At 40.0% G+C, this 288358-nt stretch overlaps 8 protein-coding genes and 1 long non-coding RNA gene across 11 annotated transcripts in view; 5 read left to right on the top strand and 4 right to left on the bottom strand.

The window, feature by feature from the left end:
- The window catches only part of prkcaa (protein kinase C, alpha, a), a 124538-nt gene extending 53628 nt beyond the window's left edge, over positions 1–70910 (top strand). The window contains exons 4-17 of the mRNA XM_086033249.1: positions 8463–8574; positions 9925–10053; positions 27674–27830; positions 27916–28050; positions 28131–28224; positions 31788–31925; positions 32021–32194; positions 33142–33233; positions 33767–33829; positions 34050–34188; positions 46399–46479; positions 48266–48373; positions 52956–53096; positions 65959–70910. Of these exons, the coding sequence (XP_085889375.1) occupies positions 8463–8574; positions 9925–10053; positions 27674–27830; positions 27916–28050; positions 28131–28224; positions 31788–31925; positions 32021–32194; positions 33142–33233; positions 33767–33829; positions 34050–34188; positions 46399–46479; positions 48266–48373; positions 52956–53096; positions 65959–66123 (1728 nt within the window). The 3' untranslated portion in view covers positions 66124–70910. The remainder of the gene's footprint in view (positions 1–8462; positions 8575–9924; positions 10054–27673; positions 27831–27915; positions 28051–28130; positions 28225–31787; positions 31926–32020; positions 32195–33141; positions 33234–33766; positions 33830–34049; positions 34189–46398; positions 46480–48265; positions 48374–52955; positions 53097–65958) is intronic.
- A 3930-nt stretch (positions 70911–74840) lies between these two features.
- LOC147145911 (voltage-dependent calcium channel gamma-5 subunit) lies at positions 74841–91830 on the top strand. Its single transcript, XM_086034444.1, has 7 exons — positions 74841–75039; positions 82269–82509; positions 84793–84879; positions 85353–85493; positions 86357–86502; positions 87759–88040; positions 90224–91830. The coding sequence occupies exons 2-6, from the start codon at positions 82314–82316 to the stop codon at positions 88020–88022; spliced, it is 834 nt and encodes a 277-aa protein (XP_085890570.1). The 5' UTR covers positions 74841–75039; positions 82269–82313; the 3' UTR covers positions 88023–88040; positions 90224–91830.
- On the bottom strand, positions 84675–88629 carry LOC147145912 (uncharacterized). Of its 3 annotated transcripts, none has more exons than XR_015087278.1 (3): positions 88513–88629; positions 87783–88018; positions 84675–85512 (listed from the first exon to the last, which is right to left on the bottom strand). It is a non-coding gene; the product is annotated as an uncharacterized LOC147145912 (long non-coding RNA). The 3 variants fall into 3 exon arrangements; XR_015087280.1 differs by having other exon boundaries at positions 84675–85509; XR_015087279.1 differs by having other exon boundaries at positions 87783–88015; positions 88513–88611.
- Positions 91831–101595: 9765 nt separating the features above from the next.
- Positions 101596–120500, top strand: LOC147145910 (voltage-dependent calcium channel gamma-4 subunit-like). The gene is made up of 4 exons (XM_086033375.1): positions 101596–102012; positions 113372–113455; positions 114817–114957; positions 116190–120500. The coding sequence occupies exons 1-4, from the start codon at positions 101790–101792 to the stop codon at positions 116708–116710; spliced, it is 969 nt and encodes a 322-aa protein (XP_085889501.1). The 5' UTR covers positions 101596–101789; the 3' UTR covers positions 116711–120500.
- A 5272-nt stretch (positions 120501–125772) lies between these two features.
- Positions 125773–145619, top strand: LOC147145909 (voltage-dependent calcium channel gamma-1 subunit-like). The gene is made up of 4 exons (XM_086033805.1): positions 125773–126137; positions 141920–141994; positions 144074–144220; positions 144287–145619. Exons 1-4 carry the CDS (start codon positions 125900–125902, stop codon positions 144517–144519), a joined length of 693 nt encoding a protein of 230 aa, XP_085889931.1. The 5' UTR covers positions 125773–125899; the 3' UTR covers positions 144520–145619.
- A 1773-nt stretch (positions 145620–147392) lies between these two features.
- On the bottom strand, positions 147393–192250 carry helz (helicase with zinc finger). Its single transcript, XM_086033801.1, has 33 exons — positions 192116–192250; positions 187873–188103; positions 185793–185829; positions 185109–185233; positions 184600–184656; positions 184253–184304; positions 184088–184163; positions 183778–183976; positions 183227–183334; positions 182566–182707; positions 180542–180697; positions 180184–180454; positions 179048–179174; positions 178730–178942; positions 176286–176425; positions 174850–175029; positions 172533–172634; positions 171641–171819; positions 168395–168513; positions 167550–167695; positions 166235–166382; positions 163593–163776; positions 161024–161252; positions 160590–160872; positions 159432–159477; positions 158295–158482; positions 157915–158119; positions 157758–157828; positions 155452–155944; positions 155100–155361; positions 154261–154969; positions 152982–153327; positions 147393–150583 (listed from the first exon to the last, which is right to left on the bottom strand). The coding sequence occupies exons 2-33, from the start codon at positions 188083–188085 to the stop codon at positions 150228–150230; spliced, it is 6162 nt and encodes a 2053-aa protein (XP_085889927.1). The 5' UTR covers positions 188086–188103; positions 192116–192250; the 3' UTR covers positions 147393–150227.
- A 777-nt stretch (positions 192251–193027) lies between these two features.
- Positions 193028–201196, bottom strand: psmd12 (proteasome 26S subunit, non-ATPase 12). Its single transcript, XM_086034443.1, has 11 exons — positions 200662–201196; positions 200218–200277; positions 199906–200034; positions 198144–198251; positions 197206–197310; positions 196912–197061; positions 196172–196306; positions 195966–196078; positions 194199–194373; positions 193756–193833; positions 193028–193527 (listed from the first exon to the last, which is right to left on the bottom strand). The coding sequence occupies exons 1-11, from the start codon at positions 200767–200769 to the stop codon at positions 193318–193320; spliced, it is 1371 nt and encodes a 456-aa protein (XP_085890569.1). The 5' UTR covers positions 200770–201196; the 3' UTR covers positions 193028–193317.
- Positions 201197–204861: 3665 nt separating this feature from the next.
- On the top strand, positions 204862–284753 carry LOC147145906 (cytoplasmic phosphatidylinositol transfer protein 1-like). The gene is made up of 9 exons (XM_086034128.1): positions 204862–205160; positions 263426–263574; positions 267859–267947; positions 271183–271190; positions 272429–272500; positions 275649–275744; positions 277664–277819; positions 278134–278197; positions 279940–284753. Exons 1-9 carry the CDS (start codon positions 205113–205115, stop codon positions 280293–280295), a joined length of 1038 nt encoding a protein of 345 aa, XP_085890254.1. The 5' UTR covers positions 204862–205112; the 3' UTR covers positions 280296–284753.
- Positions 284754–286251: 1498 nt separating this feature from the next.
- Positions 286252–288358, bottom strand: part of LOC147145905 (von Willebrand factor A domain-containing protein 7-like) — an 18266-nt gene continuing 16159 nt past the window's right edge. Inside the window, exon 19 of the mRNA XM_086033548.1 lies at positions 286252–288358. This exon is cut by the window's right edge and continues 22 nt beyond it. Within this exon, the coding sequence (XP_085889674.1) occupies positions 287943–288358 (416 nt within the window). The 3' untranslated portion in view covers positions 286252–287942.

Raw genomic sequence — 288358 nt, 5'->3', positions numbered from 1 at the left:
TTGATTCGTGGGGCGTGCACCCTTGTCAGGTGTAAATTGTAAGGAATATAGACAAACACAATTTCACCCTCTCATTTCCACCTATGGGCCATTTAGAATCTTCAGTAAACCTAACATGCATGTTTTTGGAATGTGAGAGAAAGCCGGAGTACCTGGAGGACACCCAGAACATCTGTCCAACATGCTGCCATGTTGCGTTCACTCACTACTATATAGTAAGTGTCTTTGTGTTTCTACGTGTTGACTGATTGACAGGTGATCAGTCCCCCCTCCTCAAGTCAACTGAGTTACTGTGTACTCCAGCTTCTTCATCACCCTAACTGAACAGAATGAGCGGTATTGCAATGAATGGACTATGAAGTTGGGCCAAACTGTGGTTGAAATGTCACATATCATTTAGTGCATTGCTTGCAGATAAATGTTAACAGCTAGCACACAGGAAGCAAAACCCCCTGTGAGCTGCAGTGGCAACCTGCCCACCCTCTCAGCACTCATCAGCTTAGTGAAAGGCCAAGAGGAATGAGGGTGGTGATTTATGGGCTAAAAATAGTAACCCTGTCTAGCCTAACACCTCCAGTCGAGATAGATGATAACTCCAGTTTGTTCTCTACTGACTAACCTTTTTAACTTTAGTTCAGCTTGTCTTAGTTGCTGAAAGGGAGCATTAGCAACACGCCGGTACTCAGTGTACTTTTCCCCGGTGTACGATAAATGCTCTCGCATATTTTTCGCGTGCATGTCTTTGAGTGAAAGGAGACTTGAAAAAAATGTGATTAATGTGACGTGAAGTATAATTGAAATGTGAAGCTCTGCGATGTAATAATATTGACAGAGGCATTTGGCAAAGTGACACTTATGATATTGTCAGAGTGTTATTAAGTGCTTCACGGATTAGCGTACACAATAACTGTCTCAACTGGCAGCAGAAGTAGGCCTATCAGTCAGTAACTTATGAAATATATTTGGAGAACTGGAAAATTACTTATTTGGTTGATACGGAAAATCTGGTCAATTATCGTCAAAGTACCTTCCAACAGCGCGTTACAGTGACTCGGTTTGACTAAACTGATAGGGTTTTACTTAGTTGTCGACCATGCTGGTTAGCATATATGGTAACTGTAGCTGGAGTTTATTCCTCAACCATATTTTAAAGTGTTGTGCATTAAAGCATCAATATGTAATATTCAATTTATTTTATGTAGCTCTTGTCCTCGTTAGAGTTGTGGATAAATCCTGGCTGACATTTGCGAGGAATGGACTGGTTGCCAGCCAATCACAGTGGTACATGCAACATACAACTATTCACAAACAACATGGACGGAAGAGTGTCTTGAATTGAATTAACTTAAAATGGGATATCAGCTGAGACGCAAACAATTTTAACATGGTACCTCTCAATCCTAAGGTAGATATGCTAGTATGTACATATATGTATTAGCAATAGAATAATGTGTGCTAATGTCATTGTTCAATGTTATACAAACTTTGTTGCACACCATCATTGGCCCAAATGCAAGTTTATCACTCTAAGTTTATCGGCATGAGAGTGGTTTGAAGTAAATTTCATTTGAAATGTCGAGGAGAGCCATGTAGCATTCACAATCATGTTAAAAGGCAAGACTGGTGTAAGGAAGAACCTCCTGTCACCTCCTCTTTAAGTTGGGAAAGGGGAGAATCAGATGGGAATTTGAGGCTCATATGGATCAAAAGCTTTAAGGCAATAAAGAGACATATAGTGACAATGAGTGTGTTTCATGTTACTCACACACAGGCTGCAAATGCCACACTAGGTGGGGTCTCTTTTGACTCTGTGGGATGCAGGCGGGTTGTATTAGTTATTCCTCCTCTTTGATGATCATCCAGTTCATTCTGACTCCACAAAGTCCAGTGCACTTCATGAAAGGAGCTACTTTCTACAGGAGACAAGAGATTTACTATAACTGAAACAAAGCCCTTTAGTAGCGTTCACGTTCAAGTTACTTTACAGCACTATGCAAAATGTTTTATTTGAATGACTTTGCAAGCCTGTTTGACACAGTATAACCGTTAGTAATAAGACGGATAGATGCATCACTGTTGATATTCCTGGCAGCAATGAACCTTCACATTTTCAGACTGAAGTGCCCACTCCAATAAATCAGTATACCATTTTATTTACTCAACGCTTAAAGCTTGTTGACGAGATGCCACAGAAGGACTGAATTATTAGAACATCTATTTGCATCATAAGTTTCCTTCTGATGGCTTTGATTGCGCTGGTAATGTTACTTCAAACAAATGGTTTGTTTACGTGACATTATTTCTTGGCAAAAATGTCAAAAAAAAGCAAATCCTCCTTCTGATGAGAAGCCCCTGCTCAGCATCACTGCCAAGCTTTTCATTAACAAGGCTGCCTGATGTCCTGCTTTCTAATGAAGCTGGATTGGCCAGTGTGGATAATTAGTTTACATCAGTGGGCTGACCCCTGTGTCTCCAATTCATCACTACCTCCTGCAAGCTTTAGATTAGTGCCTTCCATGATCTTTGTCTTTACACGTTTAGATGGGATTAACACAATGACAAAAATGTAATAAAACTGGGATTAGTTAATATAAACGATAGTTGCCCCACCAGTAAGATAGCGTTTGAACATTTTGTCTATTTCAGATTGTTCTGATCACAATAATAATTTACAGGATGCTTTTTTTATTCACATTTTGACAACTCTCACAACAATCTTTTTACAAACACCATTTAAAAAAAATCATTCCCCGTGTCGTGTTCCTATTGCATTTACATGATATCGATTTAAACTATGACATTTTAAATATTAAATATTGTACATTCAAGTGCAAATTAAACGTTGCGCACTCACTTTTCACATCACTTTCAAGAATAAATTCCTCATACGGTGTAACTGAATTTAAAACTGTTTTACTGTATTAGTATCAATAACATACAGAGCTGGGCGCGTTACCTTTTTTTGCCAGTCCGTCCTACGTCCGCGACCATGGTACCCTTTCGTCCTCATCATTCATAAAAATAATCATCCTCGATCCCATCCGTCCTTGTCCTTGAAGTGTCCTTGGGCAAAACACTGAACCCTAATTTGCTCCCAGCTCGGTGGTGTAAATGAGAATCTCTTTTCAATCGGCCTACCTGGTTAAATAAAGAAAAATAAATAAGTAAACAAACTCTCTGTCTTGTAATATACTGCATTTATTTCTATTATGTAACAGCAATTGGAATCACAGATACATGATCTGCTGACTGTCACGTGCCAGTCAAATCTAAAAAGAACTGCTTGAACAAAGCATAGACGAGTGCTTAATTCCATTGTGATGAACAACAAACTGAAAGTGCGTGTGGGCACGTTTTACCCACAGTCTCAATGGCCTTCATCGTCATCTTTATTAAAGGTCAACTATCTTATGCCTTGTACTAGCCCTGGGCTGCTTTGCCTTAATGTCCTAACGCCCTTCTTATGCTGAGCCAGGTGATGAAGTTGCTCTTTTCTCCCGGCACCGCTACTGCGCTAGGCTGGTGCCACTCAGTCGCTTTTGAATTTCCGGTGAAGCTGTTTTTGGGGAGAGGTGCTGGAGGGGCTGAGTTGCTCGTGTGGTAGCCGGCAGAGATGTGTGAGTGGATAAGTCTGTGTGCGCAGTGATGTGCAGTCGCTTATCTTCATTTAGGCTCCAGGTGCCATTTTGTGCGAGTTACACCTTCCCACTATTCAATCTTGAAATAGATGCGCGCAAATTATTCCAACTTTTCACACCTGCCACGGTCCCTCGTGAATTCATTTTAGCAATTACCGTCATGAAACTGATTCATGTTACGAGTATGATTAATAATGAATTGCTCATTAAAATGTTCCATTTAACGGTCCTATATTTTATGGTGTGACCTCCAAAGCGCATCGTGCCAAAAGTGGCATAATTAGTTTGTCTGGAAAATATGCCCCAAGTCCAACAGTGCTTTGAGAATGTGGATGTTTGCATGTACTGTATATCCTGACATTAACTTCCAACCTGAAAATTGTTTGGAAATTAGAACTACTTGGAAATCAACCAGCATCACCGAATGGAATGGTTTTGCACTCATCCTCTAATCCAGTATTTGAGTGCAAAATGAGGGACGGTGGAGTAGTCCTGGCTCCAAATCTGGGCTCAGGTCCTCCAATGTGGAGTTTGTGTGATCTTGCCGTGCTTGTGTGGGTTTCTAGGCATACTCTGACATCCTCACAAATTCCCAGTACATGCATGCATGTTAGGTTCATTGAAGACTCCAAATTAGGGGGTCACCAAAATGGTGCCCACAGGCACCAGGTAGCCCAAGAAGACCACATGAATAGCCTACAGGCCTTTTCGAAAAACAGCTCACCTCAATGTTTTTTCAGGTTGCTGTTCTAATAAAATAAAATACCACCACTTACCAGAGAGTTGCATCTAACGTGCTTTTATTTTTACTACACTTACAGTACTTTTAATTTACTGCTATCCTTTTTTTAAATCACACCTTAGGTGTAACTATGGAAAGGATTATATATCAACTGACTATTCATTTTACGTTTATAAAAGTAACTATAATTAAAGTGAAAATGTTCTTGCAGAAATCTCGTAGGTGCCGCAGTGTAGGGCACTTTGGCAGACAGGATGGCAAATATACACATATATTTTTATGTCTGGGAACACCCAAATCATGTTGCAATCATTAAAAGCTGCTGTGTGTGTTGAATTAAAAAAAAAAAAAAAAAAAACAAAAAACAAAATGTGTTCCATCTGTTGATATTCCTCCTTCACTTGTTTGCGCCTTAGTGGAAGGAACAAAGCAGATAGGGTGTGAGGTGACAAGAGGATATTCCTTCAGGATCAGCTGTGTGGAGGTGGGCATGACTAAGTGCAGCTGGCATGTCCCCCCCCTCCCGCTTCTGCACTGTCTGTCAACCCCAGCTTGTCGTTATCCGTGCACACTGTGGTCTGCCTGCTAATTGGACAATGTGCAATGTAACTGAGCTCTCAAAAGATGGGCCTTTTGTGCCTGCAAGAATCAAGCAGCATTGCACTCATTAGTGCAGACTTCCTCCAATGTTGAACTTAACAACACCGTCAGTTGTGTAGTGTAAATAATAACCCACACCTTCACATTTTAATGCTTTGCAGACATAAGCAATCATGGACATGGAGAGTACAATACAGTATTAGGAGGGATAGGCATATTAACTGGTTTTAAATGGGAGTTCAGAACATTACAAAAGAGATTCTTCCACATGTTTTACAACAATAAATATTAGTGATGTTCAAATCCCGACCCCATCACATTATCACATTATTCACATTATCACATTATTTTCAGCTGATTGCAATCGGGGAGTAAAATGTTGTTGTTTTTTTTAAAACATTTTTATTATTTATCTTTTTTAAGGGCTACAAAGCAACAATATAATCCAGAGGTACACAGATATTGCCAAAAGAAAACATATATATATATATACATGTTCTATACTACGCAACATCACAATACAGCCAGAAACGGCGGAGGTAAACACAACCAATGGGAGAGCATTCTGGTAGTTGTCGCGGGAAGCTAACGTGAAGCTAGCGTCATGTAACAACGATAATCTCTGCAGTATGGAAATATTTTAATGTGGAAAGCCGTGACAGTGTAATGGCGACTCGCAATGTGTGCCAATTGAGCAATTTGTGTGCTGGACAGAATAGAGCTGCGTTTAACAAATACTTTAATGCGCCCCCTGAAAAACTGATGCCCACCTCCATATAAATTAAAAGGATTTAAATATTTTACATGGTTCAAACGAGTGCTCTAATAGCCATATAAAAAGTGTCATGTTGGGATAGTTTTGTTGGAAAAAAAAAAAAGAAATTGATGCACTCTTTTTCTCCCCTTAATACATTGCCGGTACTGGATCAGGACTATAATGTCAGGATATAAAATATATATAAAATATAAAAAATATATATAAAATCAGGAAAATAATAGACGGACTGACCAATAGACGATTACAGTTTGATCCGGCTTGAAAAATATACGGATAGATGGATGGTGGACGGGTACCCAGGCTGCAGACAGATTGCTATTGACGGACAGTCAATAGCGCTCGTGCGTAAGCTCGTGCTAATAAGTGGACCGAACGAACGCAAGTGGACAGAACCGAACATGCCATACCGAAACGTATCAATACACCCACGTGTACCGTTACAACCCTAATATATATATATTAGTGGGCAGCGCAATGGATTAGTGGTAAACACATCTGCCTTACATTTCCAAATTCAATCCTTGTTTTAAAGGCCGCTGATGTAGAATTTGCATGTTGTCCCATGGGTTTTCTCCTCACACTTGACGACTCTAAATTGTCCAGAAGTATGAATGTTCCCGTGAATGTCTCTCAGTGGCCTGCAATTGACGCGCTAGCAGTCCACGATGTATCTCATCTCCAGCTTACCTGCGACTCAAACGTGGACAAGCGGTATAGAAAACAGGTTAATGGAAATTCAAGAGAAGCTCCATTTTGCTATCATTTCACATTCACTATGGTTCCTTTTTTCCTCAATTGGCCATTATTATTATTGTGCCTTTCTGTAATGCTTTGGCATGGCTAAAATGGCTTTTCATGTAAAAGGATATTCTGCCTATTGATTTGATATGCAGTTGACAGTCTGTAAATGTGTGTCAGTGAAGACTTTTTACAATTTCCTTTATCAGCTATGGAAAAAGTGAACCACCAATTCAATATCAGATTTTACGTTATGTTCAAAGACATTGGAGACTCCTCCTTGAAATGTTCTGGAATCCTGTTTTGATGCCAGTTTAGTATTGAGCAGAATCACACTGCCAGAAAAAAAACTTAACATGATTAAATAAACAATTAAGAAAAATGTATTAAATTCTCAAAATTGTAAATTTAATTTGGCCATTCCCATTTCAAGGAGATACAGTTGGGTTTGTACAGGAACTAGAAAAATCATTGTCATTGTTTTGCTTCAGATTCAGCCATGAAAAACATACTATAGAACTGTTTCCCTACATTGAAACGCATTCAAAAGCAACATGGGCAGAGACTGAGTGAGCCTCTTTTGCATCAGTCCAGAGGCTAGTGTCAAACTGCCTGAGATTGCAAATGGCTTCATTGATCACAGTCGCGCGCCACAATCATATACTGCCAGCTCCGACAGAGATAATTAACACTCTTCCATTTACTCATGATTTATAGCTCTTTGTTGACATTCTCCTCATCCATTGCACAATGGACACGAGAATTTCCAAGATTCAGAAGCAAATTAGAGCATCTTAGCACTTTGTGTGCACTTTGGCTCTTTTGTGATGCACACGATGGGTTTCCCTGAGAGTGCTGCTGTAAAGAAATGAGCCAGAACAGCCTGGACAGCGTTTTCAGTGTACAGTAATTCCACATAGCAGTCGTTGAACTCATTTAGGTGGAAAGCAGGTAAGCACTCAAAGTTGTCAGTTCAGCACTGTAGCTCCGCAGGCCTTGAGCTCTATATGCGAATAAATGTACAACAAAATGTCGCTGTTCGTTAACCATTTAATCACTGAATCCCGATTCTATTTGAATGGATTACTAATTATCCTTTTGCTGAAATTATAGATAGTCCAAAAAATGTAATATCCAATTTTATTATGATGGTGAATGAAGTGTACTTTTATAGTGCTTTATCAACACCGTGTGTTGTCCAAAGCACTTTGCAAAGCATCAAATTCACTTTTTTCGAAAACTTACAAGGTATACATAAGTGCTAACAGTAACGCAGCATCAACCTTTAGTTTAAGATGGTTACTTTAACCAAAAGGAGTGATTCTGCCATACATTGTCGAATGGCAGAAAGCAGGGTATTCTTTCTTTCATCCATTTTCTGTAGCACTTCTCCTTTTAATTGCTAATTTTAATTCCATCCGCTTGTCGGACAAGCTGATAGCTAGCGCTAAGCTAGTCGGCGTATTTTGGTGTCCTCTCCAGCGTGCAATTTCCCCCCTCATTTGTGGAAAAGGGCTGTTGAATGTTTACCACCGTTATATGTAGGCTTGGGCTTGTTAAAAATAAATACATTTTTGGGGGGGTTCATTTTTATTTTGGGTGGTGGTGGTGGGGGCGGGGTGAAGGGGCCACTTAGTGTGTGGACACGGGCCACATGCCAGTTGCCCATCCCTGACTTAGGCAGCTAAGGGTGCTTCCTGTTTGCACTCTTATTTGATATGTTTCAGTGCTATTGATTGCTAAAATATTGCACAATTGTTATTGTTATAAAAAAAAGAACATTTCGTTCACTACAGACGCACCGAACCATGACCAGTGTATCGAACCACTAATATATACATATATACAGTATGCTATATATACACTCACACACACCCGCACACACACACACACACACACACACCTATATAAAAAAAATAATAATAAAACAACACTGACCTTTTTTTTTTTGTCTTTTTCTCTTCAGGATCCCAGAACAAAACATAAATTTAAGATCCACACGTTTGGGAGCCCAACCTTCTGTGACCACTGTGGCTCTCTGCTGTACGGCCTTATCCACCAGGGCATGAAGTGTGACAGTGAGTGCTTCATGTGCAGCCTGACTTACATATTTTAACACACAAAACAAAAACAAAACAACCCAAAAATTGCACAGCTCCAATACAGAATTCGCCCGCTGGCTCACAACATTAGGTATACCTCAGCAGCGTACTCTAACAGAGTTGACAAAGATAATAATGCTTAATTTTGTAAAATTGTAACAGATGTGTTTATCTAACATTTATTTATTGATTTTATTATTATTAAGGTTGTAGTATGTAGTGTGATCATTTATTCCACTAATTAATGCAATGCATTGAATTTCGGTATGTCAGATGTATGATACCCGCCATGATAACTTTCAACAATTTAGGCTAAGTAGCAGCTTTCCGTCAGCTCTCTGATGTGTTTTTTTTCTTTTCGGGATGCATGCATTCATGCAGGTTTGGCGAGAATACTCTACAGGTCTGTTTTTGTGGGTTGATTTCCATTCACACGTAAACTCGGGTTTTGCTGACTGAAAATGTACTTTTTACTATACTCCAAAATACAACCAAATTTAGGAATTTACTTTCTTTGCTTCAGTAATTCCTATTGTAGTTTTTCAGGATATGGTCATTATACGCTAAATGCTAAAACTAAAGATAATGACAACATAAGACTTTATTTCTACATATTCTGTTAAGGTGTACAGTATACCTGTTCAACGTTTACTGTTTTTAAATGTTAAATGTCTAGTGAAAGTCAGCTTGTGCCCTCTGTTTGACTGGTAACCAGTCCAGGGTGTTGTCTGCCTTCCGCCCGAATTCAGTTGGGATAGGCTCCAGCCCCCCGCAACTCTTAGCAGGATAAGCGCTACAGGAAATGGATGGATGGATGGAAAATACACTATATTAATGTTAACATTTAATGGAGTGTGTAACATCACAGACGGGCTAATGGAAATTAGCATAGGTGCTACAGTAATTATAAAACTTAGAACTACTGCTACTTGAACACACACGAAGCAGCAACACATACAAACGGAGCATACAACTATAGTCACAGGCATTTATTTTCTCTACTATGTGGGAACAACGACTGGAGCATGGTGACCATCTTTGGCTCCTGTTCTTGCTTCTTGATTACGTTGCATATCTTTCAGTGGCTCTCTGTGCTGCTCGGCATGTTGCAGCACAACGTGGTACTCCACTGAAGGCGAGCAACTCTAAATTTGGACTTGCCTGTACTGTAAAAATCCAGAAAGAAATATGGTTTAAAAATCTGTGATATTGTGGGAGAGCAAACAATAAACTGCGATCTAGTGGGGGCACTGTACTCAATGTGAACACATTGTAACCTAACAGATGTGGATCAAGGACATAACATTTTTTTATCTTGTTCTCCAGCTTGTGATATGAACGTCCACAATCAGTGCGTCATGAATGTGCCCAGCCTGTGTGGGACCGACTACACGGAAAGGAGGGGGCGCCTTTTCCTCAAGTGTGAGTTCAGCGGTGAGAAGCTGCAGGTCACTGGTAGGTCGACTTGTCATTTGCTTAATGGCACTCCCGCTCGAGTACACTTGTCTGAGCGAGAACATGCCGACTATTGGCCTGTTTCCGCTGTGACCTCGGATCAGATTTAACACAAAGGCCATCTCATTTCATACGGAAAGTCACCCTCAGTCCTCTGATTCCATTAACCTGAATTAAACCTCTCTGGCCATTTATTCTGTCCACTTAATATGCAGTCAATCTCTTTGCTAACAACCCTACTGACTCTGTTGCTATCTGTTACCAGTATGGCACAACATCAATTCCCCATTTAGAACACAGATGAATAACCTTCTTCTCCAGACTGCACTGTAAGAAACAACAACACACCTGGAAAGGAAATTCTAAAGTGAATACTCCAGAAGTGGTCCGGTGCGTGGGTTACTATATTTTCATACTGTCACGACTTGGACTGTGCTAGTAAGAGGTGCTGATGGAACTCAGTTATATCTCAACTACTGTTAGTTATACAGTGTTCACTAATCAGATCTATCGAGACAATATGGAGACTTTCCTAAGTGAGAACCTACTACCACTCAGATTTTATGTTGTGACATCTCTTGATTCGATTTATGATGGTAAGATGTGATGGCAGTCTCTTAAAGGGAACATATTATGGAAATGTGGCTTTTACTTGCTCGTATACACATATTTGGGTGTCTGGAGTGCCAGCCCATCCATCATGTGTGAAATTACACGACCAAGTAATTTATGTGTGTACTAGCCTCAGAATCATTGTTATGTAAAAGGCAAAAGCTGAGTTGCATTGCAGTGTAGTTGGATGCACAGGCACATTAAACAGACAAGTGTTCCAGGGTTAGCAGTCACGGGCAGAGACAGACAAAGGCATACTGTTTGAATCTTACGTACCGTTTTGAATCAGATCAGATGACCTTGACATGTGGTATTCCTCAAGGGTCAATCCTTGGGCCCCTTCTTTTCTGTCTGTATAAGTTACCTTTGGGTCAAATGCTTCAGAACGCCAAGTTGTCTATCACAGTTATGCAGATGACACACAGTTATATAAATATATATATATACATTTATACGTTTTTTTTTCCCTTCGTTTTTCCTCTTGCCCCGGTAACGCAAAGAAACACATTCTCATTTCGGCACACCCCACCGTAGAGGGGCACGGGGTGAACACTGACTCAGACAGAGCAGCCCACTGAGAGCATCTACTCAACACTATTTAAAGACAAGTCAACCCAAACATATATTTTTTTAAGAATATGTTCTGTGCAGGCCCACTAGTTGAAAGAAGGCATTCTGATTAATATTGCATTTGGGGAATAAGTGTTAAGCAGCAAAATCCACTCGTTTTTAGCCATCTAAGGGGGCGGCCATTTTGTCATTTCTGTCGACTGAAAATGACATCACAACTACGCAGGGTTCAGATCACGGCTCAGCTTCAGAAAACAAGTCAGCCGTCAATGAACAGAAGTGACAAAATGGACGCCCCCAGAGAGGGCTAAAAACAGGTGGGTTAACTATTATTCCACAAATGCATCAGAATGCCTTGTTTTAATTATTGAGCCTGCATAGAACATATTAAAAAAAAACATGTTTGGGTTGACTTAATTAATCTACTGTTATTCTGATCATGATTAGTCTGTTATCGTTGGGGTATTTTGACTGGACCATGTAACAGATTCAGGCTCTACACTGTTAAAATATTTTATATCCTCCCTGTAATGTGAAAAACACTTATCTCCATTTTTTTCTTGTTCTTATTTTTAAATGAATGATGTTTCCGCGTTACAGACATCGCATTAAAGTTGAAAATGAAAAAAAGTTTCCAAAATTGGAGAAAAGTGTTTTTCACAGGACAGCGACAATATATCACCTTTAAGGGCTGATTTTATATGATCACAATCAGTAGTAATTACAGTGTTTCTTGAACTAGTATCCTCCATTGTAGTAGAGGCCATGCCTCAATTTATGAGCAAGGTGTGTCATCGAGTTGAAACTAATTGGTGCCTGTCTCCAAATAGACGCCTCCATTTTTGCCCCAGGAAAAAAAGGAACTGTAATTAGTTACCTGAAGTCATAGTGCCCATTTGTGTGAGTGTGAGCAAAACGTGTTGGAACAAAAAAACAACAGATCTTACCCTCACTTGACAGTGCACTTGACACCTGTATTATTCAGCATTTGTAATGGTGTAACGGTTTATTCACATCTGATTTCCGTAAAGCAAGCGTGGGTTCAATTCTCACTCAATGGCAGTCTGAATGCGAGTGTGGGAGTTGTGTCTGTGTGTGCCCTGTACATTTGTGACTCCAATCAGTATAATGTAGTATAATGACATAGATCCTTTTGATTTCTTCACGTATTAATTTCTTTTTGAGCCCCTCTGCTAGTCCGCAAATGAGCAAGCATCCAATCAGATTGCTACAATTTCATCCTTTACACTGCCACTAAGGATGCCTACTTTATATTATATGATACATTTACCAATGCTGTGTCCTCTTGTTATTTTTCATTCAGACTTCTAATTGCTGTGGATAGTTTTGATTAATTAGTGGTTTCAAGAGAATTTGTCCTGACAGAATGCATTAAACTGGTAACGATTGGTTGAACAGAACAATGATGCAACAATGTTGTCTGTCTCGTTAGCAACTAAAGACCTCCAGCATGTTAAATGTATCAGTATTTGGATCATATAGTCAGAGGTGGTGAAAGTACTCACACACTAAAAAAGAAAAAAAGAAAAGAAAAAAAAAAGACTGTGGTAAAAGCTGAAGTACTGATTTGATTCCTTTACTTAAGTAAAAGTAAGTTTATCAAGAATATGTTCTATGCGGTCCCACTAGTTTAAACACAGCATTCTGATTAATATTGTGTTTGTGGAATATGAGTTAAGCAGCAAAATCCACCCGCTTTTAGCCATCTCTGGGGGCGGCCATTTTGTCACTTCTGTCGACAGAAAATGACATCACAATCATAGCGGAGCTTCAGAAAACGGGTGAGCCGTGATTAATCGTTCTCTGAGCCCTGAGGGTCTGTAATATAATTTCAGTCGACAGAAGTGACAAAATGTCCGTCCCCTGAGATGGCTAAAAACGGTTGGATTTTGCTACTTGACTCATATTTCATATTAATCATATTTCCTTGTTTCAACTAGTAGACTTGTATTGAACATATTCTTGAAAAAAATATGTTTGGATTGACTTTCACTTTAAGTACGAAAGTGAATGTACTGTAGGTCCACCCACTTTCTGACTTACCATTATGGTGGCAGAGAATCAATTTAATACAAGGCATGTTGGTTACACATTGTTTGGTTGCTACTCAGGCAGGTTTCTACAATGCAGTTCACAATGAAGGATGCTTGCGGTCACTTCAATCACAGCAGAATATGTCCTAATGTGATGAATGAATTCTGAGGTAACATTTCCGAGGCCCTCTTAATCTGGTCAAATCCTCATGCTGCAATTTGTTAATTTTGACCTTCGCAGCCAAAGGAAATATCCTGATTATGCTTGCTTTGTTTAAACTGTCATTAAATAAATAGTTGTCACTGTAACGCAGTAGCTTTTTGATAACACCAGAAGGTACCCTGAAGGGCTGAACAATTAATTGAATTCAAATCAACATTGTATTTTAGTGCAATGCAATTTGGCAGAAGAAGGAAAAAAGAAAAAAAACAATTCTGCTTCATTTCGGTTGGTCGGTAGACTTTATTTTCTTATGTGAACTGAGCAAGGTAAGGAAATTAGGTTCTGAATCTCGGGGCACATTTTCACAATCAACCATTCACACCTAAAGACAACTCATAATAATAATTATTAAGGCTGCGCAATATATTGAAAAAATATTGTCATTGCAATAATGGCCTTTTACAAAATGCATTTTGCAAAGATGTGCAAAAGGTTTAATATGGAATTGCATGCTTTTATCTGACTTTGATCAATTAACATATACGCAGAATGACTGCCCATGCATAATCACACTCAGAAGTGCCATGGGCAGCAGAGTGGGCGCGTGTCGCCCGCGGGAGTATAAAGAAGCATTTCGAAAGAAGAGGGCAGCTTTAAATCTCAGAAATGTGAATAAATTGGTTTGCCTCAGCGACTGAGGATGAGTAGAGAAGAGGACTGTCTTGTCTGTTTAATGCAGAAGTCAACCGAAACATATTTTTTTCAAGAATATGTTCCCAGCAGGGCCACTAGTTGAAACACGGCATTCTGATTAATTTTGCGTTTGTTGAATATAAATTAAGCAGCAAAACTCACTCATGTTTAGCCATCTTTGGGGGCGGCCATTTTGTCTTCTGTCGACTGATAATGACATCACAACTGCTCACAATGACCAATCACGGCTTACCTGTTTTCTGAATCTGACCCGTGATTGGTCGTTGTGAGCAGTTGTGATGTCATTTTCAGTCGACAGAAGACAAAATGGCCGTCCCCAGAGATGGCTAAAAACGGGTGGATTAACACTTATTCCACAAACGCAATATTTATCAGAATGCCCTTTTCAACTAGTGGGCTTGCATAGAACATATTGTTGAAAAAAATATGTTTGCGTTGACTTCCGCTTTAAGGAGGAACACACGACGTGCTGATACCACCAACAGCATATGAGCCAACCAAATTTGTGTGCACTTCAGGGACCACTAGGAAAATATAAACTCTGAGAATGTTACGAGAGCCACATTTAATTGTGTACATTACACACACACATATATATATATATATATATATATATATATATATATATATATATATATATATTTGTATATATATATATATATATATATATATATATATATATATATATATATATATATATATATATATATATATATATATATATATATATTTGTATTTATATTTATATTTGTATTTATATTTATGTGTGTATATTCCTGATTACTGTTGAGGTGCTCTTGAGCAAGGCAACGTCAGCAACACGCCAGCTTAAAAAGTAAAAAAAAAAAGCTGTCCGCGTTTAACATTGTGTCTTGAAATAACCTTTATACAATAAAATATTATTTATAAAACAACATTTTGCAGCAAAGCTTGTGATGATACAAAATTTGAATCGGTAATGCCACTTATAACACCATATGAGAGATGTCCTGGCGGATCAACCAATAATATTGACTGCTAAAGTAGGAGTGCCATGGCAAAGACAGGCAAGAGTACCATCAGAATGATTTAGTAGATTGTTTTTAAAAAGCAAATTAGTCCTCTTTGTTGCAAATGTTTTGGCTGTAGATCTGTAGCTCAATTTATGCATGTAATAACCAAAATAAACCTTGAATAAGTAATAATATACTCTATAAATTGATGTTTGTATGCAATGCTAAAAATATCAAACTGACTGCAGCTTGTATAGATGATGCACAATTGTGAGTTGAGTAATGAGGCTGCTCTGTAAACACTGCTAGCGTCTACGCTTGTCTGGAACGGCTTTTACTTCTTATTTGGAGGCATGTTGTAAATCCTCGCTCTGTGATGACAGAGCATTAGCACATCGGCCAGAACAAAGATGACGGCGGGGCGCAGACAGCGGGCTCATGTAATCATTCGATTAGCTGGCTCACTGAGGTCAGCACGTCGTGAGGCACTGAACTTCAGTGACTCGTTCATTTATCAAATGAACAGCGGGTGGAGAAACAGTGTAAATTATGGCTGGGAGGTGGGCAAACAAAGCAAATCAAAGCAGCTTCAATGTTGGCATGGAGCCAATCAGTGAAATTAATGGATTCAGAAAAGACCCTGCAAAGAGTAAAACAATATAATTGTGTTTTCTTGACACATACGTAACATTTTTACTTTTCAGGAAAATATTTTTAAAACACTTCTAAATTACCTTAGGTTGCTAGTGACTCATTAATACACGTGATTTCTTCAGCTCATTTTACAGCCTGAATCACAGGATTTGAAGGTCTAAACATAGTCCGCAAGAATACAGAAATTTGTTCTCACAGCTAATTCTTGACACATGATCACGGCAGGACTTTTTTCATTTGTGGGGCCCGAGGCAAGAAGTATCTAGTGATTGGTCAAAATGTGAATTGCTTTTGATAAATTTGATTGTCTAATGAAGGATAGTTTTGGAAGATCAGCTGGCTGGTTGGGTAAGGAAGATGAACATTTTTACAACATGTGTAAGAAAGTGTTAGAGGCAAACAATAACCTCCTCGGTTTTGAGACAGCTTTTCTAGTTTGACGGAGATTGCTTCATTAACACAGCAGTCTTCCCTAGCCGCAATTTGGACTTTTAATGAACTGCTGACTGGACCCGACGAAGCCACTCGCGATATTGCACCATGTCCCTGTGCAATGGCTGCTTAGTCTCTCCAATGTCATTGTATTACTCTTCTGCGCTGAAAAACAACAAGTCATGAACCTCACCGCACATCACTGGGTGTGGTTGCTCTTCTTCTGGCGGTTGACAAAGGCCCAGTTTTGATACCCACAAGAACCTACCTGGCATGTCTGCTACTTCAGTCTTCTTTCCTGTAAGGTAAAATATAACATTTTCTGGCCAGAACAAACTGTTGCCACCACGAGAAAAAGGTATCTGTTCTTGTGGAGAATGTAAGCCTTTGTGTGTGATTTATGTCTTCCGCTGGCAAGAAAAACATTGGCAGGACATTAGTACAAAGACAACACGTGGAATGACTGCCTCAAAGTAGGAGATATGGGTTAGAATATCTGTTAAAACATCTCGATGTAGAGTTTGTATTTTCTGCTAGTGTTTGCGTGGGTTTTCTACTGGTATCCTAACTTCTTCCAAAAAACGTGCATGTTAGGTGAACCCATTTGGGCCTAAAGCGCCTGGCGAAACAGCTCTCTAGAACCGAAGGATCACTTTAGAGTCACCCTCTAAAACCTGTAGTTTTCCCAGAAATTCAACACCTAGAAAATAATTGATGTCTCAGCCCCTGTAGCAGAAACATAATTCCAAAACCATTTGAGAGCTTAGTATGTGGCTTTCACACACGTCTGCATTTATCATTAATTACTGTTTCAATCAAAACTGTAAAAATAAAGTGTCAGTGCAAGAGAAGCACTATTTTTAATTTTGAAAAATCGAGTGGTAATTACCACCCTCTATTCTGTTACAAAGACGTCGATATCGCCATTGTCTACAAACATATCTTAACCTTTTTTCACGATCGACTGATTCCACTTGTTCAAAGTCCACAAGTGCGTCATCTATATCACTTTTGTCACTTATTTCAGAGCTCCCGCGATCACCTGCGTCACTGCTCGAAAAAAATTCAAGGACATCCTACAGAGCTCACGACGCTGTCACGTGTATATTCTGATGCATTTCATTGGCTAAGAGACCGGGAATTAGTTAGAAGGAAAAGGACGTATCTGCTTACCCGGCTGAAAAAGGTAGAAAGATGCAACGGCGCTCCCGGCTTTAGTGGTAGAAACGCGGTTATGCGCTCCCGGCCTAAATGGGTTAATTGAAATTGCCTAGTGGTGTGATTGTGAGTGTGAATGATTGTTTGTCCGTGTGCCCTGTGATTGACTGGCGACCAGTCCAGGAAGTACCCAGCCTCTTGTTGAAAGTCAGCTGGGATAGGTTCTAGTTCACCTTCAACTCGAAGGACAAGTGCTGTAGAAAATGGATGGATGGCTGCTGAGTGTGTGTGCGCACGTCTGCGTATGTGTACAGAACCGATGTACCAACCACACAGCCCACTCAGGCCATCTTGTATTACAGATTACATTAGCTGCTGTTGACGTCAAGCAGGCAGCCTTCCAAACAGATTTGCGTTACACAGTTTAAATAGCTTGCTGGATGGTGTGAAGGGAGAATCTTTACATCATTTTTACATGTTAGACAGCACTGCTCTCAAAATAAGCAGCCTCCAGTTCAGGCCTCTCTAGCATCAGTTTCATATGAAGTACGGCTGCCAAAATTATTCGACTAGTCACGACTATGTTGACAATTAATTTAATAGTTGACGTCGTCGTTTATTTTCTTTTGACGCTTTGTTTTTTCTCTCAAAACCGCCTCGCTTCCCGCTTCTGCTGTCTGTCGGTGTCTGTGATGCACATGTGCAGTAGTGGTAATCCAGGTCATCTGTGATGTAAACAGAAGCTCTATGGCTAATGGAGTGTCACGGCTAACCGGTGTTAGCAAAATAGTCCGAAAGTTAGGGCACATTTCACGCAGAATAGTTCATGCGATGTAACCCTGCTTTTCATGGCAGCACGGTGGGGATGCGCAAGCATCTAAAAAGGAAGCACATTGTGGCTGATGGCTCCTTCTTTTTCTGACATAGGGACAGTCATGCCTCAAACACACACAGGTTGCAGTGTGTGTTTGATGTAACGTTGTACTGTAACACGATGTCATGTTTGGGTGCGGTAATTTTATATTATTTTATATTGTAGCATACCATACTATGGATTACAAAGGCATTAGTCAGTGAACTCCCATTTATTAACAACCAAAACACAGCTACTGTATGGCGGTTGTGACACCAAATTACGAACAGCACATGCACGCTCGCTCGCTCGCTCTCTCACTCTCTCTCTCTCTCTCATTCCCACACTCACGAACAGAGTGATACGTTTAAGAACTCGGAAATAGGAGTACTCAAAGCAACAGAACATGACATGTTTGACACAACCCCTCAACAGCAACAACAATAAAACACACGACCCTGTTCATTGCAATATACTATGTTACGGTGCTAAAAAATATGTTCCTCCTAATCTTTTTTTTTTTTTTTTTTCTCCATTTCAGGTGCATACCTCATTTGATTTAGTGGATCAATTTAATACTTTTAAATTATACATACTAGTGAAGCAAAGCATAACGTATTGGATAAATTATGGTTAAATTAAAACATGAAATAAAAACCAGTACAGATGTTTTCTTTAGCACAATGCCTTTTCTTAATTTGTACTCTTCTTCAACATAAAAAAAAATGCTTGATTCTTGAGAAGAGTGAAATATCTTTACCTCTATTTATTTTTGTATTTATAGGTAGTTTCATAAAAATTATAGTGCAACTATGCAAAGTATAGTTTTTGGTTCCCTTTTAAAATGCACTAAACATTTACACCTATAAATGTTAAGGCCACCGTATTTCCTTTGTCGGATTGGAGAAAAAGATGTTGTTGGTTCGCTATGTTAGTATTATGTTTTATCTCGTGTTCTGTAAAGTGCGTTGTTGCACCTGCAGCTGTTGTAAAAGCTGTATATGCAGTAAATAAAGTTGAGTTGAGTTCCATTCAAGCTGCAAGTCCTGCAACATCATTTATGAACATTTCTGGAATGCTGGTCAAAGATACAAAGTTTAATACAAGTTAAAGGTACTATCATCTTAATTGTCTTCATTTTTAATTTGCGATGCGGTTAATGTGGAAGTTGCATATTATTACATTCACAAGAGAAGGAGACAAAGCCAGAAGATCATGGTGACAGCCTGTGGCACATTTTAGGCCAAGGAGGATGTTATAGTTGCACAGTGCAGGTTTTCTATCCATTCATTTCCTATGCCGATTTCAGTCAATCACAGGGCACACATTGACACTCACATTCACACGTATGGATGATTTCGTCTTCACTTGGCCAAACATGAATGTTTTTTGGATGTGGGAGGAAGTGCAAAAGTGCATACAAAAATGTTTTGACAGATTTTCTGACTGTCAGGCAGACGTGCTAACCACTGAAACCAATGTGCTAACCGCTCCACCACCATCATGCCCTGATGCTGGTCTTCTTCTTCTTCTTTTTTTTTAAATTAATTTTTAGTCAGTACAGAGCTATGGGGCGACATTTGCCAATAGTTTTTTTTTTTAAATCAAACCTCAAAATCTTCCTAGCAACAAGCGGGCAGGCAAATGCGTGAGTCAGAATTTTATTGTTAAATTCATAGTCAATCTTATACGGTATTATTTGTTTTGTAAGTGCTATTTAGGTCATGGCTGCTGTTAGAGAATATAATTAAAAGTAGCGTAAGAGAATCAGAGAGTTGGTTGGTTCCCCACCAATTATTTTGTAGTACTAAAAAAGGCCAAAATCTGAAGTATGGGGGCAAAGCTGACTAGAAACTGTCTATTAAAAATTCAAACTATTTAAATAATGATAATGTTTTTTTTTTTTTTAAATGTTTTATGCAATGTGTGCCTTTTGTACACACACGCTAAACTGGTGTCCAGAAAGCATTATGGCTGGCATTCTTTCAAACACGCATTAGAGGCCGGCAAATAAGATGCCTTAAAGCAATAACTCTTGCAAAATGAGCTAATTTGTCACTGTCACAGTTTCAATACAAAGATGCTGAAATTAGGTTGTTGTGGAGCAACAGAGCTGGCAGGGAGGTGCCGAAGGAGACACAAGCGCTTTTGTTTGTGTGATGTAGGACAACTGTGGTGCTTTAGTGCCGTCCTCCGCTTTGCCATCAGTCAGGAACACAGGTCCGTTGTGTTGGGCAGTGCTGAGCACGCCACCCTCATCCTGGACTTAGCAAATCTTTTGTTCCCTGTCTGTGTGCTAGTATTCACTGTATAACTCAAGAGCATCTTTGTGCATGTAATTTACTCCCTTGTAGTTCACTGTTTGTGCCTGTTACACAACTCTGCCACCTGTCTGTAGTGTAGAGAAGTGAAAACTCACACTCAATTGCACACTTTTGTGGACAACCTGCTTTTCTGTATGTGCACAGTTTTTTTTTCAGAAATTTAGGAAAATGTTGACTCACAACAGTGGGAAAAAAAAATCCTGGATCCCAAATCACGCCAACATGTAATGACTTTTTCCTACTGCTCATTGTACTATCCATCTATTACTGAACCGCTTGTCCTCACGCAGGTGTGCTCGAGCCTATCCCAGATGTCTTCGGGCGATAGGCTGGGTACTCCCTATACTGCCAATCGCAGGGCACACAAAAACCAACAACCATTCACACTCACAGTCACACCTAGGAACAATTTAGAGTGTTCCATTAACCTACCAAGCATGTTTTTTGGAATGTGGGAGGAAACCGGAGTACCCGGAGAAAACCCACAAAGGCACGGAGAGAACAAGCAAACTCCACACAGGAAGGCCGGAGCCCGGACTCGAACACTTGACCTTTGTAACATTGTGAGGACAATGTGCTAACCAATCGGCCACCACGCCGCCCTCATTGTACTATTTATTTTTATCTTTCCACAAATCCCAATCCACCCATTTTCTACAGCGAGTGTCCTCATGAGGGGCACGGGTGAGCTGGAACCTATCCCAGCTGACTTCCAAGTTGCAGTAAAAAATGTTGTTTGGCCACAGGGCCTAGACGAATGTGGAAAAACCATGTAATATTGACAAAAGAGAATTCCCTACTCATTTCATGAACTCAACTCAACTTTTTACACACAGCACTTTAAAAACAACCATAGCTGCATACAAAGTGCTGTACATAAACGAGAAATCTGACATAAATCAAATAAAAGTAAAACCAATAAACACAATAAAACACTAAACAATCCTGATTGTCATGCTGAGTCAAAAGCCAAAGAATAAGAAGATGAGTTTTAAAGATGGAAAGATAGGTTTTCCATCATATCCTGCAATAATATTCATAACATCATTTTAACACACGGTTTATTGTTCTTTACACTGGATTTACATTGCAGGTCCAAGTGGAAAAAATACTGTAAATTTGATTTGAAATTTGATTTAAAATTTTAGACAATGCAACTAAATTTGTCAGCTACTCGTGCATGTGTGACCAATAAATTAGCTGTTTTTTTTGATAGATCTGCTCTATTTACACTGAAGTCACATTGGCAGATGTCTGATACATAGCCTAAATTTAATTGACTTATGGAAGAGGCCTGATTCCTTACTTTGTGACAGTTTCTCTCATTTCCCAGTTTTCATCCCAACTATTGACCCGCTGCCCCATGTGTGTCTGTTAATTGTTCACCCCATCTGATGTGTGCAGTTTCTGCTGCAGTGTGCTTCATATGATGGCGCTGTGTAGGTGTGAAACTCAGGTCAGAGGTGTTAGTGTTTAGGGCGGATTTACTGTAGATGTGGGTGGATCAGAGAGATCCCATTTTGTCTTTAACCTTTTTTTTCTTGAGGTTTGTTTTTCCTTTACTCTCAAAGCTGCAATCTATCCTGAACTTTTGCTTACCGCGTTTGTGTCTGTGTGCACACTTGCAACAGGCCAAAAGTAGAAAATATCACATAGAGACTCACAGGATGATATACTGGAAATAGTTACTCGATATGATTAGTGGTGAATATTGTTTATTTGATGTAGTGTAGTCTTATTTGGAGTACCTTAGTTCATTTTGTCTCATTGTGTTGTCGTCCATAAAATCAGAACTGCCAGCTGTTATGGATTGTCCGCATTTTGCTATGGAAATCACTGAAAGCCAGCTTGTCATGCTTGTAACACTGATTGGATTGTTCCAGTTATGTTTAAAAAAAAAAAAAAAAAAAAGGCATGGGTCACATTGCTTAAACAGGTTGTAAGCGGTCATAAATATTTAGGTTGTTGCGATATACGTTTGACAACACGCTAATTGCGGCTGTGGCGTACTTCTACCAGTCCGCTAAAGTAAATGCGTGTGTGCGTTTGTGTGCGTGTGTGTAATAAATTCTGATACATTTATGTTTGGGTGTTAATTAAAACATTCATACATTTTTGGTGGTGTTGATTATCACACCAAACACTGACTCAATTCCATATTATAACTTGTTAGTACTGAAGGAAAAAGTCTCAAAGAAAGGTACAGTATATCTTGGTGTTTGGATCAAAATTGTATCTGCTTGTACATTTTCATTCCCTCCCCCCATCCCTCCCCTTTCTTTTTTATTGTTTTCTTTTTCACACTTTTTCCAGCTATTTTGGGATGTTGGTGGTAAGCAGTATCAGGTGTTTGCTTTCATTGCTGAATGGTGAACATACATGGCAAACCAAGTCAGCATCCAGTTTCAGATCAGCACATTCGCTTGGCTATAGGCATACAAATGTTTATATAGCCACAGAGGTTCAAATAATTATAGTTACAAACGCCAATTTCAGTGAAATTGCGACGTTGTGTAAAATGTTAATAAAAATCAGAATACAATGATTTGCACATCCTTCTTAACCTCTAGTCAATTGAATACATTAAAAAGAAAAGATAATGTTCAACTTGATAAACCTATTTTATTTGTGTGCAAATATTCACTTATTTTGATTTTGTTCCACACGTTCCAAAAAAGCTGCGATATGAGCATGCTTACCACTGTGTTACATCTGTGTTTCCTTTTAATACACCTCAATTAACAATTAGAAACTGACAACACTAACTGGTGAAGGTTTGTAGGTGGATTTTTTTTTCCATTGTTGCTTGATGTACAAATTCAGTTGTGAAACAGTTGGGTGCTCTGTTGTTGAATTTTGTGCTTCATAATGTGCCACACATTTTCAAAAGGAGAAAGGTCTGGACTAATGGCAGGCCAGTCTAGTACTTATACTCTTTTATTACAAAGCAACGCTGTTGTCATTGTCTTGCTGAAATAAGCATGTTAACTGACAATGGTTTTATGAAGTGTTTCTGAGCCCACGTGGCAATATCGTTTACAAAATGATGCCGGTTGTTGATGCAGTGCCGTTTTGAGGGATCGAAGGTCAAGGTTTTCGGCCATGCCGCTTAAGTGCAGGGATTTCTGTAGATTCTCTGAATCTTTTGGTGATGTTATGGACCGTACATGATGAAATCCCTCATTTCGTTGCAATTGCACGTTGAGGAACAGTGTGAACAACAATGTGAGCAAATAGTCGAACAGTTTAAAGACAAAGTTATAAACCTCGACCCATCCTCGCTTGTGAACAAGTGCGCCTTATGTTCCTTTTATACCCGCTTATGACAAACACCTGTTTCCAGTTAATGTTTCAAACGGAACATTCCACAGGTGTTTTTTTGAGCGTTACTTCACTTTCCCAGTCTTTTTTTGCCCCTGTCCCAGCTTTTTGAGAATGTGTTGCAGGCATTAAATTCAAAATGAGTGAATATATGTAGAAAAATTGTAAAAATAAAAATAGTCTCCCTCAGTTTAAACATTATACTGTGTATCTTTTCTTTGTAGTGTATTCAATGGAATACAAGCTGAGAATGATTTGCAAATGTGCAAACATTTTGTTTTTCTTCACGTTTATACAATGTCCCAATTTCATCAGATTTGGCCTTTGTAAATAGCACTTGCTAAATAGTCAACCTCGACAGGGAACGAGCCCTGATTTCCAGAGTGCTATTGGCTTAACCAATACAGTGATATTACTTTACTAGAGCTACACAGTGTCATGCTGAGATTGTATCATATGAAGGTTCCATCCTTGTGTATGATTCGCTCTCCATCAGTAATGTTTTGTTTCCCAAGTACAAGCCCTTAATTCTTTATCATAGCTATTTTCCACTGCACATACACTTACATACTGTATATATCGTCAAAATGCATTAGGCCTCCACATGTGGCTTCTCATCCTGCTAACCGATCAGCCAGATGGGAAAAAAAAAACAAAGGAAGAAAAAAAAAAAAAAAATCACGTTTTCCTCCTATTAGTGTCTCTGCTAGGAAAGAAGGCTTGCTGGAAGGTAGAGATGGGCTTGGTTCTAAAAAATTTTCTGGGCTTTGCACGCAGCCTGACAGCAGCATGCATGCAATGATTTAGGCCCCGAGCTTCTTCCATTTTGAAGCCTTCTCGGTACAATTCCCTTCTTCGTAGAATAGCTGACTCATTGGCACCGTGCACGCATGCCAACGGGTATTTACCAAGAGGAAATCAACTTCGAAATCTTGCTTTACTATGTTGGGATGCCGCAGCTAAAGAGGCTTCATGTTTTAGCCCTGCCAACGAGTCTTCAGCTATGAACCTTTCAATAGAAAAACAACTGTATCTGTGTAAAATAAGATATTGTATCTTGAAATGCTGTAGTACGCCTGCGTTTGAACACAATCCATTCAGGGACACAGGCCCACAATTTTCCATAGGAAATAATGGCAAAAAGAATAACCCTTTGATGTTGTCATTTTGAAACCGTTACTAACTGTCCAGGTTATGTTTTGAGTACCATTTTTATATGCTGAAATGAGAAAAGAGAACCTTCAAACTACAGAAGGCCAAGATCCGAACCCAGAAACTTTGAGCTGATACGCAGACATGCTAATCACTACCATGCCATGCAGCCCACCAGTTAATATGACAAAGTCGTAATGGGAATATGATTTTTGATTAAAAAAGAATTTAACTACTGGTAAAGCTTTTACTCTTTGTGTCTGCTTAACAAAACGTCCTCTTACAGTCTTCTCTTCAAAGATTGAGGCTAACTTCTTTTTGGGGGAAAGATTGTTGCAAAAACGTGCATCAAAGCCAAGGAAAAATAACTCAATGCCACGTTATATGTTTCTATGGTCATGCTATTTTATTTAATTTTTTACAGAGTGTTTTCAACAGAGTACATGGGTAGATTTATGTAAGGGTGACGGGCAAAACTAAAAACTTTCCTCACCTTGTTTGCCAAGGAGACAGAGTGCAAACATGGCTGATCTCATTGCTTTGAGGATGGGATTAACTAGTGTCAGTTGAAGACAAAGCCCAATGTACGTGTGTGTGGTGTGTGTGTGGTGTGTGATTCCATATCAGGCAAAGGTGTGAAAGTCAAGAAGTCGAGTTGGCTGTTATCACTGTCATGAGTGCACGGAAGGTAACCACTGGACAATGAACATACAGGACCTCTGCTTTCTTGACATCAATAGTGTACACGTGTATGTGTGTATGTGTTTGCGCGCTTGTGCAACGTGTAGATGTGTTCGTACATTTACTTCTCCACTTGAAGAACTTAATATCCTCGAGTATACAAGTTAAGGTTTGATTGATATCTAACAATTCTACACGTTTGTTTCACTTAAACTGGATTCCAATTTGTATAAAAATGAGGACTGCATTTTGTAAGGTTTCATGCTTCCACATGGGCCTGCTAAACTACATGAGAATGTTGTTTTTCGCCCTCTGCCGGTTCAGTTTGGAAGTACAGTTTACAACAGTAATAATGATAATACATTTGATTTATAGCACCATTTTGGACAATGTTTGATTTGACTGTTATTTTGATAATTAAATGATATCTCATCAGAGTTTGATGTTGTTTCTTCATTGAGGTTTGGAAGTGAAACAACTTGATTAAAGTACGGTTGAAAGTGGATTCATAGGTGAAAATGTGGTGTTTTCGGATGCTTGTGTGCTTATGACTAAAACCATATATTCTTTATGTCTACATATGATAAAATTGTTTTACGTGATCAAAAGTCCTCAGTTAATTCTTATGAAATCTGAAACTGCCCAGATGAATGACTGGTTGCCAGCCAGTCGCAGTGGATATGTACACATACAACTATTTACATTCACATTCACACCTTTGGCCGGTTTTAGAGTCGTCAATGAATCTTACATGCATGTTGTTGTAACATGGGAGGATGCCAAAGCACCAAGAGAGAATACCAAACTTTACACAGGAAGAAAGATTCAAACGCTGAACCTCAGGAATTGCGATGCAGACATGGTAATCCTGTGTCTCTGATGTTGACTGTTCACTTTATGTAATTATTTCAATTGATTTTGTAGATGACATTTAGCCGCTGTACCATTGTAGAAGCCACTTCACTTTTCACCTTTTTACTCCACACTTGCACTCAGCCTAATTTACTGTTGTTGCATTACCATTATTTATCACATTACTGACTAAGTAAAAGCTCTCTTAGTCTCTTCTCGCATTGTCAGATGATTGATTTGCATGCAGTGATTTCACCCGGGGTGAGTTCAGCTTTAGTTTTATTCAAGCACAATGTGTGTCAATAAAACCAGAATGTTTTGTAAATGCATCTTCGTGTACCTCTGACTATTTATGTGTCTGGTATAGATTAGGTCTGGTTAAAGGGTGTGCTTATTTCCCCAGTGTGTCCTCTTTGCTTACTCTCCATTTCACTACGGGAGGATAAAAGAGCCATTTCCTGCTTTTGCTCCATCTAAAGCTCCATCCAAAGCGTGTTTGATCCGGAACACCTGCAGTGTGTTCCACTGATGTTCACCTGCTCTATCTGTTTTGCTTCTGTTTTTTTACCTGACCAAAAGGATTTATACAGCTGAAATGAAGTTGAATATTCATTGAGACTTCAGTGCTGATTAAATGCACAAGTGTTCTCCTTTGAACAATCACAGCTGCTATTAAGAAAGCAAAACAGCAAAAGCAGTTCATGGTTGTCATTAGATTTTCAAATTTGGGGTTATTTGAAGTTTAGAATCGACCACAATGTATCTACCCAAAAGGGCATCCTCTAATTGTTTAGGATACTAAAGTTATTCAGTAAAATAATGTGATTCTAATATGAAGGTCTTATTTGTGTTTTGGATAACATGAAAACAATCATTTGATCCAAATTCTACACAGAGAATACATTTCTGTCTCACGATGAAATCTCAAGACAAAAAAAAAAGTTTTTTTTTTTTTCATTTAAATTGTGTTTATTGTCTGCAAACAAAAAACAGACAGGCTGGTGTATCTAGCCCTAAATCCTGTGCAAGTACTCCCTCAGTGGTCTCCACTTACCAAGTATATTCCCATTTGTTCTTATTCCTTTCAGTTGGTGAAGGAAGGAATCTGATACCCATGGACCCCAATGGCCTGTCTGATCCATACGTCAAACTCAAGCTCATCCCTGACCCCAAAAATGAGACCAAGCAGAAGACCAAAACCATCCGCTCCAACCTGAACCCCAAATGGGGTGAGACCTTTACCTTGTAAGTAAACGCCTCTCACGTGATTTGGTTGTTTGGAATATTTTGTATTTCGCTGGACCATTATATAATTGTCTGCATGTTCCAGCAAACTGAAACCCACAGACAAGGACCGCAGGCTATCCGTGGAGGTGTGGGACTGGGATCGGACAACCAGGAATGACTTCATGGGCGCCCTCTCATTTGGCGTGTCGGAGCTTATGAAGGCTCCGGCGTGTGGCTGGTAAAGAGCAATTTCTTTACGTTCACCTGCCCATCTTTGAAACTTTGCGGATTGCACAATCATGTCTCTTGGGTTGCCAGGTATAAGTTGCTTTGCCAGGAGGAGGGGGAGTATTACAATGTTCCCATCTCTGAGGAGGATGATGGGAATGAAGAACTAAGACTGAAATTTGAGGTGAGGATTGTGCTCTGCTTGTTTGCTGGACATTTTACTTCACGCTAACCCTCACAACAATTGATCATGCCCTCTGGCAGCCGGAACTTACAAATGTACATGTTAGGGAATATCCCGCCTCTCAGGGACAAAGTGAATCACATGAAGTGTGGTAAAAGGTAATATGTGAAACTAGCAACAATATTACAACATTACATTGTTTATCCAAATTATTTCGGCTGTTGCTTGATAACTTCAAAAATAATAATAATGATAGTTTGCCCTATGAACCAAAATAATTCTGTTTGAAAGAAGTTTTAAAACCGTTTTTGGTGAAAGTAAATCTATTTAACTACTTGCAAATTCAAAGGAATACTTTTTAGTTGTGTGAGTCTTAGGCTAAATGTAACATTTTCATTCCTTTCTTTGCCAAGAAATCCCAGTGTTGAAATCATAGTGTGTTATAAGTAAAAATAGGTATGCCCAGTAGAATTTGCATCAAACATTCTATTATTACTTGCTGCAGTGATGTTACATCAAAATTGACTTAAGTCGCTTCCAAACAACTCTTTTGTCGCCACTTGTGCAGTAATAAACAGAATTATGTGTTGTTAGATGTTCGTACATCAGATGCATAGCAGCTTGACGCAAATCATTGCCTGCTTGGCAGTTAATTTCAGCCCAAATAGGATTTTATTTACTTCTCATTTTTCTACAGTATTTAGAGTAGAAATGTGTGTTTTTTATCCTAATAACCAGGTCTGTTGAGTGAAATTGTTGTTCTCTGTCGTCTTGATTACCTGTCCTGTTGTTTGGAGGGAGGTTTTATCTTTAGAAAGAACTTTATAAGAACTCTATAACTCTATAAAAAGTTTCCGTGCATTCATGCCACTGAAAGCTGAGGAAATTACGGTGAAAAGGAAAGCTAAAGGCCTTCCTTGTCTGTTTTACCAGAACGCCAGGCTCTTCTTATGACCACTAGATGTCAGCAGACAACAAAATACAGAATATAGGCCAACACTTTCAAAATTATTGAGCTATCTGAGCCACATCATATTTTACATGAGAAAAATGTAATGAAACACCTCCAAACGGAAATGCCTATATCGAATAATAATGATGTGGGTTTTACAAGACAATTTATTTGTTGTGTCTGTTACTACACATTGCAGGCATAGATCAACAAAGATATTTTATTGCATTCATTGGTTCGTTCTCCGACCTGCTTATCCTCACTCGGTTCCCGGGCGTTCTGGAGCCTAGCCCAGCTGTAGATATTTTATTTATAGTATACAAATAACACATTTTGCCCCAATTAAGTGAAATTAGATCAATTCCCATGGCACACCTGCTTATCTATCATGAGTGATGCACTAATGTGTGGTGGAACTCATGGTTTTAGACAGCTGAAGAACATAAACCATATTTATATATTGTCGCTGTCATGTGAAAAACACTTATCTCCATTTTTTTGTTTTCTTATTTTTACATGAATGGTGTTTCCGCGTGACAGACATTTCATTGATGTGAAAATTAAAAAAGTTTCCAAAATTGGAGATAAATGTTTTTCACAGGACAGCGACGAAATATATATATATATATATATTTTTTTAAATCCACAAATCCACATATAGTACGTATACAGTTGATGTTTTTTTTGGGGGGGGGGTCGGGGAAGCAGAGGTTCCCCAGCCTCCATATTACTCAAGTCCATTAATCACACCCCTTATGCGGATTTGTTACCAAATGATTAGGAACAGCTCTCACCATGGCACAGTGCAGGTTTTCACCCCTGCATACTACAACGAATGGTATCTAAATAAATATACGAATGGATCTTGTGAATTATTATGACATATTGTCTGTGTGTGTGCCAGACTCTTCCTTGTCCCTCAACTGTCTGAGCATGAAAGTATCCCAGCGTGAAAGTGTGTTTGAGTTGTTCAAAGTTAGTCAGGCCCTTTGGTTGCTTCTCCTTATGGTTCCAGGACCAAGCACTTTTGGAAGACTCTAACAGGAAGAAAGTAAGGCTGCTCGCTCGGCTCAGCTCGGACAGGCTTCTTGTCTTTGGCTAAAGCTTCAAGGTGTGCTGTGGTTTGGTGCAATCTGCTGCGCTTTGCACATTAGCTAGACTCTAGTTTATGCAATTAACCAAACTAAGGCTGCTCATACTTTGTCACCAGCTCGTTTGAAATGAACGTTTCTCGACCTGGAGGGATGAACCCTGTCATTGGAATACTTAAAGTCTGTCAATGAGCTGAGACAGAATGCGACACAAGCATACCTGTCCTGTTCAGTTTGTCATTTGCCGACTTGTTTGCGGTAGCGCAGTATTGATTATTCACACCGGTTAAGGTTACGTTTTTGGGGTAAAAGGGTGTGAAAATGATGCGTTTGCTTGGCTTTTCATGCATTTGTGATGGCTATTGTCTTGTTGGTGAAACTCAGGTTTCTCTGAATTCTGATTCGAGCTCCTACATCAGGTTGAGCATGAAGTTTGGATCTGTGTTTGCCCTGTCTGAGTGTCAACAAGTGACATGGAATGTAGTTGTGGTTTTATCCATAGTAGTTAGGAATGGGCATTTTTCCACCTTTTCTCAGGTGACTAGAGCAAAGATTGATGATCATTTCGTAGAAGAATCACTCATAGAATGTTCTGAACTCCTGCTTCCATGCCAGTGTTGTATTTGAGAAGAAAAAAACTGCCGGGTGGGCTTGTGCCATAACTGATTCCTGCGCAACTTCTCGTAGTCCATGTTATGTTTTCCTTGTTTAGACCACAAACTATTTGAGAATGAATCAACAGCGCTTTTGCTGGCTACAGTCGAGTAGTGCACGCCATGATTAATCAAGAGTCAATCCCACAGTTGTTACAATCCCAACACTTTTTGCACTGTGAAACACTTTTCAATTGTTGATAGCGATTAAGCATGGATTTGGCATGAATGAGCTCCATAGGGAATTTGTCATGTTCTGCAGTTAGTGTTGACATAAAAGGCTTGTCTGAAGCAGGCATGAATGCACGTAATAGTAGATTTTGCCTTTCTATTTGAAATATGCAACCACTTGAGTGTAAAGTTTTATTCAAGTCTTTGTTTGTCCTTCAGACCAATTTTGATGAGGTCTCCCGAAAAGGAAAACAGTCTAATCTGGCAACAATGTTGAAATGTTTGATTGCATTTTTAAGGAGTCATTATTGCCTTACCTATAAATGATTCACAACTTTTTAAGGGCAGGAATGGATCATTGGAGAAGATTGTGTAATTTACATGTACTGAGAGTTTGAGTAAGTGTGTGAAAAAAGTCCACCCATCAATGACCTCCTCTTACAATTTCTTTGAAATATGATGTGTCACATGCTGCATTCCAGAAACCCCAAAGTGTGGCTTGGGTTCCCACTCAGGAACTCAGCAGGGCCATGAAGAGATATAGTGCAATTAAGTGTCAGTCAAAGCAGATTATTACAGTATCTTGGAAGGGGAGCATTTGGATTTGGACGTGATTCTAACGTTGTGGCCAGTGAGTGCTTTTGCGAGCTCCTTGGAGTGCATGTTGACGCACCTCGTCCTGTTATGTGAGCGCAGAAAGCCAAGCTGGGCCCAGCCAAGAAGGCCACCACAGAGACAGATGGCAGAGCATCCATGCCATTCAACAGCATGGACCAGGTCAAACTCAGTGACTTCAGCTTCTTGGCTGTACTTGGGAAAGGCAGCTTTGGCAAGGTAAACTGGAATGTTTTTTTCCCTTCCTTGTGGCACAACACATGTTAAAAGTCACCTTAGACGTTTTTTTTTTTTTTTTTTCAATGCAACTGAAGGTCATGCTAGCAGAGATGAAGGCCACAGAAGAGCTGTATGCAATAAAGATCCTGAAAAAGGACGTGGTGATTCAGGATGACGACGTTGAATGTACCATGGTGGAGAAGAGAGTCCTTGCCCAGCAGGAGAAACCACCTTTCCTCACGCAGCTACACTCGTGCTTCCACACTGTGGTGGGTACAATGCTCTGAGGTCAAGGTCACTTCAAAGTAGGTTGCTCTGAGCTAAACAAGGACACGCATGACAAGTACAGTGACAACACAGTAGGGAGGGCATTAAACGAGCAGAGTTTGTGTGCAGCACACGTCATCGCACATTTGAGTCCTTAGGAAAAAGAACAGACGACGTAACCCGAGAGCGCAAATCGACACATGCTGTGCACTATTAAAAATGTAAACACACGATACACACATGCATGGACGCTCAAACCTTAGAGGCCAAACACAGACTTGCACTGAAGGTATGAACATGAACAGGTCTAAGAAAGACAAATAAAAAGACACTTGGCCACCAAGCACATGTGCAATGAATTAATGCAGCGTACAACAATAACAAACTGTCGACGTGATTCATTATCAACCTGCAACTGAATTGCTCACATTCATTTGCATGCTCACCTGCTGTTAGGCAGAATTTGTAGTGTGCGTCCCAGCACAATAAGCAATACAAGTTTTCTTAACAACATGTTGTGGCTGATGGCTGAAGCTGTAAGGCACATGAGAATCAAAAGGTGTGAGGCTAAACCGACACAGGGCTGGAACAATAACAGGCAGACTCAGATAATAAGCAGAGATGCAGCTAGGATGTTAGCAGACGTTCTTTATTCCAACAAAATGCAAAACAAACACTCACTGCCCTGGAGTCCCCCCCTTTCATTATCTTTTAGTTGTACACCGTATGCACAATATATTTAATTTCCATACTAGAATGGCACTCGGGGTGCATCAATTTGACAACGCCAAACAATCCTAATTTTCAGCACCAAATTGTGAACCTCACCCGGTGCGTCTTTTTAACACAAGTTGAACACATGTTAACAAAAGTGATTTTTCAAAATTTAGAAAAGGGACGTTCTGATTTTTTTGAAGTGCACATTTTTTTTTAAATCTGGTGTGCACAGGATCGTCTTTACTTTGTCATGGAGTACGTGAATGGAGGAGACCTCATGTATCACATTCAGCAAGTGGGCAAGTTCAAGGAACCGCAGGCAGTGTAAGAAAAACCTCATTTTCTACTAATACCTTTGCATTGATTGCTGTAGTATTCAGCCTTGGACACTTTTACAGGAGCGAAGCCAAGAGATTTACACTAGTGGCCATGCTCAACGTTGTATGTTGAGTTGAAAGCACTCACTTTAATGGCCACCATACAGTATGTCAAGTACAAACATCAGTAATATGTTGAGTGAGGTTAGTTTGCAAGAAATGTTGAATGTTGACTGTTTTGTCAATTGGATTTTGGTGGTTAGCACGTCTGCCTAACAATTGAGACGTCCTGGTTTTGAGTCTCGGCTCAGGCCCTCCTATGTGGAGTTGCATGTTCTCCCCTTTCTTGCGTTGCTTTTCTCCAGGTACTCCAGCTTCCTCCCACATTCCAGAAACATACACATTAGGTTTATTGACCCTAAATTGTTCATAGGTGTGGGAATGTTAATGATGTGAATGTGTGTATGGCTGTAATGAGGACAAGCACTCTGGAAAATGAATTGATTATTATTTTTTTTTAATGTGTTGTTGTAATTGCAGGTTTTATGCAGCAGAGATCGCTGTCGGTCTCTTCTTCCTTCACTGTAAAGGAATCATTTATAGGTAAGCATTTCGGCAAATTATAGTGCAGGCCACTTTTCAGGTTATTAACTCTAGAGTGAAATGCATATTTGGAAGAGCAGGTTTGAATTAAGTCACTAAGCCAGAACGGACATTATAATCCATTTTCTGAAGCTCATTCAAAAATGAAGGTGAACGCCCCTCAGAGTTTTTTTTTTATTTAAAAGTGTTATTAAGATATATCATTGGTCTGTTTCATCAGAGATCTTAAGTTGGACAACGTGATGCTGGATAGTGAGGGACACATTAAGATTGCTGACTTTGGCATGTGTAAAGAGAACATGTCAGATGGAGTGACTACTCGCACCTTCTGTGGTACTCCAGACTACATCGCCCCTGAGGTAAGGTTTGAACTTGGAAGATGTGTGTGTGTGTGTGTGTAGTGGGGGGGGGGGGTGCGTGTGTGGGCGTGGGTGTGTGCATGTGTGTGTGCATGGCTTGATGCAAGAGGTCACTTTTGTGTCACCCTCACGGACCAGATTAAGGCCACCGCCTCAGGACTCGTGTGCATACAGACACACGGACACATGTGCACACACCCACACACACACACACACACACACGCACACACTTACAGCATGTGCTTTCTAATGATGTAAGCACTGCAGTCAGGCAGACAGCCAGTGCGTCTGCTGTGAACGCAGTGTTGGGTATCTGCTTGTCTTCCCAAAATGCTGCTTTGGTCCACGCGCAACCATCATCAGCAAACAATCCAGTGACACATAACTTGTTTATGACCTTAAGTGACAGGCCAGTTGAGACTGAATCGACAGCACATCCAGAGCCGCACTTACCAACGGGCTTGAGCCCAGGGGCCTATGGAGGTCGGGGGCCTATCAGAATTAAAAGAATGAAAAAAAAAAAAAACCCATCATGGCATCCGCATATCAATCACACACCCGTACCATATACTATGACAATTTTCAACCAGCCCCCATGTACAGGAAATCGGGGAAGGGGGGGCCTATATTTGATGGTTAGCCCTGGGGCCTATGAGTAGGTCAAGGCGGCCCTGAGCACATCTACTACTTGTAGCCAAGCAGTGAACCCCATTTTGCCTATATTATTTTAAAGCGACTATTATATCTTTGACCACGCTTACCTGTAGTAGTGCTGCACGGGATACCAGTACCGTACCCCGATTTTTCGGCGTCAAAAACGGCTCGATAACTTTTTTTTTAACACCGGTATCTTGAAAAAACAAAAACACAAAAAAACACGGAGCTCACCAACTCTGTCTTAAAGGCAAGTATACATACGCGCAAACAATCGTGCCTGTCTACCGGCATGTGATTAACGCCTTAAATGGCGGGCCTCCTGCATGTGTGAGGAAGCTTCAAGCAGAGAAGTGCCCACGACTTCTCCGCTCCTCGTTGAAAAGAATGACGCCAGAAGTGTGATATGGAATTTTTTTTTTTGCATACATGGCCGACAGCCATGGCAAGCCAACCGACATGGCAAAGCCGGTCTGTTATAAAACGACCGTGACTCGAGGTGGGAACACTTCCAACATGGCCAAGCACCTCGCTGACGGGCGTCCAACCCTATACCGACATTTTAAAGAAAGACAGGTTGTGATACATTTCTAACACTTCTCTCAAAAATAAGTCGAGTGTGAAATATTTTGTTCAGAATTTGTTTTATTTGACGGGGCGTTCGACTAGCTGGGAGCGGACTAGAGAAGAGTAGACACACGCATGCACACGCATGCATGCACATACACGTGCACACACACTCAAAGCAACATTACAGTGAGTCATTATCAATTACGCAAACATATTTGTTTGACCGTAATGGTGCAAATGCATTGTCAATATGAAGAATGGATGGCATGAAATGCAGTCAAATAAGTCAAGAATACGGCATGTAATGTAAACGCTTATAGTGAATAAACAGGCATATATCTATATATATATACAATGTACATTCATTGACATGTATACATTATGCTTATATAAAAATATAAATGCAGGCACTGATCTCATTATTATAAAAAGTCATTCTTATACAGAAACACACTCATCCGCCAAGGGTGCTCTGTGGTTATGTTAAAGCCAAAAGGTAAGCAGAGCTGCAATGAATTTCGTGGAATCCACACATTATCTTAAAATAACAGCGTTGGCTTCTGATACGCAGCACATACCTTATATTGCCAAAAATATTCGCTCGCCTGCTTTGAATCAAGTATGAACTTTGATATTCCATTCTTAATCCATTGGGTTCAATATGACGTCAGTTTGACACTATCGCAGTTCTTCAGGGAAGGTTGTCCACAATGTTTTGCAGTATGATTATGGGAATTTTTGACCATTCATCCAGAAGCGCATTTGTGAGGTTGAATATTTATGTTGGACAAGAAGGCCTGGCTCTCAGTCCCTGCGCTTATTCACCCCAAAGGTGTTCTGTCGGGTTGAGGTCAGGACTCTGTGCAAGCCAGTCATGTTCATACAGTACATAACAGACTCTGTCATCCATCTTTGTGGGCTTTGGGCACTAGTGCACCGTCTTGTTGGAAGCGTAAGCTCCAAACTGTTCCCACAAAGTTGACAGCATGGAAGCCATTGGTATGCTGAATGCTTCAGCTTGTGCAGTCGCTAACTTGCATGACACAGCCGCCCTAAACATTTCAGCGAGATAAGAGTTAGAGTGAATGAATTGATCAATCAATTCATAATCTTTGGGTTATTTTGATGAAAGCATGTCAGACACCTGGCATGTGGGGAAAAATGTACAATAAATGTGATGTGATTTGTCAACAATCAATTCCACACATTCGGTCATTCTTGTGACTGTATGGGGAACCAAGGGTCTTGGCTGTTCAATGGCCGACCAATTGATTAAGGAGCTCACCTATTTTTATTCATCTAATAAAGAGGCCAAAGAAGACTGCTGCAATTATTTCACATACATACGCTAAGTTTATCTAACTTTGAGGCCATTACCAGTTAGCTACCTCCTGTCCACTAGGGAGTTGTGTTATAGATTTTCTTCCCTGTCAGAATGAGATGTTGTCTACATGGAGCAAGGGATACCATGCTGTGACTGCTCACAGTCGGACTGACACTAATGCTCCAGCCACTGAAGGCACAGCAGGGATGAGAGCGGCTGCTGCCTCCACCATGCCGTGAGGGAGTGGACACGTACATTACCACACACACTCCGTAGTACACACATTGTTGGAAGTGTTACATACTTCCCAACGTATTAATAATTTTAAGAGATGAATGACCTCAAGTGTGTCACAACATATTTTCACTCTACTCGACAGAGTTGAACTTTGTGGTCACATACGACAAACCGTTTTCGCCATTAGTTTCTATAGGAGACGTCAAAGTATATTTCAAAGGATTTTTTTCTTTTAACAGGGGTCTAAAGCAAAACTAAACTCATATCCATCTATTCATTTTCTACAGTACACCACTTATCCTTTTAAGGGATGCGGGTGAGCTGGAACCTGCAGTTGACTTTGGTCAAGAGGAGGGGTTCACCCTGAACTGGTGGCCAAACAATTGATGTATCTTGATGGCGGTGGCCGGTTTCACTGAGCGGCATGTCCGGGTGGTGGTTAGCTGGTAGAGTTGGGGGGACGTCCTCCTATTGTACTGTAACCTCCTGCAAACACACCCCTCGCTCTGCCAATAATTTCATGGACTAATCCAGTAAGTGCCCCTTTTCAGAAGCTAAAGCTAGATAATAGCAAACCCTAGAAAACTGGCTATCCCACAACCCTCACAACCACACACAACCATCTGTAGCGATTCGATTGCATTCTCAGTGGTGGCAACATTAATCACCAAGCCATAAAATTTTTCACATGCTGTCAAAAAAAAAAAAAAAAAAAAATTCAGACCCCAAAAGCAGACATAGCACAATAGCGGTTGAGAACAATTTGATTAGCAAAGGCGTTAGCTTGATCTCAGGTTTTGGACAGGTGTGATGACTCATTTTGCCGCCCTGTGTATGTCTTGTTACTCACCGTTCTGCAAGCAATGCTTAACTCAGACGCATGGAAAATTAGAGGCAACATTGATAATGACCTACTGGGAGCTGCACACACCCCTCACCACACTTTTTTTTGTGACTGTACAAAGAGGTAGCCACGAAGCTGTAAATGAGTCCAATTGTAATCAGCTCGTCTTTCTACAGTCTTACTACAGCTTATCAGTGGAAATGTGCTTTTCTGGAAGGTAAACTGTGGAGAAAAAACGGACTGCAGTTTTGGAATCAGGATGCTAATTTTAGTTTTAATCTGCCTAAAAGTCTAACTCAGCCATTTGTTTTCCTTCAAATTGTTCCCTGGTGTTATTATTACATACAGTACATTTGTTTACTGAAAGAACCTGTGGTACTGGGCTCCAACCCAAATGTGACTCACTACTTTAGTAAATATTGGCTGCCAACTGGACTCTGATCAGCCACATGCTGATTTAAAATCAAATATTACTGTGTGTGATATTGTGTGCGCATGTGTGTGTGAGAGTGTGTGCTTGCGTGTTTGTTCGTGTGTGCACGTGGGTGTGTGTGGATGTTTCTTTTCATTGACGTCATCAGATCATGTTGAGCATAAACTGCACTGCATCTCGACAGTAAAGTCAATACCTCTACAAAATAACTGCTGTTCAATGGATTTTTTTTCCATTCTGATTGATGCATCACTGCGCCCCGCAGAGATTTTCAACTCCTTACACAGCTTTAGGTTCAGCTCTGAAAGTCTAAACCATGATGACAAAGGTTAAATTGAAGCACAGATACTGCACTGCTTTTTGTTTACAGGGCAACCTCCATATTTCAAACGTCCTTAAAGGGACGTTAAGCTAAACATATATTTTTTTAAGAATATGTTCCCAGTTCAACTAGTGGGCTTGCATAGAACATATTCTTGAAAAAAATATGTTTGGGTTGATTTCCGTCTTTAAGATTGCACAATTTGGGAACGTCGCACGTTAACGGCACATGTCAACACTCAACAAGAGACTTCGGCACTGTGAGCACCGAATGGAGTAACTCTTCAAATGGATTTAGCTTTTTCATATTGTTTTTGTCGTGATGCCAACACAAAAGAATATCGGTGAAATAAAGTGATAATGACCGTAAAACCAAAATGGGTGCACGACATGGGAAAGCAGTGCACATATCTTTTTACCGGCTGCCCAGCACAGTTTTCCATAGTGCTTATTTAGGGTCGCAGGTGAGTGGGAGCCCATCCCAGCGGACTTTTTTATTACACCCTGGATTGGTCACCAGCCCATCACAGGGCAACAGTAATCAAGTCAACAACAATTTGACAATTTTAATGACGGAAGAACAGAACTACACTAGAAAAGCGTGCTTTAATCTTAACCCAATACCGAAGCCCAAGGTTAAAAACTCTAATTGGAAGTTGTTCCTGGCTACTTGAAACACAAAACACAAAAAGAGTGAATCATTCATCAATTACCTCCACCAGGGATCTTATGTTTCCCTCATCATTCTTTTAGATGCTTGTTTTATTCCGTGCACACTACTGATTTCCGCATAAATTTGGTTCAGCTCTGAATAAAGTTTTAGCTTGCTATTTTTTGGGTGCAAACATTTGCTTGCTATATAAATGAATACCGCGTGACTGAAACAAAAAGCACATTTTGAAGATGATATAAGATTTATATAGACCTTGGTGGTGGTCTGGCTTTACTTTTTGCCATTCTAATCTAAAAATCAGTTTGTTTACATGTGAGTTTAAAGGCTGAGAAATATTCTCATACTTTTTTGTGCCAGCTGGAAAGTTGAAGTGTTTCCCTTGCTTGTCAGTGTACACGTGAACACGCACGCACACACGGAGTTATCGCTCTGTTTAGCCTGACCTATATAAGTAGCCTGTTATTGCTAGCTCCTGTCTGGGAGGAATGATCGCACTAATGTACATTTACACCTCAGTGACTTTGATACAAAGAGAAAGCGATAGAAAGAGCGGATCCTGTCGTCGAATCAAGGAGATGTAAAAGCTATTAACTGTGAGTAAAAGAGTAGAAGAAGCACCCGGACAATGAAGGCAGAAAGGAAGGAGAAAGAGCAGTCTAATGATGACTCAGTGACATTTCACAAAAGCATTTGAGACCATTGAGATGTCTGATGCGGCTCATTTCCCTCTGTGGCCTTGTTGACCCAAGCACACAGCTTCATCTCGGGGATAAAAAAAACACATAAAATTAAAAAAGCACTGTGTGCTGTCAAAATGATGAAGTACAAATGTAGCCGTTTTCTTTGTTCTATTTTTAATCTATTTGCCAGCTATGTCCTTTGGTACACATGCTTAATCTAATTAGGTTGCAGCACAATGGGAAGGGGTTAGCCTCACAGTTCTGAGGTCCGGGTTTTAAAACCTTGTAAGGAGTACACCGGCTTCCTCCTATATTCCCGAAACATGCATTTTAGGTCTGCTGGAGACTTTAAATTGTCCATACTGTAGGAGTGAATGCTTGTTTTTCTATGTGTAGCCTGTGATTGGCTGATGACCAGTCAAAGGAGTACCCCACCTCTCGCCCACAGTCAGCGGGGATCGGCTCCAGCTCACCTGTGACGCTAATTAGGATGAGTGGTACATAACTTGGATGAAAAGAAGGGAACTATATCCAAAAATCTGACAGACACATTTTTACGCCGCTAATTAGGGTAACCAATGTATTAGAAACAGCTTGGTGCTTGTATGTTGCTAACTACACTAAGAACATTTTGATAGGTACTTGCAGTGGATGGCATTATAATATGTCGGTGTACCTAATTATTGAGATTCAAAGTTTTCACCTCAGAAAGTTGTTGACGTACAAGGCATTTGATCTTTTAAAAAGTTGATGTTTTACCAAATAAATCACTGTGAAGTTTCACGATACTTTTCCTTGAGAGAGATGTGCATGTAAAACCAGAGGTGGGCATGTCAGTAAATTAAATTCATTCGTCATTTGCCAGTTCGTTTGTCTTTGTCAGTCTGTTATTATTTCAAGCCGAACCAAATTGTACTAGTCACTGCCCAGTTTGATTAAATTGGTAAATGGGGTGCACTTATACATTATATCAGTGTATCTACTTGGGATGTCACAATATCCAAATATCACGATATGATAATATCATGATATGAACTTCACAATATGATAATCATCACCATATTGTGGGGAGGTTGGCGATATATAAAAACCTCACGATATGGTAAAAAAAAAAAGAGCCCATATTAAAAGAAAAAAACATTACAATGTTCTGTTTTTGTATAGAATAACAGCATTCACAAATAAATAGGCTTGGCGAGTCATGGGTTCCTATTAGCAAATTAGCGTGAATCTTAAACATAGGTGGCATCAATTTAAACTGCACTAATAAACTAACCACCAGACGGTGCTGGAACTGCACAAATGGAAACCAACTTGGGCTTTTAAACAGATTTTCTGCTATTAATATTGTGACGTGACGACGATGATATATCGTGGCAATTTTAATATCGCAACATCACGACATTGCCGTGATGGTGACATCCCTGGTATCTACATCATACGGTGACTGACCAAAGAGCTTTACAAAGCCTCACATTCACTTATTTGCAAACTATTCCCGTCATTCGCCATTCATCAGCAAAACGGGCGTCCCTCAGTGACAGATTCCGTCAGTTATGACGGAATGCGCACCTCTATGTCTGCTCATTATATCATCTGTTAGGAAAATGAGAAACATCAAGAATGGAGATATGTCGGAGATTCTAGAGCAGGGGTGTCAAACTCATTTTTGTTGCGGGCCACATCGTAGTTCCGATTTCACTCTGAGTTACGACTGTTAGCCCGTGTGAATGTATGATCACCTTATACACAAATAATTGATGGATAACTAGTTTTGAAATCAAAAGCCAGTAAATAGTTTGTTCAACAATTTTTTTATGTATTTTAAATTAAGAATTGGTAACAAATGCTTGACATATTTAATATGTTGTGTTAACAGTGAAGGCAATTAAAAAAAAAACAACATGTCAACACACATGATTTGTCTTCGCCGGCCACATAAAATGATGTCGCGGGCTGGACCTGGCCCCCAGGCCTTGAGTTTGACACCTGTGTTCTAGCGCAGAAGCATGCCAGATGCATGCTGCATTTGCTCCACAGCACACAGCATCCTCAAAGGGAACCTTCACATCAGCAAGGCATTCACCACAATGCAGTGAATTCTAAATAGTTTTCATATGGAGCGCAGGGGGGGGTCTGGGCTGCTTTGTCTGCCCGTGTGTGCGCTTGTGTGTCTGTGAGTGTTGTTGTAAAGAGAGTAGCCTTGAATAGCTAGCAGTCTGATCCAAAACTGTCATGTAGTATTAGGCCTAATGGGAGAGCAATGTCTACAGCAATACACCCACACACACAGACCCACACACACACGCACACACACTAACATATGCACACGCACTCCAACATACGCACAGAGACAAGAACAGGTACATAAATAACCCCAGACAGAAATTCATATAGATGTATAGAATATTCTCCAAAGATTTGTGAAGCAATAATTATACATGAACATAAAAGATAATTATACAAAGAGACTTGCTGGTATATACACGCACACGCACACACGAACACACTTATATGCTACAGCGAATCAGCAGAGCTGGCCAGAGGCTTTCATACAATAAAGTAAAAAAAATAAAAAAAGTGAAACAGGATAAAAGCATTGAATGTCAGGCCTGGGTCACACATGTCTCTTCCCATTGCTATTTCTTCTTCTCACCACCTGGCTGACAGAGAGAACACTTCCTTGACTTATTCATCACCCTCCTCCAGCTCAATGCAAAACCAAAAACATCGGCATTGCATAAAGGTCACCATGATGGAATTTTTTGAAATGTCCGCTGGTGGTGTTGCAGACAAGTGCTGGGTGGCAACGGGCAGCAAGTCACAGCTACTTCACGCTTTCACGGGAGCCTGAAATCCATCCTAAGATTAAATAAATATGTTTGGTTTATTAGCATAGTGAAATAAAAAAACATATTTATTGAAAATATTAGAAGTAATATAAACAATTTCTGTTGGTATTGTTTTCACGAAATATTGACAGGTGTAATTTCGCGTTTGGTTCATCGTCTGCGAGGAGATCACGTAGCAGTTCACTTTTTTATATCTATGGCTCAAGTGCAGTCACCCCTAGCTCCGCCCCTATTTGTCCTGGTAAAGGGGTCCATGCTCGCTTTTGGCCCAGCAGTATGCGGGGTGGAATGACTGCTTGTGTGCTCCTATAGGCTCATCAGACAAAAAGTAGGGTAAAAAGTGCTATAATTATTAGGGTATTTTGACAAATGCATGTTATAAACCCAATAATAAGATACCTGGGGTTAAAATTGTGGTGGGGGATCCATACTATGTCTCCTTTAACACTGCCTGTACATTTCATAGAGGTATTATAATGGTGATCGTTACCTGTTGTGGTTCCATTTCTCCTCTCCAACTGCACTCCCATGAGCAAGATGTCTTTTTTTTTTTTTTTTTTAATCCAAAAACGGCAACGTCATACACAGTGTTCTCACTGTTTTGTCTCTCCTGACCTGATGCGTCCTAAAGCTTAAAGTCCTTAATGTGCACCGTTTTCGCAGTAGACCGTAGAGGTCAATTCACAGAGACAGAGTTCAACGCCTGTAAAATATTTCAGTGGGTCCTCAATGACACACTGTCTAGCTTTGGCTTGGTTCCCGCTGTCATACTGTCAGTTCACAGCAGATCACCACAGGATTAAGTAACCTTTCTCTCCTTATTAATCATGTGGCATGTAGCACTACCATATGCGCTGTTTCAGCATTCCAGTATCCTTAATGGTATTGGTTGGGCTGTAACTGTAAAATACCTTTAGTAGTAAGAGCAGTTTGCTGTGTATTCATTCCCATATTGTAACAGTGGCACAGTCTTGTGTGACAACAGGCAGTGTTGACTTGGTTTGTAGCCGGACCCAGGAAACAGGATTAAACAGCCATGCTCAGAAATTTCATCATCAGGATTTCCCTCGGCGTGCGGTCTTTGGCTTGCTAGCTAATTAAAAACATAGAGGAAAGACAACGGGATCTTACCTCCTTTCTTTATCCTTTTCGTTGTTCATCAAAGAGAAAATCCAGAATTAAGTTGAAGAATGTTCTCTCCAGGCCAACACTTTGATCCATGAATGAGCATTCAGTATTTGTGTCGATTTCCAAGTCTAAAGTTATACTGTAAGGGTCTTTGATTGCAGATTTACAAAAGCACTAAAATGCACTGACGTTTCCACCAAGCAGTACAGACCAGTTCAGATCACCAAAGTCCCATTCGGAAGGTAAACCATCTCGGAAAGACAGTAGATGATCTTTTTGGATAAGCGTTGGAGCTGGACGATCACGGCTCTACTGCAATGTAGTCAATCTACATAATGTTGTTTTGTCTTACTAGCATGTGGCCTCTTTCCAATTTCAATCTTGCTGCAACAAAGAAGTAATGAAATCAACTGGTGGGTTATTTTTAGGTCCACCCTTATTTAATGATAATAATAACTTCAATTTATTTAATGCCTTTCAAGGGACACAAGACTACAGTAGAATGGTGGTTGTTACTTCAAAAAGAGGTTGCTGAAAACTGCTTTAGCATGAATCACTTGTTTTGGGACACCGCTTTTGACAATGGCAATGAAAAAAAAATTGGGGAAATTCGAATCAAAAATTACGTTATTTTAAGAGAAAAGCATTTATACATTTACAGATATTAATAGTTAGTACTATATTGGTCACTTCCTTCTTCAAGATTTTCAGGATTTGACATTGGTACCAGAAACTGGAAGGCGGTGCGTCCTTTGATTTGTTGATTTGTTTGAATCTTTCGGCAATTTATCCCCTGAGAAATACATAAAATAGTTACTTCTTAAAAACGTGGCCATCTCTTAACTGGATGGTGTTCAGGTTGATATTGATCCCCCTTGGTTGCTTCCAATGCTACATTATGGATGTCAGTGGACCTTTCTGTGGACTTTTTCCCCACAACTGACTTCAAAACATGAAGAGCAGCATCTTTCCAATGACCCTTGACTATCAATGAGCAATTGAACATCCTCCAACAGCAAACATTCCGGTCAACTTCTCCCTCATTTTTGCTTTCAAAAATGACAATCGCTTCTCTTTTTTGTGTTGCACTTAATTTCTTGATTCATGCAAAAATAACCACCTCAGCCTTACCGAGCAGAGCGAGGCAGTCTGCTCAAGCGGGTTCATCCTGAGTCGGTGTGATAGCACGGAGTCTCAGTTCCACAACTTTTGCATTCCTGCAGGCGTCATTTGAGAGTGATGAGTTACAAAAACCTCATTTACACGGTCTGCAGAGCGCAGACATTTAGGGAAGCTTTTGCACATTTGGTCAAGAGTGATGCAAGGTTATTTACTTGTACAAGAAACTTGCTGTCAAAGATCAACTGTGTTCCTATGCAGAGTTTAGTTTAGTTCAGGAGAGGCTGTAAGTGATATCATGAAATGCTGTGTGCATGTTATTTTTTGACTCTTCTCCCGAGGACCGTGACATTCAGATATTGTGCTCTGTGTGCATGCATGTGTGTGCACGTGCTTGCCTTTGTGTGAGGGGGTTAACACATGGAAGTCATGCAACCCTCGGGAGTGCAGAGCTGGAAGTGCATTTGTCTACCGATGTATGTGCGTGCGTGCGTGTATTTTGGGCTTCCTTTGGCAAGACAGCGGTCAGGGGGATATGGACACACTTAAAGTCGTAGCAGTTGCAAATGTATATTTACACATGTGCATGTTCAAGCATTTATTGTGAATTTGTGCGTGTCAATGTGGATGTGTGTGTGCGCATGACCGGAAGGAATGTCCTTTAAATGTAAAGGTTAGATGTTACTCAGCAAGGATGTATGAGAGACCTTTTTTTTTTGGAGGGGGGGAGGTGTTCACCTTTCAAACTTCCATGTTTGTTTTATGTCTGTTTTGATGGATTTTAAAATGTAAATGTTGTATAGATCCAGATCAGTGGTATAGAAAATGGGTGGGATTATGAATAGATGGATGCAAGAATGAATCGGTTTGTTTGTTTGAGTGTGAATGGCCCTGTGATCATGACCATTTCAGATTGCACCCCACCTCACAGCTCAAGTCATGAGGACAAGCAGTGTAGAAATTGGATTGAAAATGTGATTGATTGTATTTTTTAATTGAAGTTCATCCATTCCTCCATTTTACCTTAAGAAAAAAAGATGACAACATCCTACACTGGTTGCCAGTCCATCACAGAGTACGTAGAGAGACAGGCAGACAACCAGCCATACTTGCATGTGCCGTCGACAAATGGGAACTGAACCCACATGTAAATGAACCACGACACCATCAGTGACTCAAACCCAGGCCCACCACTACTTTTAAGTACAAAACTTGGTCATGACGAAGCCTTTTGGACTAAAGGTGAAAAACGTCGAGTCAGCCGTGGTGAATTACCATGTGCCTGGATTACTGAGAATCCAAGCAGACATATATTTTATGTCAAGATAAGTAATTGTACGTTGTTTTAGTCAGATTTCTCTTTTTTGCTCCACAGATAATTGCATATCAGCCATATGGACGCTCTGTAGACTGGTGGGCCTATGGAGTGCTTCTATATGAAATGTTAGCTGGACAGGTGAGTCTTACATACATACACACGCACACACCCGCATGCAGGCACACACACATGCACACACTTACAGATAATTGCTTAGACCTCAGTGGTTCCTTGACCATGACGACAAAATCAAAACATTTCCTTTTTGAAATGAGCAGAAATGTGACTAATTCATTTCAGACCCACAACAACACAGATAATAATCAATGTACATTACTTACATGAATAACATAAGTAAATAGAATGTGAAGACTGAAACAATGTGTGCATGGTGATTTCATGCTTCACTTGACGTTGCGGCCCTTCTGGTGTGGGCGCCTTGGACACCAGGTCGGACTATAATACAAATATTCCTTCCTTATTTTTCAACAAATACTACTAAATCCATATCTGTTTTATTCAATGAAAAACTTTTTTACCTGAGATGTCCCCATCTTCTGAGTGCGTGAGCAACTGGGTAAAGAGGTCATGACGCAGACGGGCTATCTCTAGCAAGCCTAGTGGAGTGTAAACGACAAATAATTCATTTCCTGAACTGTCGAGACATCTACATTAGAAGTACTGATGATAACCACCCGGCATGGAAGGCACAATGTTGGCTCATCCGCTACTTTTACTCGGATAGGTCTTCTGTGAAAACTTTGCGACAATTTTCCCTATGATTTTGAATCATTGTTGACTTCTGACCTTTACTTTCTTGTTATTAAAAACCTGCAAATGAATGAATGAAGCGCAGAATCTGTTTGCCTATGCCTTGATCGGATTCACCAAAATCCCATTGCACCACCTGCGCCACAACTTAGACTGGCTTTCACCTGGTCTAAAGTCTAGTCTACTTTCTGTCACTAAATTGTCAGGTGTGTCGGGGGCATGTAAAAGAAATTGTCCTCAATCTGCTGGAACGTCCGGCACGGCGCAGCACGGCCTGCCAAATTCTTAAACACGCATCTCGACTTGCCCCAGCATAAAAATGAAGACGCACCATTTTTTACGCCAAGCGCATGTCTACGAAATAAGAGCCCTTAATCAAAGGCACCACGGTGGTTACGAGACACTGTGACCGAAACACGTTGACTACTCTCCCAACTTCGAAGATTGTACTCTCTCAGTTGAGATGTATCACTTCAACAAACTTTGTACTCCTTGACAGCACTTACTACTTTCTTATTAGCCAGGGCTTTGTCACCTTTTTGGTACGTTAGGGCATTAGAGAAAGGGTACAAAAAACTCAAAAACAATTGAGTTTTTCAGTTAGTAACTGACGATAGATTCCACCAAAATATGAATACCGGTAGCTAAATTTGTGAATAGCAAACAGGGAATAGGCGATTGTTCACTGCACTCCATTTTTTCTTAGATTTAAGATAGAGCTGTACAGTAATAGTGGTTAGCACATCTACCTAACAGTCTAGGGGTCCTGGGTTCAAATCATGGCTCACGTCCTCCTGTGAAAATGGATAGAAAGTTGATACTGAAGGGCCTTTGTTAGGTAGCAGAAAAAGACGCCATTTAACCTCATTTGCTTAACGATGCAATTAATTAACAATCGATTCCATATAAATCAATTGATAATTCAACTGTTATTCCCTTTCATACTGCAGAGCTTCTAAATTTGGTCATTGATATTTGCATGTCAGACAAAAGCAATCCCTAATCCTGCCACTGTTGGATCCCTCTCATGCTGCATGGCATCACTTAGCAAAAAGTTGTTTGTGGTCTCAGAGCTGCAACCACCTATTCATCCGCCATGTGATAATGGATAAAACGCCAACTCTCACCAACATCACGGTCTTTCTGTCCGCAGCCTCCTTTTGATGGAGAGGATGAAGATGACTTGTTCCAGTCCATTATGGAGCACAATGTGCCCTACCCAAAGTCGTTGTCCAAAGAGGCTGTTTCCATCTGCAAAGGGGTGAGTGAAAGGTTCGATACATCAATGGCATGTTTCTGATTTTGCACTTTGTGTGATCAAGCAAGCGGTGAATCCATCTGCTGTACATTAAAAGTTAATGTGAGGCTGCTTCATACTTTCCTTCGACATGCACCATCAGTCACAATGCTCCAACAGTGCGTGGTTTCAGACAACGCTCTACACTCTCCTGTCTAACCACCCCCCCCCCACCAAAAAAAAAAAAACTAGACTAGACTAATCTTAGGTGAAGCTCATCCTCAGCAATTTAAGTGCAGTTTGTGGAGCTCTTCAATGAGGCCAATATAATTTTGATTCATGTACGAGGAAGTCTGCTTGTTTTACAATTGTCATCTTTTTGTCCTGAAAGAAACAGATGCCAAATTCTATTCCAGTGGGAAGAATAATCCATGTTCTTTAAATCTGGTTTGGCCACCTCTCACACTTTTTTTTGGGGACGGCTGTATTATTAACACTAGGAGTACCAGGATTTTGAAAGTATTAGAACTACAAATACCATCATTTTGATGGATTGCGCTCTGACAATGACGTCATTGACTAAAAATATTATTACCCGCTGCATGAGTGTCTAATAAAGTTTTTTTGTTTAATACAATTCTGTTGTGTGTATCTTTTGATATAAATTATGTCATATAAATGAATGAGAAACAGTTGGAGCGCCTATTGTACCGTGCTGCTCTCGCACTGCGTGCGGGTCAACTGCATCTTCCCATCCGGTGTAACATTGCGTTTAAAACTTGGGGCTGTGCACACAAAACACCTCCGTGAGAAGCCACCACTGATTGTCACACGGCGCTTAAATGACCCAGATGTGATGGAATGCAGAGTTGGAAGGAGTTTTGTCATAGCTCATATGACTTGACAAGGTTGCTAGAGCTAGGGCTCTTGTTTCGAACGCCACATTTGACCCCTCTGTCCAAGTTCCTTGTTCAGCAGTGTTCGATTCCTTTCAGCCGGTTTCTTTGACATTTTTGGAGGAAGTGGTTTGCCATAAAACCATGGGACTCCCCTTATGACTCCATTCCTCCGCACTTCTTTAAGGAGATTGTCCTGACAATTGGTAAATCGGTTTTGGCCATTATCAACAGCAGCCTGTCTTCTGGTGTGGTCCCCCAACATTTTAAGCATGCTGTAGTGCGACCCCTGCTAAAGAAATGGCCTTGATCAAGCTGTCTTATCAAATTTTAGACCCATTTCCAAGCTGCCTTTTATGTCTAAAATTCGGGAAAAAGTGGTGCACTCACAGCTAAGATCTTACTTGGATAAACACAATGTTATGGAAGTTTTCCATTCAGGTTTCAAGCATATTACAGAGTTAGCCCTGTAATGACATCCTCCTGGCAAATGACACTGGAGACCACGTATGTCTCGTTTTGTTGGATTTCACTGCAGCTTTCGATACGGTGGACCAAGGTATTCTTTTGACTCGCTTGCAACACCAAGTGGGCATTAGTGGATGCGCTCAAGAGTGGTTTAGATCCTATTTGGGTGGCAGGACTTTTTCTGTTAGCCTAGGTTCCTCTGAGTCCCGCTCTGCCCCTCTATCGTATGGTGTTCCACAGGGTTCTATTTTGGGGCCATTGATGTTCTCATTGTATTTGCTGCCCCTGGGTTGCATCTTTAAAAAACACTTTATTTCCTTCCACTGCTACGTGGACGACTGTCAAATCTATATCCCTCTAAGCAAAAACAAATGAGGCTTTCTCCTTAAGACCACTTTTGAACTGCATAGAGGACATCAAAGACTGGATGTCACTGAATTTCCTAAATTTCAACGAAAAGAAAACAGAAGTTATGGTGTTCGGTCCCAGCGGCTCGTCTCCATCCCACCCTGTTGTCCTGGGCCCCCTGGCTTCATATCTACAGCCAACAGTCTTAAACTTGGGTTTTAAAATGGACAGTGACCTTAAATTGGACCAGCAAATCAGCGCTGTTGTAAAGTCAAGCTTCTTTCACCTTACACAGCTGGGAAAGGAGGGGCCTTACCTTAGCCATCAGCACTTAGAAACAATCATCCAAGCTTTTGTTACATCTCGGCTAGATTACTGCAATGCACTTTATTTGGGAGTCAGCCAGTCCTCCCTCAAACGTCTCCAGTTGGTCCAAAATGCTGCTGCCCGCCTACTAACTGGAGCTCGAAAGGATCGAGCACATAACACCAATTCTGGCATCCCTTCACTGGCTCCCAGTGCATTTCAGGGTTCAATTTAAGATTCTCCTATTTGACTTTAAATCATTAAATGGCCCGGCCCCAGCGTACCTCTCCGAGCTCCTCCACTCCTACGCACCTTACCGCAGCATCAGGTCTGCGGACCAGGCGCTGCTCGAGGTGCCGAGGACCAAGCGGAGCCTCAGAGGGGATCGAGCCTTTTCTGTTGCTGTTCCTTTCCTCTGGAATGACCTCCCATTGGTTGTTAGGTAAGCCCCCTCTTTGTCCATTTTTAAAACCCGGTTGAAGACACATTTCTTTTCTGTTTGTAAGCTCACACAAGCATCCGCCGCTCCGTGAGATACCAACTTTAGTGTTTTGAAAGGCCACAGCTCCAAGTTATACTTTGTGCACACAATAATGACACATTTTTACAGGTTGCATGTAACCTGTATGTTCAGTATTGATATTATGGAATCATCCATCCCTCCATTATCCATACATCTTCTCCTCACAAGGGTCGCGGGGAGTGCTGAAACCTATCCCAGCTGCCTTCGGGCAGCAGGCAGGGGACACCCTGAATTGGTTGCCAGCCAATCGCAGGGCACACAGAGACAAACAAACAACCACGGTCACAATCACACCTAGGGGCAATTTAGAGTGTCCAATCAACTTACCAAGCATGTTTTTGGAATGTGGGAGGAAACCGGAGGTCCCGGAGAAAACCCACTCAGGCACGTGGAGAACATGCAAACTCCACACAGGGAGGACGGAGCCAGGATCGAACCCACGACCTCTGAACTGTGAGGCGGACATGCTAACCAGTCGACCACGTTATGGAATGACCCATTATGGAATCATGAAGGCATTATTTGCTACATGATTTATTGAGATAACAGTGTGTGCATATGGGGCAACTGGGTCTCTAGGGGGCACAGAACAGTACAGTGGGTCAAATCAAGTCATGCACACAATATACTGGAACATCGTGTCTCGGTCAGTATCAACAACATCGTGATTTAAAGCAAACGGCAACGGAAGGATATAAATGTTGATTTCAGTATGCTTATTGAAATTGCAGATATGCAAGCAGAAATTAAACATAGCCAAGTAGCCTGTTCCCGTTAACCCCAAAGATGACTCTTTTGTGACAACAAAGAAGTATTCAGATTTAGATGGATTGGAACACAGACATTTCAACATGTCAAATTTTAGTGTAGGTGTTTGTGTTTGAAATACTAAACATTGGAAATATTTTTTTTTTATCACCATCCGTATCTGCATGTGAACATTTCTAAATGGTATAGCTATATAGTGCCTGCAAATGTAAACACTATACTGGTAATTTCTGAATAAATTATTTCAGTTGTTATAGTTTACTTTGCTCGGGGCAAGCATCATGAGAACTGGACCGAGAAAGTTTAACTTAACCCTCAACTCTTTACTTTCATTTATTTATCTGCAATTTTATTTGTGGAGTGATTTTAAAAAATGCTTATGGTAAAACGAAGTTAGGAGGTCTAAATCATCAGTGTATTTCATGAAGGTGGATAGTACACACTTTGGCGTTGAAAAAAATTAAAACTCATGAAAAATAGTTAAGAAATGAGCAAGTTACAACTTAATATCAATGTACATGCATTGGATTATCAACCTCCCCCAACATGGCCGCCAAGTAGACACGTTGTTTGCCGGTTGCTACAGCGCTAACTTTTCCAATATTCTGAGTAACCCACTTTTATACGAAACGCAACATCTGGGGCGCGTTCGTAAATATGCTCCGAGCACGCACTGGTTCACTCCGACCCTTTGGAAACCCTGAGTTTTGTTGAAATGTGCCATTTGTGAGCACGCTAGAAATGCTGTGCACATGCAGGGATGGCAGATTTATTTGATACGGTATGTCCCAATCATATCATTTTTTTCACCCAAAACTAACTAATTGGTTTAGTATGTTTAATTGGGTTGGTGGTCTTCGTATGTCTGCACTAAAAAAAACCAAAAAAAAAACAGAAGCCAGCCATGTATAATTAAAGAAGGACCATTTTTTTGGGTGCTGCTCATACTCATGTGGGTTCTTTTTAATTTGTTCCCTTTAAAAAAAACAAAAAACTGAGTCCTTGTGTCATCTGTGGTGGGATTAAAAGTGACAGCAATTCACGAAAGGAAAAACAGAGAGAGAGCAAATTAAAAAATTACACTTATGGCACTTACTTTCGAGCCCTTCTGTGTTATTGTCATATACTGACCTAGAAAAGCAGTGGAATGAAATTAAGGAACACGAGTGAAAGCATATTGGAGAGAGAAAGTATATAAAACAACACTCTTTTTCGAGTAGAACTGTGATGTAAGATTGCCAATGTGATCCAATTGTTTTGACTCCATATCCACTTTGTCGTTCTTTACATGAAACAGCTAATGACTAAGCATCCATCCAAGCGCCTGGGCTGTGGCCTTGAAGGAGAGCGGGATGTCAGAGAACATGCCTTCTTCAGACGTATTGACTGGGAACGTCTTGGGAACAAGGAGATACAGCCACCCTTCAAACCCAAACTGGTAAATCCTGTGCACATACACTTTAAATAACTAGTCGCAAGAAAATTATTCACTCAGTGGTGGCCATATCCTAGTACATGGATGGATGTACTTGTGGATCATCATATGGAAGGATGAATGGTTTGATGGGTATGTGGATAGATAGAGTGGAGTTAGGTTGTACTGGTGATTAGTTATATAGATGCATGATGGATGAGCTGATGGATGGAAGGACGTTGGGTAGGAGAAGTGATAAAAAGATGAATAGATGACTTTGCGTGATTAGATGGATGAATGTCTAGGTGGCTGGATGGATACATGATTGGTTGAATACTGGGTGGATAAATGGATGGATTAATGTATTGGTTATTATGTGGTTGGTTGGATGGAGGATGGGGGGTGTTGGCGCTCTAATCCCCCGCTACAGAAGCTTGTTAGGGACGTGGAATGTCACCTTTCTAGCGGGGAAGGAGCCTGAGTTGGTATGCAAAGACAAAGAAAATCCAAATGCAGTACATAGAGTATATGATAGGTGGGTTTGCCTCTACATGGCGTTTGGTGTCTGTTACCAGTCCTAATGGCTCTGGATGTTGTGTGACTGTCTCGGTTGGACAGTGCCTCAGTATTAGCAGACCAGGGTGATCCACCTTTTTAAGAAGGGGGACCGAAGGTTATGTTCCAACTGCAGTGGGATCACACACCGCAACCTTTCTGATAAGCAGAAGAAAATAGATTGATGGATGGAAAGACGGTCTGATGTATTGCTGTGCTGTGAAATGCATCACAACCAACGCAGAGAGGAAGCTGTCCACTTCCCAAAGCTATGTTTCATTTCTTCAAAATATTTCACTGCACACATTGTTACATGCTTCAAATTTGTTGCATTCGCTGTTGCCATGTTAAATATTGGAAATTATTTGTTTATTTTCCTTTTAATGTTTCATCTCAATTTACCTTTGAATGTTTTAGTGTCACAATCTGCACTTTACGCTCTTAAGCATATCCTCATCATGTGTCTGAGATTGTTATATTTGTTCATTCTCAAAAGTCAAATTCAGCAATAAATAACTGCTATTCAAGTGTCAACTATAATGAATGCAGGGCAGCGCAACCAATATTTTGACTGTGACATTGCTTACAGTTTTCAGTCATCGACGTCAACAAAAGCGCAAAAAACAATTCCAACCTACCAAAGCATTGGTACACACACATTTATGATGACAGTGATATTTGCAGAAATACTACTTTGAAATGTATGATTGTTTACAAGATAAACGTAAACAACACATTTCAACACTCTTGATCATATTTCACTTTAAAAAACATGCAAAGGAAATGTTTCCTTTCATTCACGTGTCCATTTTCAACTCAACTAACACTTTCGAAACTAAGTTGTTAACAACGACACTAGCCTAATATAATGTTATATTACATTATCACACACGATTTGCTGAAAACATGATTGTAACTTTTCCTGCATTTATGACAAATCTCCTTCCATCTATGGACTCCGTCTGCTTTCCCTGTGCTAGGTCGTCAGGGGGATGCAGCCATTTAGCGAGCTCATGAATACTAAACAGAACAAGTCATTACAGTCAAGGGGCTTCAACATGAAACAGCTTCATTGCTACTGAAGATGTATGGAACTTACTAGGCAATGAACCACAGGCATTATTGCCACTCCAGGATGAGGAACATTATTATCATATTGCTTGCAAGTCTTATTAATCCAATGCCAATGGAGCAAAAAGTAGAAAAGAAGTAACAGTGGTAAAATGGCTTAAACATGATAATTCTTCATCATCATCATCATCATCATCCTCATCCTAATGGCTACTGGTGATCATCTTCAACGACCAATCATGGCTCACCTGTTCTCTGAAAGCTGAGGTGCGATTGGTCGTTACCTGAGCCATTGCGATGTCATTTTCAGTCGACAGCAAGTGACAAAATGGCCGCCCCCAGAGATGGCTAAAAAGGGGTGGATTTTGCTGCTAAACTCATATTCCACAAACGCAATATTAACCAGAATGCCATGTTTAAACTAGTGGGCCTGCTTAGAACATATTCTTGGTAATAAAATGTTTGGGTTGTTTTTATTTAAGATGTCAAGTGATTGAAGTGCAATATTCCTTCATCAATGTTTTGTTTTGAGACATTGTCAAAATAGCGCTGCAGGGACAGGGTATACTCTACATAGTATGTGACATACCGTATGGTCCATGAATAATTCCATATCTTCTTATCGCAATGTATAATTAATAAATTGTCAATTACTTATGAAGGGTACACTGAGGCAAGTCCTGTCAACCCAAACATAAAACAAATGTAAGCATGGAGGACAGCAGAACAAGTCCTATGTAGAAGTGTGTTTGTGTGCGGGTGTATGTTACATATTTGAATCCAGTATTTCTTTTCTTCTTTCAACTCTCAAGGGCTCCTGTTCCTCTAATAAGGTGAATCCCGGCCTCACTGTCCCTGTAGCCTCCTGCTGCTCAATGGATGCACTTTGTGTGTTGCACATGTTGTGTGCGCGTGTGCGTGACGTTCAATTTAGAAGATTGTATGTTGGATGGAAATGGAGACACGCTGGGGATGCATGTCCTGCATTTATTTACGCTTTATACGTGTTTGCTGCACAGAAGTGCAAGTTTTCAAAAGGGGAAAAACCAATAGAAGCTTATGGCCTTTGTGCTTGTCCACTTTTGTTCTGGTCCAGTTCTAAGTTGAAGGGAAACCAACGCATGCAATTGTCGTAGCACAGTGAATGTTTGCATGGCCGTACTGTAGATGTGGAAAAAGATAAGAAATGGTCCTTGCTAGGATGAATGTCATGATCTGTTCTGTAATGGTCTATCACATCCATCTCACTCCGCCTGGTAATACAGCACTGTGGAGTCCATTACGCAGTAATACAGTACAATAGCTGTATTTGCTGGTAACACTCGACTACATCCAACCCTTCCTCTCCAAAGCATTCTGTCTCCTCTTCCCTCTTTTTATGCACATCCATCCTTGCTCAATCTCATTTCATCCGCCCGCGACAGCCGCACAATTGCAATCAATACCCTCGCTGCATCCTGCTGTGCGATTCAAACGTGGATCAAAACCGTGTGTCACAATGAGCATCAAGGCATTCTCATTCCGCGTTCATTCATCATGGGATGTCATTACCGAGGCAAGACCAACAACATCCATTGAGCTGTGTTAGCAAAAAAAAAAAACGCCCACTTATGGATGGCCGACATGCTTTATGGCTTTAAAGAGGAAGGAGGAAACCAGGTCAAGTGTAGAAGCTGTTGATTGATAGTTGTGTGAGCTGGGAATGAACAGAGGCTGAGAAAGGAAGAGTGGGAGGTCTGTGTCATTACACAGACATCCTGCAACAGCGGCCACGGACGGCATACCTAATGTAGTGTATGGCCGCTCACATGAATTCGGATACATTCAGTTGTGACTCATTGAAGCTGTAAGACAATGAAGGGTACACACTCTTGCAAGATGACATTGGCCTATTGTCCTCCAATCAATGGACTAAATAGGATTTATCTACATTCTTACAGGACTGGATCTGTGTTTGCATCAACACCGCACCTAGAGAATTCTTGCTCATGTAGGAATCGTGTTTTTCCTTAGTTGTTCAACACAAGATGATACCAAACACTTACGGTCAAATTAGTACGTTTTTGAGTCACAGCAAGCATCCTGTTGTTTTTTTAGAAGATGCCTGACCAAAGACCACTAGTGCTCTAGTTGCATGTGTCTTGTTAGTGTGGGAAGGGGGGGGGGAAATGTTCAATCCCCGGAGAGCTCGTAGCTCACCATGAATGAACTGACTATTAAACAGAAAGGGGAGTGAACGCAAGGGAGCAGTGTCTTTTACTACTGTGTGTGTTTCCCTCTCTTGATATTGTACACTGCAGTAATCTGTCATGCACCTTTTGTTTTACACAAGGCAGCCGAGGGTATTGATTGGTCACAGCTTTCCGCCAAGTACCGTCATATCTGCAAACCAAGTGATTGGTATATGCAGCTGGGCAAAGGTCAAGCTTGTCTTTCCGAAGCACTCAACATGATGTAGTAGTGATTGATTGTCCTCACTGCTAATCGGGGAAGTCTTTTCAAGGATACCACAACTGTTTCTCAGTAATTGAGGATCAATGCGTATACGTGCATTCTATTGTTCATTTCTTGATGGGATGTTAATATCTGAGTTTATGTATTCAGTGTTCCAATCTTTAAAAGCGGAGTAGGACTGCGTCCAAAGCATTTAAGAAGTACATTAATCACACCTACAAGCACAAAAAAAAAAATTCCTGTAGAAAAGGAGGAACCTCAAGTCATTTCTTGCTCTCCTCATGAACTTCTTATCTTGGTGAAACATATGCTGAGTTCAAATGTCTTCACTGCTAATAAACAATTCAATCTTGCGGTGAGAGTGGAAGGCTTCTCACAGTTGTGGCTATAGAGAGAGCGAGGTAGTTACAGCGCGTGAGAGCGGGTGTGTTGGCACAACTCCTAATGGAGGCAAGCCGACAGTTATCATCCTAAGTAGCTGACTTATTTGAATACGCGTGAGTGCGGAGGCGTGCATGTCTGTGTACATGCAAAGATAGAGGGAAAGAGGCAAAGAGATTAAAGACAAGAGAAAGTAGGTCAAAATCCCATATAGGACACTTTGTCACCGACGATGTATCAACGGCATGGGTCATCAACCCGTACGATTTGGCTGACTCCCACCATGAGAATGAGGCCATGAATGCCATGGTCTCGAGAGATACGTTTCTAGTAAACATGTTGCAGTGGTCCATGTCCTCATCATGACATGACCTTTTTTTTCCAGTCGAGTTTTTCTTTTGAAATCATTATTTTTTAGCAAACGCAATCTTGTTTCAAGAGAATTCCAGGTCAGTTAAGAATACCTCTTCTGCTCCTCGACGAAGGCGGACACTTTTCCCCTCCTTGCCCTTATCTTCCCTGCTTGCTGACTAAGTCTTTGCATGGTCTAGTTTTTCTAAAACTGGATGTTATTCCAGCCTACCACTACATTTTCCTTTCAAAAATCAGAAAATCATGGAATTTGTCAGCTGGTCCCTAAATATAATTGACCAAATATTTTCGACAGAAGAGCAAGGAAGGGAAAGCCCGCTTGTCTAGACAAAACGTTTGCGGCCGAACAAGTGGAAGATTGTATGTCTGCCCATTCTTTATGTGTAAGACATACATTATTGGAATTTTGATAACTGATATTCTATTATTGAGAGCTGGCAGTTTCCTGACTCAGCACAACGTTCAAATGATGCTGGCGATACTGTTGGAAATGGGCAAGCTACCGGTTTGATGGGCTGGGGCATGTGGTCAACACTCAAGACCCAGGCGACGAGTGAGCAGACACTACGCAAATTCAATACCGACGTGGAGAAGTTGACCGCTCACCTCGATGAATTGAGCCCCAATTCAGCCAATTGATGTCCACTGAGAACTCCAGTGAAAGTTTCAAGGCTGACTGAAATGATTGTCGGCTTGTTCCAAAAACAGCTGTTATCTTGGAACCTCATCTCGTGGATGTTGATTCTGTCAGATGCTGGAGACTTCCCGTATCACCCTCACCCTGGCATTCTCCCGTGCTTTGTGTCACTGATAGTGATGGGTAGCGAGCACCAGTACTAAACCGGCCCCAGGGCTGCATATTTAAAATTGCACTATCGATATGCTCCACCCTTAGCAGTTCTGTTAACGGTCTTGGAGAAATTACAATAATTTAGTTTTGATTGATGTATACTGTATGGCCGTTATTTTGCACCCTCTACCTCTCTGATCTTGTTTCTAACTGACAATAAAATTAATGTAGCGTCGGTTGAAATAATGAAGTTTTACTGGTGGTCTGAAGTTTCCGTTTTAATTCATTTTGGCTCGTAACTCTTACAGGGTAAGAGCTAGAAAATAAAACAAACATGACGCCATAACTTATGTCCATACATGTAAAGTGCGATTAATTAAACGCACATTCTAATCACAAATATAGTCAAGTCAAGTCAAATATTCACCTCGTTGCTACTTTCAACCGGGCTAAGTATCTTTATACTGTTAATTTTGTCATTTGTGAATCTGTTTTACCTCTTCATAATTGGCTCGATATGCACTTCACCGGTCAATCAATTCACTGGTTAATCAGCCGTTATCCCCTTCCGTATTCCTTCAAAGTAAGACAGGAAGTCAAAAAAGAAAGGTCTGATATTACAGAAAATTTAGCAAAGTCCATAGTCCTTTACAATAAATATGTTCGTCTAAGATGCATGTTCTTAATCGGAAGCCAGCATCTCGCTTGAAAATGAAACATTTTGACCAAAGAAAATTCAGCTTTTAAAAAAAAGGGAAAAAAGTAACTTTAGTAACCTTTTCAGTTAGAACCTGGTGTAGTGGTACATGTGGCTGCCTTTCATTCAGCTATCGTGGGTTAGATTCTAGGCCCAGATGAAAATGATAATAAAATAGGTAGGTTGCATAAGGTAGGTATGAAAACTGTGCCAAACAAATCGTGCACGATCAACAATCCATGTTTCACTGCAGTAACCCCTGATGGAACAAGCTGAATGTTGACCAGAAACTAACTAAATAAAGTACAGCATTTTCTTGCTGTTCGTGGGGGGTAGGGACTAAGCCCTGACGTGAATGGCAAAACATTTTGTTTGTTTTTGTGTTTACAATTGCTTATGGACGTTGCAAGAAGGTGACAAAGCATCACACGATGCTCCTCAACTTACTTCAACATATGTCCTTGGCAACAAGATGGCCACAAAGTAACACTTTTGGTATTAAATAATGCGTTTGCCTGAGCACAAAAACTGCAAACAGGCGGCGTCTTAGTCATTAAGAGAGGATATGTTCCCAAAACAATAAACACATAGGTGGATTCACAAACCCAGCACTTCCAAATTAAACAAACTAAACTTCCTGTGACAAGTTTCCTTTTGCCACTGGAGTCATTTTTCCTGAGTTGTTTACTAGCCAATGCCATCTTCATTTTAAAGATGCATCTTATCTTGCTGGCAATTTGGAGTTACCACAGTGCTGTTGGTAAAATACATCAAAAGTAATCGAAATGTATGCCATAGAATGATCAGAAGAACAGCTGTAAACATGTTTCAAAATATTCAGTAGCATCAAGCAGGTGCTATTGAAAATGTCTGTTCATTTGTCAATCGTGGAGTTAAAAAAAAAAAAAGCCAAGATGATCATTAGAGGTCAAAGTGAGAAATGTGCTGCCTCTCTTGAGCGAAGGGTAGTCGGTGATGGATTGAAGACGACAGATGAAGGACACTAGCATTACCCATCAGGTTTCTGCTGTGCATGAGTCACCACGTTCATACACAACAACACAAATGTTTGTTCTTATGTATTTGTGTGTCTTAGAGTGAATGTCACCTGCCAGTAAAAATATCGTTTTTGAACAAGGCTGACACTGTTTCTTTGTATGCACCTGTTTGCTTTTGTCAATTAAAAAAGAATGACAGACAGCGAAGTGTGTTGCTGCACAGCAGAAAAAGCATTTCTGTACACACTTGTGCACATTCATACACAATTGACGCTAGCATGAACACAAATGTAGTCAAGGAATGTAGGTCAGTGAGTGGAGGCCAGTTAATCATGAGTTTGAAAACTGCTCACAGCTGCCAGTCCAACCATTGGAAGTGACCATGATAAACCATGTCTCATTTGCATACAGTTCATAATCATTCTTCTGTGCATGTGTAATCTTTAAGCAGCTAGAGAGACACGTATTAGAATGCATTGTCTCCGCCAATGCTCATTAGTATTGCCAGATTATAAATTTTCAAGTGGATTCAGCCTTGGGGGGATATCGATATCATGATTTATATCCGTCCATTTTCTTCCATTATATTAATTTCTGTGTGTTTGGTGTCTCATAGTATTTGTGAAATGTTGCAATACCATTCTTCTATAAGAAAACAAAAGTTTTGTTTTGTATGTTTTAACCCATTAAGGCCTAAAGCACCTGGCTCAACACTTCCCCAAAACCCAAGGTCTGAGGTTTTCCCAGAAATTGAAAACCTCCAAAATAATTCATATCTCAGCCCCTGTAGCAGATAGAAACAGAGTTTGGACATGTGGCTTTCACACAGGCAGTTTATTATTATTTACTGTTTCAATCGAAGATGTAAAAATGTGTCAGTGCAAGAGAAGCACTATTTTAAGTTAAAAAAAAAAAATCGAGTGGTAATTACCATCCTCTATTCTGTTACAAACACATCAATATCGTCATTGTATACAAACCATATCATATCACGTTCGACTGGTTCCACTGGTTCAAAGTCCACAAGCTCGTCGTCTGTATATCACTAACGTTACTTATTTCAGAGCTCCCGGTGATCTATGGTGTCCGCCATTAGCCTGCGACTCTAAAAAATTCCGCCACATCCTCTGCAGTCTCGCGACACCGTTACGTGTATATTCTAATGCATTAAATTGGCTAAGAGACGGAGAATTGGATTTAAAATAGACACAGACGTATTCGCTCTCCCGGCTTTAAAGGTAGAAAGACGCAACGGTGCTCCCGGCTCTAGTGGTAGAAACGCGGTTATGCGCTCCCGGGCTTAATGGGTTAATTAACAAATAAGAACAATCAAAAAACTGCTGGGTTAGAGGAGATATTGTTCCACTCAAGTACTATGGGCGGTGGTAATGCATACTGACACATAAGGCTGACAGTCATATACAACCCCCCCCCCCCCCCCCCCAAATATTATAAGGACACACACAACCAAAAAATACCTCTTTGGCAGAGGTAACCAAGGTGGTGGTGATGTGTTAGTATTAGGTTTGTAACGGTACGCTAAATCACATTTCGGTTCGATTCGTTTTTTTGGAAAATCGATTTATTTTTGGTACAAAAAAAAACAACATTTTTTTTTTAGATATATTTATTTTGAAAAGATGACAAGTAAATGGTACATTTTAAAAAAAATAAATAAATAAAAGCGAACCATTCGTCTGATATTCCAAGGAATTACACCAGAATAAAAAATACACTAACAATAAAGATCTCTTAATTTTGTAAATTATTAAGACACTGAGCAGCCGCAACAGCCTATGACTATGACACATCTAAGTATTCAAGTTAGACAAGTTGTCATTACAATATATATATATATATATATATATATATATATACATACATCCAATAACAGTTACAATTATTGCTAACTATATTAAAACTCTTTTTATGAACTACATCTGACGGCGTGTTCCTGGTAGACGCTACAATATGATAAATCTCGGTATTTAAGTTTGACGTTTTTGCTCCCTCGTCTAAGAAACATTCACAGTCGAATGATGCCGTGCATGTTAGACGTGCTACAGTATCTTCAACATAGCCGCCCATCTCATGAAGTAAAGTCGGCACACAACTTTTGACTCCTCCACGTACCTTTCCCCATTGGCGATTTTAACAGGAAAGCCAGAATGTTCCCAAACAGGAGACCGCAGTGTACGGGGGGACCTTCGAGCTCTGGCTCTTTTCTGGCTCTCTCTTTTGTGCCACTACGCTACTCTCCCGCGTGCAACAGTCAGTAGCGCCCGTGCGTAAACCCGCGCTAATAAGTGGACCGAACCGAACATGCCATACCGAAACATATTAATACACCCGAGTGTACCGTTACACCCCTGGTTAGTATGTAGCATGTCTCTAGTTGTTCAGTTTATTCTAACCACTTAAGATGTCTTCAGCGTGTGCAGTTGCTGTAGTTGGTTCTTTTGTGGAAGCCGCTTTGACTTGACAGATGCTTAATGTGAGGAGATGATGGTGTGGGTTGCATGAGAAGTCATGGGCAGCCAAGAGGCTTCTGCTCCCAGCAGGTTTGCGTCCAGGCCAAAACATGGCAGAACAAAGTTAGAAGTAGCCCTACATGGCCAAGCACACGTGATGAATCTCTCTTGACCTAAATAACAGCTCGCTCTGGACAAGGCTCAGATCTTAATTAATCGGGAAAGGAAGAAAAACACAGTTAGACACATAAGGGCAGCCAGGGACATCCCACAAGCAAGTTGAACTTATTTAAGAGAAAAATTAGACCACCAATTAGGCCAGGAGACACTCATGCTCATCTATCATTATCTACATAGTTCCTCATTATTATCTACTTCTAGTAGCTTTACTTTTAGTCAATTTTTATCACCCATTTTTAAAATCACTAAATTGGAATCTTGGGTTCGAAAACAATATGACACTGACAAAACATAATTTTTTTATATTTAGTGTATTCAACTTGAGAGGCTTCTATGAATTATGTATAACTACTATGTTTAATTTATACACAATGTACGGAGTACATTCACCTATCCGTTTATGAAAAACTGTGACATCTAGCAATTAAATACAGAATCTTCTAAGTCTTTTTTGAGAGTCACAGACAGATGAGCAATTGTGTTTTTTCTTTAAAGTAATTACTAGGGGTGTCAGTTTAGCGCATTATTTTCGGCGCTAATCCAACCGGCTTTAGATTTTTTTCATCGTGTGATTAAGGTTTCCATAGCAACCGGGGGCTGCATTGATAAAGGCTGCTGGTCACCATGATCTATACATGTATATTTAAAAAAAAGCTTTAGAGTAGAGGAGGCGTTACATCTGCTTCATAATATTGACGATGAGGATGAATTGTTCGGCTGACACATGCACGGCTGAGTCCACCTGCCCCGGTAGTCGTAGTGTGCGTTGTTGGTAGAGTGTAACCCTTAAAAGATGTTCTTCCTTGACATCGTATGGCGGGTTACAATATAGGTTTGACTTCATGTATTTCTTCTGGCGTCTTCCTTGCTAAAGACAACCGACGCGGCAGGCCAGTGTTTTGTTTTGTTGCGTCTTTATTCAGACGTGAACAGCCTCGCTCTAATTCACCCCTCTCTCTCTCTCTCTCGTATCTTCTTCGCTCAGGAAATGCGCCGTACCAAACCAAATCAAAAAGGAATAAATACTTAAGCGCAATATACAAATGAGCATTATGTATTAGCTACATACATATACAGCATTATGAGCTGATGTGAAAATTGTACTGCACTATTTTTTGTCACACTCACAACAGGCCCCATTCCATGTGCGCATCAGACTGAAAATGGCAAATCCATACATTGATTACCTATGGTGCTTTTCTTCATTAGGGTCGCGGGTGAGCTGGAGCCTGCCCCAACATTCACGCCAAAGGACAATTTAGAGTCTGAAATGAACTTATTAACAGGCATGTTTTTGGAAGGTGTGACGAAGCCGGTGAACCTGCAAAAAAACTGCCATGCTTAGTAATCAATTTTAGCTGTAGGTCACATGTGTGCCTTGTTAATGCGAAGCTAAAGCTCACATTGAATGAACCTTGTTTGTTTGAAAGTGTTCTGCAGCTGTGCCAATGCTGATTTGGTCAACGCTCCACTGCCATTGATGTGAATGAGATCTGGAGCATGTAATGTGATGTTTATAGTCAGGTGTGTTATTTTCCATTTTTACATGTCACTGGACACAGAATATTCAGACGAAAGGATTGCCTCAACCTACTTCATTTTGGTACATTTTGTGCCCGTTAGCTCCAGATTTGAGTGGGAAATGGTTGCATGCTTCTAGCAATGTGCACCCTGTCTAGTTCAACGTCAACTAAATTGCAATATATTGTACTGTTCGAACACAATATATTATGACGGTATTTCAAAGCAGTTTGGATTAGATCGGAAAAAGCATTCTCAAGTATTCGAAGTGCTTGATTTTTTTAAACGTTTTTAAAATGTCTATAGGACATTTATGTTTTTTCAAAAATCTTTGTGACAGCTCATGTGATTTTTCTCCCAATGTTACAATAAAACAGATGTACATTATCTATCTATCTATCTATCTATCTATCTATCTATCTATCTATCTATCTATCTATCTATCTATCTATCTATTTATCTATCCATCTATCCATCTATCCATCTATCCATCTATCTATCTATCTATCTATCTATCTATCTATCTATTTATCTATCTATCTATTATCTATCTATCTATCTCTTTATCTATCTATCTCTATCTCTATCCCTCTACCTCTCTATCTATCTTCCAATCTATCAAGTACACCATGCACTAATTGCCTCTCACAAAATAAACAGCAACTTTGGCATTTTGGAAGCCCAAATATGATCATTTTTTAAACTGGGTCCCAGAGTTTCTAAATTAGAAAATGCTGCCGTTACTTCACCGTGTCTTTAGCAAATATTCCCCTTTCGTGAGATGTTGATGCAGTATTTCCATTTCTCGCATGATCATGCGCTAACACCGTGTAGTGATAATGGCTCAATTATTTATTTAATTAATTAATTCAATAAGGGGCACTGCATCTTGTTTTCGGATAACTTTAAAAAGGTTAAACAGACTAAAAACCTCTTGAAATCAATCATTAATTAGAAGGATGCTAGTTTCGAGTTCGGCTGTGAAGCTTAGAGGTTAATTACTTTGATTCAAACTCCCTCTGGGAGTGTTATAGTTCCACCTCAGCCCTGGCATATATACTAGTGTTTCAGTGTCTTTGTTTGGACACACATTTTTTGAAATAGGAATAGGGAGACCTTTAAAAAAAAAAAAAAAAAAAAAGGGAACCCTTTTAAAAAGAAAAAAGAAAAAGGTCGGCTCCGTTTCCGTTCCAGCTTTAGATGCCCCATTCCAATACAAATACCCGATGTCCATATTCCACATACGTAAAGTTTCATTATTTCTACTCTTTTTTTTTTCTTTTCTCTCGCGGAAGCAGTTTTCTATTTTGGTGAAAATGTTGCAAACTTGGTTCTCAATTCTCTACCTTCTTTTAAGTGTATCTCTTCTGTGTGTGTATTTCTACTGTCAATACAGTGTGGCAAAGGAGCTGAGAACTTTGACAAGTTCTTCACGCGCACGCAGCCTCAGCTCACACCCCCTGACGAGCTGGTGATCGCCAACATCGACCAGGCCGAGTTTGCGGGCTTCTCCTTCATAAACCCACAGTTTGTACACCCGTCGCTCAACAGCGGCACATGAGAAGGATGGCCAAACCTCTCGCCCAATCCCTCCGTCCTCATCCGTCAAGGATCTTCTCTACTCACTGCCATCCACTAATACAAAGCAACAACCTAACATACGACCACCACTTGACATTACAAAACTTGATGTATCGTTTCTAATCACAAGCGGGATTGTTCGGCATGCTTATTTGTTTTCTATGGTATATTTTGCAGTCTAGATTAGGCTTGATTTAGACTTTGCCGCCAAGAAGTCATTTCTTTTAGTTTACTAATGAGCATGTATTGTTGACAATGATGTCCTTTTTATTGAAAGTTTACTCCAAAACTGGACGCACTGAGAAATAACAGTGTTTATCAATGCCAGTGTATGATGTAAGTAACGGAACACATTATTTTGCGGCTGTGTATTATAGAAGCAAGATCATTTCAAAGGAGCGTTCAAAGCATGGATTTAATCTGTAGGTGCATGTACTGTATGTCTTATTTAGGAAGCATTCTTGCCCCCACACACACACGCACACACACACACACACATAGTTGGTGGCTCCCGATTTAGTTTTTAATGAAGAATTAAGAACAGCCTGAAGGTACCTCCTGCCTTGGCAAGTAAAGCTATCGTAGCCAAATATGAAGGGGAGAGCTGGTGCAGGCATTGAAAAGGCACCCTGTGATTCAATGTTCCTGTATCATGTTTACAGCTTTTTGCCTGTTTAATTTATTTGCGTCTGTAAGATTTTACTGTCATTGGATTCGTGATTGTCTCAATCGCCGGCGGTAGCAAAAATGAAGTCCGATTTTAATACAACATGCAATGGAGCCTGACAAAGAAAGAGCTGTTGATTTTTGCTAGGACTAGTTCCAAATTACAAAGCCCTACGAAACATTTTTTTTTTTTTTTAATTATTATAATTCTTTGAACACATTTAGCAACCGTTTGACTTAAACTCAATAGACACATTGATATTTTGTATGTACCTTTAAAACAGGGGTGTCAAACTCGTTTTTGTCATGCAAATGTGTGATTGGTTTATGTTATCAAGTATACACAACAAATTGATGGAAACTACTTTTGAAATCAGAAGCCAATAAATAGTTTGTTCAGCTAGTTTTCAAGATATTTTGAAGGAGGAATTGGTAACAAATGTTCTCAATATCTCATGTAGTGTTAAAAGTGAAGACAATTTGAAAGAAACATGTCAAGTCAACACACATGATTTGCCTTCGCGGGCCACATAAAATGATGTCGCGGGCCGGATCTGGCCCTCGGGCCTTGAGTTTGACACCTGTGCTTTAAAATGATTAGTAAAAGTTTACAGTGTGTCTCCAGCTGCCTGTAAATCATTCATGCGCACAAAGCCCGCTAACAGGTGTGAAATTCTCATTAACTTGCTGTTTTTAGAAAATAACATCAGTGTGTCATCTATATACTGTATACAGTACAAGATCTTAGATTTCCTGAATACAGCAGTAATAATTAAGATGCTGTGTTTCAGTTGTATTTCGAATGCATTATGTTGTCTGTTAGAAAACAATCCTTCATTCGATTTACGTCAAAAGTAGAATAACGTTCATCTGGTTTTTGTTCCGAAATTATAAATGTTTCTATCACCCTCATCTTCTTTGTCATTAGAAATAAGAATGCATCTAAATCAGTGTATAACGCCTTTGTAAATAATAATCATGAGGTATTTCAAGAGTCTAGCAAATTTTTATACCAACACCTACATGTGCTTTTCTTACATTGTTGAGAGGATCTACAGATGAGAAACTGCAGCTTAGCAGCGTAACATCTTTTCACCAGAGCGGAAGTAACATTGCCAGTTGCTCATTTTGGTTGACTGGATGAACGCTGTTTATTGTCGTTTGATTTGAAGTTGTGTTGGACGAGCAAGCACGTGGTAGCATCGTCGCTCATGCATGTGAGTCATTAAATGCAGCATGCCACTTAAATGTAATACTCAATTGATCCGGAAAGTGATACTCCCCTCAAAATCCAAGCTCCGTTCTAAAGACTTGCAACAGTTTCAATCAGCTAGAAGTTACCATAGTAACAGGATGTGCCTGTGCATCAGCTTCACTCTACATCTTCATGGTCAGTATTTATAGTATGTGTGTAGGATTTGAATAATATAGTTGCTCTTTTAATACTTTTTAGGGGCTTGTGACTTTCAGCAGCACATTTCCCCATTGGCCAAGAGTTCTTATCTTAAACCAGCAGAAGATGTTGTCATGAGAATTTAGTTGCATTTATTAAGGGGAAAATGCACTGAAATAATAATTACTTCTATTTTTTTTTTTTTTTTTTTTTTTTTTTTTTACTGAAAATCATCCTCATCATAGTAAATGATTGCATTTTATTGCCATTTTTGTGGAATATATCCATTTTAAAAAGGGGTGCATTTATTAACACTTTGTTGTTGAATACCGGTCGTTCCGTACAGTTGCATTGTTAGATGTTTGGCAACATGAATATTTTTCTTTTAGCAACAAAATACAATTGTATGGAAACAGCTGACCATGATCATTTTTAGGGTAAAAATAAACACATTCGTATTTGCTTATTTTCGATATTTTGAGTGCAACGTTTGCATATTTGTGGGGCTTTTCAGATATTCAGAGCTCATGCGTGTTCTAAATTTGCGACTAAATGTTTTTGACACCCTTTTAGGTCACAATCTCATGATTTTGTGGCTTTGTTATTTTTTAACAAATCCACCTACAAGATTTGGTAGTGACATACACTTAAATATTGTGATTCTTAGTGCTCCTTTAACACTGCTTGCTCTCTCGCTATAGACCAGTGGGACCACTCACTTGATAATGTCTCATTAATGGGGTTTATAATCTTAAAATGTTGTGTTTATTCTTAGTTATGCTTTTGTGGCCATTGTCAGTTAATATCTCCAGATTCTTCAGCCAATGTGGGAATGTTTTATAGAACATATATACACACATCAGAATTTTCTTTCCTGCAATATGTGACATATCTGATATACAGCATATAGAAAATCATCTTTCCCGTGCCAAACAAATATGCCAGACCCTGTAGTTTTTATGTTTACCTCTCCTGCCATACATAATCTACGTAACAACTACTGTATGTTGTACCTTTTCCGAGTTGGCTCAATTCACTAGCACGGCCTTGTGACTTGCTTCCCTGTCTGCTTTCTTCACAGAAAAGGCAAACTAGTGAAAATGACAGTTAATGTGAGCATGCCACAAAGAATCCAAACTGTCCCTGCATGTGCGCCTGTCCCAATTTGACATGTTTTCTTTACTTTCCTACGGCTATCTGCAACGTTCTTCCGTTCAAATTCAAACTCAATCGCATGGCATTCAGTGACAACTGCAGTGGCCATGTTGGCCATAAATAAGCATTAAGTTGACCGATGTCAAATTGAGTTTTGCTGCTTTAGCATTTTTAATGAATGGTGTGACATCATATACTGAAAAGTAATAAGAATTGCTATTGACCTTTAATAGACAATAAGTCACACTTGTTCCGAAATGTATAATGTTGGTCCTCTTATTTCCCATAACCTCGTTAATACGTTCAACCGAGACGCAATGCCAATCACAAATATGAAAACGGAAAGCACAAACTTATTGAAAGACAGAATTTGAGCCATTGCATACTTTGTGACTCTTACATTAACCTGCAAATTGAAAATAGTTGGGTTAAAAATAACACAATTTTGGGTCATAAATACAGTATGTTTATCATTGGATACACAAATTGGATCAATTTGACCCACTTTCTTGCATTGTTTTGTACAAAGCAGCCCATTTTTGGGGGTTGTTTTGAACAAAACTACCCATTTTTGGGGTTGTTTTTGCAGAAAACTACCACGAAAGTTGAGTCAAATTGACCCAAGTTGTGGATTGGTCCATTAATGACCCAAAATTTTTAACCCAACTGTTTTTAGAGTGACTGGGCAAAGAGAACTATATGTGTCTGCTCTCAGGTTTGCGTAACAAAGAAAACATGATTTTTATTGGATTTCACATTGGAATATGGATCCAAATGCATTTCATTGATTGGACAATAATGAATGCATGTCAATAGGTGGCAGGGGAACTGACAAATTACTGCAAAAAAATGCAAGAACGTAGTATATGTGTATAAATCTTGTATCTTATCCTCCCTCCTCAGTGCCTGGGCCTACTTAATCCATCACCTTATCCACACCTGTTAAGAGTCTTTTGATGTCTTTAATTGACACGTGTATACACACACCGCATGTAAATTGTCCACAAGTCCATTTTTTCTCTCTGTTCTAAATCCCAGAAAAAAAGTTTAAGAGTCATGCGTATGTTGGTGTTTTACATTGTTTACATTTGAGTCTTTTTTTTTTTTTGGTCATGTCATGAATTGTGGTTGCATATAATGAAGACATCTTAATTGCAAAGTATGAGTGAATGGTTTGTTTTCTTCCTGACACTACTGCTCCGTTACTGTAGATACGTGACAAGGCTTTAGATAAATCCTGTTGTCTCCTCATAGAAGTTAGTCAGTGCCAGTTAAGAGAAGTGAAGCACGTGTCATCTTTTTGAATTACGGCAGTAATAATGCCTTATTGCCAAACTCATCACACAATCTCTTACTGCCCTTGTACTAAACTACTTCCAGTAGATGCCTACGTAGTCAATACATGAAGGATTACCTTGTATTTTGCAAATGTTTGGTCTCTTTCCTTGGCAACCTGAAACCTTTAAAACGACTGAGCAACCTACCTTGTAACTGATTGTGTCATTTGTACCTAATGTATGATAATGCAAATAAAAAAAGGAAACTGAGGTTCATACTTTGGCAGAGCAGTTTTTGTTTGATCTCTTTTTACTGTGTGAGTGCATTCAAAAAATGTCATCGGCACTAAGGCACAGCTGCCAATCAATAAAGATTCACTTCTTGAACAATTTAATATACAGTATATACATTATGTGTGTGTGTGATAAAGGCTAAAAGGCTACGACTGTGTACCGAACACACTAAAATCAAGGCATTGCAATTGTACAAGTTAATATTAATGCTTCAAAGAATTAATCAATCACAAAACTCTTTACCGAGCAGCAGAGCTGGGCATTCTGCCTCTGTGACGGACCGGTTGCCCTATCCGCCTATGACGGATGCCCTTTTCCAGACGATAGATGGGAAACTTAGTATAGTTGGACTAAGCATAGTTGGAAGCCCATTTTTAATTCCATCTATGTAATCGTCTATTTTCACGGTGAGCCGTATACATATACACATATCTCTCTGCCGAGAGAGAGAGAGAGAGAGACAGACATATATATATATATATATATATATATATATATATATATATATATATATATATATATATATATATGAATAGTTGTATTTAATTATTTAATTTCTAATCTAAGTGAATATTGACTTCAAATTCATAAATCAAGATGAAAAGTTATGCATTTGATATACAGTAGATGCATACATCAAATCTGACTTGTCCATGTAAAACCAACATAGTGACCCCATAACATGTGGCGAAAAATAACTTTTGCATCAGTCGACTTTTTCCCGCTTACCTCATCTTTTTCACGTGCGATGGATGCCACCCGATTAGAGTGGAGCCCCGTGGCATGTGTAGGCCCAGCTGGTGTGAGCTTGAGTTTACCACCTATGCTTTTCACTCCACTTGCTTTCTGCCATTGTGCCACTACGTATACTGCATAACCATGGACATATGCACACATCTGGAGCTGGTACACAGCCATACGGTTTTGTTAGGAGAGCCGTTCTGATTGAGCAGAACAGATGCTGATTGTGCAAGAGAATGCTTAAAGAGGCGACACGACACGTCCACCTTACAGTTCTGAGGTTGGGGGTTTGAGTCCGACTGAATCTGGCCTTCCTGTGTGGAATTTGCATGCGCTCTCCAGGTACTCTGGTTTTCTCCCATGATCCAAAAACATGTTTCTGAGGTTAAGTGAAGACTCTAAATTAGGATTCTGCAACCTGCGGCTTCAGAGCGTGTCTCTTTCCTCTTTCTGCTTAACCTGATGTATGAATCACTCAAAGGAGTTTCTCCACAGTATCCATCTGGGACCGCTCCAATGTGGCCAGAGCGTTGTGGATGACAAACCACAATCGTGACGGGGATGTTTTTGATATATTTTTTAAGATGTTGATTATTATAATTCATTCACTTGCTTTCTCAGAGGGGTTGTCCCACTCTGCATTTATGAATAAAATACATGACGTCCACCATGGAGCGCCGATTTGGTTTTAATTTCATGAATGCGTTACATGAAGAAACAATATTTTATGTACTTTGCAGCAGCAAAAAACTAGTGTTGCATTTACGAAATGACTGAATCATTTCGGAAATGCAACACTATTTTTTTTTTTATGCATACAGGTTAAAATCTCTCTCTCTCTCTCTCTCTCTAGCTCTCTCTCTCTCTCTCTCTCTCTTAGATTTTCAAGGGCTCAACAATGGCCAGCATGTTGAATCAGAGCAATAAAGTTCCTCTAATCCCACATGATGTTTAGCATCCCAACCGAACCACACTTTATCCCGACATTTGACACATCATACAACACTTTTATTTCAATCACTACAGAGATTCCCTTCAAAACATCTTGCCATACATACATAGTTTCATTTGCTGCAACTAGGGTGAGTATCCAAAGCATTAACTCTACAGGCCTGTATTTCTTTTCTTTTCTTTCGTTGTTTTGTTTTCTCCTTAATTGAAATAACTGTTGTTGTGATTTGGGCTGAACAAAAGTTGATTTGATTTTGATTTTTTTTTTATATCCCATTCATCAGAACTGCATCCAGTTTTGTTTGAGTGGGCAGAGTGTGTCTGCCCTCTCTCTGGTAATGCTGCTGACTGAAGCTAACAGTGGTGGCAAAAAGGAGGAAATGTGATCATCTGCATATTCATATACGGTGTTCGCCGTATCCTCTTATCATTGTTACAGGTGAGCGCAAAAGCGTTCAATGACATTTTACATGAAAAAATGTTATCATGTTATATAATGCAAGAGAGTGACCTTGCTGCAGATTATTTCAATTTCCGTTGATGTTAAAAACAGCTCTCAGGGTGATGCAGTGCAGTTCCGTAACCACTGCAAAATACAACCACAATGATAAACATACTGTATCTGTCATTTTACAATACAGAAAGGTGTTGAATATTTTAGGATGATTTTTGCAGATGATTATATAGTGGTTCAGTATTTAATCTTACAAAAATAAATATGTGACTATGACTGCCTAGAGTATGCTGCATGAGAAAGTTCATATTTCATGTTCATTTCTGCCCATGGGAATCCAGATGGTCTATGTGACTTTGATATTTGGCTGTCAGAGAAGAGGGCCAAATTAAAGATGAAAGGGAGTACTACAAAATGGCAAGTGTGTGAGTCGTCACTGTGAGGGCACCGAGGGTTCGCCTGAGAGATGACGTGATCTTCACGCATCCATCTTTCATCTCGTCATTGGAGAACACAATGTGTTAGTCATCCTGCGAATGTCCAGATGCTCTTCAAAGAAGGCCCATATGTTCTGTTCTGTTCTGTTCTGAGATTCTACGTTCTGAATCAGAGTGATATATGCACAGGTTATGTTTGAGTCCACGTGACAACATGCTGCAATGTAATCTTGATTGCAAATCAGTAGCTAGGCTTGGTGTATATCTGTTCTGCATTATTTAATCACCCTTGACAAACATGGGCATTTAGTAGGCCACAATAGCACATAGTCAATCACTACATTAGATTCAGAATTATATATGTATAATCCAGCAAAATGTGTGAATGTGCATCTGATACATGAAAAAAGCAGCGATGTTAGTTTATAGCCCCGTCAGAAATATGTGTAGTCCCAGTTAAGCCCCTCCAGCATTTTATTTGATATCATAAAATATATTTATGAATTATATTCTCAGCCCCTTTATTTATTGGTCTAGCCCTCCTAAAGCCCTGGGAGAAAAATAATCCTGGCGCTGTCCCTGGGTCAAATTTAAAAACAAAAAATGAAAATATATCCAAAACCTGATGCGCTACAAAAAAGTAAAAAACCTTTTTAAATCAATGTCAAAAATAAGTTGAGGTACACAAAAACCAGACCTGATTAAAATTTGCTGCTGACCAGTGCTTTTGGCTAACATTTGTTAAACAACAGACCAGCTAATGACCCAGTTAAAACAAAATAATAAGCTTTCAATTTCTTTCAAGAGCTTTCAATTTGCGAGTGAGCTGGAGCCCGTCCCTGCCGACTTTGGGCGAGACGAGTGCCACATCCTGAACTGGCAACCAGCCAATCACAGAGAACATGTAGACAAACAACCAGTCACACTTATATTCACACCTCAAGACAATTTGGAGAGGGCGGGCACCTTATGACTGTGAAACCATATTATAAAAATGCTTAATCGTCTCATCAAATGATCACATATATGCAACAATTCGGACTAATTCGTTTTATAATCAGAAGTCAAGGATAGCAGTTGTTCAAGTTACACTAAAAAGGGGATGGCAACTTCGACAAGCACGAGGAGAACAAGAAAACTCCACACAGGAAGACCAGAGACCGTATTCGTGTTGCCTGTATTTGATCATTTTTATACTGCCCCACGACCACCCCCATGTAAATAAAGGATTGCCTTTGCGTTCGATCGATTGATAATCCGCACATGTATCCATCAATCCATCAGAGCAGCAGCCAAATGTAATAACCAAGCCACTTGATGTTAGGCGGCGCGAGGGGTCGGCTGGCACGTGCCACGCGCGCGCTCCCTTTTGTGGAGCAAGTGGGCGTGCACGAGCCTGAGGTGCTCACAGCTGTGCTTGGCTCCAAAGTGGAGATACGCGCTAGAACAACAAGGAGACAACAAACAAAACACACAGGACAACGAAGGGGACGAGCAGCCATTTCCTCAACGACTTTCCTTCGTGAAGGTAACACCATTTTCGGATTAATGTCATTTTACCGTGGCTTTGTTTTACTTGACACTTAGGTCATGCGTTTCAACAACATTGTAGTTGTCGTTGTTCGTGGTCTTATACGCACCGAGAAGGGCTCACATATTTTAACACCTAAGCACGTGTTTGCAAACTCGGAGTGCTAAACGAATAGTTTATTTTGCCCTTTAAATGCCATTAGTGGTAGCAGCTGTTATTATTTAGCCTCAAGCGTCACGTTTTTTTTTTTTTGTCGTCCGCGTAATTTAGCCACGAGAGATTCAGAGAACGAAAGGACGCAAATCTGCCTTTTCTGCAAATGAGGAATAATATGAAGTAGATTTGCATCTCCGTTTTATAATCTTTACCTCTATTGCTGTCTCATATACGTTCTCTGTACACAGTTTTCATCAACATAAGTGTGTACCAAAAATTAAATCTTTACCAGTAGGCCGAAAGTAATGTTCCGTTTTGATTGACATTATAAGAGAGGTATGAATTTAACAATAACAGTCACGTTCCAGCTACTCTACTAGTATAGTTTGACTTAAATAAGGTATGCTCTCAGTATAATTCAGTACAGTTCTACACCACTGCAAACTAAAGCCTAAATAAAAGATTTCTTGATGTACAGTATTAATACGTACAACCAAATCCGAGCACCATTTGTGATACAGCTCTTGTACTGGATGTCATGATACTGATCAGAATTGTCGCACTGAGTGATTCATTGTAAGGTGACTTTAAAAAGAAATCAGTTGTCATTTGTTTGGATTGGATAATAGGTCTTCCGCTAAAACTAAGTGGCTAAAAACAACTAAATGAATGACTTATAACAGGTTTATTGATGTTTCAGCACCATGGACAGCAAATTGTGCTCTAGCGAAGAGCACAAAGCAGCTCTTAATTAAGCCATTCAATAAAGTACTTTGCTCATTTTAGTAGCTGCAAACATACTGATATAAGTCAACAAAAATTGTACCTGGATATACTGTACATCTCTTGAATTCTTTGTTGTACTGCAGCAGTGCGCAGCCCACAGCCTCTCTTGGCTGAAAGTCATTTCTCAACTTGCTGGCCAGACAAATAGCGCCAGAGCAGAAATACAGACAGTGATGTGTGTCATGCGGTTGTTACGTGTGTTTGCAAGTGCAGCATAAACACTTTCGGAGAACTGTCAGGGCTTTTTGCGGCAGTCGCAACTGGTGTGATGGTGAATGACAGATGACTTGTCCCAATGAGACAAGCATTGATGTGATTTGCTCTGTGTTGTGTTGACATCACAGTGCAGTGTTTCCCACCGAGACTCAAATGAGGATATGTCACACTAATGTCTTTATATATTCACTCATGTTTCAGCATATTTTTTTTTCTTTTATTGGCATGATTTTTTTTCTAGCTGCTGGTATTGTCTTTTTTTAGGTTTTTGTTTTGAAGACAGCTTGTAAGCATTTCTGTTTTCCTTAATGGAGAATTACAGCCACTATTTTGTCTAGAAAAAAAAAATGCTAACAAATGTGGAATGCCTTAAAAACATCCAATCCGGTTGTAATGAGTCCCCCCCCAAAAAATCCATTATCATGACGCTACCAGAAAAGTGAATGTAAAATGAAGGCATTCAATTTACGTCATGTCCCGTTCACCAGGAAAGAAACAGAAAATGAAATGAATGAGAGGTCCATTTCGTCATGTGTTCATGAAACATGCTAAAACCGATTGAATAGGCTGCGAGTCAACATAGTGCTCGGGCCCACCACACACGAGCGACGCAGCCAAATATGACTGAACTGGAAAATCACAAACCAAGTACAGTCTCACGCTCACACTCAATCACACACACACACACACATACACGCACACACAGCTACACTTACACACAGCTGGTGATTAACCCCCACACGCATAGCCACTCACTGCAAGGGAAAAACTGCATAGCCCAGTGTTCTTGTCAGTAAACCTTTTGAGACACCGCATATCATTTTGTCAAGGAAGCGAAGGAAGCAACTTGCCCTTGCCACTGTAACGATATTATAATTATGTAAAGAGAGGAAACGGGCAAGAAGAAAGGAAAGCATGTATGTACCCGAGGCAGTTGGTAATGATCGCCTGAGTGAATACTTAATAATTTGGGTGACGGAGACTCCCCACGCTTCTCTTTTTAGCCACAGGTACGGATGAACTTATAGTTAAAGTAAAAATATTTTTTTCAAGAATATGTTCTATGCAGGCCCACTAGTTGAAAGAAGACAATATGATTAATATGAAATATGGGTTAAGCTGCAAAATCCATCTCGGGGTGCAGCCATTTTGTCACTTCTGTCGACTGAAAATGAGCTTTGATTGGTCGTTATCTGAGACCTGAGGGTGTATGATGTCATTTTCAGTCGACAGATGTGACAAAATGGCCGCCCCCGGAGATGGCTAAAAACGGGTGGATTTTGTTGCTTTACTCATATTCCACAAACGCAATATTCATCAGAATGCCGTGTTTAGACTAGTGGAGGCGTATAGAACATATTTTAAAAAAATATAATTTTGGGTTGACTTTCGCTTCAAGTATTATTGTAAAACATTATATAGAAATAGAAACCCTGTAAATACAGGTTTGGCATTTGCAAATTTGCATATTCATGGATTCTCCATTATATGCTGTGGTTGTGTTCAAGCACACTTTTTCACATCAAAAAAAAATTGATTGCTTGTAACATTGTAAAAGCTTTTTTTTTTTTTTCAACATTTTCATTTTGTATTAAAAAAATAATGTGCTATTTTTCAACGTGTTTAATCTGATCATTTTGGCCAGCCAATATAAAATGATCCAACTTCGTACACTTCTGGTGTACACCGTAGTTGTGTTACTAATTTCTTACCACAGAAAATAATGGGAAACTAATGATTCTTTTCCAGGGTTAAACTTTTGCCACGATAAAACATTTAGTAAGTGTAAAGGCCCTTTTTTCAAGTAACATTTTGACATTCTTAATTGCAAAAGGAAGTCAACAGCAGTTCATAATAATAACTAAAAAATAAGTCACCATGCAGAGTGAGCTCACTGCTTGTGTGTACAGTTCTCTTTTTCTGCTGTAATTATTATTTGCTGGCTCTTCTTCGACTTAGCAATATTGTATTGAGCAACCAGGACCTGTATATCACTTTCAGCACAATATGTTTCATTTCTAGTTGTATGGCACACATCACATTTTTTTTGCCACTCACTGGCACTCCTCTGCAGTGGCTTCACAAAGCAACACCCAAAAAAGACAAAAAACAAGCAATACACCCTTGCGGAAATATTCTGAGGTGCTCACTGAGCTGAAATCTCCTAAAATATTGTATATTGAGGTCTCACATGACATCACAGAAGGTTTGGGCCACTTTAGAGGTGAATTTTCCCTACAAAATTAGATTAAAAAACACATTTTTGAGAGATTCAGTCAATGTGCAATACCATTTTTTTTACAGTATACGTACTGCAACTTTGATTGAAAAGATAAGTTCTTTGAAGAGTCTTTCAATTTCAGAAGTTGACTGGCAACGTGTTCTTCAATGTATTCTGACATTCGCTATTTGTGCCTGTCATGTTGTCGCTATCACCAGAAATTTGAAGTTGCAAACAAAACAGGTCGTGTTTTGGTGCTCGCTCTTCAGTCCACTCATGTGCCATGACACTATCCTGAAAGGGAACTGTCACTTTTTTACATCTTTCTCACGATCTAATTTTATTCATTCTCATCGCATATTATGGAAGTATATTTTAGTTTTTACATATGATTTTGTTAATTGAGTTACTCAGTCCAAAGCGTATGCATTAAACTGTTGAGTGCAACAACTTTTGGGTGGTCACTTTTGCTTTCAGTTTAGCTTTTGTACTTTTTCACCTCCAGAAACAATGGCTAGTTTTCTTTTATAGCCAGAGAATCAAGTATATTGAACAAACTGAACTGAACACAAAGCATTCACTGACACTGATTGACGTCCAAGCTGTTCAAATTTCAAAATATTTTTTACATATTATGTGAATTGAATTAATTTGTTTTGGGCTCCAACTGTCACAATCATAAAGCCTTAATTGAGTGTAAATGCAATATACACAAAACACAATTACATTATTTTTCAAAATCGCCCAGCAGATTTACAGTAACATGTAAGCCTCACCTAATGTATGCATGCACAAGTGAATATGAAGGATGTGTGTGTGTGTTTGGGACGTGTGTGTGTGTGTGCATGCGTATTTTTGGCAACACTGTAAGACATGAAGTGTGCTCCACCTCAGCATGTGTTCCTGAGTCGAACAGAGGAATGGGGGCCGCATCCAGCTGTGTGCAGGTCTTGTTCACTTGACTTCTCTTCTCTTCTCTTCTCTTCTCTTCTCTTCTCTTCTCTTCTCTTCTCTTCTCTCCTCTCCTCTCCCCGGCCCTCCCCTCCCCTCCCCCCCCTCCTCTCCTCTCCTCTTCTCTCGTACATTCATACGCGGCTGTCCTAACGCTCCTCTGTGGCCATCTTGCGTTGTGTTTGTTGCTTGTCCACACAGAGGTCACTCAGGGACTACATTTGCAGAAGGGCTTGGACAGCTCTTCTAACTGGATCAACATACACCACAAAGCACATCCATGTTTGGATTCTGACTGTTGTTGGATAAAAATCATATCTCTAAATCAGAAGTGCCAACATGCGTCGTCGTAGTCAAGTAATGGCTTGGGCGCCAGGTTAAATTCCTTGATAAGTAAGATGTTGCTCTTGAGAGCAAAGCTAAATGTCTGTCGGTGTTTTTCATCAAGCCACATCTGTGCAACTATATTTAGAGTGGAGTCGCAACGCTGTGTGTGTGATGTGGGTGTATGCATAATCATAGAATACTACTTAGTGAATGTGGGCGGGCAGCTTTGTGTCAGACGTTTTTGCAAATATCAATTTGAAATTTGACGGAGGCGAAAATAGTTGAATATGAATACATATTTATGAGTATCTGTTGGAACATCTCCGCGGGGACTTTGTACATTATCCCTGTGCTTGTGTTGGTTTTCTAATCCACAGCTTCCTCTCACATCACCAGAAACAGGCATGGTGAGTTAATTGAAGACTCAAAATTCTCCATAGTTGTGTACAATATGTCAGTGTGAAGTGTCAAGTCTTAAGTGTGCTATGCAATTGACTGGCAACGACTCCGAGGTGGACGCCCCTTCCCCTCTTTGCCCAAAGCCTGCTGGGATAAACTCACGTTACCCACAATCCTAATGAGGACAAATCAACGGCTAAGAAATTAGAACGTGGATGGATAGGCTTCGCTATAAAGTACTCTATATTTACTGTATGTGTATCCATAAGATGAATGGTTACTGATTGCAGCGTGCTTTGAAAAAAGGCTGAATGATGGTACTTACTTCATAATTAATGAATGTCTGGAGGGACTTTGAGGGCTTGAAATGCTTCGATTTATCCTCCAATCAGATTTTCCCCGCAACCCACTGACCTGTGGCTCGCAGATAAAGGACACAGCTAAAAATAGCTCAGGCTGTATTTAGGTTCACTTTTCCTTTGAGTTATATAGTACAATACATGCTGGTTACATTTCAGAAAAAAAAAAACATAATTCCATACTTATATGCATGATTCCTATGTTAACTTAGGGAAAAAAATGTTATCAATACAATTACATTTAAATGATTAATGTGAGCCATTCAAATTTGGATAGAAGCACACCTTGAGGTAATATGTGAATAGGAAAATGCATACTGTAAGTAGAAACGTAGGATTTAGAACTATGGATTACACACATGCCTCTAAAACTATTCAAATTCACAATAGGATTATTTTCTCCTCTGTATGAAACAGAAAAAGAGGCCCGTAAAAAACATCTGATTGTCAATTTGAGCTGTACATTTTTCAATAATATTGGGACTCATGTTGGCGTTCTATATTTATTTTATGCCTCTTCATCATCAGACAACAGGCAAACAAACAAACAAACAAACATTAGCGAACTGTGACATGGAAGTTTGCATGGATTGACCCTGGATGGGTGCGGTGGGCCATGCGTCCTCACACCTTTTTTGATAGCTCACATGTATGTGTGACAGTGTTGACGCACTACGTCTTCATAGACACATGCCGTTGGGATTTTGTTGTGAAAATGTCACATAATATACATGTATTTTCAGAGGCTATTTTTAAACCCACCAAAAATGCTTTATTATTCTTCTATGAAATGGGTTGTGACTTTGCAGAAGTAGGAAAGTGTGCATGCCAAGGTGACAACATTTGACAACCACTGGTTGGCTGGACTGTCCTCTCATGTGCACTCAAATTCTTGACAGAGGCACTGCAGAGCCACATCCACAACCATCTCAATATATAATACTGTACATCAGTGGGATTATATCAAACTCCCATTGCACAGTAAAACTGGTCCGGCACAACAAAGCATAAAGATCCACTGTACTGCATGACTAAGAAGCTGAAGAGGACAGGTTAGAAATAAAGCTCATATGCATGGATGTGTATAGCTGAATCTCCGTCCGATTTGTTCCTTTGTTTATATTTCAACAGTCTTTCCGGATCTTTATAACATTGTCTGTATGAACCATTTTAACATTGTCAACTAACGTAAAAGTATGTTTACTGGAGTGTAGTCAAAAAAGCAAAAGTCAGATGTAAACATGTTGCCAGTTAAAATACTTGCGTCGTCGTCATTATCTGAAGCTCAATTTACAAAAGTCATTGTCGCTCCTCATCAATGAAAGAGGTGTGGCACGGCTGCTCTTTTGTTCTCCTGGAGCTTTAGATTAATCAAAATTCTCATGTTAGGGGGATTCGGGAGGGGGGTAGCCCAAGCAGAATTAAAGAGTTAAAAATCCTTCCACATAATTACTTTGCATCTTTCCAGTCTCACAGTGAGCGCTTAATACTGCAGCATGCTGAGCGCTCATTATGTAAAATCAATTCCTTTCAACAGCAAATCCTGTGCCAAGCTCCTCAGCGCTCGAGCTTCTGCCAAATGTGGGGCCAGCTAACATATGAAAAACTCTTTGTTTTGAAGTTCATATGCTGACACATTATGTACACCATCTGCAACGCTGAATTTCTTTGCTATGTGCAAAAACAAGTGGAATTGTTATTTTTGCTTTCAACCTGTTATAATCTTCTTTTCACACAGGCACTTTCTTTACTCTTGATTTACCTCATCTTGTATGAAATCAATGTTTTTGTCTTTCTCTCTCTTTGCCCAGCTTCCCTTTCTGCTGGCGGCGCCCCTTTGCTCTTGAGGCTGTGGTATGAGCCTATGTGGCAGGAAGGCACTGACGTTGCTGAGCAGCGTGTTCGCTGTTTGCGGCCTGGGCCTGTTGGGCATCGCCGTAAGCACCGACTACTGGCTCTATCTGGAGGAAGGCGTCATCCTTCCACTCAACCAGAGCACTGAGATACGCATGTCTCTCCACTCTGGCCTCTGGAGAGTTTGTTTCCTCGCTGGTATGTTCAGAACAGGCATGGAGCAAATACATTGCATGAAGTTAGAATCATTTTGTCACACACAAAATCAGATATAATCACTCCCATAGCGGCGCAGACCTCCCTCTCTTGGATCTGCTTGCCTGCACTCCTTTGCAAAATGACCAACTACTGGTTCTAAATGACCTCCATGCAGGATTTACCAGGATTTACACCGTTCACAAAACTAGAGCCCAGAGTCTTCGTGGGCCCGCCAAAGGGACTCATTCACGTGACGAATGGCGGACAGCAGTATGCGATTTGCAGCCACAAAAGGCACAATAGTGCAATAGTGCCATTAGAGACCACAAAAAACAACACATACGCGCATGCATGTACATACGCACTGGCACAGATTTATACAAAAAAAGTGTTCATTTATTTCATAATTATTGTATAAAATCCTTAAAGCAGAAGTCAACCCAAACCTATTTTTTTCAAGAATATATTCCCAGCAGGCCCACTAGTTGAAACATGGTATTCTGATCAATTCTGCATTTGTGGGATATAAGTTAAGCAGCAAAATGCACTCGTTTTTAGCCATCTCTGGGGAGCGGCCATTTTGCCTTCTGTTGACTGAAAATGACACCACAAATGCTAAGGGCTCAGGTAACGACCAATCACAGCTCACCTGTTTTCTGAAGCTGAGCCATGATTCAACGTTACCTGAGCCATGAGCATTTATGATGTCGTTTTCAGCTGACAGAAATGACAAAATGAAATGGCTGATGGTTGATTTTGCTGCTTACCTCACATTCCACAAACACAATATTCATCAGAATGCCACGTTTCAACATGGTTGACTTCCCCTTTAAAGTCAAGCACGTCACAGATATAACCTCAGGAAAATCATTCACAGGATATTATTTTAGCTTTAATCTTCATATATCATCATGCCTTTTTAGAAATAATCTGATTTCATTCTATTTAAAGCTCTTTTTCTCCATGTCTAGTTGCTACGTTACTCACAGGCAAATGCAGCATGTGTGAAAAACACACAAAAGCTGTGATTCCCAGTCTTGTGGTGTTGCTGTAACTTTACCATTGTGTGTCCAAAAAATGTTTTTTCAATCTTGAAAAGGAGTCCGCTGCTCAACTTATTAGATGCCAACATAATCTTGTGATGCTCCGCAGCACCGACTGTACCAACTGTGGTCACATGACGTCATCGACTGAGGCTGTTGAAAGCTGCTGCTGCAAAACAGCGACAGCGTGTGATGTTACATTCGCACTTAAGGTGGAAAAAGAGGCAGCAATTATGTCTCTGTGACTGTTAAAAGTACTTTCCACTCACTCAGCATGTTTTCCCAGCAACAAGCCAAAAAACTTTGAGGCAGCCCTGGGAGTTCCTGGGAGTTTGTTCTATCATCATACTACAACTTCCCTGACGACTGTACGTACTGCATGTAGGCAGGTCATGACTGTGTGATGACATAACAGATGTTTCCCTGACACACAGCAGGCCATCGCCTTTAACAGGGCTATTTAATGGGCCACTGTGTTTTAAGGGCAATTGAGTGGCCCTATTGCCCACTTAACTGCTGTGTTGCCTGTGTGTGTGTGTGACCTACAAATAATCGCTGGCCATTATCATATGCCACAGTTGCAATGGGGACCTTTGTTTGCTTCCATTGCACTTGGAGGTCAACGAAAGAATCTTTACTAAGAGAAGTCATTGTGAGTCCTTTTAGTCATTTTCATGGTGGTACTTCAGTGATACTTTTCTGGAAAGTCCAAAAATCGAAGATTATCACTGAGGCTATGTCTACAACAACACCAGTAATTGTGAAAGCACATTTGACCAGAGCTGGGCATTCTGGTAAGACGGTAGACGAAAGGGCTAGCGGAAGCGCGTTTAAATTAATAGATGGACTGACCGAAAGGCAATTACTATTTGGTCTATTTGACAAATAATCAGATAGTCGGATGGGTACCCATGCTGCAGACGGATGGCGATTGTTGGACCTGCACATTTTTGTAAAGTGCCCACCTGTGCTGATTTGCCAAAACAAAAAACAAGGTCAGTCTGCAACAAAGTCAACATGAAAGCAGTCTTTGTGGCTAACAAATACATGTAGAATTCAGAAGCATACCTGTATTTGTCAAAACAATGAGGGAAAAAAAGAAAGAAAAATGAAAAGTTAAAATCAGCTCACATTCACTTTTATTAACATTTCAGTACAGTTGGGGTATGCGCTTGAGCAACACTTTAGTGACTGAAGTGTGTACAATCAAAGCTGATTGCCTGACGATTCTTCCTTCTAGGGGAGGAGAAAGGTCGCTGCTTCACCATTGAATATGTGATGCCCACTAAAGTCCAGATGACTTCGGAGTCCACTGTTAGTGTCCTGAGTAAGTGAATGTAGTCATGCTTTTAAAAGCTTGTAGTGTTTACAGAATTAGCTGGCCAGACCACTCTTGGCCAGGTATTGGATCCTGTGGGGCAAATGATGTGGAATAAATTGTCTAAGGTTGATAAGAAGAGTGGTTTTTAATTCGTATTGAGTCGAGGCACATATTTTGCATTACAAAGAAAACAAACAGTATATACAGTATGTATTGAAATAATGGTCTTGTCTTAATTTACTTAATCAGTGTGAAATCTGGGCCTGTCTAGTTATGCAAGTCAAGTCATGAGGTTCAAGTATAAGTCAAGTTGAGTCACTTAGATACCAAGTCCCAAGTCAAGTCAAGTCGCAAGTCCTAAAAATAGCAACTGGAGTCTGACTCGAGTCAAGTCATGTGACTTAAACCTTAAACTGGATGCCAAACAACACTTTTAATGGAAAACCACGGGTCGCTTGTTCATTTCTGTTTTGTTGCAGAGATGATCCGTTCGGCCACACCTTTCCCACTGGTCAGCCTCTTCTTCATGTTCATTGGTTTTGTCCTCAGCAACATTGGCCACATTCGACCACATCACACCATCCTGGCCTTTGTTTCAGGAATCTTCTTCATCCTATCAGGTACTCCTTTGGGATTCTGCTATCAGAGAGACACCATAGGCCCTTGTTTCATGCTCAGCGCAAATCTAGCGCAAAGTGCATTATAATGTGCAAATAGCTGGAGTTTTCTTTCTTTTGGTATTTTTGTAGACGTCCGTCAGAATGTGTCTGCCTGCCCCTCGATCAAATCCACCAAATCACGTTACACCACCTGCGCCACGACTTAGATCTCCTTTTATCTGGTCCAATGTATAGTGTCGTTTCTGTCACCAAATTGTCAGGTGCGCCCAGAAAGGAGCGGCACGGTCTGCCAAATTCCCAAACACGGCAAACTAGACTTGTCCTGGAACGAAAATGAAGATGTGGCGTTTTTTTACGCGCTTGTGTGCCTGTCTACGAAAATAGAGCCCCATATCTTGAGTCTTTTTTTATTTCTAAGGATGTTCTGCCAAATAAAATTAACTTCTCACCAGTGGGATAGACTTTCCGTGACCCTTAACAGGGGAAGAGATATATAAAATGGCCAACCCTTACTATAACCCTCAGAAGAGCACTTCTTTTGTGTGGGTACAGTTCCCCCTCGGTGAATGTGTGTATGAGCGTGAATGTTTGTCCATCTCTATATGTGACCTATACTGGACTGGTGGCCAGTCCAGAGTGTCGTCTGCCTTTTGCTGGACGTGAGCTGCAATAAGATCCCTATAAACCTAATGTGGACAAGTCCTATAGAAAATGGACGGATCATTTGTGGTATTTTAAGCACAGTCACACATCCTTGTTCTCATTAAATCTACTTCTGTTTCTCATGAAATTACGCTTTCTCTTATAGATTTGAAGTAAAACGGGTGTCAGTAGAACACTAATGTGTTGTGTCTGTGCCACAGGCCTGTCGCTGGTCGTTGGTCTGGTGTTGTACATCTCAAACATCAATGATGAAATGTTGAATCGGACCAAAAGCAATGAGGCCTACTTCATCTACAAGTACGGATGGTCGTTTGCCTTTGCTGCCATCTCCTTCCTCCTCACCGAGGTAAGGACATCATGTCTCATTTCGGCAAAGCTTCTACTTTGGATCCAGCTCCACAAAACAATTTGATTCATTTGTTATTATGTTAGGCTGTAAAACACTATTGGAAATTGACCCACTGGTCAATACATTGTAATTCTTTAAATATTATATTTGATGCCAGCAGGGGAAAAAATACATTGCACTTTTTCTCCTTTACCAACAAGTCACCTACTGTACTGGAGTATTTAGCAATGACATCCAACATAATCTCTTATTTTAAACATGCTTCCTGGTTAGGATTATGTTTTCTGAAATAATCCCTTCTGATGTCACTGTCGTGAAATCTAAACTGTACAGACAATAAATTAAGATTCTTGAAGCTGAAGTTAACTAAAAAATATTTTTTTCAAGAATATGTTCCCAGCACGCCCACTAGTTGAAACAGGGCATTCTGATTAATTTTGCATTTGTGGAATACAAGTTAAGCAGCAAAATGCACTCGTTTTTAGCCATCTCTGGGAACGGCCATTTTGTCTTCTGTCGACTGAAAATGACATCACAACTGCTCACAACGACCAATCACGGCTGACCTGTTTTCTGAATCTCAGCTGAAGAACATATTCTTAAAAAAAAATGTTTGCATTGACTTCATCTTTAATCCTCATGCAAAGTTTGACTTCTGCCACTTTATGAAAATTCAACCTGATAAGGTTGGTTGAATTCTTAATTGTAGGGTGGTTTTCCCCATTGTATACAATATTTGATTGTTCCAGTCTCTATTGCGTTAACAACAAAGTGTGGAGACTACCAATTGTTAAAAATGAGCAATGGAAATACAAAACATATAAACACCGGTTCAAAATGATGTCTTTATGGTGTAATCACAGTGCGCCCTAGTGGCAAAGCTGTATAATAACACAATGGCCAAATAATTGAACTCCTTGAAGCACTGTAAAGTTCCATGCTGCTGCCTTTCACACAGACGCTGCGGATTCCCAGCCAATGCCCCAAAAATAAGACAAAGCCGGTCGCAAACCCGGATTAAAAATATCCATGAAAATGGATGGGTTGGGTCAGGGAGGCCATCCTGTGTAAAAAAAACTGTACCAAACAAGTCATGCGGGTGACTTGTTGTGGCAACTTCTGATGACAGCCAACAAGTGAATTCCCTGAAAGCCTACTCCTGACAGTTGATATGCCAAAAAGCCCAATGATCCTGATCTTGTCACTAGAATGGATTACGCTTTTCTTTCTAATACAACGATTTGCCATTGCAGACGGCCGGCGTAATGTCCGTGTACCTGTTCATGAAGCGCTACACGGCGGAGGAGATGTACCGGCCCCACCAGGGCTTCTACCGGCCTCGCCTCAGTAACTGCTCCGACTACTCGGGCCAATTCCTCCATCCGGACGCGTGGGCCGGCCGCGGCCGGAGCCCCTCGTCCATCTCCTCTGAGGCTTCCCTCCAGATGAACTCCTCCAACTACCCCGCCCTCCTCAAGTGTCCCGAGTATGAGCAGATGTCCTCCTCGCCCTGCTGAAGCAAACAAGCACCAGAGGTTATTACAGCAGCGGCCTAGTTCTTATACTGTGCGATGTGTAGTCCCAGAATGTCATGCCAGTCAATACAAGAGATGTGTATGGGAACCCATGACAAAATTCAGAAGGTATCTAGTGGGATGCCTTGCATGTAGTCTACAACCGTGGCTTTGTCCATACCTGGACCTTGCAGTAGTGTAGAACTGCACTGCATCATAATGACAAGCGTTTGAAATCATTTGACCCTCAGGTAAGTCAAGAAGGTAACTTAGTATGCTGCTGGTAAAATTACAAGTGCAACATTTAAAAACAAACAAGAGCATTGAAAACATAGCACACTAACAGAACATAGAGTAAAGGTGAGGTAGACCCTGGACTGGTCGACAGCCAATTGTTCGGCACATAAAAACGAACAACCATTCATGCTCACATTGTGACCTATGGACTATTTGGAGTTTTCAATTGCAACACAGGTGGAGCATGCAAACTCACACAGAAAGGTCGAGCTGAGCTTCGAACGGTGCTGCAGATGTGCTAAGCAAGTTGTCACGCAGTTAATTCAGCAAACGACAGTCATCCTCGACTATTTGAGGGGGGAGGAGCCAAGCCCTGTCACCAAGAGTGAAAATCAGGAGTAATTGATGCGCACCAGAGAAAACTATCATTGCCTATGGTTTAAAAAGGAAATATATCAAAAACGGTGATCTTAAATCATTTTTAAACTCATCTGACAATACCTTTTTAAAAAATGGTTTACAGTTTTGGACGGCGGCACGGTGGTCGACTGGTTAGCACGTCCGCCTCACAGTTCAGAGGTCGTGGGTTCGATCCCGGCTCCGGCCTCCCTGTGTGGAGTTTGCATGTTCTCCCCGTGCCTGCGTGGGTTTTCTCCGGGCACTCCGGTTTCCTCCCACATTCCAAAAAAACATGCATGGTAAGTTGATTGGATACTCTAAATTGCCCCTAGGTGTGATTGTGAGTGCGGATGTTTGTCTCTGTGTGCCCTGCGATTGGCTGGCAACCAGTTCAGGGTGTACCCCGCCTACTGCCCAAAGACAGCTGGGATAGGCTCCAGCACGCCCCGCGACCCTTGTGAGGAGAAGCGGTACAGATAATGGATGGATGGATGGTTTACAGTTTTGTTTTTTTTTGGTTATAGTCTACATGTGGCAAAGACCTCTCCGTAACTTCCATTAACAACAAAGGTTAAACTTAGCTCTTCCCCGACATACAAAGCTTGTCTCTCAGTCGAGATACTGACTTCAGCATACTGCACACCGCTGTGCTACTTTCCGATTTAGATAGGACTTTATTGGCATCTTGTGGCATTTTGGGGTGTTTCAAAAAATAGACAAAAGCATGAATAGGTTTTTCAGTGAGTACGGGGATTAGTATATTAGTAACCGCTCTTCGTATGATGATGCAGTGCATCACTCCAGACTAAAATCAAAATCACAAATTGTTAAATTAATACCTCCAAGTGAACATTCTTACATTTGTAAAGGCAAAAAAAATAACCCTCTAGTACTGGATCGCATCAGATTATGGAAGTGTACCTAATGATGTTGCCAACTATGCCCATTCAGAGCAGGGGCGGAGCCAGAATGTGGCTAATGGGTGGGCCTGGAAAAATCAGGGTGGCCCTGAATATTTCTCTCACTTCGCACAATCCTCCTGTCCCGACACATAGTATCTTCAAATAAAATGACAAACTAATTCATATGAAGTTCAGACAACCACAATTATACCATTCTTAATATTAAATGATATAAAAACACACAACAAAGCACAAATTCACAAATAATTGAATAATAATTTACAAAAAATTGAAAAGTATGTTTTTTTTTTCATGAATCTCACTGTCTGGGCAGTCTGTCAAACTGGGTGGGCCTGGGTGTGCACTCCGCCCCTGATTCAGAGATGTACTGCACCTGGAGAAATGAAGCAGGAAAATGCCAAGAAACATTGTGTGCTCATGCCCTCGTGTTAGAGTGCCAAACACAAGATCAACAGTTCACAGTGATCTTCAGCCAACGGCAAGAAAATTTCATGCTGCCTTTTGAGCGCAACTGAAAACAAATATGTATTCTTGCAAGGCAAATGGGTGACTGAAGATTGATTCCTCATCAAGCTTTATCACATATTGAAATTCATTCACGTTTCCATGTGAATGTTTTGTTGTGTTTGTCTGCTCCCTCTGCAGAAACTCATACTGATGCCAAAGTAAGGACCTGTGACACAGCATCCCGCCTCCCTCATCATGACCACCTCTTCAAAGCTTGTTAACAGCTATGTACAGTATGCACATAGTTGCAATACAAAAACACTCACAAAGACATTAAGTGTTGCTAATCAATAAATTCCGACCGGTAAAATGAGCAAGCTACATTATGATTGACACAATGATTTATACACTGTAATGTTATTTTAAGTGAGTACTTGGGTGGTTGTGGTGCTACTTGCGGTCGACGATGGAGTGACTCAGTTCAGAGTTGGGTGAAGCAGCAGATGTGCGATCCTCAGCGAAGGCACCGGATGTTGACGTTGAGACTGTGTCAGTGAGTCTTGCATCTGCGGTGGTTGTTACTGCAAAGGGAGGAGTGAAGGTTGCAGAAAGTGGAGCTGTGTTAATGGGGTGTGCCAACCATATTCTTGCAACCTGTGAATGTAAGACATACAAGAAGAAAAATAAACTGTTGAATGATATTTTACAGCAGCATCAATTCAGATCAAATTATAGATGTGATATTTTTTTTAAATTTATACCCTTGATGCTGACACAATACTTCTGGTCAGAATATTCCCAAAACACCTGTGCCAAGGAAGACATTTGAAGCAGTTAAAACTACTGAAAATAAACATTTCATGCAGCGTTAAGTGAGTAAACATATTACTGAGAAACATGTTGTCTTGTGTACTTTACTTTAGTTCACTATAATAATGTTGGATGTTCATATTTACTGTTGGATGGTGTGAACTCATATATTACACTGGTCAACACATTTTAACTAATTGTTTTAATCAGAGATGCAAGTAAACCTCTCTAGATTATTATTTTGCACTTATTCCAACTCTGCCATCATTTTTTAAGATAATAATAATAATAATAATATAACTCGTATTTATGAATTTTGAAACGGTTACGTTCAGCAGCAGCAGGTGGATTTTTTTTCAAAAACATCCCAGCTCTAAATTACAATGCATGGTGAAATCCCTCTTGCGCAAGCTTTTATAGGTCAAACTTCAAATAAAAATAAAAAAAAGAAAACATCTAAAAAACATGATGTGCTAAAATAAAAGTTGTCATTTTTTAAATCGGTCTAAAACTATGTATAAGGACACAAAGCCATTTCTGATTAAAATGTCATGTTGACCAGTGTTATTATTGGTATTGAACATGTTAGGCAGTACATGTAAATTTGTTTATTGAGTATTTGTCACTTGTTGAACAGCATACATTAAATAAACACAGAGTGTCCCTTTCGAGCATCTTTGTATATATCTTTGTGATTATGTCAAACGTGGGTATGTAAATATCAACTCGTCGGTGTATATAGACTCTGTTTTGTATAAAGAGGATTTTAAATATACATTAATGGATGTTCTGTTCTTCAATAGAATTATCTGCTATATCTGTTACTGCTGCTTTACCTCTGCGTTACATTGAGAATGTGAGATTTCTCATCTTATTTCCGTTAAAATGTTCCCATGGTTTTCATATTAAAAATGTGAATATTAATTGTGCATTTTTACAATCTGATGTTAACTGTGACTCTATACTCAGTGAAATAAAGAGATTTACGAAAACAATTCATCTTGTTCTTTTGTTTGACACAATATTACTCACCCATCCTTTTTTTCATTTTTTTTTTTTATTTCGTTTTTTTGTAAAGCCTGTCCTAAGGGTCATAGATGAGGTGGAGCCTACACCAGAGATTAGTTTCATGTGAAAGAACCACATTGAAAACCTTTTTGGTGCGCTAGGAGGGGACAGGCAGAGATATGAAGGGGGCATCATGCGTCCACATCATGCGCCAGCGTATTTTTGTTGTTGTCGTTGTTCAGTGTGATGATGTGTTTGTTTGTTGTTGGGACTGGCTTGTTAGGAGTGTCCAACCCCCCAAAACAGGGATAGCAATTAGTCTGCAAGCACTGTCCATCCATGGTGTTCCATGTGAAAGACAAAGCTTCTACACTGAAAAAAAATGTGTGTTGACTGTGTAGATGTATAGCCTACTTATTTTTTGTTTGTTTAGTTTTTGTTTGATTTGAGGGGGCAAGATGTTTGGTGCATTGCCCATCTTGCCTTTGCATATGCCAGCCCTGACTAGAACAATGATTCACAACCACTATGAGATGTGGGAAATGATACAAATTCATCTGAAAATTACTATTCATTTACTACAAATACCTGCAATTAGCTGGCAACCAGTTCACGGTGTACCCTGGGATAGGCTCCAGCACGCCCGCGACCCTTGTGAGGATAAGCGGTTTGGATCATGGATGGATGAATGGACGGGTACAACAAATACTGTGGTGCCTTGAGACACGAGTCTATTTTGTTCCATGGTCATGCTTGCAACTCAAAACACTTGCACCTCACATCATCTTTCCCCATTGAAATGAATGGAAATGCCATTAATCCGTTCCAGACTATCCCAGAAAAACATTGTAGTTTATACTGGCCATTGGAAGGCAGTAAAATGCTGTCCTAGTATATAATATCTAATAATATATTCCTGTGAGTGTTGTTATATTATCTGTCGAAATGTTTTGGTTCACTATTTGTATTCAAATATGCATTTTTCTTAAACAGCAACTATCGATGCCACCATATTCGTGACGTTTTGCATTTATTAGCATTAACCTAAGCGGACTTTCCTAAGGCTTTAAAGACAACGTGTAATTCTCTTTTTTTTATGTTTAGTGTGACAGTAAACTGGGAGTGGCACTGAACAATTTGAAGCCACTTTGATGACTTGTTCAATATCTGCCAAACCGCTGCTTATCGTGAAGTGAGGTGAACTGTGTTCACTGCCACCAAAACAGGGCTTGCATCTCAAGTTTGCACTCACAAGTTAAACCAAAAAAAGCATCGGAATAATGGCTTCTCAAAAAGCGTGTCAGTCGGTCACTGTAATGTAACTTTGTCCATCTTTCTATGCCAGCGACAAGAATGACAGAAAACAATGAAAGGCTCTTCTGCTAGAGGGCAGAAAGTACAAATAACCTGTTGCCATCCATCCAACAGAATAATAGCTTTGTGTTCAACTAAACAGGTCCAGATTCCCACTCCGTAAGTACTGTAAACGTGTAAATTAATTGAGATGAGTTTCAACGTAACTTTTGTGACATTGCATCTGGTGGTGCCATTTTTCTAACTGTGCCTTGGCTCAATGAAACTTGGCAACCCCTTGAATGGAGGCTGTGAGCCATCAGGTCTCTCTCAGGTGTGACCAGTCATGAATGGCACACGTCCAGCAGGTTGAATGGGACGTAATGACGACCGTGAAACAGATGGAAGTAGCTCGTCTACAGCATGAACTGATTGCTTGATGGCCACCCAGCTGAGCAGTTTCAGCTCTTGACGTGATGAACTGGCACATTGCCGCACTGATTGCTACCATCAAATGGCTGCAAGCCCGACTAGGGCTGTTCCTACATACACAAGTGCTGATTGGCTTTCATATGAGCTATTTTGTCTCATAATCTTACTGGACTTTGTGTAGACGAGAACATTCTGTCCAGTCCTGCTTTTGGTATCAGTTCTTGTTCAAGTTGGTTGTGGTTTTCCTCTGGCCTCATCCACAGAAATTGACTCACACTTAACAAAGTGCAATTAAAAGAACAAACAATTTGCTTCTATTGATAATGTCTACAACCGTTTAAAAAATGCAACCAGCATGATTTCACATTTAGTGAGATTGTAAATTAGTATAAAAGGTGACAATAAATGTCATGCATGAGTAGGGCATGTCAGCCCTCTTTTTTTTCCAAAAGAGGGCGCTATAAAGTAAAAAAAAGCAGCAACTCCCAGACACAATCAATGCCAACGAATACTGTATTAAGTTACTGTCTTAAATATTAGGTCAACGCAACATAATATATGTATGTATGGAAAGAAAATATGTATTTAATTCAACAATTATTGCTAATAGTTGACATTTCTGCACTCATCACGAGGGAAAAGAACAAACATTCATACTCAGATTACTCTTCAGAATCAACTTTGTTGGCCAACTAACGCTTATGAACACACAAGAAAGTGGTCTCAGATAGTTGGAGACGTTCTAGCACCAAACATGCCACTATGACAAAAGAGACATTTCATTCAGGACATAAACGCATGGGTACAGACGACAGAGAGTCAATGAGCAATGCTGAGACAATGCTCATTTATTTGTACAAATAATGCGCAGAGTCTTAAAGTTCTTTAAAATAGCCATAGTGTGAAATAAAGCTTAACAACAGTTGTGCAGATGAGGTAGAGTGATGAAGGTACACAAATGAATACGGAAGTACTGTCACAACAGAGATGTAAAAAATTGGCCAAAGTTGGCTTTTTAAAGTTAGGTCATGTTGTACAAGTTATAGTGCAAATTGAACTTTAATTGCTCAAAACTATTGTTATTAATTGCGCTGTGCAATTATTAACAATAATTTTGAGCTCCAAAGCCTCTGAGTCCACTCAGTCATTTCCCCAAATAAAGTATTGGGGAACAGTTAGAAATTCTCCCATTATTTTGTAAACAATCCAAGATAAATAGAGAGAAAAAAAGCAAAGGCAGCCCAGAGGTAGCCCAGAGGTAGCACGTTTTGTTTACTCTCACTTACATATGAATAAAAACCAAGGCCAGGCAAGCGGGAGCTGATTTCCTCAAAAGGATGTTGCTAACAAGCACCGGATTTGAGGTCCAACACTTTCTTGTCTGAAGTGATCACCAGTGCAAATTGTCCTCTGCGGAGTTTGCTGCTTTGTGTTGTATGTTTGAATAGAGCTATCTTATGTGTTATGTTTGTATTTAAGAAAACAAACCTACAGCATTATTTGAGGTATTGATGATGCAGAGCAGAGCAAGAAAACACAATTTTGAGATACCTGACAACAAACATCCCTTAATTCATTCTATCACTATGACATATTTACAGTATATGTCATTTCACAATGGGTCTGAAAAAGTCTGATACTGAATGAGTTAAAAGATAAGTCACAAAATCAATGAACTGCATTTAAATGGTTCAATCTGTCTTTTAATTAACCCCAAACTGAGGCGTTGCCAACTCAATGATCCTAACAATCAGCTGTGATATACACTCGTAACAATTTTAATCACTGCTGTCTTCCATCCTTTCAAATGCTCCAAAGCACCCAAGGCCGTTCTTGCTTGCTGCCACTGATGTTTACTGACAGTAGCGCGGTTAAAAGATGACGAATGACGGAAACTTTAGTAAAATGCCCACCACTGTTAATCAGAGTGCCGTGTTTATACTATCGGAGGCACATAGAACATATTATTGGAATGAGAATTTTTGGGTTGATTTCTCCCTTTGATCAACAAGAGTATCAAAGTGCTCTGCTGGCCCACAGTTGACAAAGATCATGATGCTGAGTCACTTTGGGTAATTGTACTTTAATCCAGACTCATAATGGTTTCCTTAAACAAGTGCATGTGTCTGGCAGGGCCGCTAATCAAAATCTCATTTTTCTCAGGAAGAAGCCAAAAGTTACAGGACATACCTTGTTTCATCTCAAAGAGACATGTCTCCAGATTACAGTAATCGCACGGGTTAGTTAATCCTAAAGGTATGTGCAGGCTATAGTTGAGTATGAGAACAGTGAAAGCTGTGTCATATTTGACATCTCCAAGTGGCATTATATGACTACTGAATGATAGAGGTCCAAGTACCAAGCCCTACGGGACTCTGACTGCAAGTGACCTTACAATACTCAGAGGTCACATTGCCATTGATCACATGGTGTGCCCTCTCTGAGAGGTAAGAGCTAAACCAGGACAACCCCTCACTAAGGGAATGAGCTATTGGCTGTCCTTAAAGTAGCTAGAAGTCGCTAAATGATGCCATTACCAATTTGCATAATTGACCATGTGCATGCTGTAATGGATGCTGTAGGAGAGGATAACATCATGAGACAAAAGGTGAGCAACAAAACACTCTAAATATGTTTAGAATTACAAATGAACTTTCTTCTGTCGATTCTTTTTTTGTCACAATTCCAATCCTCCTCCTTAATCCGGGTTTACAAATGCAGTTATTTACAGGGATGGACGCTCTGCCTATGTGATGGACCGGTCCGTCGAAAGCTTCTTTATTTAGTCCGCCATTCGTCAGTGGTCCGTCATTAGTCTATTTTTCGCGGCGAGACTTCGATGGCCGTGGAGAGTGTGGTGAGGAAAATAGTGAGTTGTTGTTGCTTGGGGACAGATTTGAGTTAGGTACCAGGCTGTGAACAGACTTTCAAAGCGCTGTGAGTCAGTATTTCGGACCGGCCTATAGACGGGTACAAGTGGGCGCTACTGTAAGTTTAGTCGGAATCACAGATGGACGGCCGTTTATAATTAGAGGTGGAACGGCCTATAGTATATACTATTTTTTTACCCCCGGAAAAAGAGGCAAATGAGGTTATACGGATGACAGACGGATGACGAATAACGGACGCTCAATTTGTAGTAAAACGCCCACCACTGGTTATTTATTTAGAAGAAAAAAAATCTCATTTATCCCGCCGTGACTGTAAACCAAGGCGGAGAAAAAGCGGTGGGTTCGCATGCGCGATTCATTTGCAGTCTGGACATGGAGGGGTGAAAATCTCCGGCTCTGATTGTAGCTGGGAGGGGCTGCTGCGAGAGGAGAGGGCTGCCTGTGGGACGGGGGAGAGAACAATAAGAACGATACGTGCTTTGCTTCCACATCAGAGTCACCAATAACACCAGAAAAAATCACTAGATTTGTCGCTAGTCCATTTTTTTTTTAAAAAGAGTCACTTGAGGGGTCTAAAACCTTACTAAATAAATATAGCGAGAAAGTTGGCAACACTGCGTGCTAAGCCTTTAACACGGTACGTTTCAAGGCGATATATTAGCATATGGTAATATGCTGATATGTGGATATAAGGTTACTTTGACTGGTTCGGATGTCACACTTGTCATGTCGTGCATGCTCGTTTCACGCAGTACATTACTTCAACTACACGTACACTTTCAGTCCACGTTATGTGGCTTTGATTTATGGTTGGAACATTGCAAAAGCAGAAACACATTAGAGAGTTGCATACTCCAGGCTGTGATAGAACAGCTTGTGGATGACAGCCTGCAGCCAGAGTCTATGTTTGCTTTCCCTCACTCCAATTCCTCTCCATTTCCTTCTTTATCTCATGTCTGCTGCAGGCTTTGTCTGCGTATACATCACAGATGCAGTCTATGTGTGTTAATCCTCCACCCAGAGAACTCAGATATCAAGTACTGTACTGTATACATGCAGTGGTCACAATATCAGGCACACATGAACAATATGAGGGAGCATTTCTCATATTAGATTCCACAAAAAAAAAAAAAGAAAAGAAAAAGGAAAGAAATATGCATTTTCCCCCCAAAAATGGGAGAAATGGGGGGGGGGGGACAACAAACTCAACAAAAAAATGGGAGAAATGGGGGGGGGGGGGGGGGGGCTGGCCTCAGATTCCACAATGCCGCCAGGTTGGCAATGCTCTATGATGAGTCTGTACTTCCAGCCGCACACCATATTTTGACTTGAGACCCTTTTGAATGAATCCTGACTTGTTTTTTGCCCCTTGTTACCAGCTTGTCACCTTGCCCACGTTCCCCGCACGCTTACTCACTTCCAATAACCTGACTCAGTTCTCAGCTCCTAGTTGCTGACCAGCAACTGGCCACCTGTGGCCAATTAATATCATACACAAGCTTGTGGGGTTTATTTGAAATGTATTTAGTATTGCTGTACGTCAGCAGAAAGAATCATTTGGAAATTCATGTTTACTGTAGCTTACTTTATTACTCAACATATAGTGACTTGCACTTGAAAAAAATGTCATCTCATGTTTATATAAATAAACTAAACGCGGCACGGTGGTTGATGGGTTAGCACGTCCGCCTCACAGTTCAGAGGTCGTGTGTTCGATCCCGGCCCCGGCCTTCCTGTGTGGAGTTTGCATGTCTCCGCGTGCCTGCGTGGGTTTTCTCCGGGTACTCCGGTTTCCTCCCACATTCCAAAAACTTGCTTGGTAGGTTAAGTGGACAATCTAAATTGCCCCTAGGTGTGATTGTGGGTGCGGATGTTTGTTTGTCTCTGTGTGCCCTGCGATTGGCTGGCAACCAATTCAGGGTGTCCCCCGTCTACTGCCCGTAGACTGCTGGGATAGGCTGCGGCACTCCCCGCGGCCCGTGTGAGGATAAGCGGTATAGATAATGAATGAATGAATAACACTCAAACTAATACAACCTAAAATGAAGCATTATCTCAAAACTAAAACCCCCCCCAAAAAACGAACTCAATTTAAAACTCAAAAGTTAAAATAAAATAAAAAATTATTATAACCCTGGCATGTGCTCATTTCACATTGTCTGTTTCACAGTAACCTCTCTGTTGCCCACCCATAAACGCCACCCCCAATCCAACCACACGTGACCGCTAGGCCTCCATTAGAACACTGGGTATTAGTTGTACCTTTCATAAAATCCTGATAGCGATCAAGCAACATGAGGCACATATAAAAAGGAATCAATTTCCTGTTCATATTCTTCTTTTTATACTCTACAATAACAAATAAGATGACCTTAGCATCTTATTGCACACTACAGTATGATATTTACTGGTGCATCAGGTGACATTTTAAGGGCCTTCAGTGCAATCTTTGAAAAATACTCCTTCTAATGAAGTAATTAACAACTAAGGTAAAAAGCTACAATGCCAACAAACTATTATTGAGAATATGAAGTGTTGATTTCTTAGTTTAATAAGAGACTTTTAAAAAAAGAAAGAAAAATGTTATTTTTAAGTCATTACCTTATCCTACCATGGTACATTGAAAAAGTAATAACAGATTTGGAAAACATTCACCAGGGATTTTAATATGATTTATGAGTCGTTGTGGTTGACTTAAAATGGCTTTTGAACGTTCCACCAAATACGCTCCCCCTCAAGGTAAAGGTCTACCACCAACGTGATAAACCAGTGGTGGAAGGTCAGGGTCAGGTCTTTTCTGCTCCAGATGATGTACGTAGCACAGTTGTGAGCTGCTATTATGCGTTTTTGTATAGAATTGCTGGCCTTCAGGTTAGTCCCCACTGAAGCACCGGGTACGGAATCCACAGCCCGCCACTGTCTTAAACTTTTGTTTTGTGTCTGTGTGAGTAATTTATATACTGTATTCGGCCTGTAAAAAAACTACAACAAAAAACTATGCTGCTAGCTAACTGTTACAGGCAACATCAAATGCTTCTGTTTGGTCAGTTCAATAAGAGTGTGAGACCTAAAAAGACTTTGTGGGTCATATCATTGCATCATCTTATAAAGGTGGTTTGATAAAATCATAACAAAAACAAATTGTGGGATTTAAATACATAAGGGGATGTACTTTGGATGCTATTAAGGAAGGATCGCCTCAAGGAAACCCAGCAGCATCAGTGTCAATACTGTTCTGTACTTTCATAGTGCTGTTTATTATATACCGCACACACAGTGGCACAGAGGGTGTCAGGAAGCACCCTACCAGGCAGGTTGAATCATCAATTGCACTTTCTAGAAGCATGTCAAAGGAGGGGGTGACTTGCTTCTGGTTCCTCCACACAATCATAACTCAAACCTTTATCTGTTTGTTTGAAAGAAACCTTACATATACGCTATTTGCATATCCAAAGCTTCAATTTCCCTTCATCTTCCCTTCGGCATTAATTGCTCTCTTCCTCGTTTACTCTGCAATTCAACTAAATGAGCCTGAATTTTCGCAAAATGTTTCTAAAGCAGATAACCAGTCACTTCATTGATAGGGTCTTTCATTTTCCATTTGAACAGCCTGAGCCCCTTGGCCCATTCTGTACACCAGGAAGACTTTGAGCAATTATTACACTGACTCAACACATGCAATAGTTTTTAAAGAAAGTACAAACACATTGCGCTGAGTCGGGTCACACAAATCAGATCAACAAGCAGAAGAATCCAGTGCACAGTCAGTGGAGATGGGCGAAGGACTTGAGATGGGCAAAGGACTTGAGTGCTGCTTTTGACAGTCATCCACGTGAACGTATCACAAGCATTTGGTGGGAGTCTCTGGTAATACTCTAAATGGGTTGAAGACCAATCTCACAAAGGTGTGCATTTTACTAAATTTTGCTGGTCGGTCATTCGTCAGTCCGCCATTTTTAAAGCTGAACCCAATTCTAATCATCAGTTGGTCAGTCAGTCCGTTAGTCAAGTCGGTCAGTAGGCAGCCAATTCGTCAGTTTGTGCCCCAACACCACCCCTCCAAAAAACACATCAGCAACATGGGCGTCAGTGACGGACTGACGGACCGGTCCACCAGTATGACAGAATGCCCACCTCTGCCCACCAGGGACAGGGGGTACTTTGTTCAAATTGTAACTGTGGCGAAGACCATATGACTTTGAGCTGAGGGATTCCCAGGGGTCAATCCTGGGATTCCTTTTTTTCACTCTGTACATGCTTCCATTAGGCTAGCTAGCTAATACGCAGCGGAAAAGTGTCCAACCACAAATTATTATTATTACCCTACAAGCAGTACTTTGCGCCATAATTTTAATGATGCTATAACTACTGTAGACTACTACTTTAGTCACACAGGGCACAATTTAAGTATCATTGATTTCATTGCTATAAAAGTATGTTTGATTTATCTTAACAGTATCAACGCACATTTGGATAGATCATCTATCTAAAGTGGAGTGAAATGCAACCGTGTGGAAATGGCAGTCAGGCAGAAGTAATTATTTTCACCTCAGAGTACCCTTTTTTAGCAAAATCTTCCCCTTGATTTGGGGGTGGCCGGAGAGTGGCCACCACCAAGTTCCGCCCCTGTCCAAAAACCCATGCAGTTAATCCATTGGATGTCTCACAAGAAATTCTGTTGTTTTTTAAACAACTTTAGTTTTGTTTTGCCCTTTTACATTACAATATACAGTATGCCGGTATTATATGATTTTATAAGTACCTGCCTGATTAACTCTGGAATCTTGTGCCTTCTATATTAACATACCACCTGATTTAATCTCCTTACTTCTCTCACACTTGAAGAGGATATAAATGCTGACGTCTTTATTCTAAAAATGATGTGTTACACAGTTGCTGTTTGGACTTCTATTCCCCTTTGACTATTTTTTATCAGGCATGTATGACAATGTAGTGTTTCATTTTGTACTTGCGCTCCGAAAAGCTTGAAGAGGCACTTTTTCTTGATCTTCTGCTCAGCTTTTCTCCCATTGGCTGCACCTCACTGTTGTGTAGGTGCGGTCTGGGTGCTGTTTCTCGCACTTTCAAACACGGCAGCTGTGGTCTTCATGGGTCTTTTTTAGGGGTTCCACCTACCGTAGCCATCAGGAAGGTCCAGCCAAATCCAAAATGGGAAGGAATGATGGTGCTGCTCAGCCTACCTTTGGCAACTTTTGCTGAAGTGTGGATGGACGAGGAGCACAAAGTTGACACCTGATTATATTGGAGAGCAAGTGGTGATGATGGTTGGGGACTTTTGTTGATTGATTTTACACGCATGATGCGCGGCCATGGCGTGGTGTGACCGAGGGCTCCAGACGCTCCTGGCCGTCGCGGGCGCCTTCGCCGCATTCAGTCTCATGAGCATCGCCATCGGTACCGACTATTGGCTTTACTCGCGGGCGTACATTTGCAACGCCACCAACGCGACCACGGACGACAGTCACGCGCAAAGCAAGAAAGTCAAAGGCGACCTGACGCACTCTGGACTATGGAGGATCTGCTGCATAGAAGGTAAACAAAAAACACCAACTTTCTCTGGGTGTTTGTTTTACCGCTGATTTGGTTTTATTTCATTCTTAACTAAGGTGGTATGTTGCGGAAAGAAAGGCAACATCCTGCTTGTTGCGCATATAGCACCCTTGCTACAGTCAACTCAATGTGATCCAACGAGTGTCCAATTTATAGGCTATCTGGTCTCAAAGAGGCAATTTGGTTACTAGCTAACTTCCATGCACTGTTTGTGCTTTAGTTGATTTCAGTTAAATCGGAGTTAAAATAAATTGTACAAAGCGATAAAGCGACAAACCAAGTCATGTGGGGGAGCCAAAATCAACGGTTAAAAAAAAGGAAAGGGCAACTCATTTGGTAACTGTATTATTCTCCCCCATCATAACGAGAGCTGTGAGTAATATTTTGATTACTTCAACCAGTATCTTTTCGAGAGAGTCAAACTTCCGTTTGCGTTTCTCCTGCCACGTCAGAGTTTGGACGTGGATGGTATCGATTGCACTTCTGCACTTTCGCCTTCGAATCTACCTCACCTGCGCGTTGCGTTTTTACTCTTTTTAATTTTTGGAGACTATTTTTATCTTATTTTTTATTTATTTAAATTTTTGTTAATCTCTGGGTCGCTTGATCTCGCGGACTAGCATACAGCTAGCGTGAGACGGAAACGGGCTAGCTTGGGGCTAGCTTGGAGCTAGTGTATTAAAATGCCTTCAGACGACAGCGACGAACACAATGGCCTGCTGGAGAAGGCAAATAAGACAATCTCTGACCTAAGAAGGGATATTCGTCGTCTCTCAGAGGAGCTCCATGAGAAGGAATCGGTCATCTCTTGCTTCGCGACCAGTTTCCCCGAACTCTCCGCGGTGGTCATGAGAAGGCGCGCTCGTGAAATCCTGTCGGCGACAATGACGGCTGAGGCGGCTGGCCTCTCGGACACGGCGAAGTGGGATCCAACTGCCTGCCCGGGGCCATCCTGCTCGACACCGTTGCAGAGTGACACCTGGGTCAAGGTGGTGTCCCGCGGCCGGAGGGCCGGGGAGCAACCCCACCGCCCCCAACTGGTCCTGGGGAATCGGTTCGCCGCCCTGGCGAGTGAGTCTCCTGTTCCCATCACTGCACTACAGCAGTCGGAGACACCGACTGCTGCGTCCGACGCTGGGGCTGTGCTCCCAGGGGCTCCCTCGGATTCCCCGCCACCCACGGCGACGACCTCGGCCGGGAACCCCATGTTGGGCGGGTCCGCCGGTGACACGGCCGTCCACTCACGCGTCGGGCTGCTCCGGGACGCGCTGTCCCGGTACAAGGGTGGTCGTCATCACCAGCATCATCGGCGACACTCATCGGTGTCATCCACCGTCTTCACTCGGCCTCGGCGGAGCCATCCTGGACAGTGGGGTCGTGAATCTTCCAACGGTGGTGAGTCCCTTGGCGTTCCCTCCTCACGTCACCCACCGACCACCGTTATAATTGGCGACAGCACCATTAGACGTACTCACTATCCCGGCTGCGTCACCCGCTGTTTTCCCGGAGCGAAAGTCATGGACATAGTTAACATCCTGCCGGGTGTTCTTGACTCTCTGCCATCATCCATTACCCGGCTCATCGTTCACGTTGGGACAAACGAGACAATACGCCGACAGTCTGAGCAGACGAAGAGAGACTTTCACGCCCTCTTTGCCTTGTTAAGAACCTGCGGTCTCTCGGTCTGGGTGAGTGGCATTTTGCCGGCATTGTCTCGCGGAGCCGAGCGCTTCAGCCGCCTTTTAAGCTTGAACACGTGGCTCCTACGCACTTGTGGCCACCTTGACTTTGCTTTTATTGACAACTTTAACCTATTCTGGAATCGCCCGTCTTTTTACCAGCCGGATGGTGTTCATCCGAACTCTCTTGGTAGCAAGATTTTAGCCGCTAACATCCACCATGTCGTAACCAATTCCACTCCCAGCTGACTCTTGTTTACCAATCATATTTCTTCTTCTACTCATAAACGCTGCAATGACAATGTCACTACCATCACTTACAGGCCAATACCAGCTGCTCACAGTACCACCACCCTCACTAGCTCCCCCTGCAGGCCCTCATTATCATTACCACTATCGGACAATTTTCCCATTGAAACCATCACCGGCAGACGCTTCCCTTGCACACACAAACAACGTGGTTTTAACAGTGGTAATCTAGTATATGTTAATACTGCTCATTCGTACCACCATGAGCGCACGTCCAGCACAATAATTAATCTGGCCGTGCTGAACGTGCGCTCCCTTTTAAACAAAACTTTTATCATAAACGACCTGATTTTAGACAATGATTTACATGGTATACTTTTGTCTGAGACATGGCTTGGTACAGATGCTCCAGTTGCTCTCAACGAGGCTTGCCCACCGAATTTTAACTTTTTATTTTCTACAAGGGATGGCAAAAGAGGAGGCGGGACTGCATCAATTTTTATTAATACTCTTTTATCAAAGGAGATCATTTTTAGCAGCTATTTATCGTTTGAACACCATGCCTTTGTTTTTAGCAGTCCCCCTATTCTCTGCATTACCGTCTATAGACCTCCCCATCATTCCACTTCTTTTATTACAGAATTTTCAGAATTCTTATCCATTTTATATTCCAGTTATAACAGGATATTAATAACTGGCGATTTTAATATACACATGGACAACATCTCGGACCCACTATCCAGAGATTTTTCAAACCTTTTAAACTGCTTGGATTTTAAACAGCACGTCTTGCAGCCAACTCACAACAGAGGACACACCCTGGATTTGGTTATAACCTATGGCTTGTCTGCTGGTGTGTCCTCTGTTGTTGACTTGGCAGTGTCAGACCACTACTGTGTCTATTTTAACATCGCCAGTTTTAACCATCTAGCAGTCCCGGTCAGAACAGTGAAGAAACGCTATCTATCTTCTGAGGTGGCAGCAAATTTTATCGAGATCTTAAAAAACACTCCTGCTGACATTTTACCTGCACCCTGTGATCTTATTGTTGACAATTTTAACCTACATCTTAAATCATCATTAGATTCAGTAGCTCCACTTTTAATTAAAACAACAAAAACAAAGACTGTACCCCCGTGGAGAAACAATGCTATCAAAATATCAAAGAGAAAATGCAGGAGTGCAGAGAGGAGGTGGAGAAAAAGTAAACTTACAGTACACTATGAAATTTTATGCGAACAACTGAAATCTTACAATAAAACAGTAAAACTGGCAAGATCTTCCTATTTCTCAAACCTCATTACAGTCAATAAAAACAACCCCAGGGTTCTCTTCTCCACCTTTGAACTTTTAACTAGTTCTGATTTTAATAAGTCCCCACAGAGACCAACAGATGCTCTCTGTGAGGACTTTGCAGACCACTTCAGAAGTAAAATCGATGACATAAGATCCAGTCTTTTAGCCCGGCAAAACACAAGTTTTAATAAACCCGGACAATCATATTTACATGAGGAAACACTGGAAAGTTTTGCCCTGGTTGATGCAAGGACACTTGTTCGAGTTTTCTCCCAGGTAAACCCAACAACCTGCCTTTTGGATCCAATTCCCACATTTCTTTTTAAGACATTTTATGGATTTTTTGAAGAACAAATTTTAAATATAGTCAATTGCTCTCTTCAGACAGGCGTCTTCCCCGCTGCCTTTAAAACGGCGGTGGTGAAGCCCCTTCTGAAGAAGAGCGGTTCTGACCCGAGCGTTTTTAATAACTACAGACCCGTATCCAACTTACCGTTTTTAAGTAAGATTTTAGAAAAACTGGTTTTCATCCAGTTGAATCATTTTTTAAATACAAATAATATTTTTGAGAAATATCAATCTGGTTTTAGGATGAACCACAGTACGGAGACTGCTCTTTTAAGGATCTTAAATGATATTAGGTGCACTGCAGACGTGAGAAAACTCACAGTCTTGGTGCTACTGGATCTAAGCGCTGCTTTTGATACAGTAGATCACCAAATTTTATTAAATAGACTTAAAAATCTAGTGGGCATCTCTGGTACTGTTTTTGACTGGTTTTATTCCTATCTCACAGACCGATATTTCTTTGTAAGTATGGATACTTGTTCCTCTAAAACTCATGAAATCAAATGTGGGGTTCCTCAAGGTTCGATTTTAGGCCCCTTACTTTTTAATCTTTATATGCTTCCCCTCGGGGATGTCATCAGGGGACACGGCATCAGCTTTCACAGCTATGCTGATGACACGCAGCTGTATATTGCCGTGTCTCCTGATGACACAGGACCCATTGATACCCTTTTAAATTGCATTTTGGATATCAAGTCATGGATGGCAGATAATTTCCTACAGCTCAATGAGGACAAGACTGAGGTTTTAGTCATCGGTCCCGAAGGTCAGAGAGAGAAGCTTTTACCAAAACTACACATTTTTAATCCCTCACACTGTGTGAAGAACCTTGGTGTCATTTTTGACTCTGAGCTCAGTTTTATTCCTCATATTAAAAATGTAACCAAGATTGGTTTTTATCACCTTAAGAATATCGCCAGAGTCCGCCCGTTTCTCTCTCAGGCTAACACGGAAGTGCTGATGCATGCCTTTATTTCCTGTCGTTTAGATTACTGTAATGCCCTGCTCTCTGGCCTCCCGAAAAAGAGCATTTCACCACTGCAACTACTGCAGAATTCAGCCGCTCGGGTGCTGACGAGAACCAGAGGGCGGGAGCACATTACGCCAGTTTTGAAATTGCTGCATTGGCTCCCTGTGTGTTTCAGGATCGATTTTAAAGTACTTTTATTAGTTTATAAATGTGTTAATGGTCTTGGGCCATCTTATTTATCTGATTTGCTTTTATCATACCAGCCCTCGCGGATCCTGAGGTCCTCTGGCGCCGGCCTTTTATTTATTCCAAGGGTGAGGACCAAAATGCATGGCGAGGCTGCATTCAGCCATTTTGGTCCTCACCTTTGGAATAGCCTGCCAGAGGATGTCAGGTCTGCAGAGACTGTTGATATTTTTAAGAGGAAGCTCAAGACACACCTTTTTAGTTTGGCTTTCAACAACTTTTAAATAATTTATCTTTTCTTTTGATTGAAGATAATTCTATGTTTTGCTTTGAATGTTTTAAAGCACTTTGAGTTGCATTTTTATGTATGAAAAGTGCTATATAAATAAAATGTGATTGATTGATTGATTGAAACACATCAGAATTACACCACAATAATTAAGTTAATACCTCCCTGACTGTGTCAGCCAAAAGCGACCATTATCATTGAAAAAGGTAGATTTTACAGTGCTTTAATTGGATTTGCAATTATGGTCATAATGTCGGTCAATGTATCTATATAATGATACTATATAATATAATGATCAAATGAAATATAATATTATGTATAATTCCAAATGAACTATGAAAATACAATTACTAAATCAGAAGATGATTGTCAATGATTGTCTTTTAAAAGTGCATTACTTCGGTTAGACTCAGAGCTTTGTATACACAGTCTCATGAGATCCAGGTACAATTGCTGGATTAAATCCTTCGCATTGAAAAATATTATAATGCTCTTCTACATATTGTAATATTTTCCCTCTCTCTAAAGGGGTAACCAAAATATCTGAATATTTGTTGAAAAAAAATACATGGGAAGAGGACCGTGGAAAAAAATAATCGCATATCAAATCGCAATCGAAATATTGAGGAAAAATATCACAAAAAATATCAATTATATTTTTCTAAAATTGTTTGGTATTACTGTGCATGTTCCAATAAAGGTGTTGAACATAATCAAATTCCATTAATATGATCAGTTCAAATTCAGTTTAGCTGTTACTAAGAGACATTGAATCTATGACAGGAAATCTTCATAACTTAATGAGAATTGAAGAAAGAGATACAGTACAGTATTTTTGGTACATGTCGAGATGTCACATACAACAGAAACAACAAAAAACAAAAGTTGGGGTTTTGCTTCTCAAGCTCCCCCTGCAGATAAGGTACAAGATGTTTCTTTTTATTTTTATTTTTTTATTAGTCTGATAGATAAAAATGGACAGCGTTAAAAAAATTCTGCCCTGCCTGGTCCACTAATAAGCCAATTTTGTGGGTGAGCAGAGGTAACCATGGTGACACCACAAGATAATCTCATTTCAGGCCATAAAATAATGTGTTATTTTAGAGTAAAACTACCATGCAAATTTCAGATCCAAGCAAATGTCCTCATAACTGCTATTATTAATCATATTTCATAACTAAAAAACAAAACATCCTTGTTTGTGTTTTTCAGAAATATGACAAATCATGGGGCCAATCTTAGGTTATTGCATGCAGTTGCGTTGTGTTTGGCTTCCACTTTACTGGAATTAGATTAAAAATGTAGAACCATCTTCAGATTCAAAGAGGCATTTCCTCTCTCTTGCTTTCAAGCACAGAGCGTAATATAAGCCGCATCACAGCAGAGAGCACGCCACACTTAAAGCATCTGCCTGACTTAACATTTTTTTGGAGTATATGTTTACTAGCTCTCATCTGTGAAGAGCTGTCTCTTATTCACACAAACACACACTGATTACAGCTGCAGAGAAGTGAAAATACACGCTTCGACGCTACTGAGTGGATGTGGTGACCCCAAACAACTGTGCAATCATGACACACTTTACTCCGACTAAAAGAGAATAGCAGAAAATCTGCCATGAACACCTGTGGTTTATTTGTTGTCTTACAAAGGGATTGAGAATAGTTATAATTTGCCCATTCCGTGTTCCAATTTCTTTTTTAATCTATGACAGGGGGAAAAAAAAGTATGGCTTGTATTGTAACAGTAAGTTGTATTGAGTTGGGAGGAATGAAGATCATAAATAAAGTCTTAGTCTGAGGGCACCCTGGCTAACCATGTAGAAGCAATAAGGCTTGTCCCCATGTGGCAAACACCTTTATGAAGGCGGAGAATGTTCATGATGTGAGGGAGGAGGGTGTTGCACAGCAAACATTTATTCAGACTGGACCGAAAGCAGAAGCTTCCCTTTGCCTATCCCTGGGCGATAATAACCCCATACGTATGTTTAGGTCTTAAAGTGAATTCAGAGATTTGTTTCTAAATACGTTATACATGTTTGAAGATGATTGCTGAAAACATGAGCAGAGAATGACAACTTTGTAGTACTCAATTGTAGAGATATAGCAAAACAAACAGTTTTTGTCTGAACTTTTGGGGGGGGGCTAAAATGGCACCGCGTGACACACTTAGGAGTCTGGAATGAGTTGCCCCTCTCCCAATATGTAAGAACTTGAGTGCCTTTGTTCGCATCAGCAGTTATCCGGTGCAATTAATATGCAGTTAGCTAGTTAGCTATGCCAACACCCTGAAAATGCATCATCCCTTCAGATAGAAGTGGCCGCTTTAGAGCGCCTCATTGTCAGTCATATGTGCATGCGTGTCACAAAGAGTATGGCAGAAGAGTGGGGGGTGGGCGGCAGTGGTAATTCGACTCGACAGTCAGCAAGTGGACCAGGGCTTCACGTCGGCATGGCAGCTTAAAAGTGTGCTGTTGTCAGCCATGAGTGCGTGCACGTCACCGAGAGATAGGCTGAAGTGCTACTCTGGGTGTGTTTGTGTGTGTGAGTGTGTGTGTGTGTGTGTGTGTGTGTTGGGGTTCAACATGGTCCAGTGTTATAATAGATTTGGAATTTTCATTATAGTTAATTTTTTTTTCATTTTTGTGTATTGTTTTTTAAATTTTGTTAGTTTTAATGAGCTACAAGCGTGGGTTTGTTAGTTTTCATTATTGTTTTTCTGAAAATGCTTTGTTGTAGTTTAGTTTTTATTTGTTTTAGGATTAGTTTTTGGTGTGCATGATTAAAAAAAGCATCACACTGTACTGTTTGGTAAACTAAAAAAAAAAAAAGAAAAGAAAACATCCCTGGAAACATCCCTGGAATAATATTTGGCAGATAGAATGTTTGGTTCTCAGTGAAAAGACAAAGTAGCAGCCGCTGATACGATCACTCCCTGATTGGTGGTAGTGGGATGGGTCGGATCAGGTGGTAACATCTGCAGCAAAGTGCTGGATATCTGCTGGACGGACATCGTCTTGATGGTGGTGGAAAGGTTCTGAATAGATTTCATAATCTTCCTCAGGAGTTGCTCATGTCTGATGAGCAGTGCTCCCTGAGCGTGGGAAATTGATACTGTCACATGAGGAGCAGAATTTGGACCCAGAAGCAGACGGGACACGGAAGTGAAAAAACAGAGCATCTTTATACACAAAAATACAAAGGAACAGAGAGTAGGGCTGGATGCAGAAGGCATGGACGAGGGCTTGACGTTCAGACAACGTGTCACTCAGCAACGCGATCTTAACAACTCAGAGACATCAGGCCATGCCCAATCGTATATGACAAAATAAAAGTTTCATTCTTAATATCTCGTGTAGTGTCATGTCATGTCATGTCATTTTCCAAACCGCTTATCCTATACAGGGTCGCGGGGAGTTGCTGGAGCCTATCCCAGCCGTCAACGGGCGAAGGCAGACTACACCCCGGACTGGTCGCCAGCCAGTCGCAGGGCACAATCTCGTGTAGTGGATATAATGTAAACCTATGAGATGTCCACACATGTAGTCTTAATTGTGGATACTTGCCTCATTTGCTGCAAGGCAAGTCGTGGCTGTGGTCATGGTGTGTCTGCAGGAAATGAATATCAGCTAGTGTACTTTGTGTGTGCGAGTGTTTTGAATACATTAGTTAAGATGTCAAAGAAATCCTGTGAGAGGTCGAGCAAGAAATCTGATTCTGGTTTGCCGAGGGGAGGTTGTTGCCACGGTGACGTTGAGCTGACTAATAAAAGCTGGACTTGCCTCTAGGGAGACAAACCCCCAGTTCCTCCTCCTTAACCTTTTCTTCCTCTCTCCTCAACCTCATCATCCCAACGTTAATATTAACTCTGTGTCTTTCATTCTGTCTCATCCATCTCAATTACTTTCTTTCTTTCTTTCTTTCCCTATTTTATTGTGATTAGATTACCACTGGCCAGTGTTTGCTTCTCCTGAACGTTTTTGGAGTGCTCAGTTGGGAGAAAGGTCCAGTTCTGAAATAATGATCACATGAATTTAGATGTACTCATAAATCATAAAGTATATTTAAAATTTAACACAGTGACATCGGTCCAATGGCACTGTTTGATACTTGAAAGAAAGAACAGAACAAAATGTTGAAGGGGAAAACATGGTAGTGGGTGATTGAGACATGATACTGGTAATACAAAGACTGACGCTGAAAATCAATGTGAACATTTACCATTGGGAAATGTATCCATTTTATGTAGGATACCACCCATTTCCGAATAAGGCGCTAAAAGCGTGGAGCTTATATCGCAGGTTGAGTTTTGAGGCATTTGGCAGCTGTTGAACAGATGGCAGTAATATGAGGTTCCAACTATATTAAATCAATGAGAGAGCAAAAACTCAGTTTGAATAAGTTAACTGTTTTGGCATTTTCATAAATATACAGAAAACACTATTGAGACCCAAAATACAACCAAACCAAACACACCAGCCTCCCAGATATACCTCCTGATGCATTGCATCACTTAATGCCACCTAAATAATATAACAGATTCACTTTGACTGCCATTTAACACATTAATAGCTGGTTGTTCCAAATTGATCTCGAGTTGAACGCGGACAAACGTGAAGTGGTTTGCTTTAAACAAAGCCATCGTGTACGTTAAATTCCCTGAGGAGTCAAATTCAAAATGGAATTCATTTGCGCTGTCTTTACTTGGCTCTCCATTTCCAAGTCCACATCAAATTAATAAAGCAGCCTCTGAAAAAACATCACAAGGATCAGAGACTAAAAGTCAAAACATCATCAAGAGACGCTTCTATGCTTTTATCTCAAGCGGGCTGCTCACAGGTCTGCTTAAGACGACTTCAGATGTTAGCTCCGCTCGTGAGATTAGTCCTTTTTAAAAGCTAAAATGTATATTAATGGATGCTGTATTGCTGACGATTATGCGTATTAAACTTTTGGTGTTAAATACAGGATTTTGATGTGGTGCGCTTATACGCCACATTTAGTCAAAAAATCAAACCAGGACTGTGAGCTTCGTTAATTGAATTTCACCACTGACAAAAAACACAGGAACACATACTGTATAAGTATCCAATTACCCCCAAAAGTAGGCTTTTCTCTGTTTCCTCAGGTGGGGCTAATTCACCTCTTAATACTGCTAATATGTCAGTATTATAGAAACCGTCAATGCTATCCAAAAATGCAATCACAGCACCAAACTCTTCAGAATCAATAGTTTTCTATTGTATTGTTTGTAAAGTGCTTTGTTAGAGCTCTTGCTGTTATGAAATGCGCTACATAAATAAAATTGTACAGTATTGTATTGCACTGTATAAAGATGCAGCCTAATCGGCGTTATGGCCCTGTGAGACGAATTTGAAGTCTGATTAAAGAATCAGTCTGCCACTACTGACATTAATCGAGGCTGAAATATGACTGGACAAAAAAAAAAAAAAATCTAACATTCACATGCACACACTGTAAGTGTGCAGCCAAGAGAAATGTTACAACATTAACATTTTAGACTGTTGGGAATATATTAATACAATTTAATGGAACAAGTATTAGAATTTTGTTTGTAAATGCAGGTAAGTGCTTCTGATAGTGTTGAGGCCTTTATTCATGATTAATTCAATCAAGTACAGTATACGTATATTAAGAAGTAGTCTCCATTAATTTGACCTTTCTCAGTTCCTTCGCTCCATTCACGGCTGTCTTGCGCAAGAGCAGTGTTGCAATGACTACACATCACGGTACTCACCTAGCTGTTCAGTCTGAAATGCTCTCACACTTTCAGAATTCATTCTTATTTTCTCGCATGTTTCTTCTGTACTTTCCATCTTCCCACTTCTTCAACCAAATAGGTTCGCTTCCTCCAGTCTTCCCTCACGTAGACTGTGCGTTGTGCCACATTAACGCCAGTGTGTCACTTGAGCTCTAAATGGTTGCACGAGGCAGAGAATTGAGGTACTCGAAATACTCGAGTACTCTTTCATCCCAAGAGTCAACCCATGTGTCGATAGCCATCATTCAGATGATGCTAAAAGACAGAACTATGAGAGTGGGAGGAATCATCCGTGACATCTAATTCAAAGTCTAGTCTTCAATATTCATAATGCTCGCTCCATGTTTTATTCTGTTAAAAGTGGAGAGTGTGTGTGTGTGTGCGAAGACTTTGAATAGAAGGTGACTGGGGGCTCCACAACTTTCTGAAACACACGGATCCTGAGTTGGCTGTTCATCGGAGAATGGGAGAGTTTCTTGATGGCATTCCATTTGACAAGAGACACAGTATTTTATTTTAACGATTTGTCATTGCCTCTTGCAGGTATCAACAAAGGAAGCTGTTTTCGGATCAATCACTTCCCGGATGATAATGACTACGACACAGACAGCTCAGAGTACATCCTACGTGAGTGTGTTTGACGTCGTCATCTTCACACACTTCAAATTCTTTATCCTCTCGCCTTTGTCAAGTGCCACTGATGGCTTCATCACAAGGGTGCTTAATGAGTCATGACGTTGCCATCCCGCCCCCTTTAAATATGGATGTCACGAAACTAATTGGCTCAAAAGAGATGACAAAGGGTGTTCTCATGACTAATTGGCCTTCCTCAAATCATGTCACCTATGTGACACCCAGATAATGTTGTTCAATGTAAGTAAAAAAGAGCACCCAGACAAAAACTAGTGATCCATGTTATTTTGCATCTTACATCTGGTTTGTAGCATAACACTCCTAAGCATGTTTATTCATGTCAAGTTAATCAATGTAAACACTATCAAAAATAAAGATATAAATGCCTTCTATTACTGTGTCTCCTTTGGCTACAGTACATTGCTTCACTTATGGTCGAGATATGGATTTCCCTTTATGTTTGTTTTAATATTATTGTAATAATTTTTAGCATTGGAAGTCACTTTTGCTCGTATGTAAACATACGTAATTTGGTAATATCACTGTAATACTATGTTACTAATAACCAGAGCTGGTCATTCAGTCCCAGGCACGGAACGGCGGACTGACGGTATGGAAGGACGGAAGCGCTTTAAAAGGACGAGGACGGACGGGGTCGGAGGACGCACATTTTTATGACTAAGGACGGAGGGACAAGGACGCAAGGCTACCCAGTTCGCGGACGGAGGACGGAGTGGCAAAAAAGGGCCCAGCTCTGCTAATAATTTATCAGATATATTGTCATAGTTCATATTCTTTAGTTATTTTCACTTCCACCATCAAAAAATATTTCATTTTTACTTCAATTGAGTTGTACAGTTATTGGTCGTAAAAGTGGCAGAGGTTTTGTAAGGATTTATCTTGGTCTAATTTTTCATATCTGAAAAACCTGGCAATTGAACACAGGTGATATGCACTGCACACTGAAAAAAAATCATGTTTAGTTCCAATGGATTTACTTAATTTGTGTTGAACTGACATAAGTCATTTGAATATTTTTGAGGAAAACAGCAGAAAATTATGTACCGGTAAGTTGACCACATTTTGATCATGTGCATCCGAAAGTTAGGTACTTTTTTTCCGTAGGCCTACCAAATTCAGGGTTTTGTCGCTCACGCAGTATGAAACAAAGACTACTGTTTAAACCCTTCAAGTCAACGTTGACAATTATCAGCTAAAAGCACCGAAATGACTGAAAACAAATGACTTCAACTTATTTTGTCCCTAATGACATTAAACGGTATTGGCTATGAGTCACTCACACGCCACGTTCAATTTGTAATGCTCCTTTTTTTTGCACTACGTCATGGGGGCAGGTATTGTGCGAGCCTCCAGCCTCTTCCCCATCCTCAGCACCATCCTGTTGATGCTGGGCGGCCTGTGCGTTGGCGTCGGACGCATCTACAGCAGGAGGAACAACATCCTGCTCAGTGCCGGTATTCTCTTTGTGGCTGCAGGTAATGCCATACACGGGAAAATCTACAGTCAACTCTGATTTGTTTTTCCTCATTCATTATTCTCTTCCAATGACAATGTTAAAAATCGCTCGGATGTAAAAACAACCTCATCATTGTTGGCCACACCCACTAAGTGAAGTGAAAGTTGTTATGAATTGCGGCTTGTCCCTCAGCGAGCTTGTATGATTCATTTGGCACAGTTTTCACGTCGAATGTGCATAGCGATAGTGATAGTTTTTGCCTCCCCACCCCCGGCTTGTGATTGGCTGTGCATTAGCTGGTAATCGAACCTGTCCCGGCAGTAGAGGTAGCATCATGTACCGCTACACCACCAGTGCTGAAGTGAAAGTACTGTATAAAACTACACTGACTACCCCTTTGCAAAATTAACTGTCCACCCCTACTCTTAATTATCCAGTGGTGGGCACGTCAGTCATCCTTCCGCCATTATTTCAGGCCGGCCCAGTGACATACACACACACACACACACACACACACACACACACGGCGTGAAATAAAAACAATATGTTTGTTCTCTTTTCTTCAACTCGTGTCTGCTTGTGCTGCGCCTGTGGAAGTTGTTCGAAGTTTTGAGACGGAAACACAAATGGAAGCCCGTTTAAAATGAGAGGCGGACCGGCCTATAGCCGATTACTATTTGTTCTGGCCGGACAAAAAGGTGGATAGACGGAAGGGTACCCCAGCTGCAGGCAATAAACGGACCGGGAAATTTTAGTAAAATTCCCAGATCTGCCCATGACCCTAATGGTGATAAGCAGAATAGACAATTGATGGGGGATCTTGAAGTAACTTAAGATGTTGATTAATGAATTGTTTATTTTTCATTCAGCAGGGCTGGACTGGCACAATAAAATAAAATAAAGTCGTCCCTAGCATTTGGACTTGACCGCCCTGCTGGCCCGCATGACTCGTAGCTACCCCTTAGCTCTGCCACAGTTATTCATTGGTTCAGTTTGTGGCCTATATTCTAAATGGATTAATGGCTTGCTCCCTCTAAATTGCGGGCTGGTCTCTTGGGGGAAAAAGGCGCAGAATTCTAGAAAAATTCAATATCACCACATCGGCCCCAAAAGACGCCAGCAAACTGGGCACCTGCCTGTACGCCAGATGGCCAGTCCAGCCCTGCCATTCAGTCAGTCAAGGTAAAGTAGTCATATCCCGATTCAGATGGCTGCAAGTATTTGTAATTCGTTCTTCCGCTGTCTCTTCAGGCCTGAGCAACATCATCGGCATCATCGTTTACATCTCCAGTAACGCCGGTGATCCCAGCGACAAGAAAGACGAGGACAAGAAGAACCAGTACAACTACGGCTGGTCCTTCTACTTTGGCGCCCTCTCCTTCATCGTGGCAGAATCAGTGGGGGTCCTCGCCGTCAACATATACATTGAGAAAAACAAAGAGACACGCTGCCGAGCCAGGCGCGACTTCATCAAATCCGTCGCCTCCTCTTCGCCGTACTCGCGTATCCCTAGCTACCACCGCAGAAGGAGGCGCTCGCGTTCAAGCTCCAGGTCGTCTGAGCCCTCCCCAGGTGGGATGAAGCGGGGGGGAGGATTTGGCGAGGAGATGAGTTTGCAGATGGGAGACATATCCCTCTACACCTTCCGCAGGGACCCTTTGAAGGGGGCGAGGCAATACAGTCCTGAGAGTGACTCTGGCTTCTTACAGGTCCACAACTGCTTCCAGAAAGATGTGAAAGATGGCGGCAACAGGAGGACAACACCTGTATGAGTGCTCGTGTTGGACTTTACAAGACGCTTGATAGGGACACACTAGATATTATATTATATTATGTTATACTGTATGTGTATGTGTACAATGCAGTGAAAAAGTATACACCCTTTTCCCAAATGCTTTTTTTTTTAGTTTCCCTACTTTGTTTAAGAGCATCAAAATATTGTGAATATCAGACAGAGATAACCCAAGTAAACATAAAATCAGAGCTGGGAATTCCGCCTATGATGGACGCTGATGGTTAACGAATGATGGGTAAAAATTTAAAATAGACGGTATAGTCCATGTATTTAATCTGTCTTTCTTCTATTTTTTTGTGGCGAGACTTTGATGGCACAGAGAGTCACTGTGAGTTGAGTCACTCTTTCTGTTCAAATATCGGTGGTGGATTGGGCGGGGGGTTGTGCTGTCGGAATCGCTGTTGGAAGCCCGTTTAAAATCAGAGGCAGACTGGCCTATGTCATAGCTCAGCTTCAGAAAACAGGTGAGCCGTGATTGGTCAGCATCTGAGCCATGAGCAACTTCAATGTCATTTCAGTCAACAGAAGTGAAAAAATGGCCGCCCCCTGAGATGGCTAAAAACAGGTGGATATTGCTGCTTAACTCATATTTCATATTAATCATATTGCCTTGTTTCAACTAGTGGGCCTGCGTAGAACATATTCTTGGAAAAAAATATGTTTGGGTTGACTTGGGCTATAATTCATGATTTAGCAAGGGGGCAAGTACTCCACACAGGGCCAAGGCAGCTTTGAATAGTTTTTTTGTATTCCTTAATAAATTAAATCCCCATTTTAAAACTGCATTTTCTGTTTATTTGGGTAGTCTTTGTCTGATATTCAAATGTGTTAGATGATCTCAAACATGAAAGTGGGGAAACAGCAAAAAAAATAATTTGAGGAGAGGGAAAGTACTTTTTCACAGCACTACACATGACGAATGTGGAGCTTCACTTTGCACCCTTACTTTATTCCTCGACACCAGTCCTGTGGTCAGAATAGCCAAAGCTAGTGAGGCTAATTGCTTTTCTCATTCACAATCAATCAGCTTTTTTTCATACAATCGGACCCGCACGGATGTATGAAGGCTGTTCCTTTGTTGGCTGGACATTTCTTTATTCCACATAGCATTATAGACCAACAAGGGCAGCAGGGGGGGGGTGGTCGATAGGAAATTTGCTAATTGGAGCACGAGATGCCAAAAACATGTGATTAGTCGACCCCAAGCCTTAAACGTCGAGGTGGGCAAGATTCAAAGTCTACTAATCCGTTCAACCCTATGATGCACAGGTATCAGGTATCCGCTATTGAAGCTGGGCAGACACAATCCATCCATCCCTTTTTTGGGGCATTTATCCTCATGAGGGCTTCAGGTAAACTGAGGCTTTGGATGAAAGGCAGGATTCTCCCTGGACTGGTCACCAGCCAATTGCAGGGCATGTAAAGGCAGACAACCATTCACATTCACACTAAGCGACAATTTCAAGTCTTGAATTAACCTAACATGCCTGTTTTTGGGATTGTGAGAGGAAGCCGGAGTGACTGAACCTCAGGTCTGTGAGACTCGTGTGCTAATCACTCATTCACCAAGCTGCCCACATACATAATCCGGTTTTAGAAATGTTTTAAAAATTTGGACTTTAGACTGATGACAACTAACGATTTAAGTGCTCACGCTGTCATTTGCATGCGGTTCCATTTCCACCATGTAGATGGCAGTAAAATACATGTTTCAACCTGATTTATCCATCAAGCTATTAAAAGAGGCCAATGTATCATATCAAACTGTGGACTAAAACATAAAGCCACATTCCATTTATCATTTGTGCCTTACTTCAAGATGAGAACCCAAATAGTCCATTTAGCGATTTTTGCTAAATCACTCTGCTTCAACTGTGCGAAATCATTATGAGAAGTGAACAAGTTTATCCGATCATCATGTGACGGCCAATTGGAAATCTGGGTTGAAATGGGCTTGACTGACACAGTGTATGCTTAGATTTATGTAAAAAGGACCACCTTGACCATCTATCTATCCATCCATCCATCCATCTATCTATCTATCTATCTATCTATCTATCTATCTATCTATCTATCTATCTATCTATCTATCTATCTATCTATCTATCTATCTATCTATCTATCTATCTATCTATCTATCTATCTATCTATCTATCTATCTATCTATCTATCTATCTATCCATCTATCACTGCCATGTTGGAAAAGGAGGTTGTGAAAATTCTCTTGCTTGATATAACTTGATAGTTGCTTGATAGAACCTGCTTTACCTGAAAAAAGTGTACAGTATCTCCAAAAGTGTTCGGTTAAATTATGATTTGTGTGTTGTTTACTTTAACACAGTTGGTGCTACGCTCATCTCCTCTTTCAAGAACTTACTTGTTGTACAAAAGCCTACTAAATTCTTGTAAGTGCTGGCTTTTCACTATGTGATGACAAATGTGCTAAACAGCTCTGAATCACTTACACACGCGTATAGGCCTAACCTGTTTTTTGTAAATAGAGATGTATCTTGCAAATTACAAATGGCAAAGTGTCAGAATATTCCAGGGTGCATCCGCAGCATGTGTTCATTTATCTCAGCATAACTGTGTATCGTTTATGCTCAGGAACGGTAGGTCTATCTAAGACAAATTTTAATTCATCAGAGCGTTTCCTACTATGTTTACATTCATGCTTTTTATTGGACACCTACAATGTACACCTTAAGTGATGTGAATTTTAGTGCGCAAGACAACAAATATTGTAGTTCCTTTGCTCTAAAAAAACGCCATGTCCTATTTTATTGATGGATGCGTGGCCAACTTTAACAAGAAAGCGCCACACCTTAGATAAATGGCTCCCCCTAAACCCCACCAGGAAAAACACATTGGTGATTTTAATTACCTTTGCTATGACTGAGGTCACAATGCACACAATGTGCTGCTGTAACGATATAAATTTCACCACTGTGGGATCAAGGCCTTCTTATTCTTATTCTTATTCTTACACAGCACCTGCAGAGAAACTATGGCTTCCGTAAAGGTGAAGTTTATGGTGTAGTGTGTATCTCTTTCTTTGAGTTTTGGCCACAGATGAAGGAAAACAGTCCAGAGAAGCACATTGCTGTATCATTAGTGCTGTGTCTAACAAATTAGCACTAACATTCTCAGCCCACAGATGGCAGAAGTGCCTTCCTCTTCTTCTTGATTTGTGTTGACAGTCAGCGACAGTTTGAAAGAGTGCTACGGGCACCTACAGGACATAAGTGGAACGGCAAAGACTTGTTCCTGTTTACGGGTCCATTAGTAGAAAAAGAGTGAGCAATGCTTTTCGTCAAATATTTTTATTATATTTGTATAAAATTATTACAAAGTCTCTCATTTTTTAATTGAGTCCCACTACTAATATACTTGTTGTTTTACATATTCAATTACAATAATATACTGTAATATAATTTTAATGATCACTTCTAGGTAATTTAAAATGCATTTTGAAAAAATAAAGTAAAACCGTACGTTGTATCATGTTTTCCTTTCTTACCAAACTAGACTGTTATCACGAGGTGTTATGTGCTAGTTATTTACTCTTTGTTATGAACTAGCTGGTCAGAAAGTTTGGGTTTTACAAAAAACGACCTCTTTGATGTCAGCCCAAGAATTCTTTGTTTTAATTGGATGTTTCATTGTAATGGTATCACTGTTGCATGTTGGTTGTTTTATTTGCACACTTGCAGACCCTGTTGGCCTATTTCAGTACAGTTTACAATAAATCTAATAGCGTGGTGTCATTGGATTTATTTATTTACTTTTGGACGGGCGGTGTTTCAATTGACTGTGTTGAAATTGTGGTTTAGTAAAACTGTGGGAGATTCATTTTGGCATGTGCCAGTTACTCTGAGAGTTTATATTTGGCTAATGATGCAGGTGTGCTGAGACACTCGATGGCAGACACGCGGTGTTAAAGTGAAAACGCACGAGCAAACTTAATGGTCGACCGAGCTAACAGGCTGCTGAACGCTTCCCCTCGTCTGTCTCGTAACATGAGCTCAAGTAAAACGGGTGTTGTTTGTGTGCACGGCCATCTAGAAGATTACACGCTTCATTCTTGATTTGGTTTTATGGATTGTTACCCGCTTGAATATTTTGCCAAGTTTGGAACCGGTCAAACTCTGCCTCATTGGCGAGTGTCATTGGTGCGTCTCTGCAAATTCGCTCGACTCTCAAGTCACTGACCTTTCATTTAGCATGGACTTATTTTGAGTCTGCATGCGTGCGTGCATGTAGCTTCCTCATGCCAAACGGGTCTTATGACCTTGTTTCTTCAGTGCTGAATTAGGGTGTCCCCTCTCTTCTGTCCATCAGTCAAAGCTGTTTAGTTTACATCCATGGATCTGGTCTGACATTTGTATCCCCAATGATGATTGAGCCCTAATCCTGCTTGTTGTGTCCAGTGAAATGCAATACCTCCTTCAGTAATTGACAAGAGATTGGCAGGGGTCACCTCCCCGTGCACTCACATAGCCGCCATGCTTGTTAGCATTCGGTCGAGGTGCAAGAATGACACATGGGCTGTAGCCTGATGGTCTGATGTGACAAATAGAAGATGACACCACAGTTCATACCTCATCTTCATGATACTGAAACGGCATCACCCAATGACACGCACTAAACAAATCATTTACAGCCGGTGGGTGTTTATTTTTGGAGTAGCATCCTTGTTTATGTGAAATTTTCATGCATGACAAGAAAGTTGCTTCACATGCATTTAAACTGCACGCATCATTACTTTTTCTGCTAGACTTTACCCAAACAACAACAAATGCAAATACCACCAATAGATTACAGTTTTTTTTCCCCCTGGCCATATCACATATTTGCTAAGTACTTCACCACACAGCAGAGAAAGGACAGGGAGATTGGGCAGCATCCAGAAAGAGAGAGAGAGAGAGAGAGAGAGAGAGAGAGAGAGAGAGAGAGAGAGAGAGAGAGAGAGAGAGAGAGAGAGAGAGAGAGAGAGAGAGAGAGGGATACGCAAAGGCGCACTCACACTGGACTAGTTATATCGTACCAGGCTTCAACGCTGTTACCCCTCCCTGCCTTGTCCCCCAGTGACCCATACTATTAAGTTTCATCACATCACAATGCAGCACTGCATGACTTTGTGGATTAGTTTGAGTCTTTGAGTCTATTTTTATTGAGCCAGATGGCGGTTATTATCGATAACTATTGAGGGTGTATGACATGTCATGGTTGAGCCCATGCATGAGCAACCACACCATGCCCAAGCGCACTACAGAGTCTTCACACAAATCAAACAATCCAAATTTTAAGCGCAAGGTACATATTCCTTCTACACAAGCTCATGTCAAATCTCAATGTGAGGAAATCACTTGCCAAAAGGATGAGAACTTCATTCAGCTTCAACCCATGAAGAAATGTTTAAGTCAGATGGAGCTTCACCCCCTGGTGAGATTGCCTCTCCACAGGCGCTCGCTCTCCTCTTAAGTTCTTGAAAGTGTAAAATGGCTGACATTTCTCGCGGCAGGGGTCTTTATTCCCTGCATCCTGTGGATATTGATGCCATATCGTGGATCCGGAAACCACAGGGGTGACGTCTGTCACTGTGATGAGGCTCAGCTTAGCTGGGAGCAATCGGAGCTAAAGTATATCCTTTTCATATGACTCATGAAATACACCGGATATTGACGCTTGACCTAATTATGTTACTAATGTAAGTAATGAACAAAAAACATCACTTCATTGTTTTAGGGGCAACTTTCCTCAAGTCACATCCGGAAGTACTATATCACTTTGCATAAAAGTTCTTTCATCTTGTAGAGTGAAGATGGGTTAAGATAAAACTGGAGAAAGTCACAAACACATGTCGCAGAAAGTGTGCCATACTCAGATGGAAAGGACCCAAAAGCATAACAGATTCAACAAGGAACAGAAAATAAGGCGAAGTAGAAAATCACAAGCAAAGGACACAAACTAACAAAGAAATGCTGGGGAACAAGCTGGTAAACAATTTTGGGATGTACAAAGAATAACAACGCTTTCTTAAATTCTTGTTTTTATACACACAAAGATTGTCAGAATGATCTGCATTCAAACAAACATGAAAACCAAAACATGAACATAAAATGCTGCAATATCAGGGTTTGCGTTATACGACAGTCAAGCCCCTTCAAAGCACATCTGAGCTCCTAAAAGACCATTAAACAAAAAAAAAATGGGGGGGGGGGGGCCGTTGGACTCGCCGACGGCCGGCCATTTAAAAATTAGAGGCGGACCGGCCTATGGACAGGTACTATATTTTTCCCCCCGGAAAAAAAGGCAAATTAACGGACGACGGGAGGGTACCCACGCTGCAGACGGATGATAAATAATGGACGCTCAATTTTTTGTAAAATGCCCAGCTCTGTGAACTTGAACAGTATATCAGCATGTGCATGAATCTGACAGAACAGGCTTTTGGGAGGTCAGTGATGAAAATGGAAAATAGAAAGGGGCCTAAAGATGAACCTTGTGGCACACCTTGTGACATGCTAACTACTGCTTGCTGCTGCTTGTGCACGCTGAACATTAGGGAGCCATGGTCTTACATCAGGGTTAGGGAACTCTGGTTCCTCCAAAGCCATATCTTGCCTGTTTTGGAACTCTCCCTAATAAAACACACCTGATTCAAATGATCAGCTCATCGGCATGCCCGGTAGAAGTCGGAAGCGATGATGATCATTTGAGTCAGGTGTGTTGTAGTAGGGAGTGATCCAAAACAGGCAGGATATGGCTCTCAAGGAACCGGATTTCCTTAATCCTGTTTTACATTGACATAAGGAAGCAGGTGTGTGCAGTTGATGGAGGTGTGAGCTTCAACTCACAAAGTGGGTCTGTGTCATTATAACTTCATAGCGATTCGATGTAAGGCAAAGCATAACAAATGGTGACTAAAGGGAATTCAAAGGAGCAGATGTTCATCTATTAGCAGTCTTCTTCGGTGCTCAGTGTTATTTGATAAGATCTTTTCTTGGTCTCACCTGTCCATCCTGACATCAATGACCTTAACATATGTCTCGCTGAGCGGAAGCAAGCATCGGGATTCCGGCACATTGCCATTAAACTATGTCAAGTAACAACTGACTCTACTTGCTGACTTGGCAGCGTTTCAGTATGCTGACAGGTTGGGTTGGCTACAAGAAGATAGATTAATGGTCAGACATACAATCCCCTCCGATAGAATTGGATCAGTGAGGCCAGTTCTTTCTTTTTTGATATACACTTAAAACGACCCTTGTGAGGATAAGCGGATTGGATAATGGATGGATGGACTTAAACCATTTGGGTCAGACGTAAAAAAATTGAATACAGGACAAAAGGTTGATATTTTAGCTTACGTTATCAATTAATTTACAGTACATCTAGATCCAGCAGGTGCTCAGGGTTCTATATTTAGCCTTTTTGGGTAGTGGCCCTAACTGAATACTAAAGTATACTAAAGTATTCAGTGTCTTTATAGCGAATTATTTAAGCCGTTAAGAAAAATAGTTACTTTGTTTTGAATGTCATAATTTTTTTGCAGGATAAAATCAATTTGAATTTTTAAAAAAAATTTAGGGTTAGGGTCATGTTTTTAGAGTGACTTGGCAAGATGGGTCATTATATTGCTGTACGATGAAGAATATCTCTGTCAGTTTCATTCTATCTATCTTCAAATTGGCAGATTAAAAGTTTCTGTTAAAGCCTGAGTTCTTTTTGCTGCTGACATTATGCTGAACATCAATAATTATTAGTGCAAAGCAAAACTAACAAAATTGTCCTCACAATTCCAATACTTTTGGAGGGCAATGAAGTATCAGCACGAGCAGCATATCAGGCAAAATGACTATCTTGACTATTCTAGCTTCACTAATAGGAGTGTGCATCACTTCACAAAAATCGATTCCATACCGTTTTCGATACATGGGGTGCAAGAAAATTCAAGGACGGTTCGATTTGAAAGTGGGACGATTCGTTTCGGTACCACTCAGTGGGATTAGTTCGAGAGGGTATGATGCAATGATTTTTTGTTTGAATTTCCTTTCATTCGATACACTAGCATCAAACAAAAAATGATTTTCAGGTTCAAAACAGTTTTCGTTACACCCCTCTTCACCAAACAACATTAAAGACCACCTGTATAAAGAAAGTCAATGTGACATCATTCAAAGAGGCTCAAGCCAAGCATCCCTATTCTTCTGTAGCTCTGCAGATTTTTATGCATTTCAGAAAAGAAAAATATCAATGTCATCTTAAAAAATCAACCACTACATTAATTGTCCACCGTCAATGGATTCCACATTGATTCTAAAGTAAAGAAAATGTTACTTTGTTTTAATCTGAAGAGTTGTGTACGTGCCCCAAACTGTAAATACAATCACCAGCACCTCACATTTGGTCTGTGTTTCCATTTTGTGGAAATTTTAGCATTTGGTGGAATGGTATTTATTTATTTCATAACCCCCGATGAGACTGAGTGGCTTATTTATTATTTTCCCAAATTAATACACTTCCACTTTTAGAAAAAAAAAAGAGTAGTTGCTAATTAATCCTTTGTGTTGATATACAGACCAGAGTCTTTACACCTTGGGTGAGGTCTTCATTCTGCTTAATGCTTTTATTGCACACCCATGAAATTCTACAAAATTCTGTGGAGGTTCAGTGTTTTTATGGGCCGATTTATTCATACACGTTGTCAGCAACGCGATAGGTGTACAACTTGACTCATCAGTCACATTTATAGCATTACAAAGCCCACCCCTCAACACAGACACACACGTTCTTTTCAAAACACCAGCCACCACTTGCAGCTCCACGCCACCCTACACCACCACTATCCCCTTTGCCCGCAAAGGCATACAGTTGGTTTGGTCATCAGCTTTCCTGATCTACCTCAACAGCTGTGCCTCTAAACTTGCAGCCCCCTCAGTCGGAGAGCAGATCGGAGCGAGCAGGATAAGGAGCGTTAGTAGGACGGAGCAGTTTGACCCTCTTCATTTGGAAGCACAGGCACACACTCAAAACACAGACAGAGAGACAAGAAGGCAAAAGCTTGCTGCTGGCTAAGTGACGTGGAGAGGGTCGTCGAATGTGTGTGCGACAAAAGATAGTTGTATTTTTCCGATTGATTCAACACTGAGAACCTGGAAGCATGGAAAAACGCACCAAGATAAATATTGCTATTTTTGTGCTGCTGGTGGGAATGGCCTGCATGTTCACCGCTGTGGTGACTGACTACTGGGCCGTGCTCAGCCCTATGGTAAAGAAGGTCAATGAGACATGCGAGGCGGCCCACTTTGGCCTCTGGAGGCTGTGTAAGAAGCAAATCTACATCAGCGCTGATGACTACGAGGAGAAGCATGGCTGCGGACCCATCACCCTGCCTGGAGGTGAGGTCAGGTTAAATGTCATCGTTTTCAACTAAAACTAAAAAAGGTCCATTTTAGATGTTCACAATGTCCACTTGGTTCCTCAGTACCCAGTGCAAGTGAATGTTATTATTACATTAAATGAAAACTGACAAAAAAAAAACAAACTCAAAACTATAGTTGAAAAATAACATAATAAAATAAAGATGAGAGTGCTTTAAAAAAATGATAACTAATTGAAACTACGATATCATTATAAAACCAATTAAACCTAACTATAATTACAGTGAAAATGTCTTTCATTTTGGTCTTTTCTAATTAATTTCATACATGAGCTTTCGGGGGTTTATTTGAAATGTATTTATTTCAGTATTACTGTGTGGCTGTACAGAAGAAGAAAGGTCGTACTGCTGTTAGGGAAGTGTAGTTTGCTATTACTACTACAAATGCTTAAATCTTGCATTTGACAAATGCTCCTTATAGTTGAAATATATATGTATATATATATATACTTGAGTAAAATCTTGGAATTAATGTGGAAAAGAAATTCAAAGATTGTTCTTTGATCCTTAAAAGTCAGTCTTTCCGACAGTGACTCTCTAGGTTTGGCTACAAAGTAAATAGAGGGAAGCTGCCACTGGAAGTAAATAAAACTGAGTTAACTGAGTTAATTTTTTTTAATGCGTTATAAAATTTCAATTAATCTCCATAGTTAATACTTTCATTTTTATACAAACTAAAAGTAATACTAAAGTAATACTAACTAAAATGAAGCATTTTTAATAAACAAATTAAAAACCTAATACACCCGCTCTAAAAACGGAAGTTAGAAAGCTAAAGTCAAACCGCAATAAAAACAAACTATTGTATCATGGAAAATCCCAAACTATTATTATCATAATCATGTTTGCATTGCATGCTTTGTTGTACATTTTATCTTGTTAGAAGTTCAAAAATGTTGCTCCTTATCCTTATTCATTCATGCTGACTGATGAGTTTTTAGCTTAAAGAGAGGGTGGAAACTTTGAGAGCAATAGGAGGCTGCATAGTGCAAGACGGAAGGTGCAATCACAAAAGTGTCCAGCCCGAAAGAAATTAAAATGATGGATTCAACATAGTAAGAAGAGAGCAACTGTTTGTGACTGAAATATCACTGACACAAATATAGCTTATGATTACAATTTACAACCAAGCTTTAGTCGGATCATTCGAAAAAATAAGATAAAATAAAAATAAAAAGTGCAAAAATAAGAGCCAGAGTTAAAAAATAACATGAGTTTAAAGGTGGAAACTGAAATCCATCGTTCTAAATGTTCATGAGTCTACTGTATGAGTATAAGTGAGATCTGGGTTCCTGCACTTGAGAAACACGGTTGAAGAACATGTTTTAGAATTGTCCTCCAATATGTTCCACACTCTGATTTTAAAACATTATTGTGCTTTGCAAATATGCTGCAGAGCATCAAAGTGACAAATGAGTCAGTCAGCTCTCCTTTTTGGGACAAACGGCAGGGGGACACAGACAACATCTGAGCCTCCTGAGAAGGCGTTAGCCAGCAGACTAATGCAGACATGCAGCCAGTGATTGGAACCCTAAAGTAGAAAAAAAAGATGATCACTATGGGGAGGTGTATTTATTATTAAATTATTGTACTGTATAATACGAAACCATGAAATGTTTGCATGAAAATCCATTCTACATACTAGTGAGTAAAAATTGCATACCACCACTTGCTTTGTATATAGTGCGTCATTCAAACTTACACTAATCAAGGTCTATTCCATGTATAGTTGTGCCTTGAGATATGAGTGCCTTGACTTGCAAGTTTTTTGAGAAAAGAGGCATCACTATTTTTTCACCTCCCAACATCCAGTCACCATCAATTCACATTGGTTTCATTGCAGTGGAAGGACAATATCAGCTGATGGCAGTAATGTGCCATTAAGCTGCTTTGCCAACTGCCAATTGACCCCCACAGAGAAGGAATATGGAAGGACAATACATTAGGTACAGTCGTGTTTCTTGCTCACAATTTCCGTGTTTGCAGATTAATGTGGAGAGCAAATGTTATTACTGTGTATTTTGATATCGTACAATAATATGAAATGCAATTTTTCATCTGAAAAAACATGTTAAAAACACAAATTGTGGGTGTTTTGGGGGCTGGAATGCATAAATTAATTCCTATTAATATCAAAGGTTAAAGAGTTTTTTGTGATACAAGCATCACTTAAATATGTCAGCTGTGTGGGAGTATTTTTCATTGAAATCGGATAAAGACGTTGCTGCTGAGTGACTATCGTTCTTTGTTTGAATAGTATCACTTGATCGATTCTCTTGTAACATTTTATACTGAAAAATTAATAAAAGCATGCATCATTTGTGCTGATATCATATTTGATCAATATCAATATTGAACAGTAATCTAGGCTGGTATCGTATCAGAAGTGAAAAAGTTGTATCGGGACACCTCTAAACAAAACAAATGAGTGTGAGGTAAACTGACTAGGCCTCTAGCCTAAGCTTGTAGCCTAGGTTACATACAACACACAACAGCCTATGAATATACAAAGCATAGATTTACAGTACAAGCAGTGCTTCGGTGTAGATGATGGTGTACCAGAAGTTATAATTCCCCTAAAAAGAGCTTTGACAACATTAAATAAAATAAAATATATGAAAACACAAATAAAGCACTTGTATACCTACAGTGTTTAACAAAATTACATTTTAAAAACTGAAATGATTTTAAAAAAAAAGTTATTTCTTTTCCTTGGGAAGATAAGCTTCGACACCTTATAACACAATCCAATTTTTCAATAAACAACATCATTCATTTTCATCATCAACATAACACAGAAGATGTTTGTTGCTTGTTTCAGGGTGTATTTAGCCCAGTGATGATTGTCTCCATTTAATGTTTCAGATTCCAGTAAAAATCTTCCGTTTTTTTGCAGTACGGTGCAGGCCATCCTGTAAACAGGTTATCCTCTTGCTTGTGGGGTATTCAGACGAATACAGCAAATTGTAACTAATGCCGTTAATGAAACGGAATCATTTTTAGGATCCACATAAATAAGCCTGATTAGCGGCCATGGCCGTGCTGGCAGCCGTTGTTTACGAACTGAGTAAACCTGCTTGAGAGTCGTGAACCTCGCGGGGCTTCTCTGAGTCCGCTTGCTGTATTTGGAGAGGAACATTATTGTTTATCACAGCCACAAGTCCTTAAGGGTGGTGTCAAAAGCCAGTGATAAAAAGCAGGACTAATACCATTAGTAATGCTGTGAGATGAGGTCATTGTGAGACACTCATGGGGAAAATATGGCTGGAGCTACTCTTGAGGTCTTATTGTAGATTGCAGGAACAGTGCAGCCTCTAGGGCAAGACCTTACCTACTTTGTATTTGTCGGAATTTGAAACCATATTTTCCTATTGGAAATAACGTTAAGAAGACTAATCTATTCCAGCCTCAAACTATTACATCCTAAAAATTAACTACAGGCAAATTTTGAGTAACATTTAAGTGCGAAAAGAAATTAACCACACTAATGAGTACAACATAAGAAAATAAAACTGCAGGGAGGGGTCAAGATGGCGGAGTGAGCAGACGTGCGGTTGACCAGCTCCTCCGAGTCGGTTGAGAAAAGTTGCTCAATGCACATGACTCCATAACCAAAAGGCTTAAAATGAACAAGGTATCAAGAAAACGAGAGAGCAAGAACAAAGAAGAGGATAAACATGAAATGGAGACGGAACGAGTTGTAAGAGGCGTACGCGAGGAAGCAGATGCTAGCAAGGGCTCGGAAGTGGCTAACTTCACGGAGGAACTTAAAGCTGGGCTTTTCGCCATTAAAGAAGAAATAAAAGAACTTAGAAGGGAATTCCGTGAAGACATGGCCACATTCCGAGGGGAGATGAAGAAGGAGATCAACGCAATGCGAGAAGAAATGGATCGCAAATAATCAGAAAACAGGAAAGAGCTACAGGCCCAATCTTATGTTTGGGCTCTTTTAGTTTTGTTTTCTCAGTATTTCTGTGTCTGTCTCGTCAATGATTGTGTTCACCTGTCTGCATTCCACTCCCTTGTGTTAGCCAATCAGCTCCCTCCTACCTTGTGTGTCTCGCCCAGGTGTTTCTCGTTGGCTTATCAGTATGCTTGTATTTAAGTTCCTAGTTTTTGTTCTGTCCTTGTCGGATCATTGTCGCTGTCAGGTCAGTTTTGTTTCTTAGTGTTTCTTTGCTACTTTGAGTTTTGGACTTTTCAAGATTTGTTTGTCCTCGTTTTTGTTAATAAATATTTTCTTCAGTACCCCCTGCTTCTCCTGCCTCCCTGCATTTGGGTCCTCCATCCCGGAAACGTGACACCCAAGCGGCTAACATGGAAGCAGAACAGGCACGTACGTATTGCTGACCTGGAGGACTGGCAGGCGGATTCAGGCACTATGATGTGGGAGATGTTGGAGCACTCACGCCGGCTTCAAGAGAAAGTAACCGATTTAGAAGGCAGATCCCGGAGGAATAATCTCCGTATTTACGGGGTCCCAGAGGACGCGGAGAAAAATTCTGATTTAATCGGTGACTATGTGGCGCAGCTGCTCAAAACTTCACTTGTCCGAGGACATGGAACTATATCCAATGCTGTCATCGAGCACCCATGAAAAAGCCTGGCCCGGGGGCGACTCCACGATCCATAGTCGCCAATTCTCTCACTTATGACACCAAAAGTATGGGGCAAAGAAAAAAAGACGGTGAAAATAGGAATTAAACAAGTCTTCTTTGACCATGATTATGCGTCCGAAGTCCTTCAGAAACAAAAGACGGATGCGAATATCAAGAGATGATTGAAACAAGAAGGAATTTGATCCCAGACCCCGCTCACCAAAATACGGATACACTGGCCGAACGGCGTGAAAACGTATGAGGACGCTAAAGAGTCGGCGGGAGAAAGAAGAGTATACGATACGGTGAACCCGGATGAAGATGGACGAAAACAGACAACGCGAAGGAGCAACATTTTGGATGCGGCTTTGGAACGAGGAGCGGTGGGAACAGAGTGGCAGCGAGCCAGTGGTGGGAAAGAAGGAGTGGAGGCTGCGCAGCGAATGAAGTACAAGCTACAACGATTCAGAAGAAAATAAAACTCGTTGGACATAGTATTGGAGATACAAGGGTGGGAAAATCACAAGTCAGGTAAATTGTTCATTTCTGATACTAATAACAGAGAAGATGAAAGGAATGACACTAGAGGTCCATTTCATATTTGTTTACTCTTGGTATGTTATGTAACTGAATGGTTTGACCCACGCCCTGATTATGTTTTTGATTTTTTTTCTTTTCGGGTGATGTTATTTTTACATTGTTATATAGTTCATTCCAGTTGGGGAGCACATTTGAGGATTAAACAAAAGTCAATATTGGATAACAGTATCAAGATAATATCGCTAAATGTAAATGGCTTGACTACGCCAGCAAAGTGCGGGAAGGTGATGACAAAACTGAAAAAAAAAAGCACAAATTATAATGTTGCAAGAGACTTATCAACTCTGAAAATTTGCCGACAAGAATTTATTCTATAGCACATACAAGAGAGGCCAGGCCGCAAGAGAGGAGTAATAATTTTGATGGCGAACTCAATCCATTTTGAATGTAAAAAGGAAATCAAAGATAAAGGGGGAAGGTTTGTCATAGTTAAAGGTAGGGTAGCAAATGAATTAATCACATTGGTTAATGTATATGCACCCTCTGAAAGTGACAAGTATTTTTTCAAGTGTCTATTTGACCTCATTGCAGTGGAATCAGAAGGGATAGTGATTTGCGGGGGGAATGTAACTTTGTGCCATAGAAGTGATACTACAAGTCTAAACAGAAATAGGAAAAAATTGTCACACTATATTAATATGTCATTAGAAGAGATGGGATGATGAATATGTGGAGACATATGCACCCACTAGAGAGGGAATATACTCATTTTTCAGCTGCTCATAAAGTGTATCCAAGGTTAGATTATTTATTCATGAATGTAGGCCATCTTGTTGAGGAGTGTAACATCGGTGCGGCAGTAGTATCAGACCACAATCCATTGACTTTGAAAATAGGTCTGAACAAGAGGAAGCGAAATACAGTTTGGAGATTGAACACAAGCTTTTTCAATACTGAACAGAGGAAGTTAGCGATTAGAGAAGACATTGACGCATATGTGACGGAAAATGACAATGGTGAGGTGGACCCAACGATACTGTGGGATGCCCTGAAGGTGGTTGTTCGAGGAAAACTACTTGCACAGGCCGCTCGGATAAAAAAAGAATAAATTAGAATTATACAGGAAATACATTAGAAAATTAAGATGGCTAGAAAAACAAAATTATGATTCAAAGGACTCTAGTATTTACGAGGAGATAAAGGGCCTGAAGAGCAAAATAAACATATTATTGGCAGAAGAAGTGGAAAAAAAGAGTACATTTGTTAAACAGAGTTATTATGAAATTGGCCCGAGAGCCACCAAATGATTATCGAGACGCAAAAGAAAACAGCAAGGTATTAATAGCATTAACAAAATAAGAGATCCACGTGCACAGGAATTGCTTCACACTCCGGAGGAGATTGAGAAGGTAATTAAGGAATACTATAGTAAGTTGTATGAGCAACCTTTGTCAGCGGGAGAAGGTGTGATGGAGGGATTTTTGAAGACACTAGACTTACCTTCAATTGGCTCATCCCAAAATAAGAAATTAATAGCAGAAATGACAGAAAAAGAGGTGTCGGATGCTATTAAGAAATTGAAGAATAGAAAAAGCCCCGGGAGTGGTGGATATAGTGCAGAATGGTATATAAAGCATTTAGCAAAGAATCAACACCTTTACTTGTGACATCATTCAATTGGACGCTTAAGGAAAAATAAAATACCTCCAACCTGGGAGGAAGCAATCATTTCTATAATACCAAAACCTGGAAAAGATAAAGAATACGTCGGAAATTATAGACCTATCTCATTACTGAATGTAGATTGTAAAATGTATACATGTATTATCTCGGAAAGACTAAACATATTTGTAACGGGGTTAATAGATGAGGACCAGACAGGATTTATAAAAAAACGACAAGCACAAGATAACATTAGAAGGACACTACACATAGTAAACCAAGCTCTTTAGGACAAACAGGGGACCGTATTAGTAAGTGTAAATGCGGAAAAGGCCTTTGACTCAGTAAATTGGATTCTTTTTTATTTAAAGTATTGGAAAGATTTGGCTTCAATAGTAAGTCAGTGCAATGTATTAGGTCATTATACCATCAACCCAAAGCCAGAATTAAAATCAATGGCAACCTGACAGACAGAATATATTTGCAAAGGTCAACTAGACAGGGTTGCTGTCCCTCACCCACTTTGTTCGCCCTTTTTATTGAGCCTTTAGCGCAAGCAGCGCAACAGAGTGAAGAAATTATAGGAGTAACAATAACAACATAGAGAATAAGATTGGACTTTATGCCAATGATGTTATTGCGTACCTCAGACAACCCGAGAACTCTTTACCCGCACTAATGAATCTATTTGAAACATATGGTCATATATCTGGATATAAGGTTAACATCATCACACAGGTACGGAAGATATATTACACTCCATCGAGGTTAATACAAGAAACATATCAATTCAACTGGAACCAAGATGCATTTCGATGTTTAGGGGTCCACATCACCAAAAAACGAACTGATTTGTACAAAGTAAAATTTAAAAGGACATAGAGAGATGGTCTACTTTAACAATGGACTTTAGCTCAAGAGTTTAGGTGATCAGAATGAATATACTACCTAGGCTTCTCTACATGTTCCAGTCCTTACCAATAGAGGTCCCACAAACACAGTTTATACATTGGGATAGGGAAATATCTAGATTCATTTGGAGTGGAAAACAAACACCCAAGAGTGAGATGTGCGACTTTACAATGACCAAAAGTACAAGGAGGTGTGGGTCTCCCACATTTAAAGGAGTACTTCCTCACTGCCCAATTCAGATATATAATACGCTGGTGTAATACTGAATATGCTGCTAAATGGAAAGGTATCGAAAGAGAGTTTGAGGGTTACCCGATTCAGAGTTTGGTTGCAGATAAGGTTATATATGATAAGGTACGGGAAAAAATTAGATCCCGTTACTTTATTCACTCTAGAGTTGTGGTTTACAGTTACACAGAAACATAAAATTGAGCTGTTGAAGTGGGTGGCATATGATAAAACTTTCAAACCCTGACAAATATGAACGGTATGAACGGTGGATATGTAAGAATAACAGCTTGGTGCACCTTGTTGGACAGAGGGGAAATTAAAAGTTTCCAAGACATGAAGGAAGAAGGTGTTCTGGACAATCATGACTTCTGTAGATATTTACAAGCAAGGGGTCATTACATGAAGAAGATCAGACTTGATCTCATGAAATATGGGGTGTAACTCAACCTTTACTCAACTCTTAAAAGAGTAACTCTCAGAATTATTTCTGCACTATACAAAGCATTGATGGCAAATAAGAATTCAACTAATTATGTAAAGGCGAAATGGGAATCTGAGCTTGGGATAGAAATCACAGAGCAACAATGGTGTAGGATGTGGAGGGCACATCAGTCGACCACAAGATAACAATCATGGAGAGAGTTCTCGTGAAAATTTTAGTAAGTTTTTTTGTAACCCCCAAAATTAAGAATAGGTATTCAAAAACAAATCTCAACTGTTGGGTGGATTGTAGTGAATTGAATGCAGATCATGCACATATCTTCTGGAAATGACATAAATTAACCCCTTTTTGGAAAAAAAATACATACTGCAATGCAAAACAATTTAAGGTATAATGTCCCTCTTGACTGTAAAATATCATACATGAATGACTTTGGTGAAGGAATGATATATGACGGGGATAAATATCTAGTAAAAATATTATTAGTGGCATGTAAAAAAGCTATAACTAGAAAATGGTGTAATGTAGAACCACCTGACCAGGATCAATAGATGGCACTTGCGGAGGAAATCCGTATGATGGAGATACTGACTTTTCGTATGAGACTACAGGGTACTCAAGGAGACCAAAAATGGGAAAAATGGACAATGTATAAAACCGGACTGACAAATGGCGATTGACAAAAGGAAGAAGAGGAAGTGGATCTAAATTGTGAAAGAAATGTGACTCCCCTGGTGTTGTTGTTATTGTTAGTTATTCTGTTTTTTTTCTTTATTTTACTTTTTTTTATGTAACTTTTCAAATATGTTGAAAATAAAAATCAAAGTAAAAAGAAAACTGCAAGGGACGCATGTTAGCGCATCTTAGCGTTTTGAATTTGAGTCCGCTTATGTCACATAACTTCCTGTGAACATTCTTTTTCACTTCTCATGTTCTTCTGCTGTTAACAGCCCATTCTCGTTTAGAGGTTCGACTTGATCTAAAGACATTCCATCCTAGGCCAATTGTTGCATCATAGCTCAAAGGAATGAGGAAGAAATTGGAAGGAGTGACCATCACAGCAGACATAAAACTATGAACAATGAACTCAGCATGGAACCGGACAGAAACATATGTAGTATTTATATAATGTATTTTATATATCTGAGGTGATGTGATGCTATGTAAAGTCTGCAGCAGGCAGTCATTAGAGATACAAATATAGGTCCCGTTAATACTCAGCTGTCTTGGCTGGCCGGCAGCCGTCGCAGTCAAGTGTTCATGACCAGTCCGACTCTCCTCTTGAGTGACGGCACCACCTGGGAGAACCCAACTGAGCTCCAAAATTTGCTGCCCCACTAAAGCAATAATTCGCCCTGCTGCCTTCACATTTCCAGACGTTCAAATTACCCCACACTCAACAAAAGTTGTAAGGCGTAATGCCGTGAAGTGAAACGGCTGCTGCCATTTGGCTTCCATAAGGTGCTCACAGGGCATGCTCTTCCCCGGAGAGAGAGCATGTCGCGGTATGTGCCAGAGTTCTCTGTGGTACGGGTGGGGCCGGGGGGGATTTCCCATTTGGAGTGTCAGAGCTCCGTAATTATGATAAAGTCAACAGGCATTTTATTAGGTACATCTAATTGTGGTGGTTTCAATATAAGAGCTATATCAAATCTTCTGTCTTTTACAAATATGGGAGAATCCGGTTCAGTTTTGATTAGATCAGGGGTTTGTCAGGAAGGTATTAATTTAAAAGGTAAGTCAACCCCAAAATGTTCGTTCCACTAATATGTTCTATGTACCTCCATTAGCCTACTAAAAACTAAAAAAAAAAAAACAACAACAATTTTTAGCCATCTCAGGGCGCGGTCAATTTGCCACTTTCTGTCAACTGAAAATGGCGTCACAGTTGCTCAGGACCGGCAACAGGTTGAGTGTACCTTCTTCTGCCATCTAGTGGATGAGCATTTAATTGTCCAGGGTGTAGACCACCTCTTCAGTTTAGCTGCGACCCTAGTGTGGATAAGTGGTCCAGAAAATGGATGGATGGGTGGAGGGTCTAAATTCCGGAGTTGAATGAGTGAGAAAATCCAGCATATGTCATGTGAGATACATCCCATGCATTTGTAGATTTTGTAATTGGTAAAGGCGGTTATTTGATACGGCTATTGATAGGCTGTCATTGGCTTGAATCAGTACTTTATATCCAATGTTGTGGTCCACTAATGCATTTTATTGTAATTTAGCAAAAACACTGAAAGGCTCTCACATGACCGCTTCCAGAGTAAACCCCATTTTGGTGGTGTGCGCAGGTGTCAACCATTTCGCCAACATCACTCGTGTTATCTTACAACGTGACAACAACCACCCTGTAATGACACCATTAAAAAGAAACTCAAACCAAAAATAGACCTTTGTTGCGGATGAAAACAAAAAGACTTGTGACATAAAATGTGCTGAAATACAACTACTTAAATGTCCTCATATGATCCCTGGACAGATGACTCAGAAGGCCCATTAGGAACAAAAGTGGCTTTAAAGAGCTTGTCAACACAGCCAAGTAGACTGCAATAAACAAATGTGATTGTTGCCTAGTTGACTTGTGGCAGCATATGTTAACAGATGATTGCAGATAAATTTATGACTAAAGATGTAACTAGAATGGCTCAGGCCTTTACCAAGCCCAAACTGTACAGGGTTATGGTCTGCTTGATTTACAGAGAAGGGCAACCAGCATTCTTGACTGATCACCTGTCGAGATTAAGGAACTGCCCCCACACCAACTGGAAAAAAGTCAGCTTTGTGAACCACTACACCACCAATTGTCACATACGAACAAACTTGAAAAAGAAAATCATTTGCACCTTACTGTTTGCCCATCATTTGGTAGTTAGAAGGCTACTTCCTCGCTCAAAATGACAAAATTATTTTATTTCGCTTTAATTTCAGATACAGATTGTGACCCCTGTATTATGTATCTTTATCCTTAGTAAAATGTAATGGGCTTTTCATTGGTCCATGTGCAACTCCTCAACTAAGTGTTGTTCAATTACACGACTAGTGGTAGTTCAAGTATACTGTTGTAATTTTGTGGAGATGGGAACATTTTGAAAGTGACGCAAAACATTGACAAGTGCTATCTACACATTTATCCAGATTCTCACCAAAATAGAAGCAGTTCTTTGATAGACCACCCCTCCACAAAGATTTATGTAAATTACCTTCTTAATTAACTACTTACCAACAAATATGCAAAGTAACAGCGATTAAAACATTGCCTTTTTGTGGCATGAAAAAAACTGAATAAAAGATAATAATAATGATAATAATAATAATGATAAGGAGAAGAAGAAGAAGAAGAAGAAGAAATCAACAGAGAGAATGAGTCAGGTGTGGGTAAAAACCTGACTGAAATTGAGTTGAGTATAAATCCTGCACCCTTTAATTTTCTCTCTCTGTCACCTGTTATCTCTCTCTCTGTCTCTCTCTCCCTGTCTCTCTCTCTCTGTCTCTCTCTCTCTCTCTCTCTCTCTCTCTCTCTCTCTCTCTCTCTCTCTCTCTCCTAAGAACTGCAGCATGGCTCCAGTTCAACACAAATTGAAAAGCAGATTCAGTGAATGAATGGAAGTCACTTGGCCTGCAAAGTGTTCCAACGCTTTTCATCCTACAAAAGTAGTCTGAATGGAGTGAGATGTCTTGACATTATGTACTTAGAAATAAAATAATGACAAAAAGTGAAGTGAGGATTAGAATTTCCTTAAACATGTGAATATGTAATCACATTTACTGCAAACACTCAAACCTATCTATAATTCACAAGTTTGACAAGGTTAGTAAAACTACAGTCAATAAGGGTGCCCTCCTAATGGGATCTTGTTGCTAAATAACAATCTTTTTTACCTCCTTGATAATAAGTCCAGCTTTGCTTCGATTAGAAACATTTTTAGTACACAGGAGCTTCTTGTATCCTTATTTGTTTTTTGGCAGGATCGCGTACGAAGACACTTTGCGGAGAGGTGGCCTGAGAAAGAACTAATGACTAACTCATTTTGGTGCACATTCAGATAAATATGTAAATGAATGATTCCCTTATCTTTTTAAAAAGTATATATACATCTGTGAAGGTATACAATTTGCTACCCATTCTATTTTTCTATATAGTACACTGCATTGAATAATTTCTAGTTATCATTCGCAAACACAGTGCTGAGTATGTTTGGTGAAACATAATTCACAGAAAATACATTAATGGTTTATACCATATTATTTACATATTTACTTGCCTTACTCACTGTTCCATGTGAAATTCTTTCAACTCATCTTAAAGTGGGTGTCAACCCCCAAATTTTATTTACAAGAAAATGTTCTATGTAGCCCCACTAGTCTAAACAGCATTTTGATTGATATTGCGTTTGTGGAATATGAGTTAAGCAGCAAAATCCACCTGTTTTTAGCCATCTCAGGGGGCGGCCATACCAATCGCGACCCACCCGTTTTCTGAAGCTCGGCCATGATTGACTGTTGTCTGAGCCCTGAGCAACTGTGATGTCATTTTCAGTCGACAGAAAGTGGCAAAATGCACCCGCCCCCTGAGATGGACAAAAAACGGTGGATTTTGGTGCTAACTCGTATTCCACAAATGCAATATGAATCAGAATGCCATGTTTGGACAAGTTAAGGAGATTTTTAAACACATTTTCTTGTAAAGACATTTTTTGGGTTGACTTTTCCTTTAATGGTTTCAGTTGGAGGAAAATTCCATCAGTATGGTTCATAAAACTCAAAAAGGAAAGAGAAATGATAAGTATTTCCACATGAAAGTATTGCACTGATGTCACAGTGAGGGTGCATGGAAAGAGCGATTAAAAATCCACATGTATGTTGAACCTCATCGCACAACACATACTAGACTGCATGAGCTAATGCTAAAGCATCTTGTCATGGCGGCTTTTCTGTTACATGCGTCAATGTTCTCACGCCATCTCGCAAATATGTTGGCTTGAAACACGCCTTTTTCATGGTCACACATGCATGTGCTTCCAGAAAAATGCTGCCTTGCTGAAAATAAAAAGCTTATTTGTGTAAAGTGACAGAGCATTATTGTGCACCTCTTCTGTCCATGTCCAATAGAATATGGTCATGTCTATACTATTACATATTAACATGCATGACAACATTTTACAAATAGCTTTCACTGTTTCGGGAAAGGCAGCACGGTGGGTAAGTGGTTAGCAGTTCCGATGTTGTCAGTTTGAATCTGGGCTCCATCACTTCTGTGTGGAGTTTGTATGTTCTCCATGTGCTTACAGGGGTTTTCCCCAGGCACTTGGTGTCCTACTAAAAGTTCTGATGAATAATCAAATATTCTGATCAAAGATATTTTTTTACTTGATTAAAGGGCAATTATGAATACAAAAGGGAAAATGAAACATTTGACTTAATAGCAAAAAATAAATGTATTATTTTTTTTAAATATAATCAACAGTTTCTATTTCTCAAATTCATATTGTGCATTGCAACAAACTATTTATTTGTCTAAACACTTTTTCCGTGGGGCAATTTCAAACACAAGTATCAGAGCTGGGTATTTTACTAAAAATTGAGCATCCGTTATTTGCCATCCGTCTGCAGCCCTGAATACCCTTCTGTCCGTCATTCGCCTTTTTTTCGGAGGGTCGGGAGGTTAATAGTATCCGCTTATAGGCTGGTCCGCCTCTGACTTTAAACCGTCAGTGATTCCGACTGCAAGCTTCAATAATTCAAAGTACGTAATCGAAACGTGCCTTTACGGATGTTGCTTTGTTCATTGAGAATAGAAATTTCTGGAACTGTTCCCACAAAGTTGAAAGCATACAATTGCCCATCATGTCTTGGGAAGATGACATATTAAAGATGCGCAACCTCTTGTTGATTAATACATTGTTTACTAGGCACTATATATATATGTCCTACGTGTTTCGTTTTTTTTTTCATATGATGTATAGGCCTACTGTATATACCTTCAAGGTGTCAAATGTGGTCTTTGCGGGAAAAGAATGTGGGAGAGACGTGAGACAGTGTGAAGTTACCGATAGACTTACATATTCACACCAGACAGCGACAACAGGTGGAGCATGATCTATATGAAGTTACAGTACGCGGGGTAAAACTTAACGAGGACTTTTGAAAAGATTTGGAGCCTTAGCAATAAATAACATGGAACATAACTTTCATTCACAGTTCACTCAACAGCTTTTATTGCCTGGGTAGTGCAAAGTTTTGCGCACTAGCTATAAGTTTGAAGTTCTAAAATGAAATGACAGCTGGCGACTTGCAATGTACACACGGACGTGTTAATATGCCAAAGCTCTTTGAATAACTTGTTGCAGTGTTCCACTCAACAAGAAATTACAGCTCAACCTCTGATGTCAAACACAATCTGGTCAAGAACGCCTGTCCACCTCTCATTTGTTGGGATTTAAGTGTTTTCTCATAGAAAATAAGAGCAATAAAAATAATCTGCTCCAGTGCTAAACAGTTGACTTTAACAAAATGATATTTTCATATTTTGTTTTGCGTGTCATACAAGTTTGTAATGAAACATAAAATCGTGAAAAAATTCGAAGGTGATTGACGTTGCCAGTAGATGCCATGCATCTCATTTTGTCAACTTTCTTTAAAAAGTCAAGTTTTCAATAGCCACGAATACTGGCTGTCACAGGTAATGAGTTCTTCTTTTCTTTTTTGAGGGGACTTCAAAGCAGCGCACAAGATGATGGGCTGCTTGCAGCCAATCAATTAACCGCTTTGAAGTTAATTACTTCCAATTAACTTTTTTTATTTCTAGAGGAGGGGAGGGGTGAGTTAGGCATAGAAGAGATGAGAGGGCGCAAGACAAAAGAGAAACTACAAACACAGATTAATGTGCATTAATCTGAAAAAAAAAAATGGTGCCAGTGGGTACTAGTTAGCCCCAAGGACAATATGAGTAGCCCACAGGTCTGTTCAAAAGTAGCTCACGAGTGATGTGATACTGTGGCTTACTAAGAAGAATGTTAATTTATTTATTTGAATTAACACAGCCTACATTTCTTCTGTACCAAATATACTATATTATATATCGGCTCATGCCTACCTGCAACCCCAATGAGGACTAGAAAATGGATGGACGGACTGATAACTAAGAATGCTTCAATTTTACTGCTTTGAATGTTGACTTACTTCAGGTCTTCTGTTGCATAATCATCTGTTTTCTCCCAATCCATCTATCCATCCAAATAAACCGTAAATAAATAAACTGAAATATTAATATGCCAATGTACTGTTCAGCTTGTTGCATTGTTCCTCTCATTATAAATGAGTAAATACATTGACTGAACTGTTGTTTTATCCCCTTAGATGAAAACTGCACTTACTTCGGCCATTTTACACCTGGACAGGACACTGAGATATTTGAACACAAAACACAGAAAGGTGAGTCTCTTACTGTGGCTGAACCACCCGCCCACACCCCACCCACCCCCAACTCTCCGGAGTCTGCTGCTTTCAATCTGTCATCGTGTGCTTGTGCTGCTTTGCCACATTTGCATTCCCAGCTGCCCCAGATGCATCAGATGGCGCAAATGCATGCATTAAGTTGCGCGCGCCTCAACACCCGAAACTAAAGATGCTAATGCAAACATTCATTACATAAGCAACCTCCACCCCCATCCTCCTACACTCAACAAACAGTCTATCAGCCCCGCCAGGGACACGGACGCTGCAAGTTTTCTCGAATGATTGCCTCATTGTTGTGTTATTCACACTTGCGCGAGTGCTGTGTTGGTACACCATCAGTGCATGTTCATGACATGATCATCTCACCACAAGCAGCCCTACTAAATGTGCTGTCAGAAAGAATTCGCTAAGGATAAAGAATATCTTATAAATACAAGGGTGTAAGACATATGATTTGGAGCCTTGAATGAAGGAAGCTATAAAATAATTGTTCCATAATGATTGTAACTCTTCTCAATGTGGTTACCCTGGATCTCCTAATTTAATGGTCTATATTAGTGGACCAGCCAGGACAGCACTCATGATGTCTTAGCACTAGCATCAGTCCTAATGTTACTGTTCAGAGTTGTGTACAGTGCATGTACAAAACGTTCTGTACACCAATGTTCATTTCAAGGCATGATGCTAAAACAGGCTAGTTTTGCTGACTTGACTTCAATTGCTTTTGCGTATGCCTTTTAACAACTTTTTATTGCTGACATTTGGTGTGTGCTGCAATTTATGAAAGGTAATTTGATTACACCATTGAATGCAGGGAGGGGAGACCTGCAACTACTGAGTAAAAAATGAAGGTGGAAACTGGAAAGAAAGAGATCAAAATGGCAATACCTTTTAAGTTGTCAATTTTTATTGACAAAAGCAGGCGTAGTCCGCTTCTTGCTTGAAGTCAGCTCTTATGATATTAATAACCTGCATCATTATTTTTCTTGCTCGGTAGAAATAACATAAAAATGTGCTAAGTTTGAACAGCTTCATTAGTTTGCAAATAAGGCCCCTTTTTGTCCAATAGAAGTTAATAACGGACAATTTCCATGCTGGGAGAGAAAAAAAAAACGAGTTCATGTTGCTCAGGCAAACTTGATCTGCAAATTCCATCACGAGCATCCTAGCAAGAAGATAAAGTGACCCTTTTTTACATTTAGTTGTTTTAACAAAGAAAAGTATTGTTTGTTATAGATATACTATAAGGCAGGGGTGGGCAGTTCCAGTCCTCGAGGGCAAGTGTCCTGCCTGTTTTCCACCATTCCCTGCTGCAATACACCTGATTCAAATGATCATAAAATCAGCAAGGTCTGTAGAAGCTGGATAACGATCATAATCATTTGAGTCAGGTGGGTTGCAGCATGGCGACATATAAACGATTCAGGATACCGGCCCTCGAGGACTGGAATTGCTCACCACTGCTATAAGGGTCCTTCCATGAATTGGAGGACATTTGGGCTTCAAAATTCTTGACTGCCTCACAGTTCAGAGGTCGTGGGTTTGATCCCGGCCCCGGCCTCCCTGTGTGGAATTTGCATGTTCTCCCCCGTGGGTTTTCTCCAGGTACTCCGGTTTCTGCTGGGATAGGCTCCAGCACTCTCCGCGACCCTTGTGAGGATAAGCAATATAGATAATGGATGGATGGATGGTCTTATTCTGATCACATGCATAACAGGCATGAGGTAGAGTGAGACATTCAATCAAGGCTAACTATATAATAAAAATATGAAAATTAGAAGAGAGGACATCCCTTTGCTCTACCCATTATTTTGCAAAACTGTTCGATGATATCAAGTCCAAAACTGTAAACTGTAGACGTCCTGCATTAGTGGTGTTTGTAATTTTGATGGACCAGCAAGAACATCAGTGCTTATAGGCGAGTTGTGTGTGTGTGTCAACAAAATATGAATTACAAATTTCAATTGCAGTGGAAGTCCTTGAGTAAAAATCCCTTGCTGGTCCGTTTTTCTTATCAATGAATGGAAAAAAGAAATGACTGATTTCTCATTACAGAGTACAACATCTCTGCTGCGGCCATCTCCATCTTCGGTGTGGCCTTCATGATCTTAGGGTCTCTGTGTTTGATTGGCTCATGCACGGGTAAAGGAAAAGGAAGACTTTATCTCCTCAAACCTTCCGGGATGTTTTTTGCCTTTTCGGGTAGGTTCCCTCGGCCAAACATCGCCATCACACGGCAGGGCAACTCATTATCATTTTTCTTCCCAGGTCTGTGTTCGTTCATCTCACTGGAGGTGATGCGTCAGTCGGTCAAACGCATGATCGAGAGCGAGGACACCATCTGGATGCAGTACTACTACAGCTGGTCCTTCGGTTGCGCTTGCGGCGGCTTCGTCCTCCTCTTTCTCACCGGCATCGCCCTCCTCATCCTCTCCATGCCACAAATGCCCAGGAACCCTTGGGAGACCTGCATGGATGCCGAGCCCGAGCAAGTGGAGTGAAAACCTGGCCGATATGAGAGAGGCGAAAAGAACAAGAGTTGTAAGGACCGTAGCCATGATGGGAAGTTTACCTCTCAACATTAAACAACTTGAATATTGGTCTTTTGTATAGTTTCTAAAATATGTGCGAGAAATGAAAATGAACAAGTCATCTCCTAAACCTGTTGATGACGGAGATGGAGAACACAGAGCCCCCTCGTTCACATGCAGGGAGACAGACTTGGCTATACAGTATATTGCAATTTTACATTTCATGCCCAAAATCATAGCTAAGCCTGCACAATGAAATGTTTTCCTAGTCTCAGAATTTGTGATACTTTGGTTCTAGTTATTGTGCCTCATTCAGGTGTCCGGCGACTCAGAGGTTACATTCATTTATTTCACCCCTCATGACTCATAATCAAATAGTTTCATAATGTGACCATAGTGTGATTTGATAATAATGATATACAGTGCATGACGTCTCTTGCCTTATGTATGATATATTGTCAATATTTCTTGTTCCTCTTTTCATTTATTTTTGGGGTATTTCACAAGTAATTGCAAAAAAAAAAAATCATTTATTGAGCTTTAGATTAGTTGCATTAAGTTGAATTATGTGGTTTTGACTAATGTAATTGTGGAGTAAATGAGTCTCCTATCAATGAGCAGCTTGGTGTTACAAGTATAATGCAAAAAATTGACTAATTACCAGATTCTAAAATTAGTATTGTTATTCATGCTGAAATAACCCTCATCCAAAAACCGCCCCCCCCTCCCCCAATGATCTTCATGATATGCTCTGCTGTAGCTGTGCTTGTCTCCTGTAGTGCATATTGTATCTTTCTACTACCGTAATTTCGTGAGGTTTTTCTTTCAGTTTGAAAAACTGAAAAATAATAATATTGGTGATACATGCTTTTTGGGGGGGGGAAGTGACTTACTTTATGACAGCACCGTCAGACTCAGTGATTGTTCTGTTCCTTGTTTTTTTAAAATATATTTATACTTTTTAGCGGCTTTGTCTAGGCTTTATTAACAAGGAGTGATTGAATTTCGAAATGCTGCCTATTGTGTTTGTGTGTATCTTTTTAATGAAAAATAAATGCTTGGAAAACCTGCCTTTTGTGTTGATGATTGTTCAGAAAATGAGGTAACGTACGGTCATGGTCCTGCAGCGCGCTGTGAAGCATGCACAGTATGTGACAGTTGCTTCATTAAATTGGAAGTCAACCAAAACATATATTTTTAAGCATATGTTTTATGCAGGCCCACTAGTTGAAACACAGCTTTCGGATATTGTATTTGTGGAATATGAGTTAAGCAACAAAATCCACCCGTTTTTAGCCATCTCTGGGGGAGGCTATTTTATCACTTCTGTCGACTGAAAATGACATCAGACGCCCTCAGGAGAGTGTCTGATGTCATTTTCAGTCGACAGAAGTGACAAAATGGCCACCCCCTGAGATGGCTAAAACGTGTGGATTTTACTGCTAAACAAATTTTTCATATTAACCATATTGCCTTGTTTCAACTAGTGCCCTGTATAGAACATATTCCTGAAAAAAATGTTTGGGTTGACTTCCCCTTTTAGATTTATTTAGGTACAGATTTATTAGTCAAGACCATTGCATGCGGTGTCTATGAATTACTAGATACAGTACTAGATTTATACACTAATAGTGCTCGAGACTTCACTAAAAGACAACCAGGCAAATATTAATGTAATCATTCAACAGCACATTCTTGTTCCATGAATTTGGTATGATGGCTAAAATGTAAATTATATCCTAGGTCATTCAAACGAGTTGACTTTTCGCACGTCATGTTAAAGTAGCAAACAATCTATTTTGTTTTTGTCTGACACGTGAAAACTAAACAAAAACAAACAAAACAAAAAAACCCAGTGAAATACCTGGAGACAGTTGTACAGAAGCAACGTCATAACGCTGTGCAGACTTTGCCTCAAATTTTTTGAAAAAACTGTACGGTAAGATGAGTCCAAACTTCAAATGATGATCGTATTCCTCTCCAGGAACAAGAATCAAATGGAACGATTTTCTACTTATTGGAGGAATGTTTTTTATGGCAATTCAAATGTGAGGGAAATTATGAATTATGTACTGTATTTTGTGCAGACTGCCTTTAATTTTTGAACTGTACAGTAAAATCAGTCCAAACTTCACATGATGATAGTATGGGCTACTAGGAAGAATCCACTGGACTGATTTTCTACTTATTGGAAGAATGTTTTTTATGGCGGATGAAACGTGAGGGAAACGATTTATGGACTGTATTTTGTGCAGACTTTGCCTTAAATTTTTTGAATAAAAACTGTACAATAATGAGTTAAAACTTCACATAATTACAGTATTCCTCTCCAGGAACAAGAATCCACTGGAATGATTTTCTACTTATTGGAGGAATGCTTTTTATGGCAGTTCAAACATGAGGGAAGTGATGAATTGTGTACTGTATTATGTGCAGACAATTGTGACGTGCGGGAAAGCATGTACCGTAAGGTTTAGAATACGCGCGCTCAAAAATTTTGGAGTGGATAATTCGACCACGGAAAAACCAAAGCGTGATAGCTTGACCGCAGTCATCTCAAGGGGCTGTCATTTTGCCACTTGCTGACCGAAAATGACACAAGTCACAGTGCCCAACTTGCAAATGTCACAGGTGGTGGATGTGGCTCCTCAAAACATTGTAACCCCCCCCCCAAAAAATGCATTAGTGTGTTTAGACTAGTGGGGCACATTATAAGGAACATTTTGAATGTATTTCCCCTATAATGCTAAGCAGTGTGGACATTTTAAAATGGGTCTAATACTTTATTCATAAAATCAGCCTATTGTGCAGGGTGATTATGAAGGAAAGCTAATTCAAGCAAGTTTCAATAAAAACACTTTAATAGAGAAACAAAGTAAATAACCTTTAAAACACAGTCTAAATCCTTTATTATAACCACCATCAGTTGAAATGGAAAAGAGTAAAACAGATCTATTCAGTACTTTTGCACCCACATGGGATTAGCCATTGGGGTTGAGGCATGGATGGACATGCCAGTGCAGATTCCCTGCAGAGAGGAACTGATGAGAGCAAAGGGATGACAGAAAGGTGGACACACTGATCTATCTCTACTGGCTGCGCCAAAGTTGCTCCCCTAATGTGGCGCTCTCAAAAACCTTTGGGTTCTTCTTCAAGAAAAAGTAACCATATATGGTGGCGAAAAAAAAAAAAGAAACAATAAATTCTAAACTGGAGCCCAAAACATTCCCATCCAAGTGACAGATATAGAAGTGTACTTTAAAAAGAGGGGGTACCCCATCCATCCATTATCCGATGAAAAAAAAAAATCCTTCATTATTCTTTGGCTCAATTCCTTGAGCCACAAAAAAAAAATATTGGAGCTGGGTAGGCAGTGAAAAATTTGTATTGCACAAGTTCAGCCAACGAGCTTCAGACACGTCAGGGAGCAACCTCAGCGTGAGCCCTGCTTGAAACACACAAACATAAATGACCTATACATTGTTGAATGACATGTTAGTAAAATAGAATAGCTGGCTTATGTCACATTGCACACATCAAATACACCAATAAATTTGGACTGTGTAAATGGTTGAACAAAAGTTTTTTCTATCCACAAATGATACAAATAAAATCAAGGATAGAAAGTCGAACAAAAAATGACCATGCAAGAAAAAGAAAAAAAAACTCATGATTTTATTATAGCTGCATTGTGGCACGACAGTTGTAGAACAGCAACAGAAATGTAACTATTGTACAGTGTGGGGGAAGGTGCGCAACAAAAATTTGTCATCTTGAACAAAAAAATTGAAGACATTTTAGACTACAGACTGGATTTTTGTATTTTGACTAAATTTTTTGGGGGTGAAATTGCATAATCAAAAAGGACATACTGATTTGTTGGAATAGCATTTACAAAAATCCCCAAATTTAGGGTTTGAGGATACCTAGAAAATGCATATTTACAAGTATGCGTTTATCCAGTGCTATTATACCCTAAGTGACAAGAATATGGTCCTCGGCGATACAATGTAAATACCAGCACAAGTGGACGAGGAGGTTCCTTTTCACATTTTAAGAAGTTTAACCGTTGTATGAAAAACCATGGCAAAGTGGGATGAAATCACTAGTTTGAGCCGGACGGGGCAGTGAACACAAAATAGCTGCTGCTTACAGCATTTTTAATTATTATTTGATAAATTAGCAGTTTTCTTATTCGTTAAAATCTAGCAGTGCTCTCATTAAGTGCACTGGCTAGCAAACAGTCTGACGGGGAAGCAAAAGCCCCCATCCCTCCCCGGATTTACTGTATTTATAAACCAATTAGGAGCAAATCAAAAACAAACTAAAAAGGATTAAGTTGCTTAAGGATGTCATGCTCACATTGTTAGTAGATTGTCTTATTGGGGGAAACATACCTTGAGCAGTGTGTGCTACAATCAGATCTCAGCCATATCCAATACATCTTTATCACAAATGTCAGTGTTAATATCCGTAAAAAAACGTTTTGACTGGCAGTGTTTCCAATTATCCAGAACGCCACACCAGTCTGACTTCAAAGCCCTCCCGTTCACATTCACAAACCATCACAGTACTGCAACATTCCTAGCCATCAGACCTCCTTGTCCTACTAACTGCTCTATAACATTGTCCAATTTCCCTGGAAGTTATGTTGAGGCCTAATAGAACTGGCACACCTCATGATTTTAGCAGGTATGAAATAGATGAAAAGCGGCCACACTGGGAGGAGTGAGAGGGGATTGCTACCACAGGAAAAATTACAAATAATAATAATAATAATTCTGCACTGTATTCGAATTGATGACCAAGAAGTTAAAAAACAAAACAAAAAAAAGCAATATTTGTATTTTTTTTAAGAGAGTAATCCCATATGACGACGTCACAGATTCCCTGTTTAAGATCCAAAATGAGCTATAATAATAGAGGGGAAACAATCTATATATGACAATGTTCCAAGAAGCCAAATGTGGAATATTTGGGTTAGCTGGCTGTCCAAAACGTCCAACATGCCTGAAAGCATAACAAGCGTCTACAATAATTTAAGGACATGTCTGTGGCATACAATTCAGTCATTTATTGTCTTTAATGTACAGATTAGAGGAAACTGTCTATCTACTTCTATACACTTCTCAATGTAGATTCTGTGTCAGCTGACCACTTAGCTTTTGACCCCAACTACAACTAGAGCAGTACAAAAAATCAAGTGAAAACAACAAACTTGACGGAAATGCAAACACGTGTTTAGTAACCAGCAAAACCAACTTCAATATGGAAATAAAAATGCAGGGAAGCTAAGTGGCCAACCAAAATCTCTTTAAAATTTTAATACTTTTTTTTTCTTAGCATTACGTACATATACAATTGTAGATAATATAAGTATATATGTTCATATATACATAATGACTATGTATATATACCGGTAATGCATTCATTATATATACTTGTTTTCTTCACAGATATGTGAAAAGGAGAAACGGTTACAAATAAAAGGTTTAAAAATGGAACAAAATGCAGAAAACAAACCTACTGATAGAAACGATTTATAAATGAACTCTGCACTATTTTTTTTTTTGTATTTTCAGGGACGAGATTTTTCTTTTTTTTTTCTTCTTTTTTTTATTTTTTTTTTTATTTTTTTTTTATAGTTTTGTATGTATATATAGGGTAGAGGGTGACACTCATTTGAAGTAGGAATAGTAGCCATTGCTACCATCTGAACTTCCTATACTGAGCTCCTGCAGGAGCGAGAGTGGGTCGCTGTTCTTTTTGGCCTGCTCGGGGCGAATGGCTCGTGGTTTGGGTGGAGCGCGGAGAGCACTGGCGTAGGACATAGTGGGTGCTTTGTTTAGATTTGGAACAGCCTGAACGGGCTCTGCTGGAGCCTGTTGTGGCTGCTGCTGCTTGTTGTTGTTGGACATGAGGGGTGGGAACTGTCCAGGGTGCTGAAGAGAGTTGAGTGTGTGGGGGTGTGTCTGTTGTGCTGCCGGAGGCTCCGCCTTCACCTGCTCTTCCATCTGACGGAGGGCCTTGGAAGCTGTCAAACACACAAAGAGAACATCAGATATGTGGCACGAAAATGGTATAAGGTCCCAACAGAAGTGAACTCAGCCCCCAAGTGTGAATGCTTTTCAATCTATGTTAAAAACTGTTCCAGTTTTGTCTCATCTGTCCATAGGACATTACATTATCCCAGCAGCTTTTGGGCTTATCAGCATGCAGCTGGTCAAATTCCTGTTTCATTTTCTGTGTCCGCCTTGTTCGTCTACCATGAAGCCCACATTTACTCAAATAAAGGTGCATGATGCGATCTGACACTGATGTACCTTGATCTTGGAGTTCACCTTTAATTTCTTTGGAGATGAGTGAAGTAAGGACCTGCATACATTGTTTTTGGTGTCTATCTGCTTCCAAAACATATTTGTGCATGTGTGTATTAACGTTTTGTGCACTTTTATGGTTGTATTTGATGAAGTTCAATTTCCGAATTTGAATGCAAGTTTGACCTTATATCGGTGAGCCAAACTGTGAGGCTAAACCGAGCTAGATTACGTTTGTCTGTGGTTTCGTCTCATATTTGAATCGCAAACCTTGCGTGATGCTATTGTCTTTTTACAGATTTCATCAGAAAGATGATGCTGTAATCCAAATGCAGACATCTTCCCTCCAATCCTATTCAACGCTCTATGACACTCGTCAGTGAGTTTGGCTTCTAGACTCTGATTCACTAGTGACGGCGGTTGCAAAATTTGCGGCGTGCACGACCAAAGCAAAAAACTAAAACAACAGGCACACTACACCTACAATTCAGATTTTCAAATGTAAAAATATGACATGAGCAGTCATGTTCAAGTCTAAGTCAAGTATGATGAATGCCATGTTAAAGGAAAGTCGAGTCTTTCATACGTTTTAGTCAAAAAAGTCGCTAAATCCTAAAACTGCTGACTCGAGCCTTTGTCCCCCACCTCTGCCACTCACAGGACATCAGTACATCCAAATCAAACTCCTTTGCTCATTAAATGCTGATCAGTAAAGGCTTCAGTGAGCTCAATCAAGTCAATGAAAGTACATTCTACCAAAATATAAACAACAACAGCAAACACTGCTAAAAAGAACCAACTCTGCTTGGTCAATCACAAAAGTGGACATAAGTGCTTGGACACCACCAGAGTCTTAAGTGGTTTCAATGCGAGTTTGTTAAGTTTGCGGTATCTACTGGTGCGAATTCTTAAGCTAAGCTGCTCTTATCACTACCAGTCTTTCAGAAACTATGGGCTCATCTCATGTCTTTTAATGACAACGTTCCTAGCTCCTCGCCCCTCAAAACGCTGAACGCGACCCGGTGTTGTTCTGACGATGCCATATTAACCCATTAAGGCCTAAAGTGCCTTTCTCAACAGCTCCCCAAAACCTAAGGTCGCCTTTGGAATTACCCTTGAAAACCTGAAGCTCTCCCAGAAATTCAACACTTACAAAAGGATTCATATTCAGCCCCTGTAGCAGACCGAAACATAATTCCAAAATAATTGAAGAGCTTAGACATGTGGCTTTCACACAGGTAGAATTTATAATTATTTACTGTTTCAATCGAAGATGTAAAAATAACGTGTCAGTGCAAGAGAAGCACGATTTAAAATTTTCAAAAATCGCGTCGTAATTACCACCCTCTATTCTGTTACAAAGAGGTCAATACCGTCAATTAATACTGCCGGGCTTAATGGGTTAAGGAGCGTCTCAATTGTCTAAAACGCACATAGAGGTTCGAGGACCAAGCCTCAAGGATCTTCCATGGGCTGGCTTAACTCGAGGGACGTCTGATGCAGCCTCTGTGGATGTCCTGAAGCTCCTCGATGGAGACGTGTGAAAATGGGCGTGTACCAGTAGGACTGGCAACGATGTAGGTGACATGTTGTGAGAAAATCTTTGTCTTGCTTATTTTAACCAAACATATTAAAGCAGAAGTCAACCTAAACATATTTTTTTCAAGAATATGTTTCCAGCAGTCCCACTAGTTGAAATGGGGCATTGTGATAAATATTGCGTTTATGGAATAAGTGTTAATCCACTCGTTTTTAGCCATCTCTGGGGGAGGCCATTTGGTCTTCTGTACACTGAAAATTACATTACAACTGCTAACAACGCCCAATCACGGCTCAAATTCAGAAAACAGGTCAGAGATGGCTAAAAACTAGTGCATTTTGCTGCTTAATTTATATTCCACAAACGCAAAATTAATCTGCTGGCAACTTATTCTTGAATAAAATATGTTTGGGTTGACTTCCGCTTTAAGCATGAATTAATTTCAACTGAGTAATTGGGACACAATGCAATCTAAAGAAAATGATTTCAACTTGTGCTCAACCATATACATTGGAGGTTCTACCAGTGTACTCATACATGAAACCCTCTTGTGAAATTATTTTAACTTTGCTTACCTAGAAGTTCCCGATGATGACCGAGGGTCCCACCTCCATTACATGGAATGTTCTGGAACGGACCCGGACCACCACCGTTACTGGGCCAGAGGTCATGTGAAGGGTAGCCGTAGGGGGGATGCGGGTGCTGCTGCTGCGGGTGCTGCTGCTGCGGGTGCTGCTGCTGCGGGTGCTGCTGCTGCTGCTGCTGCATGTGTGGATGGGGGTGCTCCTGATTCCTGCCTGCTGCACAGGACTGGGACTGCTGGGACATGGCATTGTGGCTATTGGCAAGAGAGGGTTGATCAGGGTAGCTGGAGGAAATACGGCGCTGATAGAGTGGCCGACCAGGACCTCTGGGTTCATACTGGATGCATGAAAGAAGAGGGAAAAGGTTAGAAACAGATCTAAAGCAATGTTCTCGCAATTATAGCTTTGTTTGTCCCAATGAGAGGAATCCCACCAAGAAACAGTTACCGGTAGTTAATTCATTCATTTATGTGGTAATTAAAAAATATGAAAGAAGAGTAATGTTTTGTAAATATTTGTGAAAGTGTTTTTCTAAGACATTTTTTGTGGGGGATTTGTTTTTTGATCTCATTTTTGTAATTGAGACATTAAGTGATACACTTAGGTGAATTTTATTTTTAACCATTTTCATGGAATTTACAGGCAAAAATAGGTAAATCAATACACCAATCAAGGTGACTGACATTATGGGACTAAAATATGAGATAATTATTGAAAAGTCAAATAAAAAATAGCGACACCCGAAATATGACCTGATATATGTTCCAAATACATATTTATGTCTTTTCACAGTCCAGGCATTCAATCCCAGGAATTTATTTATATTTTTCCAATTTTTTTAAACATTAGGGGAAAAAAGGGTCTGAAAATGCCTAGTACTGAATGAGTTAAGCATATCGGGAAAATTTATTAATTGAAATAAAACATGGTCACACGTGACTTTTTTTTTTTTAAAGCCACAGCTAGTTCATCTACATGAAAAACATTACAATTGCTTAAGAATTTCATATGATTTCTTATAATTCTAATTAATTCTCTATTCGTATGAGCCACATTCCTAATGTTTAAGTTGCAACTTTATTTTGGATATTTTAAAATTGGCATTTTGAAAAACCTTATGTCATTGACCCATTAAAAAAAAAAAGAAAAATTGTTGAAAGGCAGCTCTAGACCTAAGCTAAACCTCTTCGCATTCAAAGCACCATACACAGTTTCAATTCTGATTGATGAAAACAGCACAAATCAAACCAAATGAAGGTTTGACATCTACCTCATCTACACTGTGCAGGGCAGTGGTTGCAGATGTTCTGGGTGACAATGAATGGTAGGACTCCTGGTCTTGACTTTGACTTTGCTGCTGTTGATGATGATGATGATGATGATGCTGCTGCTGCTGCTGCTGTTGCTGCTGCTGTTGCTGCTGCTGCTGTTGCTGCTGCTGTTGTTGCTGCTGCTGTTGCTGCTGCTGCTGCTGCTGATGGTGAAGCTGCATCAAATGGACTTGCTCTTGCCTGCTGGGTGGAGCCATGATGGGCAGTCCGTACGGAAGGCCGTGGGCCTGGTTACCTAACAGGTGGCTCTGCTGTGGCGGGCTCACAGATGCACCTCCACCATGGGACCACTGGGCCTCCTGTAAAAGGTATTTGACCTGGGATGCAGGTGGGCTGGCAGGGTGGGCTGGTGTCTGATGTGGGTAGCAACTGCTATTGTAAAGGGAATTTCCAACAGGATGCTGCTGCAGAGCTGCGGTGTTGAGAACATTGTTGTTCAGCTGATCACGTCCGCTTTCGTGGGGGAAAGGCCCAGATGGAAATGGGCCGGCGTGATTCGAAGGGGGAGCTAAAGAAGACGAAGGGTCAGCTGAGGCACGGGACTGGCGATACTGGAGAAGGCGAGATTGAGGAGGGGGTTGAATTTCACTTGCTTCCCTGGTTTCGGGCAGCTCCTGTTGGGGGATCTCTCTCAGAAGGCCCGTGTACCTGACGACACAGTTGACAACAAGAAAATTAGACAAAAGGGGTAAATAAAGGCTAAGTAGGACTGAAACCACTAAATCAATACATTATTTTAAAACACAATACTTATGTCTGTATGTATGCTGTATCTAACCTGTTGAAAGGTGGACAAGTGGTAGCAGGTGAACCAGCTTCATCCTCCATGTTGGCTCCTAGGCCCCAGCTATTTGCACGGTGCAACTGATGGGAAAAGCGAGTCATACCAGGCTGGGAAAGGTGGGGGATTTGCTGGGGCACAGGGAAAGCGACACCCCCTGGGATGAAAGGGCCTGCTGCTTCATTCCACTGGCCTAGCCTGGCAGCCTGCTGCTGCTGCTGCTGGTTCAGGACCTCTAGAGCCAATGGCCGCCGAAGATCTAAAAAGCCACGACATTAGCTCTAAAATGACTGCCTTTGTGACCTTGCTTATGAGTAAGCTCAAATGGAACACATTAGAGGCAACTCACCAAGACCATCTGCGTTCACTGCATCTTGTCCTTCCTCCCCAAAGCTACTGACTCTGTTGTTGTGCTGTGAAAGATTTGGGTGGTGACCTCCCAGGTGGGCCACAGGGGTCCTCATGGAGCCCCCCATCTCTTCTACACTTCCAGATTCTGGCACGTCTAAAGTGGGAGACTGGACAGCCCTATGTGGGGCAATATTGCCACTAAAGAAGGATGCACTGTGACCTACACTTGGGAAGGCAGGACTGAGCTGACTCTGCTGGACCATCGCGGGATGTTGAGGCTGGTTGACCCGATAAGGCAACCTTGAGACTGGACACTGCTGGGGGAGGGCCCGTCCGCTGGCAGGATGTGTGGGGAAGGCAGGATTGGGTGGTGCCAGATGATAGAGTGCTCTCTGAGCAGCCGAGGGGTCTTTCCGATGAAGCAGTGCATTTGGAAAACCTGCTATGCCATCGGCCTGTGATTCCAGACTTCGACCTGTGTCAAAATCACCCTGTAAAAATATATGTAAAAATATAAAGTATTGAAAAACATAGAGGAAAACAATGTGGTGCGGTAATCAGCCTTTGAGTTTTCGGACTAAGCACCAATGGAAGCAAGTTTTTGTCCATCATCGGAATCATCACTAACTGAATTGGTACAGATGGACAAGATAAGATAAGATAAGAATGCCTTTATTGATCCCACAGTGGGGAAATGTGACCTCTCACTCCATCACTGACGGACTGCAGTTCACTGACGGAAAGGCGCTGCGTGTCTCCTGTGTGTTTGTTCACTGGAGTGAATACAACAGGGTTGCTTCTAGCGGAGCATAGTCCTCAAGACAAAAAAGTAATTTAAAAAGGTTGAACATCCCTATGTGGTGCTTTCACTAATCACGACGGTGTGCGTGTGTGTGAGGGTACAGTTTTTAAAAAAATGTTTTTTACTTTTTTGGCCTGTGTGTCTGCTTGTAGTATTACCTTCGATTGGTTGCCATGACAATAGAATTATACAATCTTTCTTTGAGTCTAGTATCTTACCGGTATGTGTATTTATTTGCATATACAGCAACCTTTTATGGTTATGATTTTCTGTTAAATCTTGATGAAATGATTTAATGTGAGAATATTTTGTGAACGATTAGTTCCAGTTTTGGTCACATATGCCGGCTGGAGCGAGACAATCAGACAACTGGACTGAGTGCCCCGTGTTTGACAAGCTTTGAGCCTCAGCCAACAGTGCACTTTACTTCAGTGAAGACAAACTGCTGAGTTGAGATTTTATTTTAATGTTTATCGGCAAAAACGGAGGCATCTTTACCAGCTAACGTTGGCGTACAGTTTAAATTTTTTTTTTTTTTTTGCTAAGCAAGTATGTGTTATTGCCAGCTGCAATCAACATAAATGTTTCCACAACTCTGCATCCACATTGCCTGAATAGGCACACGAGACATTTCCTCAACAAGAAAGGTATTTTTTGTTGTTGTATCTGCTACTAATCTGGACTGGGTTACCATATTTTTCTGTTCTGTTTACCTTTAGGCTACACCAGATTAGGTTAATCCATCAGTGGGAGCAACTTGTGAACACTCATTTACACTCATGTAATGCATTCCATTGTAGTAAAGCTATCTAGTAAAAGAATCACATAATCACATAAATTCATGTTCATAGGTTTGATATTAATACTGGTTAAAAATAACCCCGTGAGTTAAAAAGAAAAAAAAAAAAAAAAAAGAAAGGAAAAAAGTTAAATGAATTAAAATTTCAAGACAAGTTCCGTCAATTTCATCCAAAAATAACTACCGGTAGTTAGCTTGTTCATGTAAACGTGGGCTGTTCACATTTTTTCTTCATTGGGCCACTTTGACATCTAATCCATCAGATTTGCAAAACTATACTGTTTTCTTTTAAATATATATACAGTATAGTTTAAAAATTATTTAAATAACAAAAAAGCAAAAAGTCAATTTTTCAGGATTTTGGGATGGCCAGTGGCCCTACTGAATGATGTGTGTTTGGTTGAAAACAAAGAGGTGAGAGATTTTCTCTGGCCATGCCTCCCAGTGTAGACAAATGACAGCCCATGTCAAATGTTTATCTTTGTCAATGCCGTGTGCCACAAACATAAAAAAAGGAAATAAATAAATCAAAAGGATAGCTGCAGTTTGGACACCCATAATTTAAACCAGGCAAACCTTTTTTGACCCTGACCCTAAACAGAATTTGAATCGAGAATTGTTTGGAACCAGAATCGAAATGAGGAATCGGAAGGAACTAAGGCACTGTACTGGTCTGCTTCGTATATATTTATGTACAGTGTACCTGCTTATCCTTAATGTCTGTGTTTTTTCTCTCAGGTGTCTGCTCCAACTTCGGACATCCGTCTAATTTTCCTAAAAAGTAGTCAACAACAACGGTGTTACCAGCATAATAACTTATCACTTTGAACTTTTGTTGTAAATTAAAAATCATAGCATGCCATTTCTGACTGCATCTGGCTGTAGATCTGTGTCAGGACTGGGTTGGCCCATTCCAAGGGGAGAAGGATGTACCACTCCACTGCAAGGAATTGGGGAGCCTCGATTCTGGGCTTGTAAAAGGTTGAAGTTGTAGGCCATGGCTGCCTGGTGACTCATGATGCGTGGGTCAACAGCAAAGCGATTCTGATAACTTGGCCATGGCAACTACGGAAGAAAAAACACAATAACGTAATTCTTATCTAGTCTATTATGATGAAATGAAATCTAAATCATGCTTTTTAGCTCTTTGACTTTAATTTCAAACTACTAGATTACGCTATCCAAATATGGCTTTCGCACATTTGTCAATATGTCTTCAAATGTTTTTATGGAAACTTACAGGAAGTGGCATGGGCATGACCATGTTTCCACCATATACTGCTGGAACGTAAAGGATGCTGGCGCCTGTGTGAGGGTCTATCCTTTGAACAGGACTTGGTGATTTGCCCAAGCCAGCTGGGGCGGCACCCACTGGCGGTGTAAATGCCTGGATTGGGTTTCCCATTAGAACAGCTGGGTTGGGCTGGACTGCAATGACAGAGGGGTAGAAAATACTGTTTACCCTGGGATTTAATATTCTTAAAAAAAATAACTGCATATTTCACAATGTTTCCCTTTAAAGGCTGGTTGTTACACTCATGAACACTGTAGTGGAGGGACATCCACAACATCTCTTTGTATTTGAAAATATTTCATACAAAAGCAATTGATTTCATTATGTACTCAGTGGTTATCGAAGTTTTTAATTACACTGCTTGTTTATTTCTGGCACTCTGTTGATGAAATAAGTTTAAAAAAAATACACCCTAAAGGATTACGTACGTCACATCCTTCAATTTGTGCATAGCACGAGAAATTCATGGAGACAGGAACAATGCTGGTTAAAAGGGAGGAGTGGACAACCAAAAACATTTGAGAAAACCTCCAACCATAAAATAAAAAAACTTAAGTATCGAGTCCTCATTTTGTCATACTGTTCTCATATTGGTCCATTCATTTACATTTGCATTGAATTTGTATATATTAAAAAAGACATACAAACGCATGGCGCGCAAACAGATCTCGTTCTAAATGAATAATGAAATGATACATTTTCAAGAATTTCAAGTAAAATGTGAGAACCCTGTCGTTGACATTTACAGGTCACTGGCACTCGCATCACCACGGTTGATTACAGGTTAGGTGGGATTGTCTAAGGATCTTTTCCTACTGTGAGTGATTGACACTGATCAGTTTTTAATGAGAGCAAAGGATATTTGACAATGATTGTGAGATGTCATTATTTTAAATCAAGCAATCACACTCCTGCCAAGGTGTATGCACATTCAACAAGCACATGACCATGATGACAATTTTGTTATCGAGTTGGCAACATGTACCATGCACTTTACTCTGCATAAATGGTATCAGACTATTTTTTGGAGTCAAATCTCCACAAATTACTTAACAAAATGAACAGAAGACACAAATCACTCACCATAACCTTCAGGCGGAAGGTGCTCTGTGTGGTTGGTATGCTTGCCCTGCATGAAAAAGAATCATTAGAAAATCACGAAGAGACTCCATAAAAGTCGAATGAATGTCCATATGTGGCCCCTCCAAAAGAAAACCAGGACTTTTAGAGTGGTCCTGGCTTTAACAGATGTCACAGTTGCTATTGCAGCACCATTTCATTCGTAATGAGGAGGCAAGGCAGCAATCAAAGTGGGCAATAGCAGAGCAACTAAATTGATCAGAATATTATTCAGACATGCAGTACTCTTCTCTTGCAGAATAAACAATTTCAAATCTATTTTGGAGCTCAGACTCAATTATATAACTACGTGCCAACCAATCTAATGCTGGTATCCACAAACGTATCCGTCATCATAATTTTCATCTTGTGTACCATGTCTAAACGCTGTGTAGTAATTAAACCTACTTTGCAACACTGAACCTCGATGCAAAACATTAGAATGCTGATCCAAAAAGCAGCGCGCAAAAACCTTGAATGACAATTGTAACAAAATGCCACTCGCGAGTACTAAACAATGGGGTGACCTTTTAACCAAGCAACATGCTGCATATGCTGAAATAATATTTGCCGCAGGTGTCATAGAATCAACTGTTTCATAGCTTTATCGCATATGTCTGTCGCTAAAGCCATCTGATGCTGCAGCTCATTAGGGCCAGCGGGTGATGGCAGCAGGTTGGCAGCAATGGCGCTTTCGTTAACCTTTACATCGGGGCAGACAGCGGGGACAGACACAGGCATGTAAAAAAAATAAAAACAACCTAGTTTCTAAAATAAAGAGACCATAAAAGCATTTTCCTGTTGGTGTTTAGGTACATACATATTTCCTAAAACAAGAAACCAGTTCAGTCACAATTTAATTACATCGTCCATGCAAACCGGCTTGCTTAACGGGCGTCGACACTAAAACCATTTTGACCATGCGCTACAAAACAACTGAATAAACTTTCATTTTTGTACGTCCCCATTTTGTCTGTGTACACAATGAACTAACAAAGGTGGTAGCAATATCATTAGATATGTAAGTGAGTTGGTTATTATATATGAAAGTGTGATTGCATATTGTTTGTGTTGGTTTACAAGAAATGTGCCTCCCCCTCACAAAAAAACAAAAAACCTTACCTTCGGTGGTGACTGCTGCTGTTGTTGCTGTGCCTGCTTTGTGGATGTTGTCTGCACATGCTGAGGATGAGGATGAGGATGGTGGTGGGGATGTAGTGCCTGTGAAGACGGGTGCCCTTGCAGGGGCCTGAGAGCACGTGGGATGAATTCTGGAGCCAAAGGGTTGAGAACATAGGTCTTCTTTAGCTCCAGGGCCTCTAGTTGGGACTTTATTTGCTCAAACGTGATGCCATGGAGGCTTGAGTTTTCATGGCAGATGGAAACAAAATGCTCCCAGAACTTTCTGAAGAAGAACAGAGAGGAGACAGCCTTTAAGGAATCGTCTTGAAAATCAGGTCAAAATTAGTTGGGATATTTAAAATGACATTAGAAGAATAAAGATTCACTACACTTTCACAAATCCTCCACTGGTACGAAAAAGAGTCTGTATTTACCTGCAGCGCCCAACAGAGCACAGTGCAATTGGGTCTCCCACAACCGCAACCAGCGACTGAGCTCTGGTGATGGCTGTGTTGAGTAGCTTGTAGTTGGACAAAAATCCATAGTCCAGGTCCTCAGTGGAGTCCTCGACAAGCTGCTCTTTCCTTTTGATGGCTGTTTGTTTGCGCTTGCAGGTATGCCGCGTCCGCACCGTGCTTAGGAACAGCACCCGGAACTGTTTACCTAGAAACATGTCTAGATTAAGTGCCTGAGAGCTCATTCAAAACTGACATTTCATTTAAAAACAAAGCAACAAAGAAAACTACTAATTTCTTGAGGAATAATCACAATTGATTGAAAATGACTATCACTTAAAGTTAAATTGTTCAACTATGAACAAATTATATTAAACTATCACAAATATCACAAGAACCCACTAAAATCTGTTATTAAAAAAAAAAAGCAAGGCACAAGTGTTTATTCAATAAATTGCTCAGAGGTTTGCTATCAAACTCAAATATTAGTCAGTGTGCAATTTGTGACCGTATGTGTCGCTGTGTCTTATGTGCAATTAATGAGGGGCTTAATGACCTGTAGAACGCATCTGGATAGAATGCATGCTTAATCAGGAGAGAGGTCGGCCGAAGCTCTTATCCCCTTCTAATGAGAATTGATAATGTGAAGGTCAATTTGCACACTCATAATTCCAGTGGGAAATACCAGAGTAGTGTTGCCCCCTTTCCCATTGACTATATATAGTAAGACTGTCTCAAAAATTTTGAATCAGGGATACAAAACTTCATGGAGAAATATTAAAAAAAGGCTTTTGGGATCTGAGTTGGATTTGCTTGTGACTTCTGTGTACTTCCAGTGACTGTTACTGCTTTTTACTGCCAATTTTGCAAATCTTGTCAGTGTCTTGTCAGTAATTGACCGCCACGACTAGTTGCCCCTCAACAATGAGACATAGCGCTGCAAATAATGCCTTGTGATGGGTCGATAAAATGGACTAATTTAGGATACTAAATTAGCGATTGAACATAATTTGGCGTATTGTATTGATGTGAGCGTGCAACGGTATACGACAGCTGGGCGTGAGAAAAGCTCGCAAAGAGGACGACTGGCGCCAGGCTCCAACTTGAACAAAGCGAATTAAACAGGATGGCGTTTTAAAAAAAAAATACATATTTCCTGAAATGTTGTCATTTGGAGGTGGGGGGATTCCGCCCGACAGCAACGATAAATAAAATATGAGTAAATATGCACTTTGGAGCAAAACACATCACTAAGTGTCTCACTAAAAAGAGATGAACGTTGCCTTTGTAGTCAGTCTGCTTTTGACATGTTTGAAAGTGTTTATGAAGACTACCATTAAAGTCTGAAAATGTTACTGCTTATAAAACAGAAAACTGTGATCATTTCTACAAAAAATATGTAGGATTAGTAATTAGTTATTTAAACAACACAAGAATCCACATAGGACCTGAACTGTTACTTGCTTGCAGGAGAACAGGGCGTTACCTGAGACACTGAACTCTTACAGTCTTTATGCCACTTTCTCAGATCATTTCCAGTCAGTCTTCAACAAATGGAAATTCACTTCAATGCTTAAATCTGACAGCCTAGGCATTTTTCGACTTAATTGTAAGTAGGGGTGGGCGATCTGGCAAAAATATCAGATCACAATTTTTTCAAAAATAAAATCACGATCACGATTTTATCATGATTTTTTTTTACATCGTATTTTTAAGACTAATTTGCACATTCCTGACCATTTTCCTCATGTTAAACATATAAAACATATTTAAAATGTATATAAAACTCTAAAAGGAAAAAAAATGACATTTTAAGTCAGCTAAGCTTTCTGAACAGGTTTTAATTTGAATAATGATATTTTTTTTATCAAAATGTGCAGTGAATGTAAACGAAAGGTAACAATGTAAACATAAAAACACAGCTCGTAACGCAGGTCTAGTACTTTGAAGAGTCTTTTAAAGCCCTCGTTTTCCACTGTTTTAATGGGAATCATGTCTTCACCAAGGTAATAAGTCACTGCCTCAGTTACTTCTTTACACTGCTTGCTTATTTTTTCATATGGAGTGCTCTTGTTAAATGGCTGTGTTACCGTGGGCGCTGACATCGGCGCTGACGTTCGAACAGAGTCCCTGCAAAATTTGCAAACAACTGGTTTGCGCTTTCTCCTCTGAGGAAAAGCCAAACCAAATCGACACTGTGGATGTGGAGTTTCTTTTCGGGACCAACACTGCTTCGTGGTGACTTTCCACTATAGCTATACAAACAAACAGGGAGGCGGGGAGTGTCACGTACGGTGCACTGTGCGTGCTGTGATTGGTTAGTCGGGTATACGCGTCAGCGGCTTTGTGCCGCCATAGAGCAAAACTGTTTAGAATGTGCCATGTAAACGATCTTTCGGCTTTATGAGATTGTGAACACGTTAAACCTCTTAACGATCTAATATCGTCACATCACCCACCCCTGACTGCAAGTGTCAGTCCAATAGTTAGGTACATATAAAAGGTTTACATACAAAACAATAGTAACCTAGAGAAGGCTTTTTCTCACCTTGGACATTGAGCACTCTTTCCACGCTGACCTCATGCATTCTCTTCTTTCGGAGCTCTGCCCGAATGCGGAAGACTTGGTCCGAATACGGCGAAACCACTCCGATGCTGCCCTCATCCAGCTTTCCCCAAGCTACTGGCCACTTCTTGCGCAACTCCTCTACACGCTCCACAATCTCAAACACCTGAAAAACCAACCCAAACAAAATGAAACCAAACAAAACAAAACACATTTTTAAAACAAAAATTAAAAACTAAATACTTCGCAAAAGCCCATTTTGGAATAGGGTACTGGCCCAAACCGTTTTAATTTTGTCAAATTCCCTCGCAGTTAATTAAGAATTAGTACCTAACAAAGAAACCGCCCAAACTTCACACTGTCACAACAATAACTATAATAATAATAAATAGGGATGTAACGATCCACTCAAAAACCCTGATTCGATTTTCACTTCCCGATTTTCGATGAGATTCGATTTTTTAAAAATTGCTACCATGCTTGTCTCTGTGCACTAGGGGTGTAACGGTACACGTGGGTGTATTAATACGTTTCGGTATGGCATGTTCGGCTTGGTCCACTTGGGTTCAGTTCGGTCCACTTATTAGCGCGAGCTTACGCACGGGCGCTATTGACTGTTGAATGTGGGAGTGGAGAGTGGTGGCACAACAGTGGGAGCCAGAAAAGAGCCAGAGCTCGAAGGTCCCTCCATACACTGCGGTCTCCTGTTTGGGAACATTCTGGCTGTCCTGTTAAAATCGCCGATGGGGAAAGGTCCGTGGTTAAGTCCGAAAGTTGTGTGCCGACATTGCTACATGAGATGGGCGACAGGTAGTACATCTAACATGCAGGGCATCATCCAACTGTGAATGTTTCTTAGACGAGGGAGCAAAAACGTCAAACTGAAATAGCGAGATTTATTATATTGTAGCGTCTTCACGTTTTTATTAATCCAAGTACAACTGCTCGCGCTCTTCTTTCTGGCTGCTCCACTCGCTTGACGTACACGATGCATTAATGAACATTAATGACAACTTGGCTTTAACTTGAATACTTAGATGTGTCATAGGTTGTTGCTGCTGAGTGTTTAAAGATTTCAATGTTTTAATAATTTACCAAATTAAGAGATCTTTATTGTTAGTGTACTTTGTATTCTGGTGTAATTTCTTAGAATATCAGCCGAATGGTTGGTTTTTATTTATTTTTTTTTGAAAAAAAAGTACAGTTTACTTGACATCTTTTCAAAATAAAAATATTTTTAAAAAGTTTAAAAAAAAAATCTGTTTTTTGTACCGAAAATATACCGAACCGAAGTTTAAAAAAAAACGCACCGAACCGAAACGTGATTTAGCGTACCGTTACACCCCTACTGTACACTAGTGTGGTTCTGCAGCCATCAACAAATGCAATACGCAATGATGTTTGGCGTAAAAGCATAATTTGATCTACACATTCAAAATGTGCTATGCATCTGAAATGAAAAAACGTTTCAAGACATCATTTTCTAGATGAATCTAATCAACTTGATTAATCAAATCAATTTTAAATTGATTTTAGATTGATCGTTACATCCCTAATAATGAAATGTTAAACTGGCATGCGATAAAATGCATATTTAAGTAACCAGTTCAAAATGTTCAGACCATAACAACACACATGGGGAAAATTGTTGGTATAACTCTGTAAATAAAAGAAAACCCCACCGTTGTCACAAAAATAACTTGAATCTAACAAAAGTAATAAATAAAAATACAATGGAAATTAAACAATGAACATCTGACATTGCTCCTGAATTGTGGTTCAACAGAATTATTCTAAAAACCAAACTTATGAAACAGGTCTGGACAAGTTTAGGGGAAGCAAAGGAGAGAGTTGTCTCAGGAGAATAAAAAGACAATTAGAGGCAAGTATGCTAAAGGAAAAGTTCAAATATTGTTTTAGAGTCAAAGAGACTTTGGCTGGTTGTACATTAGTGTTTTTGATGCGGCTTTCAGTATCAGGCTAATTTGCAGTATCAGACCGATACAATGACGTCAATTTTATTGCCAATATCGGGCCGATGGTTATCGTGCATCCCTACTGACAATATAGTAAGTTAAAGATACCCTAATTTTTGTCCACGCCTGTTTTTAATGTGTTTTTTTAAATAATTCTGTTGAACCACAATTCAAAATCAAATTCTGGTTTTTATTGGTATCATTACTTTTGTCGGATTCAAGTTAATTCCACTGTGGGTTTTTCTTTCATTAAAAGAGGGGTACCAACAATTTTTGCCAAGTGTTTATGATTGTGGGTTGAGCGAAAATAATGGGAGGGCACGTGTGACCCAAGGAACAAGCTTTCTTACGCTGTACTAGACCCAAGTGTAATTGGACATCTACTACCGCAGGTGGCAGTGGCGCTCTCATTGTCAGAGTGGATTGTCATCTACCGGTTTTTAACATAAATACAAGTTTTAAAATATCCATCTGTGTGACATGTTTCTTTGCAAAATATCCTATGCTATAGCGTGGACACACACGGCTATTAGTACAAAGTGGCCAGTGTGTCTACAACTGTGTTTTTATGGCTAAATGTAGCTGTTGCGGCTTTTAATCAGGTGTGTTTTGTAGTAAAGAAATTACAGTAAATGCATTTGTCAATACCTCGGCGTTGTTATAGTAGGCAGTGCTGTTCTTCTCCTGGACATCTTCTCCTCGTGCAGTGAAGAAGGTTAGAGGATAGAAGTCTTTGTGACAGGGCTGCTTTCCACTTGCCATCAGCTTGCCATCATAAAACAACTCTGACGTGTAGCTGTAGTGTGAACACAATAGAAAGGAATGAGAAAAACAATCTTACAACACTTCATATACTGTACGTTATATATTAGTTTCCCCGGTTATCAGCCAACCACAGGTTCATAATTTGAAATTTGCATACATACGGTTATACCCAGGCCGGATGCCCATTTTTGGGGCGGGGGGGGGGGGGGGGGGGGGGTGACCAATTTTAAAAAATGGCTGGACTAAGCATGGCCGAAAGTGGATTTTAGTCCAGCCCACGAATCGGCCCTCATGCGTGTGACGTGCTCACGAGGCGGCCAAATTTCATCTCAGCCTACTCGGTGAAAGGCTTCTTTTTAGGCTTCTTTCAAAACAACTTGTGTCCGAGAGTATATTCGGGCTGCGCGCAGCACTCAAGTATGGCACATCATGCACTTTCCTACTTCCGGAAATACGAAGTAACAAAACTACTGTGTAGTGGTTTGCTGGCATGCTTTTATTTTGAAGGCCGGTGAAGTGTGAAGGAGGGGAAGTGTGGAAAATAAGTAACTTGGTGAATGCTTGCAGACTTGTCGTCTGTTGGACCCAAATAATTATACAATATGACAAAACCAACCCCAGGGCTCGCAATGGAAGTAAGTACACGCAGCTGGATAAGTACGTGAGTAAGTGGCGCGTTTGCAGCGTCTCCACAGCGGGTTTGAATAATAAAGTTAGCCAGCTAATTGTCTTTAAATAAACCTCTTCCTTTAGCATTTCTCCCGCGGGGGCATCATGCACGTTTTTTTCTTTTTTGGGGGGGAGCGCGAAGGTCGGAGCGAGGCGGGGGCCGACAATGTTTATGAATATGGCCGGGGGGGTCGTGGCCGGAAGGGTACCCAGGTCCAGGGTGGAGGGTCGCGGCCGGACGGGCAAAAAAAGGGTCAAGTGTCCAGCTCTGGTCCTACCTTGCCTTAGAACTGAATATGTCAACTTGCAACTTTATGTTCTTTTGTGTGCTCTATTTGATGTTTCGCAGGTCAAAAGTGTATCTTTTTGCCAGCATCTGAAATACGACAACTCAGTGAACAATGCCCTAATCATAAAACGAAGCACTCTGAACACCCAATTCAGTCTGCTTTTCTCTCTCTCTCAACTATTTAGAATTCCATATCTCCACCACCATCACAAAGCCGCTGCGCTGAGGGCTCACACCTACTTGATAATAGCTTCATGGGAGCGGTAGTTCTCGCACAGAAGGATGCGGCACGGGTATTCTGAAGGGTAGTGCTCATACAGTCTGTCCAACAAGGACACATGCAGGTTTCGCTCGCGGGCGAACTCGCTGTACACAAATGGACTGAGCTGAAAATTGAAAAGGAAAGACAATTAGAGGGGATTGGTAAATTATTTCTCTACACACACTATTACCTCGTTGCAGCCTAAAGTTAAAATTAGAATACATCAACAGTTGTGCTCATGAGTTTCTGAAAAATTGGCAGTTTCTGGGAAAGTATGAATGGTGACTTAACGGGGACGCATTCGTTATTTTGTTTATTGACACCTTTTTTTTGGTGTACTTATTCAGAACTGCCTTATAATTGAATTAAAATCTTGAAAAAAATTTGCCAGATCATATTTTCTTCGTAAGTTAAGTTATTAAAACACATTTGTTGTGTGGAATTTTGTAAAGCTTTCATCCATGCTACTGGTAATCCTCTGCACAGTATAGAAAACAGGAGATGAGGGAACAAGGTTATAAACCCTTATGTGGACTTGTAAAGCTTCAGTTCGTTTTACTTCATAGTAGCTGTGGCTGAGCTGCTGGGAGAGCCCAATCAAGGCTGTTATCTTCTGATTTCAAACAAATGCCAGAGCTGATATCTGCGGCAAGCTGTGCCACTCTCCCTCAAAGGTATTTTGATTTAATTAAGGAAGCCAGATAGTGTGAGGACAACATGTAAACAAAAACAGAATTCAGCATGTAAACAAAAGTCAGATGTTATACAAATGTACAGAACAGAAATTAATATTCTGCTGTTGCAACTTTATTTTGGGACTTACCTGCATATGGTCTCCAGCCAACACAATGCGGGTGGTACTGCTAGCTAAGGCAAAAGGCATGATCGTCTCACACTCCATGGCCTGGGCAGCTTCATCCAACAAGATATGAGTGAACAGGCCTGATTGGAACAGACAAACAGCATATTTGATCAATTCTGACGATAAAACTGATACCCAATACACAAGAGTACAATTTTATTCTGAAAAATATCATGCTCTATCTTATCATGTAATAGCATAACAAATACTGTTTTGTTTCTGTCCTTAACTAAAATGGTGCAGTCTGTACTTGGACGAAAGTTATTTTGTGTCCATTGAAAGTTTCAAATCTGATCGGATGGCCATGACATGAGGGGTCCCTCAAGGGTTAGTCTTTGGGCCCCTTTTTTCAGTCTGTATATGTTAAACCTTGGGTCAAATGCTTCAGAACGCCAATGTTGGCTATCATGGCTTTGCAGATGACACGCAACAGCATTTTTTCAATTTCAGCAAATGACAGCAGTTCAATCGACATGTGTCACTGTCTAAAACAAATTAACAACTGGATGAACCAAAATTTCCTTCAGCTAAATCAAAACAACCGAGGTAATTGTTTTAGGCAATAAAGAATATAGGGGTGCTGTTAGTAAACACTTGGAAGTCACCTTTAAAAACCAAAGACCAAGTCCGAAATCCTGGGTGCTGATAGATTCACACCTGACGTTCAGTAGTCATATGAAAACAGTCACTAAAACAGCCTTTTACCGGCTGAAAAACATATGTGGACTAGGAGAAGCTTAGCCATGCTTTTATCCCCAGTAGACTCCCTATAAGGAGCATCAAACAGCTGCAGCTCATTCAGAATGCTGCAGCTCGGGTACTGACAACAACAAAGAGATCAGAGCATATCACTCCAGTCCTAAAGGCTTTACACAGGCTCCGTCCGGTCAGTTAGAAACCCCGGTGGGAACTGGGGTCTGCCGACTCAGGTCAATCAGTGAAGACTAGGTTTCAAAGCAAACAGTGGAGCGGCATTTAGGTGTCACGCTGCACGCAAATGGAGTAAGTTGCCAGTAGATGTGAAGTCGGCCTCAAGTATAAATGCCTTCAAATCAAGGTTAAAAACTATCCTTTTTTCCCCATATTTATTTGCATAAATGCATTTAAATGTTGTCAATGAACATTCTTTCAGTAATTTTAATAAGATACCGTTTTTTCCGGACTATAACCCACTACTTTTTCCCTAGGCTTTGAACCATGCGTCTTATATAAAGATGCAGCTAATCTGTGGAATTTTCTTCCACCGCTAAGGGCACTAACTGGAATCAGAATCAAAACTAAGAAAAAAAAAATCCATGCAAATGAAGAATACGCTACTTTTTCTTTAGCAGATAGAACACGGACGACAAATTATAAAAAGTTAAATATTTTCAAATCATCGACTCTTTATTATGGAACCCACACAAAAAGTTCGTATGAAGAAGGTACTTAATGGTCAGCGTCGCTGTCTGTCGTTGCGGTGTATTTTTCCAGCGTGACGTGCCAACCGTTGGTCTGACGCCACAGGGGGCAAGTGTGACCGACGTCGGATTGGTCTATCTAGGCCTTTAGAAGAAGGTAAAATAGCAAGAAAACCCACAAAAGAGCGAAGTACAACTCTAATAGATTAAGTTATTAATTTATATACCCATTTTCAGAAGCCATAAATATACATATAAATGATCAAAATGTAAGTATTTGTTTCATTATACCGACATTCAGCATAGCATACTTTATCCATATGATGAATCCCACTTAGAGGCCATAAATTAACATGATTAGGAATATAAAACAGCCTAAACATCTTTCCGGGGTACCCAAGCATAGCTTTGAGGATTTGTGATAGCAGCTTGGTAGATGTTATAGCAGCCATTGCCTCCGTTCCTGACGGTTTACATCACCATCAAACACTAGGCAAGCCCGAGAGATGGAACGTGGGGAGTAAACTAATGATGTAAAATACATTAAAAGTGGCAGATGGCATTCTTGTGCAACAAAGCTCCCTTCTTCACTAACAGTAAGCGGCAGTCATTTGCCTGTCCTGACAAAGTGGTTCATTTACCTTGTCGTTTTAGGCTACTTAAACGAATTTCATCTCTGACTGAATAGCAGACCTGTGTCAGGGAGTCAGGACAAGATCACAGAGCCTACAGAGACAATTAAATTGCAGTGAACTGGATGAACATGACTTTTGTTGAACTCCCTCGCCATACACATGGAGCAAAATGAAGGCTAACTCATGCTTTATTACATGGTCATACACATTTCACAGTCACACACTTCAACTTACATTTAGCAAAGTTTGGCACCACAAACATTTGTCACTTTGCAGCATCAATGTATAAAGGTGTCACCTTTGCTACATACTTCCAAATATAATTAGCTATTAAAACACTATCCAATCAGCTACTACTGACTGGTGTGAGAGTGGTGACTTGCATGAGTCACTCAGACTCAATATGGTTGATGTCAAGTGTTCTCTGTAATCAATTATCCAAAGATAGAGTGGCAGTGAAAGATTTCTGAAAGACTTCGCAAGATGGCAGTAAATCTATTCAACTCCATTCAAAATTATTCCTACGCACTAAAGCAATAGTGTTAGGGGAGCGCTTTGGCCAGAGCATGACAACGGCAAAAAAATGTCCGCTAATAATAGAGGACAAGATACCAAAAAATAAATAAATAAAATAATATTTTTCTCATGTAAACCCACAAAGATACAAGGGATCAGTCTAATACAAATCTTGAGAGAATCTTATTGATATTTACTTCTGTAATGTCACACAAAGAGAGCAACCGTATTTATTTACACATTTTCAACTTATAATGCGAAAAGTTATCTTCCAGTTACCAACAGTTAAGGGATTTAAAAATACTTATTCAAATGAGTTTAAATGTCAATGTCCATCTCAAAATTGCTGATACATCTGCTATGCGTTTCACTGTGTTTATAATTGGTCAAATTAATCTATCTAGGGTAATTTATATGCTGCCACTACATCTCTTTTCGAACCCTTTGTTTGTGTCCCAATTGCCCTGTGACCACGTCACAACTTCTTATTTATTGAACAGCTGCCAATATTGGAGTATGCAGTCAAAATCACAACATCAAACTTATTGGTATTGGTAAACGAAGTTAGCTTTAGGTAAGCTTTACTTCACTTTAAACATGGTATGCGTTTGTGACAGGCCTTTCTGAGAAATGGATTTTATTGAAATGCATCTCACCAGGCTCCAAGTCAAGCTGACAGAGGTACTGGGAAGTGCTGAGGGTGACCACAACCACACGATGCCTAAGGATGTCATCCCTTGTGGGCATTTTAAAAGTGACTTGTGTGTTGGAGATGAGACAGTACTGCTGGACCACTGGGTGGACTGTCTTCACCCAGCGGTTCCGAAAGTATACCCTAGAAAAAGAGAAAATAAGAATCAATGTCACCCAGTGGTTCCTAAAGTATACTCTAGGAAAACAGAAAATAAGCATCAATTTATGAAACCAACATTTGCCTATACTTGGCGATCTACGATTATGTATTTCAACATCAATTAAGTTATTATTTTTTATCACAATGTCCTGCCTTTGCTCAATACAGAGCTCGGAGGTGGGAACCTGCAGCCTGCAATTCTGCCACTGAGAAAAAAAAAGGTTGATTCTGCCTTTTTCCATTTCTTTATAATCAGCGGTAGAGAAAAAAAGGTAGATTGTACAAAATGTAGCCATTTCTCCCACTGGACTCACAAACTGCACTGCACCCCTTGATAGGGGATTACTCATATGAATAAAATGGGGCACTGATGTCATCTACTGGTGGTTGCGCATCAGTGAGGTTGTTTCCAAGTTTGAGATTTAAAGTGGACTAGCATCAGACACTCCCCCACCCATCCCAGTTGAATAAATGTAGTAGACAAGTATACTTGTCAAATGGCAGTGAATTAGATAAATGCATTTTAATCTGATGGGATTAGCACAAATGAAACCACAAAAATACAGAGACAAATAACTTTTGTTTAAAACCCTCCTCACTTCACATTCAAGGATGCAGAATACAAGGATAAGAAATAAATAGCATGTACAAAGCCATATGAAGCTTGCATTGGACCTCAGCCATCATGTCCATACCTGAGAGGTCTGGCATGTGGATTGCCTGCTTCAACATAAGGATGAAGGTAGTCCTTAATGTAAAGGTCAGCTGCACTGTTGGAGTGGGTGCAGATCAGAACCCTGTAGAGACAAAAGACATGCCAGGGGGAAATCACACACTGCACTTGCTGCAAATAATGTGCCCCTATTATTTCCTGGGCGAATCATCTACTGATTGCAGACAAACATCACAATTCTTCGCCCCAGGAAAAAAAAAAAACAAATAGAGTGATGCTAACAAGCTCAGAGATGTCACCGTTTACACGTTGGCATTTAAAAGCTAAGTTTTTTTTAATTATGTTGCAAAGCAAAACAGCAGCATAAAACAGCTCAAAGATGAACCAAAGTGTAAAGTTTTACCATTTTTTAACAGGTTACCTGAGCAATATCAAGGTTTCTCTTAGGCTATCATTCCAGTACAAAAACCAGTAGCCACTCTGCAACGCAATATACATTTTACTTGTAACCAAAATGTTACATTTTCTATATACAATTCAAATACCATTCCAAAATAGGATTCATTACCAATATAGTCTTTAAAATGACAACCTACATGAAAGCTGCAGAAAAATATAAAGGTATATCAACTCCAAGACTGTTAAATCATTAAATAGCAGCAACAAAATGATGTGCTACTGACATACAAGAGCTGATACTCACTGTTCTAAAAGTAATGTGAGTGTATGTCACTAAACGAGTCTTGTTTGTCTTAGCTTTTAAAACATCTATAATTCATCCTAAACATTGAATATTACATGCATTCAGGGCGAAAAGAAAAATAAATATTAAATACTTTGCTGCCTGTTTTTCCCAAAGATCTTTTTCTTTTTGCTTTCATGTTACATATAGTCAACCTTCTGGCACTTAAGAAACAATACATTCAACCAACCAAGTACTTCATTTATCTATCATGGAGAACTGAAAAACATTGCCCGTCGTACTCATGTTACACGGCATTGTTTCCATGAACTGACATTGCATAATTTATTGTGGTTATCTGCACACAGAGTACTCACTAATGATGACAATTGAACAAAGTGTAATGACCACAAACGACAAATTCCCCCAAATGACCATCTTATTTCAAAATAAAGCAAATTCACCACCGGGTGGTACAGCCACAATGGTAAAAAAATCTTTCATTCCATTACAGAATATCTATCGTACATATTGATGGAACTTTTGCCTGGCATTATACTCTATATTAAAGGAGAGCTATTATGGATCTTCCCACACACAAATTAAAATGGTTGACTGTGGAACAATTTCTGTGACATAATCAGAGGTGGGAACAATTGCTGATGAATTGTTTAAAGGGAGTACCATGACTTTGAAAAATATAACTCAAGTAAAGAGTAGTTATCAAATTATTTGCGTAAAAGCAAAATAGTCAGTGAAAAAAATTACTCAAGTACTGAGTAACTGGTTTGTTACTTTTTTTTAAAACAACATAAATGTCATGTAATGTGGATGCCGACTTCCCACTATGCCTAGCGGCAAAAGTAAATAGCCTAAGGTATATGTTTTTATTAGGGAAGGTCCGATCGATGCACCGATAATGATTGGTAAAAATAAGAAAATGAAAAAAAATGGAGATATGTGTTTTTCACATGACAGCGATGATATGCAACTTTCTTGTTTTATGTTAATAAAGTCAGCCAATTGATCACACGACGTGCTAAATCAACAATAGCATTTCACATCGAAACAACAGAACAGACGTAACATCAGCCAATCGCATTCATGTACACTCCACCGACCTCTAGGAAAACATTAAATCAAAGCATTACAGCACCTAATGCAATAACCTAGTACATGGCGCCCTCTCCTGTTGAACTCCTCCACCTGCAGTCACAGCCAGTCAATGGGAAATGTATTGTATTGCATTGTACTGTCATTCCGGTTGGAGCGCCCCGAGCGGTGGAAGAAAAATCCACAGAATAGCCGCACACGACTATAAGCCGCAGGGCTCAAAATCTAGGCTTATAGTCCGGAAAATACGGTAAATGGAAAAATATACACGTATTTCATGTGATCGGAATCGGTACCGGCCAATCTCACTCATGCATGATCGGTATCGGTGTCATAAAACCTGATCGGAACATCAATAGTTTTTATATATATGTTTTATCATGAATGTAGGGCTGTCACAAATATTATATACGGGTGTATGTTATACACAACATTTTACGGTAAATTGATCAAAAAAGGCTTCTTGGGAAAATTGGTGGTTTGGGACTGAAACAATGTTTACATAATCTTTGGCCAAAAATGTGGTACAAATTAACAAACGTACCTGCTAATTTCCTGGCGGAGGATGTGTTTGACAGCCTGTGCCAGGGTGAACGTCTTGCCAGTTCCATAGGGTCCAATTATGAGGACTGGAGGCAGGGCAATCGAGAGAGGGGTGGTGATAGCTAGAATGGCCTCTTTCTGCTTGGCATTCAGACGAGGATCCAGCTGTTCATCCCACTGCCTGAGGGTGGAAGAAAATGAGCCCAGTAAATATTAGATAAAGGTTTTATTGAAATAGAACCCACTAAAAAGACATTTTTAGGCCTTATGAAAACATTGCATTTATATACAGGTAAGCAGAGATGGCTTTGGTAAGTAATAACCTTGGCTGGGTGATCTAATTACCTTTGTTGGGACATAAGAGAAGTCTCTAAAAACACAACAATCAAAGGGAACAATTTGGAAGAAGGTTTGCGCGCGCGTGTGTGTGTGTGTGTGTGTGTGTGTGTGTGTGTGTGTGTGTGTGTGTGTGCATTTCTTTGTGTACATGTCAATGTAGAATAAGAAAGATGAAAGTATCAGTGAACAGGTAAGAATCATGACAGCCATATGACTGAAAATGAGGCATATTTAATTACATATAACCCCCCCACTTTTTTTTTTTTAAACACGTCAATGTCAGGGCATTTATGTGCAGAATGTATTGTCACCCACTTCCAGAGCCATATCATGGTGGAGGGGTTTGTGTGTCCCAATAATCTTAGGTGCAAAATTGTTTGGGGCTTTATGCTGCTGGGAGGGTCACCTATGGCTAACAGGTTGTAGATGAGGCATCTGGCAAATCATGCCTTAAAGACCTCCTATGATGCACAACAACTTGTAAAGATGTTTTCACTAGCGGCACATTCTGGAGACAAGCTAGGAGGTGGGGCTTGTCGCCAGGCCCCATCGGTGCAGGCCTCGGACAGCCTGAAGAGGCAACGTGGGGGGACCCCCCTTTCATTGGCGCACAATTTGTGGGACAGGCCAACAGGGTTGGTTGCAAAGACAGCCTGGTTGTGGCCGAAGGTGGGGACATTGAGGATGCGAGTTTGAGAAGCTCCTACTACATATAGTCGGACATGCCTACACACACAACTCAGGCTCCAACTAGTCCTCTTGAGAGGGGTTGGATTCTTTTCCACTCTTGAGTTCCTCACGTTGAGAGGCACCGAGCAAGTGTGAGCATACTCATTGCTCCACGGCAGCTTATTAAGCAGAATCTTATTAAACTGGTGGATTTTGTACTGTATCTGCCCTTGACTCCAGTCATTAAAAGATTACAATTTTACTCCATCTGTCAAAGGATTATTGATCTCATAAATTGGCATTGCGTTACTCTCTGTGAGTATAGCATGATGAGTTTCCGTTTCAAGTTGCATACAACAAACTACAGTTCCAACAAATATGCCAGCTTGGAAGAATTGCAAAATTAAATGTTTGTACATTGTGAATTACCTGTTGGGGCTCCATGGGATGGTTGGGACAAGGCTAACATCAGGGAAAAGAATGCTATTGTCTTTACTATCTTTGATGCGATCCAGGGCATAATGCATCTCGCAGAGTGGAAGCCTGTTCAGCTGGAACTGGAGCTCCACCTGATGCATAAGCAACATCACTGTTTGACTAAACAGACAATTTAAATCAACAACTTTACCCCCATTAACACCAAAGCTCTCTAAAATGTGGGCTCTGTAAGTAGAAAACGAGGTCAGCAAAAAAAGAACAGGACAATAACACAAGATCAGGGATGTCTGAGGTAGGGCTGCACAATTAAGCAAATTTGAATCGTGATCACGATTTGGGCTGCCATGAATTCATTAAAGAGATCATGGCCCATTTGTCACTATCAAACTCAATTTATGTATTGTTTTAATCTGCAAAATTACATCTTGCATTTTCAATTACATCAGTTTGTTTTGGAGAATTCAATACAAAACTAACGAGTTTAAAAACACCTCCTGTAATTGAGCAATATGGCCACACCTCCCTCCCCTCCTCCACGTTGTGGTGGCAGTCACGAGATGGATTGGAGACTATTTGTCCATTGAAATCATTGCAAATACATCGCTAATATTGTCAAAATAAAGGGGATCAATCGGCCTCAAAATGCATGTGGACATCTCTACTTTAGCCCACTTCAACCTCTGAAAATATCACAAAAATGTAGCCTCTCTATGGCTGACTTAAAAGAGCAAGAAATGAGTGGCCAATGTGCAGTTTAGGTGCAATTTGTCACATCTGTCGGTTTTCTTTTATAAGTCACCAAGATACTCTAACACAATTCCGAGTTCCGAGTTGCTTTTGGTAAAATTAATTGGTCATAAGTTATTATATATTACATTTAAATCTGTAGTAGTTATCTTGAGTTATTTTTTTCCCCTGAAGTCCCCCTCTTTCTATGGGGTACCCTATTCACCGACTATCCGAAAATGAGGTGCTTTAAAAGGCCACACTCGGCCTCGACCCGGGAAATCCAGTGCTCCGAATCTTTACTATTAAGTGCTTTATGTCACTCTTAAAAACACATTTATTTGCGCTGGTGTTTAACATGAGGTGAGCTGGACAATTGCATCTTAATGTTTTAATTTATAGTGTTTTTTTTTTTTTTTTAATCTATTCTGTTTTTTCATAGTGTTATCTTTTAATATGTGCAGTACTTTGGGTAGTGTTTACTGTATTTTAAACGTGCAAAATATAAATCTTGTAATGTCTTGTAAAATGGAAGGAAGGTTATGAAATGGGAGATTATTAGGAGTGGCATCTTCATTATGGCAATACTTGACGATGCCATACGGCATGGTATAGCACAATAGACCAGGGAACAAGATCCAAATGAACAGTAGCATCAACTGAACACGTCACAGTGATTATGTAAACTGGTGAAAAATGTCCAATATGGCAGTTTACAGGGTATGTCATTATTTTGATACTTAAGGAATCAGATGACATTGATATTTGAATTTTTAAAGTTCTTACACACTGCCTAATACAAGGAAGGAAAATAAAATTTGAAACGTGTGTTGCTTTAAGCCTTTTTTGTAGTTACGTTTTGCATATTTTTCCCCCCAGTATAAAATCTAACTAATTTGAACATTTGACATTTTCTGGGCTTTATATCTTGTTCAAGCCATTCCTTATGGAAGGATTTAAGCTGACGCGCAAAAAACAATGTACGGTGTGGTAAAAAGATCAATGATGACTGATCAATTCAAGTAAATACAACCCAAAATATTGAATATTAAAAATTTTAAATGAACATGTGGTTTCTTTGCATTGATTTTTGAAATTCGTACTGGCCCGGTCAGATACCGGTCAGCTTTAGTGGAACCTGGGTGGGCGGAATCTGTCACGTAGTGGTCCCGGGCCACCGTTGTACAACCCTGAATAATCATGATTATAATATTGATCAACATAATCGTGATTTTCATTTTAGCCACAATTGTGCAGTCCTAGTCTGATGTGTAGAAGAACGACACTAGCATTAAGCAATGAGGCTGAATTAAGTGATCTAATAAACCATAGGTGTCAAACTCGGGTCCTCAAGGGCCGCTTTCCTGTATCTTTTCCATCTCTCCTTGCTGCAACATGACTGATTCAGATGATCAGCTCATCAGCAAGCTCCGAAGGAGCCTGATACTATACTGATCATTTCAAACAGGTGTGATGCAGCAGGGAGAATTGGAAAACATGCAGGAGAGCAGCCTTCCAGGACCGGAGCTTGACACCTGTGGTTTAAAGGCATTGTAATCATACTGCATCTTAGTATTCTTACATTGAGCAAATATAAATAGTTTTGGTAATCCATTGACCTAAAAAAGTCTGATTTCATGTCCGGAAGAGAGAAGTTATATATTTTATGTATGTGTGTAGACTTTTTATATATACTGTGAAGCACAAACCTGGATTTTTCTGTCAGGCAGTAATCCCAGTTCATCACAGCAGTCTTTGCAGATCCTGAGGAAGATGTATTCCTTGGTCTTCTCCTCAATCACAGCTTCGTAGACTCGCTCTTTGACCCCTGGAGAAGGCTGGCTACTGAAGCCCTCCGAGCCCAAAGGCAGGAAGAGAACTGAATTCACCTTGGTCATCACTAGTCGTCCTGCCAGTGTGTCCTGAGGGGTGATAGAAACACTGCTGGATTGAACTAGCTAACAAAGAATGCAACATGAGGGCCTGTAGCAAGCAGTACTACAATAGGAAATGCACTGACTCAATACCTCAGACAGTGTTTTCGTGAGTTTAAAACGTGCAAAGAGTTGTCCATTCTGGGCATACTTGGCTCCAACTGAAATGCCAGTCAGCATGAAGCTGGATACCAGCTGCAGGTTTACTTTGATGTTAAACCTTGGGAAACAAAAAAAAACAATATTAGAGTACCAACACATTTGAAATAACAGAGGACCCTCAGAACTGGAACAATCCAGGAGGCTGCATGGTCATCCTTAAATATGATGGGATTGCAAATAAAATTTCTCCTGTAAAATAATACAACTATAAAAAAAATCCTTGGCAGGAGTTGAAACATTGAAAGTAATGTTATGTAGTCTCATCTTCCTGTCTCACCCAGTTTATCGTTTGTATTCTCGATTATTTTTCAACTTCTGAAACAAAGTTTCCTTGCAACGCCAGTCAGCAGATTCATCGGGAACTTTTATTAAAAACATGATCTCCTGCTGAAATTAATCAGGAATGAAAAGCTATTTGCACTTTAGAAATGCATCAGATTTCATCAGAAATCTGAGAATTTCTGTGATTTTGCCTATAAACAAGAGTCAGTGGCCTAAATTGATCAGGTAACACAGAGGAAATAATAAATCAGGTCTGCTCATTCATTAAAAAAAAAAAAAAAATCCCCTCATCTGAGGTACCACCTCAGGCATGTCATTAGACTTTACTGGAAGTGGAATTGTGTGCAAGACATTGTAAATTCACAATGAATGTCAAGCCTGACACCTTGTGGTAGGTTGGGATTCATTCAGACATCAAAACTGAACATTTTCAATAGCAGTATTTTATTTAGTAGATGCATCAAGATTGGCAAACAGAGAGTTTTAGTCTTACTATTATCTCAACTGCCAGTATATTTGCACGATAAATTACACTCTTCATCCAGTTGTGGGAAAAAAAGCAATGATTTACTGCGGCTTGAGATGGAATACCTACAAGAAAGCTTGTAGGGCATGAAAGTTATTTTTCTATTCCATGTCTTTCTAATACAGCCACAATGGCAGGCAGACCAAAATCCCCGCCTTCTTTATTGTTGTAGATTGTGCTATTATTTATGTATAGCCACCTCCCTAATTATAGGAAAGCCCATGTACGATACAAGCAGAAAAACATATAAAATACTCACTTGCTAACTTCTTTAAATTGTGCAATCTCCTCTATGTAGAGAAGGTCATGGAGTCGGGCCTGGTAGTTTTCTCTGGTCAGAGTCTTGTCCAGAACTGACTGAGTAAAGAGCTGGTCCGCTGACAGTGGGATTTGATAGCGGGAAAGAAGACTGCGCTCCAGATCACACATGGTCTCATTAGGTGTGAATCCAACTAGAGTCTTACAGGAAGAGTCCCAACGTTTTGCAGTCATCAAGAGCTGTTGTCTGGCTGCCATCAGATGTTCTATATCTAGAAAACACATGTAAGTTACATTCAATGACAGTAGTTTCTTTTTAGCACGATGTGTATGTAACAACTTAGCTGTTGTGGGCATACCTTCAATAGAGGCAGCATCCACCATGATTCGATGCATCAGCACTGGTTCTGAGCCAAAGTCAAAAACGATGGTCTGTCTGAAGGTGCCAAAGATCTCTGTGGTGAAGTCCACAGTGACCTTGTAGACACAGTGGTCGATGCCATTGTCTGCCGCCACTGTCCGTACAGCAAAAATGACAAGGAGTGTAAAGAACTAAATTTACTTGAACTGTTTCACATAAAGTGACAAGTTACATCATATGGCATTTGAAAACAACATATCGTCGCTGTCCTGTGCTTTTTCTTATTTTTACGTGATTCGTGTTTCCTCGTTAAGCCATTGCATTGCAGTGTAAATTAAAACATTTTCAAAAATTGGACACAAGTGTTTTTCACAGGACAGCGACGATATGAAGAAACAAAAGGAAGTGCACTTGCATCATATAAGATATCAACCAATCAGTAATTAGGGATAGGTGAGTACCGATACCAGGTATGTATTGTATATCAGGCCAATACTGGCCTTCTGCTGCAAGCTCAGCGCTTGTGGTTTCAAGCGCATATTCTGCTTCTTCGCCGATTTCACCGTGGCTTGCAAATGTGAACCTTTGGTGGCATTTGTTGGACAAACGGTGCTCAGAGAGGTTAAATTTTTTTTTAAAAAAAGCCAGGCCAAATACCGGCCGGGACTGAGCCATAAAAGAGCAGGCTTGGATAATGGGGAGCGAGGAAATTGGTGGTGTAAATGGTGAGTGTATTGACTTGTTTACAACAGTTGAGCTATCAACCAAGATAGCATTTAGCAGCCAAAGTAATAACACATCCATCGACCGTTTCACAAGATTGACTAACGATTTTTTTTCTCCCAGTCGTCGGAAGATACCACCCCTCCTCTTCTCCACTCTAAGCAACCCCAGTTCCCCAGCGAACAAAAGCATCAAAGATCTATACTCTGAATATTGGGTACTAGGGGTGTAATGGTACGCTAAATCACCTTTCGGTTCGGTTTCTTGGAAATTTTGGATGGGTATATTTTCGGTACCAAAAAAACTGATTTTTTTTTTTAAATGTTTATTTTGAAAAGATGATAAGTAATTTTTTTTTCTAGAAAAATAAATAAATAAAGGAGAACCAGTCGGGTGACATTCTAAGAAATTGTACCAGAATAAAAAATACACTAACAATAAAGATCTCTTCTGTAAATTATTAAGACACTGAAATCTTTAAACACTCAGCAGCAACAACCCATGACTATGACACATCTAAGTATTCAAGTTAAAGACAAGTTGTCATTACAGTACATATATACACTTTTTGCGATGAAAAAAAATACATATAATAACAGTTACAATTATTGCTAACTGTATTAAAACTCTTTTTATAATGAAAAACAGTAACTTTAAAGTCTTTATGAAATTATTTACACTTTAGTCATTAAAATCTTTGAATGTTCAACAGCATATTGTAACGAATTGGGTTATCTGTGTTGTGGTCGGATTTGTGTTTTGCTGAGTTGTGATGTTTGCGAGGTTCATGAATGCATCGTACGGCTAGTGAGAGGAGCAGCGGAGAACGAAGGAGAGAGAGCTGTTGTACTTTGTTTTTGGCTAAAAATACTGTTTGCTTCCTCGTCTAAGAAACATTCAAAGTCGGATGATGTCGTTTTAAGTGTTATGTTAGACGTGCTACTCCAGCATAGCCGCCGATCTAATGTAGCAATGTCGGCATGCAACTTTGGGACTTATACACGTACCTTTCCCCATCGGCGGTTTTAACAGGACAGCCAGAATGTTCCCAAACAGGAGACCGCAGTGTACGGGGACCTTCGAGCTTTGGCTTGTTTGCGTATTCGTTTGCTCCTCTTTAGTGCCGCCGCCCTCCTCTTCCGCGTGCAACAGTCAATAGCGCCCGTGCATAAACTCGGGCTAATAAGTGGACCGAACCGAACGCAAGTGGACCCAACCGAACATGCCATACCGAAACGTATTAATACACCCACAGGTACCGTTAAACCCTTATTGGGTACCATATACCAAATGATATACCTGCAGTTTCTTGTCGTGGAGTCCACTCTTGGGAGCCAGCGGACACAGTTTGTATCTGCTCTCCAGCAGAGACTCCTGTGATGGAAAAGTGTGGTCTGTGGGCATCATAGAGAAGGGCTATGCGATATAGCTTCCTAGGAGGCTGCTCAAAGACACACAGACAGATGACGGAAAAATGTTGGCTTAGAAAAGAAAATACATAGCATTTTTTGACATTTTTTGTAAATTCGCAACGCTAAAATTCTGAAATATGCATGGGGTGGTTATCAATGAAGGTGTATTAGAGTGTTAGGAAATACATAATTGACTAATCAATGATTAAGAATTCCATGATTGTACATTTTAATTAGTGTGAAGAAGCAATATAGGCATTGTGGATGACAATGCTGTTGATTCAGGCTCAACGACAGTAATCTACTGATATTCGTGGGGCTAGTGACAGAGCCCTACTCCAAAGAAAAATGCAAGTGATTGTCGGCCCAAGTTATGATCTAAAAACAACCTAATACCATTCCAAAGTAGTTGTGCACCGATCCATTGTCCGCTGATCGTGATCGTCCAATTTCCGTGGAAAAGTATGCGAATGTCCATCTATGCCTTTCATCTAATTACGCACTGACTCAAATTAGGATTGTTGCCAACAAATCATCTTTGTTCCTACCTTGCAGAGCAGTGAGAAGGTCCAAGAGTGGAAGGATTTTTTGGTGGTAACAGTGAGAGAGAGGCTTGTGCTGGTTTCAACATTGACTCCTTCTAAAGAGTCACTAAGCTGGAAAAGAGGATAATAAACAGGTGAAATGCCGACAGTATTTTGAAAACCCTGACAATTACACAAGTTACTTCTACTGATAAAATAATACAGACTTAGGAAATTGAATTCTCTGTGACGCCCGCGTAGGGAATGAGGATCAGAACTAATTAAAAGTGCGCTATACCACCTATAAGAACACTTATTTCTAATGCATGTTTGACACTCATTATCTTTTGCACTAAGGTTAATGTCAACCTATGGCCTGTGGTTAGTTTGCGACAATTATGAACATGCTATGCATCATAAGCAGTGTATCAAATTCAAATCTGAAGGTATGCATGTAGTTAATTCATTATAAAAGACAGGTCATGTTTTTAGCATAAATTATGCACCTTCACTTGGCACAGTTCATAGTGAATAAAATACAGTATCTGGTGTTTTCTATCAAGTGAGTCCCATACCACTTTCTCTGGGGAGAGAGAGTTCATCCACTTCTCTATTAATGTCTCCATGTAATTTTCGGTGAAGTGTTTGCTCTCCTGCTGTTGCTTGAGGCGGATGAGACGTGATGCGTAGCGTTTCTGCCATTCCATCAGCTCTTCCTGCGAGTGGGCTGATGTACATTGGGCCCCGTACCGACACAGACCCTGCTCTAAGTACCTAAAGGAGAGATGAAGAGTGTGGTTGGCTGCTAGTTCTATTAACATCGGTCTAACATTTTACAACTCCTCATCCAAACTCACAATACATTCACACTTTTTTTTTTTTAACCTTTTGCAGAGGGTGTACTCCTCACTGCTGGTGACTCCTCGAGGAGGGGGCCTGAACTGCCAGCCATCTTGGACCTCTGTCAGTGCACGCAAAGTCAAACAGTTTAAAAAGGCTGAATCGAAACCTTTTAGCACATCTCAAAGTTGGGTGCAAACTTTTGCCTACCCTCCTCCTGGTCATTTGTATATTCTGGTGCCATCTCACTCTTCTTTACAGCCTGACAGACAAAAAGATGGGGTGATGGTGAGAAGGACACTGAGAAATGATTGTGTCATGTCTAGGAATACAGTATAACAAGCTATAACAAGCAGTCAGACCAGTGGAATTATTAGTATTAGTATATGAGTATTAGATCCAAAACAGCTGAAAACTAGACTGAGAGAGATTAAACTGTCACAACTATGCCACAATGACTACAGCCTGAAGCAGTCAGCAATTAAAGGTTGCCAAAAGGTCATTAACGAAAAAGGATGTAAGCATGACAGTGCGGTGTATGACGACTTGATACTGACCTCTATTTCTGAAAACAGAATTTTTAATCTGGATATGTCTTTTGCAACAATGCCATTCTGTAAAAGGAGATGTAGAAAGGAATTTCATTAGAACAATCATTTGTGATATGAAGTATTTAAGGACATTTTTTTTTTTTAATGGAGTGGAGGGAAAACGTGAATTTCGTTAGAGCAATAATCGAATATTTTAATATTTACATGGAAATGTCAAAATGAATCACAATCTGATATGACATCGTTCACTACTGCCCAAAGACAATCGCCAGATGCCGACACCTCAATTATTTTCCATGTAAAATGACAGCACATCATCACACCGAGCATTACTATGGAACGAGCAGGATAAACGCTACCTCTTGCTGGCAGACATTATGGCGGCAGTGGCTCTGGCCTTGTCTACACTTCGCCAGGCTTTTTTAACAACCTAATATTGTATAATTTGTAGTATACTCTTACCCTGGCCTAAGATGGCTCTGCAGATACGAGTAAATACTGTTCATACAACATACCATTGGCTCTCCAAACAAGGCTTTCGAAAGGATGCTGGCCACATCCTGCAGGCTGCCATCCAACTGCATTGAGTTCAAGCTGGCCTGGAGGAAACCGTCTCCCCCTGTCCTATCTTCTGCCAGGACTAGGTTAGAAAGAAAAGGGAGAACATAGGGCCTTAGTCACTAATAAAATCATACAAAGTTCATACTCAGTTCACGACCACTCACACTTGAGTTAAAACAAGAACACTAAAAAAAAATCATTGGCATTTTGTTGTTGTATGTAAAGTGCTTTGTTACAGATGTAGCTGTTGTGAAATGCACTGTATAAAGTTGTATTTATTGTATTGTATTTTTCTAACATTTTGAAGAAAAGTAAACTACTTCAGCTCAACTTTCTATTGTCGTCTCTCCCGGTTCCGTTAATGGAGAGAGCAGTTTGTTTATTCTCTGGACTTGAACTCTATTGCAGAGTGACTGTTCTGGCTTTTGTCAGAAATATAAGAAGGCTCTTTCATTTAAATGATCTGGCATTTATCTAAGTGCCATTTCATGTATCAAAAATATTTGTGGTATCGGTCTGAAAAAAGTGGTATTGAACATCCCTATTTCATTCTAATATTAATTAAATGTTAATGTCTAAATCGTTATAGCCTTAACATTAAATGTAAACTTGTCAAGCTTCTCTATCAAAATGCTTACCATGTTTGCAGTCTTGATCTGCTTCATCATATTTTTTCTGTTGGGAAAGAAAGAAGAAATGGAACAGCCACAACAAATATACTTTAGACATGCTGCTGGGGTCAGACCTTCACAGAAGTTCAGAGAATCACTATCTAGCCCTCAAAATGGAGTCGCTTCCACTATCTTTCTACGTGTGTGCATACACATACATGTATAAATATACATGTATAAATATACATATACATATATAGTGGTACCTCTACTTACGAACGTCTCTTCATAAGAAAAGTTACGAAACGCCTCAACAGGAAAATATTGCCTCTTGTTACGAAACAAATTTGAGGATATGAAAGGTAAAAATACATTATGGGCTGCTATTCGCAGCTCCAGAGTTTCCTGAACGCAACATACTCATAGCTGCTCTGCCATTGGCTATTACCTAGCATTTTCCTGGCATCCCATTGGCTAAGAGGGACCTCTACCGTATGTGTGAAGATAGACTGGTAGATAGATATATGTGATCGATATTAGGGATGCTCCGATCGATCAGGCACGGATCATGATTGGTCGATTTTCGTGAAAAATTACGTGATCGGAATATTCGATCAAAGCCTTTTATTGCCGATCAAAACATCCGATCACCCGCAGCTCATGCTTCGCAGTCTACAGCCGTGTTGCGTCCCTCCCCCTCTGCTCACTGCGAGGTGCGGCTGCTACGTTCACACCAACTGCGGTGGGAGCCTTTCTGGCGGCGCGTTTCAATTGGAGTCAATGTAGCTCGCGCGGGCGGGGGCTGTGCGAAGATGCGTTTGCAGCTGTGGGACACGCAGCCAATCGACATCGGGCATACTACGTCACACAGCCAAACAGAGCCGGAGCTCAAAGGTCCCCCGTACACTGCGGTATGTCACACAGCCAAACAGAGCCACTGTAAAAACTCTTTTAATAAAAAAAAAAAAAAAAAAAAAAAAAAAAAAACACAGCCTCCGAGTGAACAGGACACTGTTTGGCTGTGACGAAATGGCAAAAGTTCATTTGTTTAATACGCGACAAGGTCCCAACGCTCAAAAAGCATCACTCGTGCCGCCCCGCAACGCAACATAACCCACCCGCGCGAGCTACACTGACTCCAATTGAAACGCGCCGCCAGAAACGCTCCCCTCCCACCATGGTTGGTGTGAACATAGCCGATCAAAACAGTCTGCTGTGTGTGTGGAATTTGCGTCTTGTAATACTGTACTGTATATGCCATGAAAAGGTACATCGAGGGGAGAACATGGCCAAAAGTTTCAACACAACCAACTTAATCCGTCATTTGAAGAACAAGCAATTGGGAGACTATGGTGAGTTTACGAGGCTCACTGCATTTACTGAATTCAAGGCGGACACAGCGCAGTATAAGTGGCATTATTGCCACATGCAGGGAGATGCATTGTAGGCCCATTGTGGGAAACAGACCCACTATATCATTTTATAATTCACAAAAAGATTAACAGTGACTTTTTTCTCATTGACAAATGCACAAGATAGTTTGTCTATGCGCAAGACAATAAAAAAGTTCCTGAGTCGTTTCAATTTAGGAACTCGTTGAATAGTTTATTCGAGTGAAGCCTGCATGTGTCTATTTTTTCTACTTTGATTATATTCTGAACCATGCAATGTTTAGGTGGCATGTTGTTTATTTGACTTTTTGCATAAGTCATTTGAGACTGCTGATAATTTTGATCTGTTAAAAACTGTGTTACTAATTATCAGACGTATTCGTCGTATGACTGCGTGCACCGAACCGTGAAGCCGAGACGGCACGGGACGAATACAAAAACTGTTACACCCCTAATAACAACATAACGTGAAATTGCTTAACAGCATATAATTGAGAATCACTGGTCTAGGCCCATCTCATGTCATGGCCCTGAGCCGATTCAAAGCCAGAAACTCGCAAATGTGTGTCAGACATGACAAACACTATCCACTGTGCTTCTGGTTTAATGATGAATGAATTTTTTTTTTTTTTTTTTTAAAGCTAAAGAGCATTCATTAAGGGACTATTTCAATTTCTAAGGTGTGGGAAAAGACGTTGCCCGAGCACAGTACTCACCAACTGAAGAAAGGCAGCGATGCGGTAAAGCAGGGCTCGGCTGCGGAGGCTTCCGGAAGGCGGGTTCAGCGAGAGGGGGGCGCCTGTGGATTGGACTTGGGGAGTAAGGACTGCCAAGGTGTCTGTGCTGTGACTGACTACCGCCTCATACTCTCGCCTGACTAACGATCTGCTGGCTTCTTCACATGATTTCTCCGCTCTCCTGTCCGCCATGACTCAGGGACAAAACGTCTGGGAGAAAAAAAAAATACATTCACATCAACAGTGGCACACGTGTACAGATAAAGAGGCATGTAGGGGTGGCTACCCTTCACATTTGAACCCGTTTGGTTCCTATTCACCGTAGCTGGGAGTCAATACCAGTACAACTGTACCAACGTTCGGTACTTTTGTGATGTTTATGGTAATAATAAATGTTAATGTATTTAACAATGAAATGTCACGACGACACTGAAGCCACCTTGGGCTAAATCCTAGTAACTTTTACTTACTTTACTTACTTACATTACCTCCACTTGATTCTTGGAGATCAATTTATCTGAAAACAGATATTTGTTTCTATTTTAAACAGTTAAATTGGCAGTTCACTTACATGAAAAGTATATCCTAACCGGTCATAAAGCAGACGTTTTGCAGACAGTAAAATGTCTGTTAATAGTTTTCACTCCCTCGTCCTTGAAGATTTAAATGAAGCCGGTACATCTTAGAATTTTGGTACTTCAAAATGCTATGTTCAACATCATGGTTTTACATTTCACCGCATCCGTGAGCTGCACGTTGAAGTCGCAACAGAATTTCAGTCCACCAACATCAACACTTTTCATTTGATTTCATGCTACCTGGACACAGTTCCTCCACATAAATTCATCCCTGTTTTACGTGACATACTGCAGTTGAATGTAGTCATGCAGTTACCATGACATAACATCATTATTATTATGATATGTGTTGTAATAAAAGTGCATGTGGCATATATAGTTACTACCTGTATACAGAAATTATATTAAGCTCTCACATACTGTAATATCATAAATATAAATCATCAACTTGGCTGTGGGTTTCTAACTTCTTACTAAAAAAAATAAAAAAAAAAAAAAATATTTTAAAAAAATCACAATATTGTGTTTTGGACATAACAGCAGCAACAAAGAAATGGTTGTGGCCAGGAATTTGTGGAATATGAGTTAAGTAGTAAAATCCTTCCATTTTTGTAAATCTCAGGGAGCGGACATTTTGTCACTTTCTGTCCACTGAAAATGACGTCACGGATGCTCAGGTAACAACCAACCCTGACTCACCTTGAGAAAACAGATGAGCCGTGATTGGTCTTTACCTAACTCTACCTACCAACAGTAATTTTCAGTCGACAGCAAGCAACAAAATGGCAGCCCCCTGAGATGGCCAACTCATATTCCACAAACGCAATACTACCGTATTTTCCAGACTATGAGCCGTGACCTTTTTCCTAGATTTTGAGCCATGGAGTTTATAGTCCGGTGCGGCTATTCTGTGGATTCTTGTTGATTTAGCACGTCGTGTGTTAGATTGGCTGACTTTATTAACATAAAACAAGACAGGTGCATATGTAGAATGTAGTAGAACAATAGATGGTGGAGACATTAGCTGACAAACTGGAGCAGCAGTCGGCAGTGAAATTAAGGTAGGTACTGTGCTGTTTATTTTCTCTTGGTTCTCTTCTGTTTTAATCATCAACGTTGCTGCAGTGTTAAAAGGCACTGTTAGGAAAGAATGTGCTCAGGTACATACATGTACATTTACAGTTCATAATCATTCCGTAAATGCAGTAAATATAAAGGTTTTCAACATAGATAGGTGGGGCTTATATATAGGTGTGCCTTATTTACCTTTTTTTTTCCCCCAAACTGATCTAAAAATAGCGTGGGTGCGGCTTATATAACGGTGTGGCTTATAGCCCGAAAAATACGGTAATCAGAATACCATGTTTGGACTAGTGAAGGCGCATTGAACATATTGCAAATCATTTTGGGGGGTTGACTATTCTTAACATAAACACTGATCTTTGCCGTATCCTTTTCATGACATTTCAGGATGCGGTGAATTCTGACGCAATTGTGACCAGAGTTCTTCGAATCCACAAGAGCTCGATCAGCAGTCTGTTCATGATCACTTTTGTTGACAGTCACGCTCTCATATGACATCTCATGGTGCAGTCTCATCTCCTTTCAATATTCACAAAATAATACAAAACGGAAACGGCATGTCGCATGTTCGTTTTACTCATGTTCACTAAATTTGCTTTAAAATTTCTAAACATTTGGAAGAAAGGCCCATTACTGTTGTAGTTACTGTTGCTACCCAAATTGTGTAATGTAAATGTTATTACCACTTCTTGGTGTGCTGAAACTACAATCACAATTACAGTGTTGACAACAAGTGAAGTTGACGACTATTCTCTCATGGAAGGCAGTACACATGAAATAGTCAGTATTAAATATTCCGTTTTGCAGATGTACCATATGTTGTGGCAGGTGCATGTAATAGCAATGTCTACATTGAAATCCAGGCATACTTCAGTTGGTTCCAGTTGATAATGATGATTTACAAAATTTTATAACAGCAAATGAGACAAATTACTGACTGCAATTGTTAAATCAGTTGCCATGGAGTAATAGTGAGAAGGTAAAGGCTTAAGAAAAAAAACAGTGAAAGAGTACATCTTTTGATTACTATATGGGGATAAAGATTTATATTGGACATCAAAGATGGCGCCTTTAAGTATGGCCGCCTTTTACAGGAATGCCGCAGGTTTTTCTCTCTAGTTTGTACTTTTCCATCCTTTTTGTCATTTAAAGTTAATTGCACATCATGTATTGTCATATAAAACTTTTGAGGGCCATTTTCAGCATTTCGGGCCGTGACTATCATTGGACTAGAGTATGGGTGGTGGTTGTTGTTTTGCGCCTTCACGGATAGTATGTTTGCAACGAACCCGTTTTTGTTGAGCGTAGAATGTTGCCACGAATGAAATGAAATCCGCAATGGTAGGGCTGCAAAGAGCAGGACCGTGAGGAGCTTCACCCACAAATCATAACGTCAAATGCCTACCAGAGGATATACGTAAAAGGATGAAAGTCAAAAGTAAAGTCAAGTGTGAGAGAGGACAAAATGGGGCAAGAGAATTGAACCAATCTTTCTGTATGCGTGTCACTCTCCATCAGATGAAATATCAGCTGTTAGAAAATGTCACTATCTTGTTTCCTTTAAATTCAGCTTGAAGAAAAAGTGAGGGACATCATCATGTACGCTGTGATCGCCAACATCTGATCCAGGCAGTCAAGCTCCTCTCTCATCTACTAACAGCTTTAAATGTGGGTAATTTGATTGGAGAATATTTTGTATGGTTATTTATGATTTTAATATTATTGTTTGATGTTTTGGTGTATAGCATTTTTTTCAGCCGCGTGTGCTGTGCAAGGGTTATATAAAGATGAGTTGATCTTAAGATGCTTTTAAGACGGTACCACTGGTGCGGCAACAAATATTTTGGTTGGATTCAGTGGGACGATTCCAATGTTTTGTGTGAGACTCGCTTGCACGGGGGACAGAACCCCCCCCCCCAAAAAAAAAAATCACGCAATGGTTGAAGTAACGGATCAGCAAGCTTAATTGTAAAATAAAAAATAATTATAATACTAATAAATTTGCGATCGGTTTGACATAATGGTGCGATGCCGTTTCAAAACTAGCCAACACATTGCATCTAATTGAGAAGACCTGAGGAACGTTTATACTTAAGTGGTTGGGGCTAGGGTCTACTTTTCTCTTTGGTGAGACAAACTTGTTTTGACTATGACAAACGGTGACGTTTCAAAGCCTCGAAAATGTCTCCATTGCAGCGCGTTTCCACAGGCACAACTGCAATGCCGTTAACAAGGGAACGCAGCGCTTGCAGTTTGCTCGCTTGTCAAAACATGCATCTTGGCAGCACAAAGCTTGAAAGCTCGAATAAAGAGTAGCAGGCTGCTGGGTTAACGTTAGCAAGCTAGTTTGGCTAGCTGGGTTCGCCGTAACAAAACGGGTTCGGGCCTGTGATTCCGCAACGGTATATTGGCGCATATATTGCATTTGACGTCGCCCTGTTGACTACGCATAAAATCCAAGCATGCTTTATTTTCCTAATGCTGTGCATTAGCAATTACTGACACCAGCCTCCAAATAAAAAAGAAAATGAAAGGTTTGGAAATGGGAAGTCAACACTTACCTAGCTTTACTTTCTACGCCATCTTGGATCCACTTGTCAGACTCGCGCAAAGGATCCTGGGATCAAATGATCTGAAGGTTGAAGGGGGTGCGTGCGCGTTTTGTTCTGACATTCATTTGTTCAAAAAGTCAAAAGTCTTACCGTGGAATTTGCGTCCCTGTCCGGAAAAAAACCGAAAATATCAAGGGTGAATTTGGTCGTAGAAAAAAAAAAGTAAAACTAAGCCTGGGTCGGTAGGTTGGCAGCAATATTGGGTGATGGGGTGGGGGGATACCGTTCTTTCATTTATCCATACTGTTAAAGGTCACAGGTGAGCTTTAACCTATCACTGCTGACATTGAGCAAGAGACGCGGTCCAACCTGGACTAGTCCCTAGCCAATCGCGGGGCATGTTTTATATTCAGTAGCGCCAATTCTCATAATTTGCTCCAAACTACTACTTCCCAACAACTGTACCGCGGTACTAGAGTTCTGTGACAGATCACGCGTGTCGCAGGAAATTTGGCAATTTCATTTAATTGGTACAAAAACAAATTCATACAACACCATCCTAAATAGATTTTTGTTCATCCATCCCTGGCGGTGACAAAATGTGACAAGTAGAAGAATTAAATGCTCTTCCAATTGACGTTGGTCGGTAAATGAACTGCTGCCAACCATACAACAGAATACCATTGTGTTGGTTTTCATACTGTAAACAAACTATTTTTTCTACTACGTTTTGTAATGTAAAATTAAATACTGTATGTGACCTGGTTTAAAGGTTGGGAAACATTGCTCCTCGTGTTCTAGACAGCCACTGTCTCTGCACAAACATGTTATTATTATATATATTCATGAAAGGTACATTTATTATGTAGTTAGTAGCTTTCTTGTTAGTATTGTAATGATTGTCATTAAACACTATATTGCTCATTTGTTACACAAATGGGAGTTTATTTTCTTACATATTTTTTCAACAAGTAAACGGTCAGGCTCGAACAATTCAAGATGAAGTTACTATATAGCAAGAAGGCGTGACAGGAGCATATAACGGTCCTCTATCAGTTTTTAATGGACAAAACAACTCAACACAGCTGTGCCGCTGTGCTTGTACTGCAGATGTTTTTAGCCAACATATGTTCAAAAACAATTCCTCAGATGAAGGGAAAGCACAAGAAATTAAAATGGCAAAAAAGAAAAAAAAAAACTACAATGTTGTTTCACTGCAGGTTGTGGATCATTTCCTCCTTGGCGATGAGATGTGTGGTTTTGTTGACCAGCGACATGAGGGAGTTGAGTTTTTGTGACCAGTCATTGAGGAGGTCGTTGGGATCTTTGGGCCTCTGGAAGTTGATGATTCCGGCCAGACGGTCCACTTTGGCATAGATGGTCTTGTTCACAACGAGGCTGGAGAGAAACTCCTCAGACTCCTGAAGAATAACATATCAGATTTTTCCTCACATCCTTTTCAAACTTGGGAAGACTGTATCCGAAATTTACAATTTAAATAAGGATAACACTTAGCATCATGTATTAAAATTTTAATTGTAATTTGCATTAAAAAAAAATGCATGCGTTTTTAAGCAATGGCCGGCGGACAACAGCCCGGACATGGTTGGGCACCAACAGACGCCCCTCCCCCGTTAATTAGTCCTTACGTCGATGGAGAGGTCAAGAAGCCCAGCCATCCTCTTCATTGTGATTCTGGTGTAATATTTGGCCATTATTCTAATGTTCTGCGGAAAAGAAGAGACATTTGTGAACATGCGTGCATCATAATCAACATGTTTTTTCTGCTGATGTAATTTTAACTCTGCTTTGTCTCTTATTTAGGGAACTGTGTTAGCAAGACTAAAAACAACTGCTAAGGAATACTTTAAAAAGTATGCTGTAATAAGTTTAAATGCGTTTTGATAAGTTTAAAACTATTCAAATAGTGTGGAAGGGGTGAGATTTTCACCAATTCCGAGTGGGTCTGGAATATAGCCCCCTCGATAAACTCGGGTTCACTGTATTTAAATGCAGATTGTGTGGATTTCTAAAACCATTGTTGTCAATGCCACGTATTAAACCGATGTCTGTCATTGAGTCCTGGACTTACATGCTCCACCACTCTGTTCTTCAGATCCTTCCACCGCTTCTCCCCCTCCTCAGAATACAAAAAGACATCTGTCGCGGGGCTCCCGGGTGAGCCGTCTCGCAGCTCCTTCCCATAATCTTCCACAAGGGCAGCCCAACGCATAAGCTCCATGGTGGTGAATTGCTTAAGAAGCTCCCTGGAGATCAATCACAAGTAGATGGACCACCGATATCACATTGTACTACTAAGGACATACACAAGTATTCAGAGTAGGGCTGTCACTATCGAATCTTTTTGTTGATTATGCCATCAATTAATCAACAATATTTTTTCAAATTAGCGTTTATTAAACGATGATTGTTGTTTATTTGGTATGGTTTAATGGTTTAAAAAACAAATAAGCCATCACATGAGAGAGAGACTTCTTTGTTATCGAAAAATGTGAAGGGCTACCGGTTTGATATATAGCTCTTAAGGCTACTTCACACATGATCGTGTGTGTGCAACTGACTTGTTTTCCATGAAACGATTATGATTCAGTTACTGTTGACCATTGTTTTCCAAAGGACAAGCAGATGTTTTCAAAAGTCTTATTTTGATTAAACACAAAACATAATCTGTCTGCTAATAGTAATAGTAATAATAGTCTGCTTTCATGAAAGTCTACAAAAATGTGAATATTTATGCTTTGGGCTTAAATCTGAGGCTCTTGCCTATTATAAGTTAAACAGTGGCTCTAGATGATCAATTATAAAATACTTGTCGATTAATTTGATTGATCAATTTTGACACCTCTAATTCAGAATGCTTTACGTTTCCACATTTTGTCTTTGTCTTATTCTAAAAATGGCATTAAAAAAAAAATCCCCAAAAATTGTACACATGAAGTTTGACATTTTTTGCTAATTTATTCAGAATAAAAAAGTAGAAATATTCTTGTACATCAGTATTCATTGCCTTTGCTCAATACTTTGTTGATGCATATTTGGCAGCAATGACAGCCTCAAATTATGTTTTTTTTTCTATATGACGCCACAAGCTTGGCAATTTTGCCCTCTCACTCTTCGTAGCACCTTCCAAATTGTATCAGGTTTGATGAGCGTCACCGTTGGACAAACTCCAGGCAGGCTGCCATATTCCTTGTACAAAGGAGTGGCTTCCGTCTGGCCATTCTACCATGCAAGCCTGTTGGTGGTTTGCTGCAGGGATGTTTTTACAGAGGAACACACGAGCTCTAACAAAGTGACCATCAGAGACTAAGTGAGGTGACCAATTTCTCCCCCAATTGCTAAGGTTAGATGGGCGGCCAGCTCTAGCAAGAGTCCTTGTGGTTCCCAACGGCTTCCATTTAAAGAAGATGGAGGCCACTGTGCTCGTTGGGACCTTCAAAGCAGCTGATTTATTTTTGTACTATTTCCCAGACTTGCGCCTCAACACAATCCTGCCTCAGAGGTCTACAGACATTTCTTTTAAATTTGTGCTGCTTGGTTTGTGACATGCACAATCAATTGTAGGACCTTACATAAACAGGTATCCACCAATCTAAATCGTTTGCAATCAACTGAATTTACCACAGACGTACGCTGCAATCAAGTTGCAGAAACACCTCAAGGATGATCAGTAGAAAGAGGATTCACCTAAGATTAATTTGAGCTTCACGGCAAAGGCTATGAATACTGGTCTACAGTGATTTTAGTTTCTTATTCTTCAGAATAAGACTATAACATAAAATGTGGAAGAAGTGCTCAGAATACTTTCTGAATGCAGTATATCAGTCAAGATACTTACTTGTATTTGGGAATCTCTTCCAATTTCTTATCAGCACTGATTCTGTGTACGAGGTCAGACTGTTCATTATCATATGGGGCAAGAATCACATACAGCACGACACTCTTCAGGGCCTAAAACACATGTTCATTTTGTGCACACATTTGATCATGAGAATAATTGATCAGTTATCAGGAGCAGATACGTCTAATGTAGCACAGATGTACCTGCTGCCACTTGCTGCTGTCTTCCAAGATGCACGGGGTGTCATAAATGGCCCGATAGTGTTTGCAGATTGACAAGTAGGACCCTTCATGCTGGTCCACCTGAATCATTAGGTTGTAGTACTTCAGCTTCAGCTCCTAAATTGTTCATAGGGAAGACACTTTTCAGTTCATCCACAAAATGTGTTCAGTACTTTTCCTTGCCTATCATAAATGACTGAGCAATATGCAAGGATTGATTAGTCACCAGTCAAATCAAATCCGCTGTAAAACACACCAAAAAAAACCAACAACACACACCTTTGCTCATTCTTTCTACTGTGCACAATATTACTTTGTTAAATGTCAGTGTCAGTGCTAGGGCTGCTCGATTATGAAAAAAATATTACTCACGTTTATTTTGGTAATAATTGAAATCATGATTATTCAGACGATCATTTATTTTTTGGTACAAAACAAGAACATTTTTAAACATAAAAAATATAAAGCACAAATAAATGTATTTGAAACACTATGTAAATTCCTTTTGAACCAAACAAAATTAATCAAATAAGTTATTAGAAAATAAAAAAAGGTGCAAATGTATAAATTCAAGTATGAATTCCTTGTGTAAACAAATATATGTCGTTGGATATAAACACACAATTGTTTTTTACAATTATGCCAATTTTGTAATCGTGGAGTGTAATAATCGAATTGTAATTGAATTTCGATTAATTGCACAGCCCTTGTCAGTGTCTTACCTCACTGCCCTCCTCTTGGAAGAATTTGGTGTTTATCTTCTTGCTGATGATCTGTGTGCGAATGTAATCCTTGACAGCAACACAAAGCCTCATCTGTTCCAAAATGAACTCAACCTTTTCTTTTTTCTCCATCGAGCCATATGTTTCCACCTGAGGTCAAAAAGAAAAGAAAAAAAAAACAAAAAAAACAATCTGTTCACATCCATAAATTGTTAAGTATTTTGTTTGCAGGAGGACCAAAATGAATTTGGCAAGTACCACCATAAAAGTCCAATCCCATGATTGGTCTCTTACCTGCAGCTCCTGAAGAATGGATGCTGCCTCTTTTACATCTCCACTTTGTTCCTTGATATTAGCCAAGGTCTTCGTCAGCCTGGCACGCTCAATCTCGACATAGATCTGCGAAGGGAACATGTTTCAAAACGTAACCAGAAATTTAAATTTGGACTTTGATCAAAATTCAGTGATATGAAAAGGTATTTGGCCCCTTCTAAAAATAGTCCCCCCCCCCCCATTTACAGCACACAAAGCCAACATGGCATCCATCGTTCTACTTGTAAACAGTATCCATCCACATGACAGTATTGTTCTTTGTCTTTTGTCTCCGTACTCCTTTTACATGATGCTCCTAATGTTCGGACTGAGACATGACAGTCTGCTGACAATCTTGTGTTCCTAAAAGTCAACCTTGGAAACAGTTCATTCATTTGCATTTCTACTGGATGAATGGGAGGCACACTTGAATGTGGAAACACTGTGTTGTATTTATTTTAATTCTTTGAACAATACTTGATTCCTTGAAAAGTGGAAATACTATACAACCAGACATTGGATATCTGTTTTATTTTATTCTTACTAATCTTTTTTTTCCCATTTTATTGTGTGGTCAAGTGTCACGATACCAAAATTTGGACTTCGACACCCCACCTAAATAAAGTACCTTAATCCTGAAATTATACAATGGCAAAAAATTAAAATATCAGTAAAAAAAAAAAGAAAAAGTGCATTATAGCTCACACCTAAACAAATTCAATTTTTGAACTATTAGGGAAGGAAACGATAAATATTTTTTAGGGGGGCCCTCCTTTACTCACGATTTTTGTTATTTGCATTAGAGCTTTGTCCCTAACCTAGCCAATAGCAAGGGCTCCGGTAAGAGTTTAGATGAGACTTTCATGTGTCTCACATCTGATGGACAATGATGCAAATGTTTATTTGACATGTAAACAAACCTTTCCAGCAGTCACAGTGCGAAGCGTGTCAATGAGTCGCAGCTTGATGGTCAAATCCGTTACAGAATCGACATACTTGTAACATTCTTGCACCATTTTTGCAACAGCCTAATAAGAGAAACAGTACAACACAATAGGGTTTTGAATGCAAGCTTGATAAACGCTGTGAGCACTAAACATTGTCTGGGAATATTTCAGAAGACTTAAGAGAAAAAAATATTGAATGACTGGTAGAAAGTAGTGGATCAACAGATCATCTTTGGTCCGTACGGATCAAGCACCACGATTCGCGGAATGGTTGGTGAAAAACAAAACAAAACTGCACGTTCACATTAAGGCAGTGTGATTTAGTCAGCATTCACTGTAATAGCATCAGACAAAGTTGAAAACCCTCCTGGATCACCTAAGTCACATGTCTCGGAGCATTTAGTCAACTTGGGGTGAAACAAGTCCTCAAAATAATGATACAGGATATTTTTTACCTCTGGTCCCAACACCATCATTCAAACACGTCAAGTACGCTGCAAACATACTCAACAAACTTGCCGCTTCCGCAAAGGCTAACTTCAAAATAAAGCTTACCAAAGAATACATTGAGTCAATGATGCCAATGCAATAACCTTAGTACACTTGTACTTTGAAGTTGGCCCGCGTAGTGATGTAACAGCTACCTTGACTTCCTTTTTCGAGTTTTCAGCTTGCCTCATCGCAGTTGATTTTACATAGTTGCCATCAATATCAACACCATCCCAAAATTATATTCAGTCGCTATCTTAGGACGCTAACAAACCGCTAGTTAATTACGCCGTCATTGTATGATACGGCACAATTCTCCGGCGTTAGTGGCTAGTTCAACAGCTGTTACTTGTTTGACTTTTTTTTTTTTTTTAAACTTCTTTTTCAATATTGTGCACCTAGATTACTTTGTAATGCACTCTCCATGTTAAAGGAAGGGAATGTGCTATAAAGTGGAAATCAACCAAAACACATTTTTTTCAAGAATATTTTCCCAGCAGGCCCACTAGTTGAAACACGGCATTCTGATCACTATTGCGTTTGTGGATTATGATTTAAGCAACAAAATCCACCCCTTTTTTTTTTTAATCTCTGGGGGCGGCCATTTTGTCACTTTTGTCGACTGAAAATGACATCAAAACTGACAAAAAGGCCGCCCCCAAAGATGGCTAAAAACACGTGGATTAATGCTTATTCCACAAACGCAATATTTATCAGAATGCCTTGTTTCAACTAGTGGGCTTGAATAGAACATATTATTGAAAATAAGAAAAAAAAAACATGTTTGGGTTGACTTCACTCTTTAAATTGCACTTTGAGGTCTTTTTCATTATGAAAAAAAAGCTAGCTAAATAAAGCTTTGTCTTTATTTATTTAAGAAAACACTTTTGTTCATTAAATAATTTTAAAAAAACATTCGGCTCAAAATGTCTGTAGGGATACCTTGTTATTTTATACACTGTACCACATATAAAATAATAAAATATCATGCTTATATTGAATTAAATTGCGTTCTTAAATCCTACGGGGCCATATTACACATTAGGTGCTGATTTTTTTTTCTTTATGGGCAGAAACGTTTTATAAAATAAATTAAGACAAAGTTCTATTTATCTTGGGTTTTTTGTTTTTGCTAATCTGAAAAACTATCTGAGACTCAAAATCCGTGTTCCAATCGGAACAGTGATTTATGTGATCCGTTGCACCACTAGTAAAAAGGGAAATTGACGGAAAAATCATGTCTGACCTGCTTCAGCTGACTCCTCCTTTTGGAAAGTAGCATAATATTTTCGTTCAGGGCATCCCAGTCTTTTGCTGCATAACACATCTGGACCACAGCCACAAGGATTCTCGACGTGGACACCATGTCAGATGCCTTTGCAGTGAAAAATACAAACGGAAAACAACAATAACTTTGACATTTCATAATCGATCAGCACCAAAACACCCACTCAAATGTAAAATAAATACATCAATAACTGAATGTAACCCTCAATTTATATTATAAGTGCGATCCAGTGCATTACAACAATAAAATAAATTTAATGATCATACTTACGGTTCTAGTTTGCTTCTCTAATGACAACAAGCTTTCAACTGCTTCTTGCAGCTTGCCTTCCTGATGAAGAAAACATGTTTTTTAGATCACACGCTTCCACACGTTAACATTTGTCACAGTTTGAACATGCAATGCAAATCATTAGCTTTTATTCAAGTAAATAAGATTGTTGGGAAGCGGGATGATGTCGATCACTGCACGGACGGCTAAGTCTGTTAGCATGCTACTCGGCTTCATTATATAAACTCACAGAAGGCACAGAGACAGAAACTGAATGATGTTTGGAAGGTCGACATTGCAGGAACTACAAGCTTTTTGTTTCAACGTATTTGTCTCAGTTACTAAGGTAGCACCTTTCAAGCCTGTAACATTAGCTTAAATGCTATAATACTAGTACTTGACACCGTGACTCAGCCAGCGGTGGCCTCTTTCACAAGCGCTTACTTTAGCCATTTTCTCGCATTCCGGGAGACGTTGATCGACGGTTGAGCTGTAGTCGATCTCCATCTTTACAATCTTTCCATCGGATCTTTCGGATCGTTCTTCTGCCATGTTTACGACACCAGGTAACGATAATGTACAATAAGTGTACTGCTCGTCAGGCTACCACAAGTATTCTGCCTGTCAAATGAACACAACTAGGAATTCACCAATCAGTTACGAGCGTGTTAAAGGTATCCAGCACGCCTGAAGGACCCTGAAAGGACCCATTTTGGTGCCTTGTTAGCATGCCTGCTGTGAAGCTGACAACCACGCTAATCAAAGGGTTTCCTCACGTGTGTGCATTCGAGTGTCAAAAACATTTTCACGACAAATAGCCACCTAACTAATAATTACGGCGGGTTTGGAAATTCACTCTGACGCCCATGAACTACTCTGAGAGTGGATGTATTCAGCGGGGCAAAGTGCGCTCCCCCCGCTCAGCTCAATTCATTTCCGAACGCAACCAGCACTGTCCTGACACCGTCGTGTCTCCAGTCGGAACGTCTAATGCGTGTACCCACACTCCGTTTTTTTTTGTGCAAATCTGAATAACCGAATGACAAATTTGAGCAACGCCTTGAGTTTCCGAACATGCCCTTAGCTGGAAAACAAAATAATATGAACTCGTATATAAAACGGTACCTGTTTTGTTTATCCTTCTGAATAAATTAAATAAATACATTTTTCACCCTTTACCATTACTGTATACAAAAAAATGTAGTTTGGTCTGTTTGAATAAGCAATGTGCAAATTTTGGGCCACTCAATGGCCACGTTTCATTTTTAAAACGGACAGCTGGAGAATTATATTTGTTGATGAGAACCACAACAAAAGCAGCTAATAAGTGTTTGAAAAAATATCTACAATCGTTTTTAGTAACTAATAATTTTCAGGATTTTATATGTTATTAATATTTGAGGATGGATTGATGGATTATCATTAGGGATGCAACAGGGGCGGGGCCAGACGTGGCTAATGGGTGGGCCTGGAAAAATCTGGGTGGGCCTGAATATTTCTCTCACTGAGCACAATCTTCCTGTCCTGACATATCGTATATTCAAATAAAACGACAAAGTGAATAATATGAAGTTCAGACTTTCCTTAAACAATCACAATTATGCCATTCTTAATATTCAATACAATAAAAAACACAACAAAACACAAATTCAAAAATAATGTAATAATTTACAAAAAAAAATATATTTTATATTTTATAAAGTACATATTTTTTCATGAATCTCACTGGGTGGGCAGTCTGTCAATCTGGGTGAGCCTGTGCACACCACAGCCCACCCATAGCTCCGCCCCTGGGATGTAACGATTCACTCAAGCCCCGATTCGATTAGATTTTTGATTTTCAGTTCCCTATTTTCGATTCGATTCGATCTTTAAAAAAATCACTACTATGCTTGTCTCTGTGCGCTAGCCATCCACAAACGCAATACGCAATGATGTTTGGCGCAAGCGCATAATTTGATCTACATCAAAATGTGCTATGCGTCTGGAATGAAAAAACGTTTCAAGACAATTTTCTAGATTAATTTAATCAACCCAATTTTTCAATGTATCGAATTAATTAATCAATTAATCTGGATGATTTGATTTTAATCGATTTTCGATTAATCGTTACACCCCTAATTATAATTTTATTCAACATGCAGGTAAGGCAATTCAGAACAGATTGTCATTCACAATGCCGACCTGGCAGCAGATTGGTAGATAGCAGAGCAAAACAAAGCCAAACCACGGAAATAAAAATAAAAAATCCACCGGCTATAAAAAAGAATGATTATAGTGATTATTATTATGAATAAGTCTTGTTTTCCCCCGAACCCTTTCGTCACACCATTAGTACTCCGTCACTCCTTCGTGTTGATGATTCTCAAAAAGTAGAAGGTAACAACTAATTATTGAATAAAAGTCATTTTCTTTTTTATACCTTATAAACATTTAACTCTCCGACATTATCTTATTGTGAACAATCAATTAAAATATAAAAATCGAAAATAATCAGCCTGCCTTTGTTATATATAACTCTTAAAAAAATTACTACAAAAATGTAGCTGCCTTTTAAATAGGAATTTAAACCTTAATTATCAGGAACAAAATACATGTCTCCGGGGAAACAAGTTCTAGTGCAGATCTACCATTTTATTGTCGGGTACCCCCTGCAAAGTGCTTGGATGAGAATGGATGTTTGTCCCTACAATTGACAAGTGACCAGTCCTGGGTGTATAGAGCTTCTCAAACAAAGTCTGCTGGGGTGTGCTCCAGCTCACCCGTGACCCTAACGAGGACAAAGAAATGGATGAACGGACCACTGCTGGTTTTAATCATAGTTTCATATATTTTCATGTACAGCAATAGATTAAAATATTGTTTTGTTGATTTTATTTCAAAATAATGTGTAACATGATTTATCTCAGCCGAATCATGCTGTAAAAGTGTTTGAAAATTAAAAAATGACAACAAGTTAGGTTATAATATAGTAAGATTAAAAAAATATATATATACTACAACTACAACTTTGTGAATGGACAAGATTTTGCGACATGAATGACACAAGCATGCAACGTCTACTATGCACCAGTAGAGGTCTCTTGTAGCTTTCATTGGAACGGTACCACAGGCCATAAAAGGAGCTTGAAGGGTCAGCAATTTCCCCGCTTGTGGCAGAAACAGCCCTGAAGGCTTGAGCAATATTTGAATCCGAAACATAAACATTGAAGAGATAAAAAGCTAAACATGTCCTGCATTATTAAGGGTCACATTAAAATAGGGCAATGACTATGTGTGGTTACGTTAACTGTGGTGACAAGAAGACTGTACAGATATCCAACATTTATTCTGTAGATTGGGTGGAAAGTAACACATACTTGACCTGTAGCACAAAGGTTTACAGGTCTATTATAGGTGCTCTATGATATGTCTTGAATAATCTTAACATTTTAAATAATAAAATCCAGAGGTACTGTGTATTGTTAGCACAAAATCCACCAATTCCAGAAAATCTGGAAAATCCCAAATATGAAAAGATATTTGAAAAAAAAAAATCTTCAAATATGCAAATCCGCTTTTGCTGAACTCCAAATTAAATTGTAATATCACTAATCATCACTAGTTGTGCTTATAGCCTACTGGATCTGCCCCACTGCCCATACTGCCCTATACTATAACGTGAGCAGCCCTAATGTTTTTTGGTGGATTAGGAATGATATACAGGACAAACATGGTACCTTAATAATATCAACATTTTGAGTGAGTGGATTTCGTCGGAAAATGTACAAAATGAGTTCCTACACTTAATGCCGTTTTTTTGTACAGCCGTTTTGTGCCATCCTTAAATGGTCATTTTTATGCAAGTGAGCCGTTCGCATTGGAAAAAAAAAATATTGTGCATTGTCGTTTGCTTCATATCCTTTTTGTTGGGTTAGGATGGTTGATCTTTTATACATGAATTGAAAAATGTATTATCAAAAATGAAATATGTTGCATCAGCATGTATGAACGTATATTGCATGTATGCACGCATATTTTGACCATATTTAAAATAACATATTTGTCACACATCCAGCAGCCTGCTGTAGAGTGTAAACGCACCCATAGGCAGTGATAACTGGACAGTATTGTATGAGTTTGAAAATGACAACACCGAGAACAACCTACTGTCGTTAATCCTTGATTTTCCGTCCAACCATTATCTATACCGCTTCTCCTCACAAGGGTCGCGGGGGTGCTGGAGCCTATCCCAGCTGTCTTCGGGCAGTAGGCGGGGTACACTCTGAACTGGTTGCCAGCCAATTGCAGGGCACACAGAGCCAACAAATATTCGCACTCACAATCACACCTAGGGACAATTTAGAGTGTCCAATCAACCTACCATGCATGCTTTTGGAATGTGGGAGGAAACCGGAGTACCCGGAGAAAACCCACGCAGGCACGGGGAGAACATGAAAACTCCACACAGGAAGGCCGGGGGCGGTATCAAACCCACGACCTCTGCACTGTGAGGCGGACGTGCTAACCAGTCGACTACCGTGCCCCCTCCTTGATTTTTTCTTTTTTAGGCGCAAACTCGTTTTGCTCTTATTTTGAAGCTCAAATCTTTAATATTTCCGGTTATGCTTACTGTCTTACTGCGAGCTTGTTGCTAACTCCTGACTCTTGAGCTTTAAAGGAGGGGACAACTCCTTCAAACTGAGCTGGTTTGGCATTGTAACGTTTCGCTAGCGGATACTCGCCTCGCTTGTTCGGATGAGCAAACTCCGTAGGTCGGGCCGTACTTGGAAACCGTCCTCCCGTATTCGCTAACACGAAGCCAAGGAGTTTTATATTTCTTTTTGTGGAACGTACATCCCGGTGAGGAGGGAGCGTTGTGAGACGCGTTCTCAGCAGCACGCAGCACAGGGAAGATGTTGCTGAAGGAGTACAGGATATGCATGCCGCTCACTGTGGAGGAGGTGAGTGCGTTCTATACATTTTTGGCGTTCTTATGGTCGTAGGAAAGCTAAGTGTCGTTAAGCAAACTCTGTTAGCTAACTTGAGAGTGTGTGTGCGCGCGTGTTGCGCGCACTCGTGTGCTGAAGTTCATACGAGACATCCACATGTCAGAGTAGCACGCACGCGATATATATCATTTTATTTATAATGTACTGAATATATTTATTGGGGCTGCACTATTGGATTGCATTATTGTGTACCTAAAAAAACGATATTTTTATTATCCCCTTACAACTCCATCCATCCATCCATCCATCCATCCATCCATTAATCCATCCATCCAATTATGTTTTTCTCCTCTTAGTTGAGCGTCCATTCAACATCCGTGTGTGGACCAGTAGTGCCTCTGTTTTAAACTGCAGATAAGGGCATGGTTGCAATTGCATCCTCTCGGCATCTGTTAAAGAAAACCATTTGGGTGAGACACCATCCAGATTCTGATAGAAGGGCTCTTAGCAAGTAATTTATTTTAACTACACTTCTGCATTCGGTTGAGAAACTGTACATTTGAATATTTTCAGTAAAAGGCACAGCAGTGGACACATTCCATTAAGACTCCCTGATGTTCATAGCCAAATTAACTTGGCATGGCTTTCTTTACAATGTCTTCATTGTCCCTGATTAAATCCTGAGCTTTTAACCCTTTTTTTTGTTTTTAAACCAGTGTATGCTAAAATGCGAATGTTGCCTTCACAGATTCAGCCGTCTCCATGCCTGCCTCTGCATTTACAGTATCTTATCTTGCCTCATACATACTGCTGTTGTTTCACATTATGATTAACAGGAATTGCCCAATATCAATAATGACTGTCATTTTTTTTTACTATATCCGCGGCTGGGTCAGGATTCATGTCACCGGTGACTTCCCAAAATTACATGGTATTGACCGGCCCTATGCATTGTACACTTTGACTGAACTCCATTCTTTACTTGTTTAGGGAGGACTGGTCCAGGTTGAAGCGCACAATCCCACAAATGTCGCCTCATGCCCTTTCTCATGAAAAAACAAAAGGTTTTGACAGTAGACAGCAGTGCGTGAAGTCATTTTTCTGCGCTTCTTTTGGTGATTGCATAAATGGCACCAGTTCTCCCTTTCCTGACTTCATAAACTGCAGCATTATGTGCAAAATTTTCCCGTTGCAAATGTGATTTACATTAGCTGCTTTTTTTTCGCTCCTTTGACTGCTTTAGAAAGCTGTAGTGCTTTGTTTGCTGAATTTGCCCTAGTGTGCATATTCTAGGTGTTGAACCATATAAGGGTCAAGGTATAATACTTAGAGCACGCTCCCAGACCTTTTTGAGACTGACAGCTACTTCTTGGATTCTGATTCATGTAATGGGCTACCAGTTTGGCACATGCCATGAACTATCGAATTTGTTCAAATTACCTTAATTGTGTTATGAGTACTTAATGATATTCCTACTTGATTCAAACACAGTACATGTTATGAAGATCAATGCTTACCCTGTCTATCACAGTTAAATTCATGCTTTCTAAAATGTTTGTGTAGCCTTTTCAAAGGTGCACCTATGACTGGGGCGGCCAGGGTGCCGCATCTGGCCCGCTGGATGCTTATTTTTGGCCTCTGAACTGTTTCATGAGGAATACACACGCACACGCTGATTAATTTCTTAATTAATACGTCTATATTTGTCAGCAGTCATTTCACACATCACTATAATTTGTTTGACCACTCTGGGATTTTGCACAGCCCTAACTGCCATGTAAACTTTTATAGTTCACAGATGCACGCACGCACGCACGCACTCACTCACACGCACACACAGAATTGAGATGTGTAACCACACACTTGAGTGACGGACGGCCCCCATTGTGCGCATTAAGATTTGTCTATCAGGTCTCGACTCGAGTCTAAAATTAGAAGCGGAGAATAATTGCTCTCCTGCACTGGCATGCACATTGCAAACAACATGACAACAGCTTTTCTCTCCCTCAATTGTCACCATGCTCTCGCTGGTCATTCAATGTTCAGCATCTTTGTGCTTTTGAGGTCTGGGTGCTCCCCTCTCATAGGCGTCTGTCCAGACCATCTGCAACAAGACAACCTTAACCTCCTCCTCCTTTGGTAGTCCATCGTGTCCGATGATGACTTCTATTTCTTTTGTTGGTGGGTTCTGAGGTGACTGAAGAGTCCAATGTGAGAGCCACATGTTCTATTGCATGGTCTTGGCTGCAGGAACAATGTTCCTCCTCTGGCGCTTCCTTTCCCTCGCTGCACTCCTCTCCTCTTCAAAACGTCAAAAGTCCAGAATGGCAGAGTTGCCTCCAGTGAGAACGATCCAAGGCAGCGTTTTCCAGCTGTGTGTGCTGTATTCCACACTTCTTGAGTGTTGACTTCAGCTGGTCCTTATATCCCCGCTTCTGACCTCCTGCAGATTGCCAGCCGTGATGTAGTTGTCCGTGCAGCAATTGGCGGGGGAGTCTATCATCTGGCATTCTGATAGTGTGGCCGGCCCATCGCAGTTGGTACTGGAGAAATGTTGCCTCCATGCTCTTTGTACCAGTTCTGTTCAGAGCTTCTGTGTGTGGTACTCAGTCATGCCATGTTATCCCAAGGATGCGCTGGAGGCACTTGATGTGAAAGTTTTCCAGCTGTTGGATGTGGCGGTGATACAAAGTCCAGGCTTCACAGCCATAGAGAAGTGTGGAGACACAAATGGCTTGGTAGCCTGCTACCTTGGTGTGTATGGTAAGCTCTCTGTTCATGTACACCCTTTTACCAAAGGAGGCTAAGGCCAACCTTATTCAATTTTAGACACCATTGTCCATACAGCAGTTTACGGAGAGTATACTCCCAAAGTATTTGAAATCTGGGATTACTGCAAGGTAGGGCTGCTCCATTATGAAAAAAATATTAATCACGATTATTTTGGTAATAATTGAAATCATCATTATTCAACGATTATTTATTCTTTGCTACAAAACAAGTGGACATGATTTTTGCAACTCGTCAGCTACAAGAGAAGTGTAGAGAGCGGCACCAAGACCTGCTTATAATACATTTTTATTTTCTGGTTTTTGTGGACCTATCAAAGGCCATTGATACGGTCAACAGAGACTGGCTCTGGGCAGTTCTTCTCAGGGTTTGTTGCCTCAGAAGTTCATAAACATCCTGCAAAGTTTTCATGAGGGCATGATGGCTCAGGTGACAATAGGAGGACAGGAGTCTCGGCCTTTCAAGGTATGCACAGGTGGTAGACAGGGCGGTGTACTTGCACCTGTACTCTTCAACATCTTCCTCATGTGCGTCACCTGGCTGCTTCACAGAGAGGTTGAGGGAAGCAGTGGTGTGCTGGTGGACTACAGGCTGGATGGGAACCTATTTAACGTCAGAAGACTACAGGCTGTTACCAAGGCAAAAACTGTCAACATAGTCGAGTTACAGTATGCAGAGGGTTGTGCCTTTGTGGCACATACATACGAGGCTTTGCAAGCAACACTAACAGCTGCTGTAAAGGCCTATAGCAGAAGGGTCTCACTGTGAACACTCTGAAGACGGAAGTACTCTGCCAGTGGAACTCCCCTCCCCCAACTCGACCACAGTCACCTGTCTTTAGCATCGAGGACAAGCCCCTTGCAGTAGGGCTGTGCAATTAATCAAAATTCAATTACGATTTCGATTATTACACTCCACGATTACAAAATTGGCATAATCGTAAAAAAATGATTATTAATACTAATTTTGAGTTGTTTTGAGGCATGTGCACACGAGTTACTCCGCCGCGCTGACCTTTCCTAGCAAGCCAGCCAGCCAGCCTGCCTGCACCCTGCAAGTCACACCGCACATGCTCCTACTCAACGTTTTAACAGAGTAACAGACGTAAAAATGGCACAAGAGCCGCCACAGGAACGACTTGGAAACAAACAAAGCAAGTCGAAATCGCCTATTTGGTTACATTTTGGGTTTGCCGTGGAAGACGGCGAGCAAAGACGTATAAAGTGCAAGTTGTCTCTGCATCCACCGGCAACACAACAAATCTATTCAACCATCGTTTGGTTTACGATGATTTTCTGATACACCAAAGCAAGAAGACACCAAGTTAGGTCTTGTCTACACGTAGCCGGGGTTTTTTAGCAACCGCATATCCCTGACATGGAAACATAGGTTTCAGAAAAGAAATGTACTGGCATTTTTAGGTGATAAGTGCATCCATCATGGCCTCCCCTGGAAAAGCCCTATTTCCAGTTGAAGAAAAAAAAAAAACGGCAACCATAACACACTATGCTGCCTCCATATGGGATGGGGAATTGAGTAAATTTCCTCAACCAGCTTGCACGACAAAATCATTATGTTCCAAAATATTTTGAGGGGAGGAAACTATCAATCAATCAACTATCAAACTATCAATTAACAGGTTTGTTTTAATGAGCTGGGAGAGTCACTATCTTATTTATTTATTATTATTTTTTTTTTAAATTCCTGTTGGCTGTTTTGATGCCAGTGTTTTACTGACCAGAAGCACAGTATGCTATGCAGAAGAGTTGCTCAACTTCCCATAGCTGATGTCATGTTGTTTTCCTTCAGACCAAAAGTCGAGACTGATTCATGAGCAGTGCACTCTCTTTTGCCTTTATCGCTTCAAGATGCTCTTATCATAAATTCTCGTGTATAAGATGCTCGAGAATTATCCGCATTATCCACATAGTAATTTGACATATTAGGAATTCTTGATCTTGGACACTTTTTTTTTTTTTTTGTGGAAAGAGAAGTTCTCTTAGCTTGCTAAGATTTATGGCCAACACTCCAGCCTTTTAGAGTATTTTTCAGAGCTGTCACCACTTCCTGGGGTGACACAAAGTCCTATTGCGTGATCACACGTGATCTTACAAACATGAAGAATAACAAAGTCTTGGATATGCGCTGAGTGTTTCTGAAGATGACCAAGCGTTGTAAAAATGGCACCAAAGGTTTTTGATGATGATACTCATTGGGAGATGAAACGCCATACCAACATCTCCCAAAAGCATGTGGAAAATGTTATGGTCTAATTAAAAAAAAAAGAAAAGGGTTCAACACATTAGTCAATTAAATTGTACTGATTACTCCTTTCCATTGTTTTTATTTCCCAAAATTATTCATCATGCCATGTAAACATTCTACGTCAATTTTTTTTGGGGTGTACCAACCCACTTGGCCAAATCATAACTACAATCCAAATAAAAGTGAAATACAATATACCTTAATTTCCAGTCTACAAAACACCCCTGATTAAAACAGCTAAATTTAGCCATAGACCCACATTTTTACATACATTGGCCTCTTTGTATTCATAGCCGCGGGTCTCCACATTGTAACATGACATATTTGAAAAGAAAGTGGTTACACAGTTGGATTTAATAAAAAAACAAAAACTTTTATTTACCTTAAGCACGGGATGTTCCCCCCCGCCCACCCCCCAAGCAATGCTGAACGCAGCTAGTTACACAGTAGCATCCTAGAAACCTTCTCTGTCTCTGTTGTGACACATTTGCTGACTAGCTAGCTAGACCGCGCAGCCGTTGGAAGCCACCTTATTACGCGATTATATCGGGTATTATATATCGAGTATACGTCGAGGGAGAATAGAGGGGTTATCTATTACTCATATGCACTTGCAAGGAAAAACCCCACTAAAGCTACCCACACGTCTTAAGTTACCAAGGCCTAACTGAACCAGGATAGAGACAAAGAGGCCACTTCTTGTGTTTGTTCTTATCACGGCAGCACAGAATGTCATGCCATCCCTTGTGTCTTTAAAGTTTCCTGCCTGTCCAAGTAGAGAGGAAGGAAGGAGGCTGGAGCGTCACATGCACTGGTGTAAAACAAAAGTGACTGAAGCTGACTGTTAAGGGGTCAAGCTGAATAAATGACGGCGTGGATAGCAGTAACTACGGGAGGACTTGTTCTAATTAAGAAATTGAGAAATGTATTGTAATGAATTTCCTCAAAGTTTTGAGCTAATACCGAATGTTTGTTTGTTTGTGTGTGTGCGTTTGCGCATGCTTTCATGTGTTTCTGTCAGACAAGGTCATGTCTCTGTATATTGTCCGGAAATCATGTCCCTGCTGACGTTGTGACGATGCAACAGTGTCATAACGCCAAATTGCAGATGTAGGACACATTTTAAGTGTTTATATAAGTTGAAATGTAAACACCGAAAAAAAACATTTAGCCATGTCAGACTGGATGAGGTCTTCTATGAGCCACCTGTCTTTTTCTCTCCAACCTTTCTTGTTGTCTGTCTTTTTGGAGGTTCACCCAAAATGTGCAATGTTTTAAGAAATTGTGGCACTATACTACCGTCACGTGATTAGAAGCAGTAGATGTCAATATTGGTGGCTCTATGTCACATGGCATGCTTGGGTGTTGTTGATTATGTTGATGTCATCATGACAACTTTTTTCAAGATGGTTCATGTTATGCCGTAATCTTAATCAACTGAACAAATAAGACATTATAAGACAATGGATTCATATGGATTTATTTTTGGGAATCATGACTTGATGCAAATAACAAAGGTGTATGAGTTGTTCTGACCATTTCATATCACATTCTAAAAGGTGGGTTCATTCACTAGCTGTATTTTCCACAACAAGTGATTTATTGTCAGTCTGACTCTCCGAGGTAGGGCTGCTCGATTATGGAAAAAAATATGAATCACAATTATTTTGGTAATAATTGAAATGACAACTATTCAAACGATTATTTCTTTTTTGCTACAAAACAAGAACATGTAAAAAATATTCAGACAAAATTCTTTGAAATGCTATAATAATTCATGTTCGTTTTGGACCCAACAACATTTACTAAATTAATTATTAAAAAAAAAATTAAAGTGCAAATGTATAAATTAAAGTATGGTTTCCTTGTACAAACAAACGAGTAAACTTGCTATGCACATATAAATTGCCAAAGTAGTAAACTGCTTGGAATAAAATGCCAATTTTGACAGAATAACAGACATGCTATTCATCTATACATTTAGACCTTTGTCAGGAGTGTTTTTTTGTTTTGTTTTTAAAGTAATATTTACACAGTAAACAAAGGTAAAGTAATTTGCTTCTGATAAATTATAAATTTAATATGCTGATTGGGTCAAACTAATTTAAATGTTGACTGTTACATACTAGTACGTATTTTTGGTTTCAACGACTGAGATTTGCGTTGCGGACGATGCCAAATCTAACTCGGTGTTTTCTTGCCTTGGTGTATCATAACATCATCGTAAACCAAACAATGGTTGAATAGATTTGTTGTGTTGCCGGTGGATGCAGAGACAACTTGCACTTTATACGTCTTTGCTTGTCGTCTTCCACAGCAAACCCAAAATGTAACCAAATAAGCGATTTCGACTTGTCGTTCCTGTGGCGGCTCTTGTGCCATTTTTACGTCTGTTACTCTTGAAATGTTGAGTAGGAGCGTGTGCAGTGTGACTTGCGGGGGTGCAGGCGGGCGCTGGCTGGCTGGCTAGCTAGGAGAGGGCAGCGCGGCCAAGTAACTCGTGTGCACATGCCTCAAAACAACTCAAAATTAGTATTAATAATCATTTTTTTTACGATTATGCCAATTTTGTAATCGTGGAATGTAATAATCGAAATCGTAATTGAATTTCGATTAATTGCACAGCCCTACTCTGAGGTACATTTTCTTTTCTGCTGGAAGAAGGAACAGATTGGAAATGATTCATATTGATAGCTATCATTACATTTAGACTTTACATTTGATAATGTCCTGCACTTTTTCCATGAAATGTTCTTAAACAGCCATGATTGCTCGGTGTGCTGTTACTCAAGCAAGATCAGAACCTTCTGGTCTGGAAAAACAACCTTTTTTTATTCTTATTTTTTTCAGGAATTTAGTCTCATTGGATCCTATGTTTCAATACTGGTGAACAGGATTTCGCTACAAATCAAGTGACATTAAGCTAAGAACTAGTCATACTGTTTTGAGGATAACTTTACTCATTCTTGCGGGGCCAGCAACCCTCATCTGCTGCCACACCCAACTGCTCTTGGAAAGAATGGAAAAAGGTGGTACGTCACAGCAAACGTAGTACCACTGCCCCATTTCCTGCTACAGCTGCTTTCACTTACACCTCCCAGTCTTCAGATGAATGCGTATTTGCAAGCTTGCCCCCAAAATGCTAACAATCATGCAAAACTTCCATAGCTGCCTCTTGTCATCATATGTCTCCAGCTGCACTAATGATGTAATGATGTCATGTCCACCCATAATGGAGCCTCCATACAGGTGTAGTAGGCTATGTTTATACAATAAGCTAATTTAAAAAGTTGGACTTTTTTTTTTTTTTTTGCTTTTGAAAAACTTTAGTGAAAAATTAGTGTTGCTCCTATACTACCTTTTGGCCCCGATACCGATTCCTCTACCTCGCCGTTTGGAAAAAAAAATCCAAAATAAGCGCAATTTTTTGCACACTCACTTGGATGTAAAATTATTCATATTTAAATCATCACTTGCGAAGTATCCGTAGTAACATATACACACAAAATACATATGTTGAATAAACAGCCTATTTTCATAGCTCTTAGTGCTTGTGAAAGTGAGACATGGGATACATACTTTATTCACATGAATGTACATTTGTAATAAAGCAAGGTGCAGCATTTGTACTTCTAAAATATATTCAGTGATTCTAACCGACCCCCCAATGCGTGACGTCACATTTGTATGCTGCCAGAGGGGCAGGCGGTCAAGTGGGTGAGATAACAGAAGTCCGTTATGTGTTTCTAAAAATGGTTAACACTTGTGCTGTTTATGGTTGCTCTAATCCACATATGTCAAAGTCAAGGCCCGCGGGCCACATCCGGAGAAGGTTTTCTACGGCCCCTGGGATGATATTGCTTTATTATTAGATCCGGCCCGCAGCAAGTCGGCGTGGGTAGCAGATGTGATCGGGTCCTTCGCGCCTGCCGATGACGTCACGCTTTAAAATATATTGTAGCGTCTCCCAAGAACACAGACGTAGTTTAATTATCACGTTTTTATTAGTCCATCCGTCTACTGTGGGCCGCAGCCGACGCCAATACAGTACGACACCCGTTCAGTCAAAAAAGAGCAACGGCTCTCCCGTTCGTCCTCTGCTACTCTTGCTCATATGCCCTCCCATCCAGCCGCACAATGCATTCATTAACCTCGGAAACAAAACAACTTGGCAAGACACAAATTCGACCACAACACAGATAACCCAATTCGTTACACTATTTCTGTAATATATTTCTTTGCATCTATGTTTGCCACCCACTGGCTGTTGTTATAAAGAACATTACCGCTACTTCGGTCGTCTACGTGCCGACTGAAGACTTCACTTTTCGTGACTTTCAGAATCGGATTGTGGTGAAAAGTTATTTGGAGTAAAATACACTTTATTTAGAAATACTTCATGTTAGAAATCTCACGTTGTTTTATTATTAGTAATTGTTGGCATTTGATAAATTCATTGAGTTTCCATGTAGTACTGAGATGTCCCAAACTCTGAGCAGGCATTGAACGCTCCTCGAGCACTAAGTGTTGATAACGAGGGATGTGGTTTCTTTTCTTTTTCCTTTTTTGACAAACAGCTGGAAATTTGTTCGTGCCAGCAAACTCAGTCGTTGCAGATTTCCCGTGTTTCACGACGTTTGTTGTGTGTAAATGTGAAAAGGTGAGTTTAATAATTTAGGTTCGTGTCAGGTAACTGCTTTACATAATAGCCTAGATATGCCTCGTGAATGATGTCACGTTGATGAACACAAGTTAGTTATTTCGGCTAGTATGCTTACTATTCTAGTGATGAAACATGTGAATGTGTATTGTATGTATTGTTTGGTTGTTTAATTTCTTAATACAGTGAATTGTAATGTTTAGGCATATTGTTTACTAATGGATATGCATTGGATGATGTTGCTAGGTTATTCTTTGTCTGTGTTGTTGCAGACCACAATAAATAGACATGTCAAGTGTAATACGGGCCTGTGTTTTCTGACAGGAGCACCCACATTCATACCTTGCCACTCTAAAATAGTCAGATGGAGACATCATACCAATCATATGATCCTCTCCGTTTTGTAAAGTTCATACAATCTTGCAGCCCGAGACAACCAGACAATTGTTTCCAGTTTGGCAGGAGAAACGCAAACGGTATGTACTTTATCTTATTTTTTATTTAGTAACTACGAATATAAAAACAACAGCCAGGGGGGTGACAAACATAGAGGCAAAGAAATATATTACAGAAATATAAAGCGTGACATCATCAGCAGGCGCGAAGGACCCAGTCTGATCTGGACATTTTAGAAAATTTCAATCAACATTCTATCAGTCCAGCCCTCAGCTTGTCGCAATTTTTTTTAAATTTGGCCCTCCGTCCATTTGACTTTGACACCCCTGCTCTAATCGGTCAACTAGAGATTTTATTTTGTGATACCGGCAGTGATTCAAATGAGCCGGAGGCAAAAACAAAGTTGTTTGAAAGCAGACGTGCACAATGGCTGTCAAATCTTCAACGTGACCACTTAACTCCATCACAACATAAGGTTATGAGCTGATGACTTTATATCAGTTATTTTCTTTTTACTTTTCATTCAAGATTTACTTCGCACTGCTGTTCAACATTAATCTGTTAATTATATAGGTATACAAATTTCACATACGTTGATAGAACATTATAGAACATTTTGCTGAGTTGCTGTGTTGTAAACAAACTCGTCACTTTGTTAGCAGTTAGCAAGCTAGGTCGAGCTCGAAAAGCTTCAACGGGTCATAAAGACGAGTTTATCTGGACACAAACCATTTCATGAAAGACGTTTTACACCATTAAACTAGTGATCGATGTACTGTGTCAAACAAAAGCAACATACTTTGCTACGAGACAAAGATCCTGCCGACATGCCCCCAAAGTAATTGCAGACTCTTGATAGCATCAAATTCCCCCAAGGCAACTGCCTCCAATGTGGCGATGTATGTCCTTGTAGCGACCTTTTTCACCAAACTAGACATAAGTAGACCGATGCCCCATAACGCTAATAATGGATAAGGCTTCTCCTCGTATTTTCTTTCCGCATGCGGCTCTCAAATATGCGCGCTGCGTTCAAAGAATGATACCAGTATCAATAACCGGCATCGGCGTTTTATTAGTTAGTTCCACCTGATCCGATACCAGCATTTTGATGCGGTATCGGGAAATCTCCCGATACCAGCATCGGTATCCGAACAACACTAGTGAAAATACAACAATCAGAATTACAATAGGCTGCTTATACATTAGTCAATTTATGTTTATTGGCAGAGGGGCACTTCATCCATCCTCAGTCCGCGATTTTATTAATAATTTTTAATAAAATTTTATTTTTATTTTATTTTTAATTCTTTAAAAATGTTATTAATATTTAGCACCAATCTATTCTTGTTTACCCAGTCCGCTACAAACTGAGGCTTAGAATTCAATTTATGATTTAGCATGCCATATGTGGGGGCTGTACTGTACAATGCACAATCATCAGCATACATAACTAAACGTGGTTCATTTAATGCTAAGGGAAAGCAATTTGTAAAGCAGGAAAATAAAAGAGGACCTAATGCACTCTCCTGAGGTACTCCATACTGCCATACTGTCATATCAGAGTAGCTTCCATTAAAAACACCTTGTCTTCTCTCTGACAGATAATCCTTCATGCTACAAAAGTATCGTTTTTAAAAGCACTTCTTCAAGTGGGCTTTGAATTGAAACAGTTTTTGATACCATAAAGGTCAGATTGTAAATGTGCCGCATGATAAGTAGCTCTTTGCAAAATCTTAACCACATTTTCACTGTCTGCAAAAGTCAGCTTTTTTCCTCCCCTTGTTTCCTGGGTCACTATTCTGTTGACAAGGCACTGACACAGATTTCCAATCTTGCAAGGTAGTATCAGAGACGTAACAGAGATGGGACGGGGCCTGTGTGTAAGGGAATGCTGTAATGTCGAGAGAAGGTGTGAAATAACAAACTAGACACTCACTTCTTGTGTGAAAGCTTTTGCAGGTGGAACAAACCATCTGTTTGTTAAAGAAGAAAACCTTGTCACTAACTTGACCACCATAATTGAAATGAATTCTAACTTACGCATGTCCAAGGGGCTCTTTTTAGAGAAACAAAGCTGCTTGTTTAGATGGCAGGCGATACACCTTACAATCCTGTTAATAACACTCACCCGTATATAATATGTGCTGGTATACTTTATCATCATAGTGAATACATTACTGAGGCTTCAGTATGACGTTAGATTTGTACCACAATTAAAAGCAGCAAGAGGAAATTTGGAGCACAAAATGGTAAATAGTCAAATGTAGGGATGGGAATTTCGACTAATTTGCCCGCCGACTAGTCTCAAATTTTATTTGCGACTAGTTGACTAGTCTATAAGGAAGAAAACTTGAATTTTAATACATATTGAATTCAAAGTTTAAAATGTAAATGTTGTGTGTATTTAGGGGCTATTTTAGCCCAAACATTCAGGACAGTTTGTTAATTTAAATTCTATTGATGTAACAACAACTGACTGAATAAAGGTGAACAATTGAAAGAGAAATACATTTCTGATACATTTTCCTATGCAAGGCATGGCATTTATTATGAATAATGTAATGGTAATGGTACCGACTCCCATTCCAGCAGGGTCTCATTCGCAAGCACCATGTTAGGCTAGGTTCACACCGCAGGCAAATGCGACCCAGATCGGATTTTTTTGCCCATATGCGACCTGTATCAGATTTTTTTATGACGTTCCGAACGACTCCATTCCGATTTTTTTCAAATGCGACCTGTGTCGCTTTCATATGTGGTCCTAGATCGGATACGTATCAGATCTTTTCCAATGGGTTCGCGGTCTGAACGGCCAGGTCGCATATGGGACATACGACATTGACGATCACGGGATGCGCTCCGGCGGAGGGAAAGTGCTGGCAGCAGAGGGATCGAATCTGCAAAGTTGTTTTGAGTAACACTATTGACTTTATATTTTACTTGAATTTAATCCCACTTGAAACGTGAAGCATAAAGTGGACATTTATGGCGATCGTAGTAATTCAGCCACGGCTCAGATAGATTGATTTTTTTTTTTTTTTTTTTTTTTTACCCACGGTTATGACGTGAGGTCATCGTTAGTGACGTCTCCATGAAATTAGATAATAAAGCCTCGCCTCATAATTTCCCCCAAATACTGTCTTTATTTCTACCTGCTACCTAATTGTTTGAATGCCTGGACCACATTTACTTCCACAAACACAACGTCGGGTGTGACGTCGTCTCTTCTTCTGCGCATGCGGGCCACTTTGACGACGCATGTGTTCATACAGCAGACAAGACAGAGGTCGCATTTTTAATGTAATATGAACGCTTACACAAAAAAATAGGATTTTTTAGGGGGGGAGGGAGCAATTCTCTCTCTTGGTGCTCAGCATCTTTACAGAGGCCGAGGCAGAGGCGTGTGGAACAAGATGCGTGATAATACTTAAAATACAAAACATTTAATAAATCGTAGACGGTTAAACGACTAGTCGCGCACATCCCTAGTCAAATGGTGTTTCAGTTATATAGAGCTTTTAAGTGTTTTTTACTAGCAGATATTTTGAATGGTATTTTTTCCTCTTGTTAATTGTTTTATTTAATTTTGAATCAAATTGTTTAAAAAATGTTCTTTAATCAATTTGTTTTTATTATTTTAAATGGGTAAAAAAAAAAAGTATCAATAAATAATACTTAATACGTACTTTGTGATTCACCATGCACTACTAAGCACATTGTTTTAAAAGACGATTATTTAAATTGCCCAGGTAATTGGCCTTTTTATCGTTGTTAACCTCTTATTTAAGTTTAAATATTATATTTTAAAATAAAATTAGCTAATTGCAGCCTGGGTCGTTATTTTGAAAATAATTAAAAAAAAAAATAATATTCAATATATATATCGATCAACTGATATGAAGATAGATACAAGTTAACTTCTAAAGCCTCATTTGACTTCAGTCGTGTAACTCTCTCTGACCACTTGGATGTGGACAGACTGCTGATGTTGTTGACATGAAAATGCATGCAGCAAGAAGTGTTTGTCTTCATGCAGCTGGCACATCAACATGCAGTCAACACCTGATCTGGACACCTGGTGGTGGCACTGTAACAAGTTCACAAGTGTCACTTTTGCCTGTGGACGATTATCTGTCATTGATATCCATGGAAGCGTTCATGTTTTTGCATACATGGTGTCGTCACTCAAGAATGACATTGACAATTTGAACCCTTTATGCAACACAAATGAATCACTTGCTTAAGGCAATCAAAAGTCGATACTAAGACTTGAGATTAGGTTTAAAGATTCTTGCAGGCATATTATACGGCAGACTATATGGTTGCCAGTCAATCACAGGGCACATTTTGACAAAAAAGAAGACAATTTGTAATCATTAACATTCTCTACACTGAAGGATCTGATATGAGATTCAAACTCAGAATTTGTTGACATGCTCCAATTGGTGCGCTATTCTTTAGAAAAAATAGTACAATGGTCAGAACAGTCACTAAAAACAGCGACATTATCTTTAAGTTGAACAAGAGCTACTGCTCTTTTACAATTGCACTGCTGAAACGTTTGCGTAACAGATTAAAAAACGAAATTGCACAAGGTCTGAAGAAAGAAGTTAAAAACTTTGACTTACTAAGAAGACATGATGTATGCTTTTGAGACAAATAAAATGGGTTATCTGTATTGTGGTGATGTTTGTGTTTTGCTAAGTTTTGTTGTTTCCGAGGTTCCTGAATGCATCACACGACTCGTTGGATGGGAGAGGTGTGCGAGTGAGGAATGAGAGGACGGCGAGAAGGACAAAGAAATCTGTGTGTATTTACGACAAAATTGTTGTTGCACTGTAGTTGGAATAATAAAAAGGCGGCTGTGTTGGAGTAATAAAAAGGGAGAAAACTAACCTACGTCTGACGTCGTGTCTTTGGAAGACGTTACAATCCACTTCAATCGGACACTTCTAATTTATTTCCCCAAGCCACGCAGAGTTGCAACATAAGGATGATAGAGCCACATGCGGCTCCGGAGCCGCGGGTTGCAATCCCTGGTCTATGGGAATTTATGTCCAGTCAATGAGAAGACCATTTGTGGGTTGAACCAATATTGGATCTGAAAGAGGGGCCTGGCTCACCATTTCAATTCCAAAAGTGTTGATGCATTCTTTCAAACCAAACTCATCCAGCTGTTCACATAACCGGGGTAAAGATTTTAGATTCGGGTCATATAACGTCGATCCATTTGGCTGCTCCAACTTTTTGCCACTTAATGCATTTTTTTTCCCCCACCCCTTTTGGTCAGATGCCTCCATCCACTCAAGGGGTTGTTTAGGAAATGGGCTGTTTGCTTCTTTGGTGTCATGGTGAGGTGCAAGGCCTTTTGCCATCTGGTATACAAGACAATGCTATGATTCAATCAAAATCCCATTTACTGCCATTTACTCCTCTGGAGGAAACCATCACGTGTTGTGATGGCCCATTATCCAACCATTCTCATTTCCTTTATGTGCACGTGCTTGTGTCTTTGTGTTCCTGTGTGCTTTACTTTACGATTGTTTAGCACCATGAGAGTTTTGCACATATCGAACACTGACACCAGAAGGCTTTCTTAGCTGCATAGCTAGATCTGTGTCTTGGCTCGACACTGTGAGCAATATGGTTGCAAATGCGGTGCAGTTTTCATTGTGTGCTGGTAAAAATGTCATTCGGTGGCACTAGAGCGAGTGCATGTTTTAATGCTCTACCGGTACCTGGGGGTTGGTGGGTGGTATATACAAAAACGGCGCTTGGAGAGCCTCTGTGTTCATCTGTTAAGAAGACTGCGCCTGCCTGTGGCGCTCGTCAGGTTGAATCCTTCCCGTATTGAATAAATCAATATCCAAGTCTGAATGTGTACTTCGGCACGTTAACGGCCACCCTACTTAACTGGTGAATGCTTTGTAAAGGATTTTTAAAGCCGGGTTCCCATTCAGCTCGATCCCATTCACTGAATTCACACGACTCGCTTGGCATTTTGCAAGGGAGGCCTGCATGCGTGTCCCTATATGAGAATTCTGCCACCTTTTGTTGTTTGTTTTTATTTCACGGAGAACAGCTTGTCACGTACTTTAAAATCTAAAATGTTATTTAGTATCATTAAGTATTGACCAGCCTGGGCATGTCTAGTTATAAAAGTGCTAACATAGTAATGTGCGTGGTCACATGGCTATACACACTTAGCTGAACACTTATGTCAAGATATCAAAATTATTGGTGGCCAATAGGGATGCAACGATTCACTCAAGACCCGATTCGCAATATAATAAATGCAGAAAGGAGTAAACACGCTGATATTGTCTCTTTTGCTGGAGAAATAAGGCATCTGGCAGACGTTTACAAATATTTCTATTAAATTTGTCACATAGGTGGAGAGATGAGAGGTGTTTATGAAGATTGATGTGAGATGAAAGTTCTTTGCAGTAGTACTTGACATCACAGTAATTTGATTTGCTACACTGAGCAAAGCACCAAGGAGCAGTTTAAGAAGAATCACTTTTAACGGGGCTTCACTTAAGATCATTGAGCAGAGCGGAGAGAGCATCCAGAGGACTTGAAATGAGTCTGTGCAAACCATGCAGGCACTTTGCCCTGAAACACATTTTCTCATACAGTGATGTTTGGAGTGGCAAGTGCTGAATGAAGGAACTAAGTGGCTATACAAGTATGTAGGGCATTTTAATGTACACTGACACGGATGTACTGATTACTAATAAGTCAAGTGATTAAAACTATCGATCCATCCATTCTCTGATTTTAAAATTTGAAATAATTTAATAACACATCAGAATACATGATTAATAGGAGTTTAGTTTAGTTTATTTAAGTGGATTATTGTATCATATTGAATGAATGACTTGCATAGTTTCAATAAGAAGCCCTCAATAAGCAGCATGTGCTTTATAAACACTTTGAACATGACATCCTATTCCCTTTTTGTGAATTATTAAACACATTCCTGTCAAAAGCAGCAGAGGTATTATTAACGCAATAAATAGGGTAAAAACCATCAATGCAACTTTATATTACACACAGCTGGGAGAAAATTGGCATGAAGAGGGAGGGTAAGGGATTGTGCTTGTGATGAATTTTTTTAATGCTGAATGTAAAATGAAACATAATTATGGTACCATTAAGTCTGCATTGTTGGTAGTTGGTTGATGGCACACCTTGTTTTGTTAAAATCCACTGCATGGGCTAGCAAAGTTTGCATCCTTCTGTTCTCCACTCCACTGAACCTTTTGCTTTTATGTATGATGTCATTTCACATTTCAGTGTCATGATTCCTTTATGTACTTTGCCTCTCTGGTACCTTCAATTGTGGCTTCTACTACAGTGTATGCAAGTTTCCCCCCCAGATACTGCAAAGTATGCACCCTCCGCAACCCATCTTTCTTTGAATGACTTGACTTCCGCTGACGTAAATTCCGCTGAGCCCTTTGCAGCACTTTGGTCTTACCCGCTCTCTATTTCCAGCTGATTCTCACCAGTCTCCTGAGACGCATCTCAAATGAAAACAGTGTGTTGATAAAACTGGTGACCTGGCTGCCTAGCCTTAAGTTCTCTGGCGACCGCATAGAACAGAATATTCCCTCAACTTTGCGTTTGCCTTAACATTTCTTCTCATCTACTCTTCTCTACTGATATGCATTTACGTGTCTTGTCATCATTCATTATTATTCATAGCTGGCTTTTACCTTTAGTTTACTGATAATTGTGATAACTTTGGTGACTATAATTGTGATACAGAATGTTCATATCATTTTATCTCTATTTGTAACGAGTCGTATTTCCCATGATTAGAATAAACCGCAGATTCTAAAATGATCTTCTATTGTTATTTCCAGTGAGATTGTGAATGGGGCCCTGAGTTGGAATCGTCACTTACACAAAAGTAGGGGTGGAAGAAAAATTAGATATTAAGTGCTTAGAAGCCTAGCGCAGGCTAGGTTGTAATCCGCCGTCCGCCTTTCACCCTGAGCCTGCTGGGATACTCTCCAACCACTGCTGTGACCACTTACAGGATATGCAGTATAGAAAATGAATGGCTGGTGGAAGAGTGAGTCAATTGTTGTATGAATAGAGGACGACATTGAGCAGAGTTTACCATCTGTTTAATGGCCCTTGGTCAACTTAACAACCCGACTATGCACTCACCAAGGCTCCAAGACATACAATAGCTCAGCTAATTTGACCTTGTAGAGATTTACCAAGCAGGGAACAACTTTGACTAATGAATGGGTTGAAAACAGGTGTGTTGCATATAAAGTACTGTAAAAAATATTTGGCCCCTTTTTTTTTTGGGCATATTTTCTCCACTCTAATGTTTGAGGTCATCAAACACATGTAAATATTGGACAAAGATAACCCAAGTAAACACAAATTGCAGTTTTTAAATTACAATTTTATATTTATTATACATAGCTACATATAAAATATGTGTATATTATGTATTATGTATAACTGCATTTTAAATATACTGTAAAGTTATTATTATTATTTTTTTTACGATTTTGGGGTGGCCATTGGCCGTACTGAATTGTGTGTGATGGGCATGGACGGAACAGTTTGTGGACAGAGGACGAGAAGTCTTTTTAAAAAGGATGGAATAAGCAAGGACAGAAGTGGGTTTTCGTTCGTCCCGGACGGATGGACCGGATGAAAAATGCAAATTACGACATTCTTGTGTACCTTAAATGCATCAGTGGTTGTCACACAACATACGCTAGATTCAGCTTCAATGCCATCCCCATTCTAAAGGGGCCATTAGTCCTCCGTTTTACCGGAGATATGTCACCTTACATGGAGAAAGTGGAGGGGACGGTTCTTGGTCATAATGAATCTGAGGGTGACGTGCCCACCCCCGGTCTCCAATGCTACCTGCACTAATGGTCTTAAATGTATCTCCCACAACAAATAGGGTTTCACTGTACATTTAAGTTAATTGAACTTGTTTGTGTTTGTTATTATAAACATATAAAGCAGTCTATAGATAGCTACATACTTCCACGCTTCATTATGATCTCTCGTTTCTGTGGCAACCATCACTTTCCATCCTTGCTATTACCCCATAGCGGGGTGGATTATAGCGCTGTGGTGATTATAGTGTAAGACCCTCCCCAGGATAACTGTCAAATAATGAGGCAGATGAAGTCTTACCTTCCCTCAAGCTTTACCACACCAATCAGGTCTTTGCAGTGTGTTTTCTCAGCCCCCCTGCTTGGACACGTTCATGTAAAAGGCTATATTTACTTTCATTCAGCATTCCCTTACATGGCTTGACTTCTCATCATGTATCTGGTTCAAAAATACCAACTAAACTAAATCTAAATTAAACTAAATTATGTACCGCAGGTATTGTGCTTCAAGTCTGTGGACTGTTATATAGAGTGCCCATATTTGATTTGTGGATGAATGTTTTTAAAATATTTTTTGTGGAGTTTTTACTATACACAATGTGATTTTTTTTTTTTTTTTAATTTAAATCTTGCACATAACGCATACAGTAAATTAAAAAAAACAATACAAAAACTAATAAAACCTAAACTAAAACAGGATTTGGGGGGGACTAAACTAAAACTATGATAAACTAACAAACATGCTCTGAAAACTATTAAAAACCAACTAAATTTAAAAATCTAAACAAAACAAAATGAAAACTATCTATAACGAAAATTGTGCTCCTAATTTGAGTAGCTAAGTTGCTCTGCTTTTGTCTATTTACACAGTAGGTTAGCCCATCAGTTGGAGCTCAGTAATAGGCGTACACTCATTTCCACTCATATGTACATTATTCTTCGTGAGGTTTTACAGAATAAACCTCTCCAGTGAAAGTGTAACCACACTCCTGTGAAAATAAAATTACTTACAAAAATTCAAGTTCAAAGGTTTGATATTGGTACTGGTTATAAATAACATTCGTACACTTATAGTCAAGTTCATTAAAAAAAAAAAAAAAAAGGACAACAGATTTAGAATTGTTATACAAGACAGTTTCATCCAAAAATAACTTCTTAGCTTCTCCATTTAAAGCAGGGATTTCCAAATGTTTCATTCCAAGGCCCACATACAGAAAAAATTAAGCAGCCAAGGGCTATAATGTTTATTTTTATATATACTGTTACTGTATCGTTAAAACCAGCTAGGTGGTGACAATAAAAAAAAATGCAAAAAATATTGCATATTTTATGATGATGATGATGATGATGATGATGATGAAAACCTAATGTGCTTGAGAATAATGAGGGCAGAATCAGTGCAAAAAAATCATCTAGAAAAGTTTACTTGCATCTCTGAGTAAAACATGTACCGTATTTTCACGACCAAAAGGCGCACCGTATTAAAAGGCCTCAGTCTCAGTTACGGGTGCTTGGTCTGTATTTAACACATTCATAAGGTCCATCGCTCCCCGTTCGCGTATTATTGGGCGTAGGCATGGTAAAACATACAATAGCTTAAAACACACGGTAGCATGCATGCACGCTAAAACATATCGTTGTTGTCCTGTGAAAAACACTTGTCTCCAATTTTGGAAACTTTTTTAATTTTGACATTAATGTGATGTCTATAACGCGGAAACATGATTCAGGTAAAAATAAGTAAATGAAAAAAATTGGAGATAAGATAATTGTTTTTCACATGACAGCGACGATATGCTAGCAAGCACGCTAACGCATGTTTGTAAAAAAGCAGAGGGAGCAAAACTGAGTTCGGTTGTTTTTTATTGAAACATTTAACAATGTACTCACGTAATTGTCAGTGATTAACTGTCATCCACAAATCCATCAAAGTCCTCATCTTCGGTATCCGAAACAAACAGCTGGGCAAGCTCTCCATTAAACACGACAGGTTCGCTTTCGTCATTGTCCGAGTCCGTCTCGTTGCCATGCGGCTCCTCAGAAACGATGCTGGCTTTTGCGAAAGCTCGCACAATAGTGCAAGCAGACACTTTAACCCAAGTATCCACAATCCATTCACAAAGTGTGGCGTAACTTGCGCTGCCTCCAAGTCTTTGTGAAGCTGTGTTCGCCGTCCGTCATCCATCGCTCCCCGTTCGCAACACCCTATTTCCTTTGTTAAGCCTCCGGGAATAATGGCAAGTTCATTTGCTTCACTTGTTTTTTCGCAGCGGCTGTGAGATGAGCGCGCATGGAGTCACAAATTAACAGCGACTGTGACGTGTGGAAAAAAACATCTGGTATCTTTGGCTAGGTTCACACTGCAGGTCTTAATGCTCAATTCGGATTTTTTTTTTGTGTAAGCGTTCATTTTAGGTACATTTTAAATGTGACCTCGGTCTTGCCTGCTCTATGAACACATGCGTCGCGCCACGTCATGAAAGTGACCTGCATGCGAGACGACGTCACTCCCGTGTTTGCGGAAGTGAATGTGGTCCAGCGTGTCAGGGCATTTATATAGTGAAGCGATTAGGTACGAGGTAGAAATAAATACAGTATTTGGGGAAAATCACCCGCAGTCAGCCACTCTCTCATTTTCTGCATGTTCATCCAGCCCCTTTGATTGGCCTTGATGATGACTCTGGCCGTAAACGTTTCTTTCGGCAGCGTCTGGCGCTTAAAAAGCAATCTTTTTACGACAGTAGGAGCGGAAGATGGCCAGCTTTTCCTTGTAATCCGCCGGAAGTTGCTGCCACGGTGGTCCTTGCTCGGATGTGTAACAATGTGATATGTTGTTGTTGTTATACAATACAATACAATGTTATTTATATAGCGCATTTCATAACAGCTAGAGCTGTAGCAAAGCACTTTACAAACAGTAGACAATAAATAAAGACAATAAAAGGCTGTGAAACACAAATATGAATAAATATAGATTACGCCAATAGGGGGCAATCATGGGCTGTTGAGAAAGTGGTAGCCAAATGTGTAACAGGTTGTTGACGCTGATAAGATGCATGTTCGAGTAAAAGACCCGCACTTTAACAGGATGCATAGATGGCGCCGTTTCATAAAACGAAAGCACCAAGACGGTCGCTCTTGAAAATGTTCAATTTTCATTTCTTCTGCAAGCATTTTTGCTCTCTTCTTTCTCTTTCTTGTTCTCCAGCTGATAGCTTGCAGTTTGAACTGTGGTTTGTAGTCGTGTCTCTTCATGGGTGCCATTTTCAGTGTTGTGACGCACAATGCATATACTGTACCGGCACTACTGGGGCGTGCCTTTAGCGTCCTCTGTCACGCCCACCCTTCTCCCTTTAACGTCCACATGGTGTCCTCACTCACGTCCGCCTTTTCTCTTATTTAAGCAGCGTGTTGTCAGCAAACGCTCCCAGTCAGTCAAACGCAGCGCTCAACAAAGGCACACAACAGTCACAGATATTGGAACTCGGTGCACACATAAGCCGCGCCGCATTATAAGGCATTTCTCCATTTTGGAGAAAAAAATCAACTTTTGAGTGCGCCTTATAGTCCGGTATAATACGGTAGTTAAAATGTGTTGACCAGTGTTGTATTTGGAACATGTTTACCTCTTTGCCTCCTGGCAAGTCAGTCAAGAATCAAACTTCTTGGCTGAAGAAATGCTATTTATCTTGCAAATAATTGTTGATGTTTTCCATGACTGTCAGTATGGACATGAAAGTCATAGGTGTGAAAGGTTTGAAGTTTTCGAAAGTCAAACAGTTGGTATGGGGCGAGGAGAGAGAGGTTCTAAAATTGAACATGCAAAGACTCGGTGCTCCCTATGTGCATTGGTTCTGTAGAGTTTCCATAACAACTGTGCATCTATCTTCAGTTTAACCGCTCTAGGAAAGAAACCAAATACTCTGATCTAGATCATATTCTGTTCATTTCAAAGCTGAGGTTGAACAACTGAAGCATGTGTCTTCTAAAGACTATATCCCCTTTCCTCATCACACTCCACCATGTTTTCACTCTCACGTCATGGTTCTACTAAGACAAAACGGGCAGATGTGCATGGTTTTTTAAATGGGTCTTGAGAGGTCCCAACAAGCAGCTTTAAATCTATTCAAGTGTCTTGTAAAATTCCCAGAATCACATCTAATTATGATTACCGTCTGTCTCTATTTTGTTGTTCCAACATTTTCATTGTATTTATTGGATTGTCTTGCAGATGGGCAATTTGTGCACATACTTTTACTGTGTTTTACTATGTGTATGCATTACTCTGCAAGCAGGTGTTATTTCTGCAGCAACATATTACTAAAGGATTCCTCAAAGTTTTTTTTTTTTTGTCATTGTTTTTCATCACAGCCTTAGATACATCTAGAGTCACTGATTTAATCCATGAATTATCTTGCACATTATTGCTTTCTGGCTCAAAACGTTTGTTCAATGGGAGCAGACAGCTGATCACCTCCCACACATTTCTTTTTATATAGACATTCCTTAGTGTGCGTTCGTGTTTTACTTTACCAGCCCCCTCTCACTTGGACACAACCCTTTTATGCGCTTTATGCCAAAACGACTCAGTTCACTGAGATGTGGATTGTTTTTCTTATTCATACTGTCATAGTGAATATATGAAGCTAGACTGTTCTCTAGACGGAAAGAACATGAATTGACGCTAAAAGCACATGCCTCCACCATCGCAAGATTTAAAATTTAAAGGTGCAGTCTGCAATGTTCGAGCTACTATCAAGATTTGAATGTAGTCACTCTTAGTAACCTCGACGGCACCCCACCCTTGTTTCCTTCAAGCGGAAGTTAACCCAAACATATTTTTTTCAAAAATGTGTTCTATGCAGGCCCACTAGTTGAAACAAGGAATTCTGCTAAATATTTCGTTTGTAGAATAAGAGTTAATCCACCTGTTTTTAGCAATCCCCTCTCTTTGGTTCAGCTACTATCGCTTCTGATCGGTTCAGCTTTATATTCACCAAAGCTTGATTTACGTTAGAGGACAATGTTAGACCATGATTAAAAATTCACATTCAAGTGCACTTTTCAAGAAAAAAAATTGACTTTATAAAGCTAGGTCAACCAACACTGCTTTGCTGAGTCGCTTTTTTTCAATCTGGAAATGTTTTGGGGGCACTTTCAGCATAGTTATGTATGGGTAGAGCAGTTAGCATATACAGACTGGCAGGGGCCTCTGCATTAGCATCTGGGGTGAGTACGATGTGATGTATTTATTTAAAGCTTTTATATTGATAAAAGTTGATTCTGAACTACTATATTGTACTCTAAAGGTTTGGAGTTGTTAAGGTGATGTATTGGAAGATAAAGGTAACTGTGTTTTTTGCTTTAGTAATATCCTCAAATATGTGAAATGCTCTTCTTTAATGCCACACATTGGCCTCTTTCGAAAGTGGATATAAATTGGATATTTATGCGATGCGTGCGGTTGTGAGTGCTTGGAAGGAAGACTGTACAGACAATCGTCCGTGAATCTGCAAAGTTGTTTTTACTAACATGCTCTGCAGTGCCGTGCTTTTTCTATACATTGGTTGAAAAATTGATTCAGTAGGTTGTCTGTAATCACATTGACAAACACACAAAACATTCTTGGAGGAGGTAATAATAACACAACCTGTCACCTCCACTCGACTGTCATGTACAGGCCTTTCCCCCATCATTCCGTCTCCCCTCTCTAAATGTTCCTTTCATGTGGTGTTTGCATGCATGTGCTTTTCTACTCAATATTTCCGTCTGCATGCAAAGGTCATGTTTTGGCATCACCTCAGCTGTTTGAGCAGAGTGCATATTATCTTCCTAAGGGCCACAGAAAAGTGTGTCGGAAAATGCAAACAAAACAAAGCAAAAAAAAAAAGTGTGGTTTGTCTCTACAGCATTTCACTGGTGATTTCCTTCTCAGTTATCATTGGCTGTGTCACTTCACCACTAGTGTGTCATATTTTCCAAAGGATTGTAAGCAGTCTGTTTGCTGCATGTAACTTTAATGTAGGATGCTGTAATATTGGAATTCAGATGGTGGACACACAGCTACGGTTATGTATTCACAATACTGACATTTTGACCTCCATTGTTTACACTTGGGCAAATAATACATCAAAGCTGAAATCAGATTGGACAAAAAAAAAATAACCCACAAACAACTGGAAGTTGCACGGCCCAGACACTATGAAATGAATACAAAAGACTGTTGGAAATAAATACCATTTCATGTAATTTCTAAATATACACTCAACAAAAATATAAATGCAACACTTTGGTCTTTACTCCCATTTTTTTATGAGATGTACTCAAAGGTCTAAAACTTTTTCCACATACACAATATCACCATTTCTCTCAAATATTGTTCACAAACCAGTCTAAATCTGTGATAATGAGCACTTCTCCTTTGCCGAGATAATACATCCCATATCAAGACCTCATGATTAGTGCACAGGTGTGCCTATATTTTTGAGTGTAGGTCTGTGGTTCTGATGGCGTTTGTAAACAAGCATATCTAATCTTTATATGATGCTGCTTACTTAAATTTACGACGCATCGCCACTGCTATATTTAAGTCATTGTGTTCGAAATAGCTAGAATGCAATGTCTGTCAGCCCTTTTGGCCTGCCTCATTTACAGACAAAACCAGAGATGATAAAAATTCAGCAACAACAAGCGACACTTATCCAGATAACTTATATAGCAAGCTAATGGAAGAGGCAAGTCTAATGGTTCATCAGTTGTTGGTGTTAGCTACTAGCAGTGTCGGCTTGTCAATGCATGGTGCTAGCTTTCCCAATTCGGCCGGCTATCTGTTTGTCAAAGAAAGGGATATGACTGCGTCTGTCGCAGAATCCTCAATTGACCGCCAGAAATACAGTACCTTACATCAGGGGTCTCCGATCCTTGTGAATCCCTATCCAGCCTGTTTTACAAGCAACCTTGTTCCAACACACCTGATTTAAATGATCAGCCATCTGGCGTCGGAACCGAGCCTCTGCACACTTTGCAAATAACTGGTTTGCACTTTCTCCTCCGAGGAAAAGCCAAACCAAATCGACACTGTGGATGTGGAGTTTCTTTTCAGGACCAACTCTGCTTTGTGGTGACTTTACGCTATAGCTTCCCGCTCTACAAACAAACAGGGTGGAGGAGAGTGTCACGTACGGTGCATTGTACGTGCGTGATTGGTTGGTCGGGTATGCTTCAGCGGCTTTGAGCCGCCATAGAGCTAAACTGTATAGAATGTGCCCAATCGAATGATCTTTCGGCTTTATGAGATCGTCAACACGTTAAAGTCATTAACGATCTAATATCATCATATCGCCCACCCCTACATCAATCCATCCATTATCTATACCGCTTATCCTCACAGGGGTCGCGGGAGTGCTGGAGCCTAACGCAGCCGTCAATGGGCAGTAGGCGGGGGACACCCCGAATTGGTTGCCAGCCAATCGCAGGGCACACAGACACAAACAAACATCTGCACTCACAATCACACCTAGGGGCAATTTAGAGCCAATCTACCTACCATGCATGTTTTTTGAAATGTGGGAGGAAACCGGAGTACCCGGAGAAAACCCACACAGGCACGGGGAGAACATGCAAACTCCACACAGCAAGGCCGGGGACGGATTCGAACCCACGACCTCTGCACCGTGAAGTTGATGTGCTAACCAGTCGACCACCTTGCCGCCCGCGTCACAACAATAACACCTTAAATAAAGCTAGGATGGTCTCGCTTTTGATCCCTTGTTTGCCAAGTTGTCAACTTCTAAAGTGGATTTGTGGCTTCAATTCCTGTTGAGAAGTATTCCACACCTAACACTACAATCCACTTGCTTTTATCTGTGAGTCAGTTAGATAGATCCATCACATATGAACAGTTCTGAAAATGATAAAACTACATATTGTTGCCTGACTAATAATAAAGTGTTGTGCCCCCCATACAAATTCAATCTTACCTGATGTCCTTGTGAAACGGCTCTCAATCTTTACCACCAGGCGAAGCTTCTCCGGTGGTTTGTCGTAACGCAATCACAAAGTTTGATGGATGTGTTGCTCTGCAGATTTTTTTTTTTTTGTCCACATGGAAGGAGCACATACACAACATTTAGGTTGTCTTATCAAATTCAGATTTTCAGCCTAATCCTTCGGGTAAACAGATGCAACCTCTTTCGTTGTTAGTATAACATCTTACATGGAGCGCAACAAGTTCCCAAGCTGTGCAAAACATTTTCAAATGCTACATTTACATTTTGACAAATGTAACATGTTTTCCATTTAGTTAGTACTCTTTAGTTTTTACATTACGTTTAAATGTTTTTGAAGTTTTCTTTAAAGTCTGTTCCTTCAAGCCACTTGTGTTTTCTCTGCGTTGCTACTGAATGTGGTAAACTGTTGTGTTTGGTCATTATTGTAGGTGTTGTCTTTGCTTGTGTGAAGCACATAGAGTTGCCTTGTGTATTAAAAGTGCTATATAAATAAAGCTGCCTTGCCTTGGCTTATGATCGTTTAGAAAAGGAAGCAAAAATGTTTGCGTAAACCACTTCGGGAAATGAAAGCCTCTGTAACAAATGGTTCGTTTGTTACAGTTCGAACTTGTGCTCATAATTGTTTCTGCATCAGATACCTCAGGGAAAACATTGTATAAATGTCAATGAATAATATATATAAATGATTTGTACGGTAAGGTCAATGAATCAAACTGGCATGGCATTTGAGAGATGTCTCAGATTCAAATGACTTCCAATGTGTAGTACTTGAGGTGTAGTCCTATTGTATTGAAATGGGCATTTTATGGAATTAATTACAAACAGAAGCAGTGTGCACAAATGTAAACTATTTTAATATGTAGGACGAAAGGGAGTTCATTCAGCAATCCAATGTCATGTATTGTTGTGGATGTAATTGCTATGTTTATGAAGTGTCTCAATTAAAAATAATATATGTTTTCGAACTTTAGATATGTATTGCACCTAATTGAGCAAGAATATATTTCAACAACTTATGTTGACATGGTATGCGTGTCTCTAGTTTACAGAGCCGAAAACCCCCAAGTTTCATTCATTTAGGTTGCATGGCACTGTATTCGTCTCTTTCAGCGTTAATGGCCACTAATTTTGTGGAATGTTTCACATACTCTCCGACGTGGAAAAGCACACTTGTCTATGCCTTAATGTGCATTTGCTGTATACATTCTTTATTTTAAATTAGTTTATGTATGTATGTGTTAGTTTAAATATGTCTATGCTTCCAGTTAAAGTAGGCTGCTCTACCTGATTGATGGATTGGTTGATTGACCTGTACATTTCACCTGGCTCGTCATTCCTGTTTCTTATTAGTTCCTCAATCCTTGCAACACACTACTTATGTCGACTTGTGTGTGTGCAACCACCCTTGCTTTCATTTGCATCAACGCTCACCAAACTATACTTCTGATTGACTTACAATGCAATTTGATTCAGACAGAACCAGTCATCATCATTTATGCGGTTGGCTCAAGCTCCATTATAATGAAGAAAAGTAGATCTCGATGTTCTCATGAAAACAGCTTCAGTGATCTAATATTTCAAGGGATGCGGGGTGCTATTTGGCAGTAACGTTAATGGCGTTATCATGATTGAAAAAGTAATTCATTAGCTTGTGCATTACTTGAGTAATGCAGTTTATAATGCTGTTCCTCCCATCACTGGTGAACAAGAGAGGAAAAAGTCAAATGGCATCTAATTTTCCAAATTTATGTTGTGGACTAAAAAAGAAATGGTAAATTGGTGGTTGAGGATGAGATACGCTTCAATAAAGGAGAAAGGAACATTGATACAAGAGAAAGTGAGTCATAACTTTTGTAACTGGCTGCTCACTCTCAGCGGCCGGAAGTGACTCCACAGTACACTGCAGCAATGCAGCATGAATAATGTTATATACAGATAAATAACCTCGATGCAAATATGAAATCCTGCCAGTGCAAAGAATCAGCTGAGTAGGCTCTTGCATCTCCCTGTACATAATTAAATGAACGGGCGAGAAATTAGCCTCAGAGTTTTGCTCGCATTTAAAGGTTAGCTTTTCAGCTTTCATGATAATCATGGGCAGTTCTTGGCATTGAGTGCTGAACCAAAAAGTACTTAATTTAATTGATTTACAAGGACTGAGCAGTCTTATTATCACTACCCATTTGTTCCAGCCAATCACTGGCCACATATTGATAATCAACTCTTCACACTGGGACTGGGCGATATTGCTGAAAAGTATATCCCGATATGTTATTTCATATTGGTCAATATCGATTTTGGTTGAATTTTGACAATTTCATTTTAACAGCATTCGTCGCTGTTCTGTGTTTTTTTTTTTTTTTTTTTTTTTTTTTTACATTTAATGGGGTTTCTGTGTTACAGACATCACATAAATTTGAAAATTAAAAAAAAAAAACATTTGGACATTTGTATCTTTCAGAGGACAGCGCCGCTATAATACTTAATATTAGGACTTAAAGAAGTCAACACAACTATGAAAAAGTCAAATTAACTGGTCAATATAAAGATTAAATAAACTCCTTTTTAAACATAATGTGCTCGATAGGGCTGGGCGATATGGCTGGAATATGTTTCACAATATAAGTACAGTATTTCATATCAGTCAATGTTGATAATCATAGATAGATTTTTTTTTAACCTATTAAAAAAAAAAAACTGTTTCTGTTCACCCTGTAATGTGCAGTTTCACCTCCACCAGTGCATCCATGCTTATTTGCATTAGATTTGACCTCAAAGCAATATTGGTGCTACACTTACATTAGACTTCATTCGGTGTTCATACAATGTAAGTGCAGTGCATTAGCGTTGAAGTAGTCTTAGGACTATTTTATGTTTTTAACGGATTCATTATTGCCATAGTCCATTCATACTTTGCTTGCCGGAATTTGACATGACTGTGATGCCGAGGGTCGGACATGGCTAACACTGGCGCTAGCATGTCAAAGACTGGGAACTCCTTTACCTGTACACTGTACACCATCCGGAGGCGTTTAATCAGGTTGATATGCATATCATCTTGTACTGAGTCGACTGGTAATTTAAATGAATGAAGACACCACTCACACGCCGATGGTTTAGCTGCTTCTTTTTTGTTGGTTGTGATGCTTCTTCTTCATTGGTTTAGTGGTCTCTTCTTTGTTGGTTTAAATGCGTCTTCTTCATGTTTGGATGCCACTGCACGCAGCCCACAACACGTACAATGCCGCGGTCGGTGTATGCTTTCTTATTTTTATTTTTTTTCTATCACACATTTTATCAAAGGCATTTTCAATTAATATCGATCACGTGACTAACGCATTACATATTGATGTTGAATCATCTCCCAGCCCTAATTCACACTCATATTCACACTTACGGACAATTAGGACAAGGGTCTCAAACCTGCGGCCTGGGCGCCATTTGCGGTCCGCAGGATGATATTTTGTGGCCCCTACACAAAAGGTTAATGTTAGTGTGGGCCATCACTTTTTTTACCCCATTGTTGCCCTGTATACATATATATATATATTTTTTTTTAACTACTTATGGGCTACCATAGCTCAGACTCATAATAGCTTTCAGCGTAACCTAATTCTGAATTGACACCAAGTGAAAGGAAAATATAACCTGGTACTGAGTCCCAGTCATGTCTTTTTGAAAACCTGCCATGAAGAGACAGAGAACAGCCAATATATAATACAGGAGACAGAATGTTTTTTTGTTGAGCATCGGAGGCACCCCGACATGTCGTGATTGCACAGTGAAATTTGCGGTGCTCAAGAAATCAGATGTCATTACTCAACAAGGCATGCTTTGAAGTGTGCCAAGTAACAGGTAGGGCTGGGCGATATTGCCTAAAAATAACTTTTCAAATGTTTTCACACACACACAAAAAAAAATTCCCAGGATTTTATGTCCCTGATTTTCCACCAGTTTTGAGTGTTTATCAGTGTTTCTTTTTTTTTTGAAGAATTCTTTGGGTTTATATGGAATCGAGAGTGTCGACTGCTGTACCTAAACCCCTTTTTCCTGGAATACTTGATGCGGCCCAGACACACCCATACTCTATCTCCAGTGGGCCCCACATATTAGTTCAAGACCCCTGATTTAGGGTCTTCAATTAACCTAAGAAGCAAGAATCAAAACAGAGGTTTTTGGAATCTTGTAGGACAACCACCAGTCAGGGAACCAGTACCAGGCTGCCCATTCAGATGAGAGAATTATAAACATAAAGCACTTCCGGTTTATTTGTTATCCATTGAAGAATACTTCAATGAATGCAAAGTGACCGAATTCTCTCCATTTCATCAGTCTATGACCGACTCTTGACGGATGTCAAGATGCTAATTGTCTCGGTCGCGTAGCGCTAATATTAAACCAACAATCTAGCAAAATAAAAATAAAAAACAGACCACGCACCAATCCCGCGCTACACAGTATACGACAAGAGGCTCTTGATTTAGCCTTATGGTGCGTTATATATTTTCATGTACTTCATATTTGTTCTTCTGTAGTGCGTTATGTTGGTGCATTTTAGGAGGACACCGCTCCATGTTTATTGCTACATCCACAAAATACCCCAGTTTTTGTGTTGCTTGTATCATTCATGCACTTTATATTGGTTCTGTGGTGTCTGTTGCAATTCAGTTACCATAGTGACCATATTATCGTGTTGTTGTTACCCTTGTTTTGGTGTTGGTGCTGCTAGTAAAGGTGCATAAAAAAACACAGTGGATTCGCATTTGTTGTTGAAGCATTTTATTAATCTGCAAAATCGTGAACATTTTATTGGATGGCTAATTCATTATTTTTACTGGTAGCATTCAAATGTTACCTACGAAAGAGGATTAGAGCCAGTGGGGGGAAAAAAATAATAAAGTTGTTAAGATTCTCACTTTTATCTCAGAATTCTGACTTTATTCTCAGAATTGCGACTTTAAAGTCAGAATTCCGACTTTAAAGTCGGAATAGTCGTGAACATTTAAATGATTAACCTCAAAAAGTGTGGAGAGGGGAAAAAACATGATAATTGGAAAATTTGAAAAAAATAAATAGGCGCGACATAGCAGTGACACAAACTTTTGTTGACAACTTTTGGCGACTATTCCGTGACTTTAAAGTCAGAATTCTGACTATTCTCGGAATTCTGACTTCGGAGACTTTAAAGTCAGAATTCTGACTATTCTCAGAATTCTGACTTTATTCTCACAATTCTGAGAATGAATTCTTGTCTATTAAAGAACAAGTCTGACTTTAAAGTGAGAATTCTGAGAATAAAGTCAGAATTCTCACTTTAAAGTCAGAATTCTGAGATAAAAGTGAGAATCTTGTCAACCTATTTTTTCCCCCCACTGGCCCTAATCCTCTTCCGTAGTTACCTGATCATGCTTATACTGTTTTTTATTTAAGGAAAGCATATTATTAGAACACATTTTTCAGTGCCTCCTCTTGTTTTATCTCCACAGGTGAAAATGCTTGTTCAAGATGGGTGACACTGACAATTTTAAGTGGGTGTCTTCGCTGTCATGTCTTCCACCATGGTTTTAAGGGCCAAATATGTTTTTTCTGAGCTTTATTTCTCTTACCAATGAAGCCTACAGATTTGACGTGACAGTCTTTTTATATTAGTGTTTTGCAATGAAATATGAAATTGAGAGCTCTGTGAGAAAAAGTTGTTGTTAATTCAAACATTTCTCGTGCTTCAGTGTTCACATTTTAAATTTTCAGCACCCGGGTTTGGCTCAGAGTTTTAAATGGCATTTCAGCAGCATTTGTCTCTGAAGTGGGGGGAAAACTGTTCGACAGGGAATGGAGACAACTTGTAGTAATCTCTTTTCTGTTATTCAGCAGTACATCAGAGCGGTAACTACTATAAGTTTATGCAGCAATGTCTCACTACAGCTTGAAGGAAATGTCTGTGATTCTTGTTGTTTCCAAGCCAGCTATGGGAACATGTGGACAATTCAACACCATACTCACACATGCACACACACACACACACACACACACACACACACACACACACACGCACCTCGCCTTGACAGACACACTCTTCCGCTCAGGGAGTCATTGGAGAATAGACACTCAGTGAGGGGAGCCCTATTGATCTACTTGCTGGCAGTGAGGTAAAAGAGCCCATTAGTGCTTTAGTCACACTCCTTTGGGCCGGCCTGCCCTGTTACATGACTGTACTGCTTGTGAATGTCACAGGCATCATTGACAGAATGCATTGACTGTCTTACTTAACTTGCTGAATGACAGCTTTGAGCGTTTCCATCTGTTTGCATTTTCTGAGAAAGCTTTAGTGGTAAAGTGGAATATGTTGCAATTTTTTGTGATTTTCCCAAAATAAGCATTAACAACCTCTAATGATTATTTTCCATGTGCCTAGATATAAAGACACACAAGGGGACTATTTTTTTAAACTTTTTTTTGTCAACTCGGTCGATTAATCGATAATCTGTATTTTCTTCTACCAAATATCGTCATCGACCTCAAAAAAACTATATAGAAATATCATGCCCTAATACATCTAACAAGTAACAGAAGTCGAGAGTTCCACAATTGACCTAATGTATATGCTTTTTCTTGTGTAGTGTTAAAGGTGTCATGTCTAATTTTCTTGTCTATTGCTAATGCAGAGAGCAAATTGTGCGATGACAGCCTTATACTTATCCCAAACATTACTGAGTAAACGATAACACATTGGCATGTTCAATTCATGGTGAATCCAGTCACCACAAAGAACTGTTGAATTGCAATTGTATCTTGTTAGTGAACATACTTGACATACTGCAACCCTGTTTACGGTCACTGAGGCTATGGTGTGTGTATATGTGGACTAGCATCAGGTGCTTGGTTTTGCCTTCACAATTGTGTGCTACTTCTCCACCTTTTGACCTTTACCTTTCATCATGGCCACTAGCATTTCAAATCCATTTCAGGGGTTCTCAGAAATTGCATCTATTATTTGATTATCAGGAATCTCTGCAATGACTCAAAGGAAAACAAGAGCCAATTCGGATGGCATCCTGTTTTGGTCGAATGCCAAATGAACGTATTTGTATGCTTCAACTGCTAAGAAAAACAAGAGCCAATTCGAATGGCATACTGTTTTGGCCAAATGCCAAATGAACGTATTTGTATGCTTCATCTGCTGTTTTCTGTCTTTCTGTTTATTTTCCTGCTCCTGATTCACTTCTGCACTTGGATGTGTTGGACAGAAAGCGAAGGTATTCCAGAGAGAACACTTTAGTTGGACCATTTTTGGCTTTCACTCTGGAAGCGAAAGCGCCCACACTGAGAGGAAAAAGGCTACTGGCTCACATTTTTATTCTCAGGTTGCCAGGCATTCGCCTGCTGCATCGTTTGCTTAAAAAAAACAACCAAAAAACAGAAAAACAAGTATCTGAGGATTAGTGTTCTGGGACTTTTCTCAAAACAGTATGATTACTTACTTTATCTTTCAGTCATTTGTTTTGGCATTAATTTATTAAATTGCACATTGTACATCCAGGCGAAAGAAAATGTCATTCAAGAAAGTTTACTTGTTTAAAGGGGAAGTCAACCCAAACATATTTTTTCATGAATTTGTTCTGTTCAAGCCCACTAATTGAAACGCCGCATTCTGATAAAAAAAAAATGTGTTTGTGGAATAAGAGTTAATCCACCCGTTTTGGCCATCTGTGGGGGCGGCCATTTTGTCACCTCTGTCGATTGAAAATGACATCACAGTTGCTCGGGGCTCAGGTATTGACGAATCACAGCTCACTTGTTTTCTGAAGCTGAATCGTGATTGGCTGTTACCTGACAAACTTTCTCATAGCCCGGGAGTCCTTCATGTGTTTTTCGGCAAACCCAGTGCGTACGAGGCTTCCGTTGGGCCACTCTCCCACAAATCCCCGACCGGTGGAGGGCTACAGTGATAGTTGAATTTGTGGAACTTTCTCCCATCTCCCTACTTCATCTCCGGAGCTCAGCCACAGTGATCTTTGAGTTCTTCTTTACCTCTCTCACCAAGGATCTTCTCCCATGATTGCTCAGTTTGACTGGACGGCCAGGTCGAGGAAGAGTTTTCGTCTTCCCAAACTTCAATTTGAGGATTTTGGAGGCCACTCTGCTCTTATGACCATGTGGTATTTCAGTTGTTTTCTTTTTTTAATACATTTGCATACATTTCTACATTTCAGATGTTTTTTTCTGTCAAGATGCTGTGCTGCAATGACACAGAAAGTGTACAATTTCAAGGCGTCTGAATACTTTCCGTACCCACTGTACATGAATACCTGTATACTGTATATCTTTTCAATATTCTATATATATGTTTTTTACAATATTGTGAGTTTTTATACAGTATCATGAGCTTTCTTTCATTGACAACCTCCCCGCCATATTTTGATAATTATCTTATTGTGAGATGCATATCGTGATAATATCGTATTGTGACGTTTGGCTATAATTACACACCATAGCTGCACTACAATTAGCCATGGCCCTTTGTATTCCAACAAGTATTTAATTACCATTATGCTAATAGGAGTGAATGAATGAGTTACAGTTGATTTTTCACTATTTCTAGCAGGGCTGAGTCCATATTCCCTGTAAAAAGCCACAAAGTTGAGGAAAAGTTCTGCTGCTTTCACTTCAGTCACAGAAGCTTGATGACTCAACTGTTTTGATGTCATAAAGTCGATAAGGATTTTATTTATTTATATTTTCTGAACTTCAGTAAGATGCCGTAATGTATATCCTTATCTTATTTCTACATCGCCATTCCTGACCTAGAGTTATTTTTACATTCGGCAGCTTTTGAATAGAAAACACTGCACTGCTTTGTTCTGCTTTTGTAACAGATACCTCAATATCATGTATTATATAATTTTAACATGGCAATAATGTTGTTTCTATCACTAAAGCGAATGCAAGCGGATAACTTGATTTTATAGAAGGATGTAATAGCCTTGTAAAACAATTTTACTTTGGGCCTCACTCCTCCCTGCTGCAAATTGGAAAATTAGGGTTGTCACTATTGAATCTTTTTAAATATGATTGTCTTATTCACTACTCCATCAAATACTCATGTAATCGGATGGATTATCTCAGTTAAGATAAGTTTAGTGTTCTTGCATTTTAACACAAAGTAGTTTCCATTTCCAACTAGCGATGCTCGGGCAACAGTATGTTCTAACTCGCGATGGCAGTATAAACTCAGCGATGCCAGGGATTGCTGACTGGTTGTCTTTTGACACGGGACTAGAGTTCAAATTCTGGTCGGTACGGTAACGTCAAAGTGGGTATTCTAGACCCCAATTCCCAGCCCAAAATTTTCTGTCGAGCTATTTTTTTGGTTGACAGTTGAGCACTATTGAAAATATTAGCTATTGAAAAAACTGGGAAAGCGTTCAAACTGAGCATGCCTCTCAATTTATGTTTGAGCTAGCTGGATTTTTTGACAGCTCACACACAATAAATGTATGTTCATCCATGGCGGCATGCTGGCCGACTGGTTAACATATCTACCTCATAGTTCTGAGGTTGTGGATTGTGTGTGTGTGGAGTTTGCAAGTTCTGCCTGTGGGGGCTTTTGTCCGGGTAGTCAGTTTTCCTTACACTTTCCAAAAACATGCTTGGTAGGTTAATTGAAGACTAAATTGTCCATAGGTGTGAATGTGAGTGTGAAAGGTTGTCTATTTGTGCCCTGCAATTACCCTGCTTCTCGTCCAAAGTCAGTTGGGGTCGGCTCCAGCACACCCGCGACCCTAGTGAGGAGAAGCGGTACAGAGGTAAGATGGTTGGATGTTCATCCATGACTGAGTTTTATGTCTTCAACTCTACAGGAATAACTATAATTAGCTCTTGTTATGTTGGTTGCCCTGGTAGCACCACTATTTTCTTGTGACTGTGACTGATTGTTTGTGCCTGAATGTGTGAGTGACAGCCTGAAGAAGTGTGCATTGGTTTCTCATCTCTACATTCCTCAGCTTTACAGATCAGGGAAAATTTGGGACAGTCACAAGAGCATAAATTGCACAGATGGATGCTCTCGGATCTAGTAGAGATAAATATATATTTTTTTTGCAGATGTCAATTATCAGCAGAAATTAGGTGAATATTTTCCCATTAATTAATCTGTTGTTTGAACTATAATATAAAAGAGCCTCATAAAATGCCTTTAGTCTACCTGGTTTTTTTTTGTTTTTTTTTGCTCATTCAGATCAAATCAACAATGAAAGCTAATTATGTACTGTGGATCTGTTCATATTTTTAACCATGTACTCCTAACTAGTGGGGAAAAAAATGGAAGCAATCTGTAGTCCTAACAGATTTTGTGGAGGCTGTGAAAGTCACAGAGTTGTGTGGGCGATTTGAATTGACACACACAGCTATTTTGATGAGTACAAAACAATTCAAAATAGATCTTTCCATGGTTGGGGGTAGAAAGCAATGGTCAAAAGAACTGGCAGGAATGCATCAATACCAATAGCAGTATCAGTGCCAATACTGTATATTTTTACTCGTAGTCCTACTCGTACAAATCCTCTGATAGATAGGTACCATTTCACATTCCACCAGCCTCACATATGTCCCCTGGGCAGGTAGAATAGGTGCTAGACATATCGAGATACTTAAATGTAAACACAAATGACAACACTAAAGTCAACTGCAGATAATGCTTTGCAAAATGGGTTTTGCTGGCACCTGTCCAACATGCACCCAGTTTTTTGAGCTCCGTCTCCTGCTCCCCACTGCTCTGCTCCCCACTGCTCTGCTCTGGGCACAAATCTGCGGTAGGGGAGGCCAGACCAGGCAGTGGATATGCTGGTATCATACGCTTGTCTTTGGTAAGACTGTTAGAACAACATGCAGGTGGATGTTAAAATGTCATAAATTACAAGTTGTAACTCTAAAAAGTATTATATTCATGTAAAACTTTTTCTGTTTTTCTGTTTTTGTATTATTATAAATTGTATTAGAAAGATGTAATTGTATTACAAAGTACTCGTACTGGTGAGTACTCAATTCTAAATACTTATTATACACATGCTGTTGAGCAACTTGAAGTTGTACATCAAGCAAGAATGAAAGAATGTATAAAGCTTCAACAATTTGTGTCCTCAGTTCCCAAACACTTATGTGTGAAAGGTTGTTGAAAGTGTTGTCGAAAGGAACGGTGATGTAACATGGTGGTAAACATGCCCCTGTCCCAATTTTTGGGGAATGTGTTGCAGGCATCAAATTCCCAAAATATCTTGTCTCTGTAGTGTATTCAATTGAGTACAGGTTGAAAATGATGTGCAAGTCATTGTATCTTGTTCACTTTAAGTTGTACACAAAATCCCAACTTCATTGGAATTTGGGTTTTTAATTCAAGAGGAGACTAAAGGCAGCAAAAAAACAGACGATTGCAGCAATGGAACACTTGGAACCATGACTGACTGGAGGCCTAGGTAGACCAATCCGACATTGGCCAACAGTGACGGACGCTTAACCTCTGTGGCGTCCGGCCGGCTGTCGGCACGTCAAGCTGGAAAAATACAGCGCAACGACAGACAGCGAAGCTGACCATTAAAGTACCTTCTGCGCATGTGTGAGATGTAATACCCTTCCATACCATCGGCGGCGGTAGTCACTATCTCTCATTGTTAGAAAAATCCAACCGGAAACCTTTGGCCGGGGGCGGATTATAAAAACGTAAACAATACATTCAGCTATATTGTCGCTCACGATGAACTCCCCACACAAAGTAAACCCTCACGTTCTTGACACGGTATTGTGAAATACTTAAATTGTCAACACTCGCTCTTGTATTTGTAAGAAGATTAAGACAACGAAAGTGCGCTCACTGTTTATCCGCATTTGTCACTTCCCGTTGGTACTTGGAGCGCTGATTTGCTAGCTACCAGCCAATCGGAGTGACCAAATGTCACGACTGGCAACGCCAACATGCATAAACGCCCACCAGACGCTTCCTGACGGGTTACGACACTACGACGGTGGTCACTACACTAATCAGACGGTGCATTCAGACGCTACAACGCTTCACGACCTCCGATGTCGGTTTGGCCTATCTAAGCCTTTAGAAACACTACCTTGCAGTTATAGTACCGGTAACTGTTTTTTTTAGTGGAAAAGCATGACTAATCCCAGTAGAAGCATTATGGGAAACCCATATTTAAAGCAAGATAGATACAGTATCTACTGTTCCCCAAAAATCAAAGAATAATTTTGACTTTGACTATTTACGTTAATTTAGTCTCTGCTTCTCAACACACAGAACAGCGATGTCATTTTGTTTGTAAGAAATGTAGGGACAGTACAATGAGTTAAGTGATTCTAGTAACTCACTTTGGCTCAATTTTCTTGTCCTTACATGTGCAACCAGTAGTCCTAGTTTGATGTTTAAGTATTGTCAACTTTCCATAATAGAGGCACTTGGAGCTTGACATCTTGACAGATGTGAAAAAAGGCAGTTTTGCACCTTGTTGTTATGCTGTCACCCAATCGCACAGCTAAAAATAGCTGTAATTCAAGAGTGAGCACACCCGCAACCCTAGTGAGGATAAGCGGTACAGAAATTGGATGGATGTTCAGCACTGCCATTGACCTGAAAATGTTTTCCACCATCATATGGTGCCAGAGGAAATATTGTGAACATGGCTGGGAACATTGCTGAGGCTAGTTTCTCATATACTGTATTATCCAGAGAAAGTAACTCAGGCCCTGTGGACAAACACAGTATGAAGTGACATTCAGGAGAACATTACATCAGCAGCATGCACAACAATGGGTGTTGATGTCAGCGGTGGGTAAGATTGAAGGAAGAGGGATGTGCATGTATTGTCAGCGGAGAGTTGCTGCAGTGTACAGGAGACAGAGGAAGATTTATGCTTTTGACCAGTGCCTGACCTGTACATACTCCTCAGTCCAACGTATGCAACAAAACATTATATACTCTTTTTTGTCTTGTGATGTCCGTTTTGTAACTCCAGATGGCATCAAGCACTCTAAAAATAGTTCAAAGCCCAATTGAAGTCAAAACAGATGATGGATCCACAGTGAAGTCATTCATATTTGGTTTTGGTGTGAACATCTGTTAGACTGGGAGGACAGCTTATTTTGACAATCAAGATAAACAGCGACTACTTGCAGAAGCCCACTGAAGAAAATACGTGAGCACCTATTGCGGCATAAAAGCAGCAAGTTATTTTCACTCATAAATGTGGCAATTCATCACCAAGCTGCGCAACTATAACTGTCGATTGTAGTGGATCCGTGTATTTGGCACAGGCAGCGGACACATCACCAAATACAAACCTACCCTGCCCCAGTCGTTGACAAGTTTGCCAAACAGTGTGTGCTGCTCAGGATTTTAATTGTTTTGGATTTTCACTATTCTGTACTTAGTTTTTATGTTATTGTTGTTTTTTTTTTAAATTATTGTTTCCTTTTGTTGTTTTTCAAATTCAATGCTTTGTTTTAGTTTTTATTTATTTTTAGTTTTTATTAGTTTTAGTTTTATACAAGTTTTCCGAGCATTCAAGTGTGTGCTGCTAAGTTAGCTAGCTAGAGGTGCAGTCTCTTCTGGGCGAACTCTCTTCGTTCTCTACATGACAGAGTGAGAAAGGCTGGTAGCAAACTAACGGCAAAGGTGTCCATACACTGCAGAGATGGGCTTCATTGACCGTACTGCTGAAAAGTTGATTTGATGCTGTTTAGCTGGCTAACTAACTATTCATGTGTACACACTCATCCACTTCCAGGTATATCTCTTGTAGGAACCCGCATGCCTCCACAAGACGCATGCGCACTCTCACACATATTGTGCTTCCAATTGAAGTGACAGCTCATTAAACAATATTACGAAATTCGTTCCCGATCCGAGTGTGAAAATTATAATTCGAAGTTGGCTTTTCCACGCCCTCTGGAAACCCCGTTCAAATGACCACTGATTCAAACACAGTCTCAGTTAGAACACTATAGCATTGGTATCTCTTTTATCATTTTATTTGAGAGCCATTTGGTGATGACAGCATATTTATTTCCAGAGCTGGACATTTAAAAAAAAAAATTCCCAGTCCCTTTATCGCCTTCCACCTGCAGCAGGGGTACCCTTCCGCCGTCCGTCCATCCGCCTTTTTGTCCGGCCGGAACAAATCGTAATCGCCTACTGGCTGGTCCGCCTATCAGTTTAAACGGGCTGAACGATATTTGAAACGAAAGACTCACCGTGGCATTGAAGTCTCGCCACGCAGCATGGAAGTCTCACCGCGGCCGGACTGAATGGGTCTCCTTTTAGGACCCGGAAACTGTCAAAAAGCCTCGGCTGCGGGAAACGGAAACCTCGCCGCAGCCATTGAAGCCTCACTGCGAAAATAGATGTGAGACGATTACATAGAGGGAAAAAAGGGCAGTCACTTTATGTTTTATTGAAGTTCCCATCTTTCATTTATCGCCTATAAAATGGACGTCCGTCATAGGCGGATAGACGACCGGTCTGTCACGTAGGTGGAATGCCCAGCTCTGTTTATATCTTTTAAATATTTGGTGAGTTCTAATGTCGTTTTAATTATGATCCGGACCTAAGCCTGAAGAAATTTTCCGGAGCTGGATTGCACATTAAAATGTTGAACTATAAAAAGACCCCAAAGTGACTAAGGGTTGAAAGAGGAGGCAGCACATACATACAGTACACACACACGTGCACGCACACACACTCACGCACTCCCAGTGGGCATTCCCATCAAAGCTGCATTCACTCAACCTGACCTTTTCATTTGAGTTAGGTTTACTTAACAAGTCTCTCCCTCCCCCTTGTAATTTACCCACATGATTAGCCACTGTTTACACAGCAAATGAGGTCACTCATTAAAAAAACATGCTTGAAGGACTTTCCCCCCAACGTCTACTACCCCACTGACGCATCATATTTAATGGTGAAATGGATTATGTCTCCAAAAACTGTTCAATACAATGTGCCAGATGGATCATGAACAGTACACAAAATGTACAAGCACAAAATGGGATTGTTGAAAAGGCATTTTGGAGTGCACCAATGTCTCAAGATGTCACAACTTAAAGGCACAAACTGCTGTGAGAAATGTCTTGTGTAGCAAGGTATAATGCCATGTCCTAGTTTTTATTCAGTGGAAACCATAATGCATAGACACGCTTGTCTCCTCCCCTTTGATAGGCTGTGCAAAACGTGTTGAACAATTACATGTTTTACTGTTTATCTGTGAATTTTTTTAAATAAATTTTTTGCATCATTCTAACAGCAACCGAGTGGCCAATTTGATTCCACCGAGTATGGTGTTTGACAGTCTTGTGGTCAGAGTGACAGTGGCAAGGCAGAACTATGTAAGAGACTAGTTGAACGTTCAAGAGCAGCCTGTGAATACGACAAGTAGATGAAAGGAAAATGGGAGAAGGCAAAAGAAAAAGGATACGTTTCAGGACCTCGTAATGGGAAGCTAAAGACAGAAAAAACATCTGAGCCAAGGGAGAAAAAGGGTCTTTGAAACAAAAATGACTTTTCATTATTGAAAAGGGTGTTGGAAAAAAGAGTTTTGGGTGAAATATTCCTTAATCCTCTTCTGTAGTAGTGGGGTACTGTCATGACAGTCACCGGCTTTCCTGCAAATGACAGGTAGGTCTGGAGGTCAGTATTAGGGACAGACCGATACCGGCCGGGCCCAAAAGTTGTTGAATTCTCATGTCTCAAAAATATTGCCCCTCCACCACCCCTCACTCACCCACACTACTGCCGAAATACTTCTCCAAGCCTATTGGCCTAATATCAAGCAACTAAGTGGTCATTTACAATTACGTCATTTCTGTAGTTTTTGTCCAACTTTGGTGAGCTTGTCAGAACTCCACCACCTCAATATAGGTTTCTTCTCTTCATTGTTGACTATGTTCTCTTCATGCTTCCCTGCTGTCTATCTGATTCATTTTCTGCCCCATCACATCTGTCATTTATCCTGTGTTCTTTCATCCCTCTTCTCCCTGCATGCCATCTCTTTGGTCTACCTGGGGCATCACCCCCTACTTTTTCCTATTGCTATACATTTTTCAGGTCTCTGTTATTCAGGTCTCCTTTTACCGATATCAAAAATGAAGCCCCTTCATAAATCTGTTATATGAAAGTATCATCAAGTACAAAAGCTTATTTTTCTTTCTCTACTTTCACTTTTACACGCCTTCAGTAACACTCCAATTAAAAATGTCTTGAGCTGGCTTTGTTGCGCTCATTTGTTCTCGACAAGCCCTGTATGTCAAGCACGCTGTATTTATTGATGATGTGTGACATCTCTTTTCTCAACTCGAAAGACCATTATTTCATTGTCATATTTAGTTGAACCCTACATGCTGTTACCTGCGAGTTACTGTGAGTTATAAACCCTATTCACGTTTCTCCTGAAGGAAGGTCTCACACATCCGTCTTTTCCACGAAATGTGGTCATGAATTAATTGTTCAGAACGCACACTTTTTGAATTCTTAATGCGTACAGTTAATGACATGGCTGGAACTCAAAATGACAGAGGAGCGATTGAAGGGCAAGTGAGAAATCACACAAACACAAATGTACACACACCGACATGCACGCACAGACACTCGCACGCAATGATGTCATGTTGTCACACTATTCGCTTGTGGCACACGCAGGCTGCAGCAGGTGTGTGCTGGTTCCGTATGTCACAATGTGCTGCTACGACCTTCATGTCAAGATCAGTAGTTAGCTGGGTTTTAGCATGTTGGAGCTCTGCTGTTGCAAGCCATTGTTCAATCTTAGTTTATCTGCAGCAGGAGGTGGATACATTGCAAGTGCACACACAGCAGATGTCACAGATTGGTTGATGTTATCATGCTCAGATGGCTTGCACCAATAACTTTTTTTAATCGCATTTTTCACTACCAAGTACTCATGCTCAGTCTTTGGCGCAATGTTTGTTTTACCCCCCTTTCTTTCTACCTCATACTCCTTCCTTGTATTCTCCTACTAATTACACTCCCGGTGCCCCTATTGACTCGTAGGCTTACAGCTCAAGAATAATCTTATCTAGAGAGAGCAGCCCAACGCACGGTACACTTGCCCAGTTGATTAAATGTGCACAGAAAGTGTGTGTGTGCCGTGGCGGGTAATGAAAGTGCAAAGGGGTGGGGGTCCATCAGAGTGCCAACAGCCCAATGGGATTATTCAAGTGTGTGATTAATGATTGTGGGAAAGAATGCAAGGCTGTGTTACACAATCCAGCCTTTATTTGGAGTCAGAGCATTTATTTTATTTATTTAATTGATTGATTAATTATTATTATATTTTTAGAAAAGTAATTTACATCAAAATATGTGGAAATACGTTTTTTTTAGGTGTGGGAATCGCTGGAATCCCAAATCGCTGCTCCCAAAGGATGTTATTGTGATATTTTGCCAACGATAACAACACCATAATGTAGCAATAATAACTATATTAAAAGAAAAACATCCATGAATGCAAACATCTGTGTAACTGAGAAGAAAACTTGTAGAACCTTTCCCCTTTAGCATACAAAAGTGTCATTAAAAATATTAAGACTTAAAAATCCATCCATTATCCAAACCGCTTCTCCTCACAAGGGTCGCGGGCATGCTGGAGCCTATCCCAGCTGTCTTCGGGCAGTAGGCGGGGGACACCCTGAATTGGTTGCCAGCCAATCGCAGGGCACACAGAGACAAACATTCACACTCACAATCACAACTAGGGGCAATTTAGAGTATATTTCGCAACTGGATATTTGTGTTTCATTTTATTGTTATTTGTCTTTTTTTTTTCATTTTATTGTGTGGTCTATATAAACATGTGTGTCAACTAAAATGCAAAAAAGATGCTAACATTAGCAATGATATGTATACCAAGCGAGTGTGTGTGCAAGAGACACTGTCCATAAGGCTCATGCACATTGCCTGAAAACAACAAGAACTGTTTTGGAATTTATACTGATAATATGGGCTGGTTTGCTCAGTTGTTTTGTGTGATATCTACAAGCACCAAGTTACTCCATCAGTAGGAGCTCAGTAACATGTTTTAAGTACCTGCCACATTAGACACTCATGAGTCTAAATGTACTTTCAGTATGTGTGAGTGTGTGTGCGTGCCCGTGTGCGTGTGTGTGTGCACCGTTCGGTAATTTAACGTGGGAATTAATTAAAAATGTTTGACTTTATTCCGATATGACATGTGGTCAGGTCCTGTGTTCAGCAAGCTTTCCTTCTGATGCAAACCTTTAGATTATAGGATGAAGATTAAGAAAGTTATGAATGTTTTGGGACCATCTCTCACAACTTTAAAAAATTTGAACCTCTGCAGATTCTTGAGGTGCTGTCTAATGGATGTCCTTTCATAAGGAAATTGGGGTGGAGTTTATGCAAATGCCGTCTCAGAGGTCGGCGATTTTGTCACTTCACTCGATTGAAAATTACATCACAGTTGCTCAGGGCTGAGGCAACAACCAATCACCTGTTTTCTGAAGCTGAGCCATGATTGGTCGTCAGCCGAAACATATGATTTCTACCAGCCAGCCTCCAAAGAGCAGTAATGACGATAATTAAAAATTTACAAGTAAATCTATTTAAAATGGAAGTGAATGTAGGCCCACTAGTTGAAACAAGGAATTCTGATAAATATTGCATTTGTGGGATAAGAGTTAATTCACCCGTTTTTAGCCATCTCTGGGGGCGTCCATTTTGTCACTTCTATTGACTGAAAATGACATCGCAGTTGTTCAAGTTCACCTGTTTTCTGAAGCTGAGCCATGATTGGTTGTTATCTGAACCCTGAGCAGCTGTGATGCCATTTTCAGTCCACAGAAGTGACAAAATGGCCGCCCCCTGAGATGGCTAAAAATGGGTGGATTTTGCTTCTTAACTCATATTCCACAAATGCATTATTAATCAGAATGCCTTGTTTCAACTAGTGGGCCATATAACATATTCTTCCAAAAAATATGTATGGGTTGACTTCCACTTTAAAGAAAAGTATATTGCACTAACATTCTGTATCACATGTCTGATACCATCATAATTGTAAGATGTATTGCAATTATGTTATAAAGTTCTATTTTTCTACTGACCAAGTCTTTCATTGCATGCCCCTTAAGTGCTGTTAACAGAGATGTTTTATGCAAATTTCCACTTTTCATAGTTTTATTTTAGGACAGTGCTACTGAAGGTTTGCATTATTCAAATTTCTACAAGAGCCTCTAATGCATCACCTCTGCCTTAACAAGCCAATTGAGCACAATTCTAATTAATGCCTCCTTTTTTTCTGTTGGACAAAAATGGTCCTTTATTTGCATAGATAACCACATAAAGGAATCTGTTAGTAGCAGACATCAGCTCAACACAAAAATGCACTGCATTTTTTTTTCTCAATTTCTGTACCTCATTAGAAACTTGAACTATGGATTTTAATTTCCACTGGGCGGACCCATTGCATTCATGGTCTAGCCACCTTTGTGTGCTTTAACAGCACTCAAGACCTCAGTATGGGCCAAAGCTGTCATTTTTTTCCCTTCACTTTTGATTACACTTTTTCCTCATAGTTATAGAAGACACATGGTGGTATTTATCTTTGACCATGTACGTCCGGGTCATGCAAGAAGCTAAGAGAAAACATTGTATCTCCCTTTTTTTTACACTTCTGAACAATATGCCACAATTATCTTGAAAAAGGTAATTGTTTTGCAAATACTTGATTTGAAAGTGCATTTTTAGCAGTAATATTTAAGAATACAATTTAAAAACAATTATACTTAAGACAGCCTTTTGATATTATTGATATTATATTAAAACAAAAATATCTTTATGGATTTCACTGAACATAAATTAGATTTTAAATAGATTTTTTTATAGGTATAAAATAAGGGCAGTCTCTTTTTTGACCTGTCATATTTAAGTGTGAATACGCAACTCAACTGTAATACTAACTTAATGTAGGGCTGCTCCATTATGAAAAAGATATTAATCATGATTATTTTGGGAATAATTGAAATCACGATTATTCAAACGATCATTTATGTTTTGGTAGAAAACTTTTTTTTTTTTTTTTTAAAGTAATTTTGTAATCTTCAAAATACTCTAATTATGTAAGTTCCTTTTGGACCAAACAAAATGTATATAATTAGTTATTATACATTTTTTAAAAAGGTGAAAATGTATGATTTCCTTGTGTAAACAAACAAGGAAATAAATGCATACTAATAATAGTTTTTTACGATTATGCCAATTTTGTAATCGTGGAGTGTAATAATCGTAATTGTAATTGAATCTCTAACTTAATGTGCATCTTCACATATATAAGGTACACTGCTTATCAATATAATGTAACTAAAACATTCACTGACCTCTTGCATTACTCACAACTGTGCTTCACACAACCTGTTGGGACTTTGAATGTACCATACTGCAAATCCAAACTACAAATTTGATGGGTTTTTTTTTTCCAAGCTAGATAACACTTGGTTGACAGCACGGAGTGTAGAACTAGCTGACATAAACTCAGCATAGGGACTCTATTGCCAGCTTGAAAACGTGAATGTCTCAATTTCTTTCATCGGTATTTACACGTGAGAGCTCAATGTGCAGAAAACATGACGTTTGTTACAGCTCTAGCAGTCATGAAATGCGCTATATAACTCAAATTGTTTTGTGTTGTATCTTAGTTAGACTACTATATTAGATATGCTGTAGTAAGGCATTAGAATACTAGTTACTCGAAATAACAGCCATTATTGAGTAGCTCACTGCCTAGTAACGAATTACCGGCATCGCTATTGACCACATAATCATCACATTGGATAATCATTGCCCTTTACATACATAATAGGAGTGTATTTATTGAAGGAATAGCCTAACCCTCCGCTCACACTTCTGCAACTTTTTATCATGCGACCATAATGACGGGTTACAGGCCGCCCACACACTAAAACCAAAGAAAGCACTGAGCTCATTTATTCCAACAATGAAACCAGTGTTATTTTTTTATGCTGTTACTATCATTGCTGTTGCCGTTTTACATTTCCCATCCAGAAATGGTGCAATTAAAATCACACACGAAAGGTCCCCACTCTCAAGTTGCAATCTAAGAGTTTTTCAGATTTCAGATTTAGTGACCATCGGTAAAATGGTCTCTGATGATGGCAGAAACTATGCTCGCAGAGGGCAGCAATGTGGCCCTATTGCAAGCACAGTATGGTGATTAGCAAAGCCATTATTATGTTTACTGCCTCACAATGACATTCAAGTAGGGAGGTGTGCTGCCAGTGCTGTTCAAATAGTTTATTAAACCTACACTGATACTTAAAGGACACAAGTACTGTCTGCGTATGTGTGTTTTTTTTCACTATTTAAAGCACTTCCCAGGCGTCTTACTGAAAGGTCCATGGCATTCTTTGGTCAAAATGCTAAAGGATTAATTTGATTTGATTGATTGATTGATTGATTGATAGAATTTTTGCCTATTTGCATTGAGCAGGCTAATGTTGCCCGGAGGTTTTATGCCGTAGCGGAGGATGTATCTCAATTTCCCTTGATTGTAAACTTCCCCCTCTTTGGATGACAAACGTATCATCAAAAACGCCTCTGCTGCTTTCACGAGTTCACTCCATTTTGCGTCAATGAAAATTCCTTCAAAACAAGATTAAATCTGTAGTCAACGTGACACAACTGAACTGGCACAATTTTCACAGTGAATCATGAGTCAAATCAAGGACTCATTTCATATACCCATCCCTAATGGAAGCAAATTGTTTTTATTCTTAAATACAATATTTATTTCTTCAGTAAGATATATTTGACGTAAAATGAAGCCTTCGCCTTAACTGTATCAAGCATCTTGGCCAAGAACAATTTGGACTTAAAGCTCATACCTCACAGCGAACAATTGCGAGTGTTTTCGTAGGCAGTGGATGTTGCATTCACGTCACTGTTTGTTCAGTGTCGCAAAAGTTCGCAAAACATTCACCAGACGTTAAGCCAACAGTTTGAGTGATTTTTCAAAATGTCGCAAGAAAAGTACAGGCAACCGTTTGGCGAGCATTTGCGACCTTGAACGAATCCTGACGAACACTGACGTCAATGCGCATTTTCCCACCATCACCAACAGTCGGAAATGTTTGAAACTCAGTGGGATGGGGGCTTTAGTCCTTAAACTACAGATACATTTTACATTGACTGTTTGGAATCTGAGCAGAAACGTGGTGGTACAACCTGATGAGTTAATTTGTTGACCATCTCAAAAACAAAAGAGTTCTTTCTTTATTACGGAAAGCCATAAGTGAAGCCATTACATCATTGCCAAGAAACCTCTGTGGACATGTTGGATTTAAAACTGATTTAACAACTGTCTAGATGGCTTTCTATATAATGGAGGGTGTAGCATTAGAGTGAGAGGTCCACCACATATTGATTGATGCAATTTAACACATCAAATTATATTTATGTGTTTCTCTGCCAACACTACGAGCTACCTCTCAGGCCCGCTGACAATTTTAAGCCCTATTAAGACGTGATACCGCATTTCTGTTAATGTGTTCAAGGCTTCTGAGATTTCTCTGAATTCTCACAGGCTGGTCAAAGCTCAAAAGCTGTTACAGAAAAAGAGCTAGACATGAAATGAGACGGAATGGAGCAGATTGAAAATTGTACTGAATCATGAACTGTTTAGAATGATCCCGAGCTGACTGACTCCCCTCCCCTCAAGCTGAAGATGGTAATCAGTTTAAGGAGGGAAAAAAATTGTTTGAACAAGAAATTCAGTTAGCATGGACAGACTTAATGGCAAGGTGAGCACATTGTATCCATTGATTCTGATCATTAATTCATTTTTACTGGTTACATTTTAGATAATATTTTTTCAAATAGCACCCTGGTTGCATGGTACTTCTGTGCTGGTTCCTCACATTTTGCTGTACTTACTGAAAAATGAATTGAGTTTTCCACGATAACCTAATTTATTGAGACGTACCATACATTTACTGCAAATGAAACGTGAAATTCACTACACTACATACAGAGTGAAATATTTTTAAACATTATGTTTTTTACAATTAATGATCACATTTTACAGCTAGCAAAAATCCTAAATTCACTACCTCAATGATTGACTATAGCCTTATTTTTCAGAGGATAAAGCACATTTAAAGTGACTTAATTTTCTCAAAAATCGACAGTGCGCCTTGTAATGTGAGGTAACTAATGTAATGTAATGTGTCGCGAGGCGTGTTGGGGGAGAGGACCTAGGCGCAGAAATGGAGAAAGGCATGTATATATGAGCTCTTGTGGGTGAGGGCTCGTGAGGGGGCTGGCAACCACGATGCAGGCAGACTGGGAGGCAGGCGAGCAGAGAGGGTCGAAGCACGGAGTAGGGTGACCTAGAGACGAAGACTCTGTGTACGCAGCAATTTCTTGAACACGACAAGAAGGGGACTAGGAGGTACAAACTTGACTTGGAGTGAAGACAATCTGGCAAATGGTCTGCAGCCCAGAACCGCTTAAGTAGGCGCTGCCGTAATTGGGAGTTACGGATCACAGCTGCTGCCAATCCCCACGTACCTGCTCCACGTACACACACCTCAGGGCGCTGAGGCAGCGGCCCTGACAGTAATGTATGGATGAATGTCAGCTTTTCAGTCTTCGTCTTCAATTCATATTCCTTCCTATTACATTTGCGTTGTCATTCTCTTCCGCATTTAATCACTAGCAGGCGTTTGTATGTTTTCGTCATATCGGAACTAGGACTACTTCCTTCTTCTTTGTCTAAGAATCCTGGGAAATGTAGTCCACTAGCTAGGTATGGCCGATTTGAGCTAAAAAAACCCCCATATCTCCATTTTTCTTTAAAAAAACTCTAACGATAATTTGATGATTTTCTACAAAAAAATATTGTAAATCTGCACTTCACAGAATTATGGATATACAGCCTTTGTAAACAACAGTTCTTCTTTATTTTAAATTGCGGCATGCATCTGCAAAACGTGGCTAATTTAACAATGACGAACTTCAATTTATGTCTCAACTATATATGGTGTTTTTATTGATTTTTGTAGAATATTTATGTGAATTTAATGTCCCCTATTATTCCCTAATGACAGATATCATCACATTTTGAGCTGCAGTAAGTACTGGTTTACCACTGCCAACTCAGGATGAGAAAAGGTGTTTACTACAGCAGTCAGAATGAAAACAATAAGTTTTCTTTGATATATGGTGATTTATGCCACGTGTCACCCTAGAATACAGGTTATGTAATTTGTGAAGGGTCCTTAACACAGACGGTAAGAGAGATACAGCGTCTAGTGCTGTTATTGCATATAGCCTATGTTTGTAATGACAACAAATTCAGCCGCAAAATTTTGACAAATTGACAGACAATTACTGACATTTTCCTACACATACTACACGTGATATAATCACAAATGTATTTATGATGCGGACCAAGAGCATGCAAACTGACTGTTAAGAGAATATCGAACATCCTATCAAGTTTAACGTGCTCTCATAAAGTAATGTTATGCTGATGGCGTCGTTATTTATGTTTTGCCAACGTTTACTTGCTTTGACAACGGTACAGTGTATTTGTTAACTCAACTCGGCGAAGGTTTTCTGAGTGTGTATGTTTACTTAGCTTTTCTTTAGCGTGCTTGTGAAGTTGCAATTTTCCTGGTAATCGTGCGTGCTGGAACAGATTGTTGGTGAATTGCTCTTGAGGGTGACCGTTTTGGCACATCTAACAATGTTATTCTGACCGACGTCAAATCATTTCCAGGCTAGGGATGTGGACTTGCTATTAAATTACGGCGCTGAGACGGGACTCTCCTCCATATTTGAAACAATGATGTGTTCCCTCAGCTGCTATTAGAGTCACGTGACTGAATTCTGCCTGCTGATTCGCAGAATGAAGCTTTATCACTACCTCCCCTTTGCCATCTATGCACGCTGATTTGCCAATTGAGGATTTCATCACTTTCTTCTTCATTGCAGCCATCAATGGAATCGTTAGTCTTTTCTTTTCAAGACAGTATAAATATAATGTAAAACTGCACATCGTGAAAGCAACGTTGACCACTGACAACGTATCGTCGATGATGATACTGTATGTATCGCCCACCTCTACTACTAGCCTAATACAAGCTATTTCTGGCAGCACCTTTCCAATGTTACATTGTGGGACAATATCACTGCCATCTGTGGAACCAAGACGTAAACATAAAGTTAAATTCCTTCCGATTTACTTATTCATGTTTGCGTTCTCATTCGCATCCGCATCTAATCGCTAGCAGGTGTCTGTTTTCGTCATACTGGAACTAAAAGTACTTCCTGCATTTGTGTCGCCGGTTAGAGCCAACGTAAGCTGAGCTTTTCTGGCGGCATATTTCAAACATTACAAACGGGACCGGACCAGCGCCAGGTAAATGACACAGCTTGTTGGTTGGATAATGGTGAATGCTTTGACTTGTTTACAGGTGTTGAACTGTCAACCAAGATAGCATTTAGCACTAGCTAAAGTAATAACACAACCACCAGTCTCCGAGCAAAAAGGTTGGATAATGGTCAATGCATTGACTTGTTTACAGGTGTTGAACTGTCAACCAAGATAGCATTTAGTACTAGCTAAAGTAATAACACAACCACCGGTCACCAGATTGACTAGTGATGTTCAAACTCCAATTTCTCTCATAAAGTGAACAACTTACCCTTAAATACTTTCATAGCGAAGTGAAAACTGCTAAAAAAATACTTAATAGTGGACTAGTGAAATAGTCATGCTACGGTTTCATGTTTACGGGCTCTGGCAACCCACTCTGCGCAACTGGTTCTATGAAATTACTTTGGCATGTCATCATTGTAAGGCAAAAATATTGCACGTTGTACCTAAACCAATATTACCAGGCCTTCTGGAGCTCTTGTGCTTTATCAATATTTTTGGTGCTGTGGTATAATTATAACAACCCACTTCATTGATTTATGGACAATAAGAAATCAGAATGGCTTGTCAAATCAAATAAAGCCAAGGAAAGCACTGGCCTCTTTGTTGTTTGTCTGCGACATGATTATCTTGTGAAGATCCTCGATAAGAACAAGCGAGTAGTACTTCATTATTGCATTATTCTCGTAAGTGATTGCCTGTTTTACTTGAGTGGCTGTAAACAAATGAGCTGTTCAATCAGTTTATACAAGCGTCCATTTGCTTTTGTATAATCTTTCACAAATAAGAATTTGTGGCCAGCGCACTGTTCAAATCACATCGGCCATCATAAATGTATGTGCATTCTTGTAATTTTTAGGTGGTGACGCAAGCGACTGCTGATGTCTTGATTAAATGAGGCTGATGTCATGCTATTTTTGTTTCGCCAACTCTGCACTCTGTCCTCACCCTTAGTTCGTCCTCTGCATTAGCGTCCTTCAATCCCTCATTTCTTATGTTGCGTGAAGAAGAGGGAGTAAAGACCAACTACATTAATCACAGTTGTTCAGAGGTTGGCAGGGTCACTCTTTTGCACAGCTGTTTTTAGAAAAGCCTTCATTGCTTTTGGGGCTTGGTTAAAGTGATGGCGCTTTATTATGTAATGGAGCCAATGTGACAGATTGCTTTCAGGAGAAGGAGGGTGTAGAGAAAAAGAGCATGTTATTTAAATTGTTTTTATCATTTCAGAATCTAGTTTTGATCGATTGATTGAAGGCCATTTGAAACAATTGCTTGGTTGCATAAGTGGAAACTGTTTTCTATCTTTCCCTGAAGGCAACACCTCACATGGACAGATGGATAGAAAGATAACTTCAACCCGAGAAGGAAATTAGATTTGCTAGCTTTGTAACAAAGTTTCAAACCTTGTGTGTTTGTTATAACGAGTGAAATGGAAAAAAGAGGGCAAGTTCGATTTGTGAAGACAACCTATGCAGTTAGCTTTAATCCCCCACCCTCCATCACACACATGCACACACTTGTATTTTAATATGATATGTGACGTTAAAAACATGTCTTTTTTTTTTATTCCTGGTGACAAGTTTAGCATTTCATAATGCTAATATGGTGTTTTCATAGTAAAGCTGTGGGTGATTTATGATGGGACAGTGAAAAAATTACTTGGAGGCACTCAGGCGAGCCCCCATAAGTAACCAGCAGTCCGCATGATTTTGACAACTCACACTTTCCTTTGCTAATATTATTTATAATGACTAAGTCCTCCTGTGAATATTATCCATAGAGCCACCATCCACTCCTTCTGAGACGCTTTTAACTGGTCACTTTTTGTAAACCCACAACGTATCCGGTAGCATGTGTCATTTGTCCAAATGGCCAATAGAGACCCGAGGACGAGCAATGGTTGTCCATTGCACAGTATTGATCATTGATCATTTATCCACTTAATTTAGCAGCAACTAATTCAATCCCAGCTGTTCTCACTTGGTCAACCCCCTCAATCCCAGCATTTTACTGGATTTTGACTGATCTTGCAAGGCCCACAGAATATTGTTCTATTGCTATACAAAGATGGAGCCTACCAAAAGAAAGATTACTCTCTTTTTTTCAGCAGAAAAAACGTTTGTTTCTATCTTTTTCCTATCTTTCGCTCAAACTAAATGTATTCCCTCTGAAAAACAACATAAACAACACTCCAAAAAGGCCTTTTGATTGCAAAATAATTGATTTGCACGACTTCGGGTCTGGCGCTCATGGGGTAGAGTCGTGTTTTCCACTCGCTCCCGCTATATGGTTTCCAAACACGACTCCCATTTGTGTATGACGTGACCTAACGTATTAGTTAACTATACTACTTTACCTGTGCAGTTTTTTTTTGCTAGTTTTGTGGGTAAAGATGCCGCCAAAACCAACTAAACCGGCGGAAAAGCCAGATGCCGAGACTACTGCTGTTAGCAAGTCAATGCTGGTGGCCATTTTAGCGGACCACCAGTCGACCCTTTTGGAGGACCTAAAGTCTTCGTTTGCTGAACTGAGTGGGAAAATCGACGAGCTCCAACAAACTGTCAATTGCCACGGCAAAAGGCTGGCTTCCCTAGAAGAAAATGTGCGTTGATCACGGCATTGCTATGACAGAAATGTTTATGGCTGCCAGCCCAAATGACTTCAAAACACTTCAACATGCACAACCAGCAAATTATAAAAATATAAACTGTTGCACATATTATATCTTTTAGTTCTCCAGTGTCAAGCCTCTCTCCTGTACACGCACGCATACACCCACACACACGCACACACACAGATCCCCCACCACCCTTCGCCAATAACACTCAAGTCCGCCTACCAAACGGGGTACTACATAAAAGCATTTATTTGTCCATATCTACAAGATGGATGATCTGTAAATATAATGTTAGTTATTATATTACTGGCAACTTTATAGTGAAGCAGGACATATTTATGCACATATAATTAACTAATGGAGCATGATCTGGGTTCAGCTACGAAGGGGTTGGCTGGTTGTTACATGTTATGGAACGACACGTCATTCCACTCCACCAATGCCACTCGATCGTCGTCATCACCTTTAGACAGGTGGCTTTTTATCCAACCCCACAAAAAACAATCGTCATCGAGGGTCATAAGTCTTACTTTCTCCGTCCGCCTGTTTTTTTCCAACTTCAGTCTGCAGGGCCACTCCACAACCGGACTGGCTCCGTGTTGTACGCTGTATAATTACACTACTGACTACATGATCCTGGCTGATCACTGCCACCTGCTGTCCGTTTCTTTTTTTGTTGTTTCCATGTTTTACATGGAAGACAAGCATGATGTTCAGTCAGAGGTTGTGTCGGCCCCTACTGCACGCTATGACGCCAAAAAACATCAAATACTTACTTATACATCCGGGGTAGGTGGGGCCTGTTGTTTTTAAGACGTATTTGTGCGTCTTGGGGTTCAAAAGAGTTAAATATTTGTTTTGTTTTTTAAGGAATAATTTTATTGAACACTTGGCCCTACTACACTACTGATGTTGGTAGTGGTACTTGAGATAAGTATTTTTTTAAGTGCTGCCTTATGCAAAAGGTTTGAAAACTGTGCTAGACATTTTTATATGACAACTGGAAGCTTCTATGATATGTTGTTTTGCGATGTATCAAACAAGTTGTCATGTTTGATCTGTGTTTGTTTGAGTTTTTTTTTGTTTTTGTGTTCTCAGTGTTTCTGTGTCTGTCTCAGTGATTATTGTGTCCACCTGTGTGCATTCCACTCCCTAGTGTTGGCCAATCAGCTCCCTCCTACCTTGTGTCTCTTGTCCAGGTGTTTCTCGTTGTCTCGTCAGTGTGCTTGTATTTAAGTTGCTAGTTTTTGTTCAGTCCTTGTTGTCCTCGTTGTCCTTGTAGTAGTAGTAGACTGAGTTGTCGATGCTGTCAAGTGACAGAGTTACCGGTTGTCGTCACGTCGCCAAATCAAGCCTCGTCACCACTTACAAGCCAAGCCTCAGTAACCGGTCAATTGTATTTTGTTTCATTTTCATTAAAATATCATAAACTGCCCTCCTGCCTCGCCTCCATGCGTTTGGGTTCTACTCCTCGTCATACCTTTCCCAAGTGCTTTGGCTCAGCTACAGTAATTCCCAATTACCGATAACAGTGCGGCACCCCAAACTGTCAAATCGTTGAGCAAAATCAGGAAAGGCTTTGCTTGCTTAGTTTTAACGGCCACACAAATAGAGTTGATGTTGATGTACTTAATCACGCTGCTGGACTGTGAGGGTTTCACACCTCATGGATGTCATTTGTTTAAAAAATCCCCATCTGTAGATGATGATTGATACATTTTCTAATCTTTTGTTTCACATTATGCTCCGTTACACTGCACTGGCTTGACCTCTAGCTCAGCGCATGGCAGGTTCAAGAAATATTCAAACAGGTTTTCAGATCAGCCAGACGGGGAATTGAGCATGTGCAATGACTTGAACACCTACTGACACAGCAGCCACTCCTAAATGTAACATGGTGACCCAATATGTAAGATGTCACTGCAACTCACTTCGAATGGCTGCACACTAAAGTGGGATCTGCACATTCTAACGCGAACCAATGAAAGACTTGCATTAATCATTCTGCCCCATCACAGAGGATAATGTGTGTTGTTTTCTTTTCAGCTCTTGCATTGAATCCCATCGTATTGTGCATGTAAATTAAAACAACAACAAATAAAATAAAAAGATTGGGCAGCCCCTGTCTTAAAATGCTTATTTAATGACTTTGGGAGTTTCATTATATACTTGGGTAATACTCCAGCAAGTGCTTGAGTAAGCTTCAGTTTTTGCTTGCTTCTGCAATCTTTCTCACCATCATCTGATGACCTGCTGGACCTGAAGGCATTTCTTGTATTGATCTTTGCCAGAAACTGTGAATAAATTGCTTGTGTGATCTGCAACAGTAGGCAGGTGCTGAGTCGGCACATATTTAAATGTATTTCAGATGACTGCATGGTCTTTCCACTCTGACAGCATTTCACAGCACAGCTTCATGCAGGTAAAGGTCAGAGAGGAAGAGAGCAGCAGTGTGTGTGGGTGTGTGTGTGTGGGGGTGTGTGTGCGGGTGTGTGTGTGTAGTGGGTTTAAATTTCCTTCTGCAGGCTTCCAGCCCCTGCTGCTTTAAATCGTGTGAAAGAAAATAAATCAATCCATCCATATTCTATACTGCCTGTTCTCATTTGGGTCGTGGGTCCCTCTTGACAGGGAGAACGTGCAAACTCCACACCGATGTTTAAACGGAGATTCTAACAGGGTTAAAATCATCACAGTAGTAATATCAGATAAAACTTAAAGATTTGTAGATGAGTACCTAGTTATGCTGCATTTTAATTATGTGAGAAAAACTTGAAATGAACGTCAAATATTAGCCAAATATTGAACTTCAAGTGGATCAGATGTCGCTCCAAATCAATGAAATTATGAGGACAGTGAGACAGTCTTATTGTCACTATTCAAATATGTACCGGCACAATGATCCTGTGATTGACAAGGAGGCGGGGGTACTCTGATATTACTGTAGCAGCTTCAGACACAGGGAAAGTGTCAAATCAGATGCTGCTGTGCAGGTTGTTGTTCCTCAGCATCTCTCCAGGCTCTTGGTCTACTCATGACTTGTAATGACAGCGCCTTGTTTTGCTCGACAGTAGCCCGCCAGCCGCTACCCATCAAACAACATGGAATTGCTACTGTTTGAAACCAAACATGTTGCAGTGTTTCCCGGTTATATGTTTTTTTTCTTTCTCCATCTTCCAGTACCGCATTGGGCAGCTTTACATGATCAGCAAACACAGCCATGAGCAGAGCGACCGAGGGGAAGGTGTGGAAGTTGTCCAGAACGAACCTTTTGAGGACCCCATGCACGGGCAGGGACAGTTCACAGAAAAACGGGTCTACCTCAACAGGTCAGTCGCTTACACCGCTCAAAAGTTAGTCACAACTGATGGAAATATGCAGCTTTGTAGTCGTTGTGTAGATGAAAATGACAGTATTTTTCCATCATTGTTGGTTGTCACTTGTGTATTGTTTACTCTTTTCAGAAGCCTTTGGTCCTCAATCTGGTTTCGGGGATATCTGATATATTTCTCTTAAATAGTGTCACCCATTCTAATATGCGATTTCAATTAACACCTTTTCCCCCCAGTATAGTAACACCTCTATATCACTTCATAGGCACTGGTGTTGGCACAATCAACAACTGTCGAGTCAGTTGGAACTCTGTTGCTAACCAAAACAGCACCAAAAAAAATTCTTAGATGAACTGAAGTGATTTTTACCACATTGTAAAGGGGTTCTCTGTGCACTATTAAAGATGATCTGAGGACTGTTTTTTTTCTGTTTCTTTTTCAATAGATTGACATTTTTTTTTTCTCAATGCACCACCCAAAAAAAAAAAAAAAACCTTACACTAAATAGATACCAGGTCGATTCTGTAGGTGAATAAGTACACACCAAAGGGAATTCAGTAGACTTCTGTAATGCTGTTTTTAATTAGTCCAACCTAATTTGGATCATTACCAATACCACATGTTGCACCTTCATAGATACTGAACTCTAGCATACCGTATATATTTCATTATGTCATTATCTTATGTATTATTCACTGAGAAACTATGGAACAAATTTAAAAAAAAAAAAGAATTAAAAAGAATAGGCATTTTATATGGATCAGCACATGTATACACTTTCATAAATACGCACCTACAGCTTATGTGAACATTTTGTCAATACAGTTTGTACATCATTTATTTGGAAATTAGAGATGTCCACTCTCCAAAGTGTATTGTGGCTAAATTGTTTTGTGCCCCATCCTGAAAACAAACAAATCTTCTTTGTGCAGGTAATTTCAAAGGATAAACTAAAATATAGTGAACCCTTCTGTGATACAGTTTAATCGTTGAAGTTTAACATGACTTAAACCAGTAAAGTACAGTATGATTGAAAAGCGAACAACGGCAGGAGAGAGGAGAGGAGAGGAGAGGTGGACAGAGACGGTGCAGGCAACTGATTGGAGCCCACTCACTTGTGTCAGCATTCACCATGCAAGGGGACCATTAATGCTGACTCGGCACAGTGCTACCCTGCGGGAGCAAAGTGAAAGCCCAAGAAGTTGTTTCTATTCATATACCGCCATTCAATGTCATCTTGAATGCAAATTACTTCCAGTAGCAATGCAACAATGCTGATGGACAACTTCCACACCTTTCTTAAAAACAGTAGTCCCTGTGTGTTTAAGTGTGTTCACATGGGCGAAGTGTCAATCCCATCGACTTTGTATCTTTCAGAATTAAAATTAGATGCAAACTAGTGTTGTTAGCATTATAGGAATTAAAAATGGTGAGCAACACTTCTTCCAAATTGCCCTCTTTATTTTTTCTCTTCTACCAAAATCACTTCTTTGGCCCTCAATTCAACATTGAAGCATCGGGACCTGGAACATGTCACGCCTGCTGTTGTTGATTTATATACCCCGTTTCCATCCAACTTCACCATCAACTCGTGTTTGCCCTTCCAATAATCTTCACTGAGAGCTGAGAAAATGGTTGAGTTTATCATTGCATTAATGATGCTTTTTTGTTTTTGGAGTTTGTTTTTACCAGCCAAGTCACAAAGGAAAAAAATGGACAGAAGCTCTCCCCGCTTGTAGGCTTGTCCTCACAGTTGCTGGCAGACATATTTAACAGAGTAAAGCAAGGAATGGGAGAAATCAACAGATGAAGGTGTAGGCGGAGTGTCTCTGTGCCGCGAGCACTGAGATGGAGAGAGAAATACCCAATGCATGCAAATACAATTTAAGCATTAATTTCATATTACTTTTGATTCTCAGTCGGTGTCCTTGTCAGCCAGAGGAAGTCCAGATGGATGCTACAGTACATATGATACATTAGCCATGTACAATTTATGGTAATTTATGGATCCAGTATAAGAGCTATTTAAAAGATAATCCCCACCTTTAATTCTCAGAGAGGTATTCATTTAATGATATTGTGTAATTTTACTGCATTACAAACGTGCATTTTTTCCCCACATTATAAAATACGACCCTTTTTGATTTGTTAGTGTTCTCTAACTATAGCCCATATACTGTAATAGATTATAGTTTAAATGTTTAGAGTCGGGCTGGATAATAAATGGATTTTGTAGATTAATTTGAGTTTATTTGTCAGTACATAGTATATATTTTTGTAGCATACCCGCTGATGTGTCATACTATCACTAACAACATGTTTATGGAAAGGGTGGACTAGTTTATAAAAGCGCAGTCACTGTTGCCAAATTATTAAACTATTTTTTCAAAAAGGTGGCTTTAATTCCTACTAAGAAACAGACAAAAGGAGCGTCATTTTGACATTGTGTTGTGTATGACAAGAAAAGATCCCAGACAATCACGGAGTCAAGCTTGCTGAACATTGCCACAGACACGGTGCCCATTTATATGTTGCAAAGGCCATGATTTATCCCATGGATACTTTTGACCCAAGGTAAGTGCTTCCAAGCTATCAATATTATGCCACGGTTGCCTTGCCTCACCTGTACACCTTTGCATAGAAAAGTGACCATGAGAGACGTATAGAGCCTATGACCCAATTGACTAGTTGAATCAGGCAGTTTCATGGCCCATTGTATGAACTTTGAAAATGCTTACATATTGTTACATGGACAAAAAGGATTCCTAGAGGTAATACAGTATTTTCATATTTTCTCCAAAGAAAGTCTTTTTATTTTTGTGGAAGCTGATTTAAAGCGGAAGCCAACCCCCCAAAATTATTTGCAATACGTCCAAACATGGCATTCTGATTAAATATTGCGTTTGTGGAATATGAGTTGGCGGCACCGTGGTCCTCTGGTTAGCACGTCCGCCTCACGTCCGCCTCACAGTTCAGAGGCCGTGGGTTCAATCCCGGCTCCGGACTCCCTGTGTGGAGCCTGCATGCTCTCCCTGTGCCTGCGCGGGTCCTCCCCAGGTACCCCGGTTTCCTCCCACATTCCAAAAACATGCATGGTAAATTGATTGGACTCTCTAAATTGCCCCTAGTAGTGATTGTGTGTGCAGAAGTTTGTCTCTATGTGCCCTGCGATTGTCTAGCAACCAATTCAGGGTGTCCCCTGCCTATTGCCCGAAGACAGCCTGGGATAGGCTGCGACACGCCCCGCAACCCTTGTGAGGATAAGCGGTATCAATAATGGATGGATGGATGGAATATGAGTTAAGCAGCAAAATCCACCTCTTTTTAGCCTTCTCAGGGGGCAGCCATTTTTTGAAGCTGAGTCGCGATTGGTCGTTCCTGAGCCCTGAGCAACTGTGTGTGTCATTTTCAGTCGACACCAAGTGCCAAAATGGCCGTTCCCTAAAATGGACATTGGACAAAAACGGGTGGATTTTATTGCTTAACTCATATTCCACAAACGCAATATTAATCAGAATGCCGTGTTTCAACTAGTGGGCTGGCTGGGAACATATTCTGGTAACAACATTTTTCGGTTGACTTCTCTTTAAGTTAATGCTGATAATATATATTTTTTTGCAAAGCAGCTTTCATTGTTTCTCCCACAATAACAATATCTGTTATATTCTATTCTTTTACCTTGCCTCTGCTTTGCATGCAAAATCTTAATCAACATTAACTTATCTCACATTATTGATTAGTGTGTGTGTGTGTGTGCAGGAGTGTGTCTGTGTGTGTGCGTATGACTACATATATACAGCACAGTATTTACTATATGCAAGAAAGCTCTTTAAGTACTACCACCTGCCCCGGGGTTTGTTTATTTGCTAGTGCAGGCCATAAACTTTTAAAAGTCAGCATAACTGACTGTTATTTCCAGACGTCTTCCTCCCACAGTCAAAAAAAAAATGGTCGGACTAATTCCTCAAAATGGTCTGGTTTAAATGATTTATATAACCATTTAAAAATATATATTATTATTTTATACTTTTACATTTTACATTTTGAATTGCAATTGTTGTTTTACATGCTTTTTTGTGTTTGGAAAAAATCACACTGTGCAGAGAAGAGTGTGGAGAATATTTCTCTGCATGTCTCCTAGCAGTTTTTGAACTCACGCTTCTTTTTGGTTCGACTAATCTGTGCTGTGAGCAAATTTAACAAGATGACTGCTTTGATTACAGAAGCCGTTCGAGCCTTAAACCTGCTTCGGCAGCACCTCATGGCTTTCTGTCTCCGCAGTAAACTTCCCAGCTGGGCTCGAGCAGTGGTTCCGAAAATCTTCTACGTGACCGAGAAGGCGTGGAACTATTACCCTTACACCGTCACAGGTTAGCATGTTACACCCAGGGGCATCTACTTTGACTTTTACTGTCTTGAAAGTACAATACAATACAATGCAATTTTATTTAGATGGCGCATTTCACATTTGGACGCACACACTTAACACGTACACGACCTTAGTTTTCACCTTACACGAAGGGAGAGTAATCTACCTCAAGTAGGAAAGTGCATACTACTGTTACCCAATGAATAGGAACTATAATTTGAAACATTTCCCTTTGTGTCACAGATTTGACTTAATATATGACAATTAGACAATGTTTTATTAGTTCTGTGCCATGTGACAATAACACAAATAGACTTTTGGATGCAAGTGATATTGAACTACGGCTGTCAGTATCGAATATTTTTAGAACAGCTTATTCTATCAACAATTCCATCGATTAATTGAATACATTAATCCCTCGCTCTGTACATAGCCGCGGGCACTCATTAATGGCACGTGATTGGTTCCCGGCGCGAGATAGTCCAATGAGAGCACGAGTGGATTCATCCCGTGAGCTGATTAGCTGTACTTCATCGCAGCCTCTCGCTAGTCTCGTCCACGCTAACAAACGAACAGCACTGAACAAGGTTCTGTTAGGAAACTCATAACGTTATTCAGATGTGCCGTTCCGTTAGTCAGAGTGGAGCCGGATAAGCGCATAGTAAACAGCTCTGTTCAGAAGTTGTGAGCGGAGCGCGCTCAGCCACCCGGCAAACACGACATGCTCAGCACGACAAATAGAATGTTAGTGTTTGTTAGTTTTGTCTTACGTTTGTCTTAAAATATCCTACCTCAGCTAGAATCCCGCATTGTATTTTATCCAAAGGACCTTGTTGATGTTACTTTGCAAAGAGTTAATTAAGCCATGAATACCTCCGGCGACCGTGCTTCTTCGTTGTTTTAAAAGAAGAGGAAAGAGAGAAGAAGACAACAACAACAAAAAAGCGGCAGCAACAACAACAGCAGAAGTAATGACACTTTCGCTTTGCACAACAACGACAAGGGTTTAGAAGTGCATTACATCAGGATTGTACCTTTGACTAAAATGCACCACAGGATTCTAGTTTAGGTAAGCCAATTTTAGGATGGAAATTAAAACTTTAACGTAGTTATTAGCTAACATTCCGTCGTAATCATCAGCTGCTGGAGTTGTAGATCACGTTCCTCTCACAGCCTACATTTATTCTTCATTTTGCATTTTTAAAGTTACATTTCTTGTGTAACAATATTAAGAAGGGTGTGAACCATGTCGGGGGGTTTGCAACAGCGTAATAGAGGCATAAATCCCCGCAAAATAAAATTTTCAAATACATATAATACAAAATTTAATAAAAAGAAGTCAACCTCTACTTCACGGTTTTTCATATATCGTGGGGGTTCTGCTCCCCATTAACTGCAAAAAACGAGGGATTACTGTAATTGGATAAACACTTACTTTGCATGATAATGTATTTCAAAATCATATTTTCACGATGACTGTTTATTAACTAAGCACTCTTGTTTATTCGGTCTTGTTTAATGATTAAATAAAAGCAAATAACAATTGAGCAATTTCACAAAAGAAGGAGTGATGTACTTACCAACATCTTTGAAACTGAGAATCCTTTTGAGAGGCTGAAATTATAGGATTTGGACAATTTAAAGCTTAACAATGGCTCTGAACAATTCATCAATTATCAAAAATGTTTTCGATTAATTATCACACCGATATATTATTGAACCACCATTCCCATAATTCTCACTTACTGAGTATTGTTTTATTTGTTTTCCAAGTTATGAAATATTGATGATAAAGCTATTAGCAGCAGTGAGAGTTTTCTATTCTGTCGCGAGTCAAACTCAGCTGCCCTACTCCACCCACACCCAAACCTATACTTATCATCACACATCTGTCTGAGATTCCTGATTCAGATTCAGTGGCCGTGAGACAAAATGTCTAGGACAAGTTCGTTTTTGAATGTACATATTTAAAACTACCGTAAAATAAATGGGCATGGATTCTGAAAGGGAAGTCAACCCAAACATTTTCTTTCAAGAATATGTTCTATGCGGGCCCAGTAGTCTAAACACTGCATTCTAATTAATATTGTGTTTGTGGAATATGAGATAAGCATAAAAATCCACCCGTTTTTAGCCATCTCAGGGGGCGGCCATTTTGTCACTTTTGTTGACTGAAAACAGTTGATCAGGGCTCAGAAAACAAACAATCAGGGCTCATCTTCAGAAAACAGGTGAGCTGTGAGCCTTGAACAACCGTGATATCAGTTTCAGTCATCAGAAGTGACAAAATGCCCACCCTATGAGATGGCTAAAAACGGGTAGATTAACTCTTATTCCACAAATGTAATATTAATCAGAATACATTGTTTCAACTAGTGGGCTGGCTGGGAACATATTCTTGCAAAAAAACATATTTACGTTGACTTCCTATTTAAAACTTTTTTAGTTGTACTTGTGATTGACATGTTGACCAAATGTCATCTCGCTAAGGGGAACTGGCTTTGCGGGCTGGAATTTCCAGGTAATGCTGACATTGGGCAAGAGACGGGGTACGCCAGTGACTGGTTGCCAGTCAACTCCAGGGCACATATAGAGAAACAACCACCTAGTCTAACATGCATGTTTTTGAAATGTGGAAGGAAGCAGGATTAGCCGGATGAAACCCACGCAAGAATCAACTCCACACCATGCTGCATTCAGAAAACACTAGACGAGGAAATGAACCAACCCACAGCAATAAAAACAGAACCTCCTTGTTGACATTATTAAGTTTCATTCATTTATTGAGACACACAGCTTATACCGTGCATCCCCCAGTGCTACTATGAATCTAAATGCTACCAAGTACCTGCACATAAGGATATTTGGTGCCCCTCAAGGGAAAATGCTGTACAACAGAGAGTGCGCGCTGCATGCCATGCTGACATTTAACAACTAGATTGATGGTGACTCAGCGATCACACCGTAAGTCACACTTGTGCAGCCTGTGTTCCTCACTTGGTCTCAGTTGGCCAGCAGAGTGAAAACATGAAATTATATTCAAGCAGACTGTTCATTAATCATTTAAATTTGTTGATTTTCTTTTAAATGTATTTGTTATTCATTAATGTTATCAATTAAATGTGTTTATATTTTAAGGTATTGGGGAAGCTGTGAGTGTTTAATTTTTTTGTTGTTGTTGTTGTTGTTATTGTGCTTTTCTGGACATGACCTGATGTGTATCATCCACCCTGCAGAATATACAGTAAGTATTCTTCCTACCATTTTTGGACGTATATCAAATTGCAATTTACTTTTGCATGAAAGTAAAAGATATGTACATTAACTGTGGAGATTAATTTGAATTTTATCACGCACTAAAAAAATGAACTCAGTTAACTCAGTTTTATTTACTTCCCGTAGCAGCTGACCTCGGCTCACTGTGCAGCCAAACTTAGAGGAGAGTCACTGTCGCAAAGACTGACTTTTACGTAGTTTTACTTTAAAAAGTTGCTCTATGGCTCATTGACGAAATCCAAAATAATTTGCACACCTTGAAAAGCCAAATTCAAATACCATATTAAAACAGCAGCAAACTGTCAGTACGTCAAAAGCTGGACAAGGATCATATTCAACGGATCACAGAAAGCTATAGAACAGTCTTTGTATCAAAATATACTTGGGGGCAGGGGAAGAGAGAGAGAGCGAGAGAGCTTGTTAGGCGATATATTTTTTTGTCCTTACAAACATTGGAACCTAAACATATGCTGCATTTAATTCAAATCACATTTTCTTCTCGACAAAACCTTCAATTGTAGTAATGGGACTATTTTAGGTGCTTGAAAAAACACAAACTTACAGTAATCGTGTCCCTTAAGAAGGCTGACTCAGTTTTTTCTAACATTTACTACAACATTACTATGGAGTGATTCCATGCTGGGAATAAAAAAAAATAATAATTTCCCCTTCGAAATAATGTGATGCATTTTTACAATAATGACACTGTTAACAAAGGGGGCATGACCTGTGATTAATTTATAGACGTATTGAAGATTCACGGTATAATATCGGCCTTTGCTTTTAATCTGAATGTTATGTACGTATTATATAGATGACAAAAAACGTCAACAACCCAACACCATGAGTCACACGTTTATGAGATGAAAAATAAGACTGTGACAAGACAGTGACAGAATGCCTGATATTTATTTTAGTGTGGGAGGAATTTGCCACACATGTGTCAGGGCTGACACATTATGGCTGAATTAACTTTGTCAAGTGACTGTCCCTAAATGCATTCAAGCTTAAAAAGGTTCCAGCATCTTTGGCAGCATCTTTTCTCACCAGTACAATGAAGTTTTAAAGTAGCATTTAGCTGACGAGTCACTTTTACAATTCATACGCTACAGTTCAAATGTAAAATAGTGATGTGAATTACAGAGCAGAGAAACTAATTAAGATGACTTAAATAAAGTATGTTTTTTTTTGTTTGTTTTTTTACAGTGCTCGTTCCTTCCCAAATTCTCCATTCACATAGAGACAAAATACGAGGACAACAAAGGAATCAATGATAACGTAAGTGCACTCTGAACAATAAGATTTATATTAGAAGATTTGGCACGGCATGAGCCATTTGTATTATTGAAGATCACATTGCAAGGGATTTCAAAATAAAAAAATGTCATAGTCCAGATGAAAATCCAATGTGATTAAAATGGTAAATGGACTGCACTATATACAGTATATCTCCATCATATGTTCGCTTCCCAAAGAGCTTCACACACACATGCACTCACACACATTTCACATACACTTATTTGCTTATTTATGCTTATTTATCTAATGAGTTGTTAAGTACAGTGGGAGCTCCTGGTGGCTGCATGGAGCTGTCTTAACTCCTAAAAGGCCAACAACTTTGAATTTAAAGATTAAAATGGCTTACCATAACCCGAAATCCGCTCCGCATTGTGGCCACGACAATCCAAGGAGCTAACAATCCTATGTCCATCTTTCGTCCTCTTTAATTTTCTTCTTTTTCTTCTCCTTCTTCTTTATGGTGCATACTGCCCCGTACCGTACAGGAAGTGCAAAGTGTTTCCGTATGTCATCAATGGAAGCAACCCTGCTTACAGTAAATTCAGCGCCGCAAACGAACACACGAGACAGGAGGGACATGTTTCTGTCAGTCGTCAGCAAAATGGGAGTCGGACTGAGAGGCCCGTCGGTACTTGACCCGGTTTGTGACGGTTAAACTGACGGACAAAAACCCACTTCTGTCAGTGCTTAGACTGTCTTTTTTAAGTTTCCGTACATTGGCCAGCAAAATGTGTGTCCATCAGTGACGGACTGACGGACCTTCCATGAGCACTGACGGAATGAACTCCTCTGCAGAATACGTCGTAGTTGACCATTAAAATCATACGAGATACAAGACACCCTGTCTATAAATCATTGGAAGATGAGGTTCAGGAACTGAGAGGGTGTTAGGGTGCAGCACATGAAGTACATTGAGTACAACAGAATGCAAGTATATACTGTACACACACACACATGCACACAATTAACATTTCAAATAAGTTCTCTTTGGTAGAATAGAAAAATAGGAAGAGAAAATCTTTTTTTTTTCAAGAATATTTTCCCAGCAGACTACACTAGTTGCAACACGGCATTCTGATAAATATTTTGTTTGTGGAATATGAGTTAAGCAGCAAAATCCACTCCTTTTTAGCCATCTCAGAGGGCGGCCATTTTGTCACTTCTGTCAACTAAAAATGACATCACAACTTCTCAGGGCTCAGCTAACGACCAGTGATGGCTTAGCTTCAGAAAACAGGTCAGCCGTGGTTGGTTGTTACCTGCACCCAAAGCATTGGGATGTCATTTTCAGTCGACAGAAGTGACAAAATGGCCGCCCCCGGGATGACTGAAAACGGGTGGACTAACTCTTTTTCCATAAACGCAATATTTATCACAATGCCTTGTTTCAAGAACATCCATCCATCCATTATCGATACCGCTTATCCTCACAAGGGTCGCGGGGCGTGCCGGAGCCTATCCCAGCTGTCTTCGGGCAGTAGGTGGGGGACACCCTGAATTGGTTGCCAGCCAATCGCAGGGCACACAGAGACAAACATCCGCACTCACAATCACACCTAGGGGCAATTTAGAGAATCTAATCAACTTACCATGCATGTTTTTTGGAATGTGGGAGGAAACCGGAGTACCCGGAAAAAACCCACACAGGCACGGGGAGAACATGCAGGCGAGTTTTTTTTTTTTTTTCCGAGGACCCCTTAATCAAACCACCATGTGTACCACTGCACCCCTAAATGCCATAGCAATAATAAAAAAATAAAAAATAAAAAATGGCCACCCCCTGAGGTGGTTAAAAACGGGTGGATTTTGCTACTTAACTCATATTGCACAAACGCACTATTAATCAGTATGCCGTGGTTCAACTAGTGGTTCTGCTGGGAACATATTCTTGAAAAAAATATGTTTGGGTTGATTTCCTCTTTAAAATGGATACGACACAGTTGTTTATTGCAATTTATTTTGTGCACCCCAAACTACCTCGGTTTAAGAACCACTGCTTTAGAAGTATCAGTTCATGTCCCTCAACTAGGCCACCACATTGTACAAACCTGCTAGATACCACTGCATGATTATTTCGTGTGTGTGTGTGTGTGTAAAAATGTAACAGTAGACTGACTGTAATCTCCCCCTCGGGGCATACCAAGGGATTATTGCTGTTACTCGAAAGATTAAGATGATGTACAGCATAATGTTGACACTGTTCCTAAGATGTAGTGATGACACAAATAGCCAGTTTTCCTCTTCTTTCCAATGCATATCCAGTGGAACCTTGAAGGTTGGTTTAAAGTCTTGAATTTGTTCTGGGATTCTTTATCTGAGCCCACAAGAAGACCTCAGGTTGGACTTTTGAAATTTCCTTGAACCTTTGGAATGGGCTTTGCACTGCTAAGTTTCTGAGTGCAACCTTTAAGTTCCAGGAACTGCAGTTACCAAAAATAAGTTTCAGTGACTTCAGGTGGAAATTCCTTTCCAGGTTCTTTGGGAATTTGAACATTTACCTCCTTACCATTTGTGGTTCTCTTTTGTGGTGGAATCTCACAAGGATAAAAAAAACATAAACAAAGCACAACACACTTGTGGAATTAACCCTTGACACGTCTCAAGAAATATTCTGATGTATTGCGTGGTATCATGTAGGATAGAGGTTTGGCCCCATGACTGACAGGGAGTCTAGATAATTGAATTTTCAATTTGCAGCCTTGACAGAGTGGAGCCTAAATGAGAGATTTTACACACGCACGCACACACGCAGTCTTTCCACTTATTCACACCGCCCAGCCACTACTATAGCGACAGAGAGCTGTGTGATGTATTTGGTGGCTATTTGGGTGTGATATGATAATAATACATACTGGTGAAGCGCAGGGCTCATGACTTAATCTCAATTTATTGCAGGTCTTTGACTTTACACGGAATCTTTTAGCGTTGTTATTGTTATTGCCCCTCAGTGTATAACACACCCATTGAAACACTGAAAGCATTGTGAAGCAATAGACGTGGACATGCTGCCCCCTATTGGGTTTGTCAGGTGTTACAAAATGATCAGTCTAGCCTTGGTCCTTTCTCTAAGACAATTTTGAGTTGTTTTGTCATCATGTTCCCTCATGTCAAGTATTTGTTTTAATAGATATTTGACTCTGAGTTGAAGGACCAGGAGAGGGAGGTGTGTTTTGTTGACATCGCTTACGATGACATCCCTGACCGCTACTATAAGGAGTCAGAGGTGAGGTGGATGTTTGTTGTGTCTCGTGTCAGTTGAGTGTTAACAGTGTCTTCTGGCTGGAAATTGCACAAAGTGGTAAAATAATGTAAGACATTAGTCAGTTACTCAGAAATGAGCAATATTCAACAATTTCATTGTTTTTTATGTTTTGAAAATGATTAATCTTTTCACTTATAGTGGTCATTTTTTTAGGAAACACAATCTTTTGCACCATGGTGACCAAGTTGTAGCCTAATCTAACTCAACTATACATTCAAAACTTTGAATATGAGTCTTAAGAGAATCTGGATGTGAACATTTCTCAGTCTGAATTAGAGCAATTACATATGTTTTGTTGTTGATCTAATCCATTCATTAATTGCAGGGGGAGTTTGCAATTTTCAAACTGTTATAAATGAAGCATCACTCCTCCATTTACACTTGCTCAAAAAAATATTTACAGACAAAAATAATGTTTTATACTAATAATTTGAAATAAAAACAAATAATAATAAAATAATAGATTTGCAAACTAGATTATTTTGAAGCTTTAAAAAAAATCTCATGAAACAATCAATTTTGTTTGCATATTCTGAAATTTTGGTTGCAAATTTTGAAGTGTTGTTTGCAAGTCCTGCGATTTGGTAATGACTCAACTTCAGTTTTGTGGGCGGATCCTCCGCTGAATGATGTTAGGAGTCTTCATTGCAAGGAATGCAAGCGGGACTGGCAATGCTTTCTAGCACAAATTCTGGTCCTTTGTTGAAAAAGTTGAAAAAGCTTTCCCTTTTATATTAGTCATGTCTTGGTGATGACTGTATAGTGGTGTCCACGGCTTTGAATTATTCCCATGAGCCGTCCTCACAAGTTGCCACAGCATCATTCCAAGGTGACCAATGAAAAGGCTTCTAACATTGTTGTAACATTGTTTAGCGCAGGACCCGCCCACAAGACTGAAGTTGATTCGCAACCAAAAGTCAGGAGTTGCAAACAAAGCAATACAACTTGAAACGAAAATTTCAGAACTTAGAACCAAAACTTTAGATAATGTAAACAAAACAACAGCACAAATTTGGATTATATATAATTTCATGAGAACTTTGTTTTCATTTGTAAAAAAAACTCAGCACCTTTTTAAGTGTATAAATAATTGTCTTGTTTGCAAACCTTTTTTTAATCTCAAACCATTATTTTTGTTGGCAAATTGTTTTTTATTTGCCAATATTTATTTTCTTTAATTTCCAATCCCATTTGTTTATTGCAAACAAAGAAAAAACATTCTCTCCATAATAATCTGTCCAAGAAGCAGAAGTGTGCACAAGGCTGCGGCGTGTCTCCATGAGGCTGGGCAAATGATTCTCAATCTCTTCACACACGCTCCTGTCTCTAAAGTTTCAGATTGGCTGCACTGGCTTCTTACCAAGTTGGTTTAAAATAAGAATTAAAGTAAAATTAGTCATAAAATGCTGTCCAGAGAGGGGTGATTTTTCATTCATTCATTTAATAAAGTTCTACTGTCATATTGTACAGTTTTAACATACATGAATGTTTTTTTTTGTGTGTGACCACCCTTTAGCACTGTGTCTTACTATCATTTACCACTGTTACTTCCAGCTATAAGATACACACTCTACAAATAAAATTTAGTAAGTACAAAGTTGACCTAATTCTGAGTTTAACCCTCCAGACATAAACCTATACATACAATAAGCTAATTTCTTTAACGGTGCTCTCCCTCTAATATTTTTTTTTTTTTAATTAATGAAAAAAATAACATCCTCCCCTTTAATATGATGATACAATGTGAATTTAATAGTTGTTGAAAATTTAGATAACAGGACCCATTATAATCTCTTTCCATTGCATTGAATTGCAACCCTGTTGTATTCATCGTAACACAAGTGTGTATTGGCGCGTGTGTTCATAATGCACCAATGCAGGACTTGCGATACTTCAAGTCAGAGAAGACGTCGCGGGGCATGCTTCAGGAGGGATGGAGGGACACGCAGCATCCCATCATGTGCTCGTACAAACTGGTCACAGTCAAGTTCGAGGTGTGGGGTCTCCAGACGCGTGTGGAGCAGTTTGTGCATAAGGTCAGAAACAAAAAGATTTGGTTTGGTAACAATTCTGCAAACAAAGAAGCAGGTATAACAAACATAGCTTTGTTGGTGATGTTCATTGATAAAACATTCAAATAAGATATTTTGACAGTATACGACTGAATCTGCTTACCATCTAAAGTGACAAACAAAACCACAGAAATACACTGTAACCGTTTATAAGTTAATTGTACATATGCTGCAAATGCCGCATGCTTTTCCACTTTGAAGTACGCAAACCTGAAGATTGACAAGCGGGAATGTTGCACAACATTACTCTGCAAAAATGAACTGTTTCTGTTTTGCAGGTGATTCGGGATGTGTTGCTTCTTGGACACAGGCAGGCCTTTGCTTGGGTGGATGAATGGATTGGTGCGTCAGTCGTCCTTCTGGCTACTCTATGTAGTCTTCTACGACTAGGATCATGCTTATAGATTTCATGTGCGCAATATAGACAAAAGCATTGGGAAAGATACATCATTACATCATGGTATAATACAGAGACCATTTTGCCCACTCGTAAAAGTCTTACTGAGTGTCTAAGCAGTCCGAAATCTGCTCATACGCAGATTATGATTTGCTCTCTGAATCAGTTTTATGCCTCCTACGGGACATTTTCTGGATTTTCTTATACATTACAGTACTCAAGTGGATTAATTCATAATTAGTGTGTACTTGCTCATTCTAGCAAACTAACTGAATTTAAATGGGATTTAATTTGTAATCAAACGGGTCTGAGTATAACCCTTTTGTCTGCCGTGAATATTAATTCTTAATCTTCCTAGAGCTCTATACTTCCAAATTTGTGGGCGTAGCTTAGACTAGAACCTTTTCTGCCCCCGCATGACTGTGAATCTTACAACATCATGGGGTGGCATGGCTCAGTGGTAGAGTGGTCGTTTCCCAACCCGCAGGTTGTGGGTTCGAACCCCGGCCATGGTGAGCATGTCGGAGTATCCTTGAGCAAGATACTGAACCCCCAGTTGCTCCTGATGCTGTGTCATCATTAGGGAGATGAGGTACAGTGTAAAGCGCTTTGAGTACCCGAGGTAGCGCTATATAAGGGACAGTCCATTTACATAATCTCTGACCAATTTATCCAGACGTTTGGGAGCTATTATGTCCATAGGGGGAAAGTGATTGCACTTATTGTGGGTGTGATGCCTTATATAGAGATATTTAAATCTCTACTGTGAATTTTTCAGAACTGTTACTGATATTATTGTGCACGTACTTTGACCTTAGCTCTATCCCCCATATTAACCATGCAACTACCCGTCCTACAACTGCCTGACTGCATTGATCCTTTTGGAACGACTTTTAACACTTAAGTCTGCAGTGCTTGTGCATTCTCCACTCACTTGAAAGCTTGTTTCCCCCCTGTTAATCTTAACATGTGGATTTCCTTTGGCTGGAAAATCATCAAACCCGTCCCAGCTTTCATCCTGGACTCAGGGCTTTGTGCTTTGTCTGCATCTTGAATATCTTTTGTGTGGCTCTTCTACTTGGGATGCTTGTCCTTTTATGCACTAGTCCTCTAGTTAAGCTTTCTGCTCAACCTAAATGCATTTTTGCCACTTTCATCTCCTTCCTCCCTCTACCTCAACCGGAGTGCATTTTGAGAGGAGTTACCAGATTTGCTCACTCCCTCCCTCCTTCTTCTAGATATGACTTTGGATGACGTCCGGAATTACGAGAGAAAAATGCATGAGAAAACCAACATTAAGGTTTGCCATGAACAGGCAGAGCATTCCACAACAAATCCATCTTCACTGGATGCCATAGCAATTCATGACAAAGAAAGTGTATGTGACTTTTCTTTTTTTTTTTTTAACACACTTGTTCTTATTTTAGCTCATTTTGAACCCTTGATGTGTGCTGACCTTTACTGGGGCCCCAATTGTTTTTATTCTTTCAAAAGAAAGATTTGTTTTCTGTTTGAGAACATCTACAGAGCTAGAAAGAGGCTACACAAAATCCAATTATCGTTGGTCATACAAAAAAAGAATCAAAATATTACCGTAGGTTTGTTCTGTGCCACTTTCACTCAGCTTCTTTTAATTCAGTTTTGACCAAATACCTCATTGTTGTCACTTAATCTCTCCTTAACCCAGACATGACAATGGATGAGGTGAGAGAATTTGAGCGGACAATCCAGGAGGCCACCAACCAGAAGATCGGGATGTTCCCCCCTTCGATCTCTATCAGCGAGACCCCCCTGTCCTCCTGTTCCCTCACCGGCCCCGCCAGCGCCCCCTCCACTCCCCTGTGCACCGATGCGCCTGATTCCCTCTCGGTCTCGAAGGACCGGCCCCGCAAAAAGTCAGCTCCAGAAACCCTGACCCTTCCTGAGCCATCTCAGAGTGGTGTGCAGCAGGGATCTGCTACCGGCCCACTTGCTTCTTTGAATCACCTTCAGTCTTCGTCGCCTTCCTCCAGCTCCGATCTTGCTGAGATTGAAGAACAGTAGATGGACCTTTCTGTCTTCCCTGCACTTTTGGTCTGTTGTTGTCCCACAATCTCATTGAGTTTAATCTGACCTCCAAAGATCGGTATCCCAATCTTCACACGCTTTCGGCATTCCCAATGAGAGATCGTCAGGCTCTGAGTATAGTTCAATAAACTCTTGTGATTTTAGGGTACGTTTGCATGACAATATTCAATTAACTTTTTATTTTTTGTCTGTTTTTCAAACGTTTAGACAACAAAACAATCACTATCACATACCGCTATTATTGGCATGCCAGGACAGTGCCATGCACTGCGTGTCCTTTCAATCTCATCTTAAAGTGCATTTCAGACTTCACTTGAGCCGTGTTATCAAGCTCATTATCTTGAGTGACACGTGTCCACGCACAATTATTCCTGTGATCTACTGTTATTTTTTAGAATGTAACATATTATTAGATAAGCGTTTTTGAGCGTTGATGATGTGATGTGAACAATGATCCGACAATTTTCCATTTTTATTCTTCAGAATCTTGTTGTCATACAAGGGAATGTTCAAAATAACACAGATTTATTTTTTTAGGTTTTAGTTGAATGGCCCGAGGTAAAAACAAGTCCCTGGGCTCAGATCCTGATTTGTTTGACCTTCACTTCCACTTCAGAGCATTCATCATCATTTTGTTGAACTGTATGGTTAAGTCCAGAGGTTTTCCTACAATCATATAGTTCTTTGGATTTGCCGTTCCCACGGTTTTCCTTGGTTGTTATTTGAAGAAGTAGATGCCTTATACTAGCGCAACAGGGCCACTGGTTTCCTTTTGTATTTAGTCACAACACAAAGTGCACAGCACGTTCATGTTCGAGTTCACATCAGAAAGACTGCACAGTTATGTTCTTAGGGCCCTACAGTATCATCATTTCGTTTAATTTAATACACAAATAAAGGATACAAGATCAGTGTTCATACCTCAGGTCTCCACTCCTCTACTTACAGATGTCACTGTAACCTTCCGCTCCTTGCTTGTTGCCAAACAGCCACGTTTTGTATTACAACACAGCCTATACCTTCTAATACTGAACCCTCGGAATGTTTACAATCACAAAATGTTTGCCTATGCGTAGTAAAGCCATGAAGTACACTGGCAGTCTTGGCATGACAGTGTAACCATACCAAAACCATACCGCACTTGTGGTCAGTATGTATGCTTGAATGGCTCATGTGGCATACAGTGCTGTACAAAACTATCGCTCTAGCAACTCTATATTGACCATAATTCACTAGTGTCACAGGTTAGATCCCTATAAAGGCTGAATTTTAAAAGTTCCCCAAAAAAACGTTATGGCGTCATGTCTGTGTTTGTCCATCTGTAAGTTAAATACCAGGCTACTTCCTGGTTCAAGACCATCCGATTAATGCCATAGTGTTGGGGTCTCACCAATATTTTATGGGTCCCTTGGCCCATGCACCATCACTTTATAAAATCTTTGGAAATCTTTTTTTTTTTTTTTTTTTAATTCTTCATTTTTGGTTTAATCCTGCTAACCGTAACAGTTTTGCTAATTCAAAATGACTGTTGTGAAAGAGGTAATTAAAACAAGAAACGTTAGTGGCGGCTTTTGTACAGTACTGTAAATTTGATCTGACTTCATTTAATCACTTTGTCGTATTGCCGAGGGGGAAAAAGTGGAGCGGAGGGTCCCCCTCAAAGCTCTCTCTAAAGATGGGAGCATGTGCATGGTGTCGTCTGATGAATGATTGAACAGAGAATCGTTCTCTATTGATATGTAACCCAAGTGACCAATTATATTGTCTCTACCAGATGAAAACTATGTACAGTATCCATTAGTAGGAAAAAAAAACAACACTTTTTCTGAATAAAAATAAACTCAAGAAATGTGGAGATGCCTGCTTCTCAATGAATAGAGACTATATGAAAATCAAACAGTATTATTTAATGGGAATAATTCAATTATCAAGGCAAAGCGATTCTATATGCTGCATGGAACATTCCTAACTTATGTATATTACAAGAAGGATGTTTGTATATGCAGTTATCAGACTGACTGCCTCACTGCATTTGATGATGCAATTCTATGAAAAGTTGAATGCCTCAATACTATATCTTTACACTAAAACATTTTGAGTGTGATGTAAGCATGCAAGAGAATATAGGCCTACAAACTACTTCAACTCAGTGCCTCTGCATGCCACAACTGCATTGCCACTTAGTACATTTAATCCAACATATATCAGCACTTGAAATTTACCACATTTCCATTGCAATTTTTTGAACTTGTTTTCTATCACAGTTTTTGAGAATGGAGATGAAAATTTAGTAGGAAATCATACAACAACAACAACTAAACTGAAGGACAATACCCGTGAACTGGGCTATTTTGTGTGAATACATCTGCCTCACCAAACATGGGGGACATGGTATTTTGCCACAAAAGTCTGTTTTGCTGTTATTTGTGCACTTACGTAGTATGAAATCCCACTAGACTCCTGTGATATCATCCGCACATGGGCTACAGCATCATATAGTGTTTGTTAGCTGATCTAGGCACAATTAGACATGCAGTTAAGCCCCAAATGATTCTGACCCGAGAGAAATTTGAAGTGAATTTGCATGTGTTGAAGGTCTTCTGGCTGGAAATGACACAAGAAAGTAGCAATTAATGACTAAGTGTCCGTGTCACGTTGTTTTATTCCTTTTGAAAAGAATTCACATCTCTCACGATTTTGGCAATGTTTTGCACCATTCTTAAAGATGAAATCAAACAATTTTTTTTTCAAGAATATGTTCCCAGCAGGCCCACTAGTTTAAACATGGCATTCTGCTCAATATTGCATTTGTGGAATAAGAGTTAAGCAGCAAAATCCACCCCTTTTTAGCCATCTTTTTAGGCGGCCATTTTGTCATTTCTGTCGACTGTCATCTTCAGAAAACAGGTCAGCTGTGATTGGTCGTTACCTGAGCCCTGAGCAGTTGTGATGTCATTTTCAGTTGACAGAAGTGACAAAATGGCCGCCCCCAGAGATGGCTAAAAACGAGTGGATTAACTCTTATTCCACAAAACCAATATTTATCATGCCTTGTTTCAACTAGTGGGGTTGCATATGCGAACATATTCTTGAAAAAAATATGTTTGGTTGACTTCCACTTTAAGGATCAAGCTACCTGTCAGTATAATACGCAGCATTCTAATCAACTATACATTTAGAACATTCCATATGCTTGTATTAAATTAAATGAATCATTTTCTTAATGCAATGTCCTACAAACATTTCCACTTTCTTGTGTCTACCAAAAGACCACAAATATGTCTGTTTTACCTCAGTTTGTACAGGGTGTAAATCATTTTGGCTTACTTGTTATTCAATTTCATTTTTTTCCCCCCTATTTTTTGAGCTATTGATTTTGAAATGAACAGCTCGTGGGTTTTGCACACTCCATTTTTCTTTGAGAATGGAGCAATGTGTTCTATTGCAGTCTTGTTAGTGGCAACGAGCATTCTTGTGGTCTTACTTGGCATACAATCTCTTTAATATTCTGTACAGTTTCTGACTTGCTTTTGTTAAACAATACAAAAAATGAGTTTGTTTATCATTAAATATAGAATTTGTCTTATAATCATGTTATATAACTTTTGTATAAAGTACACAGACAACTCTGGTATTTACCACCTCTCGTCAGGGATACAATTGATCTATCATGGGCTGCCACGATAATAATTAAAAGAAAAGTCAATGTCCAACCATAACATGGGGTGCTCTGTTTAAAAGAGTAATGTAAATACTGCGTTGCCACTGATTAGTATAGGAAGTTCCTTGCTTTGAATCTGTTTGTAGATGCTTCACTGTTCACAAAAAGTCTTGAAATCAGACAGAAGGGTCTTCTTGTCACGTGATATGGTCGGCAGCTTCATGAACATGTCTGAATCGAAGAAGGAATCATTGTTTTAAGATGAATGCATTCTATTAAGTTTCCATTGAGTAATGCCCCTGGTGGTAGTGGTGCACTTCACACGACAGTAGCTGCTTTTTGTTTTTGTTTTGTTTTTTGTATAGTTTGTAAAAGGGTTTCTTTTTAGTGAGGTGATTGACTTTTCAGTTGTGTTGTTCTATAGTGCTTGACAATGATTCTGCCCCCCCCCCTTCTTGTTGTGTGTGGGTGCTTTTGAAGGCTAAAGTCATTTTCGAGGACCAAGCTTTTCTTTATTTTCTGCTGCACTTTGCATTCTGCCAACCCTGACAATTGGGGCCTGCCCCACAAACTAGAAGCTGTAAATGAATTAACTACTTAGTATTCTTGTTCACTTCTGCTTTGTTCAGTATGCCCAAAAAAAGTTATGATCTGATAGTTGCTGAGTTCTTCCACTTTGACAGTTGTATCTATTAAATTTCACTGGGTTTTTTGTTGTAGTTATTGTTTTATTATTCAGAGCAAGACAAATAAAAAAACAGCTGTTTCATGCACCATACTTTGTTTTGTCTTTATATTTACATTTTGTTGCTTCAACTTGCATTAGTATGTATGTATGGATCAGATTTACCACATTGTTTCTTTTGCAGAAAAAATACAAATAATTCCCTCTGTTTACTTTCATAAATGTTTCGGAAGCCAGTGTTTCAGAGCCACCCTGTCGTCCCCCCTCCTGTATGTTTAGAGTTTAAAAAAAAAAACAACACAAGAGACATTGCTGGGTTTTTTTAATATCGCCAATATAAATGTTTTATCACATGCACTGCTGTCATTGCTCATTAGTTAGTATTCGGGGCCTCGCCACGCAGCAGGACAAACAAAAAATATTTGGTTTTCGGCGCACGCACCAGGGGCATTTCCATTGCAAATTCCCGGGCTGAATTTTGGGCCCAGCACATCGCTGGGTTCATACTTTTATATCCAGAGGAGTTAGTGCTTCACCAAGCATGAACCTCACCACACGTCACTGCAGTGGAATAAATTATTCGAGTATGCCTGAATTGCTCATACATGTTTTTAATCAACAAATTATATGACTTTCCAAGGGAGTTTTCGATTCATCAAGATCTGGGGTAGTCAAAGGTGTGCGGCACAATTATAACATACTGTAGGTACCTAAAATCAGAGCTGGGCATCGGCTAACTGTCAGAATTCCCGTTTGCATTTTTAAACGACCCACGTGGTCGCAGTCGGTCCGGGTCAGCCAAACGGCGTCGAGAACGGACTTAACTTGTACACGTCACACGCAGGTGCTGCATTCCTGACACACGGCTGAGTAAGGAAAAATTAAAACAGTGTTGTGTACCTTGCGGTCTCACAAACGCGTGTCAGTTGTTTTTGTTTGATATTTTTTCTTTGTTTGTTTGTTTGGTCGTGGGATCGATCCTTCCTCCGGCCATCCTGTGTGGAGTTTGCATGTTCTCCCCGTGCCTGCTTGGGCTTTCTCTGGGTACTCCGGTTGCCTCCCATATTCCAAAATGCATGGTAAGTTGATTTGACTCTCTAAATTGCCCCTAGGTGTGATTGTGAGTGTGTGTGTTTATTTGTCTATGTGTGCCCTGCGATTGGCTGGCAACCAGTTCGGGGTGTCTCCTGCCTGCTGCCCAATGACAGCTGGGATAGGCTCCAGCACGCCCGCGACCCTTGTGAGGACAAGCGGTATAGATAATGGATGGATGGATAGATGTGTCGTGTATGTAATGACATGTTTACAAGGGTGTGTAATTGGAAATTGCCTCAAGATGGTGCTGTATTTCCTTTTCAACTGTGTTTATTGCCACTGTAAAAGAGTGAGACCAGATAGCCAAGGCAGAGCAGTTACTGCGCATGCTGTGAGATGTGTGCAAGGTGACTGACTCCACACTTCACCCATCTTCGACTCGCAGTGGAGCAGTAGGCCGCAACCATTTTTTTCCTTTGAAGATGGGAACAGGTTGTGAGTGAATTCAAAATGTATACAAACAATGTCAAGGGTACATTTTGAATTGATTAATTTATTATTGATAGGTTCATTGACAGTCACACGACAGTAGAGGTGGAAACTGGGGCGGCAAGAAATTTGGCGGGAGTGGCAGCACTGAGGTATAATTAATGTGAGGTTGTGAGCCTGCTGCTCATTTACAAAGATGCTTTGTAAATAAAGAAACTTAATTCCCATACAACTTAATCCCCCCCCCAAAAAAAATAAAAATCCCACAATCATAAAAGGTCATAATTTACCAGAGACATTAGTTGTAATGTGTTTTTTCATTCGAAAATTAATGAGTTAAAGTTACACTTTCAAAACTTAAATATAACTACTTCTATTGTACACATCAAATCAAGTCACAATATAGCATAATTTGATGTCCTTATAGATAAACTAACCAAATTCATTGTAACTGGATACACTGGTGGGAGGACCATTCACAAAGCAACAGGTCTGTTTGGGGGTGGGAAAATAAGAACCACCAAGGCCGTGGGAAAAAACACAACAACACTGGTGGACGAATGCATTGGGGCAGCAATTAATTCTGTTCTCGCAGAATTACCCACAGTTTCATTTTTGAAAGAACAATGAGATCCACTTTGTGCCACTCATTAGGGATGGGTGGATCGATACCAAAATATCGATATTCCGATCCAGAGTGCTAAGTTTTAAGTATCGATATTCAAGATAAAGTATCAATATTTGCAATTAATTCATATATATGAGATATTCATTAATCTATAATTTACCAGGTGGTATTGTCATCCAATCAGAATTTCCGCTATGTGTTGCCAAGGGAAAAGGGTTTTCTGTCTTGCAGAAACAGACTGCTGGCTCTGGTCCCACCCACCAGGACTTTGTAAACGCATTTGATTGGATGAAGAACAATCAGGGTGAAGGCCCACGCCTTGTAGGCACTGCATGGCGTGCGCGACACTGTTGACAAGATGACATGGAAGGGGTAACAAAATAGTTTGTAGTTTGCTTCAACTGACGGATGATGTTTGCTCTCACTGGTGTGAGCAAAGCGGCAGCGAACGTGTTCGCAGCTTTGAGAAAAAAAACAAAAACAAAAAAAGAAACATCACTTTTAGGTATATTATATTTGGTCCATGATTACTCGGTCCAAATCCAAAATCACTGGTATCACCCATCCCTAGCAATCATGGAGATAACAGGACTCAGCTGGTCAAAACAAGGCGCATGCCGGTGACATTTTTGATTGGTCAAAACAAAAAGTTTGGTAGGTGTGCACAAGTTGCCAGGTTGCACAATCAGCTTGAAGTGTTGTACTGAATGTCCCACCTGTCTCAAGGATACAGTATAAAATTGAAGCAGTACCAGATTAATACTGTGGAGAACTCCTGCAAGCGACTCACATTATTAATCGGGTTCTTGCTAGGTTTATACAGTGTTCCCACAGCTTTTTACAGATTTGTCGGGGTACTCTATCCTCTGTTAATTGCTCAACAAAAACTCCCCTATTGGCTGCTTCATCCTCAGACCAAAGTGCTAAGTACGTATTTCTTTGGCGCCATCTTGTGGTTTCTTGGTGCATGGGAACCATGTTGAAGTGAGAAGCATAAAATCGTGATTTACCATCATCTACTGGCAATTATAAACCCTTTTGTGGGGGGCTATCAATTACTCATGTATTATTTTCTATTTGTGCCACTTCCGTGCAAATAGTGGGGGAACACTGCAATCCTGTACTTTAATTTAATCCCCAAAGTGCGAGTGACACAACTGTTATCCAGAGACAATTTGATGTGTGAAACGTGTGCCCTCCATTGTCTGTGGAGTCGGTGGTTGCTGTCGTCACAGGCGCAACTGTGGTGGATTCTCTGGGCTGGCCTATGCAAATGGCCTCGTTTCCCACCTTGTCCACAGCAGACAGCTCCACTCTATTTTCACAGCAGGAGGCCTCGTAGGAGGCCACGGTGATATTCTCACCCCCTGGCCCGACCACTGTGGTTGTGTTGAGAGTGCCGTTCCCTCCATGGATGGTGACGTTGTCGAGGCCCACTCCATTCACGTTGTCAGTCACGTTGACCACAAACACCCACTGAGAGGAGTTGCAAGGCAACGAAGGGGACGGACAGTCGGCGGATGTACGGACCTCCTGGCACA

Source organism: Filicampus tigris, chromosome 6 (assembly GCF_054856515.1).
Source record: "Filicampus tigris isolate MCC_2025a chromosome 6, RoL_Ftig_1.0, whole genome shotgun sequence".
Classification (NCBI taxonomy): Eukaryota; Metazoa; Chordata; class Actinopteri; order Syngnathiformes; family Syngnathidae; genus Filicampus; species Filicampus tigris.
The sequence above is the reverse complement of the archived record's forward strand: the minus strand, read 5'-3'. Positions and strand labels throughout refer to the sequence as shown.

Bases quoted from the DNA above. Each gene is read 5' to 3' on its own strand.
- LOC147145911 (XM_086034444.1), top strand. From the start codon at position 82,314: ATGAGCCTATGTGGCAGGAAGGCACTGACGTTGCTGAGCAGCGTGTTC. The intron at 82,510-84,792 runs GTATGTTCAGAA...TCTTCCTTCTAG, and splicing joins GAGAGTTTGTTTCCTCGCTG to GGGAGGAGAAAGGTCGCTGC. The intron at 84,880-85,352 runs GTAAGTGAATGT...GTTTTGTTGCAG, and splicing joins GTCCACTGTTAGTGTCCTGA to AGATGATCCGTTCGGCCACA.
- LOC147145910 (XM_086033375.1), top strand. From the start codon at position 101,790: ATGGCGTGGTGTGACCGAGGGCTCCAGACGCTCCTGGCCGTCGCGGGC. The intron at 102,013-113,371 runs GTAAACAAAAAA...TGCCTCTTGCAG, and splicing joins GAGGATCTGCTGCATAGAAG to GTATCAACAAAGGAAGCTGT. The intron at 114,958-116,189 runs GTAATGCCATAC...CTGTCTCTTCAG, and splicing joins TATTCTCTTTGTGGCTGCAG to GCCTGAGCAACATCATCGGC.
- LOC147145909 (XM_086033805.1), top strand. From the start codon at position 125,900: ATGGAAAAACGCACCAAGATAAATATTGCTATTTTTGTGCTGCTGGTG. The intron at 141,995-144,073 runs GTGAGTCTCTTA...TTCTCATTACAG, and splicing joins TGAACACAAAACACAGAAAG to AGTACAACATCTCTGCTGCG. The intron at 144,221-144,286 runs GTAGGTTCCCTC...TTTTCTTCCCAG, and splicing joins GATGTTTTTTGCCTTTTCGG to GTCTGTGTTCGTTCATCTCA.
- helz (XM_086033801.1), bottom strand. From the start codon at position 188,085: ATGGCGGACAGGAGAGCGGAGAAATCATGTGAAGAAGCCAGCAGATCG. The intron at 155,362-155,451 runs GTGAGTTGCCTC...GTGGCTTTTTAG, and splicing joins AGTGAACGCAGATGGTCTTG to ATCTTCGGCGGCCATTGGCT. The intron at 154,970-155,099 runs GTTAGATACAGC...CTGTGTCGTCAG, and splicing joins ACTTGTCCACCTTTCAACAG to GTACACGGGCCTTCTGAGAG.
- psmd12 (XM_086034443.1), bottom strand. From the start codon at position 200,769: ATGGCAGAAGAACGATCCGAAAGATCCGATGGAAAGATTGTAAAGATG. The intron at 200,035-200,217 runs GTAAGTATGATC...TTCACTGCAAAG, and splicing joins TAGAGAAGCAAACTAGAACC to GCATCTGACATGGTGTCCAC. The intron at 194,374-195,965 runs GTAAGTATCTTG...ATTGATCTCCAG, and splicing joins GAAGAGATTCCCAAATACAA to GGAGCTTCTTAAGCAATTCA.
- LOC147145906 (XM_086034128.1), top strand. From the start codon at position 205,113: ATGTTGCTGAAGGAGTACAGGATATGCATGCCGCTCACTGTGGAGGAG. The intron at 205,161-263,425 runs GTGAGTGCGTTC...TCCATCTTCCAG, and splicing joins TGCCGCTCACTGTGGAGGAG to TACCGCATTGGGCAGCTTTA. The intron at 272,501-275,648 runs GTAAGTGCACTC...TTGTTTTAATAG, and splicing joins ACAAAGGAATCAATGATAAC to ATATTTGACTCTGAGTTGAA.